Source organism: Delphinapterus leucas, chromosome 13 (assembly GCF_059928025.1).
Source record: "Delphinapterus leucas isolate spDelLeu-1000000601 "Yukka" chromosome 13, BTC_Dleu_Yukka2, whole genome shotgun sequence".
In the NCBI taxonomy this organism is placed as follows: Eukaryota; Metazoa; Chordata; class Mammalia; order Artiodactyla; family Monodontidae; genus Delphinapterus; species Delphinapterus leucas.
In genome coordinates, this window is record NC_143141.1 from 73,755,724 (window position 1) to 74,000,401 (window position 244,678).

The 244,678-nt window shown below is 50.2% G+C and overlaps 4 protein-coding genes and 1 pseudogene across 6 annotated transcripts; 2 read left to right on the plus strand and 3 right to left on the minus strand.

The window, feature by feature from the left end:
• The first annotated feature begins 15,176 nt into the window (after positions 1-15,176).
• Positions 15,177-84,001, plus strand: CIB4 (calcium and integrin binding family member 4). Of its 2 annotated transcripts, XM_089923381.1 has the most exons (7): positions 15,177-38,446; positions 38,866-38,900; positions 45,697-45,793; positions 71,653-71,794; positions 80,925-81,034; positions 81,853-81,941; positions 83,372-84,001. In XM_089923381.1, the coding sequence occupies exons 1-7, from the start codon at positions 38,393-38,395 to the stop codon at positions 83,400-83,402; spliced, it is 558 nt and encodes a 185-aa protein (XP_089779507.1). In that variant the 5' UTR covers positions 15,177-38,392; the 3' UTR covers positions 83,403-84,001. The 2 variants fall into 2 exon arrangements, with proteins under 2 accessions (XP_089779507.1, XP_089779506.1); XM_089923380.1 differs by lacking the exons at positions 15,177-38,446; positions 80,925-81,034; positions 81,853-81,941; positions 83,372-84,001 and adding an exon at positions 77,218-80,849 and having other exon boundaries at positions 38,527-38,900.
• Positions 84,002-84,967: 966 nt separating this feature from the next.
• Positions 84,968-98,318, minus strand: CIMIP2C (ciliary microtubule inner protein 2C). The gene is made up of 3 exons (XM_089922500.1): positions 97,401-98,318; positions 85,854-85,959; positions 84,968-85,253 (listed from the first exon to the last, which is right to left on the minus strand). Exons 1-3 carry the CDS (start codon positions 97,472-97,474, stop codon positions 84,969-84,971), a joined length of 465 nt encoding a protein of 154 aa, XP_089778626.1. The 5' UTR covers positions 97,475-98,318; the 3' UTR covers position 84,968.
• Positions 98,319-101,107: 2,789 nt separating this feature from the next.
• Positions 101,108-192,500, plus strand: OTOF (otoferlin). Its single transcript, XM_089923384.1, is given in 47 exon segments — positions 101,108-101,371; positions 117,812-117,870; positions 129,997-130,085; positions 137,624-137,723; positions 139,595-139,776; positions 152,489-152,562; positions 153,974-154,100; positions 154,566-154,620; positions 160,592-160,723; positions 165,140-165,202; positions 165,628-165,712; positions 168,396-168,555; positions 169,429-169,615; positions 170,045-170,231; positions 171,654-171,877; positions 172,340-172,448; positions 172,963-173,149; positions 173,279-173,399; positions 173,960-174,060; positions 174,178-174,268; positions 174,430-174,546; positions 174,825-175,026; positions 175,029-175,172; positions 175,175-175,231; positions 175,234-175,491; positions 175,587-175,711; positions 176,065-176,199; positions 176,895-177,056; positions 177,273-177,392; positions 177,904-178,065; positions 178,149-178,311; positions 178,756-178,886; positions 180,389-180,418; positions 180,841-180,972; positions 182,664-182,730; positions 183,609-183,745; positions 183,849-183,983; positions 184,378-184,515; positions 184,818-184,945; positions 185,059-185,229; positions 185,875-186,035; positions 186,708-186,850; positions 187,221-187,309; positions 189,157-189,255; positions 189,410-189,956; positions 190,069-190,169; positions 192,296-192,500. Coding segments are annotated over 47 exon segments (6,447 nt in total). The 5' UTR covers positions 101,108-101,292; the 3' UTR covers positions 192,477-192,500.
• A 458-nt stretch (positions 192,501-192,958) lies between these two features.
• Positions 192,959-243,295, minus strand: DRC1 (dynein regulatory complex subunit 1). The gene is made up of 17 exons (XM_022574260.2): positions 242,050-243,295; positions 232,258-232,342; positions 227,177-227,289; positions 224,008-224,191; positions 223,307-223,444; positions 222,219-222,305; positions 221,502-221,624; positions 213,340-213,479; positions 210,221-210,355; positions 209,649-209,881; positions 206,932-207,044; positions 205,670-205,759; positions 205,039-205,125; positions 196,818-196,993; positions 195,579-195,722; positions 195,119-195,221; positions 192,959-193,985 (listed from the first exon to the last, which is right to left on the minus strand). The coding sequence occupies exons 1-17, from the start codon at positions 242,202-242,204 to the stop codon at positions 193,929-193,931; spliced, it is 2,163 nt and encodes a 720-aa protein (XP_022429968.1). The 5' UTR covers positions 242,205-243,295; the 3' UTR covers positions 192,959-193,928.
• LOC111174983 (small COPII coat GTPase SAR1B pseudogene) lies at positions 202,895-205,120 on the minus strand (annotated as a pseudogene). The gene is made up of 2 exons (XR_016395506.1): positions 205,039-205,120; positions 202,895-204,030 (listed from the first exon to the last, which is right to left on the minus strand). The product of XR_016395506.1 is annotated as a small COPII coat GTPase SAR1B pseudogene (transcript).
• Positions 243,296-244,678: the final 1,383 nt, after the last annotated feature.

The following is a 244,678-nucleotide window of genomic DNA, read 5'->3' on the forward strand; positions in this document are numbered from 1 at the left end:
CAAAGAGGAGCCCTGGCGCTGATTGGCAACCAGTGGCCTTGCTGGGCCACGCATAGCCTTTGGGCATTCGTTGGGGGGAGGAGAAGCAACCTTGATTCAGATGCTGGGCTTGAGGAGAGCCGATTCCCCCTGGATCATACTGGCAGGAAAGAGGAGGGAGGTGGGATGCAGGGGGAGGGGGCACCAAGCAAGCCCGGATTGTCCCGCTCATCAGCACCCCACATTAGTCACTTGCCAGAAGAGAGGGTATGAGGAAGACCATTTTATTCCCCATACTATTCTGAGAGTGGTGGGAGGGAGGGCTGTACTGGGAGGTTATTGGAAAGCCTGGAGTGCCAGCAGAAGAAATCTGCATGGCTGGATGGAGGCAGTGGGAGAACATGAAAGGTGCTCGGGCAGGGCTATTCCAAAGAGACCACGGCCCTCAAAGCCAAGCCCGCGTCCCTCGGCCTGGGCTCCTGTCTTGTGTGATCTGCCCAGTCTGCCTCTCTAGCCTCATCCCCCTTGCTCCGCTTAGGGCTCTTTGCACCAGCCATTCTGTAATCTTCGCAGCCTCTCCACATGTTCCAGGCTCCTTCTTGTTTTTCTGCCAGAAACGCACATTGTGCCAGGTACAAATATAATTACACTTAGTGCTGCCTTTGGAATGGCAGCATTCCCACTTTACAGATGAGAAAACTGAGGCTCACAGCGAAGCAAATGGGCTAAGCTCTTACAGGTAAATAGATGACAGTTCCAATATTCAACCCAGATCAGTTTGACTCCAAAGTCTGTGCTTTCACTCTTCTGCCACACTCCCTCGCTAGAAAATGATTGAGGGCAGAGCCAAGCTGCAACACGGGAATAGAAGAAAAGGCGCTGTCCACACAGAACCTGGCACATAGCTAGAGCTTCAAAAATACTGGTTGTGTGAATGAATGAGCAGCTCAGAGAGGAAGGCTGTAGGAAGGGCTAGGACACAGTCCCTGGGCTTGTCCCAGCAGGGACAGATGCTTGACTTTGACTAGGAAACAGGGCAGAACTGTGGGTGAAGCCAAGTGACTCCAGCTTGCAAAGGGACTGGGAGACAGGACTGTCATGAACAAGCTGGACTCAGTGACTGATCCGAGGTGGAGAGGAAAGAGGAGGCCAAGTTGTCCATGGCCCGCCCTAGCATGGTGCCCCAGCATCCAGCCCAGGCAGGGACTCAGAAGGGTCTCCACAGCCGTGCATAGATTGCAGGATACCTTTGAGTCTCTGAGCTAGGTGTCTGGGAGAACTAGCACACCGAGCAATCTGAAGGGGAATGGACCATCCAACCACGTGGACAGGGGCTGGTCCTGGTGCTGGGTCACCACGGGAAGGCACAAGTGGGTACCTGGGCTCTGTGCTGCATGGATGTCCGATGACCCAGAGATGGTACAGTCCAGTGATCCACGGAATCCACAGTACATCGGGGAGATGGAGATCAGCTGGAAGGCAGTGCTCAGGCAGAAGGGCACTGAGCCGTCAGGGAGATGGAAAAAGTGATGTCGTTAAGGAACAATGTGGCCAAAGGAATGAGCTGTAACTTGCTGGATCCAAAAGGACAAACGGGAAAACGGCTGCCAGAGGCCCAGGGGTGTCTGATGATGGCCTGACACGGCCCTGGGGGAGGGATTGAGCCCCAGTCCAGAGGCCAGAAGGGAGTCACCCCATAGGCTCCGTGGACCTTTTCTGCCCCCCCCCCCAACACCTTGTCAAACAAACCCTCTGGTCTCTTAATAAGGATTGATGAATTGAGTCAGGACAGAACTCCTGGCCAGAGAACTCTACCCTGTTTCAATGGAGTGGATCTAAGGATGCAGTCGTGAGGCAGAGGAAAGAGCACAGGTTCTGGGGTCAGCATCCCTGGGTAGGTCCTGTGCTGCCCAGCTGTGTGACCCACCTTCTTAAAATGCGTTGGCAGGATTAGGTGAGATAGGGGAAGTACCAGTCCTTAAGTCAGGACTGGCATGTCTCAGTGCTTCTTTCCTTTCCCTCTGTTCCCTACTTCCCGGGTAAGAGCTGGGGAAAACCAACCCTGCACCATAGCTTAGGGAAGAAGCCAGCCCTGAGGCTTAGGTGATCTGGTCAGGAAAAGGGGCTTCCTGGTCTAGCATGGGTTGCGTGGGCTGTGGATGGACTGAGCTGGTTAGAGGCAGGCAAGACACTCAGCAGAGATTCAGGGGAAATTTAGAATCTTGAAATGAGTGTCACAGGAAATGTGTGTGTGTGTGTGTGTGTGTGTGTGTGTATTGTGTGGAGTTGTGGTGGAAGTCATCTGGTCGAAATTCCCACTCTACAAGCGAGGAAACAGAGGCCCAGGGAAAGGAAGGGTCAAGGGCCTGCAACATGATGATGGTACTTGGTTCTTGATTGAGTTCTAGTCCCATTGCTGAGTTTCCTAGTAAGAAAGATCTCTGACTAGCAAAGAAATAATGGGGTTCCAGGCAATGGCCAGGGTAGCAGACTTGAGCAGAGGTATTTGTGTTGACCTTGGGAATCTGGAGGAACTGGAACTTGCTTTTTATTGTAGTCAAAATTGTTGAGAACACAATTAGCCCTGGGTAGGGCTCCGGCTCACCTGCTACCCTGTGAGGCCCAGCCATCTGCAGAGGGGCGTTGTCTCCTGGAAGTTTGGGACCAGAGAGCTTCAGGGTCTGATGGACTAGGATTCCTGGAGGTGGCTGATCTCCAAGGGTTTGGCTGGGGCACACAGATGGCCACGCCAAGGCTTCTGTCCACCCACCAATGGTGAACCCAGAAATATGTTGTCCACTCTGCCCCAAAAACTCAGCTTTAAGAGCACGTCCAGTGCATGTGTGGTCCTACTGTCACCGCCATTTTTCCAAGGAGGAAGGATGGCTCCAAGGCCCGCCCAGACGGTGAGTGGGGGGTGGGACTTCTGGGTCGTCAGACACACTATGGTCTCTGCATCTGCTTCTTCTCTCCGCACACACCTCCCTCAGGGCCTGTGATTCTCCTCAGCTGCCAGGTCAGGTCCCCTGAACACCTTCAACTGTAAGTCCTGTTTCTCACCTCCTGTGTCTGAGCCCTTTCACTCTCAGGCTGGACCAGCCTTCTCCACCAGGTCGGGGGAGGGATGCAGAAAGGGAAGCCTGATGCCCCTGTACAGAGAGGGAAATGAGGCACGGGGCTGGCCTGAGCCAATGTCAGGATCCAAGCTTCCCTGTCCACAGGTCCAGTAAGGGAGGCCCAGAGCTGCGGGGAAAGGCAGAGAAACACCACTCTGTTTTCTTAAGCTCCCAGCTGGGTCTGAGAGCACCAAATCCTCTTTGAAAAAATAGAAAAGGGATTTAAAAAAAATCAAGATATTAACCTTCTGAAACTGGACACTCCCCTCCATGTAGAGATTAACTTCTTTTCTAAGCATTTTTTTTTCATTTCTATAAACATCTTAATTCAGGCCGACATCATGGCCAGCCTGGATTATGGATGGATGGAGAGACGGATGGCCTCGTCTCAGCCACACAGGCATATGTGTGTGACGTGCGTGTGCACGCACACACACACACACACACACCTGGAACAGCAGAGAGAGCATTGGTCGAGGAGCCGAAGACCTGGGCTTTATTTTCAGCTCTGCTGCTGAACCCTGGACCTCAGTTTTCTCATCTATAAAAGGGGTGGCTGGACCAGCCAGGTTTCTAAGACTCCTCCCCCACCCCCACCACTTTCTGGCACTGCCCAGCAGTGTAGGTTGACCGCCTTGCTTCTCAAGGACCCTGCCTGTTTCTCCTGGAACTTCTCTGATAGTCTTCAGGCCTGAACAGCATGCAGCGGGAAGGAGGGGGGAGGGAAAGCATGCATTCCAGTTCTGTGTGGGACCAGGGCTGCTTTTATGGTTATCTCAGCTCTGCTGTAAATGTAAAGTCACATGTAAAACACCCAGCACATGATCTGAGCACACCATAGGTGCTTCCCAAAGTCTGTTCTTTCCCCTTTCACCTCCTTTTCTTAGTTCACCTGGAGGCTCATCCCTATCTGAGGCCCAGTTCCCTTCATCAACCTCAGCCGATGGAGAAGCCACGTCATTTTTGTTTTCTAGCTTCAGGTTCCCCTCAGCCTGTGTCACATGGCTCCAGTATGAACTCTTGAATGTTTCCCATCACTTTTAGGATGAAGACCTGGCCCCTCGGTGTGGCCTGCTGGGGGCTCTTGCGGATCCGCACCCCCTACTTCTCCAGCCTGGCCTGGCAGTCCACTTACCCTGCCCCTCTGGGCTTTTGGATCCTTCTTTCAGGTCCCCAATTTGTCATGCTCCTTCCATCTTGGCCTCCTCACGAACCCTACCTCTGCCCGGGCTCGCCCCTGTGTCTACCTGGCGCACACCTGCTCTTCTGACAGTCCCTTCCCCAGGAAGTCCTCCTTGACCCCAGGGAGGTTAGGCCCCTCATGCCGTGGTCCTCTCCTTCCCAATGACAAAACACCATCATAATGAAAAGACCAGCTGTACCTCAAGTATTTGATGTCTGTCTCCCCCACTGGACCGTAAACTCCAGGAGGGCAGGGGCAGGTCGGTGTGTCTGTTTGGTTCAACACTGTCTCCCCAGCACCTGCTCAGTGTCTGAATTCCATAGTGAATGAATGAGTCTAAATGAATCTAAAATTGTTCTCTTTAAACACACCTGAAACCCTGCTCAGCACCTTCCATGAAGTCCAGGCAGAACATTCCCTAAAATAGCTTCACTCTTCACTCACTCTGACCTCCCCTAAAGGTCCCCTCTTTTCCTTCCTGATGCCACATACTCTCAAAACCTCAAGTTTCTTTTTAAACATACCACCAGCCCAATCAAGCAACACTTTTCGTATCCATATTTCAGTTCCTTCCACCTTCTGACAAGCCCAATCATTTCCAAACCTTGATTATGTTCTGGTTCTTGAGGCTGCAGCCAGCTGTGGTTATTCTCAACTCTCGTTGTCACGGGGGAGGAGGGTAGATGTGCGTAGCCCTGACTCATCGAGGACCGGGAGAGAGGCGCTGAGCGTCCTAGCCTTGGGTAGGGGTTGGCCACAGCAGTGGTCTGGTTCCGGCTAGAGCAGAGGTTATGTGAATCCCCATTCGACTGTCATTTTGGCCAGTGTTCCTCAAAGGATGCTTATAGAACAATGGTGTCTTGAGATGTTTTGCAAAAGAAAAAGTCCTGCGCTCCAATGCGTTTGGGAAATTCTAAGCATCACTCAGCGTTAGTTCTTGTTTGCAAGCATCAGAAGCCAACTCTGCTAATTTAAGCTTAAAAGGGGTTTATTCTAAGGATCTTGGGCAGCTCAAAGAATCTCCTGCAGGGTCAGAAAACCAAGGGCAGAGCAGCCAGGGACAATGCCCAAAGTCATATTGTATGCCTGGCCCCGGGAAGCCCCACTGCTGCCGCCACTGAACTAGTGCTTTATACTTGTGCCACGGGCTCCACCAGCACTGGAAGCCGCTTCTAGAACTGCCACCACTGAAGCCTCTGAAAACAGATGGTGGCTGCTGCCACCAATACTGCCACCGCTGTCATCAGAGTAGAACCTACACATTCTGAGCTTCCTTGCATCACGGTCTAGGGGTAGAGTGAGGTCATATGCCTGCGCCCTAGCTCGAGAGAGGCGGGGACAATGTGAATTTCACATTTCACTTTCAGCTTCTGTACTGGGAGGCAGCCTCTGCTTCAGCAGACAGGGGAACCCCTTAAACATAGGAAAGGGGGGCAGGTGCTGATTGGCCCCAAATGACAACTGTTTGCTGCACTGTGGACCCTGGACGCCTGCCCTGGGAGTGTGCCGTGCTCTAGCACAGGGTCTACCAGTCTCAGTACTGTTGACGTTTGGACCAGGCACTTCTTTGTGGTGGGCTATCCTGGGCATTGTGGGATGTTTAGCATCCAGGCCTCCATCCACCACATACCAGTAGCACCCCTCCAGTTGTGAAAGCTAAAAATGTCTCAGTACGTTGCCACATGTGCGCTGGGGGTGAATTTGCCCCTGGCTGAGAACAACTGCTCTAGGAGATGTGTAGGAAATGTGTAATATGTCTGAGGAAGTAAGATTGATTTAACCCGGTTCCCCAAGCTTATTTGACCATGGAGACATTTTTTTTTCTCTAACTCTCTTTGGCTCTATTTCACAGAACTTCTTCGGGAAATGCTGAGTTTATAACTGGGGCCCTCTTTCTTCATGTTTCATGGAGGTAGGAGGTTGCACAAGCCAAATGGCACTCCAGGTCTCCCTGTCACCTCCTTCCCATCTGTCAACCTCCCTGGACAAGGCTGAGGCTCCTTGAGGTCCAGCTTTGTGAGGACCCACTCTCTGGGGAGTTAGTTGTGACTTTAGGAAACATTCCCAGGGTCCCAGGGAGGGGTCTGCAGAATGCCATTCAACGTGGAGAGTCAGTCTTTTCCCCTTGGCTGTGAACCTGCCCTGCAGGCAAAGATATTGCTCTAACCACCAGGCACACTGCCCTGGGGATACACCTCTGCCTGTGGCGGCCCACTGGAGCCCCTGCACTGTTTGACAAAGATCCCACAAGATTCAGGGACTTCCCTGGTGGTCCAGTGGTTAAGACTCCGTGCTCCCAAAGCAGGGGGCCTAGGTTCCATCCCTGGTCAGGGAACTAGATCCTGCATACCGCAGCTAAGACCTGGTACAGCCAAATAAACAAATAAATAGTAAAAAAAAAAAAAAAAAAAAAAAGATTCAGGCTCAAGAATGGCTAGTCTCCAATATGTGGGCCCAGTCTCCCAGTCTGTATTCCCCACACGTCCACCACGTCAAGGCCCAAGGAATGCCCTGGACACAAGGCCAAGTCTGCCCCAACCCAGGAAATACCCTCATCACCGTGATGCTGGATGGGGTCACAGGCCCTAGAAGGGTGGGGCCGCTGCCCACTGGCCTTACCTCTGGGAAGGAGATTTTGGAGCTGCTGCAGGCTGGGAAAAGGAGCGTGGGGAAGCAGGTGTCCTTGGCAGCTCAGCTGCCCGTTCTGGAGGCTTCTGTGATCCAGCAGTTTTCCCATACGGATGGCTCTGCTCCTGCATGCAGCTTCACATTTGGAGCTCACTCACGTGGCTTAGAGTGTCTCTCGCTGACCTTGGGAAACCGGGACTATGGAAATATAATAGTGTCAGGGTTAGACAAACCTGTGTTTGATCTCGGTCGCACCACTTAACGGTGGAGTGATCTTGGCCAGGTCACCCTTATTTCGGAACTTTAATTTCATCATCCATGTAGATTTTTAAAAAGCACTTTTCCTGCTCCTACATTTGAAAATTCTAGATTTTAGGCACTAACAGGTGGCCCCTGGGTGAGTCTCATTGAAGCCTTCCTGAGAGTTTAGGGACTCATGTTCTGGACCACAAGGTGCATCTTCATGGGGCAGGGGAGACAACGGGAATGAAAAAACAAAGGCTTAAAAATGCCTTGGATCCCAACCAGCCAGAGGATGCGCGAATGGAAAATTCCTGCTGTGTGTCAGAGGCCCACCTGGCCCGGGTGACAGCCAGCGAGCCAGACACACAGGCCCCACTGCGTGTTTAGACAGCACTTTTCCTGCCCTGGCCAGAGTTCACCCTGCCCCCCACCAATGCTCATCCTGGGGAGTGGGGAGGGGCGGGGGTCCTCACCCAGGCCCAGGAAGGCTTCCTGTGTATTAATATCTGAGCAGGGGCTGGGGAGTGGTAGCGTGAGCTGTAATAGGAAGAATGAGCAACAGGAAGCCCGGGCTTGGCCCCAGTCTGCCCTGAACCCATCTCTGTGACCTAGTCCAGGACGCAGGGTCCTCATCTGTGTGGTGTGTGGGTTGGACAGGGAGGTCTGCAGCGTCTTCATCAGCCCTGACATTCCACTGGCGGAGGCCTACGTTGTCTCAGAGATTCCACATCTGCCTTGGGAGAGGCCAAGCCCCTTTCAGGGGCAGGATCTGGGGGCGACTCTCGGAAGCTTCCCTCAGCCTTATGCTCACCATCTGAGCTTAAGGAAGTCAGCCAAGCCATTGTCGGGAGCTGTGGGATAGCCAACTTTGCCAGCACTCTCAGTGCCCACCGAGGCTTGCAGGTGATCCCTGGGGGGCAGGCTCTGGGTGAGTGTAGTGAAATGGACTCACTCCACCCAAAGATGGGGGCCAAAGGGGTGGGGGTGATGGACCCGGGGGGGGGGGGCAAGAGGAGCCCTGAGCCAAGGGGGCAGTGATTGTCCAACACCATGTGGGGGAGAGGCCCTGAATCTGGAAACGCTCCGGGGACCAGGCCCCATGCTCTAGTGTGGCCCGGGAAGGTCATTGGGCTGCACCATGGCTAGGACGTAGTGGCCCTCAGACTTTGCACACATCCCACGCTCATAGCCTCAGCTGTATAGGGGTCCAGGGCCAAGCTGGGACAGCCAAGTGCAGGTGGGGGCATTCAGAGCCCACATTACGGTTGAACACATTGGCCAAGGCTGACCTGCATGTTCCTGACTCTTGGGATTTTGATTGGCAAGTTGGGTCTATGGGTTGGATTAGTTCTGAGAGCCTGACAAGGCCTGGTCGGGGATAATGGTTAATTCATCAGGGTCATGCCACCTGGGAGGTCCCTTGGTCAATGCAACTTGGTCTACTGGACACCCTCCCTTGAATTATCTCTTCTTAGCTCAGGTTCCCACAGAGAGAAAATCCCTCTCATTGCCTTTTACCTCTCCCCTGGATGCCAAGAAAATGTGACACATTTCCACCCAAGGACACCACTGCTTCTGAACTCTGCCCATCCCTAGCCTGTCTCTGCCCAGTCCCCCCTTCAGGCAAATACTTAAAGGAAAGTACTGGAATGACACCACAGACGAGTCAGAGCAAGGACAACCCTGGCCCAGACAACGAGTCACTCTGCCTAGCTGCTTGTACCAGCCCACTGGAGAGGGCTTCCAGGCCTCATCCTGGCCTACCATTCCCCTCCTTCCCTCCATCCTTCTGTCTAAGGCCAGAGCTGAGCTCCCCTAGTCACTCAGAAGGAATGGTCTCTTTCTCAGATCCTAAGTCAGCCCCTCAGCACCAGGGCACACCTGCCCTCTCTGAAGCCCCAGCTGCCGGCGCTGCCAGAGACTTACTCCAGGGAAGCTGCCTGCACCTAACCCCCGCCCTACCCCAGGTCAGTTTCACGACCCCTTCCACTCAGGAAATCGCTTCTCCTATGTTTTGTTTCCTCCAGCCTGTGTTTTTTCCCCTCTGATTCCTTATACGTGCTCCCAGCGATTCGGGTCACCGAGAAATCTCTTTCTTGCCTCTTGTGGGACCAGAGTCCACATCACAACGTGCATCTCTGAAATTCAAGGACGCTCCAGGGTGGGAATAGATAGGAGTGCGTACACACATGTGCGTGTGCGTGTGTGCGCACGTGTGTGTGCGTGCGTGCGTGTGTGCGTGTGTGCGTGTGTGTGAATGCACATGATTTGGGCATAAGTTTGGTCTGCACAGAGTACAATGTCTTCCTCTTACAAAGGTGATGATAGACTGCTCCCTCCTTCCACATCAGCCAGGCCAGGTGAGGGCAGGTTCTGAGAGGTCAGCTGACCTCCCTTCTGGGTCATGCCACAGAGCAGGGCATGGTTTCCAGGAGTCTGAGCCCCGCCTCAGATCTCTTTCCACCCCGCGCTGCTTGGGTGCTAAGAGAGGGAGGTGTGAGCCCAAATATCGTTAGTGAGGGGTGGCGTTGGAAGGCAGCTTGACCCTGGGGAGGGGTCTGGGCTCAGTGGAGTGTGGGATGATGTGTGGAAATGATCACCAGGGGAGTCACTCACTTTTCCAGATTGTTCCTTTGGTCCCACAGCTCAGGATGCATCCTGATTTATGAGGCGCAGGATTCCAGCAGCTCTGGGAAGGGTTCTGGTTTCTGCCCAGTCTAAGCTCTGAGGAGAGGCAGAAGGGAGGGCCTGGCACTGGAATGTTAGGAGTTAGGAAGCTGAGGGAGCGGAGCCTGGTAGGACTCAAGCAGGAGCCCGCCGAGGATGGAGGATGCTTCCACCTGCCTTTGGCTACAGACCCTCAAGCCAAAGGTGGAGGAGGTGAGCCCCTAGTCTGGGGGAAGCAGTGTCCTCAGAGCAGATAGGCTCCCTGGATGAGCAGCAACTCCCTGTCGGCTCCCTCGTGGGGCTGGTTGCTTCTGCTCTGAGACCGAGCGGTTCTGTCACAAAGCACAGCAGTGTTTGTCCGAGCCACAGAGAAAAGGTGTGCACTGTGCCTTTGCTTCCATTTAACAGATGAGGAGACTGAGGCCTTAGGTTCAGAGAAGCTAAGTGCTGCCTGGTCTCACAGCTAGAAGGTGGTTGAGCCAGGCTGCAAACTGACACCTTCTAATTCTACGTCCAGTCTCTTTCCATGAGCACAGACATCCCATAGCTGCGCAGAGCACCGGTGTGGCACAGGGGAAGGGGCAGTGAGTATGCAGGCGATCAAGCCCAGCTTCCAATCCCACCCCCTGCTAGTATTGAGTGTGTGAATTGGGGCATGTTGCCAAAGCTCAGTTTTCTCATAAATAAAGCGGATGTAATCGGGGATGCATGGAGCTGGCTCGTTCTAGCTCCCAAAAGCCAATTGTGTGTATTTCTTTTCAATTCCTCATTCAGTCATATGAAGCTGGTTAGCTTGAAAAGGGCCACAGCAGAGTATTTACACCAAAGAAATGAGCAAACCTGCAGGTCAGGTTTTTGCTCCCCAGAGGGCCAGTTGTCATCCCTGGGGACAAGTCTCACCCTACAGGACTAAGGAGTGAATCAGATAGCCTGTCAAGTTCTTACCACCGTATCTGGATTGGATCAAGTACTCACAAATGATCGGCAAAGGTAAAGGTTTTATCTTTTCTTCATCCTTATCATGTTTTATCCCTTTATTCACCAGGAGTGTAATCTGGGCAAGAGGGATTTTCTTCCATCATATCAGTGAAGACATTGAGGCCCCGAGGGACCAGGTGACTGAGCGCAGAGGGGGTAAGAGGTAAGCCTGGATTTGAACCCAGGTATTTATGCTCCTCATTCTGGGCCCTGGTCACTACTCTTGGCTGCCTTCCTGCACCAGACAATTTAAAGTCTCAGAAACATGGGGATCCTAGAGCCAGAAAGAATGTTGGAGATCATCTGTTGACAGTTCAGGTCCCCCATGTCACAGATGAGGAAACGGAGGCCTAGAGAAGGAAGGACCTACCCAAGGTCACTCCACCAGTTATGGCCCACTTGGAATTAGGATCCCAGATCTCTGGATTCCCCATCCAGATCTCTCTCCACTGGACCAAGCTGCCTTGAGACCCCTGAGCTGGGGTGGGATTATCCTACCCAGACAGCATGGCTGATGCCCAGAATGGAGGGAACAGGATGGCTGTTAGGGAGACTGCCATATTTCCATTCCGGGGAGAGGGGATGTAAAAATAATGTTATTTGTTCTGCCTGCACCACCAAGTTATGTGAAACTGTCCTGTACATGCTGAAGGACTTACAAATATAAGTTAGTGACATTATATCAATCAGCAAACATTTATGAACCAGAGGCTCCCACAGGCAGACTTTGGGCCTCTGGGGGCAATAGAGCACTGGCATTGACGGGCCAGGGCTGGACCCAGCTCTGTAATCCCCATGGCCCTGCTCATGTCCTCCTTTCCTCTCTCCCTCTCTCTCTCTCTCCCTCCCTTCCTTCCTTCCTCCCTGCCTCTCTCCCTTCCTTCCTTCCTTTCTCCCTTCCTCTCTCTCTTCTTTCCTTCCTCCCTCCCTCTCTTCCTTCTTTTCATTTAATAAATATTCACAGATTGCTAGCCTTCTGCCAGGGCCCCACTAGGTGCTAGGGAAGCAAAGATGAATAAGGCAAAGTCTTACCCTAAAGCATTTCACAGAAGAGAAAAAGGAAACAAACATGAGATAGAGCCACCAGGAACCCGTCCAAGGGCCAGAGGGGCTCAAGGCGCATTGCGTTGTTCAGTTGTGTGTGTGTATGTGGGAGGGGTTGGTAGGGAGAAAGGACATTTCTTTGCAAAAGAAGCACTGAGGAGGTGTGAAATAGCCTGGAAGTTTCTGGAAATGGCAAACATGGGCTTGGGTTTACAGTATAAGCTTTGGTCTGGAGTCACACAGGCAGAGTTTGGAAGCCTGGCTGTGCTGTGCGCTGTGTCACCTAGGCAAGTTTCCTCATTTGTAAAATGGGATGATAATTTTTACTTCACCGGGTCATTGTGAGGATTCACTGAGATCATTTATTCAGCAAGATATATTCTGGGTGCCTACCACGTGCCAGGCACCTTTCTAGGCTTGAGCGGGCGTAGGGAATAAAATAGGTCAGGTCCCTGCCCTCATGGAGCCTATATTCTAGTGGAAGGGGACGAACAGCGAACAAATACAAACATAGCATGGTGTCAAGTTCCTGTAAGTGACTGAAACTAGTAAAGAAGGTGTTTGGGGGCGGTCCTTGGGGTGCAGCCCCCAAGGTGAGGATTTGTGAATGGTGTGGTCTCAGGGGGAACAGTGGGGGAAGGGAGGACACAGACAAAGTCCCACACGGGCAGCCTCAGCCTGGCCTCTCTGGGGCTCTGGAGTGTAAGCTGTGCTGGGAGGGGTCCCAGCCTAGACGAGGGGGAGATGCTGTGAGCTAGTGTGTGCTTAGGGTAGCGTCTGGTGCACCCCTTAGCCATGGAATGGATGCCCCTGAAGCCTAGTCAGTCTCCGTCTCTGGGCCACCTCGCACACCCTTTGCCACCGTGTGATCTAGAACCACCTGCAGTTTTCCAGAAGCCTCTGCGTCCTCTGACTGCTGGGTACCTCTGCCCCTGCTGTTCCTTCCTGGAATATAACGTCTCCACTGTTGCCCCTGGACAATTCTTAGTCATTCTTCAAGTCTCAGCTCAAATGATGCCTCTATGTCTGGGAAGACTCTGCCGGGCCCTCCTGGGGACTTTCTTCTGCATAACCTCGCGATTGGTCTGGACCACCAGCAAGGCAATAATATTGCTTTAAAATTACCTGTTCATGAGCCTGTCTGCCCACTAGGCTGGGAGCTCCTTGATGACTTGGACAGGTTCTTTTCAGCGCTGGGTCTCCAGAGTTTTGGACACACAGTAAGGCCTCAGGAAACATTTGCTGAGTAAATGAATGACTCTGTCACTGAGTAGCTTTGTGCCTTTTGGTGAGTCAGATAATCTCTCTGAGCCTCAGTTTTCCCATCAGTAATGATAGCTACACCTAAATCATAGTGTTTTTAGGAGGCCAAGTGTGATAATGAATATAAACTCTGAAGTACTATCCAGATGTGTTTTTTTTTTTTTTTTAATAAAAAGGTAGAAGAGAAAAGATCCATTCTGGAGCTCAGCAGTGGCTAAAGGGACCCAAATGGCTACAGAAGACCTTGGGTCAGTCCAGAAGACCTCTGGAGAACATTTCAGTAGGAGAGCTCTGAACAGGTGCCGGGTTTACACCTGCCTTCTCTGACATTTTCTCTGCCACCAGCCAGGACTTGAAGCTCTGGTTCTAGGAAGGAGATTATAACCCCCACGGACCCTCACTCTCCACTTGCAATAACTCAGCAATAACAATACACATCCAAGACATTGGTATTGAGAGGAATGGAAACTTCTTCCTGCAGGTGAAGACCTGAGGAAGGGAATCTTGCTAGTTGGACACAGGACTCGTCTGTGGTCACCATTGCAGGTGAATCTTGTATAGGGATGCCTCAACTCTGTAAACTTTGGTCCAGCCCCCATCCAGTCTCTTCCAGGGCTGTTCTTCTTTTCCTGACTCTCCGAGAAGACTGTCTTCCCTTGCTGGTCTGTTCTGTTCTTACACATCATCTGCCAAGCTTTCCCTCCGTTACCCTGGTCTCCAAGGAACCAGAAACAGGATATTTTCCTCCATTCTCCCCTGGCTCCAAGTCCTCTGGAGTCCTCAGTGTTGTTTCCTCTTTGGTCCCATCTTGATTCCACCCAGGATTTGGGGGCCTTTTTAGTTACATCAGCACATGGAGATGGCCTCCTCATGGAAGAGCTTATGATTCCAGAGTCCCTCCCTCAGCCACAGTACATGGCCTAAAGTCCCCCCCCTTACATATAAGATGGTTATTCATCCTTCAGTGTATCATCATCAAACCACTCCTTAACTCCAGGTGGCCTGGCTTTGCCTTCCCACATTCTGCAAAGCTTTCCCACATTCTGCAAAGCTTTACTTGCTCTCTCTAAGACACCTATGAGCTACTCTTGACCAAGTTAACTAGCAGGTACAGCCCTGTGCCTTCAAGCTTCAAGCCCACTCCCAAGCCATTTAGCCAGTCCCTAGTATAAATGAGTCCTGGTGAAGATCCAATATTGTAGAGAAGTAAATTTTCCCCTAATTAATCTATAAATTAAGTGAAATCCCAATAAAAATTTTAGTAAAAGTTTTAAAAAATAGAATTTTAAAAGCAAATTCTAAGAGTCATCTAGAAGAAAAAAATGAATAAGAAGAGCCAGGAGAATTTTGACACAGTAAGAACAACGTATAAACATTTACTGTAAAGTGGTCAATACAGAGTGATATTGACGTATGAACAGATAATCCAAACAATGGAACAGAGTAAAGAAATAGATCCATGGAAATCTAGCGTATGTGAGAAGGGCATTTTAAATCATTAGGAAAAGACTGACAAGTCAAGAATGATTTTGAGACAATAGATTACCCACTTTGGAAGAAATTAAATTAGATACTACATTGGTGATGGTTTTAATTTCTGAAAAGAGAATTCATTCTACTATTTTAATCAGAAAGGAATTTGTGGAAGTTATGTATAGCTGCCAGAACTGTGAAGAGAGAGGAAAAGGATTTAGATTGAGCTTTTACCAGAATGACTTCCAAAGCCACAGTGCAGAATTCAACCACTGAAGGAGATGCTGTTGCTACAGTCTGGAAGCTTCCAGATAGTAGGAAGCTTTTGCCATGGGTGCTATTCCAAAACTACAGCACCTCTGCCAGGATCTGCCCCAGTAGAATGGAAGCTGTGCTGCCTTTTTCTCCAGGTAACTCAAAGCTTCATGTGAGTTGTGTCTGCTTAGGTCTTTTAAAAAGTAGACACCAAGATGGAGTTAGAAGGACAGGAGATTTGTTGGGACACTGCATGTAAAAGATAAAGGGGGGACTTCCCTGGTGACACAGTGGTTGGGAATCCACCTGCCAACGCAGGGGACATGGGTTTGATCCCTGGCCCAGGAAGATCCCACATGCCGCAGAGCAACTAAGCCCATGCGCCACAACTACTGAGCCTGCGTGCCACAACTACTGAAGCCTGTGCGCCTAGAGCCTGTGCTCTGCAACAAGAGAAGCCACCGCAATGAGAAGCCCGTGCACCACAACAAAGGGTAGTCCCCGCTCTCCGCAACTAGAGAAAGCCCATGCACAGCAGAGAAGACCCAAGGCAGCCAAAAATAAATAAATAAAAAATAAAATTTTTTAAAAAAGATAAAGGGAAGAAGGAGCAGGAGCAGCAGGGAAAGCCTTCAGACTGTAATTTAGGTGTGACATCTGTGAAAAGAAAGGGAACAAGAAAGAAGATTGGGTAGAAAAAGCTTCAGACTGTGATGCAGCTTGGAGAAGGTCTTGGCTACTACAAGATTGCCCATGGAAGAGTTATTCTATGTGGGGAGAAATGGCCACACTCTAGTTTCCTCTTCATGCTCAGTCATTGGCTTGGAGCTGTGGCAGATTCTGAAGGCATCCAATTGGGGGAATCTCCATTACATCTGGAATCCTATCTTCAAGATAGTCTGCAATATAGGAAGACATACCAGAAGGGCATTGATATGAATGTTGATCCAGCTAATCTATAGAATCTATCTATAACAGACCCTTACCTCACACTATATGCAAACTAAATGTCAGATGGATTAAAGAGGTGCAGGTAAAAAACAAACCTATACAATTACTGGAAGAACATAAAGAAACTATAGGCACATATTTCTATAACCTTGGAATAGAGAAGTTCTTTTAAAGCAAAACACAAAATCTAGAAAACATAGAGACGTATTTTAAATTAGTTTTTAAAATTTATTTCCATGTTTTAAAAAGTAATAAACATTAACATACTTAATGGTGACAAATTAGATGCTTTTCCTCTAAGATTGGGAACAAGACAAGGATGTCCCTCTCACCAGTCTTATTCAATATTGTGCTGAAAGACCTAACTAATGCAAGAGGACAAGAAAAGGAAATAAGACATACGGAATGCAAAGGAAGAAATAAAACTGTCTTTGTTTGCACATAACATGATTGTCTATGTAGAAGGTCACAAAGAATTAATGAAAACTGGAAATAATATTGTGATTATAGCAAGGTTCAGGATACATGGTTAATATACAAAAATTAGTTACTTTCCTATATACCAGCAGTGAATAATTAGAATTTGATATTAAAAAGACAACACAATTTACATTAGCACAAGAAAGAAAGAAAGAAAGAAAGAAAGAAAGAAAGAAAGAAAGAAGAAAGAAAGAGAGAAAAAAAGACTTAGGTAGAAATCTACCAAAATATATGTAGGATATATATGAAGAAAACTACAAAACTTTAATGAAAAAATCAAAGAATATCTAAATAAATGAAGAAATATTTCATGTTCATAAATAGGAAAACTCAAAATTGTTAACATATTGGTTCTTCCCAATTTGATCTCTAGATTCAATGCAAACACAATCAAAATCCCAGCAAGTTATTTTGTGGATATCAACAAACTCATTCTGGGGCTTCCCTGGTGGCGCAGTGGTTGAGAGTCCGCCTGCCGATGCAGGGGACACGGGTTCATGCCCTGGTCCGGGAAGATCCCACATGCCGTGGAGCGGCTGGGCCCATGAGCCATGGCCGCTGAGCCTGCGCGTCCGGAGCCTGTGCTCCACAACGGGAGAGGCCACAACAGTGAGAGGCCCGCGTATCGCAAAAAAAAAAAAAACAAAAAAATAAAACCAAACTCATTCTAAAGTTTATATTAGAATGAGTGACTTCTCTGGTGGTCCAATGGTTGGGATTTCGCCTTCCAATGCGGAGACTGCAGGTTTGATCTGCAGGTTTGAGCTGGGATTCCACATGTCTCAGGGCCAAAGAGCTGAAACATAGAACTTAGAAGCAATGTTGTAACAATTCAATAAAGACTTTAAAAATGGTCCACATTAAAAAAACAAATCTTAAAAAAAAAAAAGTTTATATGGGAAGGTAAAAACCCAGAATAGCCAACATAATACTGCAGAAGGACAAAGTTGGAGGACTGATACTATATGACTTCAAGACTTACTGTAAAGCTATAGTGATCCAGGCAGTACGATGCTGATGAAAGAATAAATAGATCAATGAAACAGATTAAAGAGACCACAAATAGACCCATACAAATGTAGTCAAATAGACTTTGACAAAGGAGCAAAGGCAATGCAATGGAGTGGTCTTTTCAACAAATGGTACTGAAACAATTGGACATATTCATGCAAAAACAGTGCATCTAGAGACAGACCTTACACTCTTCACAAAATTAACCAAAAATGTATCATAGATCTAAATGTAAAACAAAAATTATAAATTTTCTAGAACATAACATAGGAGAAAATCTAGGTGACCCTGGGTTTGGCCATGATTTTTTAGATACAACACCAATCTCTGAAGGAAAAAATTGCTAAGTTAGACTTCATTAAAATTAAAAACTTCTGCTCTGTGAAGGATATTGTTAAGAGAATGAAAAGACAAGCCACAGGCTAGGAGAAAATCTTTCCAAAAGACATATTTCATAAAGGTCTTGTAGCCAAAATATACAAGAACCCTTAAAACTCAATAATAAGAAAACAACCAACCCAATTAAAAATTGGGCAAAAAATCTGAACAGATACCTCAACGGAGAAGACATACAGATGGCAAATAAGCTTATGAGAAGATGTTTAACATCATATGTCATCAGGGAATTTCAGATTAAAACAACAATGAGATACCAGTACACATCTATTAGAATGGCTAAAATCCAAAACACTGACAACATCAAATGCTAGTGAGAATGTGGAGACACAGAACACTCTCATTCACTGCTGGTGGGAATGCAATGTGGTGCAGCCATTTTGGAAGAGTTTGGTAGTCTCTTGCAAAGCTAAACATAGGTTACTGTACAATTCATCTTCCCCAATCCTAGATATTTACCCAAATGAGTTGAAGATTTTGTGCAAAAACCTGCACACAAATATTTATAGCAGCTTTGTTCATAACTCAATAACTGGAAACAACCATGTTATCTTTCAATAGGTGAGTGGATAAACAAACTATGGTACATCCTTACAATAGAATATTATTCAGTGATAAAAAGAAAGAAGCTATCAAGCCATGAAAGGACATGGAGGAATCTTAAATGTATATTGTTCACTGAAAGAAGATACATACTATATGACTCCAGTTTTATGATATTCTGAAAAGGGCAAAATTACCGAGACAGTAAAAAATCTGATTGCCAGAAGTTCTGGGGGAGGAAGGGAAGGATTAATAGATGGGGCGCAGAGCATTTTTAGGGCAGTGAAATTCTTCTGTATGATACTGTAATGTTGGATACATGACATTATGTATTTGTCAAAACCCATAGAACTGTACAACATAGAGCATCAACCTTAATGTAAACTATGACCTTTAGTCATTAAATGTATCAATATTGATTCATAAATTGTCACAAATTACCACACTAATGCAAAATGTTAATAATAGGGGAACTTTCTGCTCAAATTTTCTGTAAACCTAAAACTGCTCTAAAAATAAAGTCTATTAAAAATTTTAAAGTAATTAGTATAGTTGGAGAAAAATATTGGCAGCAAATATAACAGACGTTAGTATGGTGGCCATATACCCTAGTTGTCTCAGAACAGTTTTGGTTTATATCTGTTGTCCTGGTGTCCCATTTTCATTCTCAAAGATGTTTGGTTTGAATGATAAATTATGTTGTCACCCTAGACAAAAGGTTATTATGTATATAAGTATGTATATATATATATAATTAAAATGTTATTATATATATCATAAACTCCTATAAAGCATTAAGAAAGATATATTGCCCAAAAGAATAATGGATGATGTATATGAATATGTGTATAGTCTGCTAGTGCTGCCGTAAGAAAATACTACATATTGGGTGGCTTAAACAGCAGAAATTTATTTTCTCGTAGGTCAAGAGGCTAGAAGTCCAAGATCAAGGTGTTGGCAGGTTTGATTTCTTCTGAGACCTCCTTCCTTTGCTTGCAGATGGCTGCCTTCTCACTGTGTCCTCACGCAGTCTTTCTTCTGTGCACACACATCTGTGTCTTAATTTCCTCTTCTTATAACGGCACAAGTCACATTGGATTTACGGCCCACCACATGACCTTATTTTACCTTAATTATTGCTTTAAAGGCCTATCTCCAAATATAGTCACATCTGAGATGCTAGGGGTTTGGACTTCAACATATGAATTTGCAGGGGGTGGGGGGTGGGCAGGGGACACAACTCAGCCCATAACAATAGATAATTCACACAAGAAGTACAAATGGTCAAAAAATATATGTCAATATGTTTAATATTATAAAAAACCAGAGACATGAAAATTTAAAACAATAATAACTGACAACCTCCCCCAGTAGAATGACAAAAAATAATAAAAGAAAATTCTACCTAGGGTTGGCAAGGATGTAGGGAATTGCTGTTTGTTGGTAGAACAAATTGATACAGCTTTTTTGGAGGGAAACTTGGCAGAATCCATCAAAATGAAAAAGTACATATCCTTTGACTTAGAAATTTCACTTCTGAGACTTGATTCTACAGAAATACTCAAGGCACAAAGAGACATGCATAAAAATGTTAATTGCAGTATTTTTTGTAATATTTAAAAATTGAAAAAATATTTAAATTTCTATTAGTAGTTAAATAAGCTGTGGTACATCTATACTATGGAATGCTATATTGGGGTTAAAAAGAATGAGGCAGACCTATGATAAAATAAATATCATATAATATCCTATGAATAAAGTAGACCTATGATAAAATGGAATCATAAAACACATAAAGTAACTCAATAAAGAGGAAATCAAGAACAAAGAACAGATGGGACACATAGAATGCAAATAGCAAAATGGTAGATTTAAGCTCAACAATATCAACAATCACATTAAATGTAAATCGTCTAAATACCCCAGTTAAAAGCATAGATTATGAGGTTGGGTTTTTCTTAAAGTATGATCCCACTATATACTGTTTATAAGAAACCCACTTTAAATATAGCCATAAATAGGTTAAAAGTGAAAGGTTAAAGATATACCATGCTAATACTAATCAAAAAAAAGCTGGAGTGGCTATATTAATATCTTACACAGCAGATTTCAGAGCAAAGACTATTTCCAAGGATAAAGAAGGTTATTTCATAGTGATAAAGGGATTAATTCACCTAGAGAACATAGTAATTCTAAGTGTATATGCACCTCATAAATCTTCAAAATGTATGAAATGAAATAGAACTACAAAGAGAAATATACAACCCACAATTTTAGTCAAAGATTGCAAATCCTCTTGTCTTTCATAATTTTCTACTCTTGTTATATAGGCCTTTCTTATCTCTTTAAACTCTTAAGGCCCTTGTCAAATCATTTGTTAGTCTGTAGTTCCTCGGGCGTGAATTATTCCATTTGTTGGGCCAGTGGAATATCTATCTTGGCATTGGACCTCCCCATATATTTTATAATTTTCGTCTGTGAGCTCATCTTCAGTAGGAGTTATTTTCCACAAGTGTCCTGTAAGGGCTCTGCATTATTAAGGCTTCTTTTGGGGTGATTTCACTATTGCCTTCTCCTACTCTTTTTGGGGTTTGTCCTTTCTGACCCTCTATGGCTATAGGTTTCTGTTTCATTTCTGGTGTCTAGAAATTTTCTTTTTTTGCTTTTGAGCTTAGCTATGTTTTAAAATAAAATTTAAAACAAATATGCAATGTTTCACTGTTTGGAACAGGTTTGGGAAATTCCCATATCTGATAATTTTTTTGTTTTGATTGGATGTCTCAGTAGGGCTCCCATGACAAAACTTTGAAATCAGCCTTCACCCAATCTCTCTCTTTGTTATCCTTAGTCCTGGAAATATAAAATTACTTTATAATGAGTTTATAATAAGTTGGGTTTTTTTAAACTGGAAAAAAATGACATTTCAGGATTACAAGCTGTCTGCCTTTTAGGATGGAGACTAAAGTTTGCTTCATGGAAGATGTTCCTTTGTTTTTGAATGTCCCACTTGAGTTGGCCCTTTTAGCTATGCTAATATAAAGCAACGACCCATCATCCTTGGTGAGAATGGGAAAGCACTGATGGGGTCCTAAAGGAGATTTCTTAGTCTAAAATGTTAATACCCTTTAGTAATATACATTGAATGATTTGTAGAAGTCTGCCTCTGAACATTGTTTTATTTAGAGCACCATCATCTCCTAATTTGGAATCAGACTACCCTATGCCTGAAACTGGTGTGTTCTTGCAAAGTGGTGTGTGTTACTCTGGGATCAGTTGTTTGTACAAGATAAGAAGCTGAGATGGAGAAGAATGTGGGAGAGAAGTGCTCACTTCTTCAGCTTAGACTGGAGAAAACAACTGTGCAAATAAACCCGACTGGGCCTGGCACAGCCCAATCTAGACTTGGGAGTGGGTGTCCCTCCCAAAGTGCTGTTTTAACCTGACCATTCTAACTTTTAGAAGATGTCCTGGCAGGTATTTTGTTTTGATATTCCTATTGTCAGTAATGCATAGAAGAGGCAAATTCTGGAGCAGGACAAGAGGGCTTGGGAGGCAGATCTCAGCTGGGAGTAAGAGGGAAGAACTACTTCCAGGAGCTGGGTTGGGCATGGGGTCATTGCTTAGACCTGAACTCCAAGGAAGAGGGATACTTGGAAGATGCCCGATGGTGGGAGGAGGTTTATTCCTGGCCACCTGGAGGTAGTTGTGGGTGAGGTGGGGAGTGGGCTTGAAAAGAACATTGAAGTTAGCTCGGGACTGTGGGCTCTCAGCAGAGCCACTTCTGAGAACAATGATAGGATACTTTCTGGTGTGTACTTCCCTTTTCCTCCCTAAGATTTCAGGCAATGTTGTTAACTTGTCTTTTGCCGTGGTGTTGAGAATTAGGAGAGAGCTTGGCCCATGCGTTGGGCAGAGGGACTGAGGTCTGCCTGGCTCTGGGTGTAAGGGTACCTTGGGGAGAGATCTGGGCAGAGTGGTAGGAGGGGCAGCTGAGCAGGGAGCCAGGGGCAGAGCTCCCTGGAGGGCTTTGTAAGTCATTTGAAGGAACTGGACTTTATCTTGTAGGTCCTGGTGAGCCACTGAAGGATATTAAGCTATAGAAAGAAAACCCAAATGAATATCTCATAAATTTGTAGACAGCTGGAGTGGACATCTACTGTCTTTGTCTGGCCAATACCTCTTCTACCTGCCTGTGGTAACAGATCCCTTCTTTCCTGTGGGGAACCTATTCCATCTGAGTCGGGTAGAGCTGATTGCAATCTTCTCGAAAACAGAGAGCGTGCCATTCCTGAAGCCTACACAATCCTTCCTTTTATTCAATACATGAGCCAATATACATTTTTTCTCATTTAACCTGATTTGTCACATTTCTCTTGCTCATAAGAGAGAATGCTCACTGACAGTTGTGTGTTCTCCCTAACTTTCTCTTCCCTAGACTCAATGTCCTCAATTCATTTGACATTTGAGATGTTTCTAGACCCCTCCCTGCAAAGTCATCCTCCTCTAGATGGAGATGTGCACACCAGTGTCCCTGGGGGACCTTCTCTCTCAGGGTTGTATTTCAGTCAAGGACATGATGGGGTCTTCTCTGGAGAAATTGAGATAAAAGGTTGATATCTGTGGATCAAGTGCTGGGGAAGACTTTTGGGTGAGCCTGGTCATAGCAATGTATGATTTGAGGCATCTACACTTCTCTAAAGAATGAAGCAACTTGGTTCTACCTCAGGGAGTTCTCAGAGGCCAGCACCTTGAATACTTCAGTTTCTAAGTGGAAGGGAAGGTAGAAAGGAGTGTGTCCTCATGATTGGCCAAAAGGATCCCAGGGTTTCCCTGAAATATAGATGGAACCACTCAGTCATCTTAATTGGCCATTAATGAGCTGATCCATAATTTAAAAGAGGCTTCAAGAAACATCAAGGGGAAGGGGGCAGGGAGACACTCGGGCCAAAACTGTCCTTATCATTATCTGAGGGGGTGTGAGTGTGTGTGTGTGTGTGTGTGTGTGTGTGTGTGTAGAAGGGAATAGTGAGCCCACTTCCTTCCAGATCCTACAAGGGTTTCCATAACCCCCTTGGTTACAGTGATCCAAGGACCTGCCTTCAACAGAACAGGCTTGGATTTAAACTCCTAGTTGATGGATCTCCTCAATGCCCTTTATTTATTTTTTTTGTTTTTTGCGGTACGCGGGCCTCTCACTGTTGTGGCCTCTCCCGTTGCGGAGCACAGGCTCTGGACGCGCAGGCTCAGCGGCCATGGCTCACGGGCCCAGCCACTCCGCGGCATGTGGGATCTTCCCTGACCGGGGCACGAACCCGCGCCCCCTGCATCGGCAGGTGGACTCTCAAACACTGCGCCACCAGGGAAGCCCCTCAATGCCCTTTAGAGGCTGCTCAAACCCTCACCAGGTCCTGCTCAGTTTCTTCTTCCTCATTACTAAGTTACACATAAAATTAAAACCCTATGTCTACCGTGTTCGGTGTTTCCAAGTCCTATGGCCTTATGAGGGCCACCTTGCCTTTGAATATCCAAGGGAAAATGGATCAAACCCTCAACCCACAGTAGAGGGAAATCCGGGGTTTCGGGCAAGACTTTTGGGGGATTTGTTCCCAATCCCCTCTTACCTGTTTCTACTGAATTAATTCCCTTCCTTCCTTCCTCCCTTGCTTCCTTCCTTCTCTCCCTCCCTCCCTTTCTTTCTTCCTTTCTCTCCCCCTCTTTCTTTCTTCTTTTTTATGCTTTTGTCCCCTGAAGCTGTTTTCTTCTCTCTGCCCTGTGTCAAGACACATATAAAATATAGATCCTTTTCCTTGATTCTCCCCAAAGTAGCCCTAGCATAGGGCGTGTGTGACACATTTTCCTACGTATAATTGGGAGAGCCATGTTGCATCTTTGTACGGAGAACACCTTAAAGGTGCATATCAGCGGGGCTTCCCAGGTGGCGCAGTGGTTGAGAGTCCGCCTGCTGATGCAGGGGACAGGGGTTTGTGCCCCGGTCCGGGAAGATCCCACATGCCGCGGAGCGGCTAGGCCCGTGAGCCATGGCCGCTGAGCCTGCGCGTCTGGAGCCAGTGCTCCACAACGGGAGAGGACACAGCAGTGAGAGGCCCACGTACTGGAAAAAAAAAAAAACAAAAACGGTGCATATCAGCTATTCCCTTGCTCTTCCCCACCCCCATCGCATCCAGTACGTTTCCAGCCTCACTCCCCCTACCCCCTGACCGGAGCCCGCCTCCCACAGCATCATTTCCCCTGTGGAGCAGCTCATCCCCACCCCCTGTCCAGACGGCGTCCGGGCCAATCTCTGCCTGCCCAGAAAACGTTAAGGACCAGTTTTAAAATTACTTTTGCCCTTAACACAATCAAATTATTGGTCTTAACTCCTTCTCCTACCCGTCTCTGTAGGCATGTTAAGGATTCATCATCCCTTTGATATGAATTAGGCCACCCCCTTGGAAGGCAGAAGTGCTAGAGTAATTTCGTTGGTGGTTTAAATCCCAGGTTTTTCCTTCCTGCTGCTCAAGTTTAACTATAGCCCAGAGATGTTTCCATTGACCTCACCCACCTAGTTTGATATATCCTTCCCCCTCTGGCTGCACCCCTCCCTTATCAGCACCTCCAGAACCCTATTCTATGACCCCAATACACAAGCCTTCTCAAAATAACCCCAGCCCTTACTTCCCAGTGCTTGCTGTCCCCAAGCTGGAGAACCAGCCACAGGGACCATAGGAAGTCCCTCCTCTCCCTCCTCCAGCAAGGTCCTAGGAGCCCTGCTGCTTGCCTGGAGTCACTCTGTTTCTATGAGGCTGAGGGTCTTACAGTGTGTGATGTGGTCAAAGAATGGTGAGCCCTGGCAAGTCCCCAGCACCCACTGGGGCACCCCGCTGATGCAAAGCCTCAGGAAGTGTTCATCTGTGTCTAAGTCAGAGCTCCAGTGCCTTCCGGGCCCTGAAGGGAAGCAGTCCAGATGGAACTTGTTCTCCCCACTGTTGCAGCCTCATCCTGAGAGACTCTCCCTCTATCACTGTGCCCCAGCCACACTGGCCTCCCTCCAGCCCCTCAGAACCCCAGCATCCTGGACCCCCAGGGCCAGGAGCCAGGACAGCCTCTGCCCCCACAGGTGGAGAAACGAGCATGGATTCAGGGTATGTCTGGAGGCAGAAATGGTCAGTTGTTGCAGTAAGTATGGTGGTGGTGAGCATGCTGGACTGCCTGGGTCCCTCAGCACCTAGTCTAGGGCCATCCTTACCAGCACTCAGGTACTTCTTTTCTGGCCATGTTTATGTCAGCGAGGCTCAGCCAGCCTCCAGGGGAAGGATGGCCAGGGGGACTGAGGGCTCAACAAACTTTGCTGCCAGCTTAGAAAGCTCCCTCACAATGACACCAGGAAGGGTAAGAACTGGTGGGAACAGAAGGTGGGGGAGCCTGGCAAGGGAGCGGCACTGGGCTTCCCCACTGGATCAGAATGGGGGCAGGACAACCCAAATGGCAGTGGTCTTCAATCCCTGGACTTCAGTCTCTCTGTAGCAGTGAGGAAGAGCTTCCAGCTGGCCGGCTGATCTAATTTCAGGAACCCTCTCTTCTGAAAGACAGTTCACACTCAGCTTGGTCAGCTCCAACTTCCAGAGGCCTTCGGGCTGACTTCCTGCTTCAGAGCTCCACTGACCAGATCTGGCAGGTGGGCAACTCAATCAATTGGGTTTGCCTGGTAGGGGACTGAGGGCACACTTTGGGAGTGGAGAAGGAGGCAGGGTCACTTGGGATGGCGGAAGAGAGAGAACAGCAAGTAGGGGCTTGATGTGAGAGGGGTGGGCTATTTGCTAAATAAAACGTAAGCCTTTGCCAGGTTTTCTGCCAAGAAGAGAGAAGTGGCTGATGAAAACCATATGTCTCTAAGTAAGTGGAAGGGAGGAGCCCTGCTTTGCTGTATGTGTCGAGGATATGGCTGTTGGTCTCCCAAGCAATGGAAAAATCTCTATTTTAAAGAATACAATGTTTAAGAGGCACTCTGAGACGAACCACATTTCGCAATTAAGTAGTTTACAAGGTCAGCAAAGGAAGGACAAAATAAACTAGCCAAAAAAGGTCTTGCTAAATGCCAAAATTTGTTTAAAAGTTCAATGCTACCGTCCGAAACTGTAATATAGGCTTGTTATGGAGTGTTACAAAAATAGCCCAGAAGATGAAACTCTTCCTGGATGGAGAAACAATTAAAAATGCTTTAAGTACTGGTGCAAATATTGAATTTCTTAATGCTTGAAAAAAGTAATTAAAAAAGAATGCAAACTATGTCATTTTCTTTTTTAACTTTTTCTACATTGATCCTGAGGCAAAGTAAACCTAGAGACACAGACAAACAGAACTGCTGTTCACTCTTTGCAGAACGGAACTCTAATTTCTTCATCCAACATTCAAATTCGAGCATAATGCGGTTCCAACTGGCCTTCCCTGAATTTCCTGCATGGAATGCTGCCGCTGGCTCTGCCAGCCAAACACCCTGCCCTCCACCCTGTTTGCAGGCTGCTACCTGTGGGGTTTCACAGGGTACTTACCTGCCCCTGGGGTGCCCTTTCTCCTGGCTCAATGGAAGGTTGTTAGCTGTTCTTCAAGGATATTAATTGCCAAATTCTATCCACGCCACTGTAATTCCCATTTGATTCTTTTGCATACATAGATTCTAGTTCTCTGGTGAAAGTCTTCATCTTGTCGTCGATTTTCTTGACCATTTTAATCACAGTGATTTAAAAATCTGTACTGCATCAGATAACGCCACTATTTGGATCACCTGTGGGTCTGTTTCTATTATGGAGATACATTTTCGGCTCTGACTGATGTGACATTTCATCAGAGATGATTTATTTGGTTTTCTGGAAGGCAGTTCAAGCGTCGGAACGCCATCTTAATCCAACCTGGGGTTGAGCTGGCTTGAAGCTGGAGGTCAGACTTTGAAGGCTGCTCTGTTTCTGGCTCACCCAGGCTCCTAGCACCTCACCCTTCTGGGGTTCTCCCTGGGAGCCTGGGTTCTTTTCTAGGGTCCTTCCTCTTGGGTGGGCCTTTGATTCCCAGTTTGCTTCCCCAGCCCCATCTTACCGCCAAAACTCCGCTCAACTCTCTAGTCTCTCGTCCGTGCTTTGCGCTGAGCCCTTCACTACTTGGGCGGATGCTGCTCGTGAATCAGCAAATGCCTTTGGGGAAGAGGACCTGTGAATTGTGAACTAACCTACGGTGCTTCTCTTCTCCTCTCTTTTCCCAGACATCTTGGCCCTCAGGCCCTACTTGTCCGGCTTTGAACTCCAAATTTGTTTCCTTACTCTATGAGATCGCCAGAATCTCTAACTCAAGTTCTCAGATTCTTCTCCACTGCTTTCTCCTTGGTTCTTAGCCTCTTGGCCCCACACTGCTCACAAGCCAGGGATACCTTAAGGGGAAAAGTAGCACCAAACGTCACCTCCATATGCTCCCATCTCTCTGGGATCCTGACCTTTCAAACAAATGGCTGCAGAAAAAAGGCTTTTCGATTTTGTCCAGCTTATTTTTGGTGAGAGAACTGGTCTCGAAAGAGCCACTCTGATATTACAAGAAGTGGAATCTACCCGCTCCATTAGAAGGTAAGCTCCCTGAGGTCAGGGAGCTTGTCTCCATCCCCACTGCGGTCCCAGGCAGATCTCATTCATGACATCTGACTATGACCTATGCCTGGACATTTCCAAATGTCTGTGTCCAGCCCGGAGCTCTTAGCCCCACGTATCTGACTGCCACTTGTCATCTCCAGGAGGCTGTTACACAGAAACTCAACACGTCCAAAATCATGTTCTCCTCCCCAGTCTGTCCCTCCCCCAGGCTCCCAGCTCAGGAAGGGGCATGTCCTCCATCTACCCTGCTGCTTATGTCAGAAATCCAAGGGTCCCCATTAGCAATCCCCACTCCCTCCCCTCCCACTTCCAATCCCCAGTGCTGCTGATTCCGCCTTAAAACGTCACACGAGCTCACCTAGTTCTGTCCTTCTCGCCACCGCAGCCCTGTTCTGGCGCTGCTTCCCTCCCTCCTTCTTCAGGAGTCTCCTCACATTCCTCCCCAAAGCCGGGCTGGCCTCCTTCCAGCATGTTCGCCAGCCACCCTATGAGCAGAATGACCCCTTGAAAACAAAAATATGACTATGTCATTTCTGAGCATAACACCCTTCAATGACGTCCATTGCTTTTAGGAAAGCTTTGAAGATACACCCTCAAGGAGCCACCGGGCCCACAAGTTCTACCCCAACCCGACTTCCAGCCTCGCTTTGCCTGACTCGTGCCCTTGACACACATTCCACCCTTAGGCCCTTCTCAGCTCTGCCAGCACCTTGAGCTCCTTTCTCCCTGGGGGCTCCTCTGCCAGGAGACACTCTTCTCTCCTGTCTGCTTCTCTCCTGTCCACCCTTCAGGTCTCTGCTAAATGTCCCTTCCTCCAAGGAGCCTCTCTGACCCCTAGAATTGGTGCTGTTGTCATTGTGTCCTGCCCTCTGTTCACAGCACCAGCACAGAAACAATTGTGTAGTTAACCAAGTGATTACTGCCTACGTTTCTCCCCTATTAGATGCCAATCTCCTTAAGGCCAGGGCTATGTTTGTCTGGTCACCACCATGTCCTCGGCACCAGCAAGGTCCCTGAGACATCTTAGAGGATTTGTAAATAGTTTTTTGAATCAGAGGATAAAAGATAGAGGTCAGCTGGCACTCCCCACCCAGCCAGCCAAACACAGTGCAGGGAGTGCCCAGCAGAGAGAGGGAGGCTGGGATGGGGTTGCTAGTTAGCAAGTGTCTCTGAGAGCGTGACTCTAAAAATAAGGAATTCTAAATTGCTGTCTAATGCAACTTCTTATTGCTGGGCTTAACGCACTGGCCGGAGAGCCAGCAGATCTGGGTTCCAGTCCTAGGTCTGGCACGAATCATGACAAATAGCATTTTTATAATGCTTCGCAGTTTACGAGACATTTCCACAGATCGGATCTCATTCAACCAGCTCAGTGACCTCCAGCAAGCAGCTTTTAGAGGCCTGTTGGGAGGGAAGAGACCAGGGAATGAGCTGGGTTCCAGACCCTGCTCTGTCCTGCTCCCCACGGGATCTCAGGAGACTTTCCTCCAGGCCCTGAGTCTACTGTAAAATGAAGGGGTCCAACTAGGGGATCTTTGAGGTTAGTCTATTGGAATTTGGAACTAAAAATTCAGGACTGCTCCAATCAGAATGCAAAGTCTTTGGAGGGTCCTTTTTCCTCACGTAGCAGGGCAGCGCCCCCCAGAGGCTCCCAACAATGCCATGGGTGCCCCACCAAGGTGTCCCTGAAAGGAGGAATGAAACCAGGACTTTTGTGCAGGTGGGTTACTTGAGAATCCATCCCAGGGAGCAGGAGTGAGGGGTTAGGGAGAGAGGTGGAGAAAGAGGAAAAGCCCAGCTGGGGTGTGTGTGTCCTGATCACTCTGTCTCAAGGGCTATAACCTCATCAGGCCCTGCTGAAAAGCCACAGAGCACCTCCCAGAGCTGTCGCTCAGAAGCACAGGCGTGGGAGCCTTTCTCCACCAGTTCCCAGCCTGACTGGTGGACAGTCACCACAGGGAGTGTCACCCTGAACTTCTGGGCTGTGCTTACCCACAGGCTGAGGAAGCTTCTTGATAGAGCAGTCCTGGGACAGAAAACGCAAGGAGAATCCTTCAGGCAACACTCTGGGATGGACCAAGCTCTCTTAGACCTGTCCCCGCAGCACCCCCAGAAGTCAGAGTGGGACCTGGGTCACCAGGGCATCTGATACAAGTCGCAAAGGGGCAGATGCACCACTGTCCAGCCCCACGCAAGAACGGGAGCTGGGGCTCCCATCCCCCCACCAGTCCTCCACCCTCTGAGTGTCCAGGCCCCCCACCCTCTTTTCTGTGGAGCTTTGTGGTGTCCTGGGACATTGAAAATGCAGGTGGGAGCTTCTGTCCACCTGGGCAGTTCAGATGGGGTTCAGCAGAGCCTTGGGAAACAAAATGTTCTGCTGGATCCTCCTTGAGTGACAGCTGGCTGGACCCGTGATGGAGCTCCGGCCCCACAGTGAGGAAGTGGGTCGCTCGTGTGCCCCTTCTCTTTGGGCAGAGTGGTGCTCCCTCAACAGTTAAATGGTTTGTCTGCAGGCTCTGAGCTCCCCAGGCCTGGCAGTGGCAGTGGTCTCAGTTGGGAGACCCTTGCCCTGCCTCTCTGGTGGCATAATACTTCTTCTCTGTCCTTCTTTTATAAACTCTGGTCTCTTGCTTCCCTCAGCTTTCCTTCTGGATTTTCAGAAGTCTGATTTGTTCATAAAACAAGGAACATTGGCTGGTTCTAGCTCTTTTCCTATACTATAACAATTTTACTTTTTCCCCAGACAATGTGAATGGGAGACTAAAAAAAAAAAAATGTCTCTTATGAGAAGGTAGAAAAGAACACGAAGATTTAAATTTCAAGATATTCTCTGTCCACAATTCTTCCTCTGGGTAAATCTGTTTAACTCCCAAATAAATTTCACTCTTCTTTGGGGAGGAAGGGGTCTCTTTCTCTTCAAAAGATTGGATCTAGTTCTCCATTTCTCTGACTGTACCCCAACCCCACTCCAGATTTCCTAGTGTTGTGTAATAAAGAATTCAGATAGCTTATGTCCCTGGCCCATGGGAGGTAACCATTATAGCCTCAGGATTTCCCAAGTGAAAGGAATGTGTGTCTTCACTCTTCCTGGTGGGCAATTCAGACCATGTCTGAGCTCATGCTAATGAGATGACTCAGCATGGGGGCTGGCTGTGCCAGAAAGACCAAACATGCAATTAGAGGGCGGGGTTTTGAGCCAGTTGATGTCAACCCGACCGCTGCGGAGGAGTGGAGGGCTGGAGATTAAGCTCAATCACATGACTGATGACTCAGTCAACCATGCCTGCATGATGAAACCCCAATAAAAACTCTGACCTCAGGCTTGGGTGAGCACTTCCTGGTTCATGTTACATATCAGTGGTCCAGGAGGGTGATGCATCCTGAGGACACAGAAGCTTCACATTTGAGACTCTCTGAGACTTCGCACTATGTGTCTCTTTTTTTGGCTGGTCCCGATTTGTACCCTTTATAATAAAACTGTAGTCATCCGTATGGCATTTTCCTAAGTTCTGTGAATTGTTCTAGCGAATTATCAGACCTGAGGGAATAGTGGCCACTTAGCCTGGGAACCCCAGAACTTGCAGCTGGTGTCTGAAGTGAGGGGAGTCCTGTGGAGGACTGTGTCGTTCACCGGTGAGGGCTGCACTAACAACAGATAGCTGGTGTCAGACTTGCACTGTGCCCAGGTGAACCCACCTGCTTCCTACCTCACCTGGGGAGCCCTACTCATCTGTAAGGAGGCTCTGTCTTCTCCAAGCATAGGCCCACGCCCCACCCTCATCCCAGAAGCCAGACACAGAGGCAGGAGAACTGCCCTTGAGATAAGCATGACCGGGAAGGTGACATGTGGCGGGGTGAGAGGCCGTCTCGCTTGAAGGCACTGGGCAGTGTGGGGTGTGACCGGCTGGAATTCCCTACCCTTCCCCTCCTTTCCCCACTGTCAGTGTCCAGGCTCCAGCCTAGCTTGTCTGGCTGGTGAAGGTCACCAGGGCCCGTGGACCAGCCCTTCTAGGCCTGAGCTCCCCCTGGCTCCCCAGGCCCCCTCCAGCTGCTCTGAATTCAGTGTTCTCCTCCTGGCCTGGCCATGGAGACTTTCCTTGGTGTGTGCAAGGAAAAGAGAGTTTATTATCTAAAACTGCCCGGATTTTCCTCTCAAGCTTCCACTCCCTAGACTTACCGTTGATAATATTTCAGTGTCTTCCAAGTTGAATGACTATTTCCCACATAAATATCCTGTCTATTTGAAGAGTTACTCTGTTTCAAACTCCCTGCTCCCCACCCGCATTGCTATAACGATCCTACTCTCCCCCAGACAATATAAATGGGAAACTAAAGAACTGGTTTAAACAATCTCTTTGGATGAACCATTCTCCCTGTGTAAATATTCAGTGTTTCAGGTTATTGTCACCCCTTCTTTCCCCTAAGTCGGTGTCTGGGTACACGAAGCAGGCTCACCCGGCCATGGGGAGGCCTCCTTGGATCCATGCTTTTTCTGTGCATCTTTGCCTGGGTCCAATGAGGCATGACAGTCACACCTGGCCTTCAGGGTAATGTGCTGACCTGCACTGTGAGGGGTCCATGGTGTCCCATTTGCCTCTGGAAAAGTGCCTTACTGGGCTCTGCATCCTGGCCAGGTCTTTGCTTGAGCTCTCAGCCCCTCTGATGTTCTCCCTGTGCCCCAGGGTCCCCGTCATGGCCAGGGAGGCCAGGAGCCCCACCGCGGTCATGCCTCCCCTGCCACTGGGGCACCTTCGCTCTGCACTGTGCTGGAAATGGCTGAGACCATCAGGCAGACCTCTAGAGGTGTGCAGCCCCCCTGACCCCTCCCCCACCCCCCCAGTGACCTCGTAGTAGGGTGATTCGAGCGCCAAGATTTTCAGCACCCCGGCGTCCTCACTACCTTCCTCATCCCCTCTGCCCCCAAGACGAGAAGGGCAGGACTTCCACCATTTTTATTCCCGCCTGCCAGGATGCCCCTACAGAGACCAGGATCTGCAACCCCCAGACCTGCCTCTTGCCACACCAAAGGAATTTAGAAAATCCTTTCTCCAGAAAGAGGATGGCTTTCCAGTCTGCTCAGTTGCAGGGAATTCAAAAAACAAGCCTAGGGCTTCCCTGGTGGCGCAGTGGTTGAGAGTCTGCCTGCCGATGCAGGGGACACGGGTTCGTGCCCCGGTCGGGGAGATCCCACATGCCGCGGAGCGGCGGGTCCCGTGAGCCATGGCTGTTGAGCCTGCGCGTCCGGAGCCTGTGCTCCGCAGTGGGAGAGGCCACAGCAGTGAGAGGTCCGCGTACCGCAAAAAAAAAAAAAGCCTAGCTGATATTCAGAGCTGGGCAGTGACTTGCTTGAGCAAGATGTCCCCTTGCCTCCAGCACTGAATAACTATAGTGAGTGGAGCCCCCCTGGGCTACAAGACCCACAGGCTGAGGAAGTAGATCAGAAACAATTTCAAAACCCAATATCTCATTTACACATTCCTTTAATAATATTTATGGTGGGCCTACTATGTGTCAGGCACTAAGGACATAAACACTCCTTGAAATTGTTTGTAGTAAAAACATTATTAAGACATAATTGACCTACTATACAATTCACTCAAAGTGTACAACTCGGTATTTTTCAGTATATTTACACAGTTGTACAATTATCACCACCATCTAATTTTAGAGTATTTTCATCACCCCAAAAAGAAATCCCATATTCATTAGCAGTAACCCCTCCCACCCACACTACCCTCCCGCTAGCTCCTGGCAACCACTAATCTAACTTTCTCTCTCTATGGATTTGTCTATTCTGGACATTTCATATAAACAAAATCATACAATCTGTGGCCTTTTGCGAATAGCTTCCTTCATTTAGTATAACATTTTCAAGCTTCATCCACATCGTACCATGTATCAATACTTCAGTTATTTTTACTGTCGAATAATGATCCATTGTATGGATATGTCACATTTTATCTATATGTTCATCGGTTGATGGGCACTTGGGCTGTCTCCACTTTTTGGCTGTTATGAATAATGCTGCTATGAACATTCATGTACAAGTTTTTGATGTGGACAAATGTTTTCATTTCTTTTGGATATATATCCAGGAGTGGAATTGTTGAGTCATATGTGTTAAAAAAAAAAACCAAAATTCATCTGAGTAAATTTTAAAGTTCTTATTGGCTTTATTCAAGGATTCATGAATCAGGTGGCATCCAATCTAGCAGACAGAAAGGAGCTCGGATGAGCTGTACGAAAGGAAAGATTTTTATAGGCAGAAGGAAGGGGGAACAAGGAAGGTATAGTGGCAAAAAGTAGATTGGAGTCACAAGGTCACTTCCTTTAACAGATGGCAGGGGTCTATCAGACTTCACTAGTGACAGGTTTAAGATTCCATTTCTGGGAGAGCTGAAACTGTAATTAAGTTTCAGTTTGGTGATGTGGGGCTTAGCATGAGTGACTCCATTTTGGGCCTGTTGTCTTGTTTTTAACATATGGTAATTTTTCTTAATATTTTGAGGAACTGCCAAACTCTCTTCTAAAGTGTCTGCACCATTTAACGTTCCCACTAGCAGTGTAGGAGGGCTCCAATTTCTCTACGTCCTCACCATCCTAGTGGGTGTGCAATGATATCTCAGTGTGGTTTTGATTTGCATCTCCATCATGGCTAATGATGGTGCTTTTCACGTGCTCGTTCATATATATCTTCTTTGGAGAAGTGTTTATTCAAATCCTTTGCCCATTTTTTTAGTTGGGCTATTTGTCTCTACTGTTGAATTCTTAGCATTCTTTGTGTATTCTGGATACAAGTTCCTTCTCAGTCCTTTTTGAATCTGAAGAGACATCTAAATCAAGGTCAGAGCAGGGGTTACAATTTTAACAGTTGGTGGAGTTCGTTGGCAGGTGAGAGAAACCTTGCAAAGAATGCATTTTGTCCCACACAGAGGATTCCTGCAGGGACGGACCCTGGAGGGGCAGTGTGTAGAACTGTCAGGGCATGCCTGGGCCTGCTCTCTGTTCAATTACACCCCTTTCAGAACCCCTGCCAAAGAGGAGTTTGAGAGATTTGACAGGCTGGAGGAGGGTAGGAACGCTTGCTGGTTAGTGCATTGAAGGCGGAATTGTATGGGGAATTTTTCTTTCTTTTTCTTTTTCTTTTTTTAAAGGAGCATAGGCTTTTATTTCTTGAGCAGATGAGATGGCACATAGAAAAGCATTTCGGAATTACAAAGCGATGCAAATGTAAGGTGATATTCTTATTGTTACTATTGTTATTTGTAGGAACGGATGAAAACCCTCTCTAGGATGAGAGCCTGTGTGTAGGGGTGGAGTGGGCAGAGATTGGGGAGGGGGAGTTGTGAGGGGATAAAAGCTAAAGGAGTGAGGAGGGTAGCAGAGTTTGCAAACCTTGGTTACCTGTGTGTGAGATGAGAGAGAAACACCCCTGTGATTTCTGGCATATTCCTTTACCACCTGTCTAGTTATTTACTTAATATTTTTCTCTAGATGGGCTCCTATTTCTTTTCATCAAACAGATATATTTAGAAAGGAAACATATCACAGGTAGAAATGGCAAACCTGCATCAGTTTCAAAAAGGAATGGACAGGGGCTTCCCTGGTGGTGCAGTGGTTGAGAGTCCACCTGCCGATGCAGGGGACAGGGGTTCGTGCCCCGGTCCGGGAAGATCCCACATGCCGCGGAGCGGCTGGGCCCGTGAGCCATGGCCGCTGAGCCTGCGCGTCCGGAGCCTGTGCTCCGCAACGGGAGAGGCCACAACAGTGAGAGGCCCGCATACCGCAAAAAAAAAAAAAAAAAAAAAAAAAAGGAATAGACAATATAAACAAATATAAGGAAAACCAAACAGTGTCGTTAAATTCTAGCTGGATGTTGTTGCTTTCTGGGTCTGGAAAACTCTCCAGACTTAGCCTGGCTCACTCTCCTTGTCGCTCAGGTCTCTACTCAAATGGCCACTCCTCAGGAAACCTCCCCAGCCCCACCCCCTCTCCATCCTTGCTTTATTTCTTTCATAGCCCTTACCACAATTGAAGGGATGTTGGTTTTCCTATGGGCATCTGGTGCCACGAGGGCAGCGCCTTGTTTGGCTTAATCACTCTGTCTTCACTGCCGGGCTGAAGAAAGAGTTGAGGGGCTTCCCTGGTGGCACAGTGGTTAAGAATCCGCCTGCCAACGCAAGGGACACGGGTTCGAGCCCTGGTCCGGGAAGATCCCACATGCCGCGGAGCAACTAAGCCCGTGTGCCACAACTACTGAGCCTGCGCTCTAGAGCCCACAAGCCACAACTACTGAAGCCCGCGCGCCTAGAGCCCTTGTTCCACAACAAGAGAAACTACTGCAATGAGAAGCCCGTGCACCGCAACACAGAGTAGCCCTGCTCACCGCAACTAGAGAAAGCCTGCGTGCAGCCACGAAGACCCAACGCAGCCAAAAATTAATTAATTAATTAATTAATAATAAAAAAAGAGTTGATTAAGTAAGCCGCGCGGCTTACGGGATCTTAGTTCCCTCACCACCAGGGATCGAACCCGTGCCCCCTGCTGTGGAAGCCAGGAGTCCTAACCACTGGACCGCCAGAGAATTCCCGCTAGTTTGTTTTTGTTCTCCTTTTAGCAAGTGTCAACGAGGTGTTAAAGGCACATGCCAGCAGCGCTGCCACTGGCACCTCATGGGACAGGAGGGCTGAGCGAGACTTCAACTTCAGAAGGAAACAGCTGTCTGGGGTGCGGCCCTGCAGCTCCCCTGACTCCCACCCTGCACTGTGGGCATCCCCAGGCTTGCAACGACAATCCAGGCTTCGGATCCTCCCTTGGCCCTGGCCAGCTGAGTGACCCCACAGCATTCCTGAACCTCACCAGCTTCGGTCTTCCCCAGGACTCTGTGAGCACAGGAGACAGCTCCTATGGACACACCTGATGAGAGAAGCCGCTCAATAAATGAGAATAGAAGATCAGATGGTTTGCCAGAAGGTGGGATGTAATTACTGACTTTGCCTGCTAACATCCTATGCTTTCTTCCAAGCCCAACTTTAAAAAGTAATAATATTGTTTACCCTTTACGGAGAACTCATCACGGGCCAGCTACCTTGCTATAGAAGAGGTTTATATACCTATCATTTAATTTTAGCCTTGCAATAACCCTATAAAGTAGGGATTTATTATTCCCTTTTTAAAGCTGAGGGAACTGAGGGCCAGAGTAGTTTTATGACTTGTCCAAGGGGATGCAGCAAGAGGTGACGCAGGCAGCCCACATTCTTAACCATGACATTATAACAACCACGTAAATGCCACCTCCTACACGAAGACTTCCCGTCCAGCGGTCTCCTCTTCTAAATACTCATAACTCGTATTACCTCTCTGATGACATCTCTACTCCATCTCCCATGGGGTGTGTGTGTGTGTGTGTGTGTGTGTGTGTGTGTGGCAAGTATCCATCCCTCGAGGGCTGAGACCACATTCACCTATCTCTCCCCAGGGTCAAGCCAAGCACCTGACATACTGTGGATACCCTACCTGTGTCTGTCCAGTAAATAAGGACTAAGCGCTCCTGGGTTTCTTCTGCCAGTCTCCATCTCTGTGGAGGGCCGATGAAGAAAAATGAGCAGCTGCATTTCCAGAGATATAAACTAGCTATATCAGGAAGCCCCTGGGATGTTTACCTAGGACAGCATGTGGAAGGACATGGGTACACGAACCAGGAAACCGACACTGGCACTGAGACTAGGGGAGGGGGTGGCTTCGGGAGGACCCTCCTGGTGGGCAACACTGACGTCTGTGCTGGACTTCTCCGTCTTTCCAGATTCTCTCTCCGCTCTGCTCTCAGTCCCCACAGGAGATCAGAGGAAGAGGAGGGGGTGGCGTGTGGATATTGATTCCATAGGCATTGGTCCAGGACTGGTAACAGCTCTGTGGTTTCTAACCCGGATGCCATGCTATCCTGGGTGATTTCCACACTCCCTGACCTTGTCTTTGAAGAGTCCCTTTATTAGACCCTCTTCATATGATCCTGATTTGACTGTGCCCTCTGCTCCTTCAGGGACCTGACGGATGGGTAAAATGCCATTTTCTGTGCTCTTTGGGCCACGTCTTGATGTCAAAGTCTATGCTTACTCATCCCACACCTGGCATAGTGCTTGGGGCGTGGTTCTAATAGCTAACACTTGTCAAGCATTTATTACATCCAAGGCACCGTTACCTGTATTGACTCAAATAATCCTCACAACAATCCCGTGATCCTCATCCCCATTTTATAGATGAGGAAACTAAGACCCAGAGAGGTTGGTTAACTTGCCCCAGATCACATGCCTTGTCAGCATGTGGCACGTGCCAACAGTGCCTGCTATTGGGCTGCCTTCCTGTTTGCTGTTTGGGGAGTGATGTCTATTAGCCTCGGGAACCAAAAGAATCTGTTTCTTTGCCCACTTAGGAGCTCAGGTAGAATGGGCAGAAGGCGGAATGTAGGTCACCAAGGCAACCGATCACTTGGTGCACAGCTGGTGAGCCCTTGGGGCTGAGGTTCCACTGCTGGCAGAGAAAAGGGTAGGGTTGGCATGGGGCAATGTTTGAGGTACCAGATGAACTGGGAGGACTTGGAAGAATACCAGGTGGGTAGATCAGGCAGGAGATTCTGGACAGAGGTGGAAGCTTCCCGAAGCAGGTGGGAAAACTCTTGAGGTGGCCCTCGCCTTTGCTAAACCTACATCCATCTGACCCGGACCAGCCTTCCGAGGCTTGTCTCTTGCTCCAGAGCCCAGGGTTTTAGCCTTGTCTCCGATTCTTTCTGCAGGTCTGTGCCAACATGCTCCCTCCCAAGACCATCAGAGATGGGGGAGGAGGGTGGGGTACCATTACCTCCTCTGCACCACCCCAGGTATCCACTGCCAAGGGCTGGGAGCCTCCGTTCCCTGGCTGTGCAATGAGAGCACGAGCTTTTTCTCATCAACCCCTGAAGCTCCCTGCTCCCCGGGGGGCCAGGGCAGGGCTGGACAGAGTGGGCAGGTCACCTCTCTGTGGTTTGTTGCAGGCCTTGACCTTCTTGACCAGAGATGAAATCCTGTGGTGAGTAGAGGGGGCCCCCTTTACCTCCCCTTGAGCTGAAGTCTTGCCCTGGTACAGCCTCACTCTGATCCTTGAGTACGGTCCCTGCTCAGAACAGCAGAGTCCTGGAGACGAAGCTGGCAGTGGCCAGGCAGAGACGGACCCCAACCCCGAGGGTCCAAGGTCATGATTCCCAGGGCCTGACTACAGTTGAGTGAAAAGTCAGGCCTTAGGTTGCTATGGGATCCAAGGCAAGGTTTCTTCATAGAATCACAGAGGTGGACAGGGCCTCCCTGGGATGATGAGCAAAAGGAGGAAAGGACTTAGGAAACAGGTCTGAAGCCCGTTTGGCTGCAGAATCCACTAGCTGGGTAAAGTTGATGCGCTGTTGAATCTCTCGTAGCCCTCCCTTCCCTCCCAAGCTTTGCTTCAGTGCCTCTCAGCACTGGGAGTGTGGGTGAGCAGTCCACAGCCCCTGTTCTCATGCAGGTGATGGCCAGTGGGGAAGGCTCCAGGCCAAGACAACCATCACGAGGATCCCTCATGGGACTGCGGAGGGAGTAGACGGCATGGAGATGTGTGAGCGCTCGGCCCGGGCCAAGAGCTCAAACTTGTTAGAGGAATAAAGGAGCTTCACTAAGGCATTGGGGTGGGTGGGGTGAGGTTGGAGTGACGAGACCATCCTTAGACCCACAGGGCTCTCTCCCCTCATTGTCTCAGCTTGGACTCACCCTCCCCAGCATCACGCCCAGCCTGGAAGCCATACTTCCCACTCAGGGTGCCAGGCGGGGCAATGATTCCGCCACAAGCATGAGACTCCCCAGGCACAGATGGGGGCTGAGAGATGGCGGGGGCACAGGGAGTGACAGAGACCAGGGACAGTCACGGGGTTACATCACTTTCACTTTAAAATGAATAGTTGCTCACTTTTTGAAATATAGAAAAATAGGACAAAACTCCAAATAACCAATATCCTACTACCCATATATCCCTTTTGATATTTTCTAAAAAGGAACACTTGAATAAAAATGAAATGAAAATTTAAAAGTAATATGTGAGCATGGCTAGAAAATTCAAGTAGCCTAGAAACTTCTAAGTGAAAAGTAAATGTCAGGGGCTTCCCTGGTGGCGCAGTGCTTGAGAGTCTGCCTGCCGATGCAGGGGACACGGGTTCGTGCCCTGGTCCGGGAAGATCCCACATGCTGCGGAGCGGCTGGGCCCGTGAGCCATGGCCGCGGAGCCTGCGCGTCTGGAGCCTGTGCTCTACAATGGGAGAGGCCGCAACAGTGAGGGGCCCGCGTACCGCAAAAAAAAAAAAAAAAAAAAAAAAAAAAAAGTAAATGTCTCCCTCCCCTTCCCAGGCCTTCTCCCTGAAGATAGCCACTGTTCACAGTTACTTTCACATCGAGGCTTCCAGAAAAAATTTTCATAGATCTACATAAGCATCCTTCAAAAATTTTATCCCATTCATACTGTAGCACTTACCCATTTATAGTGAAGCATCATACTGTCCTCTACCTTTTTTTTTAAGTTTTTATGTTGGCTAGTTTTACATACAGCACATAGAGACCTGCCTCATTCTTTTTAATGGCTAAGGAGCATTCTTTCCTATAAAAGATATATCATTTATTTTACTACCCCCCCCATAATGTACACTTAAGTTGTTTATGGGTTTTAGTTCTACCAAGAATGCTATAGTAAACAAATATTTATGTATGAAGAGCTTATCCAACAGGTCAGATTAAATCCATAAGAGAGATTTCTAGCTATAGAAATGCTGGGCAAAGGGTGGCTATGTTTAAAATGTTGACAGGGATGACGGGATTGTGCTGTACCAATTTATTTTCTCAGCACTTGAGCATGAGTATGCCTGCTCCCCTCTCCATCCAGAAAGTTCAAAGACTCTCACATCGTCTTTGGGTCGCTAGGGCTCCTCACATGTGCCTCATACACCTTGCCTCAGGGAGCTTCTGGAGCCTCCATTAAAATTAATAAGTAAACTAAGTTCTCCATTAAAACTAGTAAGTAAACTAAAAAAAAAAAAAAAGGAAGACAAGGGCACCAGGAAACAGAGGATGTCAAACAATGGAATTACAAAGATGACAGTGAAGAAAAGCCCATGATACTGGGGCATGCAGCAGGCCTGAAAAGCAATGAGTCCAGATTAGAATTAAAGAGTTAGGAGTTCCAAGAGTGATGCCCCCAAGAAAACAAAATGAACCTATAGGTGGTGTAATGTATATAACCATATTGAGAGGAACTTTACAGTTCTGCAGAAAGTTTTGGGATGAAATCATGATAGAAACACTGAAACCTAAGCAAAAGGAAGACAGTGATTATTAACTCTGGGAAAAACAAAGAGTCTTGCAAGAAAGAAAAATGTAATCACGTTGCACTAGGGAACTCAGCTGTGAGCAATGTTTGAATAATACATACATAATATGTAATAATATATACAAATGTAAAAATAATATGTATATAATAATAACATAAACACTGAATTTTGATTCAGGCAAATCATCTTATATTGGGAAGTTAGGGGAAGGAGAAGTAGTATACAGAGAGAGATAAATTCTCTCTTTTTTTTTAATAGTAAGAGGGCACAAAATAAAGTCTATAATGAAAAAAATACCAATAAACGGCAGTATCAGCACTGTCTTTAGAAATACTATGCAAATATTAAGGAAAAACCAAGAGAAATAGCAAATTTTTCTTTTAAATGCCGCCTCTGGAGAGCAGGGGTAAAAAGGTGGTATAGGACACTGGGTATTAGTGATATTAATTGTGAGCCTTATAACGCTATTGGCTTTTTTAACCTATTTATCTGTCTTACTTTGGTAAACTAGACTGGTATATATAGGATGCTACAGTTTTTGTAAAATAAAGTGTTATACATACAATGCATATGCACACACACACAGAGAATACCTTAGGAACGGGACACACACGCGCGCGCGCGCACGCGCTGATCTTAGGTCAGCTCCTCGGAGGGGACCTGGGCACTGACTACATTAGCGTTAGTGTGGACGCACTGTCTGTAACGTGAAGGGGCAGCTTCGATATGGGTGCCCAGCAGCACTTGCCGTGGCTCAGGGAGCAGATGGTACGTGATGCTCAGGGGAGAAAGCAGCCGTCATGGGCTGCCACGGCCAAGTTGAGCCTGACTAAGCTCCGATCACTTTTGAGCAATTTTTCGACGTCACCTCTGACAACGTGCTGTGATTTTCCTACAAACGTGACAAAGGAACGTGGATTGGTTGACTACACTTGGATGGAGTTAGCCAGTTGAAAAAAAGTGACCAAGAGACTGATAAACAGAGGTAATCTTTGCAGGAGAGTGCCTCTGCCCTTGTCTAAATGCTTTCCCACCTGTGGCTTGCATAGGGCCTAAAGACCTGGTCACTGGATCTGCAGACGACACATAATGGGAGAGGCAGACCACATGTCACAGCTTCTTCCCCGTCCAGGGCTGCCTTGGCTCAGCTCTCCAAGAAGGGGTCTGTCCACCCTAAATTTCTAGCCTGTGGGAATCTCCTTTCACATCCCGTTGCTCTCTGAAAAGAGCTGGGTCCCCTTCATCCTCAGCTTTCAGGTCAGCCTTCTATGACTTCTGGTTAAATTTGCTGCCCTAGAAACTCCTGTCTTCCAGATGTCTCTTTGGGCTCCATGCACTGGCCCTCCAGGGCCCTCATCTTCAGCTGTGGCTCTAGACCCCGGGTCTGGGACCTGACTCAAAAAGGGCACGTGTGGCTTCCTTTAGACCTCTGTGGCTGGGCCTGGGTCAACCCAACTCAGTTTGAGCAATTTGGATTATGCTGTATCACTCAGGGATGGCTCCTGACACGATCTAGGGCTCGGGGTGGATCTGACGTGGGAGCCTGAAGCCTTGCCCCTAGCTCCTGCTCAGGCTGACCTGGCCATAAGGCCCCTCTATCCACTTAGCAACCTTGAGGTCCCCCAAATTTTCAGTCTCCAGGCCCCGTCCTGGCCATTAGCCCCTGGTCCTCCTGGAGCACCAGGAGGTCAGCAGGCAGAGTGGTTACACGCTCGCTTCCTGGAAGCCAAAGCCTGGAGTTCGAGGCTCAGCTTTGCCATTTACTTGCCGTGTGATCTTGAGCGAGTTTCTTACCCTCAGGGAGCCTCAGTTTCCACACTCACAAAAAGTGTCATATGTATCAACCTCACATGATTGTTACTAGGACAATAAGATGATCAAATCTGCGTCAGGAGTTAGAGCAGTGCCTGGCACAGGGATCGGCGCTGAGACTGTGGTAGCTGTTATTTTCATGGTATTATCACTTCCTTTTTGCAAATGAGGAAACTGGCTCAGAGAAATGAAGTGATTCGCCCAAAGTCACACAGCTTGGAAGTAGCAGATCATAGGACTAAAAGCCACATTTTTCAAGCTAAAGATAGGGCCATTTATAAAATACCTGCAGGCCGTTCCATGGGGCAAAGAACAATTGACCCCATGGGATGGGAGTGAAGCCCAGGTCGGGGAGCCCAGGCTGGGGTGGAAGGTGTGGAATTGGAGGCTTTCGCTGGAGCCAGGTTCTCAGTGCTACCTGTATAATACAAATACAGAAGCATGTAGAACCTATAGGGGCCTGGGCCCCATGCTAGCCTTGAATGAGAATCTCTAGAGCTGAGTACGGATACTTTCACAAGCTCCTCACATGATTGTAATGTGGGACCCAGTAGAAAAAGGCTAAATTGGAGGGCCTCAGAGGCAAGGATTTGGACAGGATGCCAGAGAGGGGCCCAGAGTGCCTGCACTGGAGGATGGAGGGGGGTGACTGAGACTCATTGGACAGAGGGCAAACGGAGGCCCAGAGTGGACACGGCAGGTCCAAGTCCCGCAGAGCCCGCGGACAGCCCCTCCCCTTGTCTGGCCAGGTGTGGCCGGAGATGCAGCTTGGGTTGCTTGTTTTCTGGCAGGCGGGATGTGTGAGTTTTTCAAATGGCTTTGACTTTTGAGTCTATTAGTGATTAATTCAGAGCTCCATTTAGAGCTAGCTGATCCATATTTGGAGGAGCAGAACATTTTGTGGCAGCCGAGGCGCAGCCACGATTCATCTGCGGGCAGCCCACCCACTTGGCAGCCTGAGAAGGCACGAAGTCTGGGCAGGGCCCTCTCACAGCACCCCCTAACCCAGAAGGCTCTTCAGGGTGGGGGGTTGGGCCTGAGAGTCTTTCACCTGGGTGGGAGGTGGATCCTTTAGAGGTGGGCAGTACAGCCCAAAGAGCCTGGCTTAGGGTTCAGACCCCACTCTACCTCTTCCAAGCTGCATGACCTTGGGCAGACCCCTTCAACTCTCTGAGCCCCGGTTTACGCATCTACGGAAATGATCGCCCCTATACCTCTCACGCAGGGTTGCTGGGAAGATTCAATGAGCTAATATGCTTGGATGCACTCAGCACACAGAGCTTGGGACACAAGAAGGGGGGTGGTAACGGCAGCGGAGGTTCCTTCTTTTCCCCCTGCAGTCCTTCTGAGACCTCCCTCTCTGGGCTCCTGGGGAAGGAGCTTTGGCGTCTGCAGCTCTGGCTTCACGCTTACCCCTGTGTGACCTTAGACAAGGCCAGTTAGTTTACCTCCTTGAGCCTCAGTTTCCTCGTTTGTAAAAGTGAGATAATGGTCCCTACCTTTCAAGATTGTTCTGCAGGTTCCACGAAAAACGTCCATGCGAGCTGGCAGCGTGCAGCAGTCACTCCCAGTGGAGGACCAGGGTGGGGGACGGCGGGAGTAGCCCACCCTGGGCAACGGCCATACAGGTGCCTGGCCTCAGAGAAGTCTTAAAAATTAATATAATGTACTGAAAGTCAGTCTGCTTTTTATCACCCCACAACAGCAATTCTAACAATGACAGTGATCAAATGCTCCTTTGGACTGGGGCAGACCACTGCCAGCGCCCCTTCCCCTTGTAGGCCACTGGACCCTCCAGGGGCGATGGCTTTCCTCTCCTCCTTGCTGTCCTTCAGTGTCCCTCCTCCCACCCATACTCTCCTGGAGACTGTCTCTCCTCCCCCATTTCACACCCCACTTCTTGGCTCTCTCCCCAACTTGTCGGTGTAAAGTCTCTGGCGACAGTTGGGGCCCCATACAAGGCTGACAGAGTTCATTCTCCAGAATGTGGACTGGGGTGGGGGCCACAGGATGAGGGCTTCCCCTCCTGGCCGGGGGCAGAGTTCTCTCCTGCCTGCTTCCTCTTTGTGATCACACAGCCATTTCCCCCTCTACCTGCCTGTGCCTTGTAAACAAAATCCCTTGGAGCGGTGAGGAGGCCTGCAGACAGACATTGATTATTGGATCGATGGGGACAGTTGTTCAGTCCCACAGTCTGGAATCAGCGCACTGGCCTCGGGTGGCTGTGTGATTTGCTGGCTGCAGGCAGCTGGGTTCTAATCCTGGCTCGGCCACACCGACCGAGCGACCTCTTTTCTCTGAGCTGAGTTGAGGGTGGGGCTGGACAGATGGCCTGGGGTGGCATGCTGACATCCCCAAGGCCCTGCTGGTTTCTCCATCGTAAATGAGGGGCTGGAGCGAGAGAGGACAGAAGTCCCTTCCGGTGCACTTGCAGGTTGTTCAGGCTACAGAGCACACATTCACATACCTTTCCTCGAGCCTGGTGTATCTTTGCATCCACCACGGTGCGCTGGGCACACTGGAGCACCAGGGATGTTTCTGGAAGGGTGGAATGATCTATAACTGTTTTCTCTGTGTCAGTTAATTCTGAGTCCCCTTCCTCCAAAGAGAGCCCGTGGGAGAGGGGACCTGCTGGTCCCCACTCCCAGCCCACCACGCCTCTCTTCTTAGCATCCACGACTCCTTCCTGAAGCTCTGTCCCCACGGGAAGTACTACAAGGAGGCCACCTTGACCATGGACCAGGTCAGCTCCCTGCCAGCTCTGAGGGTGAGTTCACGGGGTGGGGTGGAGGGGGTGGGGGCGGCCTCCCTGGGATCTGCTGAGGCGCGGAAAGCACTGGCCTCAGTGTCCTCACCTGTGAAATGGGTGGAGTGGTGGGCCGGCTCAGATTCCATGTGCTCCCTGAGGCCCTGTGCACTCCAACAGGCTGTGTTTGCACGAGCTGCCAATCTTTTAGGGACCGTCCTTGAGCTTTTGTCCCTGTTGTGAAAAGACCCTGCCCTTCCCCCAGGGTGCCTGGAAGAGCCCAGAGGTGCACGATAAAAGGGCTCCCCAATCAATCCTGAGATTTTAATTAAACTTTGTGCAAAGCATAGAGAGGCAATGCCAGCTTAACAAATCACAGCAGTGTCAGGCTTCCTGATTTTTCATTCGGATCTTGGCAGAATAATGGTTTGAAGGTGTCATTGTGCAATGAGAGCCCATCTTCATTTCTGTCTGGAGCAAGACAGGTTCAGAGAGCTGTGGGTGCCTCTTTAAAGAGGGCCGGGGGCGGGGTGGCAGGAGGGGTTCTGAGGGAGAGATGGTGGGCGGGGGAGGGGCGGCCCCTCCGAAGTGACAGACCTGTTCTAGGGCAAAGACCGAGAAGGAACACATAGCCCGGGACTTGCAGTAGAGGCTGGAACTGAGAAGACGAGGGAACCAGAAGGGGTGTGGGATCTCTGGGGGAGCTGGGAGCAGAATCCTCAAAAAGGTGACATCATTGGAGAACGTGTCTATCCCAGATGCAAAATGGGGAGCCTGTCCTCCAGGGACCCCCTCCTCACACACACAGCCCTGCACACCCTCACACCCGCAAACACTCAAACACAAGGCGGGGGACTTCTCCCAGACCTAGACTGAGAGGCAAGGCTGAATGGGGAGCTTCTGCCCTCCCCTCCCTGGGCAGGCGGTTGGTATCACTGTTCAGTCCCAGAATATCTGAATGCTAAGCTTGGAAGGAAACTTAGAAACCACCAGTCTAGCCACTTTCCAGTGTTCTCCACTCTGGTTTTATCCATCGGAAAACTGAATCCCCAAGAGGGAAACAGCTTACCCAGGGCCACATGACACGGCAGAGCCTGGAAGTCAGGCAGGACTCTGACCCCACGGCCGGGCCTGCACTTCCAGTCAGGGCTTGGCTCAGTGCTGACATGTGTCTGGGGCTGCCAGGCGCCTTGGGGAGCAGCTGGCAAAGACCCGCCCTAGAGGGCTGGTACAGAGGGTGCTGCATGACCAGTGGCCCCAGCGCTCTGGATGGACCCAGCACACCCTAGTCACGCTTGGGGGCTCTGATCTGAGTCCCAGAGGAGAAATCACTGGACTAGGTCAGAGGGCTGGGTCCGGGCCCAGCTCCATCACACTCCACGGATGACACATCTCCCCTCTAAGTTTAATCTCCGGTCTGTAAAATAACATGCACACCCTGCGCTGTGTAACAGACCTTGCAGGGATGAGCCATGGTCCTCTGCAGCCTCCATTTTGCTCGCCTTCCTCTCCCTCTTCTTGGGGTCTGGGGTGGGGCTGCCAAGGCTGGAGAAGAATGGAGGAGGGGCAGATGGGCACTTGGGCAACAACCCCGGGTGGTCTGGGGTCTGCTTGGCCGCGGGCTCATCACCTGGCAGACAAGGGCTGGGGGCCGATGCAGCAGAAATGTCAGGCTACTGTAAAGTGCTGTGATGTGTGAGGGGCTGTGGGCGGACCACCGCCCCAGGGCGAGGCCACAATCTGGGTCATCTCTGGAGCCCTAGAGCCCCAGGAGTTTGTTCACTGGACAGTGGCTGGGGACTGAGACGGGGTCTTGGGACGAGAGTAATTTTACATTTCTTATTTCATCCTTCTAAACGATCATTAGTTTATTCTATCCTACAAATAAAAACCACATCGTTGCAGAAAAACTGGAAAACACAGACAGAGAAGCAAAAATATGGTAAAAATCATCACGTAGCCTACCTCAGGGTATGACTGTCATGATCATCTTGCCTTATTTCTTTCCACACTTTTTTTTTAATGTGGATATATAAGTGTTTATTGGGATCACACTGACTTTTTTGCTTGTTGCTTTTTTTTTTCTTCCCCTTTTTAGTTTCTTTGTTGCTTTTCCAACTGGTTCTGAACAACCAGTACCATCTCATGAATTGAGGACACGGAGCCTTTGCCACATCTAGAGAACTAGGGGACAGGGCATAGGGCCAGGACCGGAAGAGCTGGCTTTGAACTCACTTGCTAGGCAAGTGATCTCAAGCAAGTCACTTCACAAAAGGAATGATTGAGGGTGAGGGGGAAGCAAATAGACCCCAGCAAAAGACTAGGAGGGAGGGGTGCAGCGTGGAGCTGTTTTCCTGCAAGTGAAAGGCCTGGCTCTAGGTGCTCCCAGGCATAGGCATGGGTCCAAGGACGTAGGTTTCTCCACAGTAGAAGGAAGCACTTTTTAATCATCAGAGCTGCATGCAGAGGGAATGAGCTCCCTGTCCCTGACGGGCACCAAGCGGGAGGCTGGCCAAGCATTCAGCTGGGGTGTTCTAGCACACACCTAGGTATCAGAGGAGACTGGACTGCGTGCACTGGTGCCCTCCTCACCCTCCGGGTCTGAGGTTCTGATTCTACCCTGGAGCTTGGTCTTACTCTCCTTTGTGTCATCTACCACAGTGTGTCCCAGACTTTGGACTTCATAGTCCGATAAAATCCACCACCCCCCCACTCAAAAAATTATTATTTTGAGGAAGGACTAGCTAGAAATGCCAACTTTCCAATTTTGCAAGTAAGGACTTAAAACATGTCTCCACAATCATCATTTCATTTTTAAAAGATGTTCATTTTAGAACAAAAACGTAAGAAGGATCTAATCCCAGAAGCAATAACAGTTCTTTCCACACACATCCCCTTTTGTTCTTATTTTTCTCCCTCTGTTACTTTGTCCCTGATCATGCCTGGTCCTCAGACTAGCATTTGGGGTTTTAGATCCAGGAATTAAGTTTCCGTCTGTGCCTTTCCTATCTCGGTCGAAGCAGAAAGCTGACTTCCCAAAAGGAGCAAGGAGAGGGTTGATGGGAGGTGGGGCCCCAAGTGTCCCCGTGTCCTCTGCGGCCCCAAGGACGGGAGCTGGGTGACTCACCCTGCCCAGAACACATCTCTGGAAAAGCATTGAGAACGGGGCCCCAGGGAGCTCTGGGTACTGGTATTACTTGGCTCAGGGTCCTGAGTGATCTGGGAAGAAAGTTCTGTTTTCTTAACTTGGATCCACTCGTGGAAAAAGTAGGTTGGTTAATATTGGGAAGCGTCTGTCTGTCAGCGGAGGGCAAGGCAACAGCGGCCTGGGCAGCAGAGGCTAGCGGAAAAGCCTGACCACAGGAAGGCCCTGCTGGGCCAGGACGCACTGCCCCTTTTTACCGAGAAGTTTCTGTTTTCTTTTTGTCTGCCGCTCTGTTTGGTGTATTTAGAAGTGAATTAGCTCAGTGTTTCTGTTCTTGTAAATAATGATCTTGCTTTCTGTAAACATGAATGAGGAGTGGCATGGTGTGACCCGCTTGGGTTTCTAGTTTCTGGGACCAGGACAGCCAGCAGCAAGACCTGGGGGGAAGGTACTGGGGTCTCACAGGGGGTCTGGTGGAAGCTCCCACACTGAACAGGGCCACCGCGCACCTCCGGCCTCTTCCCACCTCCCTTTCTGGGGTTCCTGCAGGCAGGTGGTCTGTACACAGCCTGGTGCCTACTACGTTTTATCCCAGCATCAACTCTGTAAAAGCACTGAGAGGCTTGGGAACCCGTCCGAGGTGTCAGGAGACGTTCCAGGTATGGCTCCTAAGGTTTCAGCTCCAGTGTGGTTTCCATCCATCCCCAGTTTTTCTGGGCCTTTCGGAGGCCTGCCTATAGGCTACTTAGAATAGCTTGCAATAAACTCACTCCCGTCTCTTCTCGTGTATATTTCATCTTCCTCCCTTTGCTCTTTCTCCTGGGAGTTTTCCTCAACTTTATCTTCATGTCCAATTTAGTTTTTCACTTCTGCCATCATGATTTTCGTTTCCAAGGGCTCATTTTTATTCTCTGTTTATTTCTCTTTCTTTTAATAGTATGCTCTCATTTTTACTGGATGTAATGTCTTCTCTGATTTGTAATCCAAGGTGCTTTTTTCCACTAGCTTGTTTGGGTCACCATCTCTCATGTCAGAAGCCTTCCTTGGGTACTTGGTAACTGTCTGCTCATAATTAAGAGTGGGAGGTGGTTGCTAAAAAGCTGTTTCAGAACTCCAGTCTCTGGGTGGGGTTCATCGACTGGGAGCTTCCCTGAAGGGTGAACTGAAGGGACCATTTCTTGAGGACAGTCAAGAACAGGAGGAAAGTTCTGGCTGTCAGGATCCTGGAGCTCAGCTGGGGAGGAATCACTGAGTAACCGCTGCTGTTCCCCTGTGTCCTCTCTGTCTTTGTGGGTCACGCCTCTAAAGACTGCTTTACTATAATTTTAGTGGGTATTGGAAGGGAATGAAAAGAGATGCAAGGGTTCAACCTGCTATCTTTATCCAGGATTGACACCTGATTTCCTGATGTTCAGTAATACGTTTCAAAAATGTTTCCAAAACACCCACTCCTCATTGCTGCTGGGATCTTGAGGGTCTCAGAATCTTCCACGCAGACAGCAGCTGCCCCCAAACTTTTCTCCTGGAGAGCTCTCCACGTCCGACCTCCCAGATGCTCCGCTTGGCTGGTATCCTCAGAGCCTTGCTCCCTGCTCTCCCCTCCCGTCCCCACACCGCCCTGCAGCCCAGCCAGGCTGCTCGGGGAGCCCCCTCCCTCCGCACGGACCCCTGGGAAAGGTCACTCTTTGTCGTGTTGATTATCAGAGGGCAATTCCCACGGAGAAGAGACATTTTTTGGAGTCTGATGAATAGGGCTTCCCACACCCGGTCCTTATCCATTCACCCCAGGAGTAGTTATTAGGCATTTACTATATGTTGTATATGGAGTGAGGTCTTGGGGGCTTAGAAGGCCTTTTCTCAGCAAATTCAGGGATAAGAACAAACAGGAGAATCGCAAACCTTGGGGGCTTTGCAGAGCTCAGATTCTCGACTCCAGTGCCCAATGCTGGGGCCCAGATAGGCTCACAAAGGCTACACGGTGGGCACAGTCCCTCCCAGAGAGACCCAGCCCAAGACACCTTGGTCATGCTGTTGGTGCCCCTCCCAACTTCTTAGGATGCTGAGCGGCTTCTGGGGCAGTCAGGCAAGTCTGGGCACAGCACCCCTCCCCAGGGGCCGGGGAAGGACCTTCCTAGTACTGTCCTGTGGCTGGGCCAGGGTCAGGGCTCAGCACTTGGGCGCTGCACTCAACTCTCCCGGCAGCCCTCGGCTGGCTGAGTCATTATCTGCCTTGACAGCTGGGGAAGCAGAGGGTCAAAGGGGGTAAGCAATTGGTCCAGTGAAAACTCTGTTATTATAAATGACCATCCTGCTCCGTCTGGCGGAGTCCCTGGCTGGAAGGGGTCCGAAAGGCCTTTGGGTTCTCTTCTTCCATGGGTGATGGCACACCCAGGAAGAATTGGAATCCACCTGTCCATCTGAGAAGCGGTTGGGGCGGAGGGATGGCAGTGACTGACTCTGGGGGTCTTCCTAGTGCAGTTGTGGATCAGCTTTGTCAGAGCCTTTTCATGGCCGCCTCGACAGATGAAAAATCTAAGGCCCACAGATGGGACATGACTGTTCAAGGTCAAGGGCCCATCAGAGCCTGCGCCAAGGTTGGAACCCACGCCTCCCGCTCCAGCCAGGCTATTTCCATGCGGCACGTTCTGAACTCCCACCACATCCTCGGGAAGCTCCGACTGAGGTTTGATCCCTATGAGGAGCTGGCCTGCCTGCCCCTAACATTCACCTCTTGGCTCCCATGAGCTCAGGGCTGTCCTCCGAGTGTACCACATTCAGCCAGAGAGCAGAGAACTGGACAAGGAGGGAAGGCAGCAGGCCAGGAGCGGGTGGGGCTGTGTTGCTCACCCACGGCCCAAGCCAGGACAGCTGGACCCAGTGATAATCCTCATGCTGTATTTAGGCCACTGCCCTGAACCCCTCCCTCCCCCGTAGATATTCTCCCTGGCTTGCTGAAAAAACAAAGAAGCAGATTGGATGGTTATAGCAATTCTACTTTCCAGCCCCAAACGTCCACTGCCATTAGCCGAGTGCCTCTTGGTTACAAGTCCTGTTCATACTCTGCCTTGTTTGCTTCTCACCACGTCTGTGAAGCACGGCGTACCTCCCTACACTACAGGCGAGGAAGCCGAGTCTAAGTTAAAAGCTCTATCCACAGTCCCACAATTGGAAAAATGCATTTGTATCCAAGACCTGTTTGTTCCCCATACTTCTTCATCTACTAGGGAGGATGAAATCAAGGTTTCCAAGCAGGCAACACATGTGGGTGTGTGTATGTATGTCTACATGTGTGTACATGTAGCAGGGGGAGGAAGGAGCATGGGGAGGAGCTGGCGGGCTGGACAGTTGGTGATTGAGGGGGGAATGGCTTTCCCATCTCTGGCTGGGTGACCTGCCGAGCCCACCCTTGGGTAGCAGATGACACATGTGTGCCTCGTGTACTAGGGAGGTTTGCACTTAGGTCCAACTCGTTTCGGGAGGGCACCTCCCACAGCCCAGCCTCTCAGGCTCCTGAGGCAGGCCTGGGAATTGTCGGATTCCCTAGTCCCCAAGCCAGGCCCCACCCCTAGTGCCCGGACTCCCGCGTGAACAAATGTTCCACTGAGAAAGGAGAGAGAACAAAGGGCCGGGCCTGGCCTGCCAAGCACCCCAGCCCAGCCTCCCAGGCTCCCACCCCAGGCCCACCCCCACTCACAGGGCCTGAGGCCACTCTGAGCCTTTCATCTCATCGGCTGGCTCTCCCAGCCCTCCCTCCCAAGATAAATACTGGGGGTGACCTGGGGCCTCCCCACATGGAGCTGGCCACTGCAGCTCTCACCCACCCAGGGCTGTGGGCAGGGCCACCTCTGTCCATTCAGCAGAGTTAAGACAGCAGCCTCCCTGCCCCACCCCTTGCCAGCCCAGCCTGCCCTGAAATCTGTGCTGTGGCCTCGCACACACATCATCTCATTTAATCCTCAAAGTTATCCTCACTTACAGCCCGCAAGCAGAGGATCAAAGGGGTCACACAGTTGATGAAAGGCAGTGGAGTCTCAACCTCCAGCACTCACTGCCCCCCCCCCGCCCCCCGCTGCACCCCGAGAGGGAGGGTCCTAATTCCCTGATGCGGAGTCAGAGGTGGGAGGGCAATCTGGCAGCTGGCTCACTCCCCGCATTTTCAAGCATCATTAGATCTTTTTCTGACAACTTCATCAGTTAGCAGGGCTCAGAATTGGCAAAAATCCTTATTTAGACATTCAGCCAAAGAATTAAGAAGTGGTTCGTTTCAGAAAAAGCTCAGTGATGTAGGCCGCAGTCTCTGCTCCGGCCTGAGCAGCCAGCGGCAGACCGATGGGATCTGGCCTCCAGCCTTGGCTGCAGCACAGACACCAGCAGCCTTGGGCGCGTCACTGCTCTTCTCAGGGCCTCAGTTTCCTCACCTTCCAAACGGATCCCTCGCAGGTAGTTAGGAAAGCCTGGACGGTAGGGGAGAGCCCTGCGTGCTGGTTTTAGCTTTTCCCTCCTCTGGCTGACTGGCCGTGGGCCAACTCCCTCCTCCTTGGCCTCAACTTTCCATCTAGACTCCAGGGCAAGTCACAGGAGTGCCCCTAAACTGGGGGCCATGGGGCTGGAGGGAGCCTGTGGGATGGCCAAGGGCAGCCCTTCCCCCAGTGCACCCCAATGGATGATTCTGTACTTGCAGAGGCCTCTGGTTCGTACCTCTAGAAGGAGGCAATGTGTAGCCCTCTCCCTGCTTGCCTGGGTGCAATTTGCTCGACCCATGTTTCACATTGTGGCAGGGGGCAAGGGGCGGGGAGCGGAACTGGAGAGCGTTTGATGTTCATTTGTACGGAGCTTGACCACCCCCTACCGCCTCACATGTCGCATCTTATTGGACCTTGTCGCTGACCCTGGGAGGTAGCTATGGTGACTGTCTGCAGTTCGAAGCAGAATCAAACCAGGATGGTTGACCTCAAGTCCTACTCGCTTTGCTTCTTATCACATCTCTTCTGAGAGGTATTTCTCATCCAGCCACACCCACCTAGGCCTTTAATTCATTCTGTCGATGATCCATGTTTCTCCCAAATTTCAAATCTCCTAAGAGCACTGGCGAGGCAGTTGCCCCGTGGAGGGAGAGTGAACTCCAGAACAAGGCGGGCCTGAGTCTGAAGGCTTCAGGGCGAGTCACTCAACTCCTCAGAGCCTCGACTTCCTAACCTTTGAGATGGGAAGGACGAGCCCCCTTTTAGGGCATCGGGATCCGCTGAGACGCGTGCCCGGCCCTCTCCAGGTACATACACCATCCCATCGCTGTCCCTGTGCGCGCTACCTGGGAGTCAAGGCGAGGTTGACCAGCGCGTTGCTGGAGGAGAAAGCAGAGGCCGTGGCAGGTGGAGGGCCTGTTGGTGGCAGAGCCAGCAGTGGCCGGGCAGGGACCAGGTGCCCCGAGTGCACCGACCGGCTCCGCTGGGCTCTGCCCACTGGGAAAGGCATTCACGTGGCTGAGGTGAGAAGTGAACCCGGGGTTCCTTCCAGAGGTGGTGCCTCCTCCCTCCCCACAGCAGGTGACACTGACGGGATCATTTTGAAAGTAGAGCTCACACCCGAATTCCCCAGTGGCCCAGAGGGAACAGGCTGCAGTGGGCTTGGGGACATGCTTGTCCAGCACCTTGGTCCCAGTCCTGCGCTCTCAGAGCACAAGATAAACAAACCCCATCTCAGCTTTTCAAGAGTCCTGGTCCCCAGGGCCCTTCTCAGCCTGCTGGCTTGAGGCTTTATTCCACTCATGTCTTTTCTGATAACTTCATTTGTGGCCCCAGAGACCTCAGGCTTGTTTAAAAATAGAAAAATAAACAACATTGTTCCTGAAGTGCCCCCACCCCGCTTCGGGCCTCCTAATGAGGTGCTGGCTGGGCTGGCTGGGGCTCTGTTCCCAGGATTTTCAACCCCCTGCAGGCCTTGGGCCCCTGCTGCCTCTGCTTCCCAGCGGCACGGGTGTGGGGGAGGGCTGGTGCCGCCTGCCTGGAGCTCTAGGCCAGCACGGCTCCGCACAGCTGGACCCATTCACCCAGGCAGAAGGCCAGGTCGGGCCCCTTGCAGGCCCAGCCACAGAAGGCCCTGCGAGGGAGTTTCCCCTCTTCTTAGCTCTGGCCTCAACCCCTAACAGAACACAGGCCCCTTCTGTGTGCTGGGCACTGGATGAGGCCCCCAGGATGCAGCCCCTCAAGTCTCCCAGGCACATCAGGCTTGTTGTTCAAAGTCCTGGACTGGAGTTTTCCTTTTCTGTGTGACCTCAGTTTTCCCCACGTGAAAAATGGACCTAACGACAGCAGCCCTGCCTACCTCGGAGGGTTTTATGCAGCCTGCGTGAGAAGATGGCTGTGAAAATGCTAAAATGCAACAGGCAGGTGGATGGGATTTCAGGCAGCTTCAGAGAGGAATAGCACCTGGAGGCAGGGAGCGTCTGTGCCCCTCTGAGTGGTGGGACCCCTCTGAGTCTTTTCTTTCTTTAATTTTTAATTAATGTAGAGTTGATTTACAGTGTTGTGTTAGTTTCTGCTGTACAGCAAAGTGATTCAGTTATGCATATGTATGTGTGTGTATATATATATTCTTGTTCGTATTCTTTTCCATTATGGTGTATTACAGGATATTGAATATAGTTCCCTCTGCAATACAGGAAGACCTTGTTGTTTATCCATCCTATATATAAGAGTTTGCATCTGCTAACCCCAAACTCCCAGCCCCTCCCTCTCCCACCTCCATCCCTTGACAATCACAGGTCAGTTCTCTATGTGTGTGAGTCTGTTTCTGTTTCACAGATATGTTCGTGTGTCTTGAATTTTAGATCCCACATATAAGTGATACCATATGGTATTTGTCTTTCTCTTTCTGACTTAACTTCATTTAGCATGATAATCTCTAGGTCCACCTGTGTTGCTGCAAATGGCTTTAATTCAGTCTTTTTTATGGCTAAGTAGTATTCCTTTATATATATATATACATATATACACCCCACATCTTTATGCATTCATCTGTCAACATTTAGGTTACTTCCATGTCTTGGCTATTGTCAACTGGGATTGCTGAGTGGCATTGCTGGTTCATATGGTAGTTCTATTTTTAGTTTTTTGAGGAACCTCTGTACTGTTCTCCATAGTGACTGCACCACTTTACATTCCCACCAACATGGGGAGTCTTTAAACACGAGCATCAACCTCACACCAGGGTTTAGATGGACGGGAGCAGTGTCCCTGGATAGCCACCAGGCTGGTGGAGGGACCCAAAGCCACACCACTGGGTAGGTGGCTAAGAAATGGGGGTGTTTCCCTTGAAGAAAGACTCGGGAGGACGTAACCCTCTTTACGAATCTGCTGGAGGGTGAAGGAGGAATTAGATGGGCTCCGAGGGTAACCCTAAGGTGCGAGGGAAAAGTGACCCTGGGGCTAAAATTCCTAAACAGATCGCACTCTTGGAAACAAGACTAGGCTCATCCTGGGATGAAGTGCCGGGGGACCAGGCTTCAGCTGTGGGTGGGCCGCTTGCCCAGGAAGTTGACGCAGAGACAGTGTCCTTCCATCGGCTGAAAGTCTCTGCATTCTGAGCCCCGGCCAGGCTCTGTGAGAGGAGTCACCCACCTCCCTCTTTCTCCCTGAGGCCAAATGCCAGAGGAAGCGCTCCCAGCAGGCTGACCCAGCGCTGAGGGGAACTGAAGCAGCTGCCGTGACCCAGACGCCACTTCTCAGGCAGCAGAAAAGTAGAACGTCAGGTTCTCTTCGGAGATGGCTGGAGGCACCACCTTCATCCTGCCCCCCGGCTGCTCTGGATCCACAGCCTCTCCCTTGTCCCGCCCCACGAGTACCCCCAGGACTCAAGCAGCCCCCCTCCAGGAGGGTAGTCAGCAAAACAGCTGGCGGGGCAGCTCTGGGTCAGGGGCCAGCTCCTGCGTTGCACAAGCCGTGCCCTGCCTGGCCAGATGCTTCTGCTGCTGTTCTCCCGGGCAAAGGGCCTCCCAGGATAGGGAGACTCACCTGGGAGAGGGGACCGAAGTGGCTCCGCCTCCGTCCTCAGATGCCATCCTGCTTAGAGAGGCCTCAGAACCAGCAGGCGGAAAGGGAGGCCGGGGACCACGGTGCTTTCCCAGGCATACCAACAAAGAGGGTAGGACGGCAGCGCGAGAGAGCCGACAATGCTCTTCAAACCTGGTACAATTATCAGGAAAAACGAAAATTGCTCACTACTTGCTAGTTACCAACCTACGGCTGCATATTTTGGGATGTATCTGGAAAGGGACAGGCAGAGACCATGAGATGACCTGGGGCCTCCTTCCACCGAACTTCCATTCTCAGGAGCATTCCCTGCCGGGCCTTGAGAAGAGCAGCCCACTGCTCTCTGGGTCTGGGAGACAAGAGTGTAGATCTGCCTGGAGTCCAGCCCTTGCCCCATAGAAAGCAAAGCAGAAAAGAGAAGCAAAGCTCTTGCTTCCAACCTCTTAGGAGGAAAAGCTTGTTTACTTGCTTAGCAAATTGTCTCTGGAACTTACGTTCTTTTTTAATTTACTTTTTGTTTATTGTTAAAATCATATGTTGACATTAAAATACATTTTCTAAAAATGAATTCCTTAGCACCCAACCATCCTAACAGAAGTTGTCATTTTTATATTTTCTTTTGCCACTTTTCCCCCAAGCACACTTTATTTTACATCACTGCAGACAAACAGATATGATTTTATTTTGTGCTCTTTCTCCATTAGGCCTAAGTGTTTCTTCGTGTTGCTATGTGGTCTGTGTTGGCATCATTTTAATGGTTGCATAATTGCATTGAGTTCTGATTTACTAAACCATCCCCTCATTGCAGGCCATTAACATTGTTTCCAGGTTTGGATATATATTTTTTGATGCTATAAATACTTTTTCAATAAACATCCTCATGTATAACTTTCCTTATTTTTTAAAAATTATTTTCCTGTTTAGATTTCCAGGTTCTCCTTGGAGGCATGAGATAGATAGGGCCGTCCACTCTGGGAATCTGAACTCTGCAACCATTAAAATGATAATTATATTGACTATGTAGCAGCACGGAAAAACATTGACGTCTCATTGGGGGCGGGGCACAAAATAAGAAACTGGGCTGTTAGATATCCTTAACCCAAGTCAGTGATAAAAGATAGAGCCCTGTGACGCATCGCTAGAGACCACTCTCCAAGTTGACATAGATGCATAAATGTCATTTTGCACGCGGTTTTTCAGTAGGCACTTGTGTGTGTCGTCCAGTCCGTGTCCTCCATCCTCCATGAGGGTATTGTGTGAGCACTTCCCCAGATGTGCCGTGTGGCGGGGGCTGCAGAACTCCCAGTGGCTCCTGTGAGCCAGCATCAGCCCATCCTGTCACACCCCCTCAAATGCCGGGATTCGCAGGACACTTTTTACCCTTCCTCTTGGTCGTCTTTGAGCCGCATTAGCACCAGCCATAAGCATGCTCTTGGCTCTCAGCCTGGACCCCTGTGGTGACCCAGGAGCTTGACATATCTGTGTGCATTTTTTTTGGTTTGTTTTCATTTTGATCCAGCGTCTTCCTGGAACACACTCTATGCAAAGAGCTCAGGTCTGAGGGTCAGGCAGACCTGAGATCACATTCTTGTTCTTCCTCTTACTTGGTGAAGTTATAAAAGCTTTCTGCCCCTTGGTTTTCTTCATCTATACAATGGACTTAACAACATCTGCTGCTCGGGTTGATTTAAAGGATAAACGGGACAACTTACGTCCACGTGACTTACATAGCACCTGATACGCAGTAAATGTCTAACAAGCACCAGTTTCTCTCCTTCCTGCTTCTCTCCTTGGGCCCAAGGGAAAGTATGGATAAGGTGTAGTGCCCAGACGTCTGGCCAACAGTAGGTGCTCAGTGAACGCCTGGGTGATGATGAATCATGGCTGGCTGGCTGGGCCCTTAGCAGTCAAGGGCAGGCTGCTGGGGGTGGGCCGATGTTCCCAGGATACAGGGGGAAGAGCAGAATAGGAAGTTGGGGGTTTCAAAACTCCAATAATCCAAAATATCAGGGACTGAAATAACACAGGACCTTTGAGTTGCTTTGGTTTGGATTTTCAAAGAGTCACTGGGCATCACAGGGAGAGAGAGTAGCAGCTGCGGGTGACAGAGGGGCTGTGGTGTGAGCCCATTTCAGTTTATATCAGTTGATTCAAAGTGAGGGGCAAAATAGATCAACTGTTGTCACTTAGATGTATTAACAAAAGAGAAATTGTCATCCTGACGCAAAGATACACATTTTACAGAGTTCACAGGGGAATATGTTCCCAGGGTGCCTGGGGTGAGTGTCCCCAAACAGCTGCAAAGCAGCCCCGACACCATCTGAGGAGCCCTCCTGCTTATAGACAGGAAGGCAGCTTATAAACAGTGGGCCAGCACCAGGAGGGCTGGGGCCAGGGCAGCCCTGCCGCCCCATTCCCACTCCCATGAGAAGCAGAGTGGCTCCTGATCCGGGCTCTTCTCTGAACTGCCTGCTGCCTAGTCTGCCCTGGGGTGACATCATCACCTTAGTCACCGCTTCCCGCTCCGCACAACCTGCCTTTAAAGTACAGGTACAGCTTGTGTTTTAACGGGTTTTCATATTGGCTGTTGGGAACTCTGTTTGCTTTTTCCACAGAAAAATAGCAATTTTTTTCTTGTTATCCTAGTAATTCCATAAAACAGCAAAGCTAGAGGACCGAACCAGGGAGTCGTTCATTCAACAATAGCACTTTATTTGGTGCTCTGGTAGAAGTGGTTTCCCTCAGAAGGGCTAAGGTGGTAAATGGAAACATTTCCTAAATAAATCTGGCAGAAATTGGACGAGGGAAGTTAGAGGGAAAACCGTTAAAGGACATGCTTGTAGCAGAGACAGTTTGTCACAGGTGGAGGTGACTGTGAGCGATGAGAGAGCAGGAGAGGGAGGTCCACGTGGGTTGGGGTGATGTAACTTGCCTGCCTCTGCAGGGCCCGGCCACAGCCTGTTGGCTGCGGGGAGGGGTGGGTGGAGGGAAGTTAGAGGGAGCAGAAGGGAGCTTTGTGAGGTGTCTCTGCAAAACACGTGTTTTCAGGCTGGGTGTTTGCCCTGGAGCGAGGCTAGAGGCTGCCCGTGCTGTACACCCCTACCCCGGTCTTTGCTGGCTGGGAAGCTGTGTCCTGGAATGGACAGTACGGGGCAGGGGAGTGGGGTAGACAGCATGTCATGTCATGTCTCTGCCATCTATTAGCACTGTGACTTTGACCAGGTCACTTAGTGTAGTATGTGGGTAGCTTACTAAGGCACAGATCCTTGGGCCCTGCCCCTAGAGGTACCGACTCAAAGCCACCGGTGGGTTAAGGAAGGTGAATTTCGATTAAAGCTCCCTGTGGGACTCAGCCGCACAGCCGGTGTGTTAGCTTCTCTGTGATTCCTTATCGTCAACTGCAAAATGAGGTTATGCCGAGGTCAGCACTCAACACGTTAGCCCCCTTCTTGCCCTTCTTCTCACCAAAGCTGCTCTCCTTTGAGTTCCCTGGAGATTTCACTTGGAGGTGATGCCTCTGGCTGTAGTCAGCAGTTGTCCCTATAGGCACCCATGGGAGCCAAAACTAACATTTCTGTGCCCATCGGCAAGCAGGGTCAGCAACTGGCAACACTTGGGAGCTTTAAATCGATAGCCCTGCCAGTCCCTGGGGGTGCTGGTGATGCAGAGGGGGGGACAGTGAAGTTGGGTGGAGAGAATTACTGATGATAAAGTTTATTGGGGGCCTGCCAGCACAAGGTGTTTGGCAAATATGATTTCATTTGATCCCCATAAAACCCCATGAGCAAAGTTATGATTCTGCCCATTTTACAGATGGGGAAAAGGGGAGGGTCAACGATCTGCCCAAGTTCACACAGCTTGTCTTGTCATTCTTGTTACCCAAGAACTTGAATATTGTTTAATGTGTTGTAAGACACTGTAGAGTTGATCTCAAGCTGTTAAAATGCTAATGTACAGATGTGAATAGACACTTCTCTGTAATGTAAGTTTTGTGTCTCCTGTAATAGGTTTGATAAATAAGTGAGGAGTCAATTGGTCTTTTGCTTCTCTTTTTTTTTTCTTTTCTTCTTTTTCTTTTTTTGCTTGGACAAGTTACACTATTGAAAAATTGAGATCATATTAACCTCTAAATCTGCAAGATACCAGAATCTTGTAGATGTCAAATAAAAAGTTATAACTTTATTTAGAGTCAGTCTGACTCCAGAGCCTCTGCCCCTTCCATTCCCCACCTCAAGCCTCCTACAGCACAATGCCAGGCCCCTGGGCCACCCCCAAAAACTCAGGCCTGCAGTCCCCTGAGCTCCTCCAAGCTAGCAGATGGCTCTTCCGGAAGGATCCTCGGGGCATTGGCAGGTACCTGTGGGCCTAGAATCTGGGGAGAGATAGGTGTGGTGGGTCTGAGTTCAGGCCACGTGGTCCCATGGATGTTTAATAATATTTAACATTTTTACTGCATTTCCCCCTGATTTGTTTCATTAGCGACCCACCTCCATCTGCCAGCAGGACACATCCTCAGTCTGTCCCTGCCAACCCATCTGTCACCGGGAGACAGCTCCCTTACAGGCCTCTCTGTTTTTAGACTTCAGGAAAGTTGAACATCTGAAACATAGAGCCTGTCCCTTTCTTATAAACAACTAGCGGGAAGGATGCCTCCGGGGCTTGGCCAACAGAGAGAGTACATTCACCTAAGTGAATTTCTCATGCCCTGTGCTCCCTACCCCTAGCTTCCCTGAAATGAAAATGCCAGGCTTCTCTCCACCTGGTGAAGATCACACAGGTCAACCTGGGCCTTTGAGGATTCAGGGTCCAGGTTAAGCCCCACTGTTGCCCTCCCCTACTTAACATTTTTATCCAACTAGGTGACCCCAGGGCAGCCTGGAAGAGGAGGAGACAGCTGGGGGGCATGTGGAGAAGGAAGGGGAGGCCCTGCTGCCTTGCCTGGTTCCCTGCCCACCCACCCATCCACCCCCAGCCCACAGCACCTCCCACTGTCGCACCACATCACTCCCTACCTGGTCTGGCCTTGATTCCTGCTCTGTCTCTGTCTCCTGGCTGGTTTCTCCTCCCTGCCCTTTGTTGGTCCTACCGCCCAGCAACGTTAGCTTGTCCTAGTTCTTGTCCTTTCACCCTGCTTGGACTTGATTCAGACCTTCTCCTACCCTGTCTGTGTCTGCAGAGGTTTCTTTAAGTGCCTAGCCTGTGTCCCGTGGAAGACAGAGGTGGCGTCTCCAGCACTTTGGGGGCCCTAGGACCTGGGTCAGTACCTGGCACACAGTAACTCACCTATGCATTTGCTACAATGGCTTAAAATTCAGGCCACGAGCCTGTGTCTCATCCCTAGCTGAGGAAGCCACATCCTTCAGTTCTGCTGGTTTGTCCTCTGAGCAACTGCCAACTGGCATGAGCATGGGACTCAGGGTAATGCCTCAAACCCTGCCTGCTCTGCATGTGCAAGAATGCGATTTTGAGAACTTTTCTTGGAAAAAAAAATGCATACCCAGTGCAGTTAAGAGTAGTACTGTAGACAAAGCACTGACTTAGGAGCTTGAGTCCTCCTTCGCTGGGCTTTAGTGTCCTCTCTTTGTGAAACGTAATGGTAATATCTATCCTGCCACCTGTCTGTGAGACAGTCACAGCCTAACTCAACACCTTGCACACAGTAGGCGCTCACTCACGTTGGGTTTGGGAACTGACTGCATGACTCCAACTCAATACTGCCACCTTCTGGTAGAGTTACTCTAGTGCTGAAGGGTGACTCGGTTCAGACCCAGAACTAGGAATTCCTCCTGGGCAACAGGGTTGAAGGAAGAGAAGCTCTCCAGTTCAGCCCAGAAGCTCCATCCACCTGAGGCTTCCAATGCTCCAGGTGACAAGCTCATCCATTTCCCAAGGGGCAGCCACTTCCCAGGTATCACAGGATTACAACGGGCTCCATCATCCACCAGATGATAGACCTGGAATTCCTGACCCTCTCTCTTGTCCCCCAGTGACCAACTCCCACCATTGGATAAGGGCCTTTTTTTTTTTTTTTAAATAAACATTTAAGTCCTTTCTTTTTTAATAGAAGCACTTAATGCTGTTCATTTTCCTGTACACACTGCTTTCACTGAATACCACAAATTTTGATAGGTTGTGTTTTCATTTTTATTTAGTTCAAATTATTTTCTAATTTCCCTTGTAATCTATTTGACTTTGAGTGTTTCCAAGATATCTTTCTAATTTATTGATTTTGATTTATTGATTTTCTAATTTATTGATATTGATTTCTAATGTAATGCTGTGGTCAGAGCATATTTTGTGTGATTTAAATCCGCTTAACTTTATTGAGACTTGCTGTAAGACCCAGAATATGGTCTATCTTGGTAAATGTTCCAAGTGCATTTGAAAAAAATGTATGTACTGCTGTGCTGGGTGAAGTGTTCTATCACATGTCAAGTAAGTCAAGCTGGTTGATAGTCTTTTCAAGTCTTTTATATTCTTAATGACTTTTTTCTCTATTGTTCTATCAATTACTGACAGAGGAATGTTGAAACTTCCAGCTATGTAATTGGATTTGTCTCTTTGAAAAGAGTTTAAAATGAGAAAAAGAGCTTTTATATTTACTTAGATATTTATCACTTCTGGTGTCCTTCATTCCTTCGTGTAGATCCAAGTTTCTTCTGGTATTTTCTTCTCCCTGAAGGACTTCTTTTAATATTTTTTGTAGGTCTGGTCTTCTGCTGATGAATTCTCTAAGCTTTTGTTTGTCTGGGGGAAGAAGAAAGTCCTTTGCCCTTAGGTTTGAAAGATATTTTTGCTGGGTATAGAATAATTGGATGAGAGCCTTTTTTCTTTCTCTCTGAGAGTATCACTCCATGTCTTTTGGCTTGCTTAGTTTCTGACAACAAATCTAGAGTCTTTTTTTTTTTTTTTTGGCTGCGTTGGCTCTTTGTTGCTGCGCGCGGGCTTTCTCTAGTTGCGGCGAGTGGGGGCTACTCTTTGTTGTGGTGCACGGGCTTCTCATTGTGGTGGCTTCTCTTGTTGCGGAGCACGACTCTAGGCACGTGGGCTCAGGAGTTGTGGCACAACGGGCTTCAGTAGTTGTGGCTCGCGGGCTCTAGAGCACAGGCCAGTAGTTGTGGCACACGGGCTTCGTTGCTCCGCGGCATGTGGGGTCTTCCCGGACCAGAGATCGAACCCGTGTCCCCTGCATTGACAGGCGGATTCTTAACCACTGTGCCACCAGGGAAGCCCGAGTCATTTTTATCTTTGTTCCTCTATATGTATGTGTCCTCCCACACCACCCCCCAATATATTTCTCTTTATTGCCGGTTTTGGGCAATTTGATTACGCTGTGCTGTGGTGTGGTTTTCTTCAAGTTTCTTCTGCTTGGGTTCCGTTGAGCTTCTTGGATCTATGGATTTACCGTTTTTCCTCACCATACTTTCCTCTACCTTCTGGAATATGTGTAGCATATTTATGATTGTTGTTTTAATATTTGCACCTGCCTATTCTGTCATTAGTGTCATTTCTGGATCTGTTTTTATTCATTGATTTTTCTACAGGTTGTGGATCTTATTTTTCTACTTTTTTGCATGACTGGTCATTTTTTATTGGAATCTGAACATTGTAAATTTCATATTGAGGTGTTTAATGTTGTATCCACTTAACTGTTATCCAGTTTTGTTCTTGGATGCAGTCTTGTTACCTGAAATGAGTTTAATCCTTTCAAGGCTTGCTTTCAAGATTTATTAAGGCAAATACTGTATACCTTTCTTATGTAACCATGGGACACTTATCAAAACTAATAACAGGGGCTTCCCTGGTGGCGCAGTGGTTGAGAATCTGCCTGCCAATGCAGGGCACATGGGTTCGAGCCCTGGTCTGGGAAGATCCCACATGCTGCGGAGCAGCTAGGCCCGTGAGCCACAACTACTGAGCCTGTGCGTCTGGAGCCTGTGCTCCTCAACAAGAGAGGCTGCGATAGTGAGAGGCCCGTGCACTGCGATGAAGAGTGGCCCCTGCTTGCCGCAACTAGAGAAAGCCCTCGCACAGAAACGAAGACCCAACACAGCCAAAAAATATATATATATATATAAATTTTTTTAAAAAACTAAAATTAAAATTGGTGGAACACTACTAAGTTACAAACTTTAGTTGGATTTCACCAGTTCTCTTACCTTTATCTTTTATCTGCTCCAGTATCCACTCCAGGATCCTACATTACGTTCAGTCTTCCTGTCTCCTTAGTCTCTTCTGATCTGTGACAGTTCCTCCATCTTGTCTCTCATGATTTTTTGGAGAGTACTGGCCAGGTATTTTTGTAGAACCTCCCTCAATTTGTGTCTTTCAGATGTGTTCTCTTGCTTAGTCTGGGGTTATGGATTTATGCAACCAATACCACAGAAGTGAAGTACCCTTCTCATCACATCGTATCAGGGGACACATAATATCAATACAATCAATTACGAGGGATGTTAACTTTCATCACTTAGTTACGGTGATGTTTCCAGGTTTCACCACTGTAAAGTCCCTTAGTGCACAGAGCTAGAAAATATATGTGTATATAGTAACCCATGTATGCTAAGCACCAATATTTATTTCTATATCTCTCCTTCTATCCATCTATCTAGATACCCATGAGTTCCTACTCATTAGTCTCTGGCTAATCTAGCACTCCCTCTCTTGCTTATTTGTAACTTATTTGCAACTGTAAAGAGCCCTTTTTGACTATGCACTTGCTGGAGAGATGGTGAGGAGATGTTTTTAAGCTAAGTCCAAATGTTTTCCCTCTGACTTTCATCTTCAGATCAAATTTCTTGTTCAATAACTTTGAGAAGACCTTTTTGAAAAAACTTAGTTTTTTTGGCAGGGACTGAAATCTTTTTATTTACAAACTGTAGTTTGTGTTTCCAAAAACATCCCCAGCATTTAGGGTTTATTTTCGCCTTCTTTAGCTTTGTCATGCCTAGATGGGGATTGCACTACCGTTACCTGTATACATTTCTATACTGACATGTTTATATTCCCTTGTTCAGAACACCTTCATGCTAGGGTATATGTTATTCTTGAAACGGGAAGCGTTAGTTTGTCAATTGTCATCTCTTCCTCTGGAGGATTGAAGACTTCTAAATGAGTGTGAAATTTTATGCAGACTATAACTCTCTGGATGGGTCCCAAATTTTATCGGTTCAGATTTCAGATTATTAAAGTAATAGCAACAAAACTCTGGAATACTGTAAACTGGAACTGTGCTCTTTTTTTTTTTTTTTTGCGGTACGCGGGCCTCTCACCGCTGTGGCCTCTCCCATCGCGGAGCGCAGGCTCCGGACGCGCAGGGTCAGCGGCCATGGCTCGCGGGCCCAGCCGCTTCGCGGCACGTGGAATCTTCCCGGACCGGGGCACGAACCCGTGTCCCCTGCATCGGCAGGCGGACTCCCAACCACTGCGCCACCAGGGAAGCCCGGAACTGTGCTCTTTAATGAGCCTTGCTCCCGTTCCTGCCTCTTTCCAGCTGTTCTTCTGTCTGCTGGTGGCTGGGCTGGACCGGAGGATTCTGGCTGAGCTGGCGCTTGGCTCCGGGTGGAGAGATGGGAGAGGCACAGAGGCAGCCTCCCCTGGGCCCTTAGAAACTCTCCCTGCAACACCATCAGCAGCCCTCTGCAGGGAGCTGCATGTGTGCCAGGGACGCCTGGTCACAGGGGCAGTCAGCGCCTTGGGATCTCCCTCTGGGAAGCGAGCCGCCGGAAACCTGGGGGAAGGGAACTTGCCGTTGTTGGACCAGGCTTGGGACACTCTCCTGGCAGGTGCCCGCCGGGCCTCACAGAGAACTCTACCGGTCACCGCAGCCTCCAGGGCCCGGACACAGCTCTGGCCCTCGCGCTGCAGCCAATACCTGCCCTGCTCCTCACTCTGTTCTTCCAGCATTCCCCAGCCTGATGGCCCCATGCTGCCTTCCCCTTCCCCTCTGGGCTTCTCCCTCCTTCAGCATTTGCTCCTGTCACCCTAGAGCTCTCAGAGGCCAGGGGCCACTTCTTTGACTTCAATCTGGGCTCTATTTTTGCACTTCTTGTCAAAAAAGGTTTTTCAGGTCATAACGCTTGGCCTCATCACCACCTTTCTCTTTTGATAGTTATGTGGCGCAAGGCACTGAGGTGGGAACCGTACCAGGCAGGTTCAGAAGACCTGGGTCCTGGGCTCCCACTCGCTTGCTGAATGACCTTGGGCAAGTCAGCCCCCCACCCAGGTCCTCATTTCCACATCTGTGACATGAGGGGGTTAGTCTAGATCAGAAACCTCCAGACATTTCTGATCACGCATTCCCAGCAATAAAAAAATACGGAGCGTGCACCCATAATATGCATATATTCACTTATAAACTCTATACCCTTACTACAATACTAATATGTTATGAAATAAACATGCAAAATAAAACGTTAAAATTAAAGATTACGTAAAATATTTTTTACATAAATTCTCCTTTATTTTATATAACAAAATTTCTTCCTTTCACAATTTTATTGCTTGCTTATAATTAATAACAACAGTGTCAGGGAAAGCAATGTGATTGGATATGCTTCATTTCTCTTTGAAATCTTGCTTTAACCCTTTGAGAGAGAGCCGTTTAGAAATCTGGTCTAGCTGAGTTTGTTTTCAATGGCTGTTGTAGTTGATCCAAAGAGAAGAGATATATCATTTGCTATATTAAATTACGGTACTTATTTTCAATCCCATCCACCAATTAAAGGCTTTTGATTGAAATTAAGCTAGCAGATGTCCATCCTCCATTACATTAGTCAGCGGCTCCTACAAGATAATTGGAAAGCGTTGCGTTTTTATATTTTTAACAAATGGACTCAAACTCCACTCTTCATTTGGATCATTTTCAAACAGATTAGAAAAATCTGTTTCTAATATTTTTCAGGTGTGCAGACAGAAGCATCTTTATAGGTGAGATCACATGTTTTCAGCAACAAAAATCTCATTTTCAAAACATTCTCTCCAAAGCATGAGTCTCTTTGGAAAAGCAAATACTTTCTCACTCACTGTTAAAATAAGTCACCTTTACCTTGAAGAGTCAGAAGAATTTGAATTCATATTTTGGTGGATATCGCTGAAGTAGCAAACTGTCAACAGCCACTTAACATAAAAAGCTCAGCAAATTTAGAACTCTTGTCTTTGTGTACAAGAATAAATCCTCTTCATGTTCGATGGCTATTTTAAGTGCTCTGCCAATAGATAAGCAGCAAACCTCCGTGTGGTTCAAAAGATTTTCATAGTCTCTTTCTGAATACAAATCATTTTATAAGTTTTACTATATTTTAAACTCCTTAAAAAAAAAAACCAATCACATCAATGCATCCTACAGCACTCGTGTACTTCTGGATCTAAGTTCTTCACTACAGTAGCCTGAAGGGAATGCTGCAGGGAGTAGCTACACATGTATCAACATCATTGCACTCTTACCCAGAATCCACTTTCATCAGGAAGCAGCCACTCCATCAGTGATTACACTCAGACAAATCTTCCCATAAATGGTGTCTTTATTAAGGAAGTAATGTACTGTTCAGTCCACATTGCCTCTTTCCTTTAGTGACTCACAGAAATGTGGTTCTTCCTGTGTTTCATTATTGAAACAGAATCTAGGGAAACCATGTTAGAAACAGCTGTACTTTTCTTCAACTATTTAGCAAATTTTCCACAGTGTGAATTTTGCTCTAATGCATATTTCTGTACACCTTCAGCAGGATTTTCTCTGCATCTTCCAACAGAATCTGTGGTCACCGTGTTCTGTTCATGTACTGTTCTTGCTACCAGCAGGTGCCACACCAACAGCTGGCTTCCCAATCTCTGTGAAACAAGGTGTGTGTGTGTGTGTGTGTGTGTGCGCGCAGGTGGATAACAGTTACGTGACATGGGTCTAAGGGGGAGTGAATTGATTTCCTGGTAATTATTCTCCCCTCCCCCATCACTCCCAGCAAAGCCAAGTAGTGGGGCTGCCCCGAGGGAAGGGAAGACTGGTACATCGTTCAGTGGTTGGATAGACGCTTAGGCAGTGAGCTTGTTGACCCATCTTGCACCTGTCTGAGTGCAGGAAAAGAGAACTGGAGCTGGGACTTCTCATTATGTCTGATTGAATTCTCCTTGTTTCTACCTCATAGAGAAGAGCTCACATTTTAAGTAGGAGAGGTATCTGCCCATTTTCTTGTTCACTTGGCGTTTGTATTATGAGCATTATCTTCAACTGTGGTTTCCTTGCAGGAATCTTGTTAAGCCGCCTATCCATTTGTGAGGGTTAATTTAGTTAAAATTTGGCAAAGTTATCTGTAGAGGCACTTAGCTAGGTGGAACACATCACAGAAGACTGCCCTTAGCAGGATTCATCTGAAGCAGGCAGGCCAACTTTTCTAGGGGAGGTGGAGGTTAAAAGATGGAGGAGATAGGAGCTGGTCTGGAAGATCTAACGAGGCAGCCTGGATTCTCCTGGACCCTGGCCACTCCTCCAACATATATGTGTATATATAGATATATATGGGATTAATCCTGTCACCTGAGAATCTTATCTACAGTGAAGATTCCTGGGTGTACTGGTTTACTAACGTTGCCATAACAAACTATCACAACTATGTAGATTGAACAACAGAAATTTACTGTCTCACAGTTCTGGAGGCTGGAAGCCTGAGATCATGGTGTCTGCAGGGTTGGTTCCTTCTGAGGGCTGTGAGGAAGAATCTTTTCCGTGCCTCTCTCCTGGGTTCTGGTAGTTTTCTGGCAATCGTTGGCATTCCTTGGCTTGTACACATGTCACCCCGATCTCTGCCTTCACCTTCACGTGGTGTTCTCCCTGACTGCATGTCTCTGTATCTAAATTTCCCCTTTTATAAGGACACCATTCATATTGGATGCGGGGCCCACCCTACTTCATATACACTCATCTTAACTAATCACGTCTACAACGACCCTATTTCCAAATGAGGTCACATTCTGAGGTACTGGGGATCAGAGCTCCAACATATAAATTTGGGGGGAGCCACAATTCAATCCATAACACTGGGCTACACCCCAGACCTTCTAGATCAGGATCTCTGAGGGTGGGAGATACAATTCATGGTTTTAAGAAGGACCTCAGATAACTTGTATGCTCACTAAGGTTTGAGAACTGCACAGCCACGTGGGGTGATTCAGAATGTCCCCTCTCCCTTCTCAAATATATAGGAATACCAAATAAAATTAAACCATAGATTTTAACATTGTAGCTGAGTTCAGAAGAAATGAAAGAGAAATTCTCATGACCCCAAGATGGAGACATCAAAACCAGAGAACGAAGTGTTGGCTGAAGCTAGGGCAGCCCTAAGGAGTGACAGACAAGGACAGGGGCTCAGAGAGGCTGGGGACGGGGTTTAGTGAGGGAGATGATAGGGCCGTGTGTGCAGTGGAACTAATCCTTTTGCATGAAGCCTGGAGCCTTGAAGAAATACCTTGTCAGTGAAAAGGGACTAGAAAAATCAACTAAAGATTTGTTTCAACTAACTAAAAATTTGGAATACTGAGGGACTGCTGTGTGAATTCGCAGGATCAAATACCTTCCTTAGCTGAGATGCATCCAAGGAAAAGGAATTTTGGTTGGTGAGAAGGGAGGGATCAGAGGTCATTTTGGAACACCAGAACAGAGCTGGGATCTGGTAAGGCCTGCCAGCAGGCAGGGTGAGTTTAGAGCAGGCACGGGCTGGGCCCCTGAGCAATTGCGGGCCAAGGAATCTTAGCAGGTGGGGGTGGATTAGAGACACAGAAAGCAGGAAGACGAGGATGCCAAAGATGGACCTGCTACTTTTAAATATTTCCAAGCTTGTTCTGTGACTTTAACTCTCATTAGATCTGTCCATCCCTTCTAACCCACAGCCCACCCCACCTGCCCATTCCTGGAGCCTGGATGGAGAGTAGCAAGGTGACCTTAGTGAGCTGCCTCTGAACCGGTTGAGAAGTGGCTGGGGTGTTTGCTTAGAACCTTGTAGTACCAGCTCAGAAGGGACCGCTCATGAATGACCCTGGCCAGGCCCAATTTAGGGGAATCAGAATTTCTAAACTCACATGACCCTTACTCATTTGGGACTCGAATTTGACAACGAGCTGGTTTAAAAATGAAAATTGCTGTACAAATTATACTATCTGTAGACGTTATATAACAACTTACAGCTACCATCTGTTGAGTGTTATTTATTAGTCATTGTGCAATTTTAAACCTATCCTATTTAATCCTCACAGCAAACCTGTTAAGTAGGTACAGTATTATCCCACCCTATCTTGTAGATGAGAAATCTTAGGCCCTGGAGATTATGTAAAATAATCACTAGTAAATAGTGAAGCCAGGACTGAAACCTGGGTCTGTCTGACTTCTACATCAATATGTTGATAGTAGGTTACTCTGGAGAGTGAATTATAAACAATTTTTATCCCATTTTTAACAACCAAACAATGAGCCTGTGGAATGTACATGCAGGAGGTGACAGTGGGGAGAGTGATGTTAAGCGTGGTCCTTCAGCCCAGGTACCCTCCGTCGTGTCCGCGGTCCTGGCTTATTGACTCAACATCTACTCCAATATTTAGGTTGCTGTTATTGTTTTCTTCTCAAACCCAGGACACTGCGCTTCTGATAGATTAACAAGACCCAGGGAGGCATGAACCTGACGTGGATAAGCCTCCCTCCTCTTTTTCCTCCTCCCCACCCACAGGTCAACCCTTTCAGAGACCGAATCTGCAGAGTGTTCTCCCACAACGATGCGTTCTCCTTCGAGGATGTGCTGGGCATGGCATCTGTGTTTAGCGAGCAGGCCTGCCCCAGCTTGAAGATCGAGTACGCCTTCCGCATTTACGGTGGGTGCTGTGGGGATTGAGTGGTGGGACAATTGCCATGGAATAAATACCGCAACTGGAACCCATCGACGTCAATGCATTGGTGTGATGACGTTAGTTGGGGTTTACTTGAGTATTCATGGGCACTATGCTTCTCAAGTGCTGTAGACTTTTTTTAACGGTTGAGGAGTACTACTCTCACGGATTGATGACTTTCCCTCCATGCCATCAGAGGCAAATGGAGTCATCGGTGTTGATATTTCATGACCGTAGTGTGGGCAGGCCAGAGAGAGAGAGAGAGAAAGACAGGACTATATAAGGGTATGAAGGAGTTATGTTTATTTTGAAGAAGTTAAGAGATTTAAACACTGAAACTAGTTCAGCCATTAATAGCTAAGAAATCTTGGACACATCATTTTAATTTTTAGGGCCTCAGTTTCCTCATCTTAAAAATGAGGGGGTTGAGATCATCTCTGAGGTCCTATGACATTTTTTGTTTCTGATCTTGTCTGGGAGCCACAAGGCTCCGCTAAAGTTCTGCTCTGCAGCAGTTTCACGAACACTTAGCACATCCAGGATCCCTGAAATTTTCAAAAGGGACCAAAAGGAAAGAAACAAAGCCTTCAAACAGACCACATGCAAGGCTTCAGGCTCATCATGACAAATCCTTGGCCCAAAGTACTTGTACATTTAGGTTTGTATAGTTTGGCATCTCACCTGCCTTCTTTTTCTGTCAGCTCCCCCTCTGTCTCCACAGGGTGGACACCATCTTATTCCTGCCTCACCCAAGTGGAGTTGGATAGAATGGGGTGGAGGACTTTTAAACCAGATGCACCTATGAGAGCTCAGTGTTCCCATCTGTAAAAAGGGCTTAATGATATTTTTGTATCTGATATGTTCTCAAGCTTAGTATTCAGTAAACTCAAATGAAATCACAGGTTCCCCTGCTGAGAATAGCTGAGTAAGCTCCTATCATACTGTTACTTCTGTAGATAGCTACTATAAACTCTAAACAAAATATAAATATCAACTACCTGATGACATTAGAAAGCTACCAGAAGCAGAGTTGATGCTTGAAAAAAGGAAATGGTACTGAATGGTTCTCCCCCTTTTAGTTTTTTACTTTTTTAGCCTGAAGGTGAGCTTCAGTAAGTGGCATCATGGACTGATAGAAACCGTGATCTCTTTCTGACTTGAAGAATCAGAGAGTTTGGGGCACTTTTCCCCTCAAAAGTGAAAAGAGGGGAGAGTCCATGAAAGAAATCCAGAAGAAGGGAGGCAAATTTTGTGTAAAAACTATGAACAAATCTCATTCTGACCTCTAAACCATATATACCAGGGCAGACCCAAAGCAACTCAGGTAAGGATAAAAGAACTGAATGGAGATTTGAGCTGCCACTGCATTTTAACAAGGTCCCTGTGTGACAGGGTTTGCAGTTTAAGTCCAATCAGTTGCCCAGTAGAATCAAAAATTCAGCACTCTTTGGAAGAATATAACAGAATCCAGAGTTTCCACATAAAGCATTTATAATGACTAAGATACAATCCAAAATTATTCAATATATTAAATTTTTTTAAATGATTCATTCTCAAGAATGGGGACTGATTCCAACATCCCAGATGTTGGAATTAGCTGATACGTATCTTTGAACAGCTATTATAATCATGCCCAATGATGTAAGAGAAAATATGCTCCTGATGAATGGAAAGATAGGAATTCTCAGCAGAAAAAGAGAAACTATAAGAAAGAATCAAATGGAAAATACAGAACTCAAAAATAAAATATCTGAACTAAAAATCTGCTGGATGGGCTTAGCAGGAGAATCAAGATGACAGAGGAAAGAGTCAGTAAACCTGAAGATAGAGATCAACAGAAATATAATCCAATCTGAAGAACACAGAGAAAAAAATATGAAGAGAAAAAAGGAACAGAGCCTGAGGGACATGTGTGACAACAGGAAGTTCAAACATATATTTAACTGGAGTCTCAGAAGGAGAGGAGAGAATGAACAGGGCAGAAAAGATATTTGAAGAAATAATGGCCCCAAGTATCCCAAATCTGATGACACACATTTACAATGAACATCAGGCAGGGTAAGTACAAGTGAAATCACATACCCCAATTCAGTTGGCTTAGTAGTCCCCACCCCCATCCACTAGTCTTCCTCCTTGTTTACCCCACGTATTTCTGGGAGTCCCCAGGGAGTTTCCAAGGTATTCAAGGAGTTCTGGTTCACGAGCTGTGCTACCCTCTGTCAGGCCTTCCACCACAGAGCACATGCTGTGCTATCTCCAGCCTCTTCTGTCTTCTGTCAGTACTATCCTGGATGGAGCAGCTCTTCTGGGTGGAAAATGCTGGCCCAGGCTACGTGCTCTCTTCAGGTTGTAAGTAACAGGAATTTACCTGTGTAAAAGGCATCGGATGGGGGCTTCCTTGGTGATGCCTGGATAAGACGCTTGGATAAGAATCTGCCTGCCAATGCAGGGGACACGGGTTCAAGCCATGGTCCGGGAAGATCCCACATGCTGTGGAGCAACTAAGCCCGTGCGCCACAACTACTGAGCCTGCGTTCTAGAGCCTGCGAGCCACAACTACTGAAGCCCGTGTGCCTAGAGCCCATGCTCTGCAACAAGAGAAGCCACCGCAGTGCGAAGCCTGTGCACTGCAATGAAGAGTAGCCCCTGCTCGCCGCAACTAGAGAAAGCCTGCGTGCAGCAACGAAGACCCAACACAGCCAAAAATTAATTAATTAATTAATTAATTAATTATTTTTAAAGACAAAAGATGAAGAGCAGCAGTACATTAGTTTTCCATCGCTGTGTAATAAGTCACCACAAACTTAGTGGCTTTAGATAACACATGTTTATAATCTCACAGTTTCTGTGGGTTAAGAGTCTGGACACAACTTAGTCGGTTCCTCGCCTTAGTGTTTCACAAGGCTGCAGTGAAGGCTTTGGCTGGCCTGCATGCTCACCTAGAGAATGCTTGACGGGGGATGAATCTACTTACAAGCTCACTCCAGTTGTTGGCAGAATTCATCTCCTTGTGTCTACAGAGCTTAGAGCCCGGGCTTCTCTCTCGCTATTGACTGGAGGCTGCCCTCAGTTTCCAGAGGCTGACCTGTGCTTCTCGTCACATGGGCCTTCCAACATGGCCACTTGCTTCTTGAAAGACAGCTAGGGAGTCTCTGGAGCCAGTCTGCTGGCAATATAACATATTGTAATCAGGAAATGACATCTCTGTTGCCAAATTCCACTGCTTAGAAGTAAGTGCCCACCCACACAAGAGGGGTATGTGGATTATACAAAAGCGTGAACGCCAAGAGGTGCAGATCATGGGGGGAGGAGGGCACTGGAGCTTGTTCACTATAAGCAGTGTGGAACCCATGGTAGAAGTGAAGCAGGCCTCCCGAGAGCCTAGGCTGCAGCTGGAAAGTGGCCAGGAAACGAGGTCGCTACTTTCTCCTTTTCTCTCTATTGCTGCCTGGTCTCTCATCTCTGCTTCTCTCCGTGTGCCTCCTCTTTCTGCTGATCTGATTTTTAAGCCTCTGTGCCTATGGGCCAAAGATGACCACCCTGGCCTCCACATGGCCTTCGGGCTTCACTATGACTGACCAGCCACAAGCATCTCTGTTTCTCACTTCTGTTTTCTCAAGAGATGCTGATTGGCTCAGCCAAACCAGGGATCCAGCTGCCCCTAGGTTAGGGGACCAACCTTGTCCAATAAACCACAACCAAGAAGAAGCAGAGTCACATAAATAAACATGGCTCCAGAGGCCAACCACTGGGGGTGGAGATGCTGCTCAGGAACGGCAAAGAGTAGGCTGGGCAGATGTTCCAAAAGATGTCTGCCTCAGCTGTCTTTCCGTGGTTTCTAGAGCTAAACAAACAAAAACACCCAAACCTTCAGGGAACTTAGAAGAGTAGCAGGTTCTCTTGCTGTTCAAGCCTCAGGAGCTCAATTGTGTTCAACTCAGGAATGGGGAGAATGCCCTTCCTCCTGAGAAGTCAGACAGGGTCCTCAGGTCACATCGAGCAGCAGACACTCCCTGTCCCCCACACTGTCCCTGTATCTTCCCCCCCCGGCCCTCTCTCCAGGGCCCCCTCGGGCAGTTTCCTTCCTCCTTGAGCTCAAATACAGAAACAAAAAGCACAGAGCCTTCATGCAAATCAGCAGTGCAAATAGATGCCTAGGGACTCATAAACTCCAAGGCTTCATCAGCTAGACTCAGGCAAATCTGAATTCTCTTCGGGCTCAGAAGATCTGTTACCTCACAGAGCTGTCAGCAAGATTAAAGACGGGATGTGTGAATCTCTGAGCCTGGTGCCTGGCCTGTGATGGCTGCTCTATAAATTGAGGTGGTAGTGGTAGCAGTGAAGGAAGAAGAGGAGGAATAAAAAGAAGGGTCAGGAGAAGGAGGAAGAAAGGAGAGGATGGTGTTGGTGGTGGTCTTGATGATCATTCTTAGCCAAAGTCTGAAGACCTAACTCAGTGTTCTAACCCCTCAATACACCAAGTGTGGCCTATGTACCAGCAGCATCAACATTGCCAGAGAGCTTGCTAGAAATGCAGAATTTCAGGTCTCACCTTCCACTTACTGAATCAGAATCTGCCTTTTAACAAGACCCCCAGGTGGTTCCTCTGCACCTTAAAGTTTCAGAAGCATGGCTCTAACCCACTGGTTCTCCCACATGGCTGTTCACTGGGATTAGCCCTGGAGTTTTTAAGGCCTATGGTTGCTTGGGTCCCAGCTACAGAGATTTGATGTAATGGTGTTGGGTATGCCCTGGTTGGTGGGCTTTTCTAAAACTCTCTGGGTGATTCTTTTTTATATATATATAAATTTATTTATTTTATTTATTTACTTCTGGCTGTGTTGGGTCTCCATTGCTGCACGCGGGCTTTCTCTAGTTGTGGGGAGCGGGGGCTACTCTTCGTTGCGGTGCGCGGGCTTCTCATCGCGGTGGCTTCTCTTGTTGCAGAGCACGGGCTCTAGGCACACAGGCTTCAGTAGTTGTGGCACATGGGCTCAGTAATTGTGGCTTGCGGGCTCTAGAGCACAGGCTCAGTAGTTGTGGCACACAGGCTTCGTTGCTCCACGGCATGTGGGATCTTCCCGGACAAGGGCTTGAACCCGTATCCCCTGCATTGGCAGGAGGATTCTTAACCACTGCACCACCAGGGAAGTCCTCCCTGGGTGGTTGTAAGGTGCAGCAGAGTTTGGGAACTACTGCTCTGACCTACTGTCTCAGTTAGGATTGCACTTAGTTATGTGTAAAAACATCCCTGTTTAAAAAAAAAAAAATCCTGGATTCAGGCAGTCCAGAGCTGAGGTAATGGCTCCAGGAAGCAACCAAGGGCCTGGCTCCTTCAAGCCTCCTAATCTCCCATCTTTAATGGGACTGTTGTCCTCAGAGTCACAAGATATTTTCTGTGCCTACAGGCATCTCGTCATTCCAGGCAGGAAGAAAAAGGGACGTGAGAAGGGATAAGGACAAAATGGGTGTTCAAAGGCACAGACGAAGTCTACTCTTCTTTTGCAAACTTTCTTGGAAGCTCCACCCAGCAACTTTGGCTATAACTTCATTGGCTGGAACTGTGTTACATGGTCACGCATAGCCACAAAGCATACTGGAAGGTTGAGTGTTTTAAGCTGGACATGGTGTCATCGTGAACAAGAATTGCAATTCTGTTAGGAAGAAGGAAGGGGTGAATGGCTCTCGGTCAAGTCCAGCAGGCCAGCCACACCTACCAGGACACACCCACTGGGCTCCAGTTTCTGCTTTGAGGGACCCTCCTGGCCTCCAACTGATCGATCCCCCTCTCTCAGCACCTCTGGGGAGACTTTCTACCTGTCAGAGACCAGCATCCCAGCACTGCTTTCCTGCTCCAGTCAGCACGGCTTCCACCAGTTGTGAATTACCCTCAGCCAGAGCACCTGCAGCGGATCCTCCCAAACCCTCCCAGGATCTGACACAGGGATGCTAGTGGCTGGGAGAGGCGAAGAGGCAACCTCAGTTCCGTGGGAATAGTGGTGAAAGCCTGCCTTGCCTCACTCAATCAAATGAGCTAATTTTTGTGAAAGTACTTTGTAAATTGCAAGGAATAACATGACAGAGAGATTGGAATGATGATGGTCAGAGGCTTTTGGGGGGACATGAAGGCTGAGCCCACCAGCTCTCTAATCTCCCTCGTTGCTGGGAAACAGCAAGAAGAAGACACTCCTCTCCCCAGAGTGGCCGGACGCAGGTCATGAGGCTGCTGAGGCCATATGGGCTGGCCAGTAGCCTAGAGCTCCCTGCCCCCAGCCCTTTCCCAGGCTGTTCCGCCCTTGCACCACCAAAGAAGGGGAACTGTCCAGGACTACATTTTACTCCAGCAAATTATTCTGTTTTCAGGTGGCTTGGGACCAAAGCCATGTCGCTTTGCTGCAGTCTCTGCATATGGGAGCTGGGCCAGCAGGACTCCTGGAGACAATGCGGGGCCTCAGGGAGAGGCTGCAGAGCTTCTCATCAACAGTGCAATGTCACTGCGGGGACCCACTCCCTCCAGTCCAGTGCTGGCCCCTCTGCACCTCCCCCCACCATTACCCGTGGCAGAGTTGTGCAGGGAGAGCTCAGATGAACATCTTGGGCCTTAGCCTCCGGCCCCTGTGGCTGATCAACATTCAGCCAGGGGAGAGCCCCCTGCTTAACGGGTTAGGTGCTTAGTTGTACCTTCCACATCCATACCCTTCCTTGGGAAACAGAGACAAAAGTCTAGGCTCTACCACAGAAGGATCCTATGACATCAGCAAATGCACTCCTCCACTCTGGGCCCAGCTAAAAATTGGACATTTTAGAGTTATGAGTGATTGAGAGCATAGACTGACCATAGAGTCAGACTTCCTGGGTTTCCTCTTGTTTCCATCGCTTACCAATGTGTGACCTTGGGTGGTTCATTCATTCACTCACTCAACAAATATTCATTGAGCACCTGCTCTGTTCCAGGCACTATTCTAGGAGTCAGGAATACAGTAGTGACCAAAAGATAAAACTTTCTGCCCTCGTGGAATTTATGTTCTGGTGGAGGGAAATAAACAAGCTGACAAGTGAAACGTATAGTGTGTTAGGTAGTCTTCGGTGTTGGGAGAAAATGAAGCAGAGAAAGGGACAGGAAGTGTAATTTTAGACAGGTTCTGAGCAGTGCCCTGGGGGAAGCTGGCATTTGAATAAAGACCCAAAGGAACTCTGGGGTGAGTGTGTTCCAGGAAGGGGGAACCACAGTGCAAAGGTCCTGAGGCAGGAGCATGCCTGGCCCGATGGAGGAATGGCAAAGAGGCAGAGTGAGGGCAGGGTGGACCTCGGGGATCACTGTTGGGACCGGGCTGTCCTCTGGCTGAGATGGGAGGCTGTGAAGGATGAACAGGACCACTCTGGATGCTGAGTGGAGAAGAGACTGAAGGGGGCAGACTGAGAACAGGGGAACTGGTCAGGAGGCTGCTGCGGGGTCTTAGAGAGCTGGGATGGTGGCTGGACCAGGGTGGAGGCAGTGCAGTGAGGAGGAGACCTCAGGCTGGGTTTACTGCCTCTGGGGCTAGAGCTGGGAGGGGAGAAGACAGTCAAGGATGACTCCAACCTGACTGGCCAAGAGACTGGAAGGGTAGAGTTACCCATTCGCCAAGGGGCAGCTCTGAGTGCTGCAGGTTAGGGGCCAGGGCGGACGGGGGCGTATCAGGAGTTGGGTTTGGACAGGTTGAGTTTAAGAGAACCGTTAGTCCTCCAGGTAGAGAGGGCAGGAACGCAGGTGGATATATGAGCCTGGAGTTCAGGGAGAAGCCCAGGCTGGAGACACAAATTTGGGATTCATCAGCGTATGGATGAGGTAACAGGCTGAAATGAGATTAAGGAAGTAAACATGGTTATTTAATCTCTGTGTGTCTCAGTTTCTGCATCTGTGTTATGAGAATTAAATGCAGTGAAATACAAAGCACTTAGACCATAGCCTGGCACCTCTGTTTGTGATGGTGGTAATTATTGTACCTGCCTAAGTTGACTGCATTTACTACATGGCTGGTGAGCGGTTCAGGGACTGTGTTGGGTGTCCCAGGGGAGGGCTGTCAAGAATGTCAGTACAATTGTCTCATCCTGGCATTCAAGGCCCTTTGCAGTTTGGCTCACCTTCCAGACAACCCCTGACCTTCTCCCAAGCCTCCACTCCCCTCAAAACTAACTGATCACCTGGCGTTGTTCCTTCTCTGCCACTGTCCCCAGCGACCCTGACCCTGACACCTCCTCCAATTGCCATCTTTACAGTCCCAAGCCATTTAGTGCTTCTCTGATGCCTCTTCTTCCAAGAAGTCTTCCTCATTCACACCCCCAACCCCAACCAGACAAGAACACGCCCATCTGGAAACGCTTGGGGTCCTTGGGACGCCTGTTCCTCTCTTCCTGGAGCCAAGCCACTCGGGCACCTGACAGTCTCCCCTGCACCCCAACCCAGCCTGGGAGCTCCTTGTCGGCAGGACCAAGCCTGGTGCATCTCTGTGCCTGATGCAGGGTGACAGGAGCAGGGACTTGTGCCCAGGTCCTCTGGCTCCAAAGCCAGGCTGCTTCCTACTCCTCCTTGCTGCCCAACTCCTAGCCACCAAAAGATATACTGACCTGTAAGTTCCAGGGTTGGACTTTCCACAGCATGATGGTAGATGTGGGACCCGGGGACCAGCCTAGCCAGGTCTGAATGCCAGCCCTTTCACTTCCTGGCTGTGTGGACAAACCAGAAAACCCTCTGTGCCTCAGTTTCCCTTTGGTAAAGTGAGACTCATAAAAAGTTAATTGTGAAGATTCAGTGAGTTAAAACAGGTAAAGATCTCAGGAAAAGTCTGAGCAGGTAGTACAGACCCAACCAATGCCTATTATTATTAATTATTATTAAGCACCACCTTTGCCTGCAGCCTGCCCTGCCGTTGCTGAGCCCCACCCCTTAGGCCAGCCCAGGTCTCCCTGAGTCCCAGGTTCTAGGTCCACCTGGTATAGTTGGGCTCTGCGGGGCCTCCCAGGGGCTGGTGGGAGTCTGTAGGTCCTGGCTGGTGCCGTAGCCCCAGGACTCTTGGAGGCCGAGGAAGCCCCTTTCCTCTCACCCTTCCTCTCAGGCCCCGCCTCCTCCTTGCAGATTTTAATGAGAATGGCTTCATCGACGAGGAGGACCTGCGGAGGATCATCCTTCAACTGCTCAACAGAGACGACGTGTCAGAGGACCTGCTGACCGACCTCACCAGCCACGCGTGTGCCCTGGGCTGCGGGACGGTGGCTGGCGTGGGCCCCGCTATCACCTGAAGCCTCTTGATGGCAGGCAGGGTGAGGGGCACTGAGGGATGGGTGCTCACTGGAAGCAACTACTCCCAATTTTCTGTCCTTCCTCCAGGATCATGACTCCCTTCCTGGGTCTCCAGATCAGTAGCCCACCCCAAGGGGCCCTCCCAGCAACACTGCAGCCACTGCAGGCAGGTGGGCCAACAGCAGGTCAGCCTCAGGTGCACACTTCACAACATCCCCTCTCCTACATTATTCCAGCACAATGCCCAGGTGTCCTAGAGTGACAGTCCAAAGTACGGCAGGACATGAAGACAACCATGGACCCATTTGTCCTAAGACCATGAGAACATTTTGGTCTGGATGGGAAGTAGGAGCAGATAAAACCATGAGGGCTCATCGCTGCCTCCCCACCCTGACTGAGCCCCTTGCAGTGCAGAGCCCCTGCCTGTGACTGGGTGACAACAGTGGGTGGGGGATGTCACCCTGTCCATCACCCCACACCCATTCTCACTGCCAAGTTTGTCCTAGAGGCACCAAGAGGACTCTTCCCGTGATGAGACAGCCCACATGGTCCCAGACACCACGCACATGACCTCATCTCTCTGCACCTCCGTGTCCTTGTCTGGGGCAGGGATAGAGCACCTGCCTCCCAGGGGACTCCAGGGACTCTAAGCACCCAGCAAGAGCTTGGCTTATGGTAGCACTCAGCATGTGGTGCTCGCCCCCCACGCCTGCGCCCCCATCTCCCTTTCTGATTCTCTGGCTGCTTCTGCACCCCTGTCCAGGCCCTGAATGAGTCAGATCTGGACAATGACAACATGCTGTCTTTCTCAGAGTTTGAACACGCGATGGCCAAATCTCCGGACTTCATGAAGTAAGGTGTTCTGGAGTGAGGGGGGGATGCCCAGCATAGTGGGGGACAAGAAGCCCCCCCCACCAGTCTTCCTCGGCCAATGGGACACCTTGGTCTTCCCAGTGAGGTCATGAGTTTCCAGGGCAATTCGCAGATTCTTTCAGCATCAGCAAAACTGGAGCTTCTGAGAAATGAGGTAACCTGGAAAGAGACAGGGAGTGGGGTTTCAAAAGGCAAAGGCGGGATTGCATTCCAGGCTTTGCAAACGACGTGGGTGGTCCAGACTTCAGGCGCGGTCCCTCTACAGCCAACACAAAGCCCGCTAGGCTCCAGGACTGACCTGGGGAGTTGCCCTTGCCGCTGTTGGTCCTGCTGCCGTGCCGCCACAACCTCCCGTGGTCACTGGGAGCTGGGGATTGGCATGGAAATGTCGGGGGGAGCGGCAGGGATGAAGATGCTGGTGATGGAGCTCAGAGAAGAGCTCAAGCATTTCCATCAGGCAGAAGGGGGCCTTAATGGTCGTTAGCTGTCCAAACGCCTTTGAGACAATTGGCCATCTCCATACTGGCTGTATTTAACAGTCTTATTTGGGTCCTTCCAGTTGTGGGAAACATACCACCGCTGAAGGCAGCCCGTTTCATGAGGAACAGCCCTTTTAGGGCAATCTTCTCACACTGAGCTGCATCTGTTTGCCTGTGTCTGCCACTCCTGGGCCCTATTCTGCCCTTGGTCTTCAGTCTAGGTGATTTTGGTAGCAAGGAAGGATGCCCACTCAAAATGGTTTAACAAACCACTCAAAAAAGAATGAAAACAGATAGACCCCAGAGAGCAGCTGGTCGGGGGCAGAGCCTCTGCCTCAGTCCTCAGCAGCTCTGCGCTTTGCTTTATGTGCAGCCAGCAATCTCTGCTTTGTCAGACGTGAGGCCAAACGTGGCCTCCACAGCGGTCAAGTTTATATCTATTTGGCTCAGTGAATGTCCCTCAGCTCTGGCTCCAAATTCTCAGAGAACCTGATTGGCCAGCTCCAGGCAGGTGTCCAGCCCTCTTCCAACTGCCTGGCCGGAGCAGAGGGCCCTCCATTTCAACATGGTTGCCAGAGGGCTTAGCCTGGGCAGACTCTCTAAAAGAGGATCCACACTTGGACCACCACCCCCCCCAACCGAGGTAATTCCTCTTCCTCCATAACAGCCCAGCACATGACTGGAGCTGGAATCCTGTCTGCCTTGAGTTTTTTCTTTGAATCTCTCCCGTTTCTTTCCACTGGTTCCAGCACCACAAGGTTCGGACAGCCTTTGCATTCTAGAGCTGCTCAAAGGAGGCTTTGAGTTGGCTTGGGAGAGCTGCGAACTGGCCGTCACTCAGAGAAAGGGACACAAGAGGTGTGAACCCAGAAATCAGAGGGGGCTTTACAACTGCAGGCTCGAGGTGGCTAATGGAATTCTTTCTTTCAGCTCCTTTCGGATTCACTTCTGGGGGTGCTGATGTGGCCCCAAATACCTGCTCTGGCGGCCTTGAGGGGGACCCCTGGAACTAGGAATTCAACCCCCTGCGGGCGGGGTGCTGGGGGAAATCTGATTAGAAGAATGACTTTGTCCCCATCCCTCCCTCACTTCTAGAATATTGTTTATTCAATAAAGCAGAAGAAAAGCCTTTCCCTTTTTCCATCAGTTCATCATTTTTTGAGTGCAGGGTCATATAGAAGTACTTTTTATTAAGAACTGTTCATTCTAGGGCTTAAGTTCGCCAGTGATGCCAAGACTGGGATGGCCAGTCCTTTTGAGGTCAATACATGTCACAGCAGGGACCAGGCCAAATGGGATGAAATTCACCAGGAAAATACACGTCCTGCCCTCCCTTCCCTGGAGCCTCCCTCGGCACCCCTGCACCCTCGGGACGCGACAGTGTGTGACCAGCGATCAGGGTTTATTTGCTTTGCCATTCAGCCAAGCCCTGGAATGAATTCGGCCACCACAGGGGCTCTTTGGGGCCCAGCTGGTCTGGCACTCAGGAGAGGCCCCTTAGGGGGTCTCTGAAAGCTGTCAGATGCCTACCTGATGGGCACATGTTTTTTCTTGTTTACACTGTCCTCAGAGGAGGAGGTGTCTAAATGCTGGCTCACAGGGGAAGGTCTATTTCACCCTCCGTGTACTTGAACCTCCTGTGGTTGCCTGGCCTTTAGGGGAAATAAGAGCCCTTTCTTGATGGAGTCCCTTGATCAAATCCAGGAGGTGCTGGAATGTTGGAGAATTCCTATGGTGTGGGTACACACCTGACCCAAGGTTCCCATTCTAGATCCTGTCTCCAGAGGGGCTGTCCCCTGCATCCTGTGCCCTGTCCCACAGACAGGAGGCCTCCCAGGAGGTAGTAAGCAGCGGCCTCCAGAGCCCGAACCTCCCAGGCCACGTCCAGATGTGACCTAGGAACCCGTGTCCACTCTGGCGTAAAGGTCCCTGATGCACAGCGATGCCTTGAAGAGTGTCTTAGTCTCGGGTCCCTTACCTCCTGTCCCCTTCTAGAAACAGTCCCGGGGTAGGTCCCAAATCAGACTGTCCCTGCCAGTCTGGGAAGAATGCAGAAAGTGGTTTCTTCTCTCAGGCACCACAGGGCCCTCCGGGATCTGCGTCATCCCCACCCCACATGGACCACAAGCAGAGCTTGGGAGTCAGAAAGGCGTAGGTTCGAATCCTGTCTGTGCCACTTCTCAGCTGCATGAGTTTGGACAGTTCTTTCCACCTCTGAGCCTTGGTGCCTTTATCAGTAAAGCGGGGCAACACCCCCTCTCTCACAGGCTATTGTGTGAATGAAATGCTGCTGAGCCGAGGCTCAAGTGGGAATTCTTTTGCATCTGACACCAGCACAAGCATTCCAGGGCCACTGCACCCTCATTCTCAGACATGGCATAATGGGACTTCCTTGATTATCCCATTGGAAGCAGATGGGAGGTATCTCTGTGCCTGAGTGACCTGCCACCAAGACTCAGGAGCCCTACAGGCCTCAGGGGAGAGGTGTGTGGGTCCAGCAGGGTGCTGACACCGCCTTTTCTTGGCTCTAACACCTGGGGTGAGCATTCCACAGGCCCCTCAGACACCGTGCTGTGTGACCCTCAGTGCTGTCCTGCTGTGGCCAAGTGGTCCTGGGGCTCAGAGGAGAGGAGCGTGGGATGGTCACGGATAAAGATTTTATCCCAAAAAGCCAACCTGGTGATGCCGTGGCTCTCAGGCATCGGGCTCTGCACTCAAGGTAGCAGTCCCGCATCTGCCATTCCTGTGGGGAGACCCTCTTCCCCAACGGGAATGTCTGGTAGGTTCTCAGGGGATACTCTTTTTTTTTTTTTTTTTTTTTTTGCGGTACGCGGGCCTCTCACTGCTGTGGCCTCTCCTGTTGCGGAGCACAGGCTCCGGACGCGCAGGCTCAGCGGCCATGGCTCACGGGCCCAGCCGCTCCGCGGCATGTGGGATCTCCCCAGACCGGGGCACGAACCCGCGTCCCCTGCATCGGCAGGCGGACTCTCAACCACTGCGCCACCAGGGAAGCCCAGGGAATACCCTTAAAAGGTGCCACTTCTTCTTCAGCCCCAGAGGAGGCCTGGGGGTGAGGATGGAGCTAGTGTTATGCAGTGAACCAGGTAGGGAGGGTGAAAAAGGCCCACTTCCCAGCCCGTGCTGCCAACGACCCTGCCGGCTGCTCGTCAGCTTGACACTCGAGGTCAGAATGACTTGTGTTTACACAGCGGTACAGTGGTTAAGAGCAAGGACATGGGTGTCAAGAAGCTGGGATGGATTCTGGCCCAATTCCTGCCAGAAGTGTACACATGTAAAAATGGACTAATGTCGGTACCTCCCTCCTAGCTCTGTTCTGAGGAGCAGATGAAGTAATGCGTACAAAGCACTTAACATGATGCTGAACAAGGAGCAAACACTCAACAAGTGTTACAAGAAATGTGCTGCTGCTACTGGCGATGATGGTGATGGTGGCGGTGACAGTGGTGATGGTGGTGGTGACAAAGGTGATGGTGGCGGTGACAGTGACGGCAGTGGACCTCAGGGAAGGACAGGGGACTTTCCCCAGGCCACAGAGATGATCGGGGTAAAGCCTGAGTGCAGACACCGACCCTCTTACTCCCAACCACCTAGCTGGTCCCCTGTGTTAGATGTGAAGCTGCCAGGTAGTTTGGAGAAGGAACAGAGCTGGGCGTCCTGGGGTCCCACAGCTGCAGGAGAAGCAGATCCTGCCCGGAGAGGTCTCAAGGGGAGACTTGTCCCCAGACAAGGCCCTGCACTGTCTCCAGGGATGGACTGACTCAGAGCCACCCCAAGGGTGGAGATGGCCAACCTAGAATCCTAGAGTTGGCGTTGGGTGATCCGGGTTCCCTCCAGTTCTGCCTTCAACCAGACTCGCCATGGCACAAGTTCCCGAGGCCATTGTGGAGTCTCAGTTTCCATATTTAGAAAATGCGCCCATCTGTCCTGTACAGAAGAACCTATAGAGGATGTTAAATTGTATCTTTAAAAACCATTAAACTCTATGGAAAGGGTTGCTGCCTTATCAAAAACAATGGCAAGGCTCAGGGCTCTTGAGGCAAGCGATGGGTCAGCACGGAGTTGGAAACCCAAGATCTGCCCACTGACCTCCCGATGGCCCCTACTCCACAGGACACCTCACAGCATAGACTTCTGATCTCCCTGCCTGAGCGGCAGGAGGGAGAGTGAGGAAGCCACATGCCCGATTATCTCACAGGGCAGAGCTGGCCTTCCCCGGGAGAAGAAGCTCTCCCGGATAAAAGCAGCAAAGGGTGGACAGGGAGGAACTTTCACATTTGTTAGAGGGACGGTTGGACTTTGAAAAATGTGTTCACGTCCCTAAAAGAACATTTTCTGAGTCTGGGCTGGGGCTGGGGAGACAGCCCTGCTTTGTGTAGTACCCTCTGGGTCCACCAGAGGGCAGACGCTCCTTGCTGCACCGAGGGGCTGTGCTGGCGTTTGGACGAGTGTAGCTGCAAGGCTGCCATTGCAGGGGGAGAAGCCTGCAGACTCAGGCCAGCAAGGATTATGGGGTTTGCTCCCAAACTCCCAGGGCAACTGAAAATGCTCTTCCTGATTCCGCCCATTCAGGTTCCTGGCATCCCTCCTGAGGCTGCTGAAACCTTGACCCCCTCGCTCTGTAACTGTCACCCTGTGTATTGTGGGGTAAAGTCTTAACTCATCACCCTCTGTGACCAAGGGGGCTAGTGGGAGGGACAAGAGCAGGGCGAGCAAAGACGCTTGGGACACAGAGAGCACAGCAGACACGGCTCAAGACCCCTGGTTAACTGAGACTCACACAGAGAGAACCAAGACTTGTTTGGGGAAATGGAGGGGAGAGGAGGGGCGAGTTGGTGACATCAGAGAGCATGGGAATCAGACTTCGGGCAAATAAGAGATCAAAGCTCCCCAGTCAGCACAGCCTCCCCTGGGCTCCCCGCCCTCTGAAACCTGGACCTGCCCCCATGTCGCCACTGAGGTCACTCTTGCCGAGGTCACCAGTGGCCCTCCTGCAGCGCTGGACACTGTGGACCGCTCTCTTCTTGAAATATCACTCGTGGTTTCTATTACTCTGCTCTCTTGTTCACTGTTGGTTTTCACCAACACCTCTGTCCTTTCCTTCTCAGTCTCCTTCTCATCATGTTCCCTCTCTGCCCACTTCCTCTGGAGTCTGTCCAGGGCCCACCCAGTCTTCCTGGTGATGGCCTCCATGCCGTGGCTTAACCTTCACCTGTGTGTGCAGGACCCCTGGTCTCCAGCTCCAGCTCAGAAGTTCCCTCCAAGTTTCAGACTCCTGTGTACGGTTGCATGCATCTCCCTGGGATGTCCCCCAGGCCTCACCTCCCACCTCCACCTTCCCCAACAGTCTAGTCCCACCTCCGTGAAGAGCACTCCACGACGTCCAAGACAGAACGGGCATCCATCTCCCCCAGCTTCATCCCTCACATCCGATCAGCCACCAAGCCCTGCAGCTGCATCCCCGCCACCTGAGCTCAAGCTGCATCGCCTTTCACCCGGACGGCGGCAGCAGCCTCCTCCCTGCTCTCCTACCTGTACTCATACCTCCAGCCCATTTTCCACACTTCAGCCAGACTGAACTTTCTGAAGTCAGCTCCTTAGCGTGGCAGGCAAGGCTGTCAGTGACCTGACCCTTGCCTCTGTCTCTGCCTCGTCAGTTACCCTACAGCCCTGTTGTAAACAGCCATTGCGGTTCCTGTGTGTAATTGCTCTTCCTGCCTTCCACCCCGCCTTTCCCCCCACTCTCCCCACTGGCATCTTGCCCTGTGCCTTCTGCCATCAGGAATGACAAACCTGTCCACCACCACCCCGTCCCCTGCTCCGTGCCTCCCGGTACTAAAAGGCCCTTTAAGACTTGCCTAAATGTCACTTCTTTGAAGAAGCCTTTCCTTGCCACCTCTCCTAAGTCTAGGTGGGTCCCACTCTCTGTTCTCTCTGTGCCCTAAACCCCTTCCACCAGCTGCATCTCACCCTGTCCTGCTACTGTCCGCTTACATCTTGTCTCCCTGCTAGACGGGGAGCTTCTCAAGGGCAGAGTTTGATCACATCTTACTCACGTTTGATCCCCAGTTCTCCGAACCAGGTCAGACACGTGGTCTGTGGGCAGGAAATGTCTATTAAACAAATGACAAGGTCGGTAGCTGACATGCCAACAGTACCAGTGACGTTACGGTGGGACCTACAGACACAGACACTGAAAGCCAGTGGCCATGCTCCAGGGCCCTCCAGTGCATCTCCTGAGACCACCCCACTGCAATGCTTGACGTCTTACTTCCTCTTGGTTGAGCTCCCTCCCCGACATGAAAACATTCCCAGGGAAGCCCCGGAAAGTGCAGGGAGCTGGCCAGGCCACTGCCAGTCGAGGGCTTCTCCATTTCAGGAACTCTTCCTGCACCAGAGCCCAAAGCACCGTGAGGCCTTTGAAGATGTGCTTCAGTGTTACCTCTGAGGTCTGCCCTGGGCCTCAGCCTCCTCACAGGTAGAATGGGTGTTGGCCTAGAGTTAGAAAGAAATGCATGATTTCGTCTTTGGATGAAAGGCAAGAAAGTTAAGCACCGTGGTTACTGATGCACCTTCCAATGGCTTTGCACTGTAGGCAGAACAGAAGGAGTCCTGCCCCGGTTCCTGGTCCTACCCTCCCTCCGCAGCTCTACCTCCCTGCGATCCTACAGCGTTCGAGGCTAGCCCGGGGCCAGAGCAGTGAGTGACGGGGCTGCAGAGTGGGCAGCAGAGGGGAGAGACCCTCCACTGGGCTCAGGCCTTTCTCCAGCCTCACCTCTCTTGTCCCTTGCCTTCTTTCTACCCTGGGTGCCTTGACCATGGTGGTCCTAACCCTCTCCCTCCTGCCTCAGTGACCCTTCCTGTTGGCCCCTCCTGAGTTCCTTGCTGGCGGCCACGTCTCCTATCCTCGAAAGATGGTGGGGTTGGTGAGTGCCTGTGAGCCTGTGGGGTCGCCTTGGCCACTTTCAGGACGGAGTCCTCCTCTTTGCCATGGCCTTCCCCCTCCTGGGCTGCAGCGCCCTGTCCTGCCTCACCAAGGCCTCACTCCCCCATCTGTCCGTCCCTGTCTCTCGGCCTCTGTCCCCCCTCCCAGCCATCTGGGATCTCTCCTGCTCCCCTAGTGTTTTCTCCTCTGCCCACAGACATTCAAAGCTTTTTCTAGATTGCAAAATTCCACACTTGGCCTTGCTGCTTTCTACAACCCTTTCTCTTCCTTTATTTCCAAATTTCTCCAAGGAATCCTCTTTACTACTTTCTGCCTTCATTTCTTCTACTCCTATGCTTTCCTCCTGACCCATCACTTGAATGTGTGCTTGTGCTTTTTCATGAAGGTCATATAAGATCATCCAGTCGCCACATCCAACATCCTAGGCCCCCACTCCCTCTCTGCAACATTCGTACTGATGAAGAAACTCATTTGGAAGAAGCATCACCTAAGATAAAGAGGCAGAGCCCCTGAAAGATCTTTGTGCTGTGTGTGAAATGTCATAAAAAGAACAGTGCCATCATCTAGAAGTCAAAGACAAGCGGTTGGGAGGTGCTTCCTCCTTCATGGCGATGAGTCGCTCCGTGTGGAGGGAACTGTCCACCAGCCGTCTCCAGCCCCCACTTGCTCTTCCACATTAGAAGTGGAGGAACATCTACCTGGGGGGGTGAAGCCCACTCTCCCTCCCTCTTTTGCTTGGAAGCAAGGAAGCCCACCCTGCTCCTCCATGCCCTTTGGGGGACCCACTCTGCCCTTCAGGAGGAAAGCCTGTCCCAGCCCAGCCTGGCCATCTCATCCAGGCTCAGCGTCAGCCCCACTCTCCAACGCCAGCTTCCCCTCTTTTATCTTTTCTTTCCCAAGTGGTTCAGAACGCAGGGGATGAAAGAGGTGCTGGTCACCAGCTGTTGCCAAACTCCAACACAGAGAAAATGAAGCAACAGAATGAAAACTAAAGAAACAACCGTCTACAGCACTCTGCAGAGAAAAGAGCATGACCCGAGAATATCGAACTGGCCAGTCACCCAGGTATAAAGGCAGCTTCATGAAAGAACTCAGGAAATAAAGCACCCAAAGTTCTTCTTGAAAGCAGTGCTCACTGATGAAATCCTGCCAACTAAGAGATGATTCAAAAGAAAAAACTACTCAGGAATGTAGAACCTCTGTAAGAATGACTGGTGGTTACTTCACATCTATTTAAGTGCAGAGAGCCAAGAATAGCTACTAGGTGAAGGCTGGCTGCAGAAAAGAATGTAAATGTTATAAAACCTGTCAAAGGAAAAATAATTTAAGCAACAAAAGTTGGGGGGGGTGGAGGGGAGATGGGCGTGCACTTAGAATTTCTAAAGCATAGTTCAACCCGTGGCATCTAAAATCGAAACACGTTGGTGAAAATAACACAATGTAATTACTCTAACCCCTTAACAGTGCTTATTCTCTCTCCCTCTCTCCCTCAGAGGGAACTTTTAGAAACGGAGATCTCTTATGATGAATTAGCATTTATCTGAAATCTGTTCTTCCACTTTACTTCAGTATCTTTCTCTTAAGTTTGAGTAACATTAAATTTCATGCTTTTCATTTTAAAATAGTAAGTATGGTAAGATCATATTTTTATAAAATTGCTCGCTTATCTTTCTATCCATGGACCCATCCACCCATCCATTTAGCCTTTTATCTGACTATACACATAAAAAGAAAGCTAAAATGATTTTTAGGTTAATTCTAGGTGTTTGGATTTGGGGTGATTTGTTGCGTTCTTCTTTACCTGCACAGGTAATACTTTTTAAGAGAGTCAGATGGCATTAAGAGTTACTTTATTGGGAACCCACTGTGTGCCAGTGCGATGCTAGGTGTTGAGAATACAAAAGCCTGCATTGCTCAGCCCTCCTTCCTCCCACCTACCCCTCATTCGGTATTTATTGAGTTCTGGTGTGTGTGTGCAAAAATGGTGCTGGCAGTCAAGGCTCTATTCAACGCGAGGAGGGAAGGCCCATTCCCCTGAAGGTCGGGTGGGGAGAGTACTGGTGGAGCTCCATGAAGGGGTCTCCATGGGGGGAGGCTTTGAGGATAACCTCAGCGTGGAGGAGGACAGACTGGAGTCTGGCTCTCTTCCCCTGCTCATCTCCTAGGTGCTGGTGTTGCCCCAGGGTCCTCTTCTCTCTTCAGGGACCCACTCCCTCTGGGAGAGCTCGTCCACGTTAGACTTCCAACACCGAGGACACCCAGATCGGTGTCTCCAGCTCCGACCCTCCTCCCGGCTACAGATCCACACACCCAGCTGCCCAGCGAGGGCTTGCCCGGGGCCCCCAGACTCAGCACAACTGAAGACAGCCTGCTTCTCCTCCTGGCCGTCTCCGTCCTGGCTAACACCGCCTCACCTACCAGAAACCGGGCATCACCCTGCCAACCGTCACATCCAGTCCCTCCCTAAGTCCTGCTTTTGCTCCCTCCTTAGTGACTTTCCCACTGCCCTCCTCCATCCCATGGCTACCAGTCCTCCTCTTGCTTACCTGGACAGCCTCAGATCTCCTAGCTTGTCCCCTAGACCAAGTGTCACCCCTGCAGGCTGTCGTCCACACTGATGCCAGAGTGACCTTTCATCATCTGATCACCATGGCTCACCTCTCTTTTCACTTCCCCTCGGGCGCCCTATGCCCCGGAAGTGTAACTCACATCCCTGGGGCCCCACGTGCTCTCCAAGCCTTCACACACGTTTCCTCCACCTGCATCTCCTCCTGCCTCCTGGGGCATCTCGCCCTCACTCACAGAGCCAGGCTCCCTGTCGCCTCCCCTGGCCACCCACCCTCTGCCCAGCATCTCTGCCTCACAGCAGGATTACGATCCTTCATCGACACCAAGATCCACATGAGCTCAGCTCCTCTGCTAAGAGAGTGTTCTCTTCTATCCTCAGAACCTACACAGCCCCTGACACATGACAAGTGCTCAGTAATGTTCACTGAAGGAGGCCGAAGTCCAAAAGCCGGGGGCACCATTTCCTGGAACGCTGGGCTCCAGAGAGTCCCACCCACAGGGGCGTCTGTGCACCTCAAAGAAAGGAGCTATAGAAAAGTGACATGTCATCGTGATCCTTGTCTTTGCCACCCCCAGGCTCTCTGCTCCCTGCTTTCCCACCTTCCCTGAAAGCCAAGATACTTGCACCCCAACAGAAGAGAAGCCCTCTCCTCCACAATCCTCCTAAGGCTCTGCGTGGGTTCTGGATTCCATTCAACCCCTCTTGCTGTGGGCGGGGACCCGTGCACACGCGCGCGCGCGCGTGTGTGTGCGCGCGCACGCACGCGCCCATGCACATGGTCGTATTTATTTAGCCCTCGGAGGGCACACCTCGACTAGTAGGTCTATGTCCCTGTACGCACTTGCATTTGCGAGCTGTGAGCATGACAGTGCGGTTCCATGGTAGAGGCCCGTTTTTGTTGGGCTTGTGGCACGCCATGGTGGAGAGGACAGAGGGGAGCGGCATGTTTCACAATGGGGCGTCGAATGGTCCCTACGGACCCTCACACCTCCTCCTCGACCCCTTCGTCCAACCCTGCCCCTCACCCACCTGCGCACCACACAAGCTTGGAGAAGGTGCTCGGCCCGGTCCACAGTCAAAGCCCCCTGTGGTTACTGTGCACGCAGGGAGCCATCCCTCCCCGCCTCTTAATAGCACTGCTTGGTCCCCCAGCTAATATTCAAATTAATTACCGTTCAACATCAGGGATCCCACGAGCAGCTTCTTAACTAATTAACTTGTTACTGTTCAGCCTGTTCTATTCCAAGAGCACCCTCATCTCCACACACTTCCTGCTGACTACGGTTCTGGTCAGATCCCTCCCCTGGGCAACAACCTTCAAGGGCTCCCCATCACCTGGGAAACTGAGAACAAACTGGGCCAGGTGCTCAAGGCCCTGCCTGACGTGGGCCCCTGTGAGAGGTCTTTCCTGTCTCATCATCCACTTCTGTGTCCCAGTGTAACTGAGCAGGACCCTGTGGGGCTTTCCAGGGACAGAATCCCCAACCATGTCCTCCGACTGCTTCTTGTCTGTAGCAAAACTTCAGCCTCCTAGGCCTTCCCAGAGTTCCAAAGCATAAATTTAATCAGAGACGTGAGAAAATGCAGAAGGAAAGGAAAACAGTCAAGCAAGACAAAATAATAATAGTTCAGCCATTAAGCAAAGTCAAGGACCTCTAGTTCCTCCGCAGGGACCATAGATAATATTCTGAGCCGCGTCCTTTGAGCCATTTTGCTGATACTGATGCCACCAGGCGGAAGAAGTTAATTGTATGCTTCCCACAAGGACGCAGAACCCAGACTGGTTGGAACCAGAAGGTTGATGATGGTAACTCCTGATGACCTCACCACCAACCAATCAGAAGAATGTCCACGAGCTGATCACACACCCCACAAACCCCCTCCCTCACCCTATCTTTAAAAACCTTTGCCTGAAAGCCTTTGGGGAGTTGGGGGCTTTTGAGCACTAGCTACTTGGATTCCTTTCTTGGTGCCCTGCAATAAACGCGGCACTTTCCTTCACAGCAACCCAGGTCAATGGATTGGTTTTACTGTGCGCAGGCAAGCAGACCCAAGCTTGGTTCGGTAACACCAGCTTTGCCACTCCAAGCAAATAGGCCATTTGTTGCTTTCAAAGCGTATTCTGCTGGTACCTCCTCCCCATGCCATCCCCTCCGTCCAGAAGATGTTTCCTCCTCTCCCCAAATTGTGATCTTATCCATCCTTCAAGGTACGTTTCATACACCCCCTTTCCCATCGAGCCTCTTCCGACCCACCCATAGACCACGCCTGTCCCTGCCATTGAACTGTCTTCGATCTTTGTGCCTCTCTTATGTCTCAATTCACATTCTGCTGTGTTGTAATTACCTGGGCCCTAGTATATTCTTCCTATCTGAACTGTCAACTCCATGGGGAGAGAGGGCTGGGTTCTACTCATACTTGCATCCCTGGCACCCAGTAGATGCTCTGTAAGTATTTGCTGAATTGAACTGACAAATGGGAGCACATCTCTATGGGCTTATGGTTCTTCTGCAGAGAAGGAGGGTCCCTGTTACAAAGCCCAGGTTGCTGGAGCCCCCCATCCCCTGTTCTTAGGAAGGCTCCCCAGTTCCTCAGGGCTGTGTGAGTGGCATCAGGTAGCTATGTGGGCACTTGGGCCTCCTACATCCTCCTGGACAGACGGCCTTTGCTTTGTCCCCCAGGATGCACGGGCAGGTCAAGTGTTCGGACTGGGAGCCCGGTGAGGTGTGGTGGGAGGCAGAGCGCAAAGGGATGGGTCCCACCTAGATCTGACCTGCGGGCAGGAAGCACAGCGTCTCACTGAGCCAGTCTCTTCCCTCCAAAAGCCTTACAACCCCAGGATCTCTGACCCGAGAGCTCCCTGCTCACTGCAGGGAGGGCACACGGGCCAGAAAGTGGCACAATGTCTGAGGGCTGTACTGCCCAAAGCGGCAAGGGAGCAGGTGGGGCATCCTTGTCTGAGGACCAGCATCCTGTTCCCCTCAGTACCCAGAATCAGGCCTTGAACGCTGTAGAGATCTAACTGATGACAACTGCTAGCAGTTGGGGAGAGCAGGGTGTTGAAGTCACACAGACCTGGCTGGGCAACCTGATGACAGACCTCGGGCAGTTTTGCATCTGGGTTGACAACTGGGTTGTTGTGAAGATTTTTTTTTTTTTAAGTTTGTAAAAAGCCCAGCTCAGTGCCTGGCATATAATAGGTACTTATACATGGGGGTTCACAGTGCCACTACAGGGCATCAGGGACCTGGTTCCAGCCCAGCTCTTCCATCACCAGCCTGAGGCTCAGGCAAGTCCCCATCCCCCAGACCTCGGTGACCACGTCTGGAACGGGAGGTGGTGGTGGGGCTGGACTGCCTAGTTTCCGAGGTCCTCACCACTGCAAGTATTTCTGCCTCTATGAGTAAAACTGGTAAGGAGGACGATCTGAGTGTCAGAAGAGACTGGTTGCACTTAAAATCCTGTGATTCATCTTTGAAAAGACACAAAATAATAATTACCCAAGTGTGGCAGGGAAATCTTGGATTCTTTCATTACGTTAACAAAGTTGCCAATAAGGTAGCATTTAGACACATAAGACAACTCAATTCATTCCTTGTTGATGAGAATCTTTAGGGAGAGCAGATCCCTCCCAGAAAGATCCAGCCAAGAAAGTAACACATAGAGGCTCAGCTGCTCAAACTAGCCCATCCACGCTTGGAACCTTATTTATGATTCACTTGCGATCACAATTTCTAGATCAGTCAGAGGACAGGGCACCCAAGGGAACTGCAGACGAGTGGCGTGGATAGAGAAGTATCCTGGGATTGCTTCTGAAACATGCAGCTTCCCTCCCCGCAACCTGGGACCGAGTTGGGGAGCCGTGGGGGAGGGTTAGGTTCCAATGGAGACTGTGGTGGGCTTAAGACAAAAATATAGCAATGTATGAAATCAAATTTCATGATAAACACCCAGAGTGTGGTGTAGACACCACTACCCAAGGCTGCAGAGATGGTTTTGAACTGAACCTTATGTATTTACACCAGACTGGGAACCCCTCCAGGGCAGCCCCCCACTTGTTTGTCTTAACCCAATACCTGGCCCATCCCAAGCACTCAACACATCTTTATCAAAGGAATGCCTAAACGATTGAAAGAATTAAGAGGAAAATCCTTAGTCATCTTCTCTAACACACCTGGCTTGACTTCAGGAAACAACTGTGACCTGGTAAATCAGCTTTGTCTGATGGGAACCGAAGCAGCTTTTGAGCTCTCTAAGGCCCAGGAAAGGCCCTGTCCACCAAGGGGCTGGATTAAAGCTACAGAACCTGCCCCTACTTACTGTACTACCTCTGTGTGCAGAAATTATTTGAATATCACAGCTCCTCTATGTCAGCCTTATTCTGCTTCAAGAAAACCCAAACGTCACACAAAATATACACTGAGACCTTTTCTTTGTTTTGCAGCCTGTTTGGTTTGCAGAAGAGAGCACGTGTTTTTCCACCCACGTGGAGATCCTGCCTGCAAAACTCTCAAGACATCAATTTCATTCATTCTTTCAATACAGATGTGCAGGTGCTGTGCAGGCGGCTTCTCAGAATCCAGCCCCCATCCTCAATGGCCATGTTGACTGGTAGAAGAGAGGAGACAGTCTCACAACCTGGAAGAGGAGGTTCTCAGACACTTTGAGAAAAAGGACCAAAGAATGGAAGGGAGCCGTCAGACTTGCCCCTTAGCTGTCTGGAGTGTGAACACATCCAGAGAAAGGGAAAGTACGTTCTGCCCTGCACCCTAAAATGCTAAAGGTGGGGCAGGTCTGGGGGCTGGGAAGCTTTCAAAGGCAGCATTCTGTGAGGATTAAGTGAGGTCAGTGGGAGAACCGAGGAGGCGATCCGGTGGGTAGCGCATACCACTAAACGTTACTGCCGGTCCTGCCATGTCAGATTCTTCGAGCCCCGCTCCCAGATGCCCACCCGGTCGCCTTCGCTCCTTCAACCAACAAGTTAATTCATGTTGCGGGAATCCTGCGTGCCCGCAATGTAGTGGGGGCCGAAGAACCCGCTCCCTTCTCGGGGACTCCTCACCCTCTTGCTCCTGCCCGGCGTCTCCGAACACCAACCCCACACGTCGTCTCCCCCACCTCCCCCTGACCCGGACCCCAACCACGGTTATCCCGGCCCGGCGGGCTCCGCGCTCGCTAGGTACCGACTTCCTACCGAAGGGGACCTGGAGAGCCCCCACCGCGCCCAGCCACTGCCTGCTCTGAGAGCGCAGACCCCTGGGGAGGCCACCCCGCCAGGTGAAAGCTTGGCGCCCCGGGTTCCTTCGACCCCCAAAGGGTGGAGTTTCGAGGCCGGTGGAGGGGTTTGTGGAGGGAGGAGGGGAGAGACCGCCCGCAGGGGCTCTGAGCCCCAGATTCAGGCGGGGCCTGGTGTGTGGCGGTCTTACCCGGGCATGAGGCCGGGGGGCACGTAGGCGGCGTTGAACTCGGTCAGTAGGGCGCCCGCGCCGCGGGAGGCCATGATGGGGGCGGCGAGCGCGCAGCGAGCCCGGGCGCTCTGGCCACACGGTCGACAGCACGGGTCACCCGGCAACCGTGCGCCTGGCAACGCCAGGGGGGCTGCGCCGCCGCCGCGGCGTTCCGGGGGCCCCGCACCCCGCTCGCCGTCCTCTTCTAGGAGCAGCCGGGCGGGGCGCGCCCGCGAGATGTTCCCGCATCTCCACGTGCTCTCCTGTGTGACACCGCAAATCGCCGCTCTCACCCAAGCCTCCGTTTTCGCATCCTTGCATCTTTCAGCTTCCCCGCCAGGCCAGATGGGTGATGCTCCGAGGCGGGTCGGAGGTGGAAACGGTGCACAAAGCAGCAGCCTAAGCTCGGCTCAGCCCCAGGGCCCGAGTGGCCACAGGGACGTCAAGAGCCATCGCTCCCCAAGGTTTTCCACCGGGCCCCCGTTCCGCGGGGCCTCCAGGAGGGGGCTTCAGACGTGTGTCCCGCTTGGCGTGTTTGCCCAGGACACTGTAATTTAAGTGTGTGTGTGTGTGCACGGACGTCGGGAGCGAAGGACATTTTTCTCCTTAATCTCTCCTCTCTCCCTAGGAACTTCCTTCTCACCTCCGCTTGCCTCTCAAACTACTCCACAAGAGAGGTTTATAAGTAAGGAGCAAAAGCCAGTCGTGAAAAGGTCTAGTGTGTGATTTACACTTGCCCCAGTTCTGCAGCGCAGTCCCTCCTGTGAATCCAGGGTTGGGCCTTTGCCCCAGAGAGCAAAGCTTCAGCAGGCCCAGGTGAGGTTTCTTGGTCATAGTGCCTCCCTCCTGTAAGTGTTCGGTGCCCACACCCAGATTTCTCCAGTGACCCTCACACAGCCCTGGGCCACATGTAGGGCAGGGTGGGACCTAAGGTCTTTAATTGGCAGGGGTGGCGGGGGGGGGGGGTGATGACAGACAGCCTCCAAGGCACCAGGCTCTTTGTGTCTTGCCCCCCACCTGCTCCCCGGCTCCCCCTACAGCAGTCTTGGTGTCAGCAAGCACCTGTGCAGTTTAGCCTCCTCCGTCACAATCTCACTTCACCTGTCAGACGAGAGGTGTTTTCTTCACAGTTTGACCCTGTCAATGGCAGCTGATGGAGACCTCAGCTTCCAGAATCCTCAGAAGGCTCTCTCGGACAGTTGACAATGGAACCGGCGGGGGCACAGGCTTCCAAGAGGTGCAAGAGCAGGAAAACTGAGGCCCGGGGGGGAAAAGGAGCTGAAAGGGAATGAATGGTTGCAAATGGGATGGAAGACCCTCCACCCATCCTTCAAAATGCAGCCACTTCTATACATTTCTAAATTCTCCACGCAAAACGTGGGCTATGATAAGAACAACATTCATAAAAGTTGTAAAAGAACAACCTTTAGTTCTTTAGAACAACTCCAGGAAGGTGGTCCTAAAGACCCCCATCCCCAGACAAGGTCCGGTGCCCACTCCCTCTCCCCATTCATGGATTCCAAGCTGATCCACCCATGGACCCTTCGTCCTGGGTTCTATGCGTCTGTGTTCTAGTCCATTTGCCCCTTCTGCCTGAGGGCTAGTACTTATCATGTTCATCTCTGAGTCCCCAGCACCTGGTACTAGAAGGAGTTCAGTACACATTCAGTGAATAAATGTCGTACTAAGAGTTACCCAAATGGGTAATAGTCAGGAGAGTGGAAATTAAAAAGTGGGATCTGGCTTAGGTTTCAGAAGGGTCAGTGGCTCAGCCAAGGGGTGCTGTGTGCTGACCGGATGGAATTGCTACCACAGATACGGAAACTGAGGTTCAGCGAAGTTCCAGGCCTTACAGAGGGCAAGTTCAGGGGCTTTCTCCTAAAGATGCACAGGTCCCTAGGAGGCCTCATGAAGCTCGCCCCCTTCACGAGAGAACATCCAGAGAGCCTAGGGAGGAGATAGATTTTTTTCCCTGTAAAGCGCCACCAGGCTTTACAAAGATCACCGGACGGCCTTAGGGTTGGAACACGCTGGTGAATTTAGTTTTTTTAAAAAGAGACATTAAACATCTGGTTTTTTTTTTTTAAATTAGACTTTCACTTTTATTGCATAAATACAATATTCTAAAATATTCTTTAATTCAGTATGGCTAGATAAATGTGAGAAAGGAGAAGGAATTGAGGAAGGAAAGAGAGAGAAGGAATTAGAACATAAAGAGATAAAGAAAAATAGGGTAGAGTAGGAGGAGACATCTAGAAGGAAGGAAGAATGCTCTTGTGATACCCTGCAGGTCGCTTGGACTATAGAATTCAAAGGGAGTGACCTCTTGCCAGCATGTTGTAAAAATTTAATATTTCTTTTTTTTTTTTTTTAACCTTTAGACTGTTCAGATAGGTCACCACGGTCACTCTTTTATCCTGTCAACATTCATGGGATATTCTACTATCCACAGGAGACCATGCGAGGCTCTGGGGACACAAAGGTGCAGGGCTCCAGGGTCTCCCAGTCGGGGGTCGGGGGAGGTAAGTGGAGGAGCCCAAGGAAGCAGTGGATGAGAGGGGACAGGGGCAGCACAGACAAGGACCTGACCCAGCCTGAGTGCCGTGCGGGTGCAGAGGCACTTCCGAGGATAGGCACCAGTCGGGCTGAGCCGAGAGGCTAGGGATGGGGTAGGGGCATTCCGTGCAGAGCAAACAGCAAGAACAAGGGTGCAGATGGCCCTGCAAAGGCTCCAGGCTCGGGGACCCCAGCCCCCAGGGTCCCCTTCCCACTGAGCCCCTCCAGGGGTGTGCTGCTGGAAGAAAGGAGGGGCACATCTCCTTTGGTCCTTGGAAATTCTGCCACAGATACCCCTTCCCCAACCACTCGCAGCTGACAGTTCTCCTGCAGCACATCTCGCCACGCCCGGGCCCTAGGACAGGGCTGGGTTAGTGCCCTGGACCTGAAGCACTGCCCTTAGTAAGACATAAGCCTCTGAGGCCTTCGCAGTCAGGCATCTCCAATCATGCTTAGCCTGGCTCCTGAGCGCCCCCCAAACAGCACCTCCATCCTCCCAGATCCCAGGGAGTCAGGACCCGGCCTCTTGGGGTCCTAATCTCCATGAGAGCAGGTGGGAAAGTACATTCCCTGTCCTCTTAGGGCTCCCATTTCTGAGGGACCGGCCACCAGGCACAGCCTTGATGCTATCCAGTAGGTGCTGATTTTCCAGCTGAAGGGCCCTGGGCTGGGATTTCTACATAGCACGGTGTGACCCTTCCAGAGCATCCAGGCCCCCTGAGCCTGGTGGGCACCAGCAGCCCTGCTGGCCAGCTTGACTGGGGGGGAGGCGCCCTGAAACATCAGTGCAACAGCTCAGCTTCCTGTGCACACAGATCGTAAAGTTCCTTCTCCCCCATGGGAGGGGTGCCGCCCCACACCCAGCCCACCGCGCTCATGCCCACTCCCATCTTCCCACTCCTGGTGGCAGAAGAGCTGGCCTGGCAGGCCCTGTGGAGGGGAGGACAGGCAGCTCTGCCCCAGGAGCTGAGAGAAGACACCTGAAGCTGGGCCGTCCCTTATCTGGGAGCAGGCGGCTGCTCAATAATGAATTCAGACCGTCTGCACTGCTAGGCTGCGCACGGGCGCACAACACACACACGCACAGACACACACACGCTGGGCTGACCACTTGGAGGGGTGGAGGTTGGCCGGGCTGTGAGTCTCTGGAAGGAGCGGCTCGGCTTGGTTGCCTTAGTCTCTGTGGGCAGCATCGGAGGGGAGAGGAGGCGGTGTGGGAGAGGAGGGAGGCACGTGTGCGGAGCGCCTTCCATCCACAGAGCTCGCTCCTTCCCCAGCTGCTCCCGCCTGGCAGTACCCAGGCTCCCGCACCAGCATGGCTCTGCTCGTCCACCTCAAGACGGTCTCCGAGCTGCGGGGCAGGGGCGACCGGATCGCCAAAGTGACTTTCCGAGGTAGGGACTCTCCTGTCTTATGGGGACCCCAGCTCCGGGCTGACGGGATAGGGCAGGGAGGGGAGGATGGATTGGAAAAGTTCTAGCGGGGTTGGTGCGATGAGGCTTCTCACGGGCAGCCATCTGCCCCTGGCCTGACTAACCATTGTGATTTCTTGAAAATCAGGGTCCCCCACGTTTCCATGTCTGAATGTGTGTCTCTCCCTGCACTTGCCAATGTGCCAACCAGAGGGTTGTGGAATCCTCTGCCTGCAGGAGGTCCTGGGGAAGCAAAAGTGAGGACCCCACCCCAGGGCTCAGGGGAACCCAGGGCTGAGGGACCCAGCACTGCGGAGTCTCCCTGGGTCCTCTCCTCCTCTCCCTCTCCCTCCTGCAGGTTGATTTCCTTGGGCACAGAGTGGGGGTGGTGTGTACAGTCTGGAAGACCTGGGGGGCTCCTAGAAACCAGCATGATGGGGATACTGTTGGCTTCTCGCAGGTCTATCTGTGGTCAGGGATCCTATAAGCCCCACAAGCCTCCCTCTCTGTCGGTTCTCTTCCTAGCCTCCTTCCCTCTCACACATCCAGTGACTATTTACTATGATCTCTGTGCCAAGGCCAGGGGCTGGGCATGCCCCAGGCCCTGCCCTCAATGAGCCCACATCCACTGGGACAGGAGGACCAGCGGGCAGACAATAGGGACAAGTGTGTGATACGATGAGGATGGGGACGAGTGTAGGGTGCAAGCTACAGAAGCAGCACCCTGACCCAGGCTGTAGGCAGGGTGGTCAGGGAAGGCTTCCAGGAGGAGGTGACACCTCAGCTGAAACCCAAGGGAACAGCAGAAAGGAGCAAGGTGTAGAGGTAAGAACAGAGCAGACAGAGGGGACAGGATGCCCAAGATCAGGAGAGGAGCTGGGACACGGGAACAGACAGATGCTCCATAAGCCTAGATCCCAGGGTAGGTGCGAGCTGAGGCAGGAGAGACAGACAGAGCCGAGGAGGTAAGACCGCCTTCACCCCGGGGAAAGTGGGCAGCCCCTGAAGGTTTTGAGCAGGGAAAGACAAGGCCAGGCTTCCCTCTGCTTTTTACCCACGCACCTCTGCCTCTGCCTCTGCCTGGCCACAGCCCAGCCCCCTGGGCCAGGGGCATGTCTGGCAGTCTTTGACCAAAGGCCAGGGTGCTCCTTACTAGACATGGCCCTTTCTCCCCAGAGAAGGGTCTGAGGGTGGGGGCGGGGTGGGAGAGTAGGGGAGGAGCTGAGAGAACCCACCAGATTAAAGAGCAAAGTGAGCATCGGGGCCCAGGCTGGACACACATCTGCACCTGCGTCAGGAGGGAGAGGTGAGACCATGGGGCAGCCCTCTCAGAACCTCTCCAGCAGCCACCGGGGCACCCACGCCACCCCCTCCGTCAGGCCAGCTCTGGGCACAAGGCCCTGGGTTATCCACACTGTGGCCTGTTGTGCGTAGGGACAGGCAGAGGTGGAGGGGATCGCAGTGTGCATGCAGGCAGGAGGGAGAGGAATGGGGGCCCGGCCGCCTGTTGCTTCCCACACCCGCCCAGACTGCTTTCTCTGCAGCACCCTGGACCTCCGCGTGCCACCTGCCAGCTTGTGCTGCCTTTAGAAAAAGCAAGTGTGTCCTTTCATCTGTGACACGTGTCCCCGTGGTGAGAAGATAGCACAGTATTTGGGTCTTTAGCTACAGGTTGCCGTGTTGTTGCTGCCATGACAGAACAGTCCCAGGCTGCACAAACCAGCCCCATTTGCAGGCAGAAAAACCAAGGTGTAAAGAGATGGCCTTAGTGGAGGGACCGAAGCACAGTGGCCCCAGTTCACAAGACCTCATCCCAGCCCTGGTTGCTCCACCCTGAAAGCCTCTTTATCCCCTCCTGGTGCACTGGGGTTGAGCACCTTGTCTATCGGATGCCCACCTTTTTCCTTGGGCGGTGGGGCTAGTCCTCTAGCCTCAGTGGACCACACAGGAATTAGCCTATTTGCAACGCGTGCCCTCTGGACTGAGTGGAGAAATCCACTTCCAAGCTCCGCATGTGCAGCAGGCGACCGTAGGCAGAGCCCCTGGGGAGGGGGTTGGGCAGCAGGAACAGGCAGATGGCAAGCAGGTTTCCAGAAAGAGTCCTTTGCAAGAACCAGAGATGCCCTAGCCACTCACCTGCTGCTGCCAGCAGTTGACAACTAGAGATGCCCCAAAAGACCAACACTAACTACAATTCAGAGGGAACGGACTCACCCTAGAACGTTCCACAGTGTCTCCTGCACACACAACCACTGGTGTCCAAGCAAGTACCCTGCAGGGAGAAACGAGAAGCCAGTGGACGGTCAGAGGGAGATGCTGGCCCTGAGCTCCCCAGATCCCTTGAGTGAAGCTCAATGCCAGGTGGGGTGAGGGAGCACCAGGTGAGTTACTCGTGGCCCAGGTAGACCAGATCAACTGGTTGGAATAAAGCTTGACTTTCTGTGCTGCACGACACAGGACACTTAGGAAAGAGCCCTATGGGGTTGTGGTAGAGAAATCTGTAGATATGGGGTCAAAAGCCCTGGGTCCTACCTGGGTTCTTCCACTTACTTCACCTCTCTGACCCTCAGTTTACTCACCAGTAAAATGGGTACAATGATAACATTCACTTCATCAGTTTGCTTCAGTGAAAAAAATAGGTATGAAAGAGTTTTAAGGAAAGAGCATTTAAATGACCGATGTGTTTGTGAGACAACTGTTTCACTTCTACTTGGGGCAGCTGCTGGTTTCTGAGTCATCATCTCTCCAGCCCAGCTTCCTTCTGTCAGCCAGGAGTGAGGAGAGAGGGCAGCGTGCGAGATATAAAGCGGGGAGGAGGGCACGCCTGAGGGGTTCCCGACCTGTGCCAGGAGCAGGCAAATTGGCCTGGCCTCTGCTCTGTAGGGACCCCCCGCTAAGATGTTCCACAGGAACCCAGGCCTGGGGCAGACCTCCCCTGAGGCTCCTGTTCCCATGTGGGCTGGGCATGCTCCAGCTTTGTCCCCGGCCACCCCTCTTTTCCCTGCCATCCCAGGTCAGCCGGCCACCTGCCCTTCGGCTCAGCGCACACCAGCCAGCTCCAACTGTAGCTCTTGGGTCTTACTGCGCCAGCAGCCACTCTTAACCTGGTCCTGCCCTCATTCGTTTGTTCACTGAATGTGCTGATATCTGTGGACAGGCCTGGAACCCTCAGGGGGAAGAAGACACAGCCCCTAACCTGCAGGAGTCACAGTCCATTGAGTCAGACAGGAGACACCAGAAGTCCAGGACCCCAGTCCCCGTCATGCAAGCGGACCACAGGGCCTCGGAGCCTCCGCTTCCCATAAGCAAGATGGAGACCGTAAGCAAGTCCTCATTTAACGCAGAGGGCTGCAGCCAGAATCAGGAGTGGGCTGTCTGGGAAGGAGCCATCTTGCCTGCAGGTCACCACTCAGGGAGGAAGTGTCAGCTTAAGCTGTCCTTTTTCAACTCCTGAAATAATTCCCAGCATCCATCATAGAGCCACGGAAGGCAGAGTGGGAAGGGCCTCTAAGATCTTCTAGTCCAACCTTCTGCCCAGTTCTCAGCCCCCATCCAAGCCCCCAGGCATGGGTTCCTGGGCTGTCAGGGAACCAAGTGACCGACTGTCTGGGGCCAGCCTCCTGATCTTCCTTTACTCTCCATCCCTGAGTTTTCTTGCCAAAATACCAGCTTTGGGGACTTGATGGGTGAGATGGGTGATCTCTGGAGGCTGGCTCTGATCTCCACATAATTCACCTGACCTGGTAATTGGCAAAGAGGTTTGCTTTATGAAGGCTCCCCCCTTGGCCCAGCCGACTTTTCCTCTTTGTTCCCTCCCCACACCACCCACTGGGTTCCCACTACACTGAACTTCCTGCCATTCCCCAAAGATGCCAAGTCTTCTATACCTCCAAGCCTCGAGCCGTCATATTTCTTCTGCCGTCTCCACCTTGAGAACTCCCGTTAATTCTGTGCACCCTTCAAGGCCCAGCACAGCCATCACCTCCTCTGTGGAGCCCTCGGCCTCCCTTGCAGTACTGTGTACACGCTCCTTCCACCCCTCAGCTAGGGCACTTTGTAGTTCAGAAACTGCCCCGGTTTGTATCCTGTACTAACCTCCAAGCACCTTCAAGACAGGGATCTGATCTTAGCTCTCCTAACTGAGCCCCATGCTGAGCCCCGGGCCAAGTCATCCAAATGAACACGAAACGGCACGTCTTTGAGGTACTCACTTGTTAGTGGGTTTAAATCCTTCTTCCTCTGTGACACTGTCACTCTTCGGCTCAGTGTTCTCAACTGTGAATGTCCCCGCCCCCAGCTGTCTATCCAAAGGGGATCAGGAAGTGGAGGAATCAAGAATCCTGGCCCCAGCTCCCTCCATTGACCTCCCAACCCGGGGGATCTTTCAGGGCCCCAGAGGGAGGCTGACTTCACCTTCTAGCAAATGTTGGGGAGTCCAGCTGTGGTCCTCAGGTCGGAAGCAAGAAAGGCTACACAGCTCCCCCGCCCCTCCCGCTCCACGGCACATACTCTTTCTGAGCATTGCTGCCTAGAGCACAAGGTACAGGGTGGGGCTTAAAGGAACCGGGCTCTCACAGTCTGACGGGGGAGAGGAAATGTGCGCAGACCTCGTGGAGAAACACTGCCAGACACAGAGGGCCAGGGCGCACTTAGGGGCGGGGTGGAAACTGCAACACGTTCAGAGGATGGCCGCTTGCTCCCAGCTGCAGAGGTCAGGGAAGCCTTCGTGAGAAGGCAGAGGAGGGGGTAGAGGAGACGGGGAGGAAGCCCTTAAGCTGGGTCTTGAATAGCTGCTCGCACACGTGGAGATGCAGAAGGAGGGGCGAGGAAGGGTTGCTGGCGGAGGCAAGGCCATTCTGGGTGAGGGACTGACGGGACCAGAGGCCAGAGGAGGGGAATGCCACTGAAATGCGATGGCCAGGAAGCCACTAGGTTTGGCTACAGCAGAGGCTGCAGGTAGTAGATGGAGGTTAGAGAGCCTGGAAAGGAGCGCACGGCCGGGTGGGTGACTGCGTGCTGGGAAGGGGTTGGGGCCCCCGCCTGGGCACTGAGGACAAGATTCCCCTACTCCTGGCTGCTGCAGGGACCACCTCAGCCTCCAAATTAGATTTATTTTCCCATTAAAATGGGGGAACTCTCCGCCTTGGTGAGAAATAGGATTTCTATCTGGAGACTTCTCTACCACCCCTGGTGAAGGAGGCAGAGTACCCCTGTGTCCCAGCCCTGAGATGCTCCTGGGACGCCTGGACCTGCCTGTGCACTCCAGCCCCGCCCAGCACCTCCTCTCTGGGAGGATGTGGGGCGGGTGTTGCCCCAGTGAAGGCGACAGATAGAGGGAATCCTTAGGACAGTTTCTGCGGTGCACAGCTGGCTGTGGACACAACTCTGCGCTTTTGAGGGGCCTGAGGGATTTATGCCGCATCCTCCACTCTTCCAAGCACTCCCTGGCCCCTCATCACAGGGGGAGTGGATCTCTGTGTCTAAAGCCCTAGGAGGTAAATATCCTCTTCCCCGGGGCCAGAGCAAACCGCTGCAGACCTCAGAGAGCAGCAGAGTGCTGAATGTTCCCTAAGCTTCTCCTGCTTTGATGAGACAGATGTGTTTTCATGACACGGAAGTGACCATATAACTGTCTTCTGCTACAAACGGCCCTCAGCAAAAATGCTGCTGGAAGGCAATGTGCTCAAGAACAGACTTGCAAATAATTTCCCTGAATTGCAAAGTCCTGGTTATCTTACCCACCTTTACTGATAACATAAAAGCTATATCCCTTCCACCTACTCCCATCTCTGGGTTTGATCCTTTTTTTTTTATTACTAATTTTTTAGAATGGAAAATCTAAAATATATAATCGAGTAGGGAGACTAGTATAAACGCCCCCAAGTTCTCCCCATGCAGTCTAAACAGCTATCAACTCATGGCCAATCTTGTTTCATTTGTACCCCTTCCTACTCCCACCCCCCAAATAATTTGGAAGTAAATCCCAAACACCACACCATTTCCTCTGCAAATATTTAGTACATAGCTGTAAAAATCAAGGACTCAAAAAACACTCCTATTATATCACTCCTAAAAAAGAAATAAATCCTTAATACTATCAAGTATTCTGTGATCAAGTTTCTGATTATCTCATTAATGTCATAAACTCTTTCCCAATTCATTAAAAGCTATATTTTAATGTGTTTTGTAAGTCAAGTATTTAATCATTCATTCACTCCTTCATTCATCCAGGTAATAATATGCATCAAGGACCAGTTATGAGCTAAGTGCTATTCCAGGCAATGGGGTGACAGCAGTCAATGAGACAGACAAGGTCCCTGCCCTCAAGGGGAAGACAGTCATTGCACAAGTCACTGTGAGTGGGATGAGTGTTCTGGAAAGAGAGGTACAGGTGCAAGGCAGCCTGAGGCAAGAGAAGCCCACTCAGACCAGGAGCTCCAGAAGCTGCCCTGAGCGGGTGAGTCAACGAGATGAAGTTGGAAAAGTGCACAGGCCCAGAGAGGAGATCTTACTGAGCAGGGGATGGGCTGATATTTAAACACCCTTGAGAGAGGATAGCATTTTGGCAGAGACAAAACTCATGAAAGGCCCTGTTCCAGGCAGAGGGGCTACTATCAGTACAGATGTGATGGTGTGGAGCCGTGTCAAGGGCTTGGGGAACAGGGAGCGCTGGCAGGGCCTGGGGTAGGAATGGGGTGGAGGCGAGGCTGGGCTCAAACACAGAGGGTCTTCAGTGTCACACTCTGGAGTTTGAACTTTGCCTTGTTTTTTTTGTTTGTTTGTTTGTTTTTGTGGTACGCGGGCCTCTCACTGTTGTGGCCTCTCCCGTTGCGGAGCACAGGCTCCAGACGCGCAGGCTCAGCGGCCATGGCTCACAGGCCTAGCCGCTCCGCGGCATGTGGGATCTTCCCGGACCGGGGCACGAACCCATGTCCCCTGCATCGGCAGGCGGACTCTCAACCACTGCGCCACCAGGGAAGCCCTTTGCCTTGTAATTGAGTGGGAGTCACCAAAGCTCTTGGCAAGAGGATGGGGTGGGAAGAGCCGATTTGGGGATGTGGAGGTCAGGGCCTCAGGCCAGGAGCCCAGGGAGGGGCAGTGGTACAAGCAGAGGGTTGTGCCTCAAAAGAGGGGCTGTGGGTTTGAAGAGAAGGGGTGGCATCCGTTCAGAGGGGGAGGCAGCCCTGGGATTGGGAGCCAGCAAGAAGGCGGGATGAGGGTGCCGCTGGATTTCCTACTTGAGTGCCCGGGTGGACAGCGAAACCACCAGTGACGCCGGGGAGCGCACAAGGAAGAGCAGGTGGGGGGGGCGCAAAGAGGATGGGCCTGCCCGCAGCTCATTCTAGTGAGAGTGTCCCCCAGGAAGCCCGAAATTTGCCTCGGTACCCTGAGTACCCAGGAAAGTGGTTGGAATCCAGTGGTTTGGGAGTCCTGGTGGCAAGTGAAGACCTAGGAGAAGGCAAGGTATGCCTGGTTCTTACGGGGCTGCTTTGGGATCAAATGAAAAAGTTGATATACATGAAAGGCTCTACAAACTGTAAAGTCCTGTAAAATGTAAGGATTATTCTAACTAGGGCCCCTCATGCTGCAGCCTTCTAGAGAGACAGAAAGAGAGTAGATTGTGACCCTGGGGATCCCATGGACCCAGGGATCTGGGGGTGGGGCAGGAGTTCTCCTTTGGACTCCTGCCAGTTGCTGACACCCCACATTCTGCCAGATGTGGAGATGATAGGGTGAAAATCACCTGGAGCCATCACCATCCAGGTGGGCTCCTCCAGGGCAGGCACCTCACCAGGTTCCCTGGGACCAGCACAGTGCCTGGCACAGAACAGATCTGAAACAGAAGCAACAGGAAGCAGCGCGGCCTGCAGGTGTGGCAGGAGTGGCCATGCAGTTAGCAGCGGGGGACCCTGCAGCCCCTGAGCCCAGCAGCACCCGGCAGTGATCTGTTTCTTCCACTGAGAGCTCCAGAAAGGTCTCCTGAGACAGAGAATATCACGTGATCATTTTTACCTTTGGCCTCTTGTCTGCTTCCTACCTGGACTGATCTACCCCAGAGAGCCTGGCTCCACAGTCTTTGCTTCTGTTTTATTTTTCAAAACAGCAGGGCTCATCAACTTAGCTGGAAGTCAGTTTTCACTCGCTGGATTTTTCTGAAAAGCCAAGGTTTAAGATAAAGTCAGGACTGCAGTTTTAACAATATTTTTTTACCCCATTTAAGGATGTAAAAAAGTCACACTCCCATCATGCTTCATTATATTCCCAGTGCCTGACATGGAGGAGGTGCTCTGCACAGCTCATGGATCACTGAGACCACAAGCTCCTCCGTCCGTCACAGGGGGGGAGAACCTAAGATGCAACAGCTGCTGGGAGTGTGGCTCGTGCTGTCCTAGGCTCGAGGGGAAACATCACACTCTCTCTCTGCCTCAGTGCCTGGGTCTGAAAGATGAGAAGCAGAGCCATCAGTTAGTTACATGGCAAAATCATTTTGAGGCAGCACCTGGAAGGAAGTACAGTTTTGAGCTGAGCCAGAGAGATAGAGTTCATAATCCCTGCCCTGTCCCTGCCTCTCAGAAGAATCCCTCACCTAAGCCTGAGTTTCTGCTGTGTCCCTGGGTGTTAACAGGGTGAGGGAAGGGGAAATAAGTGAGTGGCGGTAAGAAATGATATTTGAATAAAATTTGTGGAAAACAACAGATGAGAGATAGATGGGGCCTCCATCTAGCTGAGAAGTGGGGGAAAAGGAAGGGATAGCCTCCCCTGTGGGATGCCCAGTGACTCTACAGAACCCAAATCTGGATCTCTGAGTTGCTGGTGATCTTTGGAGAGCACACTGTTTAAGGAACTTAAGGAATAGCTGTTTTCCTGGACAACTCTTTTTTAATTGAATTTCTTCATTCTACTGTCCCATCAACTGTCATTATAAAATTGAAGAGTATGTGTTCCTCACAGAGGGAAAAAGTGTTATTACAAGAGAGAATCGCAAACAACTAAACAATAAAATCATTAGGGACATAGAAGATTTGACAACATCATCAACCACATTGTCCTAATTGGCATTTCTAGAACATTTCACCCCAAAACTGAAAAATACACATTCTTCTCATATGCACATGGAACACTTATCAAGACAGACCATATGCTGGGTAATTAAACAAGTGCCAATACATTTCAAAAGACTGACATCTTACAGAGTATATTCTCTGACCCCACTGGAATTCAATTAGAAATGAATAACAATAAGAGATCTTTAAAAGCTCCAAATATTTGGAAATTAAACAATACTCTTCTAAATAACCTAAGGTCAAAGAGAAAACAAAAGCAAAATTATAAAACATTTCTAACTGGATGTTAATGAAAATACTACATATCAACATTTAGTTTTAAATACTTATAGCAGAAAAGAAAAATGCCTACAATCAATGATCTAGGTTTCTGCCTTAAGAAGCTGCTAAAAGAAAAGCAAAGTAGGGACTTCCCTGGTGGCACAGTGGTTAAGAATCCGCCTGCCATGCAGGGGACACAGGTTCAAGCCCTGGTCCGGGAAGATCCCACGTGCCACGGAGCAACTAAGCCTGTGCGCCACAACTACTGAGCCTGCGCTCTAGAGCCCACGAGCCACAACTACTGAGCCCACGAGCCACAACTACTGATCCCGCGTGCACAGCTACTGAAGCCTGCACGCCTAAAGCCCGTGCTTTGCAATGAGAGAAGCCACCGCGATGAGAAGCCTGCTCACTGCAACAAAGAAGTAGCACTTGCTCACCGCAACTAGAGAAAGCCCTTGCACAGCAACGAAGACCCAACACAGCCAAAGAAAAAAAAGAAAGAAAAGAATATTAAACCCAAATCCTAAAAACATTATGCTAAGTGTAATAAGCCAGGCACAAACCACATATCATATGGTTCCATTTGTATGAAAAGGCCAGAATAGAAAAATCTATAGAGACAGAAAATGGATTAGTTGTTGCCAGGGGCTGGAAGGAGAGAACAGGGAGTGACTGCTAATGAGTATGGGGTTTCATTTGAGGTGATGAAAATATTCTGGAATTAGTGATGATGGTTGCACAACCTTGTGAATATACTAAAACTCACTGAATCATACACTTTAAGTGGGTGAACTTTATGGTTTGTGAATTATGTTTCAATAAATAAAAATAAATACAATCTAAAATATTAAATCCAAGGATAATAAAAGGAAAGAAATAGAAAACAAACAACAGAGAAAACTAACAAAGCCAAAAGTTTTTTCTTTAAAAAAAAATTGATAAAATAGGTAAAGTGTAGCAAGACTGAACAAGAAAAAACAAGAAAACACAAATTACCAATATCAGGACTGAAAGAGGGGATATCGTTACATTAAAAGGAAACTGAGGGAATATTGTGAATAATTTTATATTTCTACAGCACAGATGAAAGGAACGAATCCCTTGAAAAACAGCTGACCAAAACTGACACAAAAAGAAATGGAAAACCTAAAGAACCCAGTATCTATTAAAGAAATCAAGTCTGTAATAACAATGATAATGATGATGACGATGGCGGTGGTGGTGGTGATAAACTGCTTTTCCGTAAAGAAAACTTCAGGTCTAGACAGCTTCACTGGTAAATTCTAGAAAATACTTAAGGGAGAGATAATGCTATCTTTCACAAACTCTCAGAAAATGGAGAAGGAAGAACACTTCATAATTCATTTTATGATACCATAATCTGATAAAGACCTTATACAAAAAGAAAATTAGAGCCCAATATCCCTCATGAACAAAGATGTAAAAATCCTTACCAAAATATTAGTCAGTTGAGTAGCAATATATGAAAGGGGTAACACATCATGACAAGTGAGTTTTATCCCAGGAATGCAAGGTTAGTTTAAAATTGGAAAAATACTGACTGGCTAGAACTCCAGTGCAATGTTGTATAAAACATGAGGTGGGGGCTTCACTGGTGGCACAGTGGTTGAGAGTCCGCCTGCCGATGCAGGGGACACGGTTTCGTGCCCCGGTCCGGGAAGATCCCACATGCCGCGGAGCGTCTGCGCCCGTGAGCCATGGCCACTGAGCCTGCGCGTCCGGAGCCTGTTGCTCCGCAACGGGAGAGGCCACAACAGCGAGAGGCCCGCGTACCGCAAAAAAAAAAAAAAAAAAAAAAATGAGGTGGGAGTGGACAACCTTGCCTTGCTCATGATATAGATATAGAAGTGGCCAATAAACACATGAAAATGTGACCAACATCATTAGTCATCAGAGAAATGAAACTCAAAAACCAAAATGAAATACATCACATGCACTGAAACGTAAAAGTCTGACAATAACCAAATGTTGGTGAGGATATAGAACATTTCTTTTACATTGTGGATGGGATTGTAAAATAGTATAATCACTTTGGAAAAGTGTTTGACAGTTTCTTCTAAAGTTAAACATACACCTATGCTATGAGCCAGTGATTCTGCTTTTAGGTATTTCCCCAAAAGAAATGAAATGATAGGTTGACAAAAAAACTTTCGCAAGAATGTTCACAGCATCTTTGCCCGCAACAGCTGACAATGAAAGCAATCCCAAAAGCATGAACAAGAAAATGGACCAACAAGTTGCAGTCTATTCATACAACAGAAATTGCTCAACAATGCAATTAAATGAATTACTGATATATACAACCATGTAGATGAATCACAAAAGCATTACATTGATTTCAAGAAGCCAGATACACAAAAGTACATTCTGTATGATACCACCATTTACACAAAGTTTAAAATCAACAGTTAGAAATCAGGGCTTCCCTGGTGGCGCAGTGGTTGAGAGCCCGCCTGCCGATGCAGGGGACACGGGTTCGTGCCCCGGTCCGGGAAGATCCTACATGCTGCGGAGCGACTAGGCCCGTGAGCCATGGCCGCTGAGCCTGTGCATCCCGCAACGGGAGAGGCCACAACAGTGAGAGGCCCGCGTACCGCAAAGAAAAAAAAGAGTTAGAAATCAGAGCAGTGGTTTACCTATGAGGGGTAGAGACTTATGGAAAGTGAGGGATGAGGGAACATCTTGAGGAATAGGAATGTTCTTTTTTTAAAGTTTTATTTATTTATTTATTTTTGGCTGCGTTGGGTCTTCTTTGCTGTGCGGGCTTTCTCTAGTTGCGGCGAGCAGGGGGCTACTCTTCGTTGTGGTGCACGAACTTCTCATTGCAGTGGCTTCTCTTGCCGCAGAGCACAGGCTCTAGGTGCGGGGGCTTCAGTAGTTGTGACACATGGGCTCAGTAGTTGTGGCTCACAGGCTCTAGAGCGCAGGCTCAGTAGTTGTGGTGCACGGGCTTAGTTGCTCCGTGGCATGTGGGATCTTCCCCGACCAGGGCTTGAACCCATGTCCCTTGCATTGGCAGGTGGATTCTTAACCACTGTGCCACCAGGGAAGCCCAGGAATGTTCTTGATTGACGTGTCCTGATAGTATGGTGATTACACAAGTACAGTATATGCATTTATCAAAACTCACTGAGTTGTGCACTTAAGATCTGTGAATGTAAATTTTACCTGGTTAAAAAAAGAGCTAATCATAGGTAAAATAACTAAACTTTGAAAAATATTATACAAGATGAGGTAGAAAATTGTTCCTGATTATATACTACTAAAAATAAGCTACAAAATGTGATCCGTAGTAGAGGAAACCATTTTTATATTTAAGACACAACTTAAATGTCAAAAGAAAAAACAGGACTCTTTAGTAGAATAATAGGCATCTTTCAGTTGGGTAATGAGCTATGTACCAGGTGTATAAGCACTATCATAGTCTCCATTTTATGGATGAGGAAACTAACACAAAGACCAGTTAACTTCTTCAAGAGCACAAGGCCAGCAAGTGATAGAGCTGGGCTTTGAACTCAGGCAGCCGGGCCCACAAGGCTTAACCACTGTCCCGTGGCCCCTTGTGCTTGTAAGGGGCTTGATGCTTTACTCAGACTTTCACAGAAACAGTCTCTTGCTGACCCTCACAGTGGTTCCAGGATGTAGGCCCGTCCAGGATAATTGCCGCCAGTTTAGAGATGATGACTCTGAGACCCCGGGGATTGAATAGCCATCTCCAGGCCTCCCAGCCTCAGCCGCAGCATCAGGCCCCAAACCTGAGTAAGCCAGGCTTTTTTTCTGCACACAGGGATGCCTGGGCCCTGCTCCCCCACACTTGTGGGAGTAACTGGCCTTCGAAAAGGAACAGGCTGATTGGAACTGGGGGGGAATGAAAGCTGCAGGGCCACCCTCTTGAGGTGCTGTGGAGGAACAGGGGGAGAGCAGATGCTGGGGACGTCACCGCATTGCAGCAGGGAACGGGTGATTACCAGGCCACCCTCCATACAGGCCACCCCAGGCACTGCAGACAGTGACGTCTGGCTAATGGTAAATAACGCAAAGAAATAATAGTGACGGGTCTGAGTCACAAGCAGGGTGCTCTGCGCTGGTTCTCAGCTCGCACTAGGAAAAGAGTCATGTCAGGTGCTGACACAGCCCAGAGGGCTAGGTCCTGGGCAAAGCCATCGTGTCCCTGAAGCTTGTCCTCAGGACACTGTCTTTCCCCTTAATGGTCCACTCCCCCCACCCTGTGCCCTCTTAGGACCCCCCAGTCCGGGTCTTCCTTCGGGGGGCTGCTCCCCGAGGGGAGGCACTTTTCATTCTTCCCTTCACCATCAGAACACACTTGTCCTGTGTCCCACTCCTTCCGGGCTCCATTCTCTGCTTCATCCTTTCAAACCTTTGCTCACACCTTTGTCTGCCTGATGTCCCATCGTCTCTCTCTCTTCCCCCCCCCCCAGTGTCTCTGCATTTCTAGATTCCATCTGAACTTCCAATGTAAATGCCCATGGCTCTATAACACCTTCTTTGATCTGCTAAGTTGAGGTCACTTCTCTTTTTCCTGTGTTCTCAATTTATTTATACTTGTCTTGCATGCCAACGACCAAATTTTGCCTTATGTACTAGCCTTTTACATGCCTGACCTGTCCCCCTTCTGGATCGTAATAAGATTCTTTAGGCAGTATCCCAATTCTAATTATCTTTGTACAACTGCTGGCCCACCATCCTCCACGGCCAAATGGCTGTGCTGACCCAGCAGGAATAGAAGACCCTCGTGTGTGTGGGAATGAACGAATGCACACCGGCTCACAGCCCAGTCCCTATACGCCTGCCAGTTCTCAAGGTCTGGCTCTAGCAAGGTAAACCGTCTGGAAGAGAGAGCTGTTTGGTGCAGATGGGGACGTTTTGTACCCTTAAGTCACATCACATGAAAGCTAGCACTCCATCCTGCCTTATGAGACGAGAACATCGTTTAGGGGAGTAGTAGCTGTATGGATACTGTAAAATGGCAAACAACATACAACTGACTTCGATTAAGCTTTGGACTTGTGGACCCCTCCATTTGGGTATATCTGATGTCATGGCACTTATTACAGCGTGATCACAGAGTCTGCTATTCAAACTTCATTTATCGACTCAAGGAGGACTTTATTTCAGACCAGAGAGCTCAGCTATCCCATGAGCCTCCAAAGAAACGAAGGATGCTGTTCAATTTTCCCCACTTAATCTCCTGCTCAGTCTATCCACAAAAGCCTCTCCACAGCAGGGAACAGGTTATTTCCTTTCTCTCAAGACTTATTCTCAATCTCAGTGGCAACAAAGGTGATGGGATATTGGGATTTTAAATGGTTTTGTCTGAAAGTCATTTAATATGGAACTGAAATGTCAACAAGACTGGTATTGAGCAGAGTAGATGTTAAGTGGAAACGAACTTGAAACGAGAGATGGGGTGAGTAATCCCCACTGATAACCTGGAAGGGGTGACAGAGGTCCCCTGGCTCTGCCCTAATGAATAGAAAAGGACCACTGGAATTATCCTTGTCACTGTTTGTACAAATCCTCCTAAAAAGTGGCTGTCCAAAAATGCTTAAGGACATTCTGTTTTCTTAATAAGTTGTCCTTTCCACCGTTCTGTGCCATTGATTTGATTTTTTTTTTCAGCAAACCTTTTTTTTTTAATATCTAGAGGTAAAATTTAGCTCATCCTGTCTGACAATATTCACCACATTTAAATCCCCGGGGCCTGAGGCAATTAGGTTTTACTGCTTTCCAGAACAGAGCCCTGATGTATAAATTTTGCAATGGCTGATTTCACAGTATTTTACATCTTTTCCAACAAGGCTATAGGAAATACACAAGCAGGGGAAGGTTTGAGCTCCAGTGGCTTCATGCATATTTGAACCCTGTAATACCATCTTGGACTGTCCCTCCCTCCCTTCCCTCCGCTGGGTTGCTCAGTTTCACTCCGGGAAACGCTTGAACACAGTCATATCCAGGCTCATTACCGTTTTCCAGGATGAAAGGGCCTTTGATTATTCAGGCTTTCCTTGGGGAAGCCCCAGTGCACAGATATCCTCACCTGATTCTCAATTTGTATTGCATGTTGCCTGTGGGGAAAATTAAAAGAGGCTCAGGCACCATCCCTCATGCTTTCCTCTCCTCCCCTGGCTGCCTCGGGATTTGTCGTTGAGATTTTTCTTTTTAGTTTTTTGTTTTGTTTTGTTTTGTCCCTGACTAGTGCTAAAGAATCTTTCTTTCCCATCTGTCTACTCCACATCTATTTTCTGTGTCTCTAGCTTTCGCTTTATAGCTTTTTCCTCATTATCTTGGTTGCAACCCCTCCCCATGTGCCCCCATCCTCCAAATACACACACACACACACACACACACACTCTCTCTCACACACACCCTTCCTCAGACCATCCACCTGACTCTGGCATCAAACCCCTGGCCGCCTCCTTGTCAGCTTCATACTGAACTAGGACTTGCTTCTAAATTCTAAAACCCAGGAAAGCCCTGGATATCCCTGCACCAACCCTCTTATTACATAGGTGAGGCCACCAAGGCCAGAGGAGAGAAGTGGTTCCCAGGGGGATGGAGCCCCATCACCAAGGAGCATCAGAGGGGACTCACTCCAATGCCTCCCTGGCCAGGAGCTGGTCCTGACAGATCTCCCGGTGTTTCCAGGGGGAGAAGAGCACATCGTACTCCCCCACCCCTCTCCTGGGTCCCCAGCCTGCCCTCTGGTGACAACTCAAACTAACCCTCAGAATGAGACTGAGTTCAACCTGGAGGTAGCCCTTCAGTGAATGGTCCATTGGTTTAGGCTGGTGGGGATTTAAAAGCATTCTTTTTCAATTACAAAAGTGAAGCACAGTCATTGGAAAATGTCGAACTCAAGTGTATACAATAAAAAAATCAAAGCATGCTGCTTTCAATATCTTCTCACTCGCCCTGTCCACTGATAACCACTCTTCTAAATGGTTTGAGACCTTTGTCCATTCATATATAAAAGAATTGAATTGGGGAGCTATTAAATAAACAGCTTACTGTCCAGGGAGTTCTGACTATAATTTCCTCTTTTCCCCACCAGGGCAATCCTTCTACTCCCGGGTCCTGGAGAACTGTGAGGATGTGGCTGACTTCTCAGAGGTAGGATGCCCTTGGGGTAGCACAAGCCCAGAGGGGAACCAGCAACTCCCCGCCTGCTGGTGGTGTGCTGCTCCCACACCCTGGGGGGAAGCCTGCCCAGAGCTCCTTGCTTCCTGGGAGGAGGCAGTGGTGGGAGCTGGGGAGGAGCCTTCCTGTCCCCTCCACCCAGGACCCCTCTCAGGGACCTCTGTAGAGGAGAGCCCCGTGCAGAGTGTCTGGCACAGAGGAGGGCCAGCTGGGCCCATCCAACAGGCCTGGAGGGGCTTCCCTGTTCCCTGGGCACATGGAGGGCCAGGCTAACCCACCTTCCAACAAATACAGTCACACACGGACCTCACCCCTTCCTCTCCAAGAGCTAGTGGGCTACCTCTTCCACTGTGGCTCCGCAGGAAGCTTTTCTGTTCTTTCGAACCTCAGGCTCAGAGGGTTGAGAAAATCATTTGCCTCCGTTTATGTCACGTTGTCTCATTGGTCCCTACAAGGTCCCCTCTTGTTTTTCAGTGTGTAGGTAGGGATAGATGGGTGCACGCATTCTCTTTTATCTCCATATTCTTTCCCTCCATATACAACCATTCTAATGTGTTTAACGTGTGTATCTTTTGATTTCCCGTGTGTTCTTACAAAATTGGTATTGTTATCTCGTAAGCATATAATTTATGTTTACCTGCATGGTGTCATGTTAAATATTTCCTTTTGTTTCAGTGAGCACCATTTTTAAATTCCATCCATTGCTATGCTAATCTGTTGTTTCTACAGTACTCCATGGGATACATCCAACACACATTAGGTTGACCAACCATCCTGGGACTTGCCTGAGATTTAGGGGGTTCCTGGGACACAGATTTTCAGGGCTAAAAGCAGAAAAGTCGTGGTCAACCCAGGGTGAGTTAGTCACCCTACTCATCTCGCCTGTGCACCCACGCCCCATGAGGAACTCCTAGCTTGCCTCCAACTCCCCACCCCCAGAGATGCTATGGATATTCCTCATGCATATGCCCCTTGGGCTTGTGTAAGTATTTCTCTGGGATATACGCCAGGGCCAGGAATTGCTAGCTCATAGGCTATGCATACACTTAATTTGACGCAGGACTGTCATGGTTGACACTAGCAGTGCCTGTTTTCCACATCCTCATGTACACCTGGTGTTATACAGCTCTCTGATTCTCATCAGGCTAACGATGATACCTCATTGTTGTTTTAAAGATACATTTAAAGGTTCCTCTTCTTTAAATTGCCTGTCCATATTCTTGGCCCTTTTTTCCTATTGTTATAGCTGTCTTTTCTTATTGATTTGCAAGAGCTCTTTGTATGTTCTAGATACCCACTCCTTGTTGGTTTAAGATATTGAAATATCCTCTCCCAGTCTACCATCTATCTATTAACTTTGTCCCTTGTGCCCCTCATTGACTAGAAATTCTTAATCCTGGCGTGTTTCCAAGTTTTGTTGAAGAAGTCTATATACTCTTCTTGGTTACAAATATATTTTCCTACATTTTCTGATTTTATAGTTGTATCTTTTGTCTTGTATGTGGTTTTTGATAGGGGTCCAGTTTTATTTTTCTCTATAAAGGGAACCATTTTTCCTAACATCAGCTTGCAAAGCAAGCAATCATCTCTTCCATTTATTGTATGTTAAAGTCTATGTGAGTCTTCTATTCTATTCCTTTAGTCTATCTGTCTGTTCTTGAACTTTACCACACTGTGTTAATTAATATGGCGTTTTAAAAATGTCTTAATATCTGATGAGACAAGTTCTTTACTCTTTTTTTTTGAAGTTGGCCTATTTGTGGATCTTTCTTCTCCCAGATAAATTTTAAAGTAAGTTTATTAAGTCCTTCCAAAAACCAAATAAATTTTGATTGAATTTTATTGAATTTAAAAATTAACTTAGGGGCTTCCCTGGTGGCGCAGTGGTTGAGCGTCCGCCTGCCGATGCAGGGGACACGGGTTCGTGCCCCGGTCCGGGAAGATCCCACATGCCGCGGAGCAGCTGGGCCCGTGAGCCATGGCCACTGAGCCTGTGCGTCTGGAGCCTGTGCTCCGCAACGGGAGAGGCCACAACAGTGAGAGGCCCGCGTACCGCAAAAAAAAAAAAAAAAAAATTAACTTAGGAAGATGTCATTTTCTTCATAATATTAAATCATCTATTCCATCCTTTACTAGGATTTTAAAGTTTTCTACATAGAAGTCTTATGTATTCTTGATTATTTCCTAGATGCTTTATGGTTTTGTTACTATCATGAATGCTATCTTATCACATTTTTTGGTTGATTATTGCTGACATAGAGAAATGCTTTCCTTTCCTTTTTAAGTCCCTCTTTTATCTGGCAAACTTGCTGAACTTGATATTGATCCTCTTATTCATTTTAATAGTTTATCTATTGATTCTATGTTTTTATGTATGTGATAATATTATCTACAAAAAGAAATGTTTTATCTCTTCCTTTCCAATCCTATCTCCTTACTTCATTATCTTTCCATAGGGTATTGGCTGTGATCTCTAGTTCTATGTTAAACAGTAATGGTTTTGGTGGGTGTCCTTTCTGCATTCTCCATATTAAAGAGAATAAATGCATCTAAAGTTTTGTCATCAAAAATAATTGCTGGAATAGGATTTTACTATGTAACTTTGTTTACTAGTTTACTAAGAGTTTTTATTATAAAAGGTTGTTGAACTTTATCAAAACCTTTTTCTGCACCAATTGAGACAATTATAACATATTCCTTTAGTATATTTCATAGTGTATTATTTTTAATACACAGATTCAATTGGCAAATAATTTTATTTAGGATTTTTGCCACTATGTTCATAAAATTTTCATAATTCAATAATACATAAAATTTTCTGGAACTATACACATAAGATAGAAATTTACCTTGACATTTTGGAAGAATCAAATGTAAAAACATGTAAGTCTGGGCAGTTTGGGGAGGGGAGTTCTTTGACTCCCTTTTCACTTTCTGTATGTCTTCTTGAACCAGTTTTGGATTTTTACATTTTTCTAGGCATTTTTACATTTCATCTGGGTTTTCAAATTTATTAGTGCACATTTGATCATACTGTTTTAAGATTGTCTTAAAATCTTTTCTGTGCCTAAAGTTATTTCCCCCTTTTTATTCCATATTTCATTTATTTGTATCTTCTCTCTGTTTTTCTTGGTCAGTCTTATTAAAGATTTGTTTATCTTATTAGTCTTTGTAAAGAACCAGCTTTTGGCTTCATTAATCTCCCCTGTTGTGGTTCTCCATTTCATTGATTTCTGCCCTTTTCTTAATTATTTCCATTCTGTCTGTTTATTTTATTCTACTCTATGGTTCTTTTCCTAACTTCTTGAGTGCTAAGCCTATTATTATTATTATTTTTTTTTTTTTTTGCGGTACGCGGGCCTCTCACTGTTGTGGCCTCTCCCATTGCGGAGCACAGGCTCCGGACGCGCAGGCTCAGTGGCCATGGCTCACGGGCCCAGCCGCTCTGCGTAAGCATATTATTTTTAACTTTTCTTGTTTCTTAATAAATGTATTTGAAGCTGTAAATTTTGCTCTATATGCAGTTTTAACTGTATCCTATAAATATTTATATATAATGTTTTCGCTATTATTCAGGTTTAAACTTTTCTTACATTCCTTTATGATTTTCTTTTAAACCCAAGAGTTATACAATAACGTTATTTAGTTTCCAAATAAATACATGTATGAAATTATAGCTCCTTATTTTATTCGTTTCTAGCTTTATTGCATTATGATCAAAGAACAGAGTCTGTATGGTATTGATCCTTTGGAATTTACTGAGACTTCTCTTATGACACAATTCATGGTCATAAATGCTCCCTCTGCTTAAAAGGAATTTGTTTAGTGTGGGGTTCTATCTGTAGCTCTATATAAGCTTGATATTATATAAGCTCAAGCTTATTATTTATATTATTTCATTCTTCAAATGTTCTGTTTATTTTTCTGTGCTTGATCTATCAGTTCCAATAATGACTGTAATAAAATCTACTGCTACAATTGTTGATTTATATATTTCTCCCTGCAGTTCTGTCAGTTGTTGCTGGATGTGTTTTGAAACCGTTGCTAGTTGCCTTTATGTTCATTACGGCTATATCATCTTGCTTATTTTTCCCTCAACGGCACTTGATATCCTTCTTTGTCTCTTATGTTGTTTTTTGCATCAATTTCCATTTTGTCAGATATTAAGATTGCTATCGCAGCCAATTTTAGTTCGTTTGCCTGGTATATCTGTTTCGATCTTTTTAATTTCTTGGTATATCTTTTTTCGTGTTCTTATCTTCAATAATTCCGTTTTTAAAATCAAGTGTGTCTTCTTAGGGCATGGATTATTAGGTCTTATTTTCTTACCCAATGTGAGAGTCTCTCTGTTTTCATTGATTAGTTTTACCCATTTACCCCTACTGTAATTGCTATTATTATAAGGCTTATTTCTACCACCATCTTATTTTATATTTTCCATTTACTGTACTTTCTGCTTCTTTCTTTTTTTTTTTTTTTTTCCTATTTTCCAGCTTTCAGTTGGATAGATTGAGTTTCTTTTGTTAGTTGAAAAGCTATGTATTCTGTTTTTGTTTTCAAGGTAGGTAGTCAGCCTTCCATACTTATGTTTATGTTCTCCTGTTGAGAGCTCAAATAAATAATTATAATTTCTCCTAACAAGTGACAAGTACCTTAATACCCTCTTGTGCCTCTTTGATTTCCCCACCTCAGCCCACATCCTCATGCTGATATTAACTAGATTAGAATTTTAATTCTAGGTTCTTATGAAGGTGTGTTCCCTTTTTCCTTTATTTGTCCTAGCCTTCTTTGTTCTTTTTAAAGACAACAATAGTCTTTTCCAAGATACTTAATCACCTTTATTTCTCATATCTCTTGAAGCATCTCTTGGAATTGTTTTTCTTCTTATTTGAGTACCTCCTCCAAAAGTATTTTTCATTTGAATTTTTATGTAGCAATCCTTCTAAAGCTCTGTAAATCTGAGAATGTGTTTCTTATTTCTTCAAATTTGAATGAGGGTTTCATCAGTTATAAAATTCTAAGCTCGAAGTTCTTTCCTTCACAGCTTCAAATATAAGTCCTTTATCTTTGATATTCTTAAATTTTATTATAATGTGTCTAATTGTGGGTTTCCTGATCTTTCCTTTTTTGCACTATTTTGTGAGCTCTTTCAAATCTAAGGCCTTTCATCTTTCATTTATTATAGAAAATTCTATCACCATTATTTTTTTCAGACATTCAGTTTTTATATTGTTCTTGCCTCTGCAACTCCTATGATCAGATGTCAGTACTACTTCTAGCTGCCATTTCTTAGCTTTTCTGGTTTTTGTTGATTAATCCTTTGCTGCTGTCTTCTGAGGGAGTTCTTCAAATTGATCTTCCAATTTACTCATTTGTTCTTTTTTCTTATGATTCCTTGAACTTGTTTTATATTTTGCTGACACATAGTTTTATGGTCCATTCGTTCTAATGATCCTGTTCCAGTTGGTGTATACAGTTCAGTCTGTTGTCCTTTTTTTTTTATAGGAGAGGTACTCTCCCAGTCTCTTTACTTTGCCCTGTTTGAGCTCCCCTGGTATCAGCTACTGTGTCTGGTAATGAGTACTGAGCAACCACCAAAGGCTGCTATGTCAGCCTCTAGGGGCTGAAGGGTGGGCGTGAGCACCAGGGGGGCCCAGTCACCACAGAAACAGAGTCAGGGTCTCATCTCTAAGCCTTAAAGGCGAGACATGGTTGACAGAAAGCAGTCGAGAGTTTTAACAAACTAGCTCTGGGGGTTCAATGAGAGAAAGTATGAGGCAGTTGGTTTATCAGCATCTATTTTTATTAAGCCTCATCCCAGTAGGGTTTTTGTCACAGTTTTGTCAGTAAAGGAGCAGGCAGCCATTGCCCCAAGGTAGTGCCCGGGAGTCATGAGAGCAGAACTTGCAAAGATTTCCTCCAACCTGTTCTCCCACTGCGGCTTCCATTCACCCCTCCCCCACAAGCTGAGCAGCCGCCACACTCCCCAGCTCACGTCAGTTCACACAGCCTTTGGTCCCCCTGGGTTTCTCATACCTGCTTGCATGTTTGTTCGTTACTTCCTAGAATCCATATTCCCTTCTTGCTTCTGTAGTTCCTACGGGGTTGACTTTGGGGTGAGAGGCAGCAGAGTCCTAAGTCACCATCTTGGCGCAGAGCACAGCTCTGCTTGACCCCGGAAGAGCTTACCCCAACTTTCCTGGGCCTTGCCCCTCATGTCTGGCTCTGTCTGGGCTGGAAAGGGCCTTATGACAGCCTGTTCCCTTTGAGGCTAGCATTTAGCATTAGCCTCCAGCGGCCACTGAGAACTGCTGTCTTCTCATTCTGGGCCCATCCCACACGGTACAGCTGTGTCCATAGGACCAGAGCTGTAGGCACAGGGGAGCAAGGCCTCAACCTTCTCACCTGGGCTCAGGCCACCACTGACCATCACAGCCCCCAAGCTGTACCCTCCCCGGTGAGAGTTCTGTTCTTGCCTTCTCCGCCTCCTGGCTATATGACTTTCAGCCTTAGTTTCTAAGCCTCAGCTACCACACTTGTCAAATGGGGCAGGCGATGGGTATGAAGTCTCTTTGTAAAACCATGAACAAAATGAGAGATTGTCGTGACGATGGAACCATTGCCGGTACTAAGCCTCAGATGAGCCCCACCGCACAACCTGCTTGGTCCTTCCCCTCCGCACCACCTCCTCAGTCAGGGCTCCGAGCTGGAGGGCCTGCCTGGGTGACAGTGCAGGCCGCCTGGCTCAATCGCTCAGCCCTGCCTCCCTGGGCGGCTGCCCCCAGTCAGCCAGGCGCAGCATCGACTCCCTGCTTCTCACCAAGTATCCCAGGGGACATGTCCACCCAGACCTCCAGCCCGTGAGCAACCTGATGCCCCTTATAAGGGCACTGTCACTCTTTTCCATTAACTGCACCCTGGGACACCTGAGCCATGGGTATACATGACATTCCAAGTTAATCACCGTGTCCTTCCTCTTCCCAGGGCCTCCCAGCACGGGGCAGGGGGAGAGTCAGTCCTGCCGCCCCAAGCACGGGACCACGTTCTGAGCACCTGATGTGTGCCAGGCCCAGGTAGAGATGCCCCAGAGGGAGAGGCAGGTGCAACAATACACAAGGATCCCTGCAGGAACTTGGGCACAGGGAGCCTCCGGGTCAGTGCACAGAGACCAGGAAGGGGTGGAAGCCAGGGAGTTATGGGCAAAAGCACATGCCAGGATCAGAGAGCAGCCGTGAGGCGGGGAGAAGTAGCTCCCACCTGGGGAAATTTATACACACACGGGCACTTGGTGGAACGGGGCAAGGATGCTAAGTGACCTGCAGTGCTCAGGCCCTCCCACGGGACACGGACTTGCCCGTCACTTGCCCTCCGGGCGGCCCCGTGGGAAGAGAATGGCAGCAGATTCCCACAGCAGCACCATGCTGCGTCCTGAGCAAGGCCTTCTCCATCCAGTCTCCACAGCAACTACAGCGATGAAACTCAGGCTCAGAGACTACGTATCCTTCCCAAGGTGACAGCTGTAAGTGGCAAAGCCAGGGTTCTTAGATACTAAGACCCCTCTGGATGCAGCAGTAGAAAGCTGCTTGGCCTGACCCCCACCATTGCCGGGGTCTCTCCACACCCCTGTCTCCATTTCTCCTTCTAAGAAGCAGCTTGCAGCCTGGCTGCCACTGGTCAGCAGGGTACACCCCACAAAGCAGTGGAGGCAACCGACCCACCTCCTGCTCAGGAAGGGCCCGGGAAACTCTCCAAAGACAGCCTGGAACTGCACCCGTACTTATTATACCTGTCTCCCCAGCCTCGGGTGGACAAGTCCTAAACTTTCCCGGCTGGCTCCTGAAAGAACCAGCCTGTCAGTGTTTCCAGAATAAGCTTGGAAAAGAAACCTCAGCTGCCCCTTACAAAACCTCCAGAGGTCTCCTAGCTTCCCAGCAAGTCTCTTTTCTCACCCTTACTGTGCCCAGGGCCTTCGGGAACCAGCTCAGTGAGGTATAAAGCACATTGGCCTGGGAGTCACGAGACCTGGGCTACAGTCCCCACTCAGCTGTTAATGAGCCCTGCGCCCTTGGGTTGGCCACTCAACCTCTCCAGGCCTCAGGTTCCCCTTCTGAAAAATGGGGTCAGACTCCTTGCTCTGTCTGCCTCACAGAAATGTTGCATGGGTGAAAATGAAATAAAAGACAAGAAAGCAAACGCCTCTCCCTCCTCTACTCAGACGAGGATGGGAGGGGCCGCTGCAGGCACAGTGGAGGAACCTGAGGCGGTGAGGGGTGGACATGGCAGAAAGAAAGCGCTCTGCACAACAATGGTGGAAACAGAGCCTGGACTTGGTATCTCCTTTCCCAGAGGCTGGAACCTGAGATCCTGCATTTAACCTACAACTATGGAGAAGCTAAAGAGAGAGAGAGACAGAGACGAGAGAGACAGTCTTCGTGCCAGGCCAGCAGCCAGCCGAGGCCCCTGGTGGTGGGGTGGGGGCATGGCCACACCCAGCCTACTCCAAGCCAGCTTGGTTTGGCCTTAACCAGGCTCTTGTGGACCAGACCTCCCAGCAGAGGCGGGAATAACAATAGTAATTGTAGGAATAAGGGCAGCTGTGAGGTACTGAGCGCTTGGTACACGGCAGGACGGGCTGAGAGCTTACGCAAGCCTCATAATTCACTGCAACGCACTGGGTGGGCAACACCCCAGGCAATGAGTAGCGCATCAGGGTTTGAACCCTAGTCTAATTCCAGAGCCTATGGCCACTTGCAAAGTGGACAAGGCTCAGTCCTGCCCTCAGGGGGCTCAGTCTAGTGGGGAGATGGACCCAGAACAGGAAAGATGGACTATGGGCCTTCTGAGCCCAGAGGAGGGAGAGGTCATCAGCCTGGGCGGTAGAGGGTCAGAGCTCATCTTCCCACTTCACTTGTACCTGGAAGACATGGGCTGTGAGCAACGTGGGTCAGGAACATACCTGTGTGGTTCATGAATGGCCTGGCACCCAGCACAGGGCTCAGGGGAATATTGCTGAGTGAAAGAATGAACAAAGGAAAAAACCCAGTTTGAGTCTTAGGTCTCTAACTTCCCAAGACAGTCTCTTTCCATTGCACCCTAAAGCTTTGCAACACATCCTAAAATTTTCCCCCCAAAATTTAGAGGGCTGTCTCTTTAAGGACATTGCCTTGCTGATTTAGGATGGTTTCAAACCCAGTTGATGAAGCCCAGGATAACCCAGGTCATTCTCCAGCCTGCATCAGGAAAGCCTTTCCGTGGAGTCTTAGATAGCTGGGGCTGATAGGATGCAGAACTCCGCCACCCTGGCCAGCACCTGCCAGGTCACAGAAAAGCTTAGAGCTGGTGAACTGGGTCACAGCTCCACACTCCCGGTGCTCCTGAGACCCACTTCGGACAGAGGTCCTCTTCCCTCCCTCTGCCCCTAATGCTTGCCACCTTACTCTGTCAATGTTCCTCTCCCAGGCTGCAATTTCAGGTCTGTGCCTGTCTTCAGTACTACCCAGAGAGTAGCTCCTGAGACACACCCCTGCCTCCCCACGCAGAGCCCGGCACACAGGAAGTGCCCAGCAAACATAGGAGGTGCTCAGCAAACGTGTGCTCCTGCGTGGGGCTTGCTGGCTCATGACAACTTGAGTAGCTATCTTTGGCTCAGCTACTACCTGCGTCCCCTGGCATGTTTGGAGGCTGACGCGGGGTGGGATCCTGGATGATGTGCGGGCTCCCTTGGCCCGATCGCTAGGCCACTGATTTCAGGGCATCTCCAGAGGCAGAAGACATGATCCTCAGCTGCTGTGGCTGCAGGAAGAGAATCATTCTGGTGCTGCCTCAGGCTGGAGAGAGGCTCTCTGTCCCCAGGAGCCCCCTGCAATCCCTGCAGTGTCCATCCCCAAGGATGCCAGACCTTGCCCCGGCTCCTGGAAATAACAGCAACGCAGTAGAATTCACTGTAATAAAGCGCCATGTTGATCAGGCTCTTACTTGCACCGGGTTCTGCGCTAGTGCTTCACCAGCCTCGCGATAACCCCAAGAAGCAGTACTGTGACGTCACCCTCGCTTTGCAGAGGAGGAGGAGCTTGTGGAGAGGGCAATTAGCTCGGCCTCACCCTCAGGCCAGCAAGGAGCAGCACTGCAGGCGAGGCAACCATCTGAGGCCAATTTGCTGAGTGCCTACCATGTGGCAGGCCCCGTGCTGGGTGCAGGGTGACCCAAGTAAACGAGACAAGACTGGGCCTGTCGGCTCTGCTCAGGCTCCGAACTGCTGAGTGGGACAGGCAAGCTATCCTAGGAGTTCGGGGGACAGCGGGAAGGGAGGGGGCTGGTATGTGGAGAGGCAAGGGCCGGGCAGGGAGCCAGCTCTGCCCCTGATGACAGGCCTCCCTGACATGCGGCTGACTCCTAGAGAGAGGCACAGCTAGCACGGGGGACTGTCACAGTCATCCAGGGCTCCGTAACAAACCACCCCAAAGCTCACTGACAAATTGTCAACATTTTCGTGTTTATCATGCTTCTGTGGGTTGGCTGGGCTCGACTGAGGCTTCTTCTTGGAAATGCTAAATGTGCTCCCTCAGCTGAAAACTTTCTGAAAGGGCGCCCCGTGGTGGGCTTCCTCTGGAGTCTCATCCCCAGTCAGGGACCCCCAGGTGCCCCTCCCAGCCCTTGATGACTCCCCTCCTCTCTGCTCAGCAAACTGGTCCACGACGGTGGCCTTCTTAGCCTGTCAGCCCTGGTGACCCAGTAAACTGCACCCCGACCACCGGGCAAGTCAGGGCCTGGCGATGGGCAAGAAGAGACCACAAGCCGCTTCCCTCTCTGGGCCCCTTTTCCTCCAAAGGACTTCATGTTTCCCGGTTCCTTTGTGTTCACCTAATTGTGTCACTCTTCAACACCACCCTCCTCTAACTGTGCCATTTCCACAGCTCCTTTTTCTCCTACTCCTTCCCTCCTTCAAGTGCCAAAATCCCATGCACACACCCTCATGTGGTTCAAACACCCCCTTCCCCTTGGTTCTAAGAAAACCAAAATCTTGGTGCCCCCCCTAGACCCGCCTCCCTCTGCATGGTGGCTAATGAGTTCGCCCTTCGCACACTAGTTTATTTCCCTTCAGCCCGATAATGGCAACTTCATTAAGAAAACCATACCCTTGCTGAGCTGGAGACCTCCAGATGGCAGGAACAGAGCAGCTTAATGGGGCCTGTGGGCGGCCAGGCTGCCTCCCAGGCTCCCCTCCCCGCCTTCTTCCTACTGTGTCTAAGGCCTCCAAAGTCCCCCCCCACCATGCCCCTCTCAAAGCCCTCTCCCTCCCCACCCCAGGCCCCCCTCCCTCCTCTGCTTCTTCCTCCCTCACCTGCCCGCTCCAGCTGACCGTGGAGGTGTCATGTCAGGGTCCTACCTGGCCCTTGGCCAGCCCCAGAGAGAGGGGACATGAAGGCCATGACAGGCCCTGCCCACACTCGGCCGTGATCTGCCAGGCTGGCTTGGTGCTCCCCCAGCCCCCAAGTCCTCCCTGGAGAATGAAGAACTGCTCTGAAGCAGCACGCTTGCCGGGTGGGCCCTCAGAAGCCTGCCCAGCACCTGCTGGGCCACTAAAAACAGCGTCCTGTTACTTCCCTGAACCCTAGTTCCTCTGCCTCTAGAACGGAGACCACGTTACCAGCCTCTTGGGTGGTTGTAAAGACTAAAGGAATTAATGCATCTAAAGCATTCAGACCCACATAATGGAAAGTTCAGACCCACAAATGGCAGCTAGTATCACTATTACTATTGTTATTATGTATGACTAGCCTCTTGTGCGTTCTGAATTTGGTGATAGAAATGAAACAAAAGGTCATTGCCTCCCTCCTGCTCTGTCAAATCCCCCTTGGTGAGCATCTCTCAGCGGCATCTTGAGCAGACCCCAGAGCTTTCCGGTTATTTTCAGTTATTCAAAGTCAGGTCCAGCAGGGTTTATTGCTCCACCCCGGCACCCAGTTTCCATCTGGTCTTCCAATTCCTGTGAAACATTGGGCTGATGTGAGGGGCTATCTTACCAGGGGTCCCACTCCCACTCCCCACACCCCTCCCTGTCATTTCCACCCAAGGCCACAGCTGTTCCTCTCTCCCCAGACCTTCCGGTGGCAGGTGGCCAGCAGCATCGACAGCAATGAGATGCTCGAGATTCAGATCTTCAACTACAGCAAAGTCTTCAGCAACAAGTAAGTGAGGGGTGGGGCACGAGAGGCGGGGCTCCGAGGGGCGGGGGCGCCTGCCCTGCTCCTTGGGCTGCCCCCTCCTTTGAGTTTAAAAGGGGACCCGCACTGGGGCCTGGATTGACCTTCAAAGACCCGCCCCCACCCACCCCCCAAACCCCCACTCCCTCATGTCCTCAGAGTCTCCCTGCCCTCCCAGTCCTTGTTGGCCAAGTTCACTCTCTCTGTCCCCAGTCCTGGCACAGCTTCCTGTCCCCTTCCTCAAGTTTTCCCCCTTACACCATGCTGGGCAACAGTTACCCATCAGAGAAGGTGATAATACCCTCCAACAGACCACCTATCTGTAGCCTTGAGAGTGAACTTGTCACACCTATGGAGGACTGGAAGCTCCGAGGCAGTTTGATTCAGTGGTTTAGGAGTCAGGAAAGCCTGCTCTCAGATCCCAGCTCAGTCATCTACTGTGTGACCCTGGGCAGGTTGCATGACCTCTCTGAGTTCAATGTTTGCATGTGTAAAGAGGATAAGTACTTACCTCAAAGGGAAGCTGTGAGAATTAAATGAGACAGATGTTCATTCATTCATTCAATCCCCATGTTTACTAAGTGCCTACTGTGATGGCAAGGTGCCCACCTTCATGGAGCTTACATTCTGCAATGGAGCCCATCTACCTCCTTTTGCTGAACCACTACCAGGGGTTCAGCAGAAGTAGTTCCCATCCTTCTCTCTGGGTGACAAGCAAAATTCAGAATCATTTGAACAGTCTGTAATGGTGGCTAAATATAGTACATGTAAGTTCCTGTCTTGGATTCGAAAGCCAGTTTTCTTATACAAGCTAGAGGGGGTCATGGCTGAACCATGACACATCTGAAATGGTGCGGGGGTTTTATTCACTGAGAGCTCAGTATGACTCAACAGTGGGAGAAGACCTCAAATGAATGAAAAGCTGACCTAACCCTAGGTCATGTTAGTAGGAGAGCCAGCAGAGCAGGAGAGGTGAGGGGCAAGGGTTCCACTGTCCCCATGCTGCTTGGACAGAGCACGAGTAGGCACTGCCTTGTGGTTGCCAGGGGGTAGGGACTTTAAATCTTGCCTCATGACAAGGGGATGAGAGTCTAGAGGAGAAAATCACAGAAGACATGTTCATCCATCCATCCATCCTTGGCCCATCCTTTCAGTCACTCATCAAACATTCACTGAGAAACACTCTATACCAGGCAGACACTGTGCTAGTCATTGGAGATACTAAGATGAGGGATTAGGGCACCATGTCTGTCCCCTAAGAAGGTTTTCTGCCATGTGAAAGAGGAAAGATGTGTGCCTAGAAGCAGGATCAGGGCAGGGCTGCATTGCTGGTGGACAGCAGACAGATGAAAGATGGCCAGAGCTCTCCAACCAATGAGCTGTCACGGGGAGAGGGTTAGCAGGGAGTGGACCATGATGCCGTAGAGGGGACTTCTGAGTCAGGAAGGGCCAAACCACGTGACCTCCAAGGATTCTGTGGCTTTTATCGGGAGCCAGAGAGATCTCAGCTGGGTATGGGATGTGGGCATTCCAGGCCCACCAGCAGAGAGGCCTATCGGGGCATCCCATCATTCAGGCAGCTGCCTCTGGCACCCACAAGAAAGGTTGGTGAGACACCCCACCAGGGGCCCCCAAGATGAAGCAGGACCTTCTTCCCTGGGATGAGAGACGGGGTAACCTGTGAGAACAGGAGAAACAGGCACATGCACAGCAAGGTGGATGTGGAGGAAGAAGCAGAATCGGAAGCTGAGGGCTGGGAGGAGCTCCAGGCATCCCAACAGGACCCACGGTAGACAGCAGAGCACCAGGGAGCCTCGGAGCTCAGCCAGGGCAACCCTCGCTGTGCAGATGGGGAAAGTGAGCCTCGGAGAGGTTGCTGAGGCCACAGGGGTAGACGGCTGTAGGGGGGTGGCTAGGATGCTGGTCTCCTTCCTCCCCTTCCTAATCCTCAAACTCCCAGAAACCAGGCTATGTGAACAGTGATGGTGGAAACCCAGGATGTGGAAGAGATTGCTAAACCATTTAAATGAAAGCTGCTGGACCAATCCCTAAAATGCTTGAAAACATCAAAACTCTTGCTATAAACAAATCAGAATTATCTGGTAAATTGTTTAGGGAATCAACTACTGTAACAGTGAGTATGCTGGAATATAAGGCTTTGATGAGTCGTTCTAAAACACCAGCAAGAAGGAGACAGAAGTGGGGAGTCCCTACTCTGATTCTCCTTTCTCTCTCCCGGCCCTCCATGCCCCCACCCAGGAAAAGGCAGGAAACCCCACAAGGGGAGGCCTGGACCTGGTGGAAGTGGGTCCTGCTGTTTCCTTGGAAGCCTGGAGAAGGTCCAGGGCACTGTTGGCTGCAGAGCTGGGGTGGGGAGGACTGGTGGTCTCGTGTACAGCGCAGGGCCCACCTGACACAGGCCAGCTCGGGGGGTGGGAAAGGGAGGGCAGGTGCTTGGAGTCAGGTGGGCCTCAGTCTCCCACCCTGGAGTCTGGGCTCTATTTCCCAGAGCCAAAGAAAAGGGCCACCTAGTGCTTGCCCTCTGTCCCCACCGTGGCCCAGCTCAGTCACCAGGCTCCTTCTGATGGGGCAACTGAGCCTCTGGGGATCCTCTGGTGGTTGCACCAGGCACGGCAACCAGTAAAGCCCCACACCCGCTGCTCGGAACAGTGGCCGGCACCCAGCGGGCCCTCCTTACTTTGTGGAATGAGTGAATGAGTAAATGTCAGGAGGAGAGGGCGTACAGGGTAGGAGGATCTGGGCACAGGAATTCGAGTGGCCCTTCTTCTCTGAAGAGCTCAGGGCTCTCCAGGAACCCAGTCACATGACTGGTACATTTGGGGAAACTGAGGTAAAGGAGGCTGTCGTGAGATTTAGAACCTGTGGGCCTGATCCCACCACCACCCACCACAGAGAAAGGGACTTATTCTAGAAGCAGAGGGCAGCATAGAAGCTGACCCCTCACCCAGGCCAGGAGACTCCAGGTCTGCTCCACCCACCTTGAATGAGGTCCTTTTACAAGAGCCTTGGGCTTCCCTGTGAGGACGTGGTGTTGGGTCCAGAGGATCTTGTGCCACCCCCCTCTGCCTGTCCAGAACCCTGGAGGGGGGCTGGTCTGACCCAGGCACCAGTCTCCTGGGGCTCCTGAATAATTCAGGAGCCAGGAGAGCAGTGGAGGCCTGGTGAGGCCTCAGGCACTTGACACCAGCTCCCAGGGGAAAGCAATGAATTATTGACAGACCCTGGTGCCTAGTTGCAACTCTACTGTGGTCAGTCTGTGGGCCCCCCTCGCTGCTGGCTAACTACCTGAGAATCCTGCCCCTGCTCAGCCTTCCCAGCCGCTCCGTGGGGGCCAGCCCAGCCTCCAGAATCGGGGGTTGCCATCCGGAGGGCCCACCTCCCAGGCAGCTCCTCCACGCTGACCCACTGAGCTTCCAGCCAGGCTGGACAAAGGGCAGCTGGAATCAGGGCAGGAGGTGGTCTCCGGGGTCACCAGGCAGGCCAGACCCAAGGCTTCCCTTCCTGCACCAGCTCCTTCCCCAGAGAACATCTATGGAAGGGAGTTGAGGGGCAACGCTCTGTTGGAAGCAGCATGCGGGCACTTGTTTTGAAGTTGTTTTGAAGGACGGTACGTTACAGATGTGCAAAAAGGGTAACGTTTTATAAAAAATGTTTTTCTTTATTTTTTTAAAGTTTTTATTGGAGTACAATTGATTTACAATGTTGTGTTAGTTTCAGGTGTACAGCAAAGTGAGTCAGTTTTATATATATACATATAGCCACTCTTTTTTTTTTTCTTAGATTCTTTTCCCGTATAGGCCACTACAGAGTACTGAGTAGTTCCCTGTGCCATACAGTAGGTTCTTATTCATTATATACTTTATACATAATAGTGTGTATATGTCAGTCCCAATCCGCCAATTTATCCCTCCGCCCACCTTATCCCCTGGTAAGCATAAGTTTGTTTTCTACATCCATGACTCTACTTCTCTTTTGTAAATAAGTTCATTTGTACCCTTTTTTTTTAGGTTCCACATGTAAGCAATATCATGTGATATCTGTCCTTCTGTGTCTGACTTACTTCACTCAGTATGACCATCTCTAGGTCCATCCATGTTGCTGCAAATGGCATTATTTTGTCCTTTTGATGGCTGAGTAATATTCCACTGTATAGATGCACCACATCTTTTTTATCCACTCCTCTGGTGATGGATGCTTTTCTTTATCCTTAACACAAGACTGAGATCACATCCGTTGTCCATCTCAAAGAACACTATTTTTTATTTTTGTTTGGGGGAAGCAGCAGGTAACTATTAAGAGTTAAAGCCCCACAGGCCACCCTCTGTGGGTACGGTGAATTCAGTCCTCTGCCCTTGCTAGCTCCCAGGATCCCAGCCCCATCTTCTGGGCCGCAGGCTTGCTCTGGCTCTGTGAGGCTGCGCATCTGCCCCCAGAGGCCACCCTGTGCAGGAGGCCAGTGTGTATGGGCCCTCCAGACGGCAAACACCGCCCCACCCCATGCCCCACTGTGACATGTGACATCTGAGCGTGGCGGTATTAGAGGACTTTCACTTGAGTGTACTCACCGCCACCCAGTGAAGCAAGTGGTATCACCTCCTTTGGGGAGGTGGGAAAAAAGCAAGGCTCAGAGAGGTTGGAGAACCAGCCCAAGTCACACAGCTGCCAGGTGGTAGAAACCCTCTTAGACGCTGCTGGGCAAACCCCCCTCTGTCTGACTCCAGAGCCCAGGCTCTTTCTGCTGTCTACATTGCCTCCCATTAGGGATGGCATTTAGTCTATGTGTGAACAGGGCTTGGACCAGGGCATGAGGAGAGGGGAATTTGCCAGAAGGCGGATCTCAGCTTACTGTGTGATTGAAGCAGAGGTGGATGGGTGAGCAGTGAGAGCAGCCGGGGTGTAGTGAGGTCCCCGTCACCGGGCGTCTAGCAGGATCTGGGAGTGTGTGTCAGGGAGGAGGTTTAAGGGACTTTTCCTTTTTTTTTTTATTTAACATCTTTATTGCAGTATAATTGCTTTACAATGGTGTGTTAGTTTCTGCTTTATAACAAAGTGAATCAGCTATACTAAGGGACTTCTCCTTGACGGAATGCTGGACAAGCTTTCCTCTTAGGTCCCTCGCAAGTCTAAAGGTCTGAGAACTTGTTTAAGCCTGGAAGGTGCCAGAGCCTTCTCTGAGCACTTGTGGGGGAATAGCTCCATCCTGCCCCCTGGGGGTGTCTTGTCACACTGCCGCATCTCTACTGATCCCTGGGTATCTTCTAGGGAAAGTTGTGCCTGCGTACCCAGCGCTCAGCCGGTGCTCAACAGGCCCTAGTGGAGCTAAAAGGGCCTGAAGTTCCAGTCAGCAAGGGGCAGTGGTAGAACAGGGATTCTCAAAGTGTGCTCCCCAAGCACCATCGTAAGCATCACCTGGACACTTGTCAGAAATAGCCATTCTGGGGCCCCACCTCGCCTGCTGAGTCAGACCCCCTGGGGCGGGGCCGGCTCCCAAGAGCAGATGGTACACATCTCTCCCAACTCGGTGCTCAGTGGCTTCACATTGGAAGCTTGAAACTGGCCTTGGTGGAGGTATTTACACCATGGAAATGAGCAAAAGCTGCAGGTCAGGACTGCCCTTCCCCTCCCCCAGCCAGTTGTTAACAGTTACCAGCACAGTGGTGGTGGGGGGGGGTCCCAGTCATCTGTGATTTAGCAGGTCCTCCCAATGATTCTGTTCATGCTGAAGTTTAGAACCACAGATTTAGACCCTAAAGATATGAGGCTGCAAAAAACCCAGTATATACGTTCATGCCTAGAGTCTACTGTTAGAAGGGCTACACAGAAGCTAAGAGCCCACCACCCTCATTTTATAAAGACAAAGTTGAGACCCAGGGGCAGCGGCTCTAGGTCTCCTGACCCCAGCCCGGCACTTCAGCCCAAGCTGGGGAGAGGGCAGGATGCAGCGGGGGAGGCAGCTTCCAAGGGGCTTGTCTGAGAAGAGCCTGGAAGCCAAGGTAGGCTTTAGAGTGGAGGGATGGTATGAACAGTTTCACCCATAGGGAGGATGGGGCGAGCTGACAGATGGAGCTCTGAACCCCGGAGAGAAGCATTCATTCACTGTGGCTGCTCCCAGCACTTTCTCCCCTCACACAGACGGGAGGCTTTTTTAAAACAGTGTCTCCCTCCATGGCCCTCAGGAGGATGCAGACATCAGACATGTCCGGTAAAGTCAGAATCCACCGATACCTCACCTCATCCGGAGTGGCCATTAAATTAACTGCGTCCCTTCCTGCTTTCTATAAGCCAAGGGCAGCACCAGATGATCCCAAGGTCCCCTCCTGTCTCACACCCTGTGAATGCCCCCCTCTGCTTTTGTCCCTTCAACCAGAAGTGGTGTGTATGTTTTAATCTACCCCATGTGGAATCACCGTGTGAGAACATCTCTCTGAGTACCCTGTTCTCTCCTAGAGCAATAACCTTCAAACCATGGGATGAAGTGGCAGGTCAACTCAGTCAGCATTTATGGGGCCCCCACTGTTGTTCATTAATTCAGCCAGTAGATTTTGAGATCTCCTGTGAGCCAGAAATATCAAATAGAGTCTGGAAATAGGAAACATCTGCTTCCCTGGAAAGGCTCACGCTATAACGTCACCCCCTTGATAGCGACCAGACAGCTCCTGGAGTGCTGACTATGTACTAGGCGCTCTGCTAAGAACTTGGCACAGAGGATCTCTGTTAGTCCTCTAAACAGCAACTCTGTGAAGCAGGGGTTATTAGCTCATCTTAGGAGAAATCTGGGACTGAGAGCCCAGGTCAGCTGCCCAGGAGGCAGGTAACCCTCTAGTAAGTGTCCGAGCTGGGTTTCCGATCCCGTCTCTCCGACTCCAGGCCTGTGCTCATCGCAACACTGCCCTGCTGATCCCCTCTAGGCAGCTGGGTGGATGGGGATCCCACAGTCAGATGGGTTCTTGCCCCAAGGACCTTGCAGAATGCAGGTGTGTGTGGGCATCACTACTGACTCAACAGAGGACGAATGAGCCAGTGGTGTCGGTGAGGGGTAGAGACCTTGGTAGTGATTAGGGAGGTGGAAGGGGGAAGAGCTATCTGTGTGTCCAGGAGCCTCTGGTCCTTCCCCACAGCCTCCATGCTGGGCATCTGGAAGCTGCTCCGCAGGGGCTCAGCAACCCCAATCGCCTGTACCCAAGGAGCACGAGGCTCCGCCAGCACACACTGACCCGTCTGTGGACATCCCCCCAGGTACTCACTGCCCTCAAGCTCTCCCAGGGAAATGGCCGTCATACGTACACCCACACACAGTTGTTGGGGGTCACAGACCCTCCTGGACATGCCACCCTGGCCAGCCCCAGCTCCTGGGCCACCTTCTCCAACCCCAGCCTGGAGCCTGAGCCAGCCCTCTCGTCCCCTTGCCAGCCAGTCACAGCCTCTCGGGATGTCAGCCTTGCTCCTCGTTCTGGCCTCTTCATGTGAAACCATGAAGACCACGCCCCCTCTGCCGTTCACAGGCTGATCGGGACCTTCCGCATGGTGCTGCAGGAGGTGGTGGAGGAGAAGCACGTGGAGGTGACCGACATGCTGATTGACGACAACAATGCGATCATCCAGGTGAGGGCGCCCAGAGAGTCCCTGGACCTGCCTATTACGGGTCACCTGGGGACCTGCTGGCCTCCCTGCCCCTGCACATAGCGTGGCCTGGGGAGCACTCCTTGTGGGCCGGGAGGTGAGGTGGGAGGAGGAGACTCAGGTCAGACTCTGCTGGAGCCCCTCAGCCTGGCAGCCATGGCCAGAGCCCTTGGGGAGTGACAGGGCCCCAAGGTGGACACTGCAGTCCTTCCTGCCATGAGAGTACAAGAGAAGGCGACGGGGGGGATGCCCTCCCTTCTCTCCCCAGGGGCCCTTCCATCTGGACCCAGCTCAGGAATCACTAAAGACGTGTCTCTCGTCATCTGAAAGCCAATCTGAGCCCTGCTGGCCACTCCTGGGCATGACCTTCACTCTGCATGCCTGCCTTGGCGTCTAAGACTAGCCTTTCTGTGAGGGCAGGGACCTTCTTTCTATTTCATCTGTCACATCCCATCCCAGCACTTCCAACAGGAACACACGTGTGCTAATGACGCACAGTCTGTAGGCACTTAATACATGTTCAAACAAAGGAAGGAAATAAACCATTCTGGACGCCCAGACCCCAGGCTCTGCTCTGACGTGTCTGTCCCCATGAGCTCATTGATGCCCACCACTGGGCAGCTGAGCCTAGTGGTGAGGAACACAGCCCTTGGGTAGAAACATTCAGTAGGCCACTCACTAACTGTGGGCTGGCTGCATACCATCTGCAAAGTGAGCAAAGTTACAGTATCAGCTTCACAGGACTGCTCTGAGGATTAAACGGGAATGCACAGAAAGTGCTCGGAACAGTTAAGCATATAGTAAGTGCTCAATAAATATATAAAATAAGATCAGTAGCTATTATTTCCTGGCCTCAGTTTATCCATATGTAAAATGGGGCTGTACCATGGCTCTCCAACCCTGGTCTCGCATATGACCCTATGTGGTAGCCAGCAGAATAGCTTCAGAAGCAGGACTGCAGCCACAGAGAGCCAGGATGGAAGGAACCCTCTCTGAGGAGTGCCAAGGGTGGGGGAGAAACTCCCACGGTGCCTTGGTGGCTCAAGACACTTCTTCCCTGGGGAAATCGAAGCCTGGGCATTCAGAGGACCACATGCCTAGTGTAGGCTGCCTGTGGGGGTCGCTGGAGCCAGCCAGCTCCTGACCTGGAGGAAGGGAAAGCATGTCTAGAAGATTTCCTAGCACCCACATGGGCTGAGGAAGGGACTAGGCTGACTCTTCCCTGTGCACTGGGGAGAAGCTAGAGCTAAGAGGAGGCTTCTTGCTCTGTGGCCCAAGGGCACAGAGAAAACCCCATGGTGACCTCGAGCTCCCATCCTCTCCAGATTAGGAGGGTGGGTGTCAGGTGAGCAGGAAGAAGTGCTGACCTCACGCCTTTGAGGGTGTCCAGGGCCTGGGCTCCTCTCCTGAAGGACGTTCTCAGCTCATGTCATCAAATCCCCAGAGAGCATCAGGAGCGAGGGGAAGTCAGCTGATTTCAGACAGACCAGCCCTGGTCCCCACAGGCAGCCCTACACCATGGGGACACTGGAGGATGCTCTTGATTATGTGTCCAGTGGACTCGGCCCACCCCCAGCCCAGGCTCAGCTGCCAGGCGTGGGCCCCCCACCTCGGGCACCAGGGAGGAGGAGTAGAGCCACATGCAGCAGGATCTGGAGCCACAGCCCATTCAGTTGTCAGTCTTTCTGAGCCTCTGTTTTTCTCATCGGCAAAACGGGAAAGTAGGGGGAGGATAGTACCCAGCTTGCCTTAAGGGCGTGAGAGCACCTTGTAAAAATCACAGAGCAGCGGAGGACAGGGGATTGTGATTGTTATTGCCGTCCCAGCCGCTCACCACCCATCTCTCCCTCCAGACCAGCCTGTGCGTGGAGGTCCGGTATCAGGCCACAGATGGCATGGTGGGCTCCTGGGATGATGAGGACTTCCTGGGGGATGAGCCCCTTCACGAGGAAGAGAAGGACAGCCAGGAGACAGATGGGCTGCTCCCTGGTTCCCGCCCCAGTTCTCGGCCGCCGGGCGAGAAGAGCTTCCGGAGGTAACAGGCTGGGCCCTCTGCCCCCAAAGACACAGGGAGGAGGCCTGGGGCCTGCTCCCCTGGAAGGCCCCTCTAGGCCTGGGCTCAGAGTACAGACATGAGTTGCTGGAGAGACATACAAGAGGAGGGAAAGTGTTTCTGCAGCATCCCCTGCACCCCGACTCCAGAGCTCACTGGGGAGGCAGCAGGGTATCTGCGATCAGGCTGAGGGGCCAGGCCTGCCCGCTACCCTGAGGGAGGCAAAGTTCTAGGAGGGTGGACTCTAACATGGGTGGAAGAGGCTAGACCTCCTGCCTCCTCAAAGAATGCGAAAAGCAGACAGGAGGAGGCCCTGATCTCTCTGGCCCAAGACCCAGCAGTGCCAGACCAGCCCCAGGCAGCCTGGCCTCTGCTCTGGCCCGGTGAAGGCCCAAGAGAGGGAGGCTTCTTCCTGCCGGAGTGAAGCCAACGGTTGTGGTCGGGACCTGGCCTCTATTCTGTTGAGAAGACCGCATCCCAACACCCTAGGTGTCCAGGATTCACACCTTCAAATGTCCAGTCACACACAGAGGACAGGATGCTGTGTCCAGGCCTACTCGTTTCAAATGTACTAGTTTTACAAAAAAGAAAGAAAACGCAACTGTATTACTCTCAGAGCCCAGAGAGACAGACTCAGGTTAAACACTGTCTGCAGGCTCCTAGGCCACTGGGAATAATGTGTAAAACACAGGTAAGTCAGCGGTGCGTCTGAAGGATGCGGGTGGGTTTGGAGAGGGGGGTATGCTCCCCTCCCATTGGAAACCTCTCCCTCCCATCTCCTTCCACCCTGTCCTCTCCAAGTAAAATTGATTCAGTACTTGTTCTGAAAAAACACAGATGCTAAATTAGGGTAATTGAATTTTATACTTTTATTGTATGAATATATTTTCCTTCTTTGCCCTTGAACCACTCCCCACCCCACCCCCTTCACACACACCCCAAGACATATACAAGCTTCAGACCCCGGGAGCCAGGTGGGGAGTAATCATAGTAAGTCCAAAGGAACCATGCCTGTGGCAAATGTTGCTGGACCTGTGTGACTCCAGGTCAGCCATGAGGTGGTGGCATCGCCCAGGCCAGCTCAGAGACCGTTCTCCTTAGACTCCAGGCTGGGTAGCGTAGAGGGAGCGTGTAATCTGGCCTCAGGAGACACAGGTCTGAGTCCCAGTTCTGCCTCTTACCAGCCTCGTGACCCTTGGCCAGTCACTCCTACCCTGTACCAGGGGGCTCAGGGCAATGGGAACCCTCACCCTGCTGCTGGGAGAGCTGAGGGATGATGGAGGGTCAGGCTGTAACTGGAGTGCCAGGTACTACCCCACGTAAGGGCTGGTAATGAACAGGCTCTTGGACGATGCAGAGGGTTAGGAATCGGGCTGGAAATGGTGAAAAGAGGAGCAGGGACGCAGTGGGGAATGTGGGGATGCTGACACCTAGGGTACCATCTGGTCCTCATCCTCTGTCCCCATGGAGAAAAGAGCTTGTCTGTGGCTACACGTGGGCTTTAAGAAAGGGCTTTCTGGGGACAGACTGGACGCCACGTGAGAGCCATCAGTTGCAGGGAAAGGAACGCTGGCTCCAGATCAGGAGAGCTGAGTCCCATTAAGTCGCATCCTGACTGCCACTAACTAACTGACTTTGGAAAAGTCATTAGCCCCTCCGGGTTAGTAACAGGAATGGGTTGAGCATCCTGGCTGCCCTCCAACTCTGACATCCTGAGGGAACCAGGGATTCCCCAGGTCCCGTGGGTAGCGCGTGTGGAGAACAACCCCCTGGAGCTATGGAAGCCAAGAGGGCAGCCCTGTCGCTACAGCTCCGGCAACGCCGAGCCAGGTCCTCTCTCATCCCACACAAGTGGGCCAGGGTGTTGATGGAGGGAACAGTGAGATGATGCAGTCAAGCATGAGGGGCTTTGGTCCTGGACCTGCAGACTGTCCTGGGCCCCAGGAGTACGGAGATGGAGACGGTGCCTCTATCCTCCCTCACGTTATAGCCTGGCTTTCCCATCTCCCCAGCAGCAGCAGGAAGCAAGAACGGGAGGAGAAGTTTTGTCCCAGAGTTTGAGAATGGGGAGAGGGCGACGGCCGCACTCAGAGCTCCTTGTCTCCTGGGGGCCACGGCCTGCTTTGGAGGGGCTGGGTGTGTGCACAGATTCCCGGCTGCACTGGGGCTGCCAACCCGGACCCTGAGAGCACCTCAGGGTGGTGCCACTGCCACATGTTCTCTGGCCAGGCCTGGCCGTGCAGCCAGCAGGCTGGGGGCAGGGGGAGGGCAGAGGGGTGAGGAGAAGGTAGAGCTGGTTTAGGGAATCTATGCTTCTCCTGTGGTTTAATTCTAGCTGCCTGCATGGGCCAATGAGTTCTGGGTCAAGGAGTGCACGGTTCCAAGGGGAACCCGGATTTGGCCTCGCAGCCATAGGTGTTATGTCTCACCCTCCTCACGTAAGTGCCAGCCAGCCAGCCCTGTCAGCTCTGGGGTCTGGGAGAACGAAGGAATAGGGAGAAGGAAGGGATGTATGTGCCCAGGCTCTGACCCCAAGTCAAGTCCTCCTTTGCCCACATCTGCTCCCTGTCCTGCAGCCCCTCCTGGGAAGGCACATTGCTTTGTAGGTCAAGGTGCCCAATCTACAGGGTGCCTCTCTGTTGTTTTCCCAACAAGAAAACTTCATTGCTGGTAAGCAACGGTCTCTCACCTGGTTGTCTGGATCCACAGGGGTCTGGTGTGGGAATCTATTCCTCCCTGTCTGATGTGGCTGCGTGGGGTGCTTGCTGGAGGGGTCGGGGGGCTGGTGGAGTGAGTGGCAGGAAGCAACCGGAGGCCCAGGACTGGTGGCATGAGGCATCCTTTCCATGGGGGGCAGAGGAGGCTGATGTGGGGAGGTCTCCCTGCAGGGCCTAGGTCCCCAGGGCTGGGCTCCTGCCATCTGCCCTCACCACCCCCTGGAAGGGGCTCTGCAGACATTCCTCTATACTCCCAAGGCCTTAAGTATCTTCCCAGAAGCTCCTCCCATTGGACCTCAGGGAATGACCACTGGCAGCTCTGCCTGAGCAGTCCCCCAGCCCCCAACCCACCACCACCCGCCCTCCCACTAACCCTCTCCTCCCATGGTTCCATCAGGCCCAGGCCCTGGTCGGTCTCCTCCCATGGTTCCATCAGGCCCAGGCCCTGGTCGGTCTCCTCCCATGGTTCCATCAGGCCCAGGCCCTGGTCGGTCTCCTCCCATGGTTCCATCAGGCCCAGGCCCTGGTCGGTCTCCTCCCATGGTTCCATCAGGCCCAGGCCCTGGTTGGTCTCCTCCCATGGTTCCATCAGGCCCAGGCCCTGGTTGGTCTCCTCCCATGGTTCCATCAGGCCCAGGCCCTAGTCAGGCCCTCTGAGCCACTCTGGCTGCTTCTGTAGGCCCTGCCTCCAAGTCAGCAGCCTCTGATTTCAGCAGGCTCTTTGCACAATATGCCCGGGAATGTCCCAGGAGGCAGTGCAGTGCCATGGAGAGCACAGGGCTCAAATCCCAGCTCTGCCCTTTGGAGCCCCACTTTACCACCTGTAAGATGGGGGATGCTGTTGCCTCACAGGAGTGTTAGGGTCCAATGAGATAATACATGTGAGCTGCCCACCGCAGTGCTGGCCCGTGGCTGGTGCTCAGCCAGTGTCCCCTTCCTTCCTTCTCCCTTTCTGCAGTCTCCATGTTACCCCACCACAGCTTGTTCTACCCTGAGCAGCATCGGACCTTTTGGCCCAAGATCCTTCTCGGCTCTGGCCATCCCCACCCTACTCTGAGGGCTCTGCCAACAAAGCCGCCTACAGCCGGAGCTTCACCGCCGCTTGGGCCCAGGCCAGGGTCTCAATCGCTCACAGGACTCCCTCGCCCCCCCAGCTGTCGGTGTTGCAGAGAAGGAATGAACTACTAACCCCGTGCGCACTTTGCTCTCAGAAGCACAAAATCAGGGTTCTGGGCCCCTGCGTGTCAGTGTACATCTGCCCTGTTGGCTGAAGAGAGAGGAGACTTTGGCCCTGAACGCACACACATGCCCGGGTGCTTTCTCATGCTTACCTGCACATATGTTCTCTCTCTCCATGACACCAGGGAGCTGCACACAGCACCAGGTTCTGGGCAAAGGACCCCTGTTAGAAAGGACAAAGAAGGGAACCCAGGCTTAATCTCACAACTGCACTTCAGAGACTTGGGGCTTTCGTGGATTCCCTGTATCCCATGACTCTCCTCCTCATTTTCTCCACCTGCCTGGCCCTCCGGCCCTCCTCCTGCCCAGCCCCGCTTCCTGGTGTCCCTGCTGGGCTTCTCTCTGCGGGGTCTCATCCTGGGGGAAGGGAGGGAGCGGGCCACATTTCTTGTTCTCCTTCTGGATCATTCTTCTACTCCAGTGGAGACCCATAGAAGAAGGTACCTCCCTCCTATGCCTGGGGCCAGGGGCCAGCTGGGCATGTGTGCATGCCTGGGGGCTCTGACGGAGATGTGCATGGGGCATGTGCCATGGGGTATGCATAGACGTGAGTGTATGGGATCTACACACCCAGCCTCACCCCCAGAGTGCAGGGTTCCCACAGCCCCTCCCCCACCTCCCTCCAACAGGCCGAGCCCCAGAGCTTCAGCCGCTCCCAAGCAGCCTGGAGGAGCCAGGGTCAAGGCCATGCTGAGATCTGGGGTGAAGCAGTGCTCAGGAGACTCCCCCCAGACTTAGCCGCCTCACCTGAGGTAGGGGTCCTCTTCACCCCCTGCCTGGGCCTGAGCGCTCAAGTGAGACCTCACACCGTGCAGCACTAAGATCCCAGAAAACCCTCAATCCCCCAGAGGCCGCCATATTGATTCCCCCCCCCCCAGCCTCCATGGCTACTTCTAACTGTGCACACAGAGCGATGGGGGTGGGAGCTTGAGGAAGAGGTGAGTGAAACTGAGACACAGAGAGAGAGAGAGAGAGAGAGAGAGTGTGTGTGTGTGCTGGTTGAGGAACAGAACTTACCTGGCCAGGCTGGGACACTTAAAAATACAATGTAGACTCTAGGAGGAAAGTCAGGCCCAACCAGGGCTTCACGGAGAGGTCCCCTAGCAACAAGGATGACCGTGAGGTCAAACCTCTCATCCCCGCCCCTTGCGGCTGAGTGACTAAGGGCAGGCAGAGCCCCAGCTCCCCCGTTTGGAAGATAGGATAATGATACCACCTTGTGAGACGGCGGGCATTAATATGTCAAGGCATGTCTAAGTTCTCCCGCAGGGCCGCGCAGTTATTAATGTTAGTTGTAGTCACAACAGTGCTTGTAGTAAAATCACAGAGTATTATTTTTTCACAGAAAGAGGGTCTTTTCCCTTCTGCATTTCCACACTGAGAGTGTGGACCTGTGTGCAGCCTCTTAGCCGGCCCAGGGGCCTGCAGTGTGTGAGGAGGGGTAGGGCATGCGTGTGCCAGGTGCTGACTACCAAGTTGCAAGTACACACTGTTCTCTGGCCTGCTGTGTGCCCGAGGGGGCCACCGCTGGGCCAGCCTGACACCTGTCTGCCATTTCAGAGCAAACCCCCAAAGGGAAAGAGAAAAAGCGTCAGATGTTATCATTTAGGTACACAAATTCCACCTTCCTGACCCACCCTTGCCCACTCTCAGGTGATACCCTTCCCCTTCCAGTTCCTCTACTGCAAAGATTTTCAAACTTTTCAGGGTCACCCAGTTCTTTAAAAAAATCATAGACAAAAAAACAAATTTCCCTCGAAACCTGGATCAATAATTCAGAGAACGACAGCCCCACTTGGATTCATGTGGGGTTGGGGCCAGTAAATCTCCCGTTCGGCCCTCATTCTCGAAAGCTCGTTGGAGCCCACGCAGCTCTCAGCGGGTCCCAGTGGGGGCCCAGGCCTGGCCAGACCCCCAACCAGGCCCGGGGCCAGAGCAGGGCTGCTGAGACAGTCTCCCCTTCTCTGTTCTCTGCTCGGTGGTCTCAGCTGACTGCAGTAGCCAGAGACCTCGCTGATGTTAACTCCTTCGAAAGGAGGTACAAACTGGCCAGCTGTGATCCACTGGTCAGGACCTGAGCTGTGAGGGATTGGAGGCATGCCTACCCGGGCAGGGTCTGTGCCAGGACAGGGTGTGAGGAGAGGAAAAAATTGCTAATTGTTATTCACTTCCTTCCCCTCATCCTCATTGCCACAGCATCAGGGAAGCACTGAGAGAACATTCCAGAAGGGCTTTCTGGAAGCCTCCCTAAGGAGGAGGAGGAGCCCTGCTCTGAGCCCTGGAGCAGTAGCTGGCTTACAACTGCAGGCCCAGAACCTTCCTGGCCCACCTTTCTTCTCCGAGGCCCTCAGAGCTGGGGGGCCCCCACTCTATTGGAGGGGATCAGGCATGGCAAGGAGAGGAGGGTGGCCCAGGCCTGGACGGTAGCCAGGCTCATCTAAACTTGTGTTCCCTGTGGAACCTGCAACACACATTCAGAAATCACCAGACCCTGACCTGGGGGAGGAGATCAATGGGGACCTTGAGGCCTCCTCCCTCCCCAGGGCCCCAGGTTCTCCTAGGCTTGGGGTCAGTGGGACAGTGGCCACCAGCCCCACTCCTGTGAGCTCCTCCCCAAGAATCAGGACCACAGTTCCCCTCCTCCCCAGGGCAGAGCCTGGGCCATGGGGCCCCTACCCAGCAGGCTTAGGCTTGCTTAAGTGAGAGGCTGTGGGGTGAGGGCTCTCTGGGACAAGGAGGCCCCTGGGGAGCGTGGGGGTCAGCAGGGCCAGGGGCTAAGTCTGCGAGTGTCTCTGGTTCACACCCTCTCACACACATCCCCTTGTCTCCTCATTTCTTCCCCCTACTCAGCAGACAGAAGACCAAGGGAGGCAGAGATGGCGAGCACAAGTAGGTGGCCGAGGCCAGGGTGGAGCCTGTGCGGCTCCTGAGAGGGAAGGGTCCTCAGCACAGGGTACAGATGGCGGGGGGCCCAGATCAGTGGTGGAACCAGCAACGGGTGATGGCAGGGCGAGGGAGGTCTCTCCATCTGGCCATGGGGGCGAGGCACAGGGTGGTGTCAGGGTGGGTGCAGGCCTTCTGGTTTCCACTCCCTCCTCCCTCCTTTCAGTGTCTCGATTCCTCCTCCACTTCCCTGTTCAGTCCCCCATGCCTGTGGGCAGGCCTCGAGCTATCCCTGTGAGGGAGGGAGTGGGGACGGCCCAAGATGCCAATGGCTGTCCAGCAGAGCCAAGGCAGGGCTGGGCTGGTGGACATGCAGTGCTGGAGGCCCAAGAAGGACAAACTGTGGGCACCGAGTGGCCACAGGGGCTGGCCGGAGCATGAAGCCCAGAAAGCTAAGGAGAGATGACCCCTCTCTGGTGGTCTTCACCATCTCCATTCCCCAGAGGACTCCAGATGGGAGGGGCCGCCACAAGGTCAGGGGGAGACAAGTGGGTCTTTCAGCCTCCCTAGAGCTTGCATCATCTCAAGGATCTTCTAGCATCACAGGGAATTCACAAGGGCAGTGGCAGTCAGGGCTGACCACACTGGAGCTCTGCTCCAACACCCATTCTTACAGATGACAAAGCTGAGCCCCAGAGAGGGGAAGCAAGCGACTCCGGAAGAGGGGAACACAGCTGGGACTAAAACCCAGAGAATTTAACTCCCAACCCAGAGTTCCCGATAGGCCCAGTAAGTTTAGAGCACCTGACTATATTCTAAATTTAATTCTCCGATCACATCAACAAGAGCTGAAAAGCCAGGAATGTGGTCTTTAGTTTCCAGATAGGGAAACTGAGCCCCAGAGATGTTAAGAGATTTGCTGAAAACCGTGGTCTCAATAAGTTAAAAATTAGTCGACAAGACAATATCATGGCGACAGCAGGATTATTTGTATAGGGATCTGAAGTGATGAGCACTGGTGTGGGCTTGGGGGATCTGCTTGCATTAAGATCCCGGGGACTCCCAGTCTCATTTAACAAAAGCATATTGAGTTCCAACTCCCGCTTGTTATACATGAGCAAAAAGCATGACAACAAGGCAATGGCACCGTGAGGGGAAATTCGGGCCCAGAGACTTGAAGGATCGGAGAGTTTCCCAGGTTACAAGCAAGGGAAGAAGCCTCAGGCAGACAGCATGTGCCAGACTTGGAGAGGAAGCCAGGGAACAGGATCTTGGGGGGTGTGGGAGATGACATCAGACTGCTGAGCTGGGGGTCCCACTTAGGGAGAGGGCTCAGGGTCAGGTTTTTGCATGGATAGTTGGACATAAAAGGCCCGTATGAGACACAAACAACCTGCCGGTCTCCCAGGCTCTCTGTCTGAGATCGGTGATGCTCTAAGACCCTTCTTGACTTCCAGCTCCCCAGTCTGTCCTGGGCTGGCCTGATCCCTTTGGACTCAACGGTACTAAGGGGTGCCTCACAGTGCGAGCATGTAGTAGGCCCATGTAAATGCTGGTTCCCTTGCACAACCCCATCCTAATGTCCTGACATTTCCAATTCACAGATGAGATGAGTAAACTGGCTTTCATTCTTATTTTAATGTGTAGAGCCTCAGGATGACTGAAAGGGTAGGAAAATGGGATTTCTAAGAAGAGATTAAACAAGCTGAAATTCTTTAGCCTGAAGAAGAAAGGCTGTGGGAGCAGTTTTAAATCTCTGAAGGCTTATTGTGTGGCAAAACTGGTTAGTTTCTAGCTCTCCTGAGGAGAAACAAGAGGAAAGAGAGAACCATAAACCCTGTGTCTCTTAGGTAGGAGTTTGTTTCTCCCAAATACCTGAGGCCTGAGCTAATGAGCCTTGACAGCTTCCACTGCAGGCAGCCGGGAGGGCAGAAGCCCCAGGCAGCCATGGCCTGCGGTTCATTTCCAGTCCCACCCCTCTAAGTCACAACCTCCACAATAGCACAGAGACCTGACTGAGACCCAGCTCACTAAATTTAATTTGGCGAATGTTTCCAAGTCATCACTGGATAGTTCCAAGCTCTCCCCTAGGACCCCAGGTGCATTACCCAACCACAAAGACATTCTTAGCCATGGAACGAGCAAAGAAATCATTAGGTCCATAAATGAAAAAAGAGTTTTAAATGAGTGAACTAACTAGACTTCTCTCTAGAGAGAAATAGCTACCTAAATTGTGTGTGCATATCATTCTGACTGTCATGAATCCAGCAATGGGGAAGCCCAAATGTGATCATAAACCCTCAGAGGGTCCTGGGAGGCCCACCTCCCCAGCTCCTGCTTCTCAGGCTTTCAGGCAGCCACGAATAAAGGAGCCACTTGGTTGCAAAGTGGTTTTTCACCAGGTTGATTATTGGCTTGTTTTCTTTGTCTGTTTCTGTCCATATTATACCTTTAGTAATTGGAGAAACATCTAGACCAAATGCAGAATTTAAAGCAAAGAAACATCAGTACATCAGTAACCTAATCAACAATTTACCTTTTTTGAAATCTAAGTCTTAATACAAGTGGATAATCTTCAAAATTCCCTGATTAAGTTAACATTTATTTCAAAAATAACCTTTACCCTTTGCCAAGAGAAGCAGGCACGATGGGCAACCGATGGGCAGTGAATTCTGATGTGTCACCAATCAGAAAATTACAAAGGGCAGTGATAGCTGATGACATCATGCTCTGCCACCCACCACAGGAGTGAAGAGCTAGTCACGGAAGAGAAATGAATAGGTGCAGAGCCTACAGTAAGAATTCTGGGAATTACACTTGCCCTACATAGTGTGCATTTGTTTGTAAAGGGATGTCACCATTTTGAGATAATCCCAGGTACACAGGAATCCCACCAATGAACTTATCCACTTGATATGGTTAAAATCATGCAGGGTCTGGGGAGAGAGGTTTCTCCTTTGAATTGCTTCACGGTGTGGTAGACAGTGGTCTGATAAGTATAGATTTTTTAGTCTCAATCTTTGCTTCCAAATTATGTTTGTTTTAAGGCCTAGAGTGACTTTCAAATTCAAGGGCCATAACTGCCCAAGGGAAGCCCCAGGCCATTTTCCACTTGGATGGGTCCTTGGGACCAGCATCAGTAATCCGCAATTCCCTGCTACCCAAACCCCCTCTGGGCCTCAGGCAGCAGGACCAGATCCAGTATCAGAATGCAGAGTGGGTGGCTTCTGCAGGCAGGGCCTGCTCTGACTCCATACATGGCTTTGACCTACCATCTCAGAGCACTTTCCTGGGGGACATTAGGGCAGGGTCGGGGGTGGGGGGATGGGACTGGGGTTGTGTGGCTGGAACAGACTGTGTGATGGCAGCGTGTAAGTCACACACGGACTGGGGCTGGGGACTCTAAGGATGACACAGCCCAGGAATGGCCAAGAAGTGATTGTACACAGTCAGCACAGGGCCCTCCTGGGTAAGGCAGGAGAGCAGCAAGGCTGGGAGGAAAGGAAACCCAAACGCTGGGACAGGAAGCAGAGAGAGGGCCCACACTAGGCTCACTTCTTGTTGCAAGAGTCAGAGTATGGCCGGCACCCCTGCCCTCAAGGCCACCAAGCAGGGAGAAATCGCACAGGATGGTTCGTTGTAAGCCAGGCGGGATGGTTCCTTTCTCACCACCATGCGACTGTTTTTAATGGGCTCACTGGTGGGTGCAGTGTTAGGTCACCAGTAATTTAATATTTATAGCCTTCTCTTCCCAAAATGTCTTGATGCTTATATTACTTTGAATGAGCCCCCTCTCTGTAAACATGGGCCCGGTCCGTGGGACTCTTCACAGATAACGTGCCCATCTGCAAGTCGTGCTGGCCCCATGGAGACTTTCTGCCAAAGTTCCAAATGGTCAGGACGGGATTCACACCCCCAGAGAAGTGCAATCCCACAGCAGCAAGGATGCAGTGGAAGTATTGCCGGCCTGGGAGGTGGTAGCTTCAATCCCAGCTCTCTGAACCTCAGGTTTTTCATGGGTTGAACGAGGAGAAGCATATGTCCCTCCCAGGACTGCTATGAAGATGAAATGAGCAAACATCTGGAAAAGCCTTTGGCCCAGATTAGTGGCTCAAGAAAGGTTATATAATCTCTTGTTGGGGAGAAACTTTTAAAGATAACTCCAAAGGCATCAGTTTTCTTTTTTTAGAGTGCTTTCTTTCCCTTTCCTCCTGTTGATATGTCCTGGAAAACGTGATCCCGGATAGTGTGAAGAGATCAGTGCTACCCCAGCCTTCTTTCACCCACCTCGTGCCTTTTTAGGAAATCATGAAGATGCCACTGTTTCTTAAACTGTGAGCTGGTGCCACACGAAAGAGGTGGTCCTCAGTTGCTCTCTCACTGGGACATAGACACATGCCTCTTCATGTCTTGCCAGGCATATGAAGAGTATAGAAAAGGCCTGGAGCTAGGATAGGGCCAGGTTGAGGGGAGGAGAGGCTTGAGATTTCTAGGCCATCTCTACAAGGACAGAAAGGTTTTCCCCAATCTCACATGACCCAGCAAAAAGAACAGGGGTTCTTCATTACAGATAATGAGATGTGGTCAATGGAATAAAGCTTTTCTAACTGCTTCAAACCTCAACTGTAAACTGTGGTCAATAGTATCCTCCTCAAAGCTTGCTGTGGAGATTAAATTATTTTTTAAATATGTTTAAAAAAAAAAAAAAAGAACAGGGGTTCTCAGGGAACCATAGCCAAACCTCCACAAGGAGATGCCTGACCCAAAGATGGGTGGGCCCTGCTGCTGTAGGTGAGCTCAGGGTTGGAATCTGCACCCCACCCCACCTAGCGATGGGGCCCAGGATGACAGGGGCACAGCCAGGAGGAGGGAGAATGGGAAGTGGACGGAGTCAGGTGTCCAGCTCATGCAATATTGATGGGGTAATGGAATACTGCACTTTACTGCCTGTTGATCCTACTCCTGGCCCCTCCTGGACCAGGGATCACAAGCTCAGCTGCGGGGACATCACTGAGGGGACAGTGAGGACCCCCTGCCCCCTTCCCTCAGGCCCCCTGACTGCAAGGCCCTTCTCCTGGGGGCACAAGGCCACACCAACCAGAGGAAGAGGTAGGAACTATGGAATCTGCCATACGTTCCTGGGGGTTGGTTGGGGGTGGGGGGGTGGAGGTTCTGTAGTGAGAGGGGACAGGCAGAAGGGGCAAAGCCAGGACCAAAGATAGAGACGGGAAAGGGCCCATCTCCTTCTTTTCACTGGGGACCCAGAAGAATCCAAAGGCACAGAGAGGTTGGGAAAGACAAGGCAGGCTTCGAGCACCAGAGCCATCTGAGAACTAAGCAGCTAGTTCCAACCACACTTCCATCAGTCTCTGTGCCTCTGAGTCCCGTTTCTGCCCTTCTGTTCTGATGCTTTATCTCTGGTTGTCTGGTTTTCTTTCCACTCAGCCGAGGTGGGGTGCACGGTCGGGGAGGATGAACTTGGCGGCACTGGCGGAGCTCAGAGCTCCAAGACTGGACTGAGGGGGCTGGGATCAGGACCCCGAGGGGCTCCAGTTGAAACGGTTCTTTCCACCTGAAGGCCGCCTTTACTGGTCGCCGTCCCCGACCTGCTCCTGAGTGGTGTGAAGACATGGGGAAGGAGGAAGTGGTGGGGTTTCCTCTGCCCTAACTCCCCCTCACGGCTCCCAACTTGGGAAATTTGGCCCCAAATATATCTTGGGACCAGTAGGTGAGGGGCTGGAGCTTGGATCTCCCTTTCCCTTACGTGTTCTTTCGGGTTTTGCTCTTCTATGTCTGGGTGTCTTCCTCCCGGCGTCTATCTCCTTCCACCTCATTCTGGCGGCCCCCTCTCACAGATCCGGGAGGAGCGTGTTTTCCGCCATGAAGCTCGGCAAGAACCGGCCTCACAAAGACGAACACCAAAGACAAGGTATGGACGCGCGCCCCCGCCCACGGTCCAGGCGGCCCCTCTCTCCCCTCCGGTGACCAAACCCCTCCTCTCCGCGGGCAGCGCCCCAACGGGCTCTCCTGCTATTGGCCGGCGAATACACCTGGGAGGGGCCTGGCCTCTCATTGGCTGGAGGAGAAGCCGGGTCCTGAGAGTGGTCCTCCGGAAGGAGGCGCCCCGAGGGCTGAAGGTGGGTAGCGCGTTTCCTCCGGTCTAGAACTGAGCAGCAGAGCCCCTCAGTCCGTTGGGCTCATCCTGCCCTCTTTGCTCTCGTTCTTTCTTCTCCACACAGAAGCCTAGAGATTTTTAATTAGAGGAGGGAATAACAAAAACAAAAAAAAGAGAAAGTTATTTGGGCAATTCCCTATTTCTGGGGGAAAATCAGAGTCCTGAGAATGCTTGCTCTGTGGCAGGACTCGCTCTCCTGCCTTTTCCCCGTGACCTCTCACGAGGCTGCAGGGACGGCCCTGGGGGAGACAGGCAGGGTGGGTCCTGGAAGACTGGAGTGGCCTGTGGCACTGGTGCCACCGGAGCAGCAGGCTGGGGAGGGCGCAAGACAGCTATTTAAGAGGAGGCAGGGAGTACAGTTGGAATACAGGGGAGAAATGGAGTGTATTAGGGGAGCTGTGTGTAGCTTTCTAACCCAGGTCTGTAGATCACACACCCATCCTCAGGGCTCCTGGCTTCCCTCCCCAGCATCCCCTGTGTGGCCCACTGGCCCCAGAATCTCTCTCTTTGTCTTTTGCCCCTTGCGAATTCCAGCTGTGCCTTTTGCCTTCCTAGATTGGAGAGGGTAGAGCTGCCGGTTGAGACTCAAACCCACCATCCTTGGGTGGCTTCTCAGAACCGTCATTCCTTCATCTAATTGGATTAGTACACATCAGTACAGGGTTAGGTTCTGAATTCCATCAGCTGTTTTACATGGATAAGTTCCTTCCTAAGCCTCAGTTTCTTCATCTGGTTACATGAGAATAGTGCCTATCTTGCCAGGCTGTAGCTATGAGGATTATGAGGACTAAAGACATATGTATAACGTGCTTGGCATTGTGCCTGGCACGTAATAGCCACTCAGTAAATGGTAGCTACTGGTACAGGAGGTACATAAGTATGTATTATTTTATTCCTGACCCTCTTCCACGAAGGATATTCAGTGCTTGCATAAGTGAGTTACATTCAATTAAAATTAAAAAGCAAGACCAGGTGCAATTTCAGTTAAAATCAGAGATCACGATTAGGCCAGAAACACGACAGATATGCAGACCATAACATTCTAAGCAGATGCTACCAAGTAAACCTGGAATTTGACTCAGCTTCCTGGATGGCTAAGCAAAAAGGGAAATACAGTCACTATTCCACCATCCAGCCCACCTAACTGGCCCTCCCTCTTCCCCAGATGAACCGGCAGTACTGGAGATGGAGGACCTTGACCGCCTGGCCATTCGGCTGGCGGATGGGCTGGATCCTGACTCCGTGTCACTAGCTTCCGTCACGGCTCTCACCACCAACGTCTCCAACAAGCGGTGAGTGGGCAGGAACCCCACAGCCCCAGTTGCCTTCCCCAGGTCAGGCAGGACCCAGCTTGCTATGTTTGGAATTTGGGTGGGGAAGAATCAGGGCCCATGGACAGCTCCTTCCTAACCCTGCCCCTTTCCTCTTTTCCTGGATGTCTCCCTCACCTCTCCCCCTGCAAAGGCAGGAGTCTGTTCCCAGGTCATTCAAAGGGAATGGGAAATCACAGAGCTGCCCAGCCCACACTTGAACCTGTTGACCTAATGTCTGTCTACCTATCACTTCTGCCATTGGTTAGTCCTCTGTATTGGAGCCTCTGAGAACAACTGATCCCCATTCTGTTTGGCAGTCCTGGAGTGTTTGAAGATCATGATTCTGTGCTTCCGCCCTTCTCCAAGGTCTAACCACTGCCAGTGCCCTCCTCCCCTGCAAGCAGTCCCCTTACACCCAGCCTGACAGTACATTCTCCTTCTCAGATCCAAGCCAGACATTAAGATGGAGCCAAGTGCCGGGCGGCCCATGGATTACCAGGTAGGTGGGGCAGCTAGAGGCCTCATGCCTTTCCGACTCTGTCTAGTGAGGGGTTCTGGCCAGATGTGCGTTATAGACTCCGTGAAGGCATGGATCTGAGGGTCATAGAGAACCACAAGCTGAATATATGTTACCAAAGTAAGCTTGTTCCTGGAAAGCACTCACAGCAGTGTCATAAGTAGAGAAGTACAAACCCAAAGAGCAGCTTGAGAACTCTGCTTATGCTGGTCAAAGCCCTCCTAGGATTTTGTAACGGTCTTTATAAAGTGAGAGGGACCTGGAAAAACCATAAAAAGACCAAAGAGCATCCAAAAAAAATTTTTTTAATAAGTGTCTCTGAAGAAAGATAGGTATTTTGGTGTTTTGTTTTGTTTTGTTTTGTTGCGGTACGTGGGCCTCTCACTGTTGTGGCCTCTCCCGTTGCGGAGCACAGGCTCTGGACGCGCAGGCTCGGCGGCCATGGCTCACGGGCCCAGCCGCTCCGCGGCATGTGGGATCTTCCCGCTCCGCGGCATGTGGGGCACGAACCTGTGTCCCCTGCATCGGCCGGCGGACTCTCAACCACTGCGCCACCAGGGAAGCCCCTGGTGTGTTTTTTTAAATTGTTGTTTTGTATTATTTTGATGCTGGAAGTAGTGTCGATCCTGGCTATCTATAGATGCTGAGAATGTGGGTGTTTTTTTCTTCTTTTTGCTTCTCAGTATTTTCTGAAATTAACAATTTTTTTATTTGTATGTTTCTAAAATGGCTGAGATAGGGAGAGATTTGCAGCTATAAGATTGCTAATGTGGCCACAGTGCAGGCAGGATGGATGGGGCATGAGCATGCCTGGGAACTGCGGGGAGAGGGCCATGTGAACAGCAGGACCCAGTGCAGCCCTCCCAGCCTGGGACCTCATCCTCAGCTTTGCAGGGCCACACCCTCAATTTTGTCTCTTTTCCCAGAGTTAATCGGAGCCTGAGAGACTGAGTTACACTAACATAACTCACGATAGGCTAATGTACAAGCCGGAAGTACCTAGTACTTATTTATAAACTGCAAACAAGAAGGGCCCAAGGACCACGAATTCCTCTGGACCCTTCATTAGGAGCTATCAAGACCCAGTTGTAGGTGAAAAGACTGCTGGGCGTTCCTAGGATTGGGGGAGTTTGCTGGCTGGTTGGGAGGGCAGAGCCTTCAGGAGACCTCACCTGACTGCCACTGCACTTCCTGCCTAGGGCCAGTGCCAGGCCCCAGAATCAGAGCAAACCCTTCTCCCGGGTTAGGGCTTTAGCTTTGATGCCCATTTCCCAGGCCCCATGCTCCCTTCTTTAAGGACAGCCCACCTCACCTCACTCAGGTGATAATATTGAGGACTTGACACCAGCTTTCTTTGTATCAGGTACATCTGGTCATATTCCCTCAAGGATGCACCCTGTCTCTCTGAATCCTTGCTTCGGTTTGTTTTCATCCAGTCGGTGACCATCTTCCCAGGGGCTTGAAAAATAGCCCCAGGCAGTGTCAAGCGGACCTGCCCCTGGGAATTCAGACAACCTCACACCACTGGGCTCCTTGGAGGTTTGGGAATGTCACCTCCTCACCTCTCTGCCAAAACCCAAGCACAGGATGCCCTAACACTTCTGAGGGCTTTTCCAGGAAGCTCAGCTCAGGGCTTTGCTCCTCTGTGTTCTGAGAAGAGAAAAACTTCTAAAGAACAAAGACCCCATAGTCAGATACCGTTCAATCTACAGTGTCACGAGCCCGCCATGTAAAGGCACATAGAAAATGGTGCCATCGTTATTGTTGCTGCTAATGTAACTTATTTTTTTGAAGGTTTACTATGTGCCAGGCACTAGGCTAGGTAGGTATGTTTTCCATTTGAGTTAATGTAATCTTAACAACCACCCAAGTATAGGTATTACTGTATTTCATAGGCGAGAAACTGAGGCCCAGGGTGGGTAAGGAGCTTGTCCCAGGTCACACAGTTATTCAAAGCTAGAAGCAAGGTTCAAACTTGAGGATGTCCTACCCCATAGTCAGAGCAACTAATTTCTCTCTAATTAAGCCTTTTGAACAGTCTCTCACTCTGGTTCCTGTTCATTTAGCTTACTACCTACTGCCTGTTTTCAAAAGCTCTTTCAGACCACTTCCTAACAGAGACTATTATTAAGTGGACCAGACAGTCAGCCTCCAAAGACTTTGTAAACATTCTGAACTGAACAAAACAGTTGTATTGGACCTGGTAACACAGTATTCCCTGACAGGTTGATTCACATCTCAACTGTGTTAACACACTTGGAGAGAGAGCTGAGGATGCAATGTGAGGATTGCAAATGTGGAATTATCCTTGCTTTCAATAAGTACAATGTATAAAGCAAGAAAAGCCTATCAGAAGGACTTCACTCTCTTGGAGAACTTGGCTTTGCTGAGTTAGAAAGACCTCAGCCAGAGGCCCTTAGCCGAACTCAGATTCAAGAAGGATCCTCAGGGCTCAGAAACGTCCTAAAGATTGGGTAGCACTGAAAGGAGGTCCCAAGGTGAAAAGACCATGGTGTACTCAGGCCCTTTGTTTCTTCTGTTTAGAATGCATGTAATGCGAAAACCCTTTCCTGATTATTGGCATCTCAAAAGCAAGAAGCTGCAGCTTCCTCCCTGTGAATATGCAGTTTCCCCATCAGAGTGGGCAAAGCTTGGTGCTTGGCACTTGGCAGGGATGTACTTGGCGGGTCACAGAGTCTTGAGTCTCTTCACTACCCTCTCTTCCCGCCACCAAGACCATATACATTTTCACCTCCAAACATCTCTCCAGTTTTCACCTCCATGTCATTTATCCAGCTCACGTGCCATATGGCAGCCACTTCCTATCTGATCTCCCTGCTCTCATATTGCCCCCTCCGCTCCATGCTCTACGCCACCGCTGGAGTGATCTTCTCAAAATGCACAACTGGTCATGTCACATCTCTGTCACCTGGAGATGAGGGAACATAAAGGATGTTTCAGAAGAGCAGTACTAAAGGGTCCACCACCTCTCATCTCTAGCTCCCAGTGATGTTTTTGCAGCCCGATCAGATCCCTCAGAAGCAGGTCACAAAGCACCATGACTCTTAGGTTCTTCCAGGACAGAGGTATAGATTTACACTCAGCAGTGTTCCTTGTGATGAGTTTCATGGAGTCACCTGAGGATTATGTCCCTTATCTTGGAAGGAGAGGATGGAATAGTCAGTCACCAAAAGAGTTACCCTGGTCAGCTGGTCAGTTGGTCCCTTAGTGGCTCTATTTGCCTCCCCCTCCTCCATCATGGAAAGATGGAGTCCTCTGCTGATGACTGAAATCCCCTTTTTCAGAGTTTAATGTTTTGTTTTTTTAATTTCAAGTCCAAATGATACATTCCCTTCCATAGAGCACGGGGGGGCGGGGGGAGCCCCGGACTGGCATTCTCCTCCCCCACCAACGCCAGGCCGCGACCTCCTTTGTGCACTCTCAGGGTACCCCTCAGGCCACCCTTCAGCCTGCAAAGAGCTTGCACTGGAGACTCCTCCCCCTGCCCCACCCTTTTCTCCTTTCAGCCCTGTGCCCTCCCCTCCCTACCTGCTTCCCACCTGGTGTCAGAGCTTCCAGCTAGGGTCGTCCACCATTACTGGCTCTGCTCAGTGGAAGAAGGTGGGAACTCTGGGTCCTGAAAAGGAGCAGGGGGCAAAAAGGCTATCATTACAGCTGAGTCCCTGGGTGAAAAACATAAAAACCAGCCAACCTCTCACACTGCAAAAGTTAATCTCCTGATGGCATATCTTTACTACCTTATTATACCAAAACTGTGTTTGTCTACTTCCCAGTCTTGAGTTACAGAAAATCTTTTTTTTTTTTTTTTTTAATGGAGGAATAGGGATGGGTCAGTTTTGGGAAAAAAATGAGCTCTTAAAAAAATCTTTGGTATAAGGTTTCATAGAGCTTAAAACTCTATAAACTACTACGCAAAGAATGTTCTGGAAGGACTTCTAGTGTCTGTTTACTCTCTTCACAGTAAACTTCTCAGAGCTGTCTCTATTTCCCTTTTAGCTCCCTGAAGAAACAATGATTATTGAACTCCTTCAGAGCTCCAGATTCTCAGTTCCATTCCCTGTGGAACCTCATTCCACATAGAAATGCTTGTTTTCATAGTTCAAGTATTACTTCAATTAGTAAATGTTCAGTTTCCAGTTCTACATACTTGCTTGGTAACGTTCTCGTTGTCATCAGGGTTTTTATTTTGTTAACATCGTTACTTTTGTTGTGTGGATTTTTCTTGTCCTTCCGGATATTTATAAGATATATAAATATCTGATGGACGCAGTGGATGATAATTTTCATGGCTATTCTTTTTCATGAAAAGGGAGAATGATTCTCTTGAGTAAAATCATATTTAGTAGTTGCATCAAAGCACAGCAATTAAAATACCAACTGTCCAAGATGAGAATCGTAAAAAGCAACTCATACAGTTTCATTAGAAGAGTGCTGAGGCAAATGCTAATACTAGCTCAACATAAGCTATTTTGTTAAAATGCAAGTTCAAGAGACTTAAATGAAACAATATTAAGCGTCACACACGACCCTATCTGTTTGGGACACCAGCCACTTAACTGAAAGTAAATTCTACTTGAGAAGCCATTTATAACAAGAGCTCACATTTCCTACACCTGTCTACTGTTTATGAAGCACTTTGATGCACATTATCTCATTCAACCCTCACACAAACTTATAGATAGGTAGTGTCTTCCACTCATAGCTGAGAAAACTGAGGCTCAATGCCATTCCAGCAACCCCGAGTCTGTGCCTCTTCCTGTTTATCATGGCCCACCCATGGCCACTGACGCCTCCAGATCCAAAGCAGTGAGAGTTCAGGAAGAGTATGTGCACAGACACATACACGAACACACACACACACACACGCACGTCTCTACCTCCCTCTCTCTCTCTTTCTATATATATATATATATATATATATATATATATATATGCAAATATTTGTTGAATGGATGACAAATGAAAAAGTGCTTCCCAGAATAGAAATAAGATTCCAGAGAGGTGGATGCCACTGAAAAAGATACAGAATGCACACAACATACAGGTATCAAGGCAAAAAAAGGTGTGTTCAGGTGGGCACCAAAGCCTCACTGGGCATCCAAAGAAATTAAACAAAAGAAGGGAAGCCAGGAATGTAGAAAGGGAGCCAAATTCCAGAAATAAAAAAGATGTCAGGGCTTCCCTGGTGGCGCAGTGGTTGAGAGTCCGCCTGCCGATGCAGGGGACACGGGTTCGTGCCCCGGTCCGGGAAGATCCCACATGCCATGGAGCGGCTGGGCCCGTGAGCCATGGCTGCTGAGCCTGCGCGTCCGGAGCCTGTGCTCCGCAACGGGAGAGGCCACAGCAGTGAGAGGCCCGCGTACCACAAAAAAAAAAAAAAAAAAGATGTCAGAGGCCTGCAGGCTTAAAATGAGAAATGCTGGAGCAGAAAATTAAATGCATGTTAATGGAGACTTAGAAAGCTTAATCCCGGAGTACACAAAACCTGGGAGGTAGGTTTGCAGCCCTCGGTGAGGCAGGGCCATCGATGCCAGGGAGAACTTGAAGCACATGGAATCACCCGGGAGCTTTAAAAATATGGCTGCTGGACGCCACTCCTTCCAACCCTCCCCCAAGACTGGACTGGGTTGGTCTGGAGTGTGGCCGGGGCCTCAGGGTCTTTACCCACCATCCTTCCCCTCCCACCTGGTAATTCTGCTGCACACCTACTTGGAGGTGATCTAGTCACGCCCTTTCTTTATAAATGAGGACAGTGAGGCTTAGTGGGGGAAAGAGCCCAGGATCACCAGCAGATGTACGGCAGGCAGACTGGCCCCCAAATCTGGTGCTGGCTCCCAGCACCTTCCAGCCCACTGCCTAGGCCCCGACTCCCGCAGGACCAGATCCAACCTCACCCGCTTTCCTTCTCGGTCCCCCTCTTGCCCGCCCGCAGGTCAGCATCACGGTGATCGAGGCCCGGCAGCTGGTGGGCTTGAACGTGGACCCCGTGGTGTGCGTGGAGGTGGGCGACGACAAGAAGTACACCTCCATGAAGGAGTCCACTAACTGCCCCTACTACAACGAGGTCAGCACCCGGGGCCCCGGGTGGGGAAGGGGCCTCCGAACCATGGCAGAGGCTGGGCCCCGGCCCCATGGGGCCCAGCAGGAGAAGCTGGGAGTCAAGGGACACAGAGGGCCACCAGCCGGCGTGACCTTGGCCCGCCCGTTACAACCCGCAGCCTGCTGACGTGCAGTGTTGCCCCCTCTGAAGCCCCAGTCCACATCCCAGCCAGACACAGGTCTGGCCAGGGGCCACCCTGTGAAAGGAATAGCACCCCAGGTCCTCCTGTGCTGCTTCCAGCAGCGCCTGTGAGTGAACTGCACACCCCCTGAGGCCTGGTCCCAGATGTTTCCCAGGCCAGAGCCCCGGGGCGGGGCCACCTCCTTCCAGCCCCAGCCCGTGGTGGCACTGGCACCATTAACGAGCACTTGCTGCATGGTGGCGGGCACTCTCGTAAACGTTTTTGGTGCATCATCTCTTCCGACTCTCACACTGTCCGAAGTTGTCACCATCAATCCCATCTTACCCAAGGGACATTGAAGCTCCTGGAGAAAGACCTGGCCTGGGTGCTACGTGCCAGAGTCGGGTTCTGTGTGCGCATGCTCCCTGCTCAGCTGCCATCATGGGAACCTGAACCTCTTCGGGGTCCTTCCAGACCGCTGGCCGTGATGCTTGGGGAGTGAGGGGTAAAAGGCCCAGTACCCACTGCTGTTCGTTGCAGCTGTTTGAGGCCACATCGAAGTTAAAGGACCTCAGAGACCTAGTTCAATCTTTCCATCTTACAGAGGAGGAGACTGAGGCCACAATATGAAAAGGGCCAAGATCACAGAGAGTACTGTAGACAGAGCAGGGCCCAGACTGCCCTGCCTCTGCCCAGCGCTCTGTCTGCCACCTTGGACGCTCACCCCAGACACAGCATCGTGACTCTGGGCTCCAGGGAGGGACCCATCTTAATCAGCTCTGGGGAGAGATGCCCGTCAGATGCCTGAGCACACATCAGACTAAGCCAGAAGTCAGCTGGCGGCACCCTGGCCAAACGAGGCGCCTGCGTCCTGTGTTTCGGTGTCCGTCCTGGGGGTGGTGAGGGCTGAGGGTGCCGTCTGCTGCTTGGGGGAGGGCATCGCTTGGGAAACTGTGGGCGGCCCCAGTCGTGGGCCTTCAGGAGGAAAACCCAGGCACAGCTCTACCCTTCACGGGGACCCAGGCTAAAGCCAGAGCCTGGCCAAGGTCTCCTCAATGACCACAAATGGACCCCATTCTCACAGCTGGTTTCCTGCAGGGCCACAGGGCTGGGACACTGCTGTTTCAGGACCCCCCTCAGCCCCATGCGGCAACCTTCCCAGGAGTCAGGAAATTCAGGCTCGACACCTCTGACCTTATGTCAGGACACATCCCTGACTGGAAAAACCTCCGGCCTAGATAACATCTATTTTTCCCTAACAGATGTGGAGACAGGGCCCCGTGGCCTTCCACAGTTATTTGATAGTGGTGAAGCCATGTTTGCCTGAGGGGAGGGCTCACCTTGCAGCAGGCCCACATGCCTCATGTTTCATTCAAATGGTTTCCTCCTTCCCAAGGAAACAGAGCTGTTCTCCCCACTCTGTGGCTCCTCAGCAAACTCCTACTCACCCTGCAGAGCCCAGCTCAAATGTCCTTGCACTGAGTAGCCTTCCCTGTACTCTCTAGGTCAGAGGTCAGGGCATTTCTCTCTCTCTGACAACAACATCCCCAAGTTGCAGTTGGTTCTTCATGTCTAACCCGGGAGGCTCCCAGTCTCCTGCATCGCTGTAGCCCAGCCCAGGGCCTGCCATGTACCTAGAGGGCTTTGGTAACACTTTGCTGAATGGATACTTACCCAGACGAAGAAATAGACATCCGCTGGGCATCTGCTCTGCACCAAGCTCAAGCCTGGCCACAGAGCGGGTGCAAACAGCACACTTCCTAGTTCCATTTTCCAAACTCTACATTTATATCCGCTGAAACTATTTATTCCACTCATCTTTGGATCATCTTAAATTTACACCTGATCACATTTTTGTTCTTTTTCACAAACCCAAGTAACTCTGATTTATTCAATTTCTGTTTCCTCTAAACCAGAGTTTCTCAAACTCAGCACTGTGGCTACTTTGGACCAGGTAATTCTTTGTTGTAGGGGACTGTCCTGTGCATTGTCGGATACTGAGCAGCGTCCCTGGCTTCTACCCACTAGATAGAAGCAATCCTCCGATAGCAATCCTCCACTCAGATGTAGCAACCAAGAAGGTTTCTAGACATTGTCAAATGCCTCCCGGGGGTTAAAATCGGCCCCAGTTGAGAACCAGTGCTCTAAACTATCTTCCCATGATTCCTCCCAGCCCCAAAGCTAGAATTTTCTTTCCCTTTTCTTCTCTTCCTTTTATACTATCCCCCTGGTCCCAGGGGTGTGCTGCTTCCCGCTAATTCTCTGAGTTGATGGGAACCTACCTTTGGTTCCACTAAACACAATAGAGGGAGGTGGGAACAACCAACATCACTTAGATTTCTAAGTAATCACAAAAGGGAAATATGTTCAGGAAATACAAGGAATACGACCACAGACAGCGCAGAGTCCTAGCTTAGTTAGCTCGCTCTCCTAGGGCTGACACAGCTCTGCGGCACCTGGCCTGGCCTTGACCCTCCCGCCTGGCTCTGGACCTGTCTTCCTGTGAAGGGGGGCTCATAACCATCACCCCCCTCCCCAGAACAAGCTGACAATCCACAGCCCAGGCCAAGACCTCTTCTCGGTGCGTCCGGTCCCAGACACTGTCATCTTCCTTCTGCCTAAAACCACCTCTCCCCATTGCCTTGAATCCTTCTCTTTCTACATCCCAGAGAATCTACCACTATATCGTCCACTCAACATCACCAACTCTGCCTTTGCTTTTCTTTTGACTCCCCTTTTGTCTATAAGGCATTTCACTCTAGCATATTCTAAGCACAACTATGAAGAACCATTATGATCAAGGACAGGAGCTAGAAGCCTATCATCTATCCATCCATCTACCTATCCATGCATCCATCTATCTATCTATGCCTTTCCTCAGTCCCACATACCTCCTAGTGACCACCACTTCCTCACCTTAATCCCTGCACTCATTTCTGCGCCCCATCTTTCCTGAAACTGCCCTTTTCCAGACATCAAGGACCTCAACATCCACCATTTCTCCCTCTCCCTTGACTGCCCTGGCCCTTCCATCCTCTCGCCGCCCCCTGCCCTGGGGACCTCTCCTGCCACTCTCCTGCCTTCCCCTCTCTCCAGCTCCTCTCTTCACTGCCTTTCTTGGCATCACTCCCTGCGCCCACTGCTGAAGTGCTGCTGCTTCTTGGAGCCCTGTCCTGGGCCTGCTTCTTTCCTACTGTCTTTCCTTCTCTCCCCGGGTATCTCCCCAGCCTCAAGGCATCGGTTACCATCTGCGTGTCTAGATGCCTGTACCACCCACCTCTCCAGAGCTTCAGTCCCCCGTGACCAGCATCATCTGGGCATAGTGCTTCGTAGCAGTTGGTATTTATTGTGCAGTGGCCGTGTGCATGCCTGGGTTGAATGCTTGACCCAGGTCATCTCATTTAGATTCCGAACCACGCCTCCCAGCAACCCCGTGAATGCTGCCCCGGAGCAGTCCCACATGGCGGCCCTGGCTCGTTATCCCCACGTCACAGAGGTGTAAACTGAGGCTCAGGAAGGGAGGTGACTGGAGCAACAGTGAAAGCTCAGTCTTTCTGGCTCTAAAGCTGGCGCTGTTACCCACAATGCTCTAGTGTGAGCCTCCAACAGCCAGGAGCAGATTCTCATTTACTCCAAGCTCTTCGGCAACCTTTCTTCCATCTCCCTGCCCACAAGTTCACCAAAACAGTGGGCCTTCTGCTCGCTGTCCGCACCCTCGCTCCCAGCGCCTGCACACCGAGGCCGGGACAGATGGGTGGGCACTGCAACTGTGAGTGGCAGCTCCCAGCCGAGAGGACAGGTCGCGCCCACAGCACTTACATTTATAGCAGATTAAGTGCATCGGTTCTAAATTCTAAGGCTCAGCTTAGTTTACATTTAAACACCTCCAAACTTGGGGTGCATCTTCTAGGCAGCATTGTGGTTTAATGGTGATGTCTGTGGGACCCATATAACCACAACGTATCTTACAGTATCTCACATGTATCTCATCAAGCCTCATAACAAGACTCTGAGGGGGGGCATCATTACCCCCGTCTGACAGCTCAGGAAGCTGAGGTTCAGAAGATGTGTTGCTCAAGACCACACAACTCCCAGCTCCCCCGGGGTCAGGGGGGACCAGTGGTTGCCCCTCCTGCTCATCCAAACTTTGGGGCTCAAGGGAAATGGCCGAGGTGCAGACAGGCACTGTCAGGAGGGAGGGCCCGGCATTTAGCCCCTGCCCTCCAAGTGACAGCAAGTCTGGGTCCTTCCCCCTCCAGTACTTCGTCTTCGACTTCCATGTCCCTCCTGACGTCATGTTCGACAAGATCATCAAGATCTCGGTGAGTGGGGAGCAGTCCCTGGCAGGCGGGGCTCTTAGCTCAAACTGCACCTCTGTGCAGACTTGAAAAGGGCACCCCTCTGGGCGGGCCAACCATAAAAAGGCAGACCCGCACCCAGACACACAGCCAGGCAAGTGGGGCACAGGCTGGATGTGGGCCCCTCTCGCCCCATTAGCTAAATCCTTCAGTAGAGTGTACAACCTGCTCACGCATACCTGGCAGCCAGCAGAGCACAGGCGAGGTACAAGAGGCTGATACTAAGCCTCAGAGAGCGGCCCCTGCCCTGCCACACGCCCTCCCGCTTCACCTGAAGCTCACATCCCCAGAAAGAGTGACATGGCACCACTATCAGTCAGCCCTTCCCCACCCCACGGAGATCCTCAGCCCCATCCACCTGACTGGTGACTGGTGGTTCCGCCCGGAAGGTGATTCACTCCAGGAACCTGCTGCGCAGTGGCACCCTGGTGGGCTCCTTCAAAATGGACGTGGGGACCGTGTACTCTCAGCCGGGTGAGTAGCTGCACAGCCGGTCAGCTCCGGGAGCCCGGGACACGCAGTCCCTCCCACCCTGGCGGGCGCTGGGCTCAGGTAAGGCCATGAGTGCACACGGTCTTCAAGTATGCAGAGCGATGGGGTGCCCAGCCTGCATACAGTCGCAGTGACCACCTGCGCCCAATCGGCGGGGCTCACGGGAGGCCTGCAGAGTCGGCAGCATGGCCCCCTTTTACAGCTGAGGGGCCTGGGCGCCAGAGAAGTGCCGGGGCTTCCCTGGTCACCCAGCTGGTCTACAGTGAGGTCAGGCCGTGTGACTCCCTCAGAGTCCCTACTGAGCCACAATGTCCTCAACACCCAATGCGGGGGTGGGGGGCAGTCTCTGAGGGATACTGTGCCCTGAAAACACCTTCACTGACCATCCATCCAGGGACCCAGGCTGCCTGAGAACAGCCGCGTGGGCTATCTGCTTAGCAGCTCTGGGGGAACCCATACGCCAACACCGCGTGGGGTTAGTGAGGGAACCCCAAGCCGTGGCCCAGAGGGCTGGTGAGGGTTGGACCAGACAGAGAAGGTGCCTCAGCCTGACAAACAACACTCACCACACGGCCAGCTTGGGAACCACGGGCAGACAAGCTGGCACTGGGCCCCACCCATGTCCCTGAAGTGAACCCGCCACTTGGGTGCAGTAAGGACCCCATTAGACCCTCTGACAGTGACAATACAATTTCACCCAGACAATCACATTTGACCCTCAAAAAACAGTGAGGGAGACATCAGCATTCCTTCCCATTCTACAGATGAGATAAATGAGGCTAAAAGAAGTTGTGTCTCAGAGGTGCCACTAAACTATTAGGTTGAACAAATTGGCGATTCCTTATGTTCAACCTAGTAGACACTTGGCTGGTGCACATTATAACTATGACTCAGACCAGGAAATCTAAGCTGAAAACCCAAGATTATACACATAAAAATCACAAAATCATAGAACATTCAAGCTTGAAGAGACCTTAAAAACATCCAGTCCAATCTCTCTCTGAAGGAACAGAAAGAAAAAATCCACTCCCTCTTCAAATAGCCTTTAACTCTGAAGACAAATTTTATGTCCCTCCTGAGTCTTATTCTCTTTCCTTGCTAAATTTCCCCAGTTCATCTAACTATTCATTCACACATCTGTCCATCCACCCATATATTCTTTCACCCACCCACATATCTACCTACTCACCTGTCCGTATGTTAATCCATCCTTCTATCCATTTATCCATCTGCCATCCATCCATCCCTCTATCCATCTACCTTTTAGGCCAGCCAGGCACCCTACCACCCATCTTCTACTATCCATCTCCCCATCCAGCCATCTGGCTATCTATCTGTTCATGTATCCATCCCACAAACATCCACTCTGGCAAGAGTGGAAGCTCTGGGGCAGCCTAGGACATGGCCCCCTCCTCCTGAGGTGTGCCAGTTCAGCTGACGGCCTCCAGTGACCCCTCATACACATGGCTTACTCCGCTCTCACCATCCCGATCTATCTCTTCGGACTCTGCAATGGCATTATCTCTCCGGAGACACAGTTGGCCTGGCCTATCCCCAAACAGGCCGATTTCTGCACACAGTCCTGAACACATCTCACAGAACCAAATGGAGACAGAGGCTTGCTGGCAACAGGTCTGAACTATAGGAGAAGTTGAAAGAGGAGGGAGGGGAAGAGGAAACTTCTGAGTCCCTGGAGATTCCAGTGCCCACACAAAATCAAGGAAGAAGATGTGCCCTTCGTACAGGCTACGCCTGCAAACAGCTTTAAAGTCAACCTGAAGGGGCAGATCCGTCCTAGGGTGGGCTCCTCTCCTGACATCTGTCCTTTCCTCCACACCATCTTAATTCCTGGGAGTATTGGGGTGACACTACCAGTGTCTGTCTCTAGGAGGCTTTCGGTCTGAAATTGGAGACAGACAATAAGTAGATAATCACAGTGACAGTGAGATAAGAGATGTGCATATGGAAAGGGGCCAGGATCAGCTCTTCTGAGGAAATCAGGGAAGGCTGCATGGAAGAGGAGACACATGAACAAAATGATTAGAAGTGTGAATAGGGAGGTGGAGGGTTGGGGTGGGGGGCAGAAGGGATGGGGGCATTCCAAGCTCAAAGAACAGCAGCCACAAAGACATGGGGGTATGAAACAGCAATATGAATTATTCACAGAGGGGTAAACAGCTCTGCTTGCAGGAGCACGGCGTGGGGAGGGGTGGGCGGGCGGAGGGTGAACACTGAGAGCTGGGGAGAGCTGTATCAGGAGACCCCACAGGGGATGCTGAGGTCTGTGGTCTTTCCCCCAAGTACTGGGGAGCCTCAAGTGGGTTTGAAATGGGGAGTGAGAGAGGGAGGGCCTCTTTGAGGGCTCTGTCTGGCAGCTGCATGGTGGTTGACTGCATGGGTTGGGGGCAGGAGGGCTGCAGGCAGAGAAACCAATTACGAGGCTCCTCTGTTTGAAGCCACGCCACACTCCTGGGTGCATGACCAGGGGCGGGACCTTGCCTCGGCTACCCTTGCTCGGGGACCTCTGTCTCCCTGGCCGAGAGGCAGGCAGAGCTGTGGCCCCAGGGCCCCAAGACCTGGTGACCTGGGCTCCGAGGCCTGCCCCGCGGACAGGTGCCGCCCTGGGTAGGCCAGCAGGTGCAGCCCCTTCTCCTCGCCACTGCAGAGCACCAGTTCCACCACAAGTGGGCCATCCTGTCGGACCCCGACGACATCTCCGCGGGGCTGAAGGGCTACGTGAAGTGTGACGTCGCCGTGGTGGGCAAGGGGGACAACATCAAGACGCCCCACAAGGCCAACGAGACGGAAGAGGAAGACATTGAGGGGTGAGGCTCCCATCCTCCCCCAGCCCCTGGAGACCCGGCCCAGCCCTTCCTGGAACACCAAGGGAACCCCCAGGGTGGACTTTGCCCAGAGATCTCACCCTCCATCTCCCTACCCCCATGCCCAGATGGCCCATCTCTCCCTGGAAGGACTGAGGCCAGGCCAGCCTCGGTGTCCGGGGACTCTCCTCATGGGGCAGAAAGGACTGAGGAAGGGCAGGCAGGGGTTCACAGAGGACAGTCACGAGTGACAGTCATTTGACATCCAGGCTTCTGACTGTGAGAAACTTGGAAAAAAGAAAGCAAAGTCCCAGAGGTGCTGGGTCTTGAGTCTACACGCAGGAGAGCAAAGAGGTTTTATTTTCTGTACCAATTCCAGGCAGCTGACAGTGGTTGTTGAGGAATATTCTGGGACCTCATCTGGATTCAGTGAGGAAAAGTGCAGGATCCAATGAATCATGCCTTCCATGGGCCGGGGAGGGAGAGTGGGGGCCAGTTGTGAGGTTTTTGTATAGGAGACGAAAGATGTGACACACAGCTGAGAAAACTGGATAATATTATTAAGAGTGGTCTCCCACGCTACAGTTTACAAAGTACTCATATATTTTAACCTATTTGAGCCTTATCATATTCTGAGAGGGAATATCATATTATTCCCATGTTAAAGGTGAGTAAACTGAGGCTTAGAGAGATGGGGAGATTTGCCCAGGATCACAAGACAGCAGGTGCCCTAAACTCCAGTGTTTTTAGTCCTAGTGTGGGCCTTCTCAGCCGTCCCTCACCTGTTGTCCCGGCCCCCAGGGGTATGTAGATGCTGAGGCAGGAGTCGGGGTGCCCAGGGCTGGCTACCACAGCCCTAGCTGTATGTGCCGGCAGGAACTTGCTGCTCCCCGAGGGGGTGCCCTCCGAACGCCAGTGGGCCCGGTTCTACGTGAAGATTTACCGAGCAGAGGGGCTGCCCCGCATGAACACAAGCCTCATGGCCAACATGAAGAAGGCTTTCATCGGTGAGAACAAGGACCTGGTCGACCCCTACGTGCAAGTCTTCTTTGCCGGCCAGAAGGTATTGAGGTGCAGGAGGCTGGGGCTTGGGGTGACAGGCACCAGAGGTGCAAGGGGTTGGGTGTGAGGTCCTGGGGACGGACGTGAGGCAAAATCAGAAGCCACGAGACTGGCCTTTGATCACCTTGGTGAGTCACCTCTAGAAGTGAGGAGAGAGAGATGAGGGGAGCTCTAGCTCAGAGGGGTTGGGTGGGCGAGGCCAGGCTGGGCCGTAGGGATTCCTCACTGCCCCCAGCTCACCAAGAGCTGAGAGGAGGGGGGCACTGAGAGGGAGAAGAGCCAGAGAGGCTGGGGTGGGGAAGGGTGAGGAGGTAAGTACACACACACACAGCACATGCACACACATAACACACATATACACACTCACACACAGACACACATGCACACTTATGCACGTACACAAGCCTTAACCCTCGCTCCCTCCCACCAGGGCAAGACTTCAGTGCAGAAAAGCAGCTATGAGCCACTGTGGAATGAGCAGGTGGTCTTTACAGACCTGTTCCCCCCGCTCTGCAAGCGCATGAAGGTACAGATCCGGGACTCAGACAAGGTCAACGACGTGGCCATCGGCACCCACTTCATTGACCTGCGCAAGATTTCCAACGACGGAGACAAAGGTCAGCAGCAGGAGACCGGGGATGGGACGTGGGGCTAAAGGGGTAGCGTAAATGAGACCCCCCCATGCACCACCACCATCCCGCACCTCTGCCTGAAAGGTGCCAGGCATGGTCAGGGCATTGCCAACAGCCCCCGCCTCCAGGGAAGGGTGGAAACTCATGGTTCACGTCTACACAGACGTGCCTGGGCCCTCCTGAGCCAGGCTGCCTGGATTTGAACCCCAGCTCTGACAGTTAGAAGCTGCGTGAACTTCATGCCTGTTTTCCCATCTGTAAAATGAAAATAATAGTAATTATATACATGTGTATATATACATATGTAGTACATATATGAGTGCACTGCTGCCATAGTACCTAGCTACAGACTTGTAGGACCAGAGCACTGAGCTGAGTACCAGGGATACAGAACAAGGAGGAATCTGTCCGGTCTTCACGGTGCTCCCCTGGGGATGAGGGAGACAGGTGTGCTACCAAATGCTCAAAACCTGAGACAGAAGGCACAAAAGACTACAGATTGCATGATTCCATTTGTATGAAATGTCCGGAACAGGCAAGTGCATAGAAACAGGAAGTAGACGAGTGGTTGCCAGGAGCTGGGGGGAGGGGAACTGGGACGAGCCACTGAAAGGTATGCGGTTTCTTCTGAGGAGGATGGAAATGTCCTGGATGGTAGCACAACATAGTGAATGCACGAAAAACCCCTGAAACGCATACTTTAAAATGGTGAATTTTGTGCTATAGGAAGAATATCTCAGTTTTTTAAATGCTATAATGTTTTTTATAAACTAGGCAGAACAGAAACCAAACAAAACTCTTAAGGCAGAATTGAATCCGTGCTACACACGAGACATAACAAATCCTAATGGGAGAAAAATAGTCGGGCCTAGGAAATGGGGGTACTTCGTGGAGGAAGAGCGTTTAACAGGCACAGGCGGAGAGTAAGGGCCTTCAGGGAGGAGGGGAGGGGTCTGCAGAAGCAGGTGAGACCCTCGTGGCACGCACAGACGGCAAAGGCCTTGCTGAGGAGCTGGGGAGGTGCTGGCATCTGTCCTTCAAGTAGATCACAGACGGCCCCTGCAACAGGCACCAGGAAGCAGGGGGCATGATTTTGCTCCACAGAAATGGACGTGTGTGTATGTGGAGAGGCACGGCCAGCTCAGGCTCCCGCAGAGAATAAGCAGACACACAAAAGTGCCCCATGCAAGTGACAAGGTCACCCCACAGCCAGCCCCGCACAGCAGACACCGCTCTCCCCGCAGCCCCTGTGAGCCTCGCTGCCCGCAGGCCCTCTGCTGCCTCAGACATTTCCCCGAGCGAGACACGAGGTCCTCAGCTCAGCAACCAGAAGGTACAGGCCAGGAGCCCCCCAAACAGGTCCCTCCACCCAAGTGAGCCCCTCGACCCTCTGCCCCCGGCCCGCAGGCTTCCTGCCCACGCTGGGCCCCGCCTGGGTGAACATGTATGGCTCCACACGCAACTACACGCTGCTGGACGAGCACCAGGACCTGAATGAGGGCCTGGGGGAGGGCGTGTCTTTCCGCGCCCGCCTCATGCTGGGCCTGGCGGTGGAGATCCTGGACACTTCCAACCCTGAGCTCACCAGCTCCACGGAGGTGCAGGTGGAACCGGCCACACCCGTCTCCGAGGTGAGGCCCCAGGGCACTGTGCTGTCCTCCAGAGCCCCCCCGCTCAACCCCCTTCCCACCACGGCAGCCTGTGCCTGGCCTCTGCCAGTGTCCCTCCTGCCTGCCTCAGGGGCCAGACCCCAGGATGGGGCCTGCCTCCCCAGAAAGCAGGAGGACCTCTGTCCCCTTCCACTGCCTGTGCCTGTGCTCTCCCCGGAGGCCCCAAGGTGGAGCCTTGTCTCTGCCTTGTTCCTGGCCATGGCTGTCCTTGTGCTGAACATAGCAGCCCTTCCTCCGGGGACAGGCTGGAGGGCCGAAGGAATTGGGCCTTCAGTGTCGGGGCTCGTAGCTCCACAGCTGGGTAGGATGTCCCTACCATTAGCCCCAAGGGCCTGTCTGTAAGACGTAGGAGGAGGCCTGGCCCCAGACCCAACCCCCCACACCGTTAAGCTTTCCGGAGGGTTTGAACCACCTTCTCCACAGAGCTGCGTGGGGAAAATGGAAGAATTCTTTCTATTTGGAGCCCTCCTGGAGGCCTCAATGATCGACCGGAAAAATGGAGACAAGCCCATCACCTTTGAGGTCACTATAGGTGAGAGCTGGGCTCGCAGGGCTGGTGGCTGCCAAGCCCTGCTCCACAGCCTGGGGGTGGCGGGGAACTTTGACCACTGCCCTCACGTGTCCTCAGGCACCCACGCCACATACAGCGACTGCACCTGAGAACGCACGCCCCACAGGGCCGGCCTCAGCTCCACCTAGGCGCTAGGCTGTGTTAGGGACACGAGGAGGGAAGAAGCCCTCCCTGCAGAAGGGAGCGAGGCCCTCATGGGACTGGAGAGGAGAGAGTGGGAATACGGGCCACGTCCTGGGCTGGACCTTGAGCTCAGTGGTCATCAGGGCTCCTAGTGAGACCTCTGCAGGAGTGCAGGACATGGCCCCTTCCTCCGGCGAGTGTTCTATCGTGTCTGAGCTGACACAGGCCTGTGAGCACCGGCCCCATTCCCTGACTCTCCCTCTTCCCTCTCACAGACCCCTGGACTGGAGGGCAGGGTGGGGCCTGGTGGGAAAAGGACTCTAGGCCCTCGGGTGCCCCCTTCTGCCTCCAGGCAACTATGGGAACGAAGTCGATGGCCTGTCTCGGCCCCAGCGGCCTCGGCCTCGGCCTCAGAAGGAGCCTGGGGACGAGGAGGAAGTGGATCTGATCCAGAAGTCGAGTGACGACGAGACTGACGACGGTGGGGACCTGGCCTCAGTCTCCTCCAGCCCACCCATGCGGCCCCAGATCACCGACAGGTGAGCCGGCCAGGACAGAGGGTCCTGGGAGCCCTGCCTGCTGCCTCCCATCCTCTCATGGCCTGGCCCCGCCCCACCCCCACCTGCCTGGGTGCCCAGTCCTCAACCTCCCACCTGCTCCCACCCCAGGAACTACTTCTATCTGCCCTACTTGGAGCGCAAGCCCTGCATCTACATCAAGAGCTGGTGGCCGGACCAGCGCCGCCGCCTCTACAATGCCAACATCATAGACCACGTCGCAGACAAGCTGGTCAGGGCCAGGCCACGGCGGGGAGGGGAAAGGCGGAGGGCGTATGCTTCAGAGGGCCTCGCCCAGCTTGGACAGCTCCCCTGCAACACACAAGTCCTGTCTGCCTGGCAGCATGCCATGGGGTTGAGGGAGGAACTGCAGAATGGCCCCAGTAGAACCTGTGTTCCTGTCCCTGCCCCAGTCCCAAGAGCGGTGGAGAGCCTGAGGGCTGCCCGGAGTGGAGTCTGGGAACCCTGGCCCATCCAGCCCCGGGTTTCCCTGGAGGTGACTGGCCAACCCCTCTGTCTCTGGCCTGCACTCCCCCACCCCCTGCATCTAGCCCTGAGTTCTGCCCGACCCCTGTGGGTCCACCAGGACCACAGACTCATGGCCCAGAGGTGGCTTCTTCCTTCAGGTTCTGAAAACAGAACGTGGAAAATTTGTGTTTCCTTGTGATGGCGAGACAGTCCAGAGATGGCACTCGTGGGAGGTCCTAGGGCGCTAGCCCCTCATCCCCCTGATGAATGGGGGAGACATTTGGGGAGGCTGAGGGGGCTGTGGCTCACACTCCTGGTTCACAGGAAGAAGGCCTGAATGATGTGCAGGAGATGATCAAAACGGAAAAGTCCTACCCTGAGCGTCGACTGCGGGGCGTCCTGGAGGAGCTGAGCTGTGGCTGCTAGTAAGTGGCAGGGCTGCCAATGGGGGGTCAGAAGTGGGGGGTTGGCAGAGAAGGAGGCACCTGCACGCCTCCTGCTGGCGGGTGGGCTCTGCTAAGCCCTGCTTCTTCTCCTCCCAGCTGTTTCCTCTCCCTTGCGGACAAGGACCAGGGCCACTGGTCCTGCACCAGGCTGGACCGGGAGCGCCTCAAATCCTGCATGCGGGAGCTGGTGAGGATGCGGCTGGACCACACCGGGGATGGAGGGAGGGTCTGGAGGTGAAAAGGGAGCCCGAGGTGGGGGACATCTGTCTCTGAGGTCACAGCCCCCAGGGCCAGACCCTCCATCGTGCGTCATGACCTGAGCCCCACTTACACCCCCGACGCCGGCAGGAGAGCATGGGGCAGCAGGCCAAGACCCTGCGGGCACAGGTGAAGCGGCACACGGTGCGGGACAAGCTGAGGTTGTGCCAGAACTTCCTGCACAAGCTGCGCTTCCTGGCAGACGAGGTGCGCCCCCTGCCAGCCCCAAACCAGAGTGATCCGAGGTGGCGGAAGCGGGGCTGCCCGGGAGGGGCTGGGCCAGACCATCCAGGAGGCCCCTCCTGCTCTGACAGCCGTTGGGGGACAGGAGAGACCAAGCCTTTCACCCCGTCCCATGTTCTTCCCGCTGGATCTGTGGGAGGAGAAGGAAGACCCAGCGCCGGGGTCCTTTCCTCTGTGGACTCAGGCCTGGCCAAGAGGCAGGACCTCTCCCTTACTGGGCGCCCACCCCGCCCCCACCCCAGCCTCAGCACAGCATCCCCGACGTCTTCATCTGGATGATGAGCAACAACAAGCGCATCGCCTACGCCCGGGTGCCCTCCAAGGACCTGCTCTTCTCCATGGTGGAGGAGGAGCTGGGCAAGGACTGCGCCAAGGTCAAGACGCTCTTCCTCAAGGTGCCGGAAGGGGAGCAAGACTGGGGGCAGAGGGGCTGGGGTCTGCGCTTTGTCAAGGGGTCAACCTCCCCTTGGAGGGGGCAGCACCCCCACCCCTGGGTCCGGCTGGCCTGAGCTGACGGGGTGCTCAGAGAAGAGCTGGATAGAATAGGAAAGGGGTGGGGGGTCCCCCCCTGCCCGTGCCCCTCTGCCCTGTGTTCCGCACCACACAGCCCAGCGGGACGGCTGCGGAGGGCAGGGCCCCCCTGCCCATAGCCTCCTCCAGCCTCCTGCCCCTTCCTCACCCCGTGGGCTCCGGCAGCTGACCCTGCGCCCCCCCGCCAGCTGCCAGGGAAGCGGGGCTTCGGCTCGGCCGGCTGGACGGTGCAGGCCAAGCTGGAGCTCTACCTGTGGCTGGGCCTCAGCAAGCAGCGCAAGGACTTTCTGTGCGGCCTGCCCTGCGGCTTCGAGGAGGTCAAGGCAGCCCAGGGCTCCAGCCTGCACGCCGTCCCACCCATCAGCCTGGTCTACACCAGTGAGCGAGGGCTCCCGGGCCCGGGCGGGAGGGCACCGGCGGGAGGGCACCGGCGGGTGGCCTGTTCCCCGAGCCTCAGCCTGCTCCCCCCACAGAGAAGCAGGCCTTCCAGCTCCGCGCCCACATGTACCAGGCGCGCAGCCTCTTTGCCGCCGACAGCAGCGGTCTCTCGGACCCCTTCGCCCGTGTCTTCTTCATCAACCAGAGTCAGTGCACAGAGGTGAGGGCCCCGGGGAGGAGGGCGCGGCTCTGGCTTTGAGAGCACTGGAGGGGGCCTGTGAGCCTCTGGGACCTGGAGAAACAGACCAGCCAGTACCCCAGATCCTTAGAGGGAAGGCTGGCAGATAACTGCAGGTCCAAGCCACACAGAAGACAGGGAAGACATTGGCGGGGGGCTGGGAGAGAGGGTCAGGAGCAGACCTCACATCAGCCTTCATTTTAAGATTCCCAGAAGTCAGGGGACATGGCGCTCGTGCTCCCGCGTCCCCTTGAAACCACGGTGACTGGGGGTGACTCCTCTTCAGGTGTTGCCCATCCACCATCGCTTACCTGTGCCCCCCCTCCACGCTGCAGGTGCTGAATGAGACCCTGTGCCCCACCTGGGACCAGATGCTGGTGTTCGACAACCTGGAGCTCTATGGCGAAGCTCATGAGTTGCGGGACGACCCCCCCATCATTGTCATCGAAATCTACGACCAGGACAGCATGGTATGGGTGGGCTCTGGCACCAGGGACCATGCCTCCTCCCCCGCACTCCACCTGCGTTAGCGGTCACCTCCACAGCCCACCCCCAGAGCCCCTTGGCCAGGGTGCTTGCCAGGGAAGCTGGGAGTCTGGGCTGCTGACCAGCCCCTCCAGGAGACCCTGGGTGTCTCCTGCCCTGTCACTGCAGCCTGACCCCTTTCCGATGCTGTGGGCCTCTGGGGCCTCAGGGAGGAGACAGGCCAGGGCGTCCCACCTCCCGGCACAGACAGACCAAGCTCAAACCCAGATGTGCCCCGAAAGCCTGCTGTCCCCAGCCTTTCCCCATTTGAGGGCCCCCCCAGCCCTGCCCACACCTACCACAGTCAGTAACAGCCTCATAGCTCTCCATGGGAGCTCTGGAGTAAGGGAGTGGAGGGTTAGGGTGGCCCCTCCAGAGCTGGGGAGCCACTTACTACACCTCAGCTACTGGGGTGCCCTGAGTGAGCTCTGGACTAGAGGTAGTCCTGAGTCCTGCAGCTGCCGTTCATTGCCAGCATGGCCTGGAGCTAGCCCGAGACTTGGTTTCCCCCATCTGTAAAATGGCGTGATCACACCTGCAACTACATGGGGCCGTGGTGAGGACTGAATGAGATCCCAGGTGTGAACATGTTTGGTCAGTTCAAGCACCAAGAGGCCACCTTGGCTGTTTGTCGCATCAGGGCAAAACCGACTTCATAGGCCGGACCTTTGCCAAGCCCCTGGTGAAGATGGCCGACGAGGCATACTGCCCGCCCCGCTTCCCGCCCCAGCTCGAGTACTACCAGATCTACCGCGGCAACGCCACGGCCGGGGACCTGCTGGCCGCCTTCGAGCTGCTGCAGGTGGGGCTGCTGGAAAGAGGGGGCTGGGCCAGGGGCCTTTCTCCTCCCCATCCTGCTGGGCGGCCAGTCGGACAGGAAGCTGGGGGTGTGGTTCTTGGGGACCTGGGCTGTTCAGCCTTCCCTGTCTCCCCAGATCACATGCCAGATAACTCATGGGGAGAGAGAGCTCTCTCCCCGGGCTCCCCAGGGTGTGACACTATGTCCCCCACTCCCCAGATTGGACCAGCAGGGAAGGCCGACCTGCCGCCCATCAATGGCCCAGTGGACATGGACCGAGGTCCCATCATGCCTGTGCCTATGGGCATCCGGCCCGTGCTCAGCAAGTACCGGATAGAGGTGTGTGAGGACTCCATCTGGCCCCTCCCAGCCCTGCCCTGAACAGACCCTGCTGTGCTCTGCTCCCTGGCCCCCCTCACTCTCTCTCCATGAGGGTCGTAGGCATGCATTACACTGTTGGCATCAAACTTCAGAGGTCTTCAGCAACCTCAGGCCATGCTCCGGTTTTCAAATAAGGACACTGAAGGCCCAGGAGGAGAAGTGACTGGCCCAAGGTCACACCCAGGGGCCAGTAGCAGATCCAGGCTCGCGACCGTCCGGCGCCTGCCGCTTTTGCACTGAGTCACACTGCCACGGTCCAGGACCCTTCCCGGCCCTCCCATCTGCCCCCAACACCCACCCTCACCCCACAGCGCCTTCAGGACACCCGCCCCTCCTCGGCTCTCCCAGCCCTGCCCCTCCTGATGCACAGCCCACCCACAGCCCGGTTCCTCCTCAGGTGGCCCTGCCTGCCCGCAGCTGATGCCCTTGACTGAGGGACTGTCCTCTCCCCCCACCGCCCCCCACGCAGGTGCTGTTCTGGGGTCTGCGGGACCTGAAGCGGGTGAACCTGGCCCAGGTGGACCGGCCGCGGGTAGACATCGAGTGCGCGGGGAAGGGGGTGCAGTCGTCCCTGATCCACAATTACAAGAAGAACCCCAACTTCAGCACCCTCGTCAAGTGCTTTGAAGTGGTGAGTGTGGGCCGGGACCTGCCTGGGCAGAGCTGGGTGCCTCTGCCCCTTCTCTGAGCTCAGAGTCCCTGCCCCACCCCCAGGACCTCCCGGAGAATGAGCTCCTGCACCCGCCCTTGAACATCCGTGTGGTGGACTGCCGGGCCTTCGGCCGCTACACCCTGGTCGGCTCCCACACCGTCAGCTCCCTGCGGCGCTTCATCTACCGGCCCCCGGACCACTCAGCCCTCACCTGGAACACCTCGGGTATGGCGCTCCTGAGGCCCAGGGCAGGGCCTCCGGCTCACAGGGCAGCCCACCTGGTTTCCTCCTGAGGCCATCTCTGAGTGGGCTGGGGAGGCCAGGAGGGAGTTCCCGCCCTGGGGGCCAAGGAAGGCTGCCCAGGGTGGCCCCAAGCTCTAGTGCCAGAAAGGCCAGAGCCCAGGGGTCCTTAGGGGGCCTGAGGGCAGATGGCTTCCTCAGCCGGTTCCTGGAGAAGACCCAGGACCCCCCCGTCCCAACCCCCCGAATCCCCTGCCCCTCGGCCTCCACTGTGTCACCCAGCACACCTCACCCTCCTCTCTGGCTCACCTCCTCCCTCTCCCCTGGAAAGCTCTAGAATCAGCTTTAGGCCTCTGGCCCTTCCAAGCACCCCTGACTCTCACGGTTCTGCCTGCTCCTCCTCGTCTGTCTGTCCATCTCTCTGTCCAGGCGGGCTCCTCCAGGGCCGCCGTGTGCTGTACAGTGGGGGCCCCTCTTCTCACCCCACAGGGGAGGTCGTGGTGAACATGGAGCCGGAGGTGCCTGTCAAGAAGCTGGAGACCGTGGTGAAGCTTGATGCGGTAAGGCGCCTGGGGTCAGCCCCACGCTGGCTGGGGACGTGCAACTGCGGGTGGCACTTTTCCAGAGCCGGGCCACCCTGCACACAAGACGACACATTAAGTCACTCCTCCTTTGGCGTGCGATGGGCCAGGGCTAACCCTGACTGCACGTGCACACAGCCCCATCCTATACTGTCCTGGAAGGCGAGACTCTCAATTCTGTGCGTGTGTGCACATGTGCATGAACACGTGGTACACACGTATGAGAGACAGAGAGAGCAGTAACTGTGTGAAGTAATGGCCTGCAATTATTTTTATTCCAACAAATGACACCATAGGCAATGGATTCCTGTGCAAACACCAGTGTTCTTTCCAGAGGGTCCCCGGTTTTCCTTCCCAGCAATTTACAAACAACTCTCCCAAGGTGTGGGTTGGGGCAGGATTTCCAGGTGGAAGCTCGTTATTCCTCCTGGCTTTGGGACTGGGGCTCTTTGTCTGCCAGAGGGAGACCTGTCACCTCGGTGTTTGGATGCGGACATGGCGTCAGCAGGGGACGGCGGGATGGAGGCTGGCCTGGAGCAGGCCATCCTGAATCCAGACAGGGCAGAGGGGCGGGAAGCAGGCTTCCTTCCCACCACATTCTCCAAATCCCGTTCCTGACTGCATGTGCTTCACACAGCACAGGGGCGTCTCCTAGCCTCTGAGATCTGAGTCCGGTCTGAAAGGATCCTTCCTTACCTCATCATCCTGGTCCCCATAGAGTCCCAGCCAGCAGGCTGAGTTAGCACAGGGCATGGCTCATGGAAAAGGGGAGGAGTCGAGGCCCGGGGCCTGGCCTGCAGGCCTGGGATGGCACTGCCAGGGGCTCTGGGGCTACACCTGGAGATGCCACATCCCCTCAGCTTCCAGCTTCCTGAGCTCCTCCCTGAGAAGCCTGTTCCTCCTGGAGGCAGGGCCGGGGTGGGGAAGCCCCCTGGTTTCAGGCCATCAGTGAACCAAGAGGACGGCACAGACCTGAGCTGCCCCATCGTCCCACAGGCCCTGGACTCTGGTGGGGCCCTTTTCACCAGGTTCCTCTTCAGCTGTGTAATTTTGTGTCCACTTACTTTTTAAGGTACTTGCCCTTCATGCAGCCAACATTACTGACCTCCAGCCTCATGCCGTGTCCACCTCCCCTCTTGACCCTGGCTGCCCACTGCGGTCGTCTGGGGAGTTTACGCTCTCCTGGCGCCCAGTACCCGCATTCGGACTCAGTGGAGCCCTGCAACTGGTGATTTTTAAAAGCCCCCAGTCATTCCAACGTGCAGCCAGGCTTGCAAACCACCGCCCTGGAAGGTCTGAGGAAGCAACTTCGAGGCAGACCTTCCACAGACCCAGAACTGGCCATGTGAGCATGGCGCTCACGACACAGGGAACATCCCTGCCTGGGCTCCCTCTCCTCCACCCTCCCTGGCCAGCCGCTACCTACCACTTCCGGCCCCAGTGGCTAAGTCTGTCCCTGTCTCCTTGGTTCCTTTCTGCAGGCTTCTGATGCCGTCATCAAGGTGGATGTGGTGAGTGTGGGGACCAGCCGGGGAGCTCTGGGGAGAGAAGACCCTGTACTACATAGGGTATCAGGCCAAGGAAGACAGCATCAGGGGCCGAGCCACCCCATACCCCCTGATGCCCCGGCCATCTCACCCCTCCAAAGAGGCAGAGGGAGAGAGCTGTTTGGACTGCAGGGCCCATGAGAGGCAGTCCTGCCTTGGCTGGGGGCTCATGCTGGCAGGTCATGACCCTCTCTGGGCCGTGACATCCACTTTCATAAAACAAGGCCCTGACCTTGATGTCAGTAGCCCCACAGAGCCTCCTGGAGCCCAGGCTTTCCTGTAGCAGATGGTCGGAATGAGTGGGGGAACCCCAGATTGTTCACGTCTCCGGGAATGGCCAGGGTGCGGGGATGTATGCAGGACTCTAGACCTAGCCAACCCTGCAGGCTGATGAGGAGAAAGAGAGGAAGAAGAAGAAGAAAAAGGGCAGCTCGGAAGAACCAGAGGAGGAGGAGCCTGACGAGAGCATGCTGGACTGGTGGTCCAAGTACTTTGCCTCCATCGATACCATGAAAGAGGTGACGCCTTGGCCTGGGCAGGGGGCCGAGGAGGGACTGGGCTGGGAGGGGTAACCCCAGCTCCACATCAGACCCTCCTATCCAGCTTCTTCCCCGCCTGCACCAGAGCTGGCTCCCCCACTCCATCGACATGAGCTTGGAGCAGGCTGTCTCAGAGCCTCGAAGTTCTAGCTCACCTTTTTCCAGGATGGAGGTCCAGTCTACCTTCCCTGCCTTGGTTTTCTCTAGTCCTCATTCATTTCTTCCACAAATACCTCGAGTATATATGATGAGTCAGACACCAACCTAGGGGCTACAGGAGCCGAAAGATAAGATTGGCTACCTGCCCTGAGTATTTACTGGACTTGCAAAATGGACATGCAAGCAGATACACTACCATATGATAACAAAGGCAATTCAGTGCCTGGGGGCATCAGGAAAGGCTTCACAGAGGAGGTGATCTTTGAGGAAGAAGAGAAATACACGCTCAGAGGCCAAAGGGAGCAACAACTTCTCAGTAGTATTTGCACAGCTATTATTATTTTACATAATAATACCCAGCTGTTTTATTTTACATGCCTCCGTCACTGTGGCTGTGAAATGTTCTTCCCCTGTTGTGTGCACACGGGTTCTGTCTGCTGAGCCAGATTGCAAGTTCCAGAAAGCTCATGCCTCCTCTTCCTTGTTTGTCTCTCTCCACACTGCCAACCTAGCTCAGGGGACTCCCTGACTGACCGACTGACCAGGATGGACATGTGCCCATGGTTGTGTTTCCTCAACCAAGCTGATCCAGCCACATTCTCTCCCCCAGGCCCTTTCTATGACCCGAGTTGTGTGTGATGTTTACTATCCATGTTAGAGCACAGGTTAAACTGCTGTAGCAAGTTAGATTGATGTGAACAAGAAGAAGGTTGGTATGGTGATTCAGCGGGGTCAGGGACCAAGACACTGCCATCTTGTTACTGGCATCTGCGTGGTTAGAGATGGCTTGCCGTCACGTCCTAATACTAGTCCACGGGAAGGGTAAAGAGAAGATGGGGACACATACTCCTTTCCTTTTAAGGGCCCAGCCTAAAAGCTGCACATATCACCTCAGCTCACACTGGCTAGCATCTAGTCCCATAGCCACACTTAGCTGCAAGGGGGGCTGGGAAATGTAATCTTTAGCTAGGTAGCTGTGTGCCAAAAACTTTTAGAGAGGAGAGCAGATAACTGGGGGACACCTAGTAGTATCTTCTCCCACCAACACCTCCTCGATTCAAGTTGGCCAGGCTGGAGGTCCAAGAGGTTGCCCATTGTCTCGAGTCTATTCCTGTAATTTGCACAGGCTGTCACCAGGTGGCGGTGACACCTTGGGTGAAACGATGATTTAGTGTCCAGTGTGTACTGACTGAAGAAAATAAGGCACATTTTCTTATTCAGTTATACTTTTCTACATTAAAATAATAATACCACTAAGAAGCAACATTAAAAAGCACATATTTTTCAATCATACACAATTAAAGAATCATAACCCCTAAGTACAGTTAAGTCACATTGTACACATCATAAACTTTTTTTTAACCCACTTAAGCACATCATGGGTTTGAAACCCAATGGAAAAGAGTTTCTGCCTCTAAGCATTTAAGACTGGTCTGACACCACAGTGTGTGTTCAACAAACACCTCCCTAGGAAACCCACCTTCCCTCCTCCTCACCTCATCTTTTGGCAGCAACTTCAACAGCAAGAGGCCTCAGGAATTGATTTGGAGGAGAAGGAGGAGATGGACAACACTGAGGGTGAGCCCTGGAGCCCTGGATCTCTGCCTCTCCCTCCCAGCCCCCCAGATGGGTGGCTCCCCTGCTTGTCACACCAGCTGCTTCTCTTTCCCCTTCCCATGGGCCCTCACAGCTGCAGCAGCCAAGAGCAGATATCACCAGGCATCCCTGGGTACCAGAGAGCAGGCTGAGGCCCTTATCTAGAGTGGCTTTTACTCTGACCAGTTCAGCAGCCACAGTGAGGGACAGACATTTAGAGTCACAGAACATCAGAGCTGGAAGGGATCTCAGAGCTCACCCCATTCAGTATTTTCCAAACCTTTTCCATGGAACACTATTAATGGGTCTTCTGAAGGGAAAAGAGGGTTCTGGAGTCAAATGGGTTAAACAGGTCCCTTGGTGCAGGACTTCTCAGTGCCTTTAATATACAAATGCTATTATAAATCTCTAAAAGGAAGACATAATAAAATATTTCCCCAGCTTATTTTACATACACACACACACACACACACACACATATATATATCTTTTCTTTTAAAGCATTCCAAGAACACCTACACCTAGTGTTCCACTGAATGCTGTTTGGGAAATGCTGATACAGAACAATCCTCTTAATGTTAAAGACAAGTAGACTGAGGCCAGAGAGCACAGTGAGCTGGCACCAGACCCAAGCTCCTTCCATGCCCCTCTCTGTCAGAGGGCACACAACAGCCTCTGCACGTTTCTGGCATACTGGTGCCCTGCTCCCACGTGAGGCGGGCATGCCAGGCAGCATTGTCTGCGTTTTCTACAGATGAGCACACAGAGACCTGCAAGTTAAATTAGCAAAGCGACAGCTGGGTCTCCAACCCAGGCCTTCCTGCCACATCATTTCTGCCCCCTTGTCTGTTTCTGGCCAGGCCTGAAGGGGCTGATGAAGGGCAAGGAGAAGGCAAGGGCTGCAAAGGAGGAGAAGAAGAAGAGAACCCAGAGCCCAGGCCCGGGCCAAGGGTCTGAGGCCCCTGAGAAGAAGAAACCCAAAATTGATGAACTCAAGGTGAGGGTCTGGGAGCAGACCTAGCCAGAAAGTAGGGTCACACCGGGGGCAAGACAGAGGCCAGTGGACCGGCCTCACCCCCTGACAGCTCGGCCTGGCTCAGGTGTACCCCAAGGAGCTGGAGTCAGAGTTCGACAGCTTCGAGGACTGGCTGCACACGTTCAACCTGCTTCGGGGCAAGACGGGGGACAACGAGGACAGCGCAACTGAGGAGGAGCGCATCGTGGGGCGCTTCAAGGTCAGGCAGGGAGCACAAGTGGGCCCTAAGTCCTGAGCCCCCCACCAGCTCTTCTCCCCAGCCCAAGCCCGGGGCTGACAGCCAGGTGGAACTGTCAGCCAACCCGGTTGGTAAAGTATAAAAATACTTCCACGCTGATTGATAAAGATCATCTGCCCTAAACCCACCTCCCCACTCCACCCCCCTCAGAGTTGCCCCCCAACTCCAGCCACTCCTTCCAGAACCCCTGACTCTCCGTACCCCAGCAACTAAAGGGCTAAGGCCCCACCGCAGCTAAAGGGTTACGGCCCCACCGCAGCAGGGCGCAGACCCTCAGTGCTCTTGTCTGTCTTGCATGCCACCCCTGCCTGTGCCATGGGAAGCTGCACCCTGACCCACTCTTGCCTCACCCCAGGGCTCCCTCTGCGTGTACAAAGTGCCACTCCCAGAGGACGTGTCCCGGGAAGCCGGCTATGACCCCACCTATGGCATGTTCCAGGGCATCCCCAGCAACGACCCCATCAATGTGCTGGTGCGGGTCTACGTGGTCCGGGTGAGAGTCCCCTCACATCCTTTCCCCAGGCTCCCAGTCCTCCTGCCCAGGAAGGGCTGGAGCATCTACAGACTGACAGCCGCCAACTGGAAGACACCAGGGAGGTCGGCTGGTCTAGCACCATCCTTTATAGAGGAGGAAGCCAAGGCCCAGAGAGGGTCAGGGACTTGCCCAGGGTCACACAGCAAGTCCCTGGTCTGTGCTTCTGCCCCTCACTGTCATGGGACCATCAGGGAGAGGGGCAGGGACACTGGAAGATGAAGGTGCCCGGGCCCTGCTCAGGATCACCCCTCCCACCCCAGGCCACGGACCTGCATCCCGCAGACATCAATGGCAAAGCCGACCCCTACATCGCCATCCGGCTAGGCAAGACTGACATCCGTGACAAGGAGAATTACATCTCCAAGCAGCTCAACCCCATCTTCGGGAAGTAAGGCCTCCTGGTGTCCCATCCACCTGCCCCAACTTCCCCAGAGCAGACCGCCTCCTACCCCACCCTACCCAGCCCAACCCTCAACCCTTCTCCCAACCCTGTCCCACAAGGTCCTTTGACATTGAGGCCTCCTTCCCCATGGAATCCTTGCTGACAGTAGCCGTATACGACTGGGATCTGGTAGGCACCGATGACCTCATTGGGGAAACCAAGATCGACCTGGAGAACCGCTTCTACAGCAAGCACCGCGCCACCTGTGGCATCGCCCAGACCTACTCCACGTGCGTGGGGCAGGGCGGGGCAGGGCGCACCTACTACACCTTGACTCCAAAACCAAGATGCAGACCGTGGGATTTGGGAAGGTGGACATATTATGGTTTCTGTCCCAGCCAGGCCTCCACCCCGACAGGTTCTGGGCTCAGCCTTCAGGGACCAGGACTGCAGATTCCAAGACAAGGAGAGAGACAGGGGATTCCAGGACAGAGGAAGCAAGATGAGGAGAGAAAAGCGGGCTGGGAGGAGAGGCAGAAGCGCGCTAGGAAGAGTGCGCTGAGGATCTGGCCGCCCTGTGCCACTGCCAGGCTGCGTGACCCTGGGCAAGGCCCTTAACCTCTTGTGTTACCAGTTTCCTCAGGGAGTTTTTGAAGTTCCGTTAGAGGGGACACAGTGGGGGGATGGTGCGGGCTGCCCTGGGGGAGACTGGATCCTCATCCTTGGGACACTGAGCATGTGGGCCGGAGCCCAGGGCAGGAGGGATCAGCCTGCAGCAGCCATGGTGTGTCAGCTGATCCTGGAACGCAGGGCAGGGCTCACTTGCTGACACGGAGCAACGGCCAACCTAAGGAAACCGGCCAGGACCATCTACCACCTGGGGATGGCCCAGCCGCACCCTGAGCCCCACCCAGCCCATGTGTCTCCTCCGACAGACACGGCTACAATATCTGGCGGGACCCCATGAAGCCCAGCCAGATCCTGACCCGCCTCTGCAAGGAGGGCAAAGTGGATGGCCCCCACTTCGGGCCCCCTGGGAGAGTGAAGGTGTCCAACCGCGTCTTCACAGGGCCCTCCGAGATCGAGGACGAGAACGGTAACAGGATGCTGGACAAAGCTACGGGGGTGTCAGAGGCCAAGGAAGGACCCACACTTCCCTGTGGTGGGACCACCCATCCGCTCATCACCCCAGTGTCCCCCTCCTGTCCGCCCAGCCTCCACCCTTTCTCCCCATCCCACACAGCACTTGCTCACTTGTCCCCTTCACTCTCTCTCCTGGCATCCCTGTAGGGTAGGGAGGTTCTCCCCATTCTGCAGATGAGGAAGCCGAGACCCAGAGGGTTTCAGTGACTTGCCCAAGGCCACTCAGTTCTTACAAGGCAGAGTGAGGGCATAGACCCAGGTCGGTCTGGCTGTCCCCACACTTTTGCCCCCCTGGCACCTCCCAGAGAATCAGCAGGTATCTCTGCCAGGAAACCAGTGCCAGCCATCTTCAGGGTGCTGGGACAGGATGTGGGTTTTTCTCTTCCCTGACCTCATAGCCCAGAATTCTCTGGTCAGGTTGTCCCAAGCAGAGGAAACCCAAGGACACAGACTTTTCTGGGCCCATGAGGCAGCTGAGAGCTTGGGCAATCCACAGCTCCCTCTGTGCCTCAGTTTCCCAGCAGTAAACTGGAGATGGGGCTTCTTTGTGCCCCTGAGTCGCTGGCCCAGCACAGGTCTCTTGTTTTGCTGAGCCCGTGTGTGAGCTCACCACTAGCACCCACAGGGCAGAGGAAGCCCACGGAAGAGCACGTGGCACTGTTGGCCCTGAGGTACTGGGAGGACATCCCCCGCGTGGGCTGCCGCCTGGTGCCGGAACACGTGGAGACGCGGCCGCTGCTCAACCCTGACAAGCCGGGCATCGAGCAGGTGACTGGCCTGGCCGGGATCTGAGGTTCTTTGGTATTTGGGATCAGGGAGTCCCAACCTGGGTCCGTAACAACAGATCCTCCTGCTATTCACTGCGTTCCCTTCATACGCACACACCATGGCCCTTCACCGTAACTTCAGGGTTTGAGTCTTAACTTTGTGTGAGAATTACATCAGCTCAGATGGAGACCTAGGGTATCTCCCTCAGAAGCTGCCACTGGCTATTGGTGACGTCATAGGAACTGCTGGCATCCAAGGATGAAAACTGATGAAATGGGTCCTGACAGGACAAAGATTGGGAGGGAGAGGAGAGCTGGCCTTGCTGGGCAGAGGGAGGAGTCCGTGAGACCTGCCACACCTCCTTCCTCAGGGCCGCCTGGAGCTGTGGGTGGACATGTTTCCCATGAACATGCCGGCCCCTGGAACACCTCTGGACATCTCCCCCCGGAAGCCCAAAAAGTGAGCTGCTTGGGCCCAGCACCCCTCCCTCCATGCTCCCCAAAGGCGTCCTTTCTGTAGGAGGCTCCAGGCCCAGGTCTCCCTAGTCAGTCCCCTGTGGCCTCATTGGGAGAACAGAGCAACCCATCAGGAGGGCTGTGGGGCCTGCCCTGGGTGGGTCCCCTTTGCTGCAGCAGGGGCCACACCTCCGTGGCGAGGTCAGCGAGGGCTATGAGTTCACACCGGCACACTCCGGCAGACTTTGTCATCACAGACCCACTCCTCCACGTGCGTGCACACACACAGCATCCCCGTGGGTTCTCACACACACACCCACAAGACACAGAAGCCCTGAGAGCCTGCTCTGCTCCCTGACAGTCCCCACTCCAGGCCGTCATTCAGCTCTACCAAGTTTTATTTAAGGCATCTGCTGGTGAGATGCACAGGGCGAGTGCCCAGAAGAGGCAGGAGGCTGGGAGAGTGGGGCCTACTGGGTCAGGAGCTACGCCATCTGTCTCTCCTAGTTGACACTGGCCAGGTCACTTTGCCTGCCTGGGCCTCAGTTTTCCCATCTGTAAAGTGGCAGGATCGAGTCGCTGCCAGCACTGGCCTCAGCGCCTGCGATCAGGGCCAAGTGCGTAGGCCTGTGAAGTCGCACAGGGCCGCACGCTTATTTCAAGATGGCAGTCTTAAAATTCTTAATGATTTTTAACAAAGGGGCCCGCGTTTCCATTTTGCACTGGACCCCGCAAATTATACAGCCCGTTCTACCTGGCATAGTCTCCAGGTGGGACCCTGAGTCTGCTGTTCCAGGGCCCGCCACCAGGGGACATCCCAACCCGTTATGCCTCCACGACTTGCAGTACAGGACAGAACTCCAAGAGCCACAATCCAGTGAATTTTTAGTAGCTGACTCAACCTCCCTCCTAAAGGTTGAGACGTAACTACCTCATTTATCATGACGATTACACTTCAAGGGGAAAATCCCCTTTGGGGACAAGGATGTAAAGGAAATCGGATTCCATGGTGGTCCACAGCCAGCTGCTGGGCTTAAGTGTGAACTTTTTTTTTTTTTTTTGAAAACTGGGCCAACCTTTTTTTTTTTTTTAAACCCCACATTTGTTTATTTATTTATTTTTGGCTGTGTTGGGTCTTCGTTTCTGTGCGAGGGCTTTCTCTAGTTGTGGCAAGCGGGGACCACTCTTCATCGCAGTGTGCAGGCCTCTCTATCGCGGCCTCTCTTGTTGCGGAGCACAGGCTCCAGACGCGCAGGCTCAGTAGTTGTGGCTCACGGGCCTAGTTGCTCCGTGGCATGTGGGATCTTCCCAGACCAGGGCTCGAACCCGTGTCCCCTGCATTAGCAGGCAGATTCTCAACCACTGCGCCACCAGGGAAGCCCAAGTGTGAATTTTTATTAGAGCTGGAGTGGAGCTTCCGGCCTCTAGAGACGGGGGAATCTTGCTGCCGACTCTCCAAGCCTCGCTTCAGCCACGCCCGCACCCCCCTGCACCCCCCACGCCCTCCCCTGCAGCCTGGGCAGCCTCTCCGAGGCCTGAGTCAGCCTCCCTGTCCAGAGTGTGCTCTGGGTCCTGGCATTCCAGCCCAACTGGCTCTCCCCCAACCCGGTTCTCCTCATAAGAGCCATGCTGGCTGGGGGACCCTCTTCTCTCAGCCGGGTACCCCCATGTCTCCCCATCCCCTCAGCTTCTCCCCACATCTGCTCCCTCAGCCCCAGCCTGACCCAGGCCCCGCGCCCACCCCCAAGTCCCCAGGACGTGTTCCGGTCGTCTCATCTCCAGCCCCATCCTAGCCCCAAGACCCTGGACAGACCCCCCGCAGACTGCTAATCAGCCCCTCCCCCTGCCCAGGTACGAGCTGCGGGTCATCGTGTGGAACACAGATGAGGTGGTCCTGGAGGATGATGACTTTTTCACCGGGGAGAAGTCCAGTGACATTTTCGTGCGGGGGTGGGTGAGAGTTTCCCTGGCCGGGAGGGGGCTGAGTTGGGTGGGCCCATCTCCCTGCGAGGCAGGAGAGGAGGGAGAGGACAGGGGGGCTGTGGGTGGAGAGAGCCCCCACAGGTGTGGCCGCAAGTCTGGAGCAGGCGACGATGCTCCACAGGTGGCTGAAGGGCCAGCAGGAGGACAAGCAGGACACGGACGTCCACTACCACTCCCTCACGGGCGAGGGCAACTTCAACTGGCGCTACCTGTTCCCCTTCGACTACCTGGCTGCCGAGGAAAAGATTGTCATCTCCAAGAAGGAGTCCATGTTCTCCTGGGACGAGACTGAATACAAAATCCCTGCGCGGCTCACCCTGCAGATCTGGGACGCCGACCACTTCTCCGCCGACGACTTCCTGGGTGCAAGGCTGGGACCGGAGCAGAGCGGGCAGGGGAGGGGGAGGCAGGGGCAGGGGGAGCCCAGCCCAGGTTTGGGGGTGCGGTCAATAGTACCAGATGTCAGAACTGACTCTGAGGTTGCCACAGGGGCCATCGAGCTGGACCTGAACCGCTTCCCGCGGGGCGCGAAGACGGCCAAGCAGTGCAGCATGGAGATGGCCACGGGGGAGGTGGACGTGCCCCTGGCTTCCATCTTCAAGCAGAAGCGCATCAAAGGCTGGTGGCCCCTCCTGGCCCGCAATGAGAATGATGAGTTTGAGCTCACGGTGAGTACCACTACTGCTGGGCAGGGGGCAGGGTGCAGGGCTGGGCCAGGCCAGGGCGCTGAGGACCTGGCACCTAACCCGGGCACCGGGACCATTCTGTTCCTCTCTGCAGGGCAAGGTGGAGGCAGAGTTGCATCTACTCACTGCCGAGGAGGCGGAGAAGAATCCAGTGGGCCTGGCCCGCAATGAACCTGACCCCCTGGAGAAGCCCAAGTGAGTGCTCTGCCGGCCAGGCCCCTGCCATGCTAGTCCCTGGGGGCACTGGAACGGGAAGGAGGGGTCAGAAACTTCTGGTCTCCTTGCCCTCCACTCTGTAGGCACCTCTGCCTTCTCTGTCCCTTCCTAGGCCACAGCCTCATTGCAAGGGAGCCTCCTCCCTCCTCCCCTTCTCCCCAAAATCCACACCTCCCTCTGAGCCAGAGCACGGGCCCCCGGTACAGGAGAGCTGCACCTCTCCCAGGGAAGGCCCCACCTAGCTGAGTCAAATGCTCTTCCTGGTGTTTGCCAAAGACAAACAGCTGCAGTGGTGGACTCTGGGGCCCCAGGCAGCCTTCATGGCTGGGGGGGTGCCTGGGACTATGAACTCAGCCCAGGGTCGGCCCCCCTCCTGGCCCCCACCTTGGCTGGGGCCCTCCCCATGCCCCAGCCCTCAGCTTCTGTGGCCTTTCTCCGTGCTCCCTCTGCTCCTCCTGCGGCTCCAGCCGGCCCGACACAAACTTCATCTGGTTCTTGAACCCTCTCGAGTCTGCCCACTACTTGCTGTGGCGCACGTATCGCCGGCTGCCCCTCCAGCTGCTGCTACTCCTGCACTGCTGCCCCTCCCGCCCTTCTCCTCTGCCCTGTGCCTGGCTACCCGGTCAAGAAGATCCTTGGGGCCTGAGCCCAGCACCCTCCTGGGTCTGGTACTCCTCCCTCCCTCCTGGACCGAGGGCTTATGAGCTGGGCAGCATGTGGAACACACACACACACACACACACACACACATGCAAGTGCACACACAAGTATGCCCACAAGTGCACACATAAGGATACAGACAGCAACTTTTAAGCTTTCGAACAGTATCATAGACTCAGAACTGCAAATAACTGTCTTGCATGTTCACGTATCAGGCCAGAGAGGAAGAGTAAATTGCCCAAGGTCACCTAGCCATCAGGGTAGCGCTAGGATTCAGCCTCAGTTTTCAAACTGCCAATCCAGTGTCCTTCGCACTGCACCACTCCCTGTCCCAGCAACAATCCGGACAGACTCTAACCCAGTTCCACTGGCAGAAAGAAGTTGAGCGATGGACGGGAAAGGGGAAAGGCTTTGGCTGGGATTAGCCTCCAAGTCCTGAATAGTTTCTACCAGTATCCTCCTCCCAACCCCGAGCCCTTTCCTGCCCTGCAGGACAGTGAGTATCTCCATCCCATTCAAACATCTTAGTAACGAGCATATGAGGAGCACAGCTCGGTGCCAGGCACTGGGCTGAGAGCTTCCCATGCACTTTCTCATGTCACCCTTTTACCAACCCCGGAGGTGGGGATCTACTATTAACCCCGTGGTACAAGTGAGGAATCTGAGGCTCGAAGAGGTGCCTAACTTGCCTGTCACCGCTGGGACTAGAGACCAGGTGCCCTGCGCCCACATCCCTGTTCTGCAGCCCCAGCTGCGCTGAAAGGCTCTGGAGGGTGTGGTCCATGTCCTCCAGGAGCTGGAGGAATTTGAAGAAGCATATTCAATACTTTGATTTTCCATCTTGACATTTCATAGAACCTTTTGTTTTTGTAACACAGTCAACAGAATGTAAGCTCAACAAGCCCTTCTGGGGTAGGCGGCCCTGCAGAAGATAGAATAGCAATCCAGCCCTGACGGTGGGCAGGTCGGGGTGAGGGTGGCGTATGCCCCACCGGGGCCCCTCACACCCCTGGCAGGACCTGGTGGGGACAGAAGCAGAAAGGGGGAGAGGTTGAGAAACACCGATCTCATTGAGAACACGGGGGAGCACCGGACCATATACAAGGAACCACTCAATAGGGGAGCTTCCTAATAATCGGAACTGTCTGCAGTGCTGAGGCTGCCTCTTCAGGCATTGACCCGCCATCCCTGCAAGGGTGCGGGAGGTGTGATGCCTGCCCAGCTGCCAGAAATGCCGTCTAGGCCGCGGGAGGAGATGGGGCACCAGAGGGTCCTGCAAAGAGGACAGGGAATGCAGGCAGCAAACCTGGTGCTAGAGATTGGGCTCAAACCCTCCCTCCAGCACTCAGTACTTTGGGGACTCAGTCCTCTTGGGGTCTAGTAGGGCTGAGGGGATGGGGTGCCTTGGACATGCCACCAACTGACCAAGACTCTCCCTCCCCCAGCCGGCCCGACACGGCCTTTGTCTGGTTCCTCAACCCCCTCAAGTCCATCAAGTACCTCATCTGCACGCGGTACAAGTGGCTCATCATCAAGATTGTGCTGGCACTGCTGGCGCTGCTCATGCTGGCCCTCTTCTTCTACAGCCTCCCCGGCTACATGGTCAAGAAGCTCCTAGGGGCATGAAGGCCCCGGGGCCTCCCTGCACTCCCCTCCTGGGCCTGGGCATTTGCCCCTCCTCTGGCATGGAGGCCTCAGGTCCCAGGGGCCTTCGTCCTGCTGGCTGGGCTGGTGACACCCTCCTCCCTGCCTGTCCTCACCACCTCAAGTCTGCTGCTGGCCTGATCCTTCCCCTCGGGTCCCTGCCTGCAGGGTGGGGGTGTGGGAAGGGATGGGGGCTCCAGAGGAAGCCACCCCACATCCTTCGCAGGCCTCCCCGTAGAGCTCGAAAGCGTTAACAAAATTAACTGAGAATCGAAAATCATGTCATGGGCCAGTGCCCAGGGCTTTCCAAAGAGTTAATGAGCAAAAAGTATCACCCTCCCCTCCCCCAGACATAATCTTGCAAGGGCAGCCGACACTAGCAGTCTTGGCTCTGCGGAAGTGCGCCAGATCCTTCCCACTAATCCTGCGGGGTGACTGCTTCCCTGGGCCGGCTCCACTCGGCCCAGGCAGCCACAGCCCTGGGTGCACAAGCCCAGTCCCTGCCCAGCCTGTGGGTCCTGATGGCTTTCCAGAGCTTCCTCAGCCCAGGCTAGCTCTCGCAAGCCTGGATGTCCACGCCCGGATGCCCGTGCCCCCCTACCTGCCTGGCCTCTTCAGGGCTCACCCTTCCGGCCCTCCAGGGGCTGCCTGGAGTTTGCTTGAAGTGCTGCCCCCCTGCCTGTGTGAGCTGGGTTTCTCCTGGCTGTTTTTCCTTTCTCGAGTGGTGATTTTTCTCTTAATAAAAGAAATCAAACACTGAGCTGACAAGTCTGCAGTTGTCCAAGTGGGGGGACTGATGGGGGGCAGGGTGCAGGGTTGGCTGGCAAACCCAGTACAGGATGGGCCCCTAACCCTTTGGGGGGCCTTGTGACCCAGGGTTCAAGGTGGGCCTAAGGTACAGGACTGTCTGCCCAGGCTGCCCACAGGAAGAGCCTCACAGCACAGCCCAGGGGGCACCGCAGGCTGGACCCAGGGGCCCCAGAAGCTCACTAAAGGGTCCTGCAGGCCCAAGGACAGTCTGCAGGCACAGACCCTGAAATGGCCCAAAGCTCCCGCCGCCACCTGCAGACACCAACTTCTCCCAAAAGCAAGAAGGGAGCCCCGTGCCACGGGCCCTGTCCCACAGCCACAAGCCTGTTGTCAAACCACAGCCCGAGGCTGGGGACAAAGTCCCCTCATGACACAGAGGTGGGGATAGGGGCCCGTGTCTCACCTGACCTCTTTAAAGAGATTCAGACACAACCCTTTGAAGACTTTAATCATGCCTGCAGGATACAAGTAACTCCTCTTGTCACCTTATCTTGACAGGCCCGACAACAGCAGCTCTGGAAAACCCAGGGAGTGGGCCCAGGCAGCTCCCCAGGAGATGCCACCTGTGGCACCAATGCTGATACCAGTGTCGGCCCTAACATGACAGCATTTCGAGGTCTGGCTCTATTTTGTGGGGACCCGGAACACCTGAGTCGGAGGAGCTTGCAGTTCAGAGTTTATCTGGAAAAGAGTAAAGGTCATGACACTTCCCCCAGGGTCCCCCTGCCACAGGCCTCCAAATCCCTGGGAGCACTTCCTCCCCCAAACACTTCCGGCTGCCTGGGAAAGCCCGCAGCCTGCCTTCCTCTGAAGCCAAGACCTGGGCTCCTCGTCTGGCTTCTGCTCCAGCTCGTCAGGCTCTGGTCACGTTCTTAACCTTCCCCTCTGATCCATTCTCTTGAGCCCTCCCCTCCGCTCTTGACCTGCCCACCCTATAGCCCCAGTGTGGCCCTGTGCTTCCCCCCCGCCCCCAGCCTCCTGTCCACAGTGGCCTCGAAGGAAGTATGGGCCATACGGTTCCCAAACGTCTGAGTCCTGTCTCGGGCCAAGAGGCCAGCGTGACCCCCCGGCTCACCACATCCCCCCCCTCAGGTGTAGCAGGGGGCCTGAGACCTTACGGGTCACACATCCCCAGTGCGTGGGCGTGTGACTGGCCTCAGCTGATGACGGAGGACCTACGCTCAGCCCCGTGTTACGACCTTAAACACCACGTGGAGGATCCCACAGGAGCAGAGCAGAGCCAGCAACTGTGTTGCCAGTGGACTCTTCCCTGCAGAGAGGACGGGGAGATCCTTCCTCCTGCCAAGCCATGGGGAAGTTGCCCCAACTGTCACTGGAGCAGGCACGAGTGGGGGCCAGGGTATATCTGCCCCAGTTGGAACCTCCTCTCCCTCCCCATGTCACATCCTAGGCCAGACACCCAGGGCTGGCAGAGAGGGAAGAGTCTGCCCTCTGGGCAAGTTACAGAGGCGCTGAGTTTCGATTCTCCTTTTTGTGAAAGAGGGAGAAACACTTCCGCCCTGTCTGCCTCACAGACTGGTTGTTAGGGACCAAAGAAGGAAGCTCATGTGGAAGGGCTCCGTAAGCTGGGAGGCCAGCACTGGCTTCGTCACTGCCTCTGAGAGCCCTCCAACAAGCAGCCGGTGCTGAAAACGATGGGCATCAAAGGGACACTATGGCAGCCTGCATCTCAAAGCTCCCACGCCTCGCGGCAGGGTGGGGGCAGGGGTGACACCTCACTTCCTAGTATCTCCTCCTGTCCCACAGCCTCTCCCAGCATCCCGCCTCCCCCCCCGGAGGGTCCCGTCACCCACCTTGGCGTCTAGGTACTGCTGCAGCAGTTGCCGGAGCTCTGTGTCCTGCCACTCCAGAGAACGGCTTTCTAGCAGCAGCTTGGCCCTCTGGGTCAGGACGAGGCTTTGGGCAGAAAAACCGGTTAGAGGCCCATTGAATCCTCCATCCTCTATCAAGTAAGGGCCAGGGGCTCTGTATTTCTATCTGGTTGGGGGTGGAAGAGGACCCCAGAAGGCTCGCCCACCAGAGCAGCCCTCCCACCCTCAACGAGCCAGGCCAGCGGGAACAGAACAGGGAGGGCGGGGCCAGAGGGGCCTCCCCAACACTACAGCCCCCCAACAGGAGTTGCCCTTTGGCAGCTTTTCTCTCCAAGAGTTCACGGGACAGGGAGGCGCCAAATGTGGCCGTTGCAAGCAGCATCCTTCTCCTACCTGTCTGCCCGGCTCCCTCCTCCCCCTGGGCCATAACAGACACACGTACTGGTATTTCTCCAAGGCTGTGTAGAGAGCGTCCCAGAGGTTCAGGGTGGTGGCAGGGATAACCGTGGTCAGGGCCTTCCAGTACTCGGAGTCCTTTGAGTCGTCTCGCACAACCTTCAACAGCTTCACTGGTGCCCGAAAGTCCCTGAAGGTTGAGAGCACTGGTACCATCCTCTCCACCTGGTGTCATCCAGGCCCCCGAGCAGGGCCCATCACAGTACCTGCACCTCACAGACTTACTGCCTTTCCACCTGTCACCTTCCCACCCAGCTATACAAGTTCATCAGATCGTGGAAGATTCTCAGAAAGAACACCCGCTTGTCATCAACGTTCCTGATTCCTGGTGCCATTGTCACCTCTGTGAAAGCATCACTGGCGTTTCATCCACCAGCTTTCTCTCAATCAGTTTACTTCACTGGCTTTATAGTGTATACTCTGCCTATTTCTTCCACAAATGTAGCAAAGCAGCTCTCAAAATTTATCTCCTCTCCATCCCCTCTAGGATAGGCTCCATCCAGGCTGTTCCCTCCCACCTGGACAAACCTTCCTACCACTGTCCTTGCATCCAGCAGCAGCCCCCTCCCTGCCGCCAACGTGATCTTTCTCAGGGCTCCCCCATGGCTTAAGATCCTTTTCTGGCTCCAGTCCACTACAGGGTAAAGACCAAGACCTTGGGCAATTTGGGTAAGGCTCTCAAGATCTGGCCTGGCTCCTCTACCCAAGCCGGTCCCACTCCTCAGATCCTTGACACTCCAGCCATACCTCTTTGTCATGATTCTTGAACCAGGCCTTTCCCTGTGCTGTGACATCCTAAAATGCCCTTTGCCCCCCACTTTGTCCACAGAGGAAAACCCAGTTCTGGTGCCATTTCCTCCTAAGGCCCTCTCTGATATGCCAGATGGAGGGGACCACTTCCCCTGAGCAACATGACACCTCCATATGCTTTGACCATTGTTCTGATCACAAAGTGTTCTCCCCACGGGGCCTTCACACACAGCAGATCCCAACAGATGTTCGTTGAATGAATGAATGATGAATGAAAACATGCAAATCGCTTCTACACCCATTTCTTTCATTGTAATGTCCATGGATTCCTCTCATCCTCCTTCCAGACATCCTTCTACTCACTCCCCCAAAGTTCTGGCTCAGCAGCCTCTTCTCCCATCCCTGGCATCTGTTGGGCCCCCATCCCATCCAGCTTCCCCAGTTCTCAGGCAAGCCCTCCAGCAACACAGCCCACCTGGGTTTCCTCAGACCCGTGACAAAGGCCTCCAGAATCTTGAGAACATCGTTGGGGTGGATGAGCCTGGGAGAAGGCGGGGGCTGCTTCTCCTGTGGTTCCCGGTCCACAAGGCTTCCCTCCTTCTCTCCCTGGAGGTCCAGCTTCTCCAATGGTGATACGAGGCTTGTTCGCTCCTGTAGGGGAGACACAGATGCCAGGGGTTGATCTGGACAAAGGTGCAAGGGTAACCATGGCTGGAGGTACGCAAGCATGAGTGTATGAGGACAGAAAGAGGAAAAACGGAGAAAAGTTTACAGAAAGTTACAGAAGTTAAGGAGCTGCAAAACTGTGATAATGTGAGAATTCCCTGGCGGTCCAGTGGTTAGGACTCAGTGCTTTCACTGCGGGGGCTCTGGTTCGATCCCTGGTCAGGAACTAAGATCCCGCATGCCATGTGGTGCAGCAGAATTAAAAAAAAAAAAAAAAAAAATGCAGTGCAGCCGAATTAAAAAAAAAACAAACCACAAGAGTGATAATGTTCTATTTCTAAACAGTTCACAGGTGTTCATTTTATTGATATTCATAAAGCTTATATGATATAAATATCCTCTTGACTCATAATACAAATTAAATTTTAATTTTTTAATTTTAAAAAGTCCTCCTACTCCTGCCTTGCAGTTCATTCATTTTACTTCCCATGGGCAAACCAATGTTATCAGTTTCTTATGTATCCTCCCAAAGAAATATATATACATCTAAGCACACACACACTTTCACTTTTTCTTCCATTTTTACGTGAATGATACTCTACGACATACATAGTAGAGTTTCACATACCAATAAACCTTAGAGAGCTTTTCACATAAATACATAAAGAACTTTCTTGTTCTTTTTTTTACAGCTGCATAGTATTCCATTGTGTAGATGCACCACATATTAATCAATTCCTTAATGATGAAAATTTAGGTCATTTCCAATCTTTTGTCATTTCAAACAGCTCTGCGATGAATAAGCTATGATAAACACATCGTTTCAACTGTACTGAGTATATCAATAGACTAAAATCCTAGAAGAGGAATCACAGGGTGAAGTGCACTATACGGTTTTGTAATCAATCCTGCCAAGCTGTCCTCCACAGAGGCTGCGACAATTTACACTCACACCAGCAAATTACGAGCATGACTGTTTCCCAGATCTCAGCCATCACTATGTGTTATCAAACTTGCAGATTTTTGCCAACCTGACAGATGAAAATGGAATTTGAGCACTTTTAATTTGTATTTCTTTTAATACAACAAAGCCTGATTATATTTTCATATGTTTAAAAGTGTTTTTTTTTTCAAAGACCAGGTAATCATTTTATTTTTCTATTCCTGACACTCAAATTCATAGGGGGTGAAAAGACAATAGAACATAATCAAAATAACACACAAACACAATTTAAGAACATTTAACCAACTATTATACCTGTTCTTTGTAAAACACATAAAAGTAAACAGAAACATCTTTATATAAATTAATGCTTAACAATCTGTATACACTGTAAAACAATTGTTAAAATTCACACTAAGATACTAGTGCAAGCAGTGGTGTACAAAAGTGTAAACAAGGTTAGTGATGAAAATCTTATCACCGACTTACCACTTCAACATACTCTGCATTCACTCAAATACTGAAGGCCTCACCACGGAAAACACTGATCACTTTTTGCGGTACGCGGGCCTCTCACTGTTGTGGCCTCTCCCGTTGCGGAGCACAGGCTCCGGACGCACAGGCTCAGCGGCCATGGCTCACGGGCCCAGCCGCTCCGCGGCATGTGGGATCTTCCCGGACCGGGGCACGAACCCGTGTCCCCTGCATCGGGGGACACTTTTACAGTTATGTGACTATATCCACCCTGAGCGCTCTTGCCTCAATATGGCAACTGATTATGAGTCCAGGTTAGGAGCAGCACCAGGGAATCCAGAAACCCATGTGAAGTTGGCCATTCTGATGTGAATCTTTATACTTGATAATGAAAACAATTTCAAGGACAACTTGTATGTCAAAAACTGTAGAACTGTCATCTCCCTTTTCCCCCGAATATTTAAAACTAAAATTAAATCTAATTCCCCCGCTTCATTTAAAATACACGCTGAAGAAGAATTCATCCACTCCAGTGCGGCTTTTCCACAGATAATAATTCTGCATGAAATAACTCAAAAACCTTTCCCATTTCTGTCCTAAAATCTATGTGGGGTGGGGGCGCTCCTGAAACAAAGTTTACTTTGAATAAATTTGCTTACTTTACTGTGATTACTTTGGGTTCTGTCTGAAAGTGTGGTTAAAGCCCAGAACAATCAATCAGAGGTATTAAATATATTAGCTATTTAATATTCTAAATTATGAGGACAAAAATTAGCTAGTTCAAAACTGCATCTTCAGTAGACTCTGTAGATTCCCTTTATACTCAGGGATATTTTTATCCAGGTGTGGGCTGGGGGTATGTGAGGGGGAATGGTTACAGGGTTCAAGAGTAGAAACATGGTCTTAACAAAATCCCAATCACTTTACATAGAGGCACCGTCCTATATTTTTAAGAGCTTGTTCTCTTTCTTTTCTTTTTTCTCTTTTTCTTTCATTCTTTCTTTTTTTGTTGTTGTTAAAAAGCACTAATTTGCATTTCAAAAGGACAATGATGGAAATGACCAGAAACATCAATATGGAGCTTTGGGAACTTAGTCCTTAATTGAAGATATACTGTTTTCTGAACTCTTAACTATTACCAAAAAAAAAAAAAAAAAATTAAAGGTTTATAGAAAACGTTTAATTCCCTATTAATTTTGCATCCAGAAATTTGTATTTGCTAATCTCTATTTTTCTCATGCTCTCTTGGAGACTTTTTGAAGCTTCACCAACTTTTACATATGTTTAAAAAGATCCAAACAGGGACTTCCCTGGCAGTCTCCACGATTCCAATGCAGGGGACATGGTGATTCCTGGTCGGGGAACTAAGATCCTGCATGGCACGGCCAGAAAAAAAAAAAAATCCAAACAATATACTCTAAATAAAATCAACACTAGATTTTCTGAGATACTTCCTTTTATATTAGCTATTTTCAATGTACTCTGGTCAAAATTTATTTGGCAATAGAAGCCTTGCAAACTTCAGTCATGTAAGTGACTAATAAGACTGAAATGCCACGTTGAGCCACATACCAAGTAGAGTTTCAGAAAATGTAAACCTGTCTCCTGAAACTCTCAAATCATGTCAACTAGAGGTATTCTGTTTTTAACGATGGAACTTGTGAAAATGTTGGGTTAATCAAATCATTTTGCAGAAGGCAAGAAACACTATTATCACAGCCATTACTCTATTTTAATGATTTATAAGTAGCTTATGTGCTGGAAAGCACTACACAGAAGTGTGAGCCAGTTGAAAACTAAAGAAAAGAAACAACGTTCTGTGTATACATTGTAAACCACAGTAAATGTGTATATGTACACAGGCACACAAAACGAAAATTTAGATCTATGCAGGCAATATCTGAATTCATACTTCTTTGGCACTCAAGGATACTGGGTCAACTAAGCCAATGGCGAAGAATATTTTTTCCTACGCTTTAGGAAATATCTGTGCCCCAATTTTTAAAAAATATAATCTTCGATCTAAAAATTCACCAAGATAAACTGGAATCCATCAATTGAAACAGTTACACAAAACTATAATTAACAGCAGTCATTGAAACAGGTGTGAGGTTAAGAATCGCTTCTTTAAAAATATAAAAGCCAGGGCTTCCCTGGTGGCGCAGTGGTTGGGAGTCCGCCTGCCGATGCAGGGGACACGGGTTCGTGCCCCGGTCTGGGAAGATCCCACATGCCGCGGAGCGGCTGGGCCCGTGAGCCATGGCCGCTGGGCCTGCGCGTCCGGAGCCTGTGCTTGGCAACGGGAGAGGCCACGGCAGTGGGAGGCCCGCGTACCGCAAAAAAAATAAATAAATAAATAAAATAAATAAAATAAAAAATGAAAGCCAGCTGAGGCCCTCTATTTTTAGAGTTTTGGACTTAAGATTTTAAAACATCTTTTGAACACTTCCTGATTTATATGGAATCCAATCTTAGCTTGTATACAATAGTGTTAATTACATTTTCACACTTTACAGTGGGAGGAACAAAATTAACCTGTGTCCTCAATACTACCATTTACCCAGAAACTACTCCGCAAATGTGCACGCTTGCACAGGCACATACAGAGTGTATGTTTTCCCCATGTGCTTTTACTGCTTCTCGGCATTCTCTTAACTTGCTTCTTCTGAAGGAAGCAGTGACTCAGTGTATATGCTCTGAGGAGATCTCAGAGCTATATGGTAAGCCCAATGGCTGGGGAACTCTGAGGCCCATCTCCCTCAAGCTGGCAGGAAAGTACAGCTTAGTTTCCAGAGGTTCAGGCCATAAGACTCTTACATCATTGGGAAAATATCCAGTTTAGCTGTGGTTCACAAGGTGACTTTGTTCCTTTGATGCCAGTGACAGACCTAGAATGAGAGTTCTGAAACAAGATATTTTGTACCAGAAAGCAAATCCCCTCTAGAGAAACCAGTAAGCTTTTTCCTTTATACCAATTTATAACACAAATAATTAACTTCTCAATGATCACAGTAGATACTAGGAAATACTTGAAGAAAGGCATGTCCCTGTAAATACTGAAAAGATACCAACGACAAGAAGCAGTTACTCTTAATAAGGCTTAATTCTGTTTAGTCAAGACATTAAAAATGAGTACGTTAAACATATCTGGCAGAATAAACCAAGAGGCTGAAATATAATTTGCTACTTTTCCCATGGTGCTACTGATGTTTCTAGGCAGGGAGAAAGCTTTTTTATTTTCGTTTAGAAGGAAGCTGAAAGTGAAATAGAATAGGTGAATTCCTAAAACCAAATGTCATGGTGAAATGACCTTGTTGGTTTAGCTAACTGGTAATTCCTTCCAGGCATGTCCTTCAATCCGTATTTGCTTCACATATTACATTATTGATGAGAGAAGGGACTACAGTAACTGTGATTTGGACAATAGCTAGAGAAAACACTAATTCTGATATTAAGATCACTCTTGATGGAATTGGAGCAATCTATTCTCAATGGAATTGGTTAAATATACTATAAAACCTTGGTTTATGACAAAGAGAGGAAATCTTAAGCTTGACAGTCTTTAAAAATAAATATTTGGCACTTGTCTTTCAGCTAATTATGGGACTGTCCGACATATGGAAAAAAAGAACTCAATTTCTTAGGAAATTAAAATGCTTTAAAAAAGCTAACTAAAATCTTATTAGAAAGTCTATCCATGAGGCTTGCAGACACTATCACGTGGCAAGCACTGTATCTAAAAACAAAAGCCTTTTGTGCTATAAAATGAGAGCTAACTGAGAATAACTTAAAAAATAAAATTAAATATATGGATTCATTTTCTTTCCACCAAGAAATAAAATATGCCAAAAATGCAAGAGCTGGAGGATAGGAGCAAAATCCCCAAACATCTCAGTGACAAATGAAGCAGAATAGGCTCTTTTTCCTCAGGTGCAGGTCTCCACGATGAAACCGCGCACAAGACTCTCGTTTGCCCTGGAGAGTACCATTAAGTACCAAGAGACCGGGGAGTACCTCTAAATGTGGGGAGACTGCTGCCTGTCACTACTTTCGGTGAAGAGCCACAGGACACCAAACCGGGCGCCAGTAAGACGGAGCACTTCAGAATCAGACAACGGGAGTGGGCTTTCAAACCAAAAATTAACCTTGGGTTGTACCAGAAGCTGTGTTTTTCTGCAGAAGGCCGATCCCACAGGGACTAGGACATGGACCCCATCAGCACTGGTAATGGTAGTGTTACAGATAAAAATACACATGATTCAGAGATAAACGTGGTATAAGGTGCCACCAAACACAACTTGTCTCCTGGAAAATACAAAAGCCTCCAGGAACTTAGGCATTATTCTAAATATTCTGAAGCAATCTCCTTTCCCAGTAACCCCCTCATATAGATAATATTAAACATGCAAAATTTCAGAGCATACTAGCCAGATAAGGCACATTAAAATGAAACATTTGCCCAAGAAGGATGCCAAATATTAGGGTTTGCTTTATTGTATGACGTTTGCATAAGAAAAAATAATGAAAACTGTAAGGCACCATGCAATCATCAATAAGCTAATTATTAACTGTTCACTTAAGATAGATGGACACATAATCTAAAATTTTAAAACTAGTTCCAAAAAAGTACATAAAAAATTTAACATGGTGAACTTTTAAATATGGTTTACATTTGTAGTTTCATATTGTTAAAAAGTGCTTCAAATGTAGTCTGGAAAGTTGCTCTTTAAAAATGGTGCTGGGGGTAATGTCAGATTATAAACTGTAGAAACTAATTATTTTTATGGAATTAGAAAGCTAACATTGTGATATTCAAGCTTACTAGAATCAGTTTTCAATTCTAACTCAAATTAGGTTGATAAAATATTAATAATCTAAAAAACATCTGTTTTCTAACCAACAAAAGTCTATCGAATTCAAGTTATGCGTGTTGAGTGATCAAATCTCTGAGTAGGCCTGAATGGTGAGACCTTGAACCGATGGGGGCTGGTGTTGATCAATGTACTGCATCATCCAGCGGAAGCCTTCTCCATATCCTCTTCTTTTGAGCACACTACACATGAAAACTTCTAAGGGCTGGGCATTCAGTTCTTTCAGAGACACACTGCCCTTTCCTGTTGTCTGACCATATAAACCAAACATCTCTCGCAACCTCTCTTCACTGATGGCTTCAGGCCCGTCAGTCTTATTCCCAAGAATCAGTATAGGCACATTAGCAACAGTTTCATCTGTCATTAGTGAATCAAGTTCTTCTTTTGATTCTAACAGCCTTTCGTGGTCTACACAATATACCAGAAATACAATGCCGTTGATAGCAGGAAGGTAGTTTTCCCACACTCTTCGAGCTTGAACATGTCCACCCAGATCAAAAGTTGTAAAGGTCATGCCAGCAATGGTTAGTTCTTCTGAAGTGGGATGTAACATTGGGACATGTTGTCCAAGTCCGTCATCTTTTAGCATGTGTAGCAATGTTGTTTTTCCCACATTATCCAATCCAAGAAATACCAATTTACCAGTTTTCTTATAATCCTAAAAACTGTAGCACACTGCTGAAACTACTGTAAATCCAGTCAAATATGAAGGACATAGCCAAATCTTATAGGGTCTGCAATTGGAGAGAACACAATTCCTTGCTTGGCGTCGGCCCTACTCACTCCGACACCAAACTGCAAAGAGCGATGGCTGCCGCGGCCCTAGTCCCTAAAAGTTACCTTATTGCCTCTTCTAGGAGGTGTTTGTTCATATCCCTTGTCTGTTCCATTGACTTGTGGGTCTTTATCTTTTTTTTTTTTTGCGGTATGTGGGCCTCTCACTGCTGGGGCCCCTCCCGCCGCGGAGCACAGGCTCCGGACGCGCAGGCCCAGCGGCTCATGGCTCACGGGCCCAGCCGCTCCCGCGGCACGTGGGATCCTCCCGGATCGTGTGGGTGGGTCTTTTTCTTATTGGTTTATGAGAGTTCTTTATATAGTAAGGAAATTAGCCCTTAACTGTGATATGAATTAAAAATATTTCCCCCCTCCTGTCATCTGTATCTTAACTTTGCTTATAGTGATTTTTGCTCTACAGAATTTTTTTCATGCAGTCAAATATGTCCTTTTTTTGTTTAGTGTCTGTGTTTTGTCCACTCGGCCAACTCTTTTCGGAAGCATAACAGGATACTCACCCTGGGGCTAACAATACTAAAAACATTTTTTAATTCAAGTTTTAATTTTTATATTAAAATTTTATAATATTTTTAACATGATGACTTCCTCAAAATAGTGAATTACAATCAAGATAGGTATTAAAAATGGGCCCTGCTTTGCGGGGAAGTGCTACGGCTCAAAATATTCAGAACTCGGTGAGCCCAGGTCTCATGTGGCTGAGGCCTGGCTTTGAGGGAAGGCCCTGGAAAAGACTCCTTGGGCCTTAGTATAAGAACAGCATCTCATCGCCAGCCAGACTTCCCTTTACAAAGACAAAAAGTAATAATAACAAGGGAAATGCTGGGTTAGCTATCCTTGACAGAAAACCCTCACTATTTCTCCAGAAGTATTATTCAAAGGCAGCAATGCTCTCTGGGGGCTTCCAGGAGAATTTTAAATGCTCTCTTTTTTATTACATGTCACTTTACCTGGCTGGGAGGTGAATGATGAGCTTGGTATTTGAGGAAGAAGTTTACCAGTTTATACAAGTCATCCTCATTTTCGATTCCAAGGGCCTGAGGGAAAAATAGAATGACTGCTCAAATACCACACATCAAGAAGCGCCCCTCTCCACATGGCTCCGGGAGTCAACAGGCCCTCAGCTCCCGAGAGCAAGGGGCTCGCTCCCCTCAGCAGCCCCAGCGCCTGCCACGGCCCAGAGTACAGGCCATTTAAGCCCGGAAAGCTCAGTGAATCTGGACACGCACATCAGAACAGAGGAACGACGCTCAGGTCAGGAACGGCTCCATATAGGCCTGGTGGGCACGAGAATGCTAACGGGGCTGAACCCACATCTCAGTTTAGGGGCGGAGGGGAGAACCTACAGCTGAGAGCTGGGCCATAAGAGAGGAACTGACAGAGGAAGGGGTGGGATGGGAGACATCAATGCGACTCTGAGGCCAATTCGTACATGGAAAACAGGTGAAGGAAAGGATGTGACAGGGAGCCGGGGAAGCCCCGGGAGCCCCGCATCTACTCCTGGGCTGAGGCAATGCTGGAAACCCCAGGAGGCTGTCTTTACCCCAGGACCCTCACCCACTCAGCCCTGGGGGGACTCACTGAGAAGATGGCATCCAACTTCAGCAGGTAACACTCGTTCTTGTCCAGGGGCAGGAGAAGGCTCAGCAGCTTGCTCTCTATGAGGAAACCCTGAGGAGAAGGAAGATGACATCTCCAGTCAGAGACAGGGTTCAGGACGAGTCCCAGGCCCCGCATCCCCCCTCTGGGTAACTAGCCAGAGCAGAAGCCCAGGGCTGACACATCGGGCAGCAGGACCCTCGGAGGGAGGCCTTCCCGGGATGCCTAAGAGCCCTTCCCAGAGACAAAGCCAATCCTCACGATGGACTGAGTTCCCCGCACCTCGCCCACAAGCCATGGGGCGAACACCTGAGCTCCTCGCCGCAGTCCAAACGTGATCCAGTCCCGTTCCCACCCGCCCATGTCACTTCACTCAAATGCTACTCCCCAGACATCTATCGGACACAGCGGTAGGCAGTGAGCTGGAGGAGAGGAGGGCTGGGGGGAGATGGAGACACCAGAGCAGAACACGGTGCACGTCAAGTGCGGGGGTGAGGGGGGAGAAGACTGGGTGCCCGCTCGGAGTGGGAACAACGCGTGGGGGAGGGCTCCTTGGAGGGGTGGCCACCGGCAGCAAGCCTGCGGACAGAGGGGGGCACCCGCCGGCCGCCTCCTTCAGCTGGAGCTGCCCTCGGTGGCAGGAGCCCCCCCCTCGTGCCCAAGAACTGTCCCAAGTGGACTGAAGGCTGCCAATCTTTGTGCCACCTGCTTCCCATCTCAGAAATGAAAATCAGCATAAACACCAAATCTGTTTGGGTACAATAAGACTTCTAGCTGGACCAGCTCCAGCGAGGCCTTTACACCAATTAGTTTTGCTAATATACAGTGAAGATATCCAAGGCCTAACACCCCCAGAGTAATTGCAGGCTCAGCTCCCAGAGAAAGGCCACCGTCGGGTGTGGCCACGCTACTTGTCAGGTGGATGCACGGAGGCGAGACGGGTGCCCTTTCTCTCGCAGATGAGCAATTGTTTAGCATTTCTTTTTTAATTAGCAGGAGCCCGTTGGCTGGCCTGGGCCAGGCTTGCTGACCACTAAGGTAGAGCCTGGTGACCAGCCAGGTCAGCTCTGGAGCACGACAGCCTCTCCACCACCCCACGAAGCCCAGGGGCCGCCCCCAGCACCACCCTGAGGGCCGGTCCACTCCTGCCTCCAGACCACCTCTGGCCCGTCCAGTGCCATCAAAAGCAGCCCTCGAGAAGGGCAGGAAGTCGGCCAATCCACCCGCCAGCAGCCCAGCCTCACCGACTCGTCACACAGGAGCATCAGGATCTTCCTGGTAGTTTTCGCTGACACTTGCTTTGGCAGGTCCAGGTACGACCCTGGTTCTGAGGCGGCCTCCTCTGCCCCCTCCTCTTCTGCAGAGGGGCCATAGCGAGGAGAGAGAGAGGAAGAAAGAGAAGGTGACTCCTTGGCCTGCTTCCCTTTGAGGAACAGTCAAACGGCTTTCCTTGAGGAAATGTAGGCCTTAAAAGGCCTCTTTAAGGCACTAGCAAGTTTCTTTAGCTGAAGAAAAACCCATCACGTGGGGAGAGCAAAAAGGGAGGTTGGGGATCGAAATAAGAGACTATCCGGAGAATTCTGCCACCCTTGGCCAGCCTAGAAAGCCTCACTCTTCCCAGTTTCATCTACCTGGAAACACCATACTCAAAATCCAGCCTTGACCAGGAAGTGGTACGGAGACCGTGAACCTGTTTGTTATTTGAGAGAGAACTCTAACACATCCACCATGTGGTTTCTAAACCTGCAGAAGATTAGAAGCAGCCCATGAAAATGCAGGAAAAGTAGCTGCCTCACAGAAGAATAGTGTCAGCACGAACTGGCAGCTGGTAGCAAGAGCAAAATTTTCCTTAATGAAAATTTTAAGTGTTTTAGGCTATACATCCCTCATCTGAAAAGAGTAATACAAATCATTGTACTGCCCAGGTTTTACTACTTGCTCAAAAGGTAAAACAAGATAATATATATGAAAAGATTTTGAAAAGGACAAGAGCCAATTGCTGGTGGAATGCAAAAATGGTACCATCCCTATGGAGCAATACCCAGAAAAATTACAGAGGCATTTACCCTTTGATCCCAATAATTCACAGACAAAAACATGAAAACACAAATGCACAAAGCTATGTATTGCAGCAATATTCTAACAGCAAAAACGCAAAGAAAACTGGAGATATCCCAAACAACCATCAACGGAGGACTATTTGAATAATTATAGCCCAGTCACACAATAGAGCACCAAATAAAAAAGGAATGAAGAGTATTTCTTCTTCCTACTATAGACTCATCTCCAGGATATATTGTACGTGAAGAAAGCAAGGTGGAGAAAAGCATATGTTCTCATTTACCTAAAAATTGGTTTATATAAAGACATACACAGTTGTTTATAATTTTAAAAAGTAACAGAAGGATAAACCATAAATTATTAAATAGTTACCTACAGGAGAGGGACAAAAGAGGATAAAAGCTATACTTTATTGAGTATAACTTTTTTGCACATTTGACTTTGGAAACGTAAATATTTTACATAATTATAGAAGAAAATTCAATTGTAAAAGAGCAAAATCACTAACAATCAAAACTAACATGAAACAAGAAGACCTAAGTGTGTATACAGTTGGTGACATAACCACATAGAAAGCATTCCAAGTGATTTTAAAAGACAGTATCTGTGTGTACATCCCTAGTAGGTTGTATCCTAGGAACAAAAAGAACTCTGCAAAAGAAGTTTAAACTCTTTTTAGTAATCATGTGTTAGTGGCAGGGTTGCTCTTTTATTCTGAGACTATTTTGTGGTACCGTAAAAACGTATATGAGCGATTATTCTGAAGGCACTGAGTATGAAGATTTTCAAGTTAGGAGAAAGGAGATACACCCTGATAAGGTTAAGTAAAAAGTTCTGGCATCCTGATGATTAAGAAGCATTAGGATTATGTGTTAAAGATAAAATAAATCGTGTATCATAAATACATTATTTATTTTATGTTTATCCTTAAAACATAATCCTATACCTTCGGCTCACCCACTGAGAAGGCCTGGAAACAATGACCAATCAAAACAGTGAGCCCTCCAGCACCCGGACTGTGGTTTCAAAATGCCATTCCCTATATAAAAGGACAAAGTCTTCTTGGAGGAACGGCTGATTCCAGACTTGAAGCAGGAAAAACATAACGTGAGCCTGGAACATCTGGTCATTCTGGAAAGCCATGAAGCTATCAAAGGCTGCTGGGGTTGTGTCGAAAGGACCCAGAAGCCGACATGGCCAAAGATGGAATAAGTAGAGCATTAGTAAGGATGATAACTGTAGTAAACCGAAACATCACATTTGTTTAAACCCATGTGTTCATAAGGAAAAATTTAAATAAAACCTCATTGGTCACCTTTAGAAGATGCTAGAGCCCCCGTCTATTTATTCTGAAGACTAGCAAACAGGAAAAAGACTAAGTACTCTCCTGCTTTTCCTGTGCAAACTGTATCTCAGGGTAGCAAATAGCTGACGGGGAGAAGATTCTCTTTTCAGAAGGGTTCCAGCTAATAAATGAAGGCAGAATGATGGAACTGAGAGCACCATTTTGCTGCAATCCCTAATGCAGTTAATGGATCTTAGACAATGGTTATCAATGGTTGCTAACATCACAAAGGGAGACAACTTGGCATCAGTTTACCCCAATGGAGGTAGGCAACAGTGTATATAGGAAAACTAAAGTGAACTTGAATCTGATCAAGCTTCTAGATCTAACTACCAGTTTATAATACAGGGGAGAAGGTAAAGCTATAAATTAGAGGAAACTTAAAAGTCATATCAACCAATCATGCTCTCTGGACCTCTTAAGCTATGAAACCTTATCCCCCAGATAAGGGAACTGCTTTCAGTTCCCTTATCTGTAAAAGGAGTGGGTTGACCCGATGTTCTCAGAGGGCCCCTCCACTCCAGCTCGAAGATGCTATGACTCTGTTCCAGTCACCTGCTTCCATCAGCACTTCCTCTAAGATTTGTGTGGCCGACTTCCGCTGCTGCTGAGAAATTGGTCCCACATTCTTCAGGAACCAGAAGTCAGGTGCTGTCCAGGGGAGCCCCAGGTGATGGGTATGGATGACCCTGTCTACATCAAAGGCTCTGCTTATCAGGTCTTTTGCCTCCTCTTCATTCATCAGCCAAATCTCCCGAAACTGCTTGTCATCAATGAGAGCGAAATGCCTGTGAAGGAGAGTTATTGACCGGGGCCAGCTGATTCCAGTGCCAGGCCAGCCCCCGTCCCCACCCCCAATTAGCAGCAGGGCAAGGACCGAGGCAGAGCTGTGGGAAATCCTGAGCCTGGCCCAATCCCTGAGCCCCTGATTCTCACCTGTGAGAACAAGGCAGGTGACATGCAAGTAAAGGGACAGGAAAGACAGCACAAAGGATTCTCTGGTGCCCTGGTCCAGCTCCCAAGAAGCAGGTGATATCAAAGTCTGATGAAATCACCACCGCTACCAGCCCTACCCCTGCAACCTCTATCCTAGGGCACATGCCTTGGGACCCAGGTCCCTGAAATACCTCATGGCTTTCTGCATCTCCTTGAATTGCATCACAAGGCGTTTGTAGTCTGAGGTTAGGGACTGGTTCTCCTCCTGAAACTGCTTTACCTGCTTGTTATATTTTGATCTCAGATTGTTAAGTACATCATGAAGGCTGGGTTGAAGAGGAAAAAAAACGTTAGTCTGCAACTGAATAGAAGCTGCAGTGCGTGTTCCTCTTATCTGCTATCTAAATCTAGGCTCAGACTTGTGGAAGGTTGGGGTGGTGGGGGAACCCTCCCAGATATTTCCCCAAACACAGCTCCAGCTGTGATCAAGGAAACACAAGCAACAGGAGGAAATTGGATCATCCAGAACTAAATGCATTTAAAACAATCCATGAGCCCAAACCCACCAAGAGGCAGCCTCTTATTCAACAATGTGACTAAATCTTCCTCAGCACAGCACTTGTCAGGGTCCACACCTAGTGCTGACTCACAGATTTAAACAACCTACCTCAACTTCTGAAACGAGGAAAACAGAAAGGAAAAAAGTAAAACTGCATCACAAGCCTATGATATATGAGTCCCCCATCCCGAAAGAGCTGATACTGTTAACGAGTCCAATAACTCATTCATTCATTCACTCACTCATTCATCAAACATGAAAGGTCTCTTTTGTGCCAAGGATATGTTTGAATACCAAGATGAATACAAGGATATGTCTGAGTACAAAGCACTATCAGTCCAGCCAGAGACAAAGACAAACGTTAATTACAGAACTGTGTGAATAGTGCTACAGAAGAGTTCCACACAGGGTGCCAGGGGAACCTGGCTTGCAGGAGAGGGGAGTGGTCAAAGGTTCCAGCACCAGGAGACAGAGCTATGACCTGCCCAGAGCACCATGAACACAGTCAGGCCACCGATGCCCAGCTCACTGCTAATAGCTCTGTATATAGAAACTTGTCAGATGAAATACACAGGCATGGCTTTTAGACCCAAGACCAGACTTCAGACTTTGCGTTCCTGAACAGACATCTTACGTCAATGCCTCACTTACACAGGCACAGGAAGGTTTGAGGACTGACATAGTTTCAGTTTAAAAATTCTAGGGACTTCCCTGGTGACACAATGGTTAAGAATCCGCCTGCCAGTTCAGGGGACACGGGTTTGATCCTGGTCCGGGAAGATCCACATGCTGTGGGACAAGTAACCCCGTGCACCACGACTACTAAGCCTGCACTTTAGAGCCCACGAGCCACAATTACTGCAGCCTGTGCTCTCTAGGGCTCACGTGCCACAACTACTGAGCCCATATGCTGCAACTACTGAAGCCCGTGTGCCTAGAGCCCGTGCTCCGCAGCAAGAGAAGCCACTGCAATGAGAAGCCCGCGCACCGCAATGAAGAGTAGCCCCCGCTCGCCGCAACTAGAGAAAGCCTGCGTGCAGCAACGAAGACCCAATTCAGCCAAAAAAAAATAGAAATAGAAATTTCCCTCTTAGGCATTATTCTGAAATAATAAGAAGGTCTCTAAAACACACTGATCATCCCTATTTTCATATCCAGAAAATGAGACATTCTGTAAGATAACTGGCTCAGACTTTTGAGCAAATAACTGGCTCCACCCCCCCCCCACACACACACATACATCAAGAGAAGAGGATACAATAAGTATATAAGTATCATGTAAAAAGGAGGTTGGCAGGTGGAGGGGTCCGGGGGTCTCATAGATCAGAGAGACTTAAGGAACTTAGTTTAACAGCCTGATGCAATGCCTGGACCTAGATGAGATGCTAATTTGGATAAACCTACTCTAAAGGATATGTTTGGACAACTAGGGAAACATGAATGTGATCCAGATATTTAGATGAAATGAAATTTACTGAAATGGAAAGGTAGAGGTTACTGACTTTAAAAAAAGGCAGATTGCAAAACAATAGTTGCAGTATGATGTCATATCTATATCTATCTGTATACCTAGAGAGAGGGAGAGAAAGAGATACACTTAGGGCTTCCCTGGTGGCGCAGTGGTTGAGAGTCCACCTGCCGAAAAGAGGACACGGGTTCGTGCCCCGGTCCGGGAAGATCCCACATGCCGCAGAGCGGCTGGGCCCGTGAGCCATGGCCGCTGAGCCTGCGCGTCCGGAGCCAGTGTTCCGCAACGGGAGAGGCCACAACAGTGAGAGGCCCGCGTACCGCGCAAAAAAAAAGAAAAAAAAAAAAAAAGAGATACACTTAATCTCTGGTAGGAGGAATATGGCATTTTTATGTTTTTTGTTTTGTTTTTTTTCTTTTTTTGTGGTACGCGGGCCTCTCACTGTTGTGGCCTCTCCCGTTGTGGAGCACAGGCTCCAGGCGCGCAAGCTCAGCGGCCATGGCTCACGGGCCCAGCCGCTCCGTGGCATGGGGGATCCTCCCGGGCCGGGGCACGAACCCGTGTCCCCTGCATCGGCAGGCGGACTCTCAACCACTGCGCCACCAGGGAAGCCCTATTTTTATGTTTTTATCTCACTTTCATTTGTGGTATTTTCTAATTTTCTATAATGCACATGTACTGCTTCTGTAATTACAAGTTGAGCATTACCCAGATAGCCGGGCGCACATGAGGAGTGACACTTTGACATAAGTACTTATGTTGGCATTATTTGCAACAGCAAGAGATTAGAAGCCATCGAAATGTGCATCAGTGTGGGACTGGGCAAGTAAATCCTAGCATGTCTATGCAGTGGAATACGAGGCAGCTTAAGAAATAATGTGAACCTTCTCTACGAACGGGTATGGAAACATCTTCAAGACACAGAACAGTGTGTATAGAATGCTATCGTTTGTGTAAAAGCAGAAGGGGATGAGACTGTCTATTTGTGTTTGCTTGTACGTGCATGAGGAAATTCTGGACAAAACAAAAGAAATGAATAATGGTCACAGAGGTGGGACAGAGGACCCAGATAAAGGAGGGATGGGAGACAGACTTTTTGCTGTAAACTCTTTTTGGGGTGTGGGGAGGGTAGAACCAGTTGAATGTTTCCCCCCCCAAAAAAAATATTTTAATAAGAATTGGTTATATTTTTAACAGTTTCTACTCCTACAAAAGAGTACATACCCATCCCTCTTTTCAGCACAGAAAGGCCCAGAACAAAGACGCTCTGCACACTAGCTTACCAGTTGATCTTCCTCTTTTGCTGGGATTTAATCACTGTGCTTTCTTCATCTCTCTTCTTCAGCACCTGGAAGCTGTACTCTAACTTCTCTTGGTTTAGCTGATAAGTTGCTTTCATTTGCTGAAGCTGTTGCTCAAGAATCTAAAGTTAAAGTTTAAAAAAATAATCCTAATTGGCCCTGGTACAATTTATCATGCATGAGGGTCCCTGGTTGTTTGTTCTGGAGTCGTATCAGAGGAACCTTAGGACAAGTGTCTCCACCTGAATTCTTAGAAAATTTATCATTAGAGGCAAACTAAAGGTCAACTAGAAAAAATACAAATCATTCAAGTGCAAGCTAAAGCCTACATACTTAAAGTCTAAGAGAGATCAGAGTTAGAGCACAGTTCAAGTACAGCTACCTCTCATGCTCTGCTCCAGGCCCTTCAGAGAACAAGCAGCCCCACTAGAAAAACCATAAGAGTTAACATGGCCACAAAAAACCTGCAAGGTCCCCACTCTGACCTTCCAGTTGTCAATGTCAGTGTTTAGCAAACCGTGTTCATTTTAAAGGAGGATACAGGCAACCATCCTTACTATTTGGATCATCATTAGTTGTGTTCATTCATTCAGCAAATATTTATCGAGTGCCTATTATATGTCTGATGCTTTTCGAGGTGCTGCTGGGAAAACACAGGTGAAAAAGGCCCAGTCCTTCCCTGTCTAGGAGAGGGACAGATGAACAAGCACTGGTGACAAGAAGCAAGATCAGGGTAAGCACAGGTATGGGACCAATGAGAGGAGGGCTCTCCCGGGCCCTGAGGGCAGGGCAGGCGTCCCTGAAAAGATGGCATTCGCATGTCTGAGGCCTGGAGAATGAGTAGGAGTTACTCAGGTGGAGGGGAGAGAGGTCTAGAGAGGCAAGGGTAAGCCAGGTGCTTTGGGGAAACCACGAGCAGTTTAGGACGTGAGGTATGTAGCAGGGAGGGAATGGTAGAGATGAGGCTGACAGAGCAGCAGGGCCTGACGGAGCTAGGAGTCTAACGCTTTATCCTTGAAGGCAAAGGAGGGCCACAAAGACGTTAGGGGGAAGAGTGGAATTACTGGTCCACGCAGGGTAGAAAGATCCTTCTGCAGCTGGTGAAAAGGATTAGGGAGGGGCAAGGCTGGAACAGGGCAAATACACTGGCTCGCTCCTGCCTTTCTCAAATGGAGGTGCAGCAATGGAAGATGCAATTAAGTACAATCAGATCTGGATAAGGCAGCCATGTGACATGCCACATACCACACTCTTTCAAGCCTCCTTCCCATCTGCCTCCACTCGACTACAGACCCTTGCCAAGGAGTCAACAGAGGAAGGAAGAGATTCCAGACTGCTCTGGGTCATCCTCAAGGAGCAGAACTGGCCAGGAGGTGATAAACAGGAGAACAAAGGCGATCACCCATCATCAGAGGGTTAGTCATTCCCACCTTCCCTGTGGAGTCGGTGATCCCCACACTGTAACTGAGGGAATTAGTCACCTCAGGATCTGTTTAGCTACCCCAGAGATTTTAAATTTTCCATTATGGGACAAGAATTGAACATCTCCTTCAGAACAGAAGGCCTGTTCTATCTCTTCTTTAACAGGTGGTCAGTGAAGAACCATCTTGGTCACCAGGATGATAACTAATAGTACCTCTCAATTTCTCCACTTTCAGTCAAATTTTTATTTACTTTTTTCTAGTTATACGCTTTTCTTTGCAAAAACTTTTCCTCATTGTGAAAGTAATATTTGCTCATTGTAGAAAACACAGAAAGTACAGTAAAGGATAAAGAAGGAGACATAGGAGAAGGAGGAAGAATAACTACCCATAATTCCACCTCCCAAAGGCAACCTCTGTTGACATATTGGCCTGTTCCTTTCCAGTGTTCCTTACATAATTGAGATCCAACTATACCTACAATTTTATATCCCACTTTTCTCCTTTACTATTACAACTTAAGAATTTTCCATGCCAATCAAGTTTTATTAATATAATTTTAATGGTGCATATTTTTATATTATAATTTACCCTATAGGAAATATTTATGTTTACCATATACCATAATGTTTTACCATTTCCCTACAGTATATACATTTACAAATGTATAAATACATTTACATTGTTTTGATAATCTTCAATATTATAAAATAATGGTGGGAAGAATTACATTTAAAACTTTGGGGGTATTTTGTTTATTTCCTTAAGGTAGGTTCTCAGAAGTGAAGTTCAAAGTCTCTCCACAAAGCCATTTACAGTTCACAGCCCACTGGCCGTGTGCAAGTCCCCGCTTCCCCACCCCGTCAGCTCTCAGCACTGTGCAGGGCAGGCCCAGCCCTTGGGTAGGGAGCTGTCGGGAGCCGCCCCGCACTCCTCCTGAGCAGGATTAAAGTTTAATTTAGAAATTCCTGACTTGCATATTATCCCAAAGAGCCTATGGAAGGTTCTGAAGGCATAGCCTCAGCTCAAGTGCAATTATCTGGGATGGTCCCAGCCTGAGCCACTGCTCCGGGCCCTGGACCCTTCTCGGGATGACTGTGAGTGCCGAGTGGGGAAAGGGACTCTCAGCAATTCTTCCTACAAAGTCATGATGATTTATGCCGCCGTGCTCCAAACGAAACCAGCCCACTACTTCAAGTGTGACCAGCCCTGGACACCGGGGAGGCCATTCGTCAACGTGGCTTGGCACAGAAGTGCAATAGAAAAGCTCCTTGTTGGATGGCGACAATCTGAGAAAGGGTGAACACTCACAGAGAAGGAGGGTCTCCAGAGCTGCTCTGGATTTGGAATGACAATGAATGAGTACCAGGCTTTGCTGGGACAGAGGCACCCAGGAGCCCCATGACCCTGAGTGCCTGGGTGTCTGCTCTGACCATGTCCGGTGACCTCCTTCTTCCTAGAGCTTTGCAATGAGCCCCTGTCACTGAAACAGAATTTCCCAAACTTACTTGGCCATACAACAGTTTTTATGCTTATTTATACTTATAACACAGCAGGAGCGCATGAGTTATAAATGTGAGAGCCCTACCATATGAATTCTCGTGTGAATTTCATTCAAAAGGTAGATTATTACATAATAATAATCATGTAAATGGACTCTATTTTTCCTACATAACACATCTTGAAAGGAAACAAATATCACTGGCATCACTTTTTTTGTTGGTCTTGTGAAACCACCACCAATATTTCACCTAGCTGAACACAGTTTACAAAACTCTGAACAAAAGTAATTAGGCCATGCCTTTTTCTTTGTGACCCGAAGGAACTTATTAGCACCGCACTCTAACCAACTGAGCCAAGCAGCCACTCGACGTGGGCTGAAAGACCTTAAATCTGAGCTGAGTTTATAGACAAATATATGTGTATAATAATTATAATCCGCCACCTGACTGTTTTAATTTACGGTGTTCTGCTTGTGCACGCAGTTGAACTGTATTCGCCGATTTTATTTCCTCTTGTTGAAAACATTTGCCCCTGCTCTTTGCTAATGCTCTTAGGGAACTGAAGCCTGGAGGAACGAGCGATACAGCATACACACAGATCAGATCGGCCCTCCCTTCACCTCCGCTCTGTCCCAAGACCACCACAGGGCGCTTCATGTTCGTGATGCCACTTAGGAGTGGCTGGCAGCGCTGTTGATGAATTTACAGAGCTAATCACGGTCTCCTGCCTCTTGCAGTTCCGCGTCTACAGCAGGCAATTACGTGAATTCTGTTACTCACTATTTGTTTGCAACACCTTCTGCTCGTGATAATTTTAGTACCGGTGACTCTATTGTTAATTATCACAGGTTTTAGTATCAATATATAGCTGTCCTTGATTGTCATACATTGAGTATAGTTTCATATTAAAAAATTGTAACCTGAAGTGAGAGAGTGGCATGGACATATATACACTACCAAACGTAAAATAGATAGCTAGTGGGAAGCAGCTGCATGGCACAGGGAGATCAGCTCGGTGCTTTGTGACCACCTAGAGGGGTGGGATAGGGAGGGTGGGAGGGAGGGAGACGCAAGAGGGAGGCGATATGGGGATGTATGTATATGTATAGCTGATTCACTTTGTTATACAGCAGAAACTAACACACCATTGTAAAGCAATTATACTCCAATAAAGATGTTAAATAAAATAAAGTTTAGATATTTTTAATACCAAAAAAATTGTAATCGATCTTGTTAAATGCTTGTGCTTATTATTCAATTATCCAAAGGTATTTTGCAAAGTTGTACTCCGTGTTCCCAAGACTAATGGCAAAACATCATGGTTAGTTTGGGGGAATAATTTATAAAGATTACAATCTAACCTGCCACAAAAATCCTTCAATGTTGCACGTACTCCAGGTGTTGATCGCACCTCCCTTTTCCCCTCTTTTTCCTGGGGCAGTAGGAGCAAGGAAGCTGCTTTCTGGAGCCATCTCCTACCCTGGGCTGATGCCGCCGGTTGCCAATGCCGCCGCAGCAGAATGGAAATTTAGAACAGCCTTTCCCTCTGGCCTTCTCAGCTGATTCTAAAGACCCCACTGAGCCTCTTTATCACCGATCTCAACCCTGTGGGGATGGGAGGGAACCCCTGGATTCCATTTGGAACTGCAGACTCTCCATCCCACACTCTTGCTTACCCTTTTCTTCCCTGTTGCTCACTCTTTTATACTATTTATACTATTTATGCAGCTTGCTTTCTCACTCAAAAGATTGTAAATTCCTTAAGGACAGAAATTGTATCTTATTTATTTTTATGCTTTGCACCCTGTAAGTTCACAATACTTGTTAAATAAATAACTTGTATTTAAATTTTTGTGATGAATATCCTGGTATTAAAGTTGAACTAAACCATTTCACAATTTTAAATGAACAGGTAAGGCCTAAAAATAAAAACCATTTGCTTCCTGCATCAAGAACTAAGTGTTTCTAGCAGTTTTATTTTGGGGTGGTGGGCAGCAGTGGTAAAATCTTCGTTCATTGCTAGTGTGACCTTGCTAGCAGTAAGCACTTGAAAAGTGCATCTTCTTATTTTTACTTCTTATGCTTCACCTATCAAACCATATCTATGTGTATTGGATCCTTTGTATTTTTGTGGTTTGCAAAAATTTTAGTTCCATATTTTAGAACTGACACAGTGCTATGAATTAGTGTTAGGAACTGAGCTGCATGCCGTTATCTTTTTGACAAAAATCGACACTATTTAACTTTACTATCTAGTGAATACAGCTCAGAGGCACTATGATAAAGTTCAGTCTACTAAAATATTCCATATATTGCAATATGGGTAATCCCTGATTTGATTACCTTTTCCCAGCTAAAGGGTGGAGTGTGGTACAGTATACTCAACTCTAACACAGGAAGGAACTGTTACACAGAGGAACTGCACACTCTTTCCCACTCTGAGAATCTCCATCTGCCTGCCGCCTGCATACCCACACTCCACTGTTAGTCCATCCAGACAGAGGGAGCCAGGAAAGCCAGGTCTCCCAGGCTACCTGCCTCTCTGCCCCTCACCTCCCTAGTCTTACCCCCTAACCTCTATAATCTCCCCATGTCCCAGAATTTTTTGGCTTCGTTCAAGCATTTGAACATTGGATTAAGAACACGAGGTTCCACTCCTACAGCTCAATAGCAAAAAAGTACTCAGTTAGAAAATGGGGGACTTCCCTGGTGGCGCAGTGGTTGAGAGTCCACCTGCAGATGCAGGGGACACGGGTTCGTGCCCTGGTCCAGGAAGATCCCACATGCTGCAGAGCGGCTGGGCGCATCCGGAGCCTGTGCTCCACAACAGGAGAGGCCACAACAGTGAGAGGCCCGCATAACGCAAAAAAAAAAAAAAAGAAAAAAAGAAAATGGGCAAAGGACCTGAAGAGCCATTTCTCCAAAGAAGATATGCAGATGGCCAACAGGCACATGAAAAGATGCTCATCACTAATCATCAGGGAAATGCAAATCAAAACCACAATGAGATGTCGCCTCACACCTGTTAGCATGGCTGTTTATCAAAAAGCAAAGGACGGCAAGTGTTGGCAAGGATGTGAAGAAAAGAGAATCCTTCTGCGCTGCTGGTGGGAATGCAAATTGGTGCAGCCGCTAAGGAAACAATATGGAGGTTCCTCAAAAAATTAAAAATAGAACTACCATTTGATCCAGTAATCCCACTTCTGGGTATATACCCAAAAAAATCGATCTCGAAGAGCTATCTGCACTCCCACATTCACTGTAGCATTATTCCCAATAGCCAAGGTAGAGAAACAACCTAAATGTCCGACGAAGGACTAATGGATTTTTAAAAAGTGGTATATATACACAATGGCGTATTATTCAGCCTTTAAAAGAAAAAGGAAATCCTGCCATTTGTAGCAACATAAATGGACATGCAGGACGTTATGTTAAGTGAAATAAGCCAGACACAGAAAGACAAATACTGCATGATCTCACTTACATGTAGGATCTAAAATAATCAAACTCAAAAAAAAAATAAAATAAAATAAAATAAAATAATCAAACTCCTAGAAGCAGAGAGTAGAATTTGCTAGGAGGGACTGCCAGGGGCTGGAGGAGGGGAAGACGAGGGGGTACTGGTCAAAGGGTGCAAAGTTTCAGTTATGTAAGATGAATAAATTCTGGAAATGTACAACAGAGGGCTTATGATTAACTATACTGTACTGTATATTTAAAAATTTGCTAAGAGGGTGGATCTTATATTAAAGGTCTTTACCACAAAAGGAAAAACAAAACAAAAGAACAACAAAAAAGAACATGAGTTTCCATGATTTCACTGTTTGAGGCCAACAGTATGTACTTTTGTCATATAAATGATCGTAGAATCAAGATAACTTGAGAAAGCTTAACAATAGCCATTTTCATTAAAAGTGTAATGTGTACAGCCCGCAGAAGCAGTGCGGCTTTCTTACAGACTTCTACTGTCCTTTGTCTAACGCTCAGTTCCGTGACATTAATATAAGAAAGGCTCAAGAAAACTCTCAACTGGAAAAATATTTGTAATCTAATAGGGTTTGGGGGCGGGGGTTGCTTTTGTTTAGGCCTTGCCTTGTGGCTTTCGGGATCCTAGTTCCTGACCAGGGACTGAACCCAAGGCCATGGCAGTGAGAGCGCCGAGTCCTAAGCACTGGACAGCCAGGGAATTCGCTAACAGGGTTTTTAAATTTAACCTCGTTATATAAAGCTACAAGAGGAGTTAAGACCTGAAATTCTACCAAAGGCTGTGTGGAAAAGCTTTAATCTAACACGTTTTTCCAGATAAAGCCTGAAATGAATAGAACATGAACATGCTTGAATATTAAGACAAAATTACATTACATCATCTAAATATAATTAGGGATGATTTTTTTTTTTTTTGACTGATGTTGAAATACAGAATCCTAGGTTTGGAAACAACTTTAGAAACCAGAAAAATCTAACCTCCTTCCCACGGCAGGAATCCTTCTTCTACACTGAAGACAGACATAGTCATTCAGCCTGTGAATACTTTATGAGATAAGGGACTCTTTGTTTTGTGGGCTGACCCTTTTCTGTATTAGACAGTTCTAAGTATGAGGAGGTTCTTTCTGATGGTGAGTCAGAACCTGCCTTACTGCTATGTTCAACCATCAGTCAGGGGGCTGTTTGGCATGTTGGGAAGGATACAGGCTACTGAGGCACACAGAACTGGGTTTCAATCCAGGGCTTACCACTTACCAGATAAGTAGCCTTGTCTCTGAGCCTCAGTTTCCTCATGTATAAAATGCCATTAGTGATTTCTCCCCCTCACGTGACTGTGAGGGTTAGAGATACTGTGTATTAAGTGTCTGGGATACGGTAGACACCCATTGGGTGGTGGCTGTCCTAGCACTGGCCGTGTGACACAGCTAGCTACCTGACCCTAGGGCCATTTTCCCTTCACCCCGCGAAAATACACAATTCTCTCAACGGTTCCTCACGTGCCATGGTTTCCAGACCCCTTCAGCATCTTGGCAGTTTTCCACTGGTTTATTAAAGAAAGCATTCCTCCACGTGTATCCTGTACATGAGCTCCTTCAAAGACGATCATTTAAAAGAGAGCAGATAACAAGTAGGTACTGGTTGAATGGACTAGCTCTAGAATATTATGGGTGGTTGCTAAGGAAGAGACATTCACAGGTGCTCTCCGCCCGCTGAGCCGCCCAGATGCAAGTCACACCTGCACGTCCTGCTCCAGCTTGATCTTGATCGTGTTGTACTCTTCGCAGTCCCAGATCCTCTGTTTGTTGAGCTGCTTCTCGTGGTCCTCCACTTTCTTGATGCGGTTCATAAGATACTCCAGCTGAAGGCACAGGGAGAAAAGGGGAAGGGCAGGTCCCGTCCCTGTTCCGACTGTGGAGGGAGTGTGTCTGCCCTCAGAACCCCTGTGCCCCAAGGCTTTGAACTCCCAGGTTATGGCTTGTATTGCCTAATGGGGTTCTACTCCAGAAACTCTAAGAGGAAGGCAGACCCTGCAGTCAGACATTTGTATTTCTAAAAAAAAAAATACCCAGTGGATCTTGGTCATATTATTTCTTTGTTCTTTACGTCTCTGAAATAAAGCGAAAACCCCACACCCTTTAAAATGTGTCTTAAAACATCATCGTGGGCGGCAAGTAGCCATGGTTGGGGGAGATACCCAGGAAATAAAGTAGAGAGTGGGAGGACTGTGGAAACCACAGCGGGCTGCACGGGTGGTACTGACCACCACCACGAGAGGGCGCCATCCGCAGTCCCCGCTGGTTAACTAACTGGCAGGTGCAGTCAGGGATGTTGGCCACGGCACTCCTCCCCAAGGTCCAAAAAGGCTAGCAAATTCAGCCCCAAGAGGAGTCACCCCAGACCCCATGGACCACCCTTGACACCCCTGCCCCTCCCCCATCGGCCGCCCCTTGACCTCTTTGGCACTGTGAGCCTGCAGGGCCTGCTCCCATTTCTTCTTATTGTTGGTCAGCAGCTCCTGTCGCTCCACCTCAAATGCTTTCTGCGACCCAGAAGGAAAAGGGCTCTTGTGTCTGTTTTAATTAGGCAGGTCCCACAGCATCAAAGAAATCTCAGACAACAGCACCAGTGCCACATTGCCACCCACAAAGTCAAATCGACTTGCCAAGTTTCATGCAACCAAAAGACTGTGGAATGTGTTGCGTGGAAAGTGTTACGAAATCTATGCTTCAGGCAGACTGTGAGAGGAAACGTGCCAGCTTCCCTGTGTCAACTGGATAAGCGAGGCAGGAAGCCAGCGCCTTGCAGTCACAGGGCCAACCCTGGCATGTCTTCAGCCGGGACTCGGGTTTGAGCATTGCTATGGCTGGGGTTCCCATGAAGCAAAGGCAGCATGGAGCTCACAGAACAGGGGATGGGGTAGACTCAGGAATGCAGAAATGAGTCTGTAATAATCCAAAGAGACAGGCCCCCACCTCTTGGCTCTCTTCCATTTTGGAAAGGTCTGTCTCGATCTCAATCCTTAACATTTTATGCGAATCCAGAATATTGGATCCTGGATCCTGTTTGGCACACCCCTTTCCTCTCCCTCCATCCCTGACTGTCATAAACACATCAAATAAATGGCTCACAAATGCCTGTTGCTTCTGGAGCACTAATCTCCCTCCTCCACGCCTCTTACCCCTCTTTTATTTTCTTTCCAAGTGCTTATCACACCTGTCAACTTATATACTTAGTAATTTATCTCTATTGTCTAGCTGTCTCCTGCTAGAATACAGGCTTCATCCAGGACTTTGTCCGTGGTTGTATCTCCAGCCCCTGGCACAGTGCTTGCCATTTAGTAGACACTTGCATATTTGTTGGAGGAGTGAATGTATCAATAAGTAAGTGAATGAAACGCTAGAGTAGAGACAGCAATGAGAGGACCAAGACATCTGGGGGCCCTCCCTGGGTGGTTAGGCCACAAGCAGCCACCTCCCAGGGGACTCCTCCCAGGGGCCTCCCAGGGGCAGAGGGCAGCTCTCTCGCATGCCATCACCTCACCTCGATGTATTGGAGCTCCTGGCGAAAGGTTTTCATCACATTTTTCACCTGTTCTTCCATCCTCTCCAGGAGCAGGCAGATGTCACCCGACTGTTTCTTCAAATCCTTCACGTACTGATCATGCTTTGTTTCTAACTCCTAGAGAAGAGCACGTCAAAGGTTGGTCATCAACTGAGACAGAAGCCAGAAGTTGCCAGCCACGCCCTACCCCGGGGCGGTGGTGGGGGCGGGGGGGGGGGGGACTCCTCCCATCAGCATCACACACTAGGAATTATAACTGCACAACGGGAAGGTGCTCGGGAGAGGCTGGGGTGTCTGGAGGCCATGGGCTCAGCTCGGGGCAAAGCCTCAACGAGCTGCACAGGATCAGACCCCTCAATGACGACTTGCTGCAAATCTCCCTGCAGCCTCCCAGAAAGCCCAGGGTGCTCCAGCTAAGCAACGAATAATATCCTGTGACAAGCCATAATGGAAAAGAACATGAAAGAGAATGTATATATATGTATAAGTGAGTCACTTTGCTGTACAGCAGTAATTAACACTACCATACTTCAATAAAAAATAAATTTAAAAAAAGTGTATTGCCTGAGCTATATCGCATTCTGGGTAACGAAGTAAAGCCTCCGCCTTTCTCCATTCAGGAGAAGCTAACATCCCCCAGCTCCATCCCCGGCAGCCAGGACCGAGGGCCAGGCTCTTGCCTGCTGTAACTCGCTGATCAGCTTGTTCTTATCTTCTACCAGCCCAGCGCAGTGCACCTGCTGGGCGTTGAGCATTTCCCACAGCTCCTGGGGGATCCTCTTCTGTTTGCCCTCCTCCCACTTCATGGCGATCTCATCAAATTTGTCCTGACTGGTCTTGACCTCATTCTCCAGCTTTTCAAGTCTGCAAATACAAACAGCCCAGCTCCTGAGGCTGCCTTCCAAGAAAGTAGGCTGGTTCTCTAGGGTCTGTAAAACAGGCCCGGGTACCCAGCTCTGCCTGAAAACCAAACCGGGCTCTGAGAAATCTTTTAGTTTAATGCTTGACTCCAAGTAACTGAGTCCAAATAAACAAAGTGACACATAACAAAAATGGATCAACATTAAGGCTGTACACACACACACACAGAGATCAAGAGTCAATTTGTCACATACTTCTAAGATGGTGACACACAGCAGTTAACCACTTGGTCACAAGTCCCATAGCTTGTGTTCAAATACTGATTTTGCTACTTGGCTCTCAACTTTAGAGAAATTGCTTAACTTCTGCAGGCCCCATTTTTCTCATCTGTAGAATAGAGAGGATGAAAGGATCAACTGCTGACAAAAAACGCACAACATGAGAGTTGCGAGTTAAGTTTTATTTGGGGCAAAATGAGGACTGCAGCCCGGAAGACAGAGTTTCAGATAACTCTGAGAAATTGCTCCTGGGAGGCGCTGGGAGGAGCCTGGATAAATAGGAGTTTTGCAGGTAGTTGGGAACGTCAAAAGATTATTGTAAAAGGAAACCAGATATCTCAAGTTAAGGAATTTAGCGCTTTTCTATGTTTGGGAAGATGCAAGAGTCTGGGCTCGCTCAAATCATTCCTTTGATATGCATCTCAGCTATCTGGGGCCAGCATCGTGACACATCCTGAGTTTCCTCAGGGCTCACTGCAGGGAGTGGCTGCAGTCTGATGGCTGCTAGATGACAGGTATTCTTTCAACCCTGAGTCTCCTCAGGGCTCACTGGCTCACGCTGGAGGGCTGCAATCGTTGATGACTGTGACATCCTTTGTTTATTAATATGGCAGGAAATATTCCATTTATAAATATTCCATTCCATTTATAAATATTCCACTTATCACTACCTTCCTATGGCTGTTGTCAGGATTAAATAAAATTATTCCCAGCACAGTAGTCACTTAACAAATGGCACTCATTATTTTTTACTATTGACATGACCTCAACTGTCTGGCCATTCCTCTCCCAAATTACCAATAAATGACCAGTGGAACATACAAAAAAGAAAACTCCACCATTAGTAATGGAAAATAGAGATGATCTCCCAGAATTCCAGAAATTCCAAAGAAACCATGAGGACAGGGCTGGATAGAAAGAGGTATTAGGGCTGAGATGTGAGGCCCCTTCTGAGAACAGGGGCCAGGACATATGCCTGCGACCCTCTCCCAAATTTAACAGACTGTCCTTCTATGAGACTGTCTCCAAACGAGGGTTCAAACTCCCTTAAGGAGAAGAATCACAACATAATTATCTTATGATCCCCTTCTCCTTCCCACCTTCCAAGCTAGGGTACAGAGTACATCTTATAATTCAATTAACTTTTTTTTCTAAAAAATGAGAAACAGCTGTCAGATTATCTTTCCAGAACCCACATTTATCTTGTAACTCTGCCACTAGCAACCTTCCTTTTTCCTCAGAGGACCTTCCATTTTTCCTCAGGAGAAGCCTAACTCCTCAACGGGACCCTCAGGGACTTTCTGCAGCTGTCCCTGCCAATTCAGTCCCTGGTACAAGCCATGACAGGCAGTGGGAAGTTTCAAGAATAAATTATATCTTGGTGACACTGGCAAAGTTGCTGGTGGGGAGAATGACTTATGTTAAACAACTGAAAATATTGTTGTTAAAATTGTACTGTGTTAAAATTGTACTGTGGGGACTTCTCTGATGGTGCAGTGGTTAAGAATCCACCTGCCAATGCAGGGGACACGGGTTCGAGCCCTGGTCCGGGAAGATCCCACGTGCTGTGGAGCAACTAAGCCCATGCACCACAACTACTGAGCCCTCATGCCACAACTACTGAAGCCCATGCGCCTAGAGCCCGCGCTTCACGGGCTCAGTGAGAAGTGAGAAGCCTGCGCATGGCAACAAAGACCCAAGGCAGCCAAAAATACATAAATAAAAATCAATCAATCAATCAAAAAAAAATTGTACTGTGTATGTACCTACTGAGATGAGCAAAATGGCCCCGTGGGCTGTTCTTGTAATTGGACTATAGGTAGGAAATTAATTGAAGAACAAGCCAAAGGAAGAGATTACATGAGAACCTCTGTTCCTGCTGCTATCGGTCTTCTGTGGGCAAACAAAACTTAGAAGCTGGCTCCTAAGCAGCTTACGCCTGCCTCCATCGGGCAAGCTGAGCCCTGGAAGATGGGTGCGCCCACAGCCTGCCTGCCAAGGCCTGGAGCTGAGGGTCGGCCACGGGACCCCATCGTCCCTCTGACCCTCTGTCCTTCCAGGCATGGAGTCTTTACCATTCTTTAACACGCTGTTACATTTGTACGTAGTGCTTATGGATCTGGTTGTTATGATTAATTTAAACCCAGAACAGCCTAATGTACCTTCTCAGCCTCGTCTCTTTTCTTCCACCACCCCCCGTACATCCCTCACTCTCATGCCATTCCCAAACATCATGCAATCTCACGCCTCTGCCCAAGTTGCTCCTAAAATGCCCATTCCTTGACTCCAACTCCTCTTCATCCCTTATGGCCCAACTCAAATATCACTTTGCCTGGAAAGTTTTCTCTAATCGCTCCAGAGAGAATTAAAGGCCTCCTCATATGTGTTTCCACGACTCTTATACATACCTTTAACACAAATCATGGTTGGGCGTTCGCACATCTGGCTCTACTAGACTGTGTACATCAAGAGCAGAGGCCATGTCCACTCCTCTTTGTATCCAAAGGGCTTGGTACACATTAGGAAGGTAATACTTAGGAGGAGGGAAGCAACGAGGGAGGGAGGGAGGGAAGGAAGGAAAGAAGGCGGGAGGATTCGTAAGGGGCAAGAAGTGGAATCTACTAGACTAGGTTTGACAAAGACAGGGAGAATTTGAGGACCCAGAGAGGAGATACTTCACTGCAGAGCCGGGGGCGGGGCTCACCCTCACCTCTGACGCTTTATCTCCTCTTCCTCGGCTCTCCTGTGGACCTCCCTGATATCTGCAGCTACCTGGATATTTGTCACCAACTCAGTGCCACAGAGCAGCAGTTTAGCCAACTTCTGAAAACAAATAAGAATGTATAAAGTTAGAAACATTTGCACAACTGTCTGTAGGTGTTCAATCCAACCAAGCAGGAATTAAAAGCTACCTTAAGGGACTTCCCTGGTGGTCCAGTGGTAAAGAATCTGCCTTCCAATGCTGGGGACGCGGGTCCGATCCCTGATCGGGGAACTGAGATCCCACGTGCGGCGGAGAAACTAAGCCCGTGTGCCTCAACTAGAGAGCCCGTGTGCTGCAAACTACAGAGCCCATGCGCTCTGGAGCCCGCGCCACAGCTAGAGAGAGAAAACCCACACGCCACAACTAGAGAGAAGCCCACATGCCGTAACTAAGACCCGACACAGGCAAAAATAAATAAATTTAAAAATAAAAATTAAAAAAAATCTACCTTAAGACTTTAAAGCGTAGCATCTACTTAGCAACCTGTTTCCATCAGGACACTTGTGATGTGATGTTACAGCTTACAATTTAATAGCACTCTGCAATTCTGGAGGTACTTTAGCTTATTCTCGTTAAAGGAGGGACCAGCCTATCAGTACGCGGGCATCCACTCTGGGTACATCTCAGCACCTTCCCCAGCAGGCCTCCAAGTGACTGACACTGCCAGGGTCCTTTCTAAGAAGCTCAGCTGGGGATGTGAGACACATAACAATAATTGTCCTCCAATGTCCATTTCCCCCTCTTCTTTTAATAACAGAACACCCAAATTTTAGCTAGGCATTTGACCTCCCAAAATAGATACACCTCCCAACCTCCCTTGCAGCTAGACTGCAATCTGACCAATAACACATGAGCAGAAGTGTATGTGCCACTTCTGAATTGTGCCTTGAAGGGGAAAGGTGTGCCCTCTGCTGCCCCCTTTTTCTCTGTCTCCCAGGCTGGCATGTGATGCTAAAGTATGACGTGGTGAGCAGACGAAGGCAACCTAAGCAAGGGTGGAAGGAGGTGAGGTTCCCAACCTCAAAGAAACCCCCACATCAGCCCTGGACTATTTCTGCTCTGAACTGTTTATTACGTGAACCAGAGAAATAAGCTTCTACCTTGTTTAAGCTAATATTACGTGGAACCTCTTGCTATAGGTGTTCTAATACAGGAGAGAATTGTAGCCGACTGCACTGACCCCTCCCTCAAAGGCCCAGGAATTTTGCTACTGGTACCCCCCTTCTAAATTCCTCTTGGTAAATTTCACATGCAGTACCTTCCCTCCTGAACTTTTGGTGATGTCGTGATTTCAAGACGATAAATCCTCTCAAAAAAAGTTCAAGTATCCTTAGGTTATGCCTGAGTTTTTCCAAGTCTGTTTTGGAATTTACAAATTTTTCAACTCTCGAATCATTTCTGAACTAGGAACTTATAAATATCTCTGCTCCAGGGATTCACTGAAATGATCAGAGACTCTATTTCACCTCATTCTTCTAAGGAAATTTTGAAATACAGTTTTAATGAATACAGAACTGAACCTCCACCCAGCTATCCAGGGTACTCCAGGCTTTTTTTAAACAGCTGCAGCTTTATCACTTGTGCCAAACGGTCTTACATGCATAAGGAAGCAATGGCTTTCCTGTAGTTTTGAGCAACTTTCTATTTTCTACTCAGACAATGCGAACATCAGAAATTTCTGAATCAAGTATTTAAGTCTCAAAGTAAAATAGAAAATGTTACCATCAGATTAACAGACACACCCCTAACATTTTTGAGACCCAGGATGAGAGTTTAAGTGAAGGTCCACATACCATATATCTAAATATTTAAAAATACAATTCGGTGTAATAAACCACTAAATATGTTCTATCCACCTACCTTGGCACCTTCATAACAATTAATAAGTCCTAGTTTGAATTTAGACTACATATCAAAGTTCCTTTCAGAACTTGGTGGCTAGGGGAGAGCCAGTCTCTGGCCACCAGCCTGGAGCCCACCCCATTCTCTTCACACTCCGAGTCCTTCAGATGCAGGCATGTGAATTTCCCAGACCACACGTGCGAGCTCCATCTAAACCCCTGGTCACCCCTGAGGCCTTGTCTGCCCTGAGCAGGACAGACCCTGGGAAGAGGCCCATACAGGCCTTGAAAGTGGGTTCAGAACCATTTGGGCAGGGAATCTGGAGTTCTGTGACACTCAGAGAGTGATCTAATGGGGACACTTGGGCTCTGAGTAGACTTGAGGCAAGTCCACTTGAGGGGGTGCATCCAGAGGAGGGCCAGAACAAGACACAGGACCCTCCTCATTACCACTTTTATTCAATGGGCTAGAGGGCCTATCTAGTGCAATAAGGCAAGAAGAAAAATTTTAAGGTATCAAAATTGAACAGAAGAAGATAAAACTGTCATTTTCAGATGATTATATATGTAAAAAAAAAACAAAACAAAAAGAACCTACAGGTAATCTAGTAGAATTAACAAATGAATTTGACCAGGTTGCTGGATATCAGATCAATATATAAAAACCAATTGTGGAAAAAAAAAAAAACCAATTGTGGGCTTCCCTGGTGGCGCAGTGGTTGAGAGTCCGCCTGCCAATGCAGGGGACACGGATTTGTGCCCCGGTCCGGGAAGATCCCACATGCTGCAGAGTGGCTAGGCCCGTGAGCCATGGCCGCTGAGCCTGCGCGTCCGGAGCCTGTGCTCCGCAACGGGAGAGACCACAACAGTGAGAGGCCCGCGTACCCCCCCAAAAAAAAACAACAATTGTACTTTTACATAATCAACAATGAACAATTATAACTTCAAGAAGAAGTATAGGGACTTCCCTGGTGGTGCAGTGGTTAAGAATCTGCCTGCCAACACAGGGACATGGGTTTGATCCCTGGTCCGGGAAGATCCCACATGCCACGGAGCAACTAAGCCCATGTGCCACAACTACTGAGCCCTCGTGCCACAACTACTGAAGTCCGCACTCCCTAGGGCCTGTACTCCACAGCAAGAGAAGCCACCGCAACGAGAAGCCCAGGCACCACAAGGAAGAGTAGCCCCCGCTCGCTGCAACTAGAGAAAGCCCGCTCGCAGCAGTGAAGACCCAATGCAGCCAAAAATAAATAGTAATTAAAAACAGAAAAAGTATAAAACATTGCTGAGTGAAATTAAAGAATACTTAAATAAAAGGAGGGATAATTTATCCTCACAGATTATAAATCTCTATATTGGTAAGATATTAATTTTTCCCCAAATTGATCTATAGATTCAATCTAATCTCAATTAAAACCCCAGCTGCTTTTTTTTGGTGGAAATTGAGAAGCTAATTCTAAAATTTATATGGAAATGCAAAGGGTCAAGAACAGCCAAGGCCATCTTGAAGAACCACAAAGTTGGAGGACTTACCCTACCAGATATCAAGGCCTGTCATGCAGCTACAGTAATTAAAATAGTGTGGAATTGGCATAAAGACAATTGACCAATGGAACAGAATAGAGAATCTAGAAACAAACAAGTAGGCTCACCTGATTTGCAACAAAGGTGCATTGCAATACAGAGGGGAAAGGATGATCTCTTTAAATGGTGCTGGGTTAATTAAGGATCCATTTAGAAAACAATGAACCTTGAGCCCTACTTTTACACCACACACAAAAATGGATTCCAGATCCATTTTGGTCTAGATTATAGACCAAAATGTAAACAGTAGAACGATGAGGCTTCTAGAAGAAAACATGGAAGAATATCTTTATAAAGTTGGAGCAGACCAAGATTAAACAGGAAACAAAAAGAACTATCATTTAAAAAAATGATTGATAAGGTGCAGGACAGGAGCCCCTCCTGCCCAGGTCTTAGGACAGAACTGGTTGTTAATACCTTGATATTAAGAAAGGTAGCATTTCCTTTATACATTTCTCTTCAATGGCAACACTCTTCGTGATTTAAGTCCTAAGCGAAAGGAACCTGGGAAAGCTACTGATGAAAATAACATTATCTCTCTGGTTTTACACTCTAAAATTGAAAATATACTGAACTGTATATCAGTATTTTCAGGATTATAGCAGTATCTACTACAACAGTATTTTTCAAGATCATATATAATACCCTTTTTATCCTACACAGAAACACTCAGAGATCACCAACCTTTAGATGAAGTACCCTAAGTATAAAGAGGTGATCTGGAACAAGAACCCATAATAGTTCAATATTCTTTCCACTACAATAAAATATTTTATCCTTGATCCAGTACAGCACAGGTTGTCAATTATTGCTAGATACCTCTATGCTCTTTAATAATATTTCAGTAATTTGAATATTTTTTTCTCCCAGTAAATACACTTCAATTTCTGCCAGCAGTGATCTCTCTTCTCCACTTTTATAAATCCCATTTAACTTTTCTAAGACCCAGCTCAAACCCCACTTTCTCCGTGGAACCTTCCCTGACCAGGCCGTCTGGGTGAGCTCTTTCCCATATCTCAACGCCCACGGTGTCACTGTGCATGCAATTAATTAAGTAAACGCTGCAGTGTGCCAGTTCCGGCGCGCTGCTTTGAACTACTGTTTATCCCTCCTGCGCCTCTCGCTCCAAGTCCTTTATTCTTGTCTCCGGAGCCCTTGTCATCGCCACGGAAGAGCGATCAAAGACTTCCTTTTAGAGTTCATTGGGTACAAGCTCTGCCCTACTCCACAGCTACACCAAGAGGCCCTCGCTCTCCTAGAACGTACAGTTCCACTGGGGACACCGCACGCACACACATCTTCGAAAAGTCATACAAGGCAGAAAAGTATCTAAAATGAAACGAATGGTACAGACGGGAAGTCAAAGGGTTCAACCTGCGCCGCGGAGGAATTAGTGGAAGAGTTGGGAAGTGAGATGGTCTTGAAGTCTGCGAAAGTAGCCTGAGGAAAGGAGAGGGGAAAGGGGGCGGGGAGAGGACAGGAGGGAAAAAGAGGCGAGGAGCGGGGCTTGGCATTGCAGCCCACCAAAGGCACAGCACAGGAAGAGCAAAGCCCCAGTCCTACAGGACAGTCGCGACCCAGTAACTCCCCAGTTCTTACCAGTCTGCTTTCTTCTTTCTGTTTGTAGCTCTTGCTTTGATCTTCTTCACTCTCCTTCCCGTCTAAATGTTCTCCAAGCGTTTCCCTGTGATGGAAAAAAGTAGAGAAACTGAAGTTACTTTTAGTATTTAGAGTCTATATTTTAAAATTTCATAGTACATCACAGTATATACAAAAATATATTCTATATGGATAAAAATTTGAATACTAAAAAAACACAATCGTAAAAACACTAGAATACAGGAGAATTAGGGTAAGATCAAAGTTAGAAAAAAAAAGAGTGAAAGGTTTTACTTCCTAAAATTTAAACATTTTGAGAGTTCCCTGGTGGTCCAATGGTTAGGACTCAGCCCTTTCACTGCCTTGGGCTGGGGTTCAATCCCTGATGGGGGAACTAAGATCCCACAAGCCACGTGTTGTGGCCAAAAAAAATTAAACATTTTATCCTTGAAAGTCAAGGGATAAACTGGCAAAAGATATTTGACAAACTTCTGCTCTAAAATAGAATGGGATCCTTCAAAACCATACAGAAAAGACAAAATACCATTAACACAACATTGTAAATCAACTATACTTAAATTTTAAAAAGTTAAATTAATTTTTTTAAAAGACAAAATACCAAATAGGAAAATTGGCAAAGGATGTGAACAAGCAGTTTACAGAAGAAATACAAATGGCAAATAGACATTTGAAGATATGTTCAACTTCACATATAACCAGAAAAATGAAATTGAAAACCCTGTGAGGTATCCTCATTCTCCTATCAAGAGAAAAGATTTAAAAGTTGATAGTATCTGGTGGGGCGGAGGGTGTGAGTGACCATTGATTCATACTCCATGGGTGGGAATGTGAAGGGTCACAACCCATCCAAAAGGCAATTTGGCAAGACTTTTCCAAATCTTACACCGGCCTCCTGTCTGACTGAACCTTTACGAACTTTCCACAGAAAGCTTTCACAAGTTCAAAAAGAAATATGCACAAGAATGATTACTGCAGCACTCTCTCTACTAGCAGGAATGTGGAAACATTCTACATACATGTTAATAGTTGCCTGTTTAAATAACTTGTGAGGCAACAATACAAGAAAATATATTGTAGCCTATTAAAAGAAAAAAGATGTGCTATCTAGCAGCACAGAAAGATGTCCACAATATGTAAGTAAAAAGAGCCAGCTGTAGAACAATATGTAAAGTATAATATAGATTTTCTTCTTAAAATAGGCTTATATACACATGCACAGGAAAAATCTTGGAAGCATTTATGACAAACAGATGACAGGAATTATTTAAGGAAAGAGAACTTTACTGAGGACTTATAGTTTCTACATTTTTCTATTGCATGAATTTTATAAATAGTGCATATGTGTGTATGTGTTAATCAGAAAATAAGACCAAAGATGACAGGGGAAAGATTAGGTTCCAGATTCTGGGCTTCTTTGGGGGAGGCATGGGGGAATGACCCCACCAATACCCACCCCACTTACATGGTGGAGGTCCACTGTCTCCTCTGGCACACAGCGGCCATGAGGATTCCCAGTTCTGCCTTAAGAAAAATGAAACCATCATCTTATGACTTCAACCATGGTGAAAGAAGCAGATGCCTTTCTTGACTCTTCATTCTTTCTTGACTTTTTCTCTCCCTGACTTCCACCTCCCTTCCCTTTGTTCAAAGGTCAGCACAGCCCTACATTGTGCTACACCATTTTTGAGAGCTGGAATTGAGTTAGCACCCCTCACCCCACTCCCAAGCCAACTGAAACTCTTTTTTCTTGTCATTTCATTCACTTCCATACCCTTATTGAACCTACTCATTGCCCTTACCGAGAAAACGATTTGTTTCATTCTACTCAGGGCTTCAGATATTGCCAGGCTAATGGTGTTGTCATTACCATCCCAAACGCACTCGTTCACCTGACTTTCTACTTTGACCACCAATTAATTACCACCTCTGTCTAAATAACCCTTCCAACTACTCCCTGGAGCAAAGACCTGTGCTTCAGAAAGAAAAATAACTATGCTACACATTCTTATCACCTACTTATCACCTAGTTTCAGCTTTAATCCCATTGCTGCCTTGTACTTATCATTTCTGACTGCCTAGCACCACACTGTCCAGTACGATAGCCACTAACCACATGTGGCTATTGAGCGCTTGAAATGGTCTAAACTGAAATGTGCTATGAGTGTAAAATATGGACTAGATGGATTTTGAAGACTTTCAATAAAAAAATGCAAAATATCTCAATATGATTTATACTGATTACACGTTAAAATAATATTTTTATATAGTGAGTTCAACAAGGTAAATTACAAAATTTAATTTCACCTGTTCTGTTTTTTTAATGTGGATGCTAATTTACGTATTGTGTTTCTCTTGGTCGGTGCTGACCTATCATATTCCCTAACGTTGCCATCCCAGACTTCTCTCTCCTCAGGTTTGAGCTGGATCCCTCTTTTGGGAAACTGCTTCCCCACCACTGCCACCCATATGGTCTCAATGGGAGCTGCCATCTTGAATAACCATACCTCCAGGCAAGTCAAAGTCCTTTCTCGGGACTTAAAAAATTGAAACGTAATTGATTGTTCGGCTGGGTTTAGAGCTCCAGGTCGAAAACCGTTTTCTTTAGAACTTGGAGGGCATTGCTCATTGTCTTCTGGTGTCCACTGTTGCTATTTACGAAACCAGACGTCACCCTGTTTCTTAATCCTTTCTTTGTATGTGAGAGTTGTCATCACTGTTGTCATCGCTGTTCACTCTGGAAGGTCGCAGGACCCTTCTTTCGGGTCTCGGTGTTCTGAACATGCTCAGTGGTGTGCCTGGGGTGGGTCTACTTTCATTCATTCTGCTGTCAGGTGGCCCCTTTCAACCAGGGAACTCAGGATCTTCAGTTCTGAGAAATGTTCTTGAATTCTTTCAGTGATCATTTCCACCCTTCTGTTTACTCTCTCTTTCTGGATCTAGAAAGCAGATACTAGATCTCCTGGACTAGTCCTCTAATTTTTTTTTTTTTTTGCGGTAGAAAGGCCTCTCACTGTTGTGGCCTCTCCCGTTGCGTAGCACAGGCTCCGGACGCGCAGGCTCAGCGGCCATGGCTCACGGGCCCAGCCGCTCCGCGGCATGTGGGATCTTCCCGGACCGGGGCACAAACCTGTGTCCCCTGCATCGGCAGGTGGACTCTCAACCATTGCGCCACCAGGGAAGCCCTAGTCCTCTAATTTTTAAAAAATCTTTTTCTCTACTAGTTTCTATCTTTTTTCCTTTTCGTTCTATCTCCCAGGCAATTCCATTACCTTTACTTCCCAACCCTTCTACTGTTTCCCATTTCAACCTTATTTTTAATTTCCAAGAGTTCTGTTTTGATCTCTAGATTATTTTAGTAGCATCCTATTCTTGTTTCATGTTTGCAATTATCTTTTCTTTTTTCTCTGAGGATCCTTTTTTTAAAATTTTTTATTTATTTTTGGCTGCGTTGGGTCTTCATTGTGGTGTGCGGGCTTCTCATTGCGGTGGCTTATCTTGTTGCGGAGTACAGGCTCTAGGTGCGCGGGCTTCAGTAGTCGTGGCGCACAGGCTTAGTTGCTCCAAGGCATGTGGGATCTTCCTGGACCAGGGATCGAACCCGTGTCTACTGCATTAACAGGAAGATTCTTTTTTTATTTTTAACATCTTTATTGGAGTATAATTGCTTTACATTGTTGTGTTAGTTTCTGCTGTATAACAAAGTGAATCAGCTATACATATACATATATCCCCATATCCCCTTCCTCTTGCGTCTCCCTCCCACCCTCCCTATCCCACCGCTCTAGGTGGTCACAAAGCATGGAGCTGATCTCCCTGTGCTATGCAGCTGCTTCCCACTAGCTATCTATTTTACGTTTGGTAGTGTATATATGTCAATGCCACTCTCTCACTTTGTTCCAGCTTGCCCTTTCCCCTCCCCGTGTCCTCAAGTCCATTCTCTAGTAGGTCTGTGTCTTTATTCTCATCCTGCCCCTAGGTTCTTCATGACCTTTTTTTTTTTTTTTAGATTCCATATATATGTGTTAGCATACGGTATTTGTTTTTCTCTTTCTGACTTACTTCACTCTGTATGACAGACTCTAGGTCCATCTACCTCACTACAAATAACTCAATTTCGTTTCTTTTTATGGCTGAGTAATATGCCATTGTATATATGTGCCACATCTTCTTTATCCATTCATCTGTGGATGGACACTTAGGTTGCTTCCATGTCCTGGCTATTGTAAATAGAGCTGCAATGAACACTGTGGTACATGACTCTTTTTGAATTATGGTTTCCTCAGGGTATATGCCCAGTAGTGGGATTGCTGGGTCGTACGGTAGTTCTATTTTTAGTTTTTTAAGGAACCTCCATACTGTTCTCCATAGTGGTTGTATCAATTTACATTCCCACCAACGGTGCAAGAAGGTTCCCCGTTCTCCACACCATTTATTTCTCCAGCATTTATTGTTTGTAGATTTTTTGATGACGGCCATTCTGACTGGTATGAGGTGATACCTCATTGTAGTTGTGATTTGCATTTCTCTAATGATTAGCGATGTTGAGCATTCTTTCATGTGTTTGTTGGCGATCTGTATATCTTCTTCTGAGGATTAATGACAGTCATTTTTTCCTTTTTTCCCTCTTTTCTTTTTTCTTTTTTGGCCGTGCTGCACAGCATGCGAGATCTTAGTTCCCCAACCAGGGATCGAACCCTGCATTGGAAGCATGGAGTCTTAACCACTGGACTGCCACAGAAGTCCCTGTCTTTCTTTTTTAATTGAAGTAAAATTGGTATATAACATTATCTAAGTTTCAAGTGTACTTAAAGACAGTGTTTTCATTGTGTTTTGTTGTTTTCTTCCTACATGGTCTCAATTTCCTCTAAGTTGCTTTTTTCTGTTTATTCATTTTGGTGTCTACCTTTCACGTTGAAGACTTTCTTCAGACGTGTCGAAATCCTTGGCTACCTTTCCATGCTAAGGCGAAAAAGCTTATGAAAGTGCTGAGTGCAAGGGTGTGGTATAACAGTTGTGAACTTCAGTGCCGGACAATCTACCTGAACCATTTCCCCGGCAAACCTGATTTCAGTGTCTTCAAGTCCCTCCTTCTGGGCTGGTCAGATTCTGCAGAGAGATTTCTCCAGTCTCCTGCCTGCAAGGGGCAGGTCCTGCCAGCATTCCAGGAACGGGGAGGGGGAGGCGCTCAGCTCCAGTGTGCACGTGTCCGTGGAATCCCCTTGCTTTTAGTACCATGTCCTTGCCTCCTCTCTGCCCAGCATCCCCCAAACCATGTATCCTCCATTTTACTTTCTCCAAACCTCCGGTCAACTGTGCAAAGTGGGAGAAAGGTTCTTGACATCTATTAATTTTCCAATCAATTCTCCTTATTTTAGTTCTTTCTTCACCCCTATCCAGATAAACCTGACGCTGCCTTTTGGAGATTTATTGCAGAGGAAATGAAGGGGGCTCTCAGCTTTCCTCACTACTAGTTTATATTTCCATACTCTTCAATCTGCTAAGCCATTTACCATCTGTCTATATACGTCCCAGCTTCCAAAATGTTGTTGCTGTTGAGTCCCCCTGTTTTGCTTGACTTTGTGGGTTTATATCGTTTTTACTTAATCCCTTTAAATCTCATTTTTGATAGAGATCCTAGGTAAATGCATGTGTTCTATCCACCATCTTGACTCAGAAGTGACATCTCTCAGGAATTTGAAATGTCAGCTGAAAAACTAGAGATTGAGAGTTTTGGGTGCTTTAGCCATTAATCTTATTCTTTATCTTCATATGACATTTAATTCTGTTAACAGCTTCCCCTCTAAAACTACACCTCAATGACCCACCAAGATCTAGGCAGTTAGGGCAGTGGGCACCATAGGCAATCAAGGAGCCCAAGGCTAATTTTAAAACAACACAACTGACTAAAGTCCGTCTGTTTTTTATTATCACCCTGTGCCAGCAACAAAACAATTCATAAAACACTTCTTTCTGAAAAATCTTTTGTTAATCTAAGTTCCAGAAAATTGCTGCAGTACTGTTGATTTTTAAATCTTTTTTTTTTTAATTTATGTGGGTTTTAAAAGATTTTTTATTTATTTTTGGCTGTGTTGGGTCTTAGTTGCTGCACTCGGGCTTTCTCTAGTTGCAGCGAGCAGTGGCTTCTCTTGTTGCAGGGCACAGGCTTTAGGAGTGCGGGCTTCCGTAGTTGTGGCATGTGGGCTCAGTAGTTGCAGCACGTGGGCTCTAGAGTACAGGCCCAGTAGTTGTGGCGGATGGGCTTAGTTGCTCTGCCGCATGTGGGATCTTCGCGGACCAGGGATTGAACCCGTGTCCCCTGCATTGGCAGGCGGATTCTTAACCACTGTGCCACCAGGGAAATCCCTACTATTGTTTTTTAATAATATATATGTAAGCGTCAATACAGCACCTTTCTATTTCTTATCCTTGAAGAAGGAAGTTAATTTGTAGAACTTGCAATTATACAGTTGGTCTCTGACACACAGACTCAGCTACACGCATGTGTTTTGAGAGCACATTTGAAATGGTTCAGAACTGTCCCAGCTCACTTCAGCACAGGGCATGTCCACAACCTCCCAGGTACTATATATCCCAGCAGATTAGGGATTTGACATAAACAACACTAGCCCAGTTATTAGAAACATGAAGAAACTGAACCTGAGTTACTTCTATTCTGTCATTCTATACACAACTCATTCTCTAAGTCTTGCGAATTCACTCCTTTGGGAACATTTCTTCATATGCTTTTTTCTTCCTTTTTTTCCCCAAAACACATGTAATTTTTCTTTTGGCCACGCTGTGGGATCTTAGTTCCCCAACCAGGGATCGAACCCAGGCCCTCGTCAGTGAAAGCGCAGAGTCCTAACCACTAGACCACCAGGGAATTCCCTACATGTAATTTTAAAGTATTCATTGGGACTTCCCTGGTGGCGCAGTGGTTAAGAATCCACCTGCCAATGCAGGGGACACGGGTTCGAGCCCTGGTCCGGGAAGATCCCACATGCGGCAGAGCAACTAAGCCCGAGCGCCACAACTACTGAGCCTGCGCTCTAGAGCCCGTGAGCCACAACTACTGAAGGCCCCGCGCCTAGAGCCCGAGCTCTGCAGCAAGAGAAGTCACCACAATGAGAAGCCTGCGCACCGCAACGAAGACCCAACGCAGCCAAAAATAAATAAATAATTTTTAAAAACATATATAAAAGTATTCATCCATTACTTCTTTCTCATTTTGTATTGTAAATTTTATTTTTATTTTTAAAAAATTACCGGCATGGTAATATAACAAAGTTCAATAAAAGAAAATGTTCATTGTCTGCTTTTCTTTTCAGGCTATTGTTATTATCTGTGTTTTAGAAATTACCTGCTCCAGGCGTCAAATTCTTTAGGTACGCTACTGCGCCTCACTTATTTGTTTTTCTACCAGCCTCAACTGGCCATTCTATCTTATTCTCCTTGTCAGCGTTTCCTCTTCCATCAACTTCTAAATGCTGGGCTTTCTTAAGACTTAGCCATGAACACTTTTCTCATCCCTTTTTAATCCTCTTTCCCAGTGTAATTTAATTCATTCCTATGGTTTAAAATACAATCATAACGCTGCTGACTCTTTGCACTGGTCCCTGTAATCCAGACCTCTTCTGAGTTAAGACCCATACCCAACTGCCTAGTGGACATCTCAATTTTAATGTCTTACAAAATTCGACTTCCCTTAATATGGACAAAACCAAACCTTTGATTTTCAACTCCTGCCTTACTGCCCCCATCACTGTCTTTACCGTCTCAATAAAAGGTACTGCCATCTATCTACCCAGCTGTTCAAGCCATTCTAGCTTTCCCCCTGCGTTTCATCAGCATGTCCAATCAATCAGTAAATCCAGTCAATTTCAATTCCAAAATATGTCTGGAGTGCATCTGCTTTATCTCCAAACCACTGCCACTAACTAGTTCAGACCAACTGCATCTCTCACCTGGACAAATACAACTGCTTCCTAACTGGACTCCTTACTTTCACTTCTGGCTCCTCCAAACCATTCCCCAAAGAGCAACCAGAGTGATCTTAACATACTTAGAAATTTGAGAAATTCTCACACTAGGTCCTTGGCCTGTGGGTAAGAGCTATCACCATGTGGAAGGTCAAATGGACACTCCGAAACTTCACCCGAGTGCATAAAAAAGCACTATTGTCAACCGGGGGAGATGGTGGGGATTAGTGTCACCCTTAGGGATCTCAAGGATTTGGGAGTGGTGGTGCCTATCAAATCTCCATTTAATTCACTGGTCTGGTCCCTGCAAAAACTGGATGGATCCAAGATAATAACTGTCAATTACTGCAAGCTCAACCAAGCAGCAGTCCTAATCGCAGCTGACATGTAGGTCGGGTGTCTTTGCTAGAGCAGGTTACTGTGGCCTTAGGGACATGGAATGTAGCCACTGATTGGGCCAAATGCATTATTTTCTACCTCAATCAGGAAAAAGGATCAGGAAGTTCTCATTTACGTGGATCAGATAATGTATACTCACATAGGCCTCTCACTCACAGAGCCATGTTAACTCTCCTGATCTGTCAAAATATAGTCTGAATAGATCAGGACCATCTGAATATCCCACAGAACATCACATCAGGGTTGGCAAACATTGGCCTATGGGTCAAATCTGACCCATCTGTTTTTGTATGGCTCACAAGTGAAGAATGATTTTTACATTTTCAATTTTTTTTTTTTTAAGATCAAGATGAATAGGCAGAGCGCAGAGGATTTTTAAGGCACTGAAACTATTCTGTACAATACTGTAATGGTGGAAACATGTCATTATATATCTATCAAGATCCATCAATTGTAGCAAATGTACCACTCTGGTGGGGAAGGTTGATAGTGGAGGAGGTTATACATGTGTAGGGCTAGGGGGTATATGGGAAATCTCTGTACTTTTCACTCAATTTTTCTGTGAACCTAAAACTGCTCTAAAGTATGAAATTTATTAATTTAGAAAAAAAGATCTAAATATGAGGGATATTTTGTGACACATGAACATTATATGAAATTCAGATTTCAGTGTTCTTTAGTAAAGTTTTATTGGAACCCAGCCACATCACTTTAGGGCCCTTGTGTCCAAAGGCCAGCAGACAAGAAGAGAAGCACCATCTTGGCAGGGCAGCTGACCGTGACCAGCAGGACAAGGTATAAGTGCTGTCACACTGAGAGGGTGTTCAGGCGGTCACGCAGGTTCACCTTTGTACCCCCTTAAGACAAGGCCGCTCCGTCTGTGCATGGACAGGTGGGGCAACCCCAGCCTGAGAACGGTGTGGTTATCAGCCTCAGAGCCTGCAGGAAAAGGGGTTTGTGTCACACACCCAGATAAGCCACTGAGACCAGCAGAAGTGATAGCCGAAGTCCACTCCATAACTACTTGTGGAAGGAAGGCGGGCTGGGAGGCAAGGAGGAAAGAAAGACCTCGGCGGGCAGGTCATGGAGCCCGCCTCTTCAGCGTATGGCCCACAGTGCCTGGCGCAGCAGGCTCTCAATGAACATGCTGGAGGGATTATGATTTCCGTCTTTGACTTTACTAGTGTGTTCAATGTTTTAATATCCCATGCTTTGTTTGAACCTTCTGGTAGAAATGTTTTCTATCTTATCAAGAAACAAGGCCGGCTCACACGTAGGGCACGCCGCCCCCTCACCGCAGGGGCTCCGGCCCGGAGAAGCCACCCCCTCATCCCTGCACCGCGTCAACGCACCCTGGGCGCTCCTTGGCGGGACCCGCCCAAACCCAGCTCACCGCCTCCGAGCTTCCAGGCGCGCCGCGATGCGGAGGCGCCGGGCCTGGATCCGCTCCTGAGGGTTATCAGAATGTATCGAGGGCCCGACAATCGGAGTGGCTAAATGCTCCTTCTCCTTCTCCTCCAGGACCCTCAGGGATCCCGGCGGATTCATGGCAGGTGCCTCCCGCCCCCAGGCAGCTCTGCCTGGACCACCGCCGGACTACCGCCTTGCTGCTAACAACAAGCCGTTGCTAACAACAAGCCGTTGCCAGGGAAAAAGTCACCTAATCCGCAGCTGGCGTGGTTGCGCGCGCATCCCCTCAGGCTCTGCCCACTGGTGTTCCGAAAGCTATGTCCCAGCTTGGGGCTTTATTCCCTTCTCCTGCAATTCGGGTAATCCCCACGAAGGCCCGGGGGTATTAACGGAGGCTGGAAGATTTAAGAGCTGCACCAATTATTGTGATTCGTCACTTACTGACCCCTGATGATTGATTCTTCATCAAATAAATATTCCTCAAAATCATATTCATCAAATATAATCGAGTGCCTACTCTATGCCAATCACTGTGCTAGCGCTGAGGATACAAGCGTTGTCCTTTCATGGAGCGGATAGAATAGTACGATCGCTCGGAAAGTTCGAACTAAAGTATACTGTATCCATCTACTCGTCGTCCATTCATTTTTGAGCTCCTATTGATACTTTGTGCATTCGGCCCCTATGTTCTCTAGAATATATCCATCAAGGAATTGTCTTCTGTAGCGGTTTTCAGTAGGGCTGAAGCCTAGGACAATCCCACCATCACCACTTGCAATCACATACTTAGGAAAAGGAGAGCAGAGGAAAACGGTACGGAAGGCAGGGGTGGGGGGGGAGTGAAAGTTAAGAGCACAGAAGCACAATTAAACTTTTGAGGAGTCCCTTAAGAGGCACTGTTTTTTGTGTGTGTGTCGCATTGCCAACGAAAAATTCATAGTGTTCTTACTGAGAATTAACATCCTTTCGAAAACAAGCTGGATAACATTTGGCAGAATCTTATCCCACTGGCCTGAGGTTAACTTGGGAAAGGGCACTGGAGTAGTAAGAAAATGCAGGTCCTAATCCTAGACCGGCCCTGAAACCTTAGGTATGCCACAACTTCTTGACCGTTTTCTCAGCTGTACTGCCTGCCTACTCAAATCACAAGCAATTGTGAGGCCAAAGAAGATAATCGCGTGGTGAATAAGACCTACCCAGAGGCAAATGGAGTTTTCTTTTTTCTTTTTTGCTTTCTTCATGAGCCTTTACTGGGTGTTCTGGGGGCAAGGGAGAGGTCCAGCCTCATAGAAATGAGAGGGGGTGGGTCTCGGGATGAACTGCTGGACTCCGTGATGCTCTTGGAATAAGTCACATCTTTACGTAGCCGCTGGGGGGGGGGTCCTCTCTGGGTCTCTGGGGGTTCTGATTCCTCTCCCCACTTCAAGGGACCCTCTTGGCCTTGGCTGCCCAGAGGAGCCTGGTCCAGGAGGGACTCCAACTGCAGGGATGGGGTGACTGGGCCTGGGGCTGGGGCAAGATTTGAGAGCCAGATGCCGCTTGGGGGTGGGGGGCCGGGGGAAAGAGATCGAATAGAAGCTTTGGCCCTTCTGATTCTTGCTGGGGATGTCCAGCACCTTCCCCTCCACAGGCCATGCTTCACTCTTCCTTGGGGCCCTCCGGGGCTGGTATAGGGCATTGCTGTAGAGTGGATTCCCTGCGTCTCTGTTCCGGCAGCAGAGGCGGCCCCAGATCCGGGCGCCCAGAGCAAAAGCAGCCACGGCCACAGCCCCCGGTCACCAGCAGCGCGGAAAGTCCTGGGGGGGCTGTGGTGGTTTGTGGGCGGTCTGACTGGGGGCGGGGCACGGTGGGGGGAGGGCGGGGCTGGAGGTGGGATCGGAGTTTTCTTTTTTAAATTAATTTTTCCAAGTGTACAAGTGGTAGGGATATTTAGGAGTGCCAAAATCTTGGAGCAGTCAAGAGTCCAACACCTGCCTGGATCCTTGTCCCATATCTAGCTGGGGTGAGGAGTCTGGAGGGCGGGGGAGGGGAACGAGTTTTCTTCGGGCCTCAGTCTCTCCTTTAGTTGTGACCTCCAGCTTTAACCTTCCCTAGGGGCTGAGGAATCAGAGGCAAGATACAGTTCTGACCCCTAACTCCTCTAGGTCCTGGTTCATGTCTCCACCACCTGTGAGAAGAGACACAAGTACAAGCGTGTGTGCCTGTCTACAGCTGGGAGTAGGATGCCACGAGAAAGTCAGTGGGAATCAGCTGTCACACGAGAGATGGGAGAGAGAGCAAAGGTACCATTAAGACTCATAAAGAGCGATCAATAAGCTGCTTGGCCTAAAGCCAGACATTTTTTGTGATAAAGGAATCTGACTCCCTTTTTTGCTGTTTGAGCTTTTAAGCCTCATGCCTTTTTTCCCCTTTGCTCCACATCTGGGCAGCTGACTTAAAAAAAAACAAAAACAAAAAACCCTGGGTGCTCTCTCCTTTGGTGGGAGGTTCTTACTGTGTGTGCTGGGTACCCTCATCCTGGCCCTACCTCCCAACCATAACAATACCCCAGGCCAGCCTCCTTTCCTGGCTCTCTCCAGACATTTCCCAGCCAGCTGGGAGGTCTTTGCTGC

Coding starts and splice junctions, on each gene's coding strand:
- DRC1 (XM_022574260.2), bottom strand. CDS start 242,204: ATGAATCCGCCGGGATCCCTGAGGGTCCTGGAGGAGAAGGAGAAGGAG. Junction 213,480..221,501: donor AGCTGGAGCAGGACGTGCAG/GTGTGACTTGCA, acceptor CTTTAACTTTAG/ATTCTTGAGCAACAGCTTCA. Junction 195,723..196,817: donor ACGGGTCTGAGGAAACCCAG/GTGGGCTGTGTT, acceptor CTCAACCTTCAG/GGACTTTCGGGCACCAGTGA.
- CIMIP2C (XM_089922500.1), bottom strand. CDS start 97,474: ATGGCCTCCCGCGGCGCGGGCGCCCTACTGACCGAGTTCAACGCCGCC. Junction 85,960..97,400: donor CCCCCCGGCCTCATGCCCGG/GTAAGACCGCCA, acceptor TCCTTCCCTGAG/GTCCACTGCCGTCACTGTCA. Junction 85,254..85,853: donor GTAGCAGCAGCACATTTCTT/GTAACACTTGTT, acceptor CAAAAAAAAAAA/AAAAAAAAAAAAGAGTATCC.
- CIB4 (XM_089923380.1), top strand. CDS start 38,641: ATGCTCCCTCCCAAGACCATCAGAGATGGGGGAGGAGGGTGGGGTACC. Junction 38,901..45,696: donor ACCAGAGATGAAATCCTGTG/GTGAGTAGAGGG, acceptor CTCTCTTCTTAG/CATCCACGACTCCTTCCTGA. Junction 71,795..77,217: donor GTACGCCTTCCGCATTTACG/GTGGGTGCTGTG, acceptor CTGTGCCTACAG/GCATCTCGTCATTCCAGGCA.